This window comes from Argiope bruennichi, chromosome 3 (genome assembly GCF_947563725.1).
Source record: "Argiope bruennichi chromosome 3, qqArgBrue1.1, whole genome shotgun sequence".
Taxonomy (NCBI): domain Eukaryota; kingdom Metazoa; phylum Arthropoda; class Arachnida; order Araneae; family Araneidae; genus Argiope; species Argiope bruennichi.
In genome coordinates this window covers 127286542-127533276 of record NC_079153.1, presented here as the reverse complement: position 1 = coordinate 127533276, position 246735 = coordinate 127286542, and the positions used below count along the sequence as shown (strand labels likewise).

The 246735-nt window shown below is 30.7% G+C and overlaps 2 protein-coding genes across 4 annotated transcripts; one reads left to right on the top strand and one right to left on the bottom strand.

Annotated features, from left to right (window-relative positions):
* Nucleotides 1-10210: 10210 nt before the first annotated feature.
* Nucleotides 10211-157537, top strand: LOC129962716 (rho GTPase-activating protein 32-like). 3 transcript variants are annotated; one of them, XM_056076653.1, is made up of 18 exons: nucleotides 10211-10513; nucleotides 51593-51708; nucleotides 100293-100382; nucleotides 102949-103039; nucleotides 103904-104167; nucleotides 107027-107122; nucleotides 107622-107741; nucleotides 141563-141640; nucleotides 143429-143516; nucleotides 143614-143763; nucleotides 144836-144938; nucleotides 145061-145205; nucleotides 145984-146171; nucleotides 147870-148009; nucleotides 149308-149494; nucleotides 150228-150390; nucleotides 150510-150639; nucleotides 151066-157537. In XM_056076653.1, exons 3-18 carry the CDS (start codon nucleotides 100339-100341, stop codon nucleotides 153855-153857), a joined length of 4779 nt encoding a protein of 1592 aa, XP_055932628.1. In that variant the 5' UTR covers nucleotides 10211-10513; nucleotides 51593-51708; nucleotides 100293-100338; the 3' UTR covers nucleotides 153858-157537. The 3 variants fall into 3 exon arrangements, with proteins under 3 accessions (XP_055932628.1, XP_055932629.1, XP_055932630.1); XM_056076654.1 differs by lacking the exon at nucleotides 10211-10513 and adding an exon at nucleotides 50027-50110; XM_056076655.1 differs by lacking the exons at nucleotides 10211-10513; nucleotides 51593-51708; nucleotides 100293-100382; ... (2 more) ...; nucleotides 107027-107122; nucleotides 107622-107741 and adding an exon at nucleotides 137518-137966.
* Nucleotides 157538-161982: 4445 nt separating this feature from the next.
* On the bottom strand, nucleotides 161983-174051 carry LOC129963950 (uncharacterized). The gene is made up of 7 exons (XM_056078571.1): nucleotides 173839-174051; nucleotides 170663-170821; nucleotides 167310-167368; nucleotides 165321-165428; nucleotides 164221-164271; nucleotides 164098-164121; nucleotides 161983-162173 (listed from the first exon to the last, which is right to left on the bottom strand). The coding sequence occupies exons 2-7, from the start codon at nucleotides 170781-170783 to the stop codon at nucleotides 162093-162095; spliced, it is 444 nt and encodes a 147-aa protein (XP_055934546.1). The 5' UTR covers nucleotides 170784-170821; nucleotides 173839-174051; the 3' UTR covers nucleotides 161983-162092.
* Between the last annotated feature and the right edge of the window lie 72684 nt (nucleotides 174052-246735).

Here is a 246735-nt window from a genome sequence, read left to right as displayed (position 1 = left end):
CAAACAGTCTTGTTATGACTGAAAGGACTTCCCGCTTTGAGTAACTGTTGTTCAAACTCACAGTCACTTCAAACGTGAAAATGTCTGATGTGGGACGCCACTGCATTCCGAGCATTTTAACTGTTAAGTCTGAAAATTCAAAATTTAAGTTTTGATTATTCTCTAATAATCCAGGATGGTTTGAAACCCATTTGTGAAGTAGCATGCCTCCTTTACTTAAAGGTTCTATCAAATGCTGTTGTAAAGCCTTGGTTTCTGGTAAGTTATTTGAACCAGTTAAAATGTCGTCAACATAAACATCAGTAGGAAGTGCTGCAGATGCTTGAGGAAATTCACTTTTGTCTTTCTCAGCTAATGCCTTGAGTGTTCTGGTGGCTAAAAATGGAGCACAATTTGTTCCATATGTCACAGTCCGTAGTCTGTATGTTTCCACAGGAGCAAATTTATTAGGTTTCCACAGAATTTTTTGCAGGTCTCTATCTGCTTCTGCGACCAAAATTTGGCGATATTTTTTCTTTATATCTGCACTAAATGCAAATTGATATGTTCGGAATCTCAAGATGATGCAAAATAGCTCCTGTTGAATTGTTCCGCCGTTCAATAAAATGGAATTAAGTGAAACTCCACTGCTAGAATTTGCAGATGCATCAAAAACGACACGCAGGGGTGTTGATGTGCTTTCTGGGTGAAACACAGAATGATGAGGAATATAATATTCACTATTGGCAATTTCAGGAGAATCTAAAATTCCTTCCATATGATTTAACTGGAAATATTCATCCATGAAAGCCTTGTATTGTATTGCCATTGTTTTATTTTTATCTAATCCTTTCCAAAGTAAATTTAAACGTCTTTCCGCCATTTCTTTTGAATCGCCTAGAGTAGAACGTTTTTCTTCAATTATTGGTAATTTAACATTTCTTCCGGTACTATCTCTCTTATGAGTGGAAAGAAAATGTTCCTCACAGTAAGTTTGTTCATATGTTTTTGATTCGACTGAATCATCTGTATTATCACCAGGAAAAGATTCTAAGTTAAAAAAAATTTTAACAGAATCCTCCAGATTATCATTTTTAAAAATTAATCCAGAAAAGAAATGAGAATTTCTGCCGTTGATTGTTCCAGTTACTAAATATCCGAACACACTGTTTTGTAACAAGAGTGAATTATCATATGATCTAAATTTTTCTGCCTTCAATAAGTCAAAGAACAACTCGCATCCGAGTAATGCATTAATTTTACTAGGAATATGAAAAGTCTCATCCGCAAGTTTTATCTCACTTGGGAAGTTAACTTTTGAGATATCAATTTCTTTAGAAGGAGTTAAATGCGTTATTTTAGGCATAATTAAAAATGATACAGTTCTGGAAAAATCATTGCCTTCATTAAAAATGGTAGTGGTTAATTTATTTTTAACGAAGAATTCTCCTCCGTTAATACCAGAGATGGATGCATTAACCTTTTCCCGCTTCAAATCTAAAGAATTGGCCAAATCTGCAGTTATTATGTTTACCGAACTCCCTGAATCCAACAGGGCTTTTATTTTTATTTTTTGACCAAATGCGTCTTCAATAAATAACTGCGCCGTGCATAGAAGGTTTGAAGATAGTTTCGAGTTACTTGCAAGCGCTGTCTCAGCCTCAGGGGTCAGTTTTTGGGGGAACCTCGACGAGCCAGACGGTTCATTGCTTACATAAAGTTGCTCCCCCGCGTCTGGGGGCGTTACCTCTGCAAGGCGCGTACTTTTAGGATCCAGATGTATCAAAGAATTATGGCCTGATTTTTGACAGCTTCGGCAGCGGAATGTGGATTTGCAGGGTGGCTTATGCAATTTTAAACAGTTCTTACAAATGTTATATTTTTCTAAAAGCTCGATTCTTTTAGTAACACTCAATTTTAAAAATTCAGAGCATCTTTGTAAAGGATGTTCAAATTTACATAAAATACATGGCTTTGCATTACTTAGTTTATTCGCATTAAGAAGAAAGTTGTTTGGCTTATTTATTGCGCCTTGAAATTCCTTGTGGTACTTGCTACTAGTAGGGTATTTCCCTAATTGATCGAGTACCATCGCTCTTGATTCTAAAAATTGCAAGAGCTCCTTCAATGAAGGTATTTGTTTCGATTGTATGGACATTTCATATGCCTTTCTACTCTCTTTGTCAAGTCTTTCTAATATTATATTTACTAATATAGCATTTGTTAAGTCATTACATTCTAAATTCAAACTTTTTAAACCTCTCAGACTTTTATTTATTGTGTCTGTGATATTTCGTAAGCCTTTTGCAGACTCAAAATTTAATTTTTCTAGTTTTAGCATGTTTCGAATGTGAATATCAACAACTGCTCGCTTATTTTCAAAGCGTTCTTCGAGAGCAGCAAACAGTGACTCAAATGTATCGTCACTTGTTTCTATAAATTTAGCTTCACCACGGAGGGCAGCTTTTAAATAAAATAACTTTTGATCATTCGTTAATTCGATATTATCGTTTATTAGACACATAAATTGATTTTTGAAATTACTGAATTCTTCCATTTTTCCGTAAAATAACGGTAAGGGAATTTCCGGAAGTTTCGTTTTTAATTGAATATGATTGATATAAGCGTTCAAATTTGAATTTTGATCATTTATATTATGAATTACATTTTCGTTAACATTATAATTAGAGAGTAAGCATTTCAAACTTACCTCTAATTCGTTTCTTTCTTCTTCGATATCCAATATTTCTTGATCGCACTTCTGGCTTAACGTTTCATCTTCGTCGATTTCTAAATAATTCTTGAATAAAATTTCTAATTCATTTTTTATTTCTTCCACAATTGCCAGCTTTTGTTGACAGCTTAATATGAATTTATTTTCTTCTTCAACCGTTGAACTACTTTCAACAAACTTTTTAACACTTGTTAGTTTCGCCTTTATCCTTCCACGGATTCTATTTAACTCTTTGGCTTTTTGAGTTTTATTTTTCTCCATAGTTTCGCTAATTCGTCTCCGGATCGCTAGGACCAGAATGGAGAGGTTCGATAATGATGACGGACCTTTTTTGTATTTTAAAGAATTTATTGTTTCTCCGCTTTCGGGAGTTGGATTGAGCCTTGCCTTTCGGCGTTGCTGCTTCGTCGATGATGTTACAAGGACTGATCGTTTTTTACATATACCGCTAGAGGGCGTTACAAGTGAGAGGCGGGGCAACATGCTTACGTAACAGTGTTAAAATTTAATAATATGGAATGTATTAAATATAATTACTATTTCGTAGCTTTTTTCATTTTCTGTTAAACTTATCTTTAATTAAGAATATGTTTTATACATTAAAAAACATAATATTTTGAAAAATGATGATATAAATAATTTATATACCTTCTTTCTACATTTATCCTTTAAGCTTTATACATGATTTCAGTCTTAAAATCTTAGAAACCACAAAGACGCCAGAAAAATAGAAATTTATTCTAAGTGAGAGATTAAGAGCTATTGTAGGTGTTTGCGTAGCTGTCGTCAGACTTTGTCACAAGACACAAAATATGAATTAGAGAAATGTTCCAAAATATTTGTAAAGTTTTAAAACACTGATGTAGATGAAAACCTAATCCAAGGAATTTGTTACGGGATTTGATTTTGAATGAAAGAGATGTAAATTACGCACCATACATATTGCAATGCATACTAAATAATAATTATAATGAGTTATTTCTAAATGTATTAACTATGGTGAAACTTTTCTTTACGTTGCCAGTTACTAGAGTAAGTGCTGAGCGCTCTTTCAGCAAATTAAAATTAATAAAGAATTATCTTCGGTCAAGCATGTGTTCAGAACGATTAAATGCCCTTGCTATATTAAGCATCGAAAAAGAAATTGCAAAAAATTGTAATTTTTCTGAAGTAATTAATGATTAGCAAAAAAATAAATAAATAATAATAATCATGCATTAAATAAATATGCATTAATAATATATGTTCATATTTTTTTTTTTTTTTTTACTTTACAAAAAAATAGGGTCCCAAATGTTTTCTTGCATTTAGGCCCCTTTGAAGAGAAGGCTGACTCTACATGGCCCAGTAGCTAATTCCTAAACTGATAGAGATATCCGCTTCGTTTCAATTGCGAAATGTTTTAAATAATGGGAAAAATTATATTTTATAATGTTTTTATTAGCAAACAAATTTCTCAAAAAGTATGAAATCTTACTTTTTATACAGTTTCGTCGCCCTATTTATCATATTAAGTAAAATAATCTTGAAATTGAGACATTTAAACGAAAAAAAAAAAAAAAATCTATTCTTTTGAGGCTAAAATTGAACAACTAAAGAAACGTTAAAAATCACAATTTTAGACAAAATTTGAAAATAAATTTAGGGCTTCGAGAGAGATCTTAAGGGATCGTTTGCAAATTAAAATTACGAATAAATGGGTCATTTTTTTAAAAAATTGTTTCTTAAAATACATTAGTATAGGACCCCTGAGTACCCTATACAGCTTAACTCGGTCAATTTTAGTCATGATGGGATAATTTTTATCGCATGTTTTACAACATCGATAACTTTTTACTAAATATGAATGATAGGGCCAAGAGATCATATAAGAAATTAGAATTCGTAAGTTTTTTTTTTTTTTGTTTTTTTTCGGAAATGCATTTATCGACTGAAACAATATAAAATATAATTTTTTCTGTCATTTAAAGCATTTTTTCAACTGGAATTATCTCCAGTAGTTTAAAAAGTAGCTGTAAGATATTAACTATTAGCCACGTTAAGAGTGTACGCCTGGTATAAAAATAAATTTCAACTGCTTAAATAATTTTTTAAAGAGCCATCTAACCAGAAATCTTGCAAGTGACAGGTACCCTTAAGGTATATCACCCTTGGGTATATTTTTTAATTATTTTTAAATATTGAGTTTTTTCTGCTAAATTTGCCTTTGTGACGATATTTATTTAATTTTTAAATGGTTTAATTCGAAAAAAAATTTTTATTAAAAGATAATTCATTTTCACATAAAGCCAATTGTCATTAAATTCGGATTTTTTAATCTGATCAAACATCAAAGGTGAAATTTTAAATCAATGCCTTCCATATTTATAGTTTAATGCAAAGAAAGCCACTATTCCAAGTTCCAAATGGGTGAAATTAGTGAGTCAGATAAAAGGGGAGGCAGGTAGGTGTATTATTCTTTTTGCCAAACAAATAAATATGTAAAATATGCAAATTCTATGAAATATAAAATATTAGGATTATAATGTGTATTTACATTAAATTATTAAACTCGTTATTAAATAAACTAAAGTGAATTTATTACTTATTTAAATATACTGGAATATTAATAACTTGTTTAACTTATTATATAATTTCTATTGATAAGAAAGTAAACATTTTATATAATAAATTCTTTTAAGTCATCCGACTATGTTAAAAATACAGATTTCCGACCACTTTAAACACCCCCCCCAAAAAAAAGTGACCTTTTTTTTTGTAAACTACAATTTTCTTTTTTTAAAACCACTTACAACCTTTTCCTTGTTAGGAAAAAAGTTACAGCGTTTATGATAAACTTCGCCCAAAGCAAAATCAAACCGACAGTAGCGTCCTCAAACAAAAATTCCTTTTAAAATTGTAATATTTTGCTATTTTTCGGTTTTTTTACATATAATTTCTGTAACGGACATTTCTCGTGTGCATTTTGAAAAAATTAAAAAGAATTGGGCATATATAGTAAAGAGTTGGAGCTCTCATTTAAAAACTTTAAAAAAATGTGCAAAGGAGTTAAGTGGAAAATGAAAACTGACTTTTCGCATCACCGATAAATTGCAAAATCACTACGGAATTACAATTCGTAGCTAGAGAAGCAATTTACCGATATACAAAATTCTACTATTACAGTGTTTCTTCACTGAAAGAAAGGTATTAATGGTTGATGCAAATGTCAACAAGCAAAGACTTTCTAGGATAAAGCAGCAGAACCCTCACAACATATAGTATAAATAATAAGGCCTTCATATTATTCAACATAGAAAAGCGCAAAATACAAATGAATATTCTGATGACATGTTATGGAATTCCAAAACAGCATTTTGCAAAGTCAAAATGAATGTAGCTAGGAGCATCTGCACATGCGATTTAATTTAACTGGAGTTATAAAATCATATTTACGGTTTAAGCAGATTAAAATTAAGAAATGGAAGTTACATGTTAATTAGGTTGGCAGTAATTGAAAATAAGCTGATTAATGATTCCAAATGATCTTCCCAATCAAAATCAAAAACGCAAAGAAAAAGAAAACTTTTTGCACAACAAAATAAGAAACATTTGAAAAGTAAGAAAAGGGAGATCGGATTTATTGTTTTCGGAAATTTTAAACTTCTGTGGCGTAGGCAATTATATTTTTCAATCAAAGGAAATCTTTAATTCAATACTTAAACTTAATAACTCTTTTACAATTCAAATCAATCTCAAACATTTTGTTTTTCATAATAAAAATTTCTCATCATTAACATGATAATTTAAAACTTAGCAAAGATAATTTCCGGAAAATAATTTTCAAATAATACGGGCAATGAAATGAGGCAAAAAGTTTTCCAATAGATGAAATACTTTTCCTTTTTCGATGTTTATAGCCAAATTCAGCTGTAAATTTATGGAAAATACGTATTTACACATTTTCTCCCCTAATTTACGCATTTCAAAATTTTTCTTAAGTTTCGAGTTAATTCTTAGATAACTATTCTTTATAATTTGTGTGTAAATAAAATTATGATTACAGCATTACAATTTGCGATAAAGTTTTAGCCATTTTGGTCAAATTCCATTAAAATTTACAACAAATTCCTCTATTTCTCCAAAAACATTATATTTGTAAAAATAAAAAAAATCGTTTCTTTTATGTTTATAGTTGATAATTCATCTAAAGCTAATAAAAAGTCATTAAAAAATTCAATTGTTCAAAAATTTAGTCCAATACTTTATGCATTATGCTTAACTTATAATCTATATATTCAAAATAGTAAGAAGAAAAACTAAAGGTTCTGTCTCCAGCTCTAACTACTTTTCCGATTTTGCCAATTTGTTATATTTATATGACAGTTCATGATCTCAGTAACAGTCGTTTTTCCTTCTTTACCTTCCATTTTCTACAGAAATTTCAAAAATACCATTTATGTGTATGTTTTTTATAGCGAAGAGCATTGACGGACTCTTCTGGATACAATTACCGAGGACATTTCGTAAATTTTTATTTCATATAAAAATAAAAATCTGTAGAGTCGCCAGCCTTAATAACACGTAATTGTTTCGCCATTTTATTTGCCAATCTATATATTTAAAATAATTCGGAAAGGCAAACAGTTAGTTCCTCTCAGCCTTAAGCATTAGCTCAATTTCATACGTTTTTATTGTAAGTGAAAGATAATGAATCCACCTATCATCTAACCCATCAACCATTTTGAAGAGAAATTTCAAAACCATTATTTCACTGTACATTCTTTATAAAATCTTCAATAGAGCCTCTCAATAACTCAGGACTGACTTCACCAATTTAACTTGCCGATTAAATCCATACATTGAAAGCATAAGAAATCAATTAAAATGCTTTATATTTATTGTACAAATATAATTTAAAATAGCACTTTCTTTTGTTGTTATGTGATATAGTAAAGTTAATTAAGATCATTAAATTGATGTCATTAATATGGTGGGTGAATATTTGGTTGCCGAAAACTACTAGTGTATCGTAATAATTAAATATTTTCATCAATAAGTTAGGAAATTATCTATTGATAATCATTTTTCACGATATATCTATTAAAAAATAAATAGATAAAATATATTTGGAAAAAGTTATTAAAATAAAAAAATTGGCCTAATTAGCTCGTTAAAATATTGATCAAACTAAAAGTATTTTGAAGTGGGAAAATAAATTAGTTTTTCAAAAAAAAAAAAACCCTAATATATTATATATTAATAATTTTTTTGTCATGTGGCTGTTATTTTTGTTCATTCAGAAAAACTTCCAAAAAACAAATGCGACTTTTAAGGAGATGTATCAAAGACTTTCAAGATTTCCGATTTCAAATGAAACTGGAGAAATCTGAACCATAAATCTGAAACCTTATGAAGTTGAATTGATGCTCTACATATGATGAAAATGTCGGTTTTTGAATTTTAAGTTTAAAATTATCTCTTAAACTTTGACTAAATTCTCTAAAAATTTTAATATGATAAATTTTTAGTGAGATATAAAGTCATTTTGACAGACACCTTATAAGGAGCTACAGGTTCTTCAACCATATGCTTCATGTAGACTCAACTCCGCGGAATTTTTTTTTTTTTTTTTTTTTTTTTTTTTTTGTCATGAAGCAAAACACTTTTCTGAACACTTTATTGTTTAGTCATTGTTCATTTGTATAATATTGATTTATTAACTAGTCTTCTTGATTTAATTTTTCTTTAGAAAATATTTTTTTTTCAAGACTAACTCAATATATTGCTTACTTTAATTTTGGTAGTATCACGAATTAACAGAAAGTTAATATATTTTATTATAAATTTTAAAAGCTGTAGGCGTATAATCAGTTGTTCCAAATAAAACAGTTTCAGAAAAATCATTGAGGAAATAAAAATTAATGACATGGTAGAAGTTAATCGGAACATTTTAGTTTAAAAAAATGAAGTTAAAAATTGCTTCTTACAATATAATTTTCTTTTAATATAATTTAAAAATTTTTATTTTTAAAGTTTATACAAATCTTTTTAGCTATTTTTTATTCAGTTAATTTTACAGAACACTTTGCTTGTCTCAATATGATTTCTTGTATTTGTATTTTATTTCATTAGTTTACAATTATTTTATTATATTAATAAGTATTTATTGAATATAATTGAGATCGAGTTCTTTAATGTATTCAATATAAAAATATTAGTAAATAAAAAAATTAAATTTTTCCGAGTGTTTCAATTTTTCTTCGGATTCTTCCTAAATTAAACTAGAACTATTGTTAACTACTGAAATGATAAAATTTTATTTAGTTCCTCATTTATATACTTTTACTTATTGTTGAGAAATATAACTGGTTTTGATATCCTAATATTTCTGTGTTTGAATTCCTTAAACCATATTTTCTCAGTTTATTTTCCCCGAAATCATGTCTGAAGCAAAATATTAAAAGTCAAACACATTTTATTCAAATTACTTAAATTTTTTTTTCTCTAAATTCAGAAATATCAAATTAATAGAATTAAAGATTCAGTTATAAAAATATAGATTATAAAATAGTTTAGAATTAGAAAAGGGGAAAAAACCGCACAATTTTTAAAGATTTTTTTTCAAAACTAATTTAAATATTCAAAAATAGTTCCTTGATTCTACTGAGTAAGTTGAGAGAATTCATCAAGCAAAATTTAATGAACAAATATTGAAAATTGAATGAAAAATATTCTAAAAAAAGAGACTTTTTGAAAATATTTAAAAAAAGAGACTTTTTGAAAATATTTAAAAAAAGAGACTTTTTGAAAATATTTAAATATCCTTAACTTATATTTTAAAGTTTTAAACTTCCGTAGAATCAACATTCAACTACAACAAAACAAAGTACATTTTGTTCAAAGTGGTGAAAAAGAAATTTTAGATACCGACCAAAGCACCAGAAAGACCATACGGATATCTGGTGATTCAGTTGAGAAAAGAATTAAATCTCGAAAATTTGGAAATATGCAGCAGAAAAAAATCGTTTATATGCATTTTGAGAAATCAAAAAAGGATTTTGAAATTCTTCTTTTCTCCTGTCAGTGAAAATATTTTGTTTTACACAAAATGTCTTGGTGTATTTTCTAAGACATAATGTTTAAATTGAATATAATAGGAGATTTTCGGAGATTTTTGAAGTCATTTGGTTAATTTTTGAGTATGAAATACTTATTCTATTCGCATCTGACCTAAGTTACATTCATTGAAAATATCACGTGACGTATAAAATGATAGGGATTTTTTTTTTACAATTTGTATAAAAGTTTAAATAGTACACAAACTATCACAAATATTCATAAATATTCAGAGATGGAAATCAATTATATCTTATATTTATTTTCTAGAAATCTTTTCTTTAATTTGTTTTTGTTTTTTTATCAAACAAATAAACAAGTAAACAAACAAACTCGTTACTCTATCTTCTTATTAATTGTCTTCTGGTCTAAAGATGGCAACCATTCGCGTGTGACTTGTTGCAGGTTGCTGTTGTAGTATGTAAAGAGTGTGATCGTGTTATGAGTTTGTTTTCTGTATGGTTACTTACAGACTGAATTTGATGCAAATGATGCGATTTTCCAACATTAAGAAACATTAAAATGACTGAGATGGTTAAATTTTGAGTACATAGATTGGATTCTATTTAAAATTTTGTGTGAGATCCATGTGGAATACTAGTTTCTTTGCCTTGTTTACTCCAGGAGCTGCTGTCAATTAATGTTAGAACAGGGCGGAAGCCACGATTTATAATAACTGAGGTCTCTTAATAAATGCTTTTGGTGAGTAAAATACTACTGCTTTAGGATATTATTTTGTGCTGGATATGCTTCTATTCTTATATATTTAATATTTTTTTTTTCTAATTTCAATTGTTTCATTTTCTGTCAAATGTAAATTCACATCCGTGATTTAGTGATAACATTTAATGTTTACTAACATTCGTGATTATTAAATGCATTTACTGAGGATTTTATTAAAATATTTTTTATATTTTGTAAATAAAAATTACTCTGCATGAAGATTTTTCGTGATCTTTCCTGTTGAGAATGTATTTTTCAAAAATGTTATTTATATCGTAAATATTATTATTTCTAATGTCATTTCTCATTACTCTTCTTATCATTGCACTTATGAATATTGACTTTCATAAATTCTATATTATGTAGTTTTTTCATTTAAATTGTTAATAAAGGAATCAAATCAAATAGTTTTTTTTAAAAAAACTTTTAATTATTCTTCATGGAATTTTTCAGTAATTTCATTGTGGCTGTGATTTTATATAGAAGGTGTTTTGATTTTATTTAGAAGATAAAAATGAGTCATTGTTTCAGCTAGTATTATTTTGTATAAATATTAGACAATTCTCTAAAGTTACTAAAACAATTTCATACACTTTAAATTATTTATTTCTTACATGCTTGTACTAAAATTTCATACTATTTAAATGCCTTATTTATTAGTAGCTTGTATATTGGGTCTTATAACAGCACTATTGAATATGTTTTTTATTAAAAAAGATATTAAATAGTGCTGTTATAAGACCAATTGAAGACTTATCAACTGAAAACTGTATTAAAGTTTTCAGTTGATTTTTTTGCATTTGTTTTAAGTTATACTGATCATGTAATATTTCTGTCTGAAAGAGAATCGCCACTATTAGAAATACAACTTTTTTATTTTATTAAATTCATTTTTATTAATTTTATTTAAAGTTCCTGTGCATATATATCTTTTTTTTTGAAATTAGAAATTTTTAATAATATTCAGATAATTGTTTCTACTGTTAATGCTAGTTAAAGGCAATAATTGGGATTGTTCTTTTCTGAGCTGTTATATATCTTTTATTGCCGGAGGACTAGTATATTTTAAGAAGTCTTAATTTAGCTGCCCTGAAATAAATATTTCATTTTTTTGTATATATATTTATATAATTGTATATATATGATGTTTTATAACAATCTTAAGTGTATCCCATCACTATTAAGTAATATATTGATACTTTTTTTTCTCAACATAACTGAATGTTATATTGCTGCATGCTTCTTTTAATGTTGCTAATTGCTTATTTCCTCCATTTTTTGTTTCCAAAAAAGAACTAAATTGTTCACATTTAGCTCGAAAATTTAGTATTTATTGTTATTGTAGTTAAATCATTATTGTATTATGAATTTCAGTGTTTTAAACATAAATCCTCATTACTCTGGACATGTAAAAAAAATTTAAAAAATGTGTGAATTCGTTTGAAATTCAATTGAAGAACTAAAATACAAAAATTTAATATCATCTTAATATGTCATTCTAAAAAATGTTTGTGTTTATATTGTAAAATTTTGTTCTCTTAATGGAACAAAATATCAGTGAAAGGTTAAAGTATATGAAATAATGAGTTTTGAAATTCACCAACAATTCATTTAGTAGCATTTTTGTGGATGCTCTCTTTAGAATAAATTTTGTAATTTATATATAAAAAAATATTTTTGCTATATTTAGTTTTAAAATTGCACTTTTATTTATTTAAAATGTAGAAAGATATAAATATTAATTTATGATGTTTTAATGAGAGATTAGTAAATCCATAAAAATTTATGAGAGAAAATGAAGCAATTTTTGTTTTAAATAGAGTTTAATTCCACAGAAATCAATTAATAGTGTTTAAAACTGTATTTAATTTAAATATATAAATTGTTCTGAAATGGATTTGGATAATTTTCAGAATTATTTAATTGAGTATAATGACACCATGTAGATTCCGCATATTGTCACTGACTTTATTACAATTGACTGTACTCGCATCAGCTGAAAATGTAATCTTGTAAAATATTCAAATCACTATAGTCAGTACTTTTTTTAAATTATGAACTGCTGTTCATATAATATGACGATTTAAGAAGTATATCATTTTAAATGGGTAGTCAGAGGAATGCTTTTATTTTGTAATGCAAATAATTTGTCAAATTTTAATTGTGAACTTGTATATAAATAATAATTGATATGCCATTTTTACTTTTTCATTTAAACTATTTATTGGAATTGTCTGAATTTATTTATGTTCGAATTCTTTTATCGAAAGTGCAATTTTTATTTAATATTTTTTGTAAAACTTTTAGTTTTGATTTGCAGTATAAATTAATATCAAATGATATATGCAAGACATGTTTCTAACTACAAGGTATAATTTTTTCACTCTACATTAATGTATTGACTACCATGAAACTTGGAGAGGTGTTCTATGACCATTTTCAATCTATATTGCATGGCTCAGTTTTTTTGGTAGATCCTCGTATGAAATAAATAAATAAAACTTTGTAACAAAATAAAGAAAAGATGTAATTTTTTGTACTATAGTTAACATTAGTAATCAATATGTTGAAGCCACTGTCTATATACTATTAAAATTTTTAGCTATTTTCAGTTAATCAAAAGCGGTGGCAGTGATTTTATTTTATTTATTAAAATTACTATTCAAATATTGGACTAATTGTCTCAATAGGACTCTTTCCTTGAATATAAATTGATCAATTTCAGAAAAATTTTCAATACAAAATCATAATTATTTCATTAAGTTCAAACCTTTCAATTTACTACAAGTTCAGTTTTGTCTATTAAATTATTTCCTCATATAAACTAAGAAATTTACTTCGGAAGTTTTTTTTTCTTCCTTTAATCTTTACTTTCTTTAGATCTTTTTATTTCATAGTTTTAACTGTATGATTTTTAATGTTATATTTTAGTTTTACTCTGAACATTTAAGGTATTTTTGATAAGAAAGCTGCATTGAAATGAAATGAAAATGTACAAAGAAAAAAATTTAATAAGCATTTTATTTTGCATATTTTCTAAATTTTTTTTAAATATATGTAGCTATTAATTTTTTATAAATTAAAAAAATTAAATTCTTATTATGTATATTTAGTGAAAAATATCACAAGTTCTGTAATTTTGCAGTTAAATGATTAAAAGTGTTTAATTCTGTGAAATAAAACATTTTTATTTGCAGCAGATTTTGAAATGTAGGTTATGTACACAGTGTACCATTTTGAAGTATTTATTTTGTGTCCTTGCTCCATTATAATAAGTGAAAAAATTTGATAGTAAAATTATAACACATTAATTGAGAATTTAAAATTTACACTCCTTATGAAAATCACAAATTTGTTATGAAATACATATTTTTGAAATCAAGTTTCAAGCACTATGTGATTTGAAATTTCAACAATCTCTATATAAAAATAATATCATGTCCCCCTTTACATTTGTTTGAAAAGATTTGCAGTACAAAAAAACTTTTCAGAAACAATTTAATTTTAATATTAAATAAGTACTTCAAAATAGAAGTTGACACTATTTCTATAATTAGCCGAAATTTATTTGTGAATGAAACAAGTTTTTTTTCAATGTTTAAGGAATTAATAGCCCCTTTCCAATTAACTGTTAATAATTATTTATTATATCTTTTCCTAAGATAATTTTTCTACTTGAATTCAGTAGGGTGCCTTAACCTGCTGTGTTTGTGAGAGAGCGAGGGTGTTGAATTTTATGTTTTCGAAGAAGTAATTTCTTACTCTATGCATGCTGTGTCTACAAGTAGGGGGTGTATTAAAATGATATTTATCAATAGTGTTAATTCAATGCTGCGCTATAATTGTGTTTATGATTTCCACCAAATCAGAAAAGCATCTCATTTTATCCTAAATTCTTTATATGGGAAATCTCTGTTTGCTGCATCTAAAAAATAAATAAATAAAACCTCTTTATATCAAACGTTCTTTTTATGATTTATTGATGTTCACTTCATAATACAAGATTAATATTTTGGTCTAAATCAATTTTAACTGAAAAATGTTTAGACATTTTCGTGACAAGAAGATTATGAATTTGGTGCCAGCTTGAAAAGTGATTAAATTATAAATCGGAGGTTTTGTTTGTTAAAAAAAGAATATCACGAATTTGTTCCGATTTTGAATAAAATGTTTCTTTTTGCTTTTGTCATTGAAGAAAATAGTTTACATAAATTTTGATAAAAGATTGATGAGTTCTAATTTAAAAAATTTAATGAAAATTGAGAATGGTTCATTAATTTTTAGAATATGATCACTTCTGTACAATAAAAGTGAACGAATAAAAAAAAAAAAAAAAAAAGTAACTGGAAATGGTACTATTAATGCTTCATCTCTTATTTCAATTTTTTAATTGTTTCCTTTTTTCGTAGTTTTAAATTTTTTCTGTATTTTACGTCACTCCGTATCTCTTTCTGGTCTCCATTAGTTTGTTCTGCGGCTCGGATTTCCAGAAGTTCAGAGCAAACGGTTATTAATTTTTTTTAAAAGACCGATAAATTAGCTGTCTGAGAAGTACGAGACATTTAAATCATTATTCCATATTTCTTACAAAATTAAGAATTTGGAATCTTGATATTTCGATTTTTATTCACATTTGGAGATTGGTCTCTTGTAGATCTAACTGTCGCGAGCATCTATAATCTTCAATAAAAAATTGATACTAGTATGGCTGTGCAGACATCGCTCGTGGGACCAAACTTATGCCATTGAATATAGTTACAAATCTTGACTTTATCTGTATAGAAAGGAAGTTTAATTTAAAGAACTGTTTTTAAAAGCATTATGATGTGATTTTAGAGAAGTGAATAGCATATGGATTAAGCAAGTTATAGTGTTATTTATATTATATATATCATTATGAATGTTCAGATGGTTCACCAAAAATATTAGTTGCGTTTAATTCCAGTTAAATTTCTGATGTATTACAAGATGTTTGATTCTCTCTCTATAGAATATTTTGAAGCATCAAATTTTGTCAGTAAATAGAACATTTATTTAATTTGTATATGGTATTCCTTAATGAATTCGAATTTTATGACATCATAATGCTATGGAAATTTAATTGCACGATTAATCTATTTCAGATTTTATTTATTTTTTTAAAAATGGGAATGCAATTGATTTCATTTTTCATTTCCTCATGTAAATTAGTCATAAATAAGCCTTCTTCCTTAGCTTTCAATAATGGAAAAAATAATAAATAAATAACGTGCAAAAACATGTATCGTATCACAGAAAAAAAATGATTGTAATAATGAAATCTATTGTTGAAGATTAAGCAAAAATTTATTTTTGAAAATTACCGGAGCACCAGATAATTTGAATGGTAAATAAATTAATATAATTAAACACTTTTTTTTTTTTTTTCAATTTTGAAGTGATGTAAAAATCAATTTCGTGCAGTAACATTTTCGGAAATTATCAAATGATAAAAAAAAAAAAAAAAAGCGCCGCAATCTTGCTGATTTTTAATTAAAACTTTAAAGAAAGTTGCCTCGAGGGGCACATTTTACACTGGAAATTTGATAGGTTTAGACGAAACAGTCTATCCTGTAGAGTTTCAACACTTACACTTGTATTCATTATTAGTAGAGATATAACACATATTGCTGTGGGAAAAAATGTGATTTTAGAACAAACTTTCAAGGAAATTCTTTAGTTTTTAATTATATTTGTAGAAGTTTGTATAAAAGAATTTAAAAAAAGCATTTAATAATCTTATTTAATATCTCATTCTAGAAGCAGTTCATAATTAGATTACTTTTCGAATGATGTAAAAAGAAATATAGAGAAGGGAGGAAATATTAGAAATAATAATAAAACTCTGGATATATTTCTCAAGATTTTTTGTATTGCATTCATTCTAGCAATTCTGTAGATGAAAATCAATGAAACCATTGGAACATTTTTTGCATGTATTACTAACATGTATCTACAGAACAAATGAATTCTAAAACCTCATTTTGATTGATAATGCTTTCACCCTCTCTCCCAAATTCTTTATTTGAAAATTTATCTCGTGTCTTTTTATTAGTTTGTCTCGCAGATTTCAAAATGCATTTTAAAGTAGTATTAAACTGAATTTTATTTATTATTCTGAATGGGAAACATTTATTAAGGGTAAAGAGGACATGAATATTAAATGAGGTCGAGAAAGGCGAATAGTTGCCAGATGTTTTTGTTAATAAGACAGATATACTAAAAGTAAATTAGCTTTTCAAAAAGGATATCCTTTCATTCTGTATTTCAGTCTGTAAAACAAAATGGTAATTCTGTTCCACTATTATATATTTTAAATTCATTGCTGTAAACGCTACCAAAGTAGCATCGGAACTATTCATTTTTAATCTTCAATTTCGTATGTAACCACATGGGTGTACATATTCAGTTAAATAATTTGGTATAATGAATACATTTTATTATTTATTTAGAATGGCATAGAAAAAGATTCTTACTAATTTTTACTATGATTTTAAATCCAGGAAGTGGTTTTCCTTGATTGGGAAATTGTGAAATAATTTAGTTATTTGAAATGGAAACATTTTTAATTTAGTTTATTGGATATGATAACTTTGTCAGTGTTTTTTCATGTCCAGTTTTTGCATATTTTGATCAATTATATGTCAAAATATTATCTTGGGGAAAAAAATTTTCTTTTTCTTAAAATCTGAATTGTGAAATTTATTGAACCGCGTTGTATGCTTTTGACCTTTTTTTAGATAACTTTTTCAAATAAAAATTAGAATACGGCATCACCTATGAGAAATAATGGAGCCATTTCGTGCGATAATTTAACATCTGATTTCGTCGTTTAACATTATAAGTCATTTAAGTTCGCTATGCTTGACTCATACGTATGTTTTGTACTCATACGTATGTTTTGACTCATACGTAAAACAGCAAATTAAAAAAAATGAGAAAAAAAAAAAAAGAAAATTAAACGGCTTGGTACATTTAATGTTTATATACTTAAAAGATTATTAACTGAATTATGATATTCTTCACATTCAGACTGAATTTCTCACAAATCGGTGTATGGTAGAGTAATTATATGGTGATTTGCAATTAGTTTTGTTGATACTATTTCTACATAAAAGATTCGACTAAATCCCCAAAATGGATGTAAATTGTTAGCCTTTTTTGACATTTTTAAAATTCTTTATTATTCAGAGATATGTTATAAATATTTTCATTTTTGACGTTGCTCATTTGTTAGAGCAATGTATCAATTGATACTGAAGTGAATAATAGACTGTTTCGAGAATTTTCCTTGACGAATCTTAGCGTCACTCTGTTTCATCTTTCCTTCCCTTGCACTCCGATCACTAAACGAGTGTAGGTAAAGGTGAAGGATATAACATATCCGTAACATCTGCAGCACGGGAACGAAACTATAATGCGTTAATACAGTTTTTATAGTAAAATATTGTAAAGAGAAGGAAAAACAAATAAAAAACGCACATTAATAATCATATTAAATTTTGAGTGTCATTTATTTCCTTTTCCAATGCTACTAAAACTTGGACCTTGAATTCATGATGATATATATTTTTCTTAATATCTATATTTTTTATTCGTTTTTTTTTTTTGTAAAGAATTTTAAAAAGTTGAGAACTCTACTCTAAGGACTGTAAAATAAATAAATAAAAAAAATTAAAAAAATAACTTTTTCAGTAACCTGTCTTTTCTAGTAATAAACTGCCATAAGAAATACAAAATCACATCTTGGAAATATTATGTAGTAACATTTTAACTAAGAATCAAAAAAATTCCCTCCAAAAATTAAAATATAGTTCGGATATATCTTCAGCTCTTGTTTAAAATATTGAGAAATTTTCCCGACGAACTGTAAGCATGTGTCGCATTTAAAAACAACCAAAACTGTGGAATTTTTCTCTCATGTTACGAAGTAAACCGGGTTTTTGGCTTTCTTAAAAGAGACATCTGCAACCAAACAAGATGTTGACAAAACGATGCCGGTCTGTAAGTAAAGAAGACGAGAATTCTTGGTCATCCGTAGCATGACATACCATGCTTGCAATTTGAGACTTGCTGTGGCCGTCACTTATCTGGAAAAAAGAGTGACCATTCCTTCTGAGAAAGGGAGTTGAGGGACTGCCCAAGTCCGAAAGAAAGTAAACTCGCACATGGTGGCTATGGACCCCCCTTCGCCTTGGGTGGTCATTTCCAACGGTCAACTGGAGCTTTCCCCTTAATGATGCGTCATCGCCGAGAGATGCTACTGATAAAATTTTTAAGGATTGCGTTTCTTTTTAGTATATTCGCGCACCATTTTTTTCCCCCTTAGTATTCATAGTCATTTTCTCCCATTTCATCTTGCACCTGCTTTTTGTTGCTGTGTAAAGGACTGAAACTTGATCTTCACTTTTTGCAGAGATGTCTTTAAGTTTCTAATTGGGTAACGATGTAGAGGCTCGCAAAAGTTTAGATTCTTAGAATCTTTATTTTTCTTTTCTTCCTCTTCTTTTCGCTCTGTGAGATTGCTTCAGTAGATTTTGTAAAGTTTTTCAATGTAAGTTTGCAGTGAGGCTTGTCGTTACAATATTCATTTGAAAAAATTCGCAAGAAAAGTCTTTCTCTGTTAAAGGTCTATTTGTAGTAAAAGAAAGATATTAAACATGAATTCATAATTGATATTCGTATTTCGAAAGAAATAAAGCAGTTTTTGTAAAATTTTATATTTTTTAAAAAAAGATTTTTAATGTGGAATCGTGTATTTTTGAAACTATCGAAGCTGTAGTAGTTCTGTAGCTATTATATGTAGGAAGATTCTCAATGGTTTTAATAATTATATCGAACTGATGGTACCAGTAAAGTTGCGGAAATTATTATTTGATCCCCAAATTTATTTATTTCAGATATTTTTATAAATATGGTTGTATTTTTAAAAGTATGAATAAGAAAAATATTCAAATGTAGGTCATGAACTAAAATTGAAGTTGGTAAAATTTCATTCTCGGATTCAAGGTCTCATTAATATTGTTAAGGAGGAGGGAAGGGGGGGGGGGGGAGAGAAAGAATTTCTTCGATTTAAACGCAATGACAATCAACTTCGGATACTTATGTACATATATGAGATGAAAAGTTAGAAAATGGTAAAGTTAATTGAATATCGGATCCGCCCCGATTAATTCGAGACGTAGTGTAAATAGTCACAATTAATAATTGCACGAGAATACTCACTGAAATGTTTGATATTTAGAATAATTATGATATGGAATTGCGATTATCCTCTAAAATGCAGTGACAGTATCTTAACAAAATAGCTGTGAATGTTGTAACTAATTTATTATTTTTTTTTATCAATTTATCACTTGAAAAATATTTTTATAATTTATTATTTATATGTAGTACTACAACTCGTAGATTTTTTTAAAAAAAAGAAAATTTGGTTTTTTTTTTTTTTTTAGTCCAAACAAAGTCTAAAACTAAAATTATCTCTGCCGTAATGGGATTGGGATATCTATCTACTCATTGGGACACTATTTAAATCATTCCCTAAAAATTTACTAAATAGCTATTTTGACTTCAATTTCTTTTCTTGCTTATGATGAATTAATAATTTTGTGATTTATGGAATTGCATATAAAAAAAGAATGTTCTGCACTGGGATGGAGTCCTTCCTAAAGAGGAAAGTTTTTGGAATTAAATAATCTAAAAAAAAAAAAAAAAAAAAAAAAAAAAAAAAAAACATTTTTTTTTTCTCTTTTTCCTACTAAACAGATTTTAAATTCCTATACTGTTTCCCCCTGACAACTGTCCTTGAAAATATTGAGCATATGGCCATTTTCAATTGAAATCCATATATCCATTAACTTAAACTTTATGACCTCAGTATCCACTTTACAGTTCTTGCATTTCCTTATTTTTAATGGTGGTTTTATTTCTTTTCACCTTCCTAGAAAACCACCCTCCTATTTACGCCAAATATAAAGTGCGTTCCTCCCAGATATAGTGTCTGCGGTTTAGTAAACCCTACTGCATTCTGTCTGTTGCTGTTTTGTTGCATCCTCCAAGACAGCTGCTTTTCTCAAGGAAAGACGGTCCGATGTCAAGGAAGAGAAGAAACGGTAGAACTGGTTTTCATTTAAAAGGGTTTATGATTCATAACATTTTTTGGGAGAGTTATTATTTCATCCGTCGTGTGTTTGCCAAACTTGATGTGGTTTTTATGGATGCGAACCAGCCAGTTCGTGACACTTGTTTCCTTTGCCTTATTTTAACCTAATTATTTTCTCTGCCTTTGACATTATTTGCTAGTTCAAGAGTTCATTTCTACTGCTGATACCCGTCGCACCGTCCGATGCGTTCAGGACTGGTCAGTCTGTGCAGCAAGGCAGCAAACTCCGTGACCTTCCGTATTGTATGGACTGGCAGATGATATTTTTCTTTTACAATAGTAACATTTTTTTTTTCCCTTCCTCACTTGAATTCGTTGATTGTTGCAAACGTGTTCTATGATCAAGGTCTGTGAAAATATGAACCATATCTTTTGTTCTTCTTTTATGCCCCATTTTAAATCGGTTTTTGTGTATCATATATTCCTTGTTAATAAAACAGCTATTTCTAGATGCCGATAGTATCATTTATGGCCGAATATTTACTTTTAAGTAGAAGAAATAACTCTAAAAAATTAGGCAGCATGAATGCTTGATGGAAAATACAGCTATCTATTTAATGCTTCATTTATTATTATATAAAATTTTCGATTCGTTTGGAAGAAAGTTTGTTGCGAACGAGTTTTCTTGGATCAGCACTCATCTCCATATCCTTGCAGTCCATAAAACGTAGATTGGCCACTTGGCGAACAGCATGAAGAAGTCGTCTGGGAAGTTAATGGTATTTGAAATTAATGTTTGAAAAGAATTTAGTAAAAAACGCAACAAGTTCCGATATTTTCTGTGTTTAAAACCTATTGGATGTTTTTTCTCAAAAAAAAAAAAAAAAAAAAAAAAAAAATTGCATATCCCTTAATTAAAGATGTGATCCTCCTACTTCATACAAATTGTGGACCTTGAGCAAGGTCTTTAACGCTATGGGTGCCCAGATTTTTATTTTCAGATTACTGCGCGCGAGCGTTTTGTGTTCGTAATATAATATAATGAAAAGTGAATACGCATTTTGGACGATTTTTTTAACTAATTAAAATCAAAATTTGACTCCGAGTAACAATTTAAAAATTAAGATTTCTTATCTCAATTAATTTATCTAAATCTTTGCTTTATTTAGAATCGTATTTTCATGCATGCAAATGTACTTTTCAACAGACGTTCAATTCATTGTTCGATTGGGTTCAAAATTTGATACCCATCAACGTTTTAGATGTTGAAAAAACTGTGTACCAAATTTTATCTATCTAGTTCTTTGTTTTGTAATTATCATATCCATTTGCTCTCTGATAGACATATTTCTAGCCATGTATACCATTCAGGCTTTGATAGAAATGAACAAATTCAGTATTAAGACTATATACTAAATTTTACCTGTCTTGCTAAAACCATTTTTAAATTATCTTTTTCGCAGAGCTGCATACAAACATCATCCCAGAACTGTATTTCGAACTCATGGGAGATTCGAAATATTTTGAAGATTGCTATTATACTTCGTAGATGAGAAAGTAAGCAGTAGGATTTATTCTCGTATGTTATTGTCGTACTCGTATATGTCGTACATAATACGACTGGTTTCGTTGTGTAAGTAAAGAGAACGGAGTATCTACTTTGAACTATTTCCTGTTGACCGATTTAATTTAACATATGAATTAGATCCACACAATTTCGACGAGACAAATACCAAATTTTATCTTGTCTTCTTTGTTAGGTTTTTAAGTGATCATGTTACGCGGATGGATGAAATGACAAGTAGTCTGTTTTTTGACGGATTTAATAAATTTATAGATTTTTTGTCAATTAAAAAAATGAAAATTGTCTGAATTTTGGTTTGTGTGCTTTACACTTAAGTTGTGGGTTTCTGCCAAATTTTGAACGAAATCCATCTACTGGAAGTGAGCAGGTGAACATGAAGAGTTTGAAAAATAAAATTTGATATTCAGTTTTAGCATCTGACGTGTAGAATCCGCGTCAAATTATGAACCAAATCCATCAATGTATTGGCCGTCTGTCTGTAGTAACATTTTCTTGCCTGTAATGACTTGCAGGAATATGTAATCTTGCTACCAGAATTGCTATTTTGTGCCAAGGTTTTGTTTCAATCGCTCACTAAAAAATCGTCCATGATTTATGCTCTCTTTTCCTTAATATACTACGAATCACAAAGTGCTCATGTACATGACTAAAAACACAACTTTGAGCACTGGAGGCATTCAGAGCTTTATTTATGGTCCACAATATTTATATTAGAGACAGGGAAATAATATCTTTATTTGGGATTATGCGAGATAATTTCGGAGACACCACTTTCGCAGGTATCACTTATGTTCTATCTGCTTAGATTTAAAAAAAAATGGATGTATGAAGTAAGAGAATGTGACTGAATTCGCGAAAAACTGTCATACATATGCATGAATGATGGTGCGTATGTGGATAAATGCTGCTGTTATGCATGGTCTTTGTTTTTAATATTGTATATGCAATAAACCGAGCCTAAGCACCAAGGGAAATTTTGAATATCGGAGATACGGAGTACTCACTATATGTCTTTGATAATTTGATACATAATTCTAACGTGCCTTATTTGAATTATTTCTCCTGCCGTGCCTAAAACCACGAGGAAAGAAATAATATTTGCAACTTAATATATTTTGTTTCCAGCAATATATGAGTTTTTCGAAAAGCATTGTTCTCTTTTATTTCCCTATAAAGATAACAGGGATACGCGAAACCGTTTTGTTCATACATATCTTATTACGAGTTAGCCTGTCAAAAAGAATGCATTTTTGTGAGAAATTTATAGGAATCCCGCAAAAGGCATGGAAATATATTGGTGCGAATAATCTTTCTGTAACATTATCACTTGCTGCCCATTTCATTATTGCTATTGGAAATGTCGTTTTATTCTATAGTATACCGTTGATTTGCATTTTAACAACAACAATTAAAAATAATAATTTAACCGCAATAATTTAATTAATGCTGTTGTGATGATCTCCTTTTCTGTAGAGTACGAATGGTTAGTATGGCAAGAGCTTTAAATGAATACGCTTGTTTTTTAGGTATTTAAACATTGACCGTGTAATAGTAATATTGGAAAATTTATTTTCGGAAACTGTTAATTATGAAGAAGCCTGCATTTTACAAATTTATAAAAAAAGAGATTATTTTTTTTATTTCAACCATTATAACTTTCATGCAAAAGTTGTATTTCAAATTTTAACTGAGTAAATAGGCAGGCCACATCTATCTAATTTTAGTAACTAATCGATGTTAATGGTATTTTTCTTGAATGTGAGTGGCAACTCCCAACCAAATAAACAACAACAAATAAAAATGTACGCAATAATAGGATTGATTTATCGTATCTGTCGTATTTACGATAATCTTTGTAACTGTGGTCTATTTAGTTTCTTAAATCATATAAATATTTAGAAAATTACCACTTGCATACCTAAAAAAAGTATTTAGCATTTTTACAAATAGAATATAAATATATTTCTTAGTCGAAAATAATAACTCACTATTAAAAAAAAATCTTTAGAAGTATGGCTTAGTTTCTTTAAACGTCTAGCTCTTTTTTCACTTTCTTCTATACGTAGTACAGAGAAAGTAGAGTAATCGTCAAAAACTTCGAACTCGAGATTTTGACGAATCTCCTCGTTTTAGACTTCTCTGAGTTTGAAAAACATTTTTGGAAAATGTCCATCTGTGTGTCTGTGACAAAGTTAACTCAAAAATGCTTTGAGCTAGACATTGGTTACGGTCTTTCTGTTCAAAGGACGTCCGGCTGTTGGAATATAAGTTTACATGATAATTACAAAACGAAGAGAGCTAAGTAGATGAAATTCGATGCACAGATTTAACATCTATAGTGTTGACACCTGTCCATTTTTGAGCCAGATCCAACCACGGGTTGACTGACTGTCTGTCGGTCTGTACTTTCAGAAAATGTAAATGTGATAACTCAAAAAATGCAATGACTTAAATATATCAAATTTGGTATGTAATTTTGTGACTGCAAGTGCAGTTTTGTGTCCTTTTTTTTTTGTTTCAACTGTTGAGAAAAAACGAATCTAAAACACAAACTCAGTATTTGAATATTATTAATACATGCCAGAGATCAGTTGTCTATGAACTCGCCAACGATGACACAATAGTTTCAGTAGAAATGCTAAATTTACGCCAAAAGTTAATATTTCGTAACTATTGTGCGCTAATATCACGTAAAGCGTTTTCTGGCATGACAAGTTTATAAGAGAATAGACGAGAAAGTTTTGGGGAAACCACTCCTAGTTTTCTTTTGGAATTGTTGGAATTCTAAATCGTGGAAATTCATTTAAATTCTCTTGGTCGAATTTTTAGAAAAATCCAGTACTTAGTCTATGTATACTTTGAATATAATGATATTAAAGCAGTTCCGTTTCTTCTGGATGAATTTCCATGTGTAATACAAATACAGATTGAAAAGTATGTAATAGTATCCTGTCTTCCAATCTCGTCTAAAAGTGTTGCGAAGCAAGATTGGGAATCATCAATCTCCCTCCTTTTTTTTTTTTTTTTGACAGTTTGTGTTTCTTCTGTAACATATGGTTTTGATTTTTCTAGAGCAGAAAAAAATGATTGTTCTTTAAGAATTCAGTTTTACATAATTAAAAAGACTAATTAAAAAAATTCGGATGGTGGTTGCTTTTTGTGACATAATTAGTAATAATATGGAAAATTCATTTCTATTAGCAGAATCTTAGTTTCATTTTTAAATCTCGCAATAATTGTAAGCGAAAAAAAAAAAAAAAATGCGGAGGAGGATTTTGTTTCCGGACATGACTAAGCAGACGATCAATTGCATATGATAGCCTTATGCACGTTAAATACGTCATTGAAGTCGAACGTCCTCACGTCGATTTGACGTTAAAGTCTGGAAAAAGTGCTCATTCATTTGTGTCGTTCTCGTCATTTGTTTCAGATTTACGTATAGCTTTAAAATGGGATATCAATTTAATTAAGATGAATTGTTTACAAGTCCATCAATGGTTTAAATAAATGACTTCATGCCTATCAATTGTTTTTAAGTATAGTACACTAATAACTCTGCTCGCATTAGCTGTTTTAGTTGCATCTGACTTTCTGGAATTCGCCCTTCTTGAAATATTTGAAGACAAATGGAGACGTCATCCCTCTGCGTTCTCGCATGCTTCTGTAACACGTGTTAGCTTTAACAATAACTGCGTTTAGTTTTTTAATTTAATAATGAAAATCGATTATTCATTAACCTTTTGAATCTAAAATTTGATATAAGTGTACAGTTTTTGGTGTTAAAACCGTTTACTAAGCCATTCAACTAATTCGTCTCATTTTTAAGTACTCGTTCGCATTGGATTGACGAGTTTTTTTTTCCCGACCATAATGCGATAGGAATCTGTAATTTTAGTTTTAAAACTGCATACCAAATTTCATCCGTTTAGTTGTATTTTGAAGTATTGTGTTCACAAATACTGGAGAACTGTCAGAATTCCAAAACTGATTTTTCCGATTCAGGGAAGTTTGAAACGTGGATATTCGTCAGAATTTCGAGGTAGAATTCTTTGTTTTACCAATAATATTTAACTTAAAAAGATTTTCTCTTAATATAATACCCCATACGAGGCATTAAATAATGGAGGAAGTTATATTGTCCAAAATTCTTATCTGTATTTTAATTTCGAAAAAAAAATCTTTTATATTTTTCTCTGTTAGCGATAAACATTGTGAATATTCAAGTAATCAAGTAACCTCCATATTAGTTTTCTTTTTATCTATCTATAGAATTTAAAAAAATATGGGCACTGTAGGCCTTGGCCCACATGGGCTGTCGTGCCACTGAGTTTAGTTTAGAATTCAAAAATAATTAAATAAATTTAAGATCGTAATAAATAATTCAAACTATTCTTTTTTTTTTTTTTTTTTTTTTGCCAATTGTTGCTTAGCAATTCGCGCAAAAACACGCAAGGGTGGAAAAGAAAAACAAAAACTGCTTTAGGTATTGTTTAAGATTTTATCTTGGATCTTTCGATTGCACAGTTCACTTGCAATATGCATATCATTTCATCTGCATCATTTGAAGACATTTCATTTCAGCATCAATCGATATCTTCCCAAAAGTGCAGGAAATATTTTTCCAGCTTTTTTCCGAATTATCTCTTCCCGTAATCGGAAATTTTCGATTAGGCACATAGTCATCTATCATTTCCCGAATAATAATGATATTTATCAGCGCGCACCAGGCGATATTTCCACTACCTTTCTGCCCAATGTTTACTATCTCTCAGTCATATCCATTATCTTACATCTGTTAAAAGCATCTTCCGTGTTGTTACTCAATATGGTTTCATTATTCGACGCTATCTCACCTTTATGCTTTCTTGCCAGTGCTGATCTGTTTGTTCACCGAAGAGTGATTACTTTTTAGGAAAACAAAGCAAAGCAAACATAAAAATTTAATCTAAGGTGTTTAAATTTTTTTTTTTTTTATCTCAGAATGCTTTTAAATGTTAAAAAGTTTACTAAGCAACATTCAAAAACAAATTTTTATTCGTGTTCTAAATGAAGCATTTTTATTTTATTTATAATCCATCCTTTAGTCTTATTTATAACTCTTTATTATAAATGTAATGGGATCTTATTATAATATTATAGAATTGTAAATGTTATGCAAATCAGTTTTTCTAAAATCCTGGCCTATAGAGTGCCAACATGCGCATAATAATTAAATACAATAATTAATGTTAACTGAATAACTAAACATGAAATGGTAGTTTTTAGCAAAATTTTCTTCTTTTTTTTTGTTTTTCTTTTTCATAATTTTTTCCCCATCTTTGTTTTCCCATTTCTTTCTTTTTTTCGCGACAAGATGTACGGTTTTTAGCACCTCTCTTCTCTTCCCCTCTTTTTTTTTTTTTTTTTTTCCTACAGTCCTCTGAAAATTCACGTTAAGTTTATATCTATCCTTATAGTTATGAGTTTGATTCTGTTGGCAGTACAATAGATAAAAAGTGTTTTTCATGATCATGTGGAATGTTGAAATGTTTCAAGGGTGATTGTTTATTCCTGATCTTTCAGATAGATTGCTGTCGAGTTCACAAATTTTTGCAATTAATTCTAATACGAGTGAGACCAATTAGAATATTATAGACATAGCACACGATGCATTAGGAACTTTGATCGGAAATAAAAAGGACACTTCCATAATTTTAGTTTCTAAGTTAATGGAGTAATTTTTGAATGCGAATCCCAAATATTTACTAATTTATACTGACCAGATCGGTGTTTCGAAATTTTTTTTGCAGTCTTATTTTATACTTTATGAGGGAAATTATAAAAAAATTATTTTAAATTATTTTTTACTTAATATTAATAATTCCTTTTAAATTATTTTTTTCTTAATATTAATAATTCCTTTTAAATTATTTTTTTCTTCATATTTTGGAGCTTAAAATCTTGCTCTCTTTAGTTGTACTCTGTATTTTCTTAAAATTATTTTAGCTTGCTCTATATTTCAACGAAATATTTTACTACCGACCTTACAGATAGTTGCTTATGTTTTTTAAGTATTTTTACATTTTTTATTGGTTTTTTCCTGTTATGTATAATTTTTTTTACATTTGAATTCGAAATTTTATTTAAAAATATTTGGCTAAAGAGGATAGCTTTGATTTCTATATATATTTCTATCGCTCGGTTATTTCTTTCGAAATTTTGGATATACTTTATATTGTTTTCATATTTTTTTGTATCCACATCTAAGCTTTGGTAATTAACGAAAATATATTTTACTTTGTAATGTTTATGTAATATGTGTTTAACATTAGCATTTTATTAGCGAATGAAAAGAAAATTTTTACTTCTATATTGGTAAGATACGTGTTCCAATAATGATTACTATAACAAAAATATTTAGCGGGAAAAATTTTTTGGTACATTGTTATTATTATTATTATTTTGCAGCTATAGTGTATCTGTTACGCTGGATAATTCTGCTTATTAATTCATACCCGTATTTTCGAATTCTTATAAATAAAAAAAGACTGGTTTAATGCTTTTTTTTTTTTTTTTTTTTTACAGTTTTCGATTATTTGAAATTCAAATATTTTTATCTGTTGCTGTTTAAAATTTCCAATTTAAATATGAGGAATTTATCAAAAAGTTGTAAAAAATAGTTACATTTGCATGTTAATAATTATTGTTTCCTTCCCACCCATAAATCTTTTCCTCAATTATTTGCTGATAAGATTACAAATTGGCTGAATAATGCAGAAGAGGCCCAGTTTGGGCGTAAAAAAAGATATCGCGACAATACTTCCAAAAATGGTAAGATGTTTGATGAAAAACTAAACATTTTAAATGATGTCTTAATTAAGCTGAGCTTTCCGGATTCATTTTCAAAAAAAGATTGCGAAAAATCATCAGTGAGATCTTTATGAAGGAAAGTTGGTCATTGAATGAATAATTAGTTACCCTTGGGCAGTGCAGTAAAGGAAATGATTTAATTTCGTCTAGGTTGCTGACACTGTACGCAGTTTTAATTTTATTTGCTCTATAAACTTGACAAAGGTGAACAACTTTTTTTTTCTTCTAAAAATACGACGATTTATGATTAAAATAAACACGATAATTGTGAGAAAAAGTTGTCCATGGAGATTAAGGACAGAATGCATTGATTTCTTCTAATCGCCGCTGTGTAAAAGGAGCGATCAGATAATGGCAGCATTTGAGTATGAATAATATTTATTACTATGTAAAATAAAACTTAATCTGATGTAGTAGTCATCCTGCGTCACGACTAATCAACGTTTCATTCGTTTATCCTATGAGATTAGCAATCAGATAGTAGAGATTCTGTTTTAGACTTTTTACTTTCTGGTACATTAAGCATACAAAAAGACAATATTGTAATCTTCAAAATATCCAACATCGAGATTTCAATGAATAGCCCAGAATCTAAACATGCTATTTTTGAAATAATCTGATGATCTGGATATTATAAATTTGCATGCATTTGGTGGACCTAGTGGTCAAAGGAATGAGATACCATTTCAACATGCATTCTAGATTCTCTTCACAAGACAACTAAGATGAGACCCCTAATCTAAGGCATATTTGGAGCCATAAAGACCGCTTTCTATAATGTTTGCCCCATATATTGCGATGATATCCCGGTAGAATCTTGGTTTGCTCTTTCAGTTAAGCTATTTGAAAGCGTCTTTCTTAATTTTAAACTGTGTCCCGATGACGAGAGCGATCCATTCATGCCCATCCTTTGTACACCGTGTTTAACCCCATTAGTGGTTTCTAGGGATATCTGATCTATCGTTGTTGTGGTTAAAACTTTTTGATCCTGGGATATCTTTTCAAGTATCTTCTTGTCACTGAACCATGGTTCAGAATTATGAGTTGAATATGCTAACTCTGGGGTAGATTTAAGAACTTAAATGTAATAAATTAATTAATATATAGTGCTGAAGACGTAAAAATTCATAGGATGATAAAGAATGAAGATTTTTTTTTATTGCAACTGACGTACAATCTACTCAATTGTAGTTTTTATTTTCCCTTCTGTAATATATCGAAATTAAAATCCAATTTCTCTCAACTTTGATCTCTCAAGTTTTATCACCGTTATTGAGTGAACTCATGCGTTTCTCTGCATTAGTTGTAATCCAATGTCCATTAGGAAATCACATTGGTAGTTACGATCGAATGATTTCCGAAATTGTGAACAAAATTTTTTGTGGTATCGCGTATTTCCGATCGTAATCTTGTGGTTCGTTTTTCAGTAGGGTGAGAACTAAATAAAACGAAAGAAAAAGGACGGATAAAAAAAAGAGTTCTTTGAATCGGTTTTGGGGCTGTCGCTCTGCATATCTGCGCGCAACGTGCAGAATCCGTGTAATGCGATTTTTACGTGGTATTTTATTGCGTCGGGTTAACAACCTCTCTTTCTTGTGAAATAGATGTAATAAAAAACAAAAGCATTTTCATTTTGTGTCAACTGTAGGTGGGCGAAAAAAAGCTATTTCACGAAGGAAACTTATGCGTGTTCCATTTTAAGACTTTAACTGTTTTTAACTTTGTTGTAAGTATTGTTGTTACAAACATTTATTTCCTCACTTATGTCCTAATCTCTGCTACATAATATGCAAAACAATTGTGTTTGTAGTGTGAAAAAAAAAAAAAAAAAGAGCGTAATCATTTTGTTAACATTATTTGTTTTAACAACATTTCGAGTTTATTTCGCTTGAGGACAAATAATAAATCTGCTAGTTTTTTTAATGTTGAAATTATTCTTCTAAAAGTTCTTGTCTATTTGCGCACTCTCCGAGTTATGCATTCAGATCACGAATTCTGAATGTAGAACTCATCCGAATTTTATCAGTCAATGTTACAAAATCCAACTATTATGGATTTGGTACTCAAATTATAACTGATAATATCAATGTTAGAAGCTAAGATATTTTTGGAGTTTTCTAATAAAGATACACAGCTTTTTAGTTGTTCTTTCCAGTATAGCTTCTTCATTGCTGTATTTCGAAAGAAATTGCCAAAATTAATCCTCAGTTGTTAATTGTTGCATATTGCTCGCTAAATTTACAACAATCCTTCACTTTTCATTCAGTGTTGACCGTTATATATATAATAATTGTACAGTAATTTTATTATATTACCATTATCTTACGACACGTAACATTTTACAGTTTTAATAATATTAGAATGTTCGAAATATCATTAAAATAGTGTATGGTGACTTATTCTATTGAGAAGGACAGAGTTTTTTTTTTTTTTGGTCAAAATTTCATTTTTAACCGAAAAAAAAACGAAGCATTTCCGTTTCTTAAAGAAGGAACTGAATGACTTCGGTGGCCTATTTATAAAAATCTTTTATTTCAGAATGAATTATTACAAATGTGAGATCCAATTTAGCTGGATATAATGTGATATATATATGTTTGGTTCATATTAAATCTGAAATCAGATGCCTTCATAGAGTTAGTGTAGTATAAAAGTGGTTTGGAAAATGAAGAATTGTAAATGTCAATCGTTTTACATTGTAATTGTAAACGTCAAAGTTATGTGGTACATTTGAATTAAAGACTTAGTATCGCTCCAAAATTAAAATGCTGATCATGCTAATTCATCAGATGAAGTCGATGTTCAAAATATGAGATTTCATAAGTTGAAAAAAAGTTACTAATAAGCCGACAAATTTGAATGAATGGGATCCAGTTTATTGATTTCACAATCTAATTATATAATATCAAGCGGTTTCATAGAGACGAGAGCTTAAAAATATAGTATTTCAGTGAAAATTCCATTGGAAGATTGTGATATTCTGCTACATAATTTTTTGAATGCTAAAATCTGTAAAGTTTCGTCGCTCATTTTAAATACAGTAGACTCCCGATTATCCGCCGGCGGTTTATCCGCGCCTGCCGCACTAAGTTTTTTTTTTTTTTTTTTGCTTCCAAGCAAAGAGAAAATGCTTCCAAAGCAAGAAGCAAACACAAATGACTGATTTCTTCAAAAAGGTGTCGTTTTACAGTTATGCTTTTGTAATTACATAATACATTATAGTATTAAAACAGTACATATGTATTCATTTTTCTGTGTATCCTTGACGCCTCTCGTAAGTACAAAGCACTTTTCTGTTTTCATTAACAAAATGCATTTTAGGTTAGTTTTGAGTGATATACTAAAATAGTAAGCGTTAGTGAAACATTTCCTGCTGTTTATTTTACGTTTTATTGTACATAAAACGATTTTTCAAAGTTGGAATGACTGTTTTCTCTTTTGTACTGTATATAGATTTTTCAATCCGTCTTTGAATGTTATTTATTTTAAGAACTATTTTATTGCTGATGATGGTTTCTTAAAGATAGTTGAACTGCTTCTTAAATCAAGGGATCAGATATAATTGCGATGTTCTTTTGAGCAGCGTCAATAAAATAATCGGCGGTATTTTTTTATGGCTGACTCAAATGCAAATGCATTATTTTTATGGTCACAAATATCGTTGTTAAATATTTATTATAGTTGCATTACAACTGTAATTATTTGGACAAAAAAAGAGTTATGAAAGAAATTTTAATAGATAGTATTTATTGAGGTAGTAATGATTGCTCATTTTTATGCAGCATTATGGTCTATATCATGACTTAATTTAAGTTACTACTGAATTTAATTGGATTTTGTTAATACTGATAGGATTAGTATAGCTTTTATTTTATAGACGCTAAAAGCAGTCGTTTAATCTAATAAAAAGTATAGGCATAATTCTTAATTTTATTACAAGTTCTTGTGAGTTTAATTTTCGAAATGGAATTGTCTCAATTAATTTGATTAAAATTTTCACGAACAAGTAATATATATAAAAAATTTTTTAAGTCACTTCCAACTTATTTATTTATTTATTTATATATATCTCATATTATTTATGATCGGGTGTCGCGTCAGTAATCGCAGAGCTTGGCGACAAACTTGGCGACCAAATAGAAATTACTGGACAAATTTAATTAATTAATATTTGAAAAAAACTGTATTAACATCAAGTGTCATCCACTACAAGTTTAAAAAATTGTATTTGAAACTGAGTGGATGAATAAAAAGTATTTTATTAACGATTGAAAATTTGAACAAGATATATAAATATATATAGGGAGAGTGTGAACTTATAGTAGGAATTGAAAAAATACAAGCCTTCTTCATTTAAAAATTATTTTTCTTGTAGGGCTTCCAATAGTTACTTTATTTACAAGCTTAGACTCGTGTATGAAGTTATATTTAAGCATGTCCTCAATTGTTTTCTTAGGAACTTGTACCAGGACTGCGCTGAATATCTGTTATGAAGTTGGATTTATCACTCAAACTGAATATGAATCGTTTTTGTTTTTATGGATTAAAAAAATTATGATTACATTAAAAATGTCCCGAGCTTCGACTTCCAATGTCTATTTCATATTGTTGGTAAAGAATACACTGAGAATCTGCCTGATATATTTTATCAAAGGAAAAAAGAAAAACCCCAGTTCATCTTGGTGAATTCCCCTCCTGTTATTGCATTTTATGCCTTGGAACATCCGCTCTGATTGTATAATCATTCAGAAAAGGATTTTAAATTGCTTCAGTGGTGCGATGGTATGCTGGAATTTTAACAGCGCATTCATCGCCGTTCTTATCTGATGATGGAGCTCGGTTTCTGGTTTGTGTTGATACATTTTTTCCCTTCGCTTATTCTTCCCGCCTTCGTCAATATAATGGAATTCTTTTTTGCTGGAAGAAAACACCATTATATTTCAACAGTTGCAGTTGTTACCTCGTGTATTTAGCAGCAGCCATGAGGAACTGGATCAACCCCCTTGTTCTGCTGTCTCGATTTACCGAATCAGCGAGCTTGTATTCATCCCAGAATTATTTATATTGAGTTTAATCTTTTAACCTACTAAACCACATGGTTATCTGCTACTTTGTTCTGAATTTTGTTGCTTTGCCTCTTTGCGTTACATTTACTTGACTTTTTTTCTCACTCTCTTCTCTCCTGGATGATGCTTCCGGCGTCTTCCATTTTATTTTACCTTACTTAGTCAAGGGTTGCTTGCTGCTCTAATTAAACGGTTCGTGCCTTCTTTGAAATGAAATTGCGTGAGATTTCGAGAGATAAAACATAAAATTTCAAGGATTTGGAAGAAAAACAAAGGCGAGAAGGGAAAGATTAGGTTACCTTTTTCATTCCCTGTATTGCCCTTGGAAGATGTTCTTATTACAAAGTCTTGTAGCTAATACATCCGACCTTCATTGGATTCTCTTAAGATCTTGGATTTTTGTTAGTTTCTGCCTGAAAACACTTCAAAAATTTAAAAGTCATTTTAAAGGCAGTGTAGTATTTTTTGTTGTTGTTGTTGTTAACCCGTTGATGTTATTTCTTTTACCTTCTAATAAAACATAGCTATGCAGTCTGGATCTAACTATCATTTTATGGATTTCGAATTTCTTCTTTCAGGCAGGACTTCAGTTTGTGACATTTGGTATGCAAAATTTAATGAATTACTATCAGTTGTACAGTTGAGCCCTCATATTTAATTATTATATTTTAAAGATGTAACGAAGAATTATATTTTTCTAACCCATTGCACAAATCGGCATTTTAGAGTTGCTTTCCTTATTGACATAAGAATGGATAGAGGCAGGGATAGTTATTAGAAGCCTTGTGAAACCCTTATTAAACCAAATAAAATGTAAAAGATTGTTATTATTTTGGATATAGACAGCCATGTAGAAAAGTTGTTCATAATTAATAAATTTTTGGTAGATATTTGATCTTATTTTTATACTTGCGTACTAGTAATCAAGTATTATGCTCTTATTCGGAACAAAATCTTGTTGCATATTGGTCATTTTTAAAGCTGAGGTTAAAAATGTTGCCACTTATGTTGATATGCACAGGAAAACTGCTTATTTCCGTATACATAACTTTATCTAGTTAAATGCATATTTTGTTTCTAGAATTTATTTGGAGAGAAAATTTATGTTTACACTTGAACGTTGCTAAAAATTAAATCTGAGTTCTTGGTACTGATATTTTAATTCATTGTGCTAGATAGGCTCATCATTGCATGTCTGCAATGTGTTTTTTTAAAATTACAACGATCTTTATTTAATATTTTTTGACAAATATAAAAATAGCAATCTAGTAATTTATATTTACCAGCAGCTTTACATTTCGATTCTATTCAAATAATTAAATTTGAACGAAACTTAATTCATTTTATTTGATATTTTGCAGTGTTAACTCTTTAAATACATATAATCTTTCAAACCTTTCATTTGAATTTAATTAGAATCATTGACATTAATTTTTTTAAAGATTTTTCTTTTATATTTAAGAACAGTCTTTATCTTTGACACATTTTGTCGATAGTTAAGATCCGGCTTGAAACTGATTTAAATACATTTTTTATTAGTCCCTCTATATATAATTTCTTTTGTCTTTTTTTCTGTTATCTGGCTTGGTTTGTATAATGTACACAACAAAAGCATTGTTTATTCTTTCATTCGGGAGATGCATTAATTTTCATTTATGATGGTTGGTGAAGCAATGATATGGAAAATGGCGCTAATCTTCAATCACAACAAACCGGTCTCCGTTTCCTGTGTTGACAGACCGAAGTCGAGGCTTATAGAGATGTCGTGTTTTAGCCTCTAGTACGGCCAAGGTAGACTGGGCATCGTTCCGTTTTGCGACATACCCCAAAAAGCTGCTTAGGCGCCGATAGCCTGGCATTAGTCATCATTTCGCACGCGATTTCCTCCCCAAACTAGGCCTCACTTCGTATCTCGGATTCTGGTCGACTTGCCCACACACCAGCGTGTCTGGAAGGCTGTCAACGAATGATTGTCCTCCTGTTTGCGAATTGCCATTATTAGGCTTTCGTCTAATTGTGAATGGGGCTTGTTCATCTGTAATCGACTTTTTCTTTTTTGACACCCCTGCCTTTATCGGAAAGTTTAGAGGTCATGTATGTCGAATAGCTGGGCGTTGCTGGTCAATGTTGAAAGACCATGTATGCCTCATAGACGTTGTTTTGTATGGGAAAAAGGAAGATAAACGTCGTTTCTGTTAAGGTTCGCTGATAAGATTTTTGCTTGCGCTGGTTTACGGTATTGTGTGTGTTAGACATTGTAAATAAGATTCAGTGATCTGACAAATACAACAGAAAGTTGCATTTCTTTTTTGTACATGAATCGAACCAAACCCAGTTATGTGATTTAATATATTAATTTTGTGATAAATGCTCGAGTTTCTTTTTTCTTCTTGCTCCTCTGAATTTTTCTTTTTTATTTGAATAAAACTGTTATTTATCCATTACTGTTAAGAAAATTCATAAATTAGGATTACCAAAGGTCATTGTAATAATGTTCTCTGTTCAAAATGCTTGGTTTTAATGTAAGATGCTTTTTTCAATTGCTTGATTACACTGTTACATGTTATTTGTTTTCTGATGATTATGATTACGTTTAGGAAACATGAATTTATACGTAAGTGAAATGAAACCTGTTCTTAAGTAAAAAGTACTTTTAAATCTTTGCTCCCCTGAAAATAATCATTATACACATGCGGACATAAAGATTTTGGTGATGCTCAAAAAATATAAGTTTGTTGTAATTCTAAAATTTATGCTATTTAACATATTTTATAATAATTATCAAATAAGAATCGGAAAAGGATGCTTTCGTCAGAATGATGAGGTTACTCGACATAGGAGTTCAAAGAATTGATTTGCAGAACCGAAGGGTATTTTTTTATATGATTATTGAAGCGAATAGTGACAGTCTTATGTTTGCTAATTTTAAGACCTCGGGGGGAAAAAAAAAAACAAAAAACATTATAGTATTATACTAACACTATCGAGTGATATTGCCTTTTCCAATAATAATAAATCGCTAATAATTAGTGAATGTAACGAATTTTTACTGATAAAATACGTTTCTAAAAGATCGGATTAAAAATGCCCTTTTTTAATGATATTTATGAACTTCTGATTTTACGAACTTCTATATTGTCAATATTTGATAATTAGAGCTAATCTCTTGAACTGTAAATGGTCATGCCAAACAAGCATTGAGTTTATAAGTATAGAAATCTGTCCTTTTTTAAAGGAAACTGAGTAATCGTTAACAGATAAGGAAAAAGCAATTCATGTATGTCTTTTGTTTCCATTGACTCGATTCGAAAGTGCCAGTAAAAAGGTGAAAAACTTTTTGTTTTTCTCCTCTTCATCTCTCCAAGACTATTTATATTCCTTGGTGTCAAAATGTAAACTACATTTTTCCTTTAAAATAAAAAAAAAAGTGTTTCTTCCTTTCTTTTATTGTTTCCTGATATAGGAAAAGTACTCTTTTCATTGTTAAAATAAAAGCTTTTCGGTCTAATAGGTTTCCCCATCCGAACAGATTATATTGAAGTATTGCCGCTAATGTCCATACTTGACTGGTTAAGAGAAAAGCGTTTGTTTAAAAAAAATACATTGAAACTGCTTGTTCGGATGTTTTTTAATGTATCTTTCGAGAATATGAAGCTTTCCTTGGATGTTGTATATGTATAAAAGCAAGTGATTTTGTTTAGTTTGTGAGTTGTTTTAAAGAAGTACAGCAGACTACACAGAGTTTAAACATTTATCATTGTGAAATACTGAATATCCGGGAGGATATAGTCAAAAGTAATGACTTTTACTTAATGGATAGTACCATGTGTAGTTATTTAATTTATTAATTATTGGCTTGAGTCGCATTAAAATATGTAAATCTTGTTTACCAGGTTGGTGTCATTAGTGGTTCGGTTGTTGTTCAAACCGTAATCAATCCCCGGATATTAATAGCATTTGAGATGTTATTAAATGCGCTGTTTCAAATAATCCAAATTGCAAACTCCTTCCTCATGTACGGCCATGTTAATGAAGCCTCATGAAAAGGAGAGAAGAGGATTCTGCGGCGGTGTGGCCAGAGATCTGAGAGGTTTGATAGTGGTATCCGCTGCTGACTAGCTGACCACAAGTAAAAGTACCTTTCGTTATTATATATGGTGTCCTTGATAAAAAAAAAAAAACTTAGAGTAAAAAGAAAATTTTTGTTACAGTCTTCTATTGGCAATGTAACATTTTCAAAGCTAATCATATTTGGCTCTCTCTGGACCATTATTTTTAATTAGGAGCATCCTAAGCTTGATCATAACCCCAAGGTTGCGCCAACAAAGAACACGGTGATAAAGAATCCTTGGTCATATATATTTTCTGGTTTAAACGAGCTAACACCAACTGTAATGTTTACTTCTCTGATTTGAGAATTTTTTACTTGAATCTCTTGGATGTTAAAATCTGCTATTGCTCAGTTTCATAAGCTGTTATTATTTATTTTAGCAACTAGCTTCATACAGGTTTTAATGGAGTTCTTAAATGATATAATGGCTCTAACCCTCCGCCCCGACAGAAATACGAGTAAATCGAGAAAGAACAAAGTAAGAGTTAAAGGAAACTAAACATAAGTCCATCGTGCTTAGTTAAGAAGAAAAAACAGTATTTAGTTAGTTCCGCTGTTCCGTTCTAAAATGTTCTAGCGTTCCATCTTGCTAAACCACATCCGTCTTCAAGTAGTTGATGGAACATCGGCAATAGTTGAAGCAAAACCTTTTATCGGAAAGTAATGTACTTGTTTCCTGTGTGTGTTGGGGGGGGGGTCTTCTAGACGTTAAATAAATATTGATGTTTTTTTGTTCACAGTGCATGGGGAAATGCTATTTATTGTAATGGTATTGTAATGATACTTAATGGTGTCCTATGGCCTGGTAGTGTACTTGTTATAGAACGATGCGCCTGAACCTAAACTATTCGAATTAGTATTTTTTTACATTACTTTAAAATTTTTTATTCTTTTGTTTGTAATACCCTTCCTATTATATATCTTAAAAAAAAGTACTATGTATTATTTTTCTTGTCACGTCTTTTTTTACCCCAAGAACGTAAAGTCTCCTATTATGAATAAATTATCAGTTAATATAATTTTTTATTGACTTCTGAAAATAAATTCATTTTACTTTAAAGCGCATTTCTTGTAGGGCATTGGGAGTATGGAATACGCGAAAGTTGTAGGATTTACTGGTTCCTGTATTTAATAAACATTCACGAAAAAAACAATGCATTCATTTATTTAAGAGTATGCTGCTTTTAGTATTAGAGAACATAGCTTAAAAGAGAACTATTAATTGAATTCATTATAAATTATATTAATGGTTATTTCGTATGATTTGTCTTCACTTATCCATTTTATTGCCTGATGTCTTTCGTAATTTCATTTAATAATGATTCGCAAAATTGGAAACTACTTTAATAAGTATACTGCTGTCTTAAGAACATGGTAAATATTTGTCAGCAGATGGTCTATGCATGCACGATATTAATTCGTGGGTTTTAACGGTCGGTCGTGTTTATCAAAATAGAAGTATTCAGTCACGATAATGTCAACACGGCCATCATGGTACATTAGACTTGCCGTATGCCTTTATATTTGCTCAGGTGAAACCGCACGAAGTAGATTGTTTGTAAACTGAAATTAATGTTTTGAAGTTCTTCTTCCTTTGACTTTTTCATTTCATTATTTTACAAAGGTTATTGATGCATAATGCTATATATAAGATGAAAGATGTGAAATAAACGTTTTTCAGCGGAGTAAAAAAAATATTTAATATGAAATGGAAATGTGTTATGCATCACATACAAGAAATTAAAATATAGGAATTGGTATTTGGCGAGAAAATGGAATTCTTTCTTTTGTCGTATGCATGTGATGTCACACATGAGGTGCCATTAATCAGATTATACATACTATTTTTTTTCTTAAATTAATGACACTGAGATTGCTTAAAATTTAATTTATAGTTGTATTTACAGTTTGACTTCGAATTAAATTTTGGAAATTACGAATTTGTTATGGGAATTATCAGTATATATACTCGTCCATTGTTGTCTTTTTTGCTGAATTGTAACAAAAGTCAATTAGCTGAGGTCTGCAGTTTTTATTATTTTAAATTTCTACTGATTCATCATATTTTTTTCTCACGGACAAATTGAAGTTATTGCTAACATTTTCTTCCAGTAGTGTGTGTGCGTCTTAAGCTCTGTATTTTGTTTAGTGGATAATTATTTGTTCTGATTTGTTTTTAGTGATTAGTTTTTAATTGAGTGTTCGTGAAGTTTCTTAGCTCATAAAATTCCAGGCCTTTATAGTTTACTTTGGACATAAATACATTAAAACGCGCTTTAAATTATATAAAATAAATTTCTTGAACACTCTTTCTAGTGTGCATGATATATATATATATTCATTTTTTAGTTAATATGTAACAATTAAATCTGAGATAGTGTTAATACAATATTAGTTCGTCTAGACAGACACATCTAGTTTATTAAAGATGGAAAAGAAAAATTGTCTCCAAAGAGAAAACCAACGCAGATGAATGCAGATGCTTACAGCGAAATATCAAACAAATAGGGCATCCATACTGAGCTACGTAATTGTAGTAAATTGCAGCATTTGTATAAGCTGTTAGATTATTAGTCGAGATTATAGGGAAAAACCTCATCCATGCTCTTCATTGTTCTCAGCTCGTTCCATCGTCCATAAAAGTTTAAACGACGCCAAATACCGTTCAAGGTATGTTTTGTTATGCTTATAAACAAAACTCAAGGCCGGTCCTTGGAAGAAGGGTGGTTTGAACTTGAAGGAAGAACCGTTTCTTGACAAGGTGTGCGTTCCAGAGTATTTTTTTTTTTTCCTGATCATTTTGTAACTTGAAGCATTTTCTATAACATTTTACTGAGGATGAGTTTCTTTTATCCCTAATGGAAGATGGAACGACTACAAAAAAAAAAAAAAAAAAGTTTTGTAAAATATTTGTGATGTTTGAGTAATAAAAGTCATAAAGAAAAAAATAAAAGTGAAAGTGGTGGAAATCTTTAAATATGTGTTACTTAAAAAGACAAATATTTATATTTTGAAACGTTGAATGTTTTTTTTTACTAGATTGCTCAATTTGTGTACAATAGCAGAGAAAGAAAGAATGTAGTGTTTTTATTGCTCATTGTGTGAGATTTTGATGAAATTTAGGCTTAGGTTTGTTCTTTCTGCTGTATTTTTATTTTATAAAACTTTTGAAATATTATTTGTTGCTCTTCATTATCAAAATGTTTCTATATTTTGCAACCTGAAGATATATATAATCATACTACAGCAAAGAAAAGATCTGTCACTTTTTATGAATTAAAATATAACAATTTCATTCAAAAAATCGTTACGCATTTGCATTACCAGTTATCTCATATTTTAAATTTTAATGTTGTCAAAGCACACCTTTATGGCCATATTGCATCTGTGCTGATAGTGATGATTAAAGTTAATAAAATTTCTGTAAATGATGCCCGTGCTTTTAATTTCAATATAGATTTGTTATGTTTATCTGTCTTAAGGGAAGACAAATTTACTCATTAATTTTTAATTTGCGATTAAAATGGTGATAAAAAATCTCTTTCGAAATTTATATTACGATATTTACTTTGAATAGATTCATTTTTTGTTCATTATTTCTTGGCAAAACGATGATACACTCTAAAATTTTTTGAATGTATATCATGTGTTCAAGCTCAAATGAAGTTTTTTAACACGCATTATTGACCCAATAAATAAGTTCTAAGCTTATTTGAGACGCGTTGCAGCTTTTATAGAAAAGTGCTTTTATTTTGAAAACAGTGCAAAACCAGAAAGAAAGAAAAAAGTTAAATTAAAAGTTAATTAAAATGAGTGTTTTCCTACTTCGAGGCTATCTTGTATGCTGCGACTACTTTCTAAACTAGATTTGGCAGAAGACTTATTTCCTTTCATAAGTGAAAAGTGCTGATACTGATTGAGAAGTATTTCCGAACTTGGAAATGGTACCATTTGTCACGTTTCGATTATTTCCACATATGGCTACTAAATAAATTTATTGTGAAATTTAGGCATTTTATATTTATTAGGCTATGTCACGAGTTTTGACACCCTTATGTAAATCTTGTCTGGTTTACGATTTTCGAAATATCATTCTTTTGACCCTCTACAGCAATAATTATGTACTACTCGTAGTCGCTCAAATGCAGTAAAAAGGATACTTACTCTCTATATATATCGATTATTTGCTTTTAAAAGTTATATTAGATTTCGTTCTGCCACTGCTTAAAGGGAACATATCTAATCATGATGATTAATAAAATTTACACCGCTAATGAATTCGTCGCGTTATTGAAATTCATCATTGAGATCACAATTGTCAACCAAGTCAATCTTAGTCGGAAGAGTTGACAGTCCTGTGGCACATGCAGTAGTAGTTTCAACGATTGCGTATCGCTTTACATGAGGCTGTTAAAATCATTCATTCGTTTAGCTGGTGACAACTGAGTGACTCAGAACAGATGTATTCTACTATAAGAGGCACATCCGTAGACACTTAAAAATAGATGTAATTCCTCAATCTTTTTTTAAAATTAATAATTCTGCTCCAATAATTTTTTGTGATTACTTTCGTTTAATCCTGGTGAAGGGAAAAAGTAACCAACCCTCAAAGACTAAAGAAATAAGAAATCTTATTCGCCTTGGTGATATTTTTACTTTGCAATGTCTTAGGAAATGAATTTTTGATCGGATATGACTGAACACGTTGAGTATCGTGTTAAGTTATATACAATATACGTGGTTATTATTATATTTAACAAGTTTTATATTCTCGTATGCGTAGTATAGAGAAAGTATAGTAATCGTCAAAAAATTCATAAAATAGTCAAGTTCTGTAAAATAAATATAGAGAAAGTATAGTAATTATCAAAATGTTCGACCTCGAAATTTTTACGAATCTCCTCGTTTTAGATCTTCCTGAGTTCGAAAAGCACATTTTTGAAAAATGTCTGTATGTCTGTGTCAAAAATAACTCAAAAGCGCATTGATCTAGACGGGTGAAATTTGGTATACGGTCTTAATACCAAATTTTTAGATTTCTGTCAAATTTGGGGCATAATCTGTTCTCAGGACGTCTGTCTGTCCGTCTGAATATAATTTAACACGATAACTACAAAACGAAGAGAGCTAGATAGATAAAATTTGATACACAGAATGAATATCTATAGTCTAGCCACCTATCCAATTTTGAGCCAAATCCAACAACGGATTGACCGTCTGTCGGTCTGTACTTATATAAACATGTAAACGCGATACTTCAAAGTGACTTAAATATTGGTATGTGATTTTGTGACAAATTTTTGTTTGTTGGTTGGGGAAAACGTATCTTAAACACAAATTCGATTTTCAAATACTATTAATCGCTTGTCAGGAATTGTCAAATAACTCGACAAGGCTGAGACGATAGTTTCAGAAGAAAAAAAAAGTTACATTCATGTCAAAGGTTAATATATCATAATTATTGTACGCCAATACTATGCAAGGTATTCTCTGGGATAACTCCTTTATTAAAAAAGTATACGAGAAAGTTTTGCGGAGACCACTCCCGCTGGTATATTTTTATTGACATCGGCGTTATAGTTATTACACTTTCTTAATAAACCATCGAACTTTTCTTTTGCCATTCATGACTCTTTTTTATGAGAAATTCGAATGAACATTTAACAACTGTTTTTGGCAGAAATATTTTATCATTTAATCTAAGAATGGTTGATGGGTTTTATAATTTTCCAGTGTTGAATGTAAAGCCTAAACTTTAATCTTTAAGCTTTTTTTGGTTAAAATTTGCACGTGCCTTAATAAATAGGTTTATTTAAAACTCCTACTTTAAGTTCTGTAAAATAAAAGTTTTGGAAGAATATGACAAATTAATAATAGATTATTCTTTAAATTCACGCATATCTGCTTCAGCTTATTTCTTCAAACCTCCTACTGGTTTCAATATAGAGGTTATTTATGTTTATTTTGTTTGACAGACATGCCGGTATAAAAGATGTTTTTTTTTTTTTTTTATAGAAATCTTAACAAAATATAAGTTTTTTCTTACGTTTTACACCGATAATATTTTCGTAACAGTTTATTTTCAGGTACTGGATTTTAAGTTTTGTAATACTTCCAATATAACATTTCAAACTTTAAAACATATATTTTAAATCAGATTGTTTACATTTCTCTTCCTATTGATACATCTGTTTGAAATATTTTAATTTTGGAACTCGCTTTCTGTTTTCAAGTGACATCTGCAATCAATAAAGTTTCTGAGCGTTTGTTCTACATACTTTTTTTCTCTTGATTCTTCAATAAAGTGAAAAGTTTGTTCCGCTTACATGCATCGCACGGATCGAACTATTTGTAAACAGTTTCGCACTGCTGGTTCGCAGGGCGTTTTCCTTGAGTTTTAGTGTTAAAAATAGACGGTGATCAAAAGAAAGAAATCGACTCTTGCTTTCAGATTAAAAATGTCGAAAACATTAGTTTTGATAGTTTAGTTGTTTTGATTTTAATCGGTTCTTTTTTACTATTTCGTATATGTAGTAAACAAGGAGTTTGTAATCGTGAAAAAAAAAAAAAAAAAAAAAAATAAAAAATAAAAAAAAATAAAAATAAAAATCGATCGCGAGGTTTTAACGAATCTCCATTCTTCAGACCACTCTGAAACCGAAATTTGAACCTTTGGATTTATGTCTGTTTGTCTATGGTAATTGAGAAATGTTCAGAGCTAACGGATGAAATTTGATATGCGGTCTTTACATCCATTTTGTAGATTTTTTTATGAAATTTCGAATGAAACCTGTTTACAGAAAGTTTGCCTGTTTGTCTGCTCAGATGTTAGCGAAAAAAGTTTAAATCAGGATGAGCTAGAATGGATGGAATTAAGCATTCCAAGTGTACAATTGTATCAAATTTTGAATCAAATACAGTACACTCTCAAGTATCCGGCTCGTGACTATAAGGCCTTGGTTTCTTGCATCATAAGTAAATAAGGAAGGCATGGTGTCTATTAAGTCATCTATTAAAGACTTTTTCAAAACCTAAAAACTGTCATTTTGACTCTTATCTTAGGGTTACCTTCTCATATCTGTGTAATCATTTATCAATGAAAAATAAAATCAGTTTGAGCCAATTTTCTTAAGAATTAGGCCTACGATTTACGTTAATGTTTAGTTTATGTTTCCTGCATTTAAATTGGGCATTACAGAACTTTTGTCAAAATGTGAACAGTTTATATTCTTAAACTTACTATTTCTCAAAGAAATTCTTGAAACGTGCAGTGCAGTGTATAGACTACCATTACAGAGCCTTCTATTTTAACTCGACATGTTACCGGCAACTGCTTCTAAAATTCACGAGGTCACGGCCGTGTTCACATTCTACGTGGCTTGAGATAAATGAAAGGCTCAGCATTCAGTAAGAAGTAAGTAAATATTTATTATAACGTGAGTTTTGGTATAAAAACTTAGTCTTTTGGTATTGGTGAACAAAGAAATGAAATCACGAAACTCCGGCTTTTTTGTTATCCGGCCAGTCCTTCCGCCATATTAGGCAGAATACTCGAGAGTGTACTGTATGTCGAGTGGTTGCCCGCCTGTTGATAGGTACATTCGCATGCACGTAAACAAGATAATTAAAAACCGTCGCGACTTACATAAATGAAATTTAGAATGTAGTCTTCTTGCTGAAATTGCCGTTCTTGTTAAAATTTGATTTCAGTCGATTTAAAAAAAACGGTATTCAAAATGCATGCTTGCCTACTTCACTATACTACGAAGTACAAATCACTCATGTGCGAGGCTCGGAAAATAAAATAAAAATAAAAATAATTAAAAAAAAAAGCAACTGATTATTCGTGATGCATATGGCCTTATACAAAGTCCACAATTATCATTCGAGAAGGAAGAGGATAGTTGAGAGGGGCGTGCCAGCTCAGGTGTCGTCCTCGTTATCTGACCGCGGTTCTAAATGACGAGGTCTGTCCCAAAATACCCCTAGTGTTGCTTTAAAAAACGGGCAATTAATATAACAAAAACTAAACTTGAGAAGGAAGGAAGATGACATATCAGGGAGACCACAGCCGTTGATTTGTGATGGTATCAGTGCATATTTTTCGTCATTAGCTTGATATTTTTCAAAGTAAAATGAATGCGTGATTTTACTAACTCATAATGATCTTACACACACACGTACAAAACGCGTTGAATATTATTAACATGAATTTTAAAGGAGATCAAACTATGAAAAATATTCTTATTCGGAAATTAGATATTCGTGAAAATGCCATTGTGTTGTATTTTTTTTTTTTATTTATCTTGTTCTTCTGTTTCATTTTGTGACCTTCCAAGCGTTACGCATTCATGAGCTTTGTTAGATATGAAAGAACAAGCACAAGGTGAACTTGGAATCTTTCCTTCAGTCCAGAGGCAATTTTAAAAAAATTGCAAAATGAGATTGTTTGGCCATTTTTCATTCGGAATTGTACGTGTATTTATAAATAAACGTCTAATATGCTAAACTTTCTGAAGCAAGTTTTATCCTTTTGTTTACAAAATGCCAAGCATCATTTGAAAGTTTTAAAAAAACGGTAAAACTCAGTTGTGTTAAGAGAACGGTGGACTTTAATAGGCATTTTTGTGAATTATTTATTTAAAGCTATGACATTTTTTATGCATATGTATTAAAATATAAATACGTCAAGTTTCTTAAAAAAAACTTTTTAAAACGAAATATATTATTTTTTTAAAAGTTAAAAGCTAAATCATTTAAAATTTTTTATAAATAATTATTAAATAATTTTAAATTTTTTTCTATTATACTTTCCTTATTACTTTATTTGAAATTTATTTGGAACAAAACTGTGTATGATTTTGTAATTCCAATTAAATGCTAATGCTTAAATGCTTCCAATTTTTAGAAATATTTTTATGTAGGCATACTGAATTTTCATAAGAATTTTATGTTTTACTGAACTAAAATTGACTTTTAACTACCTAAAAAAAACTTGAAGTATAAAATGCATACTCTGTTTTCTTTTAATGTTTATCCGAAATTTTTATTATCAATTCTACTTAATTTTTTTCAACATTTCAAAGATATTTAAATCTTATTACAATATTATTTTGAGAAAAGTTATTAATATGTACTTTCTTTCCTCTAGATCCTTCAAATATTTATTTTATTGAACAATACAATTTATAACACTATTTTAGTTGAATATAAATAAATGTTTTGGTAATGAAACGATAAAAATAAAATTTCATGTTTCCGTTCATTTTTTTTCTTATTTGCGTAAATGCTCTACCTCATGTACTATTCGCTTATTCATATTGGAAACATATCCTTTTAGTCTTAAATGAAATATTTTAGCAGGATTTAATGGGAAAAAATGCGATAAATATTGACAAAGCTAATGACTTTTAAGAAAAAGTATAAAGGGATTTTTTTTTGTAAATGATTATATTGTTCCCATTCCCCTGCCCCCCCCCCCCAAATAATTGTTTTCCTTGACATTTTTTTTTTACAATAGGATTCGCACCATCTTCCTAAGACTTATTTTTATAGCTTTTTTCGAATAACTTTTTATTTTATTTGTTCCTTTGATATGAGTTTTTATTTCAATGGCTGGATATTTTTTCACTCAGATGTCCCCTCGGGCGAATCGTGACGTACTTTTCACAATTCACATCCTCCTATCAACAATTTTTATAGTTCCTGAGAAACACTATTATAAACTCGCAAATTATCGTCACCTACTTAAATTGACGTTATCATTAAGCCTTTGGGCCAATTTTGTGATTAGATGTAGAAAAAAAGTTGCAATTATAAAGCTATACTTGGTAAAATATGGCTGGATATTTTTTTTATTACCGTTTCGGAAACCGGATATTGCTTTTGGTTATTACTTTGGTAGGCCAAGAGTTTTCTGTTCCTTTTGTTTTGGGTACCTTTATTGCGATGATCGAGCAATAAATGCCAAAGTGATGTTCGAATTCGGACAAATGGAAGAATTTTCGAAGGAACATCAGTTTTTCAAACTTTCGAACTGGGGAAAAAAAAAAAAAAAAAAAAAAAATGCAGTTTTCTATAAAAAGTTATTAAATATATGAATTAAAGTCTTCTAACGTGTTCTTAATGTAAAGTAATGCAATTTGAGAAATATACTAGTAACAACAATGACACATTTTTACACTTGTAACTTGTTTCATATTTGTAAAGATGAAATTTTTTCATTCACTTCCTGACATGCCCGAGTTTTTGCATTTTGTGCAGTTTTGTGTTCCCGATGATAATACACTTTTCTGAACTTAATTATCAATTAATTTAATATTTTCATATTTTCTGAACTTAATTATCAATTAATTTATCTAATTAGATTTTATTTCCCCACAATCGAATACGGAATTAAATTTTCTGCTTTACATCTTTCTCGTAATTGAATGCAGCTTTTGCGATAGACGCCGTCTATCCGAGCATTTCTAAAAATATTTTGCATAGCGAACGTTAATGAAGTGCGATTTTAAAAACATTCAGTGAAACAGTCTGAAACTTTTCTAGAGCGATTTATTTACGTTTGAGTGTTGTCATTCGATAATATATAATAAGAGTGATTTCTGTGCCAAGTACTTTAATGCTATATATATATATAATATATATATTAGAAGCGATTTTGTGGACCAAAGATAAAGATTTTTTAAATTATTTACACTTCGCTTTTATTACATCCCGGGGGGCATAATTTATGTACAAGAAGAAGGACGAAACTGATGTCTGTTCACAAGCGATACAAGAGCAGAAGAGAGCGAAAAGAGACGAAATATTTATCCTCAGTGATTATGTACTATGAGATTCTGATAGGGATTTCTTTACGTGTCGATTTAGGTAAGGGAATTGTAGGTATCTTAAAACAATTTGCTTAGTTTGATAGATTTTTATTCCTTCACTTGGAGCGTGTGGAAGTGCGGACTAAAGCAGCTTTACGTAGCTCGTACACCTTTAATTAAATAAAAAAAAGGTGGAATTGGATCAGGAAATAAGAGAACATTTTAGATTTAAGTTAAATGGGTTAAATTAAGATAAAAATTTAGGAAATCAATTAGGATTTAATTTAGATTCAGAATTATCATTAAATATATGTGCTCTCAGGAACACGTAAACATGAAACAGGAAAATACATCTTCGAGGCTCCATTTTATTATTATTTTTCTATTAAAGATGATTCACTATAAAATCTTAAACGAATTGCACAAGGTCTCGTTGCATAAAGAAGTTTTCTTAATGTCAGAGAAGCGATAATATGCATACAAAATGACTATCAATCATTTCATACTTTTAAGTAAAAACTATCCCTCTTCGAATTCCTGATTGCTTCTTAATATTCCAAAGATGTAAACCGAAATCACCTGACATCCCGATTCATCTTTACTAAGCTGCTGGAGACTTGTTTATCCTTTTTTGTTTCTGTTTGCAATTTTTTTCGTAGCTTAGGAAACAGCAACTATAATTATCATCGCTTGATTTGCAGTCTAATTTAAATAACCAACTGAGGCGGTTGGTTATCTGTATGCGCCCTACGCATTGTGCTTACGAAATGCTATTTATCATAATTGAGCTCGACGATCTACTGTGCGTCGCAGCCTTGACCACTAAGTCCCTGGCATTATTTTTTCCATTTGTTCTTGTTGCATAAATTTATTTCGAACGAATAATAAGAGGTTTTTATCGTTTGGTGTGTGTCTAGTAGTTAATTTAACGTGTGGATACTTTAAGAGCAGATGTTTCTTCTGGTGTCATTAGTTGGTATAGTTTAGGGGAAAAAACTGGGTGCCTGTCACTTGCAGAGTTTGTTTTTAAAGTTCTGCAGATGATTTTGTTCTAATATTTTGTATTTGTAACTCTTTAAAATTCTTTACAATTGTTGTTATTATTATTTACTGTTATTTAATGTTATATAATTTAAATCTATCATATTATTTTAAGATCATTTCTGGTTGAAAAAATTATGTTATCATAAAAGGCTCTAATGTTATATATATGTATATATAAAGGCTGATTTTGGTTTTTATGGCGTGCCGGTTAATGGGTTAAGATTAAAAGTGTAGCTACAGCGGAAACATTTATAGAAAATAACAATTTGATAGCGCGAAGAAAATTAAATGTTACCATGTCCATTTAAAATAGAATGAATATAAACCAGATGCAATCGATACAATTGAACAGAAATTAGATCTAAGTTCCATATATGTTATCAGGCTCTGTATTGAAATTTGCTCACTTCAAATTTTTTAAAATTGTAAACGCCGAAGCATTATTAGGCAACTTGTAGAAAATAGGGTCGCTCATATCTGCTAATGTAGTGTTGTCTTTGGATATAATTAAAATAAATACAGCAATACCATTTTTATCACTTAATCAGTTTGCTCCATGCTGTTGTATTCTTGATATTCCTAATTATTTTCATTAGCTACTGATAATTCCGCTGGGTAAACGTTTCTTCGCGATTTTAAATATACTTGAACATTGATTAGTGAAATATTTAATGATTAAATAATGATGGGCATCTAAGCATTTACTGTCGAGAAATTAAAAGAAATTTCAGTTATGTAAAACTACAATTTTTTTTATTAAGGCGTTTCAAATACAGACGGTTTTCAGAAATTACTTTATCGCAATATTAATGTTGGAAAATCAGGTTGAAATGCATGCTGTCAATATTTTCTTGGTTTCCATGAAGCCAAAACCCCAAAAAAGTTCATGTTGAAAAATTTATAATATTAGATTTCCTTTTATCACGATGATGAGATTTTTCGATAATCCCTGTGGATTTTTTTTCTTCTTTGCTCCTAATATATATAATACTTAAATTGTATTTGTACAATTCATTCACCACATTTATTATTCTAAACCTTTCTTGTGAATATTCATTTTTAAGTATTTTTATCCTTTTATATATTCTTTTTTTTTTCAAAGATGAATTTTCCAAAAGTTGAAATCATTGTGTTTTTATCAGATAAGTGGTATGTCATATTTCAAAATGATAACATTGATACAATATTTGAAAAAGAAAAAATAAGAAATGGCTCATTTTCCCCTTAGGTTAATCACTCCAGAGGTTTTCTTTGATAAGAAAGTAAAATAAGTGCGTGATAGATTAATTTTCATTTGCCTCGATTGTTAACTGCTGAGATATTTTATTTTATTGTTTCTGCAAAGGTATGTCTCGAGAATTGATCAAAAACAAAAGAAAAAAAATGTCTATTTTTATTGCATGTTAATTGTATTACACAAACCTTTTATTTAAAATCATTTTGAAACTATTTACATTTTTTACTTTTAGATCTCAAGGTTCACTGCTGTCTTCAATATCAAATTTGCCTGGAACAGATTGTAACTTTTGGATTACACATTTTACTTTCCGATGAATTTTAATAACCTTTGCTACATTATCTACAAGTAAGCGAATTTTCGTTTTTCTTTAAAATGTGTTTATATGTTCAAATCTGTTATTCAGTCCGCAGTTTAAAGAAGGGAAGAAGAAGCAAAACATTGAAAAAACGTACAAAACATGTATCATAAGAAAACTTTACTGTTTGCTGAAAAATAGAAATAAAAACCACTAAGTAGACCATTGAAAAAAAGAAATTGTTTTTCTGTTCGTTTCCTTTTTTAGATTACCGTTTCAATTATATTTCAACGACAAGAATGTAGAGGTTTCAAATATTTCTATTATATGATTTGGTCATTGTCTTCTTGGGATATAAATTCAATGGAATCTACGATACACCATTGCTGTAAATAAGATCCTGATGTAATTAAAAATGACTGATATGTTTCACGAGAAATTTTACGCAATAATAAAAGGCATTCTTAGTAATAAAGTTCAATATTGAAAACAAGTTGTTTCATTCCACGGAGCATTTTCTTTCATTCCAAATCGGAAGAAACCTTGTATCACTTACGATGTTGTCGGTCGCTTCTGATTTTTTTTTTCATTTAAATTTTCACGGTATCGGATTGGGTAATATTACAAAAGAAATTATGTTTTGACGTTATATATATAACCCAAGAAATATTTTATTGACATTTGTCTGAAATTTTTTAATGTGATATTAAGTAACACTAATTGTTACATTAATAAAAATAACTAACAATCAATTTTTTCAGTGAGTTTCCTGAAAATAATGTACAAACGTTATTTTCTTTTCCATTTCTAACAGTAGTATTATAGTTTTTATAGATTCTACGTATTTCTAGAAAAATTGGAGGACTTTAAGATAAATTTTTCTTTAGATCAGAATCTAATGGAATCATTATATATACACCTGATTGCACATCATTATATATTCTCATTCTAAAATATGGGGGAAAAGTATTATTTCATTTTTTAAAATCATTCTTTGAAGTTAATTATTAAAATTTAATAAATTTGCTCTTAGCTGAAGAATAACTTTGTCTCTGGTATGAAAATTAAATATAAACCTCTATGGTTCTAACATTTTATTCACAGATTTTTAAAGCCTTTTTTTTTATGTTTTCATAAAAAAAAGATAAAATATATGCATAATTATAGTTGACGTAATATTAATGATCAACACGGTAATGCTAGATAATTATAGCGTCGAAGAACTTCTGTGCAAAATAATGGAAAAATGTGTTTGATTTATATATGTATAGGATATTGATGCAAGAGCTCTGGAATGTTGTTTTCAATTGCTTACCTTACCGGCAATCTAATCTAATCTATCGCGATAACTGCTTTGATGACATTTTGAATAATCTGTCATTTCATATTTTTTGTCGATTTTTTTTACGTCTTGATAATTATCTTAATCATCAATTATTGGAGGCGAGATTGATATTAAATTCTTTTTTTTTAAATTGCTGATATGATTTCTTGTAAAATGGATCTTTTGCATTTCTATTTTATCCACGTTTTAAAGAGGCGTAAAGATGACTCGTACGTGGGCCACTTGTTTGAATACCTGAAGGATATTATCTGCAATGAAAGTGAAAGTGTGTAAGATTAAATTACTGTTCAAATTTATCTTATTGTTGACGCATTTTCCCCTATCTTTCATTATGGTTTTCTTTTTAAATCTGTTATTGGCCGGGTGATAGAAACAAGCTGCTACTTAATAATACCTGTTGAATCGAAGTTTTAATTTAGCAGAATAATTTTTAAAAGCTGTTTAAAGTTTTAAAGTGCCAGTTACCTAGTATTTTTTTTAATTTGGAATTAATATTTTAATATAAATTCTGTCATTTTAATTTGCAATTATTTCATATTTATTTTATGATATATAAACTTAAATGATACGCAAGCACATAGATAAATAAATATAAATTATTTATATTTACTATCAAGATCATGAATGTAGAAAAATAAAATAGTTCAGAAAACATAGTTTTAACTATCTCAATATAAGTTTTAATTAAGAATATTAATGAATTATAATTAATTTTTTTCGTGTTATCGTTCATTAAAGATTAAAGACTCTGTTTCGTTTTCCTACTTATATATAACTTCGTGAAAAACTCGATGTATTTAAAATTTGGATAGCAGAATTTTTTTGAATGTGGGATAAAATCGCGAATAAAAAATTTAAGAAGTTCTTGTTTAAACTTTTATTGAGATTTTTTAAGGAGAAGGTCTTTATTTGAATGTATAAAATTTACTTTGGGGTTCGATAATCCAGATGAGTTGCCAAACAGAATAGATATCAGATAAGGCTAGATTTTCAGCAATTTACCATTCGAAAACCAAAAGGAAGTCTACTTAAAAAAAACTATCATTACCATCTAAGTTGACGCCGTTAACGCAGTTCAATTATAATAGCATTGTGACATGACCGAATGAATGTCCCCAACATGGTGTTAACGACTTCAGTGCACGCAACTAACGTAGGCGAAGTCTGATCACTTGCTAACAACCTTAACTATCTAATTGCCAATATTATTACGGTCAGAGACACCACAGCTAGTTTCGTATGCATATTTCAGACGCCCATAGCCTATTTTGTTCATGTGTTTACTTCGTATATGTTTGTGTGATGAGTAATAGGGAGGATACAAACTATGACTTCCTATGGAAAGAATATCAACATGGTATATCTCGGGTAGTCCGATGTCTAAAACAGAATCTTTTGCCTAGTCTGTTTTGAAGCGCTTAGTGTAACCTCAAAGATTTATATCATAGAAGCTTGTTATAAATGTTAAGTAATTAAAGTATGCGTCTCCAGCAAATAAAAGAGTTAGTACCAGAAAAATACAGAATTCATTTTTTCATTGAAAAAAAATTTTTTTTTAATGATTTAAGCAGTTTTGCGTTCGGTTTCTTTTTTCGTCCTAGTCTCATTTTTATAGTATATATGCTATGTGCGAGTGATTCATTTTTATTCCATATTTATCGTTTACATTTATATAAAAATTGACATATTGCCTAAATTAGGCGCAAAAAAAAAAAAAAAAAAAAGCAAATATTTACTTTATTGTTCACAAATCTAGCCTGGTATGTTTATTTAATTTCTAATTTCTTGCTCTTTTCGGAAATATTTCTTAAAGTTTTGTTTGTATTCTATCCATATATTTTTTAATAATGACTTTTCCAGCTTTATCTTGCATTCTTAAATCAAAATTTCTTTAATTGCTAGGTTAGATTATATATTATCATTGTGGCGTCTTTGAGTTGAGATTAGTGACATAACTTGGATGTTATTCTCTTTTAATACTTAGAAAAATCGGACCGGATTAAGCTTAGCATTACTTATAGTGTTGTCTATCTTGTTCATCAGACAAGAATTCAAATGCAAAGGATTTCTCACTTCATTTATCTGTATCCTCATTTAAATCTTTTTCGTGCCATTTCTGCGATTTCGCCATGTCTGTGATCATACGTGAAGAAGTTTAGATTTGTTGGCTGATTGTTGATTTTTTTTTCCTTTTTTTTCCCTTTTTTTTTTTTTGAAAAGCTTGTATGTTTTGCTGTGTTGCACTAACGAGTGTTTTGTTGAATTGACGTGAAAGATAATTTGTAATCGTAAAGCTGGACGTGAATTATTGCTGTTAGAATAGTCTTTTACACAACTTATTAAAATATAATTAAGGTTGCTATAATTGCTAAGTGTTGATTCGTATGGGGCGTTTAAGATCTAATAAATAAACTATGAAAAAACGGATAGGCAATGATTTATATTTCTCTGATTTTTTTTAAAAAAAGGAATGACGTTTGCGCAATTGGAGCATGGTTTACATAACATGGTATATATAACATGGAGTCGTATTTAAAGTTGAATCTACTTTCTTAAAGTCATTTTAAAATTGTAATGACAAATCAAAATCGCTACAATTGTTTCTACTTTTACAACCTATTTCTTTCGTCAAACCATTCAGTTGACATTAAGAAACCTGATTTCCTCAATTTTGTCCAATCATCGAACGAAATTAGAAAAAATATTCTCTCCAATTTCCGTTGCTGAATAGGCCATGCATATTCGCATAAGATGACTTTTGATCAGGTATGCTTTGTATCTGCTAGAACATCAGCCATTTCTCTTCCGTACTCAATATCATAGTTGCTTTGCAGTTTTGGTTCAATTATATTTCTTTCTATAGGCTGGTTGAACACAGTCTCGGTGTCGCTAATATCGATGCTTCGTACATATTTTAAGAAGAAAGAGGAACAAATAGTAATATGAGACTGAATACTGAAATACCATGACAGTATCGTTTATATTTAATATATGGCAAATTGTAATATAAATATTACAAAAAGAATCATTCTTTGAATCAATAAAAATGGTGGTATGACACGTGACGCCATTTATTTCAATTTTCCAAGTTTTGTAAGAGTATTGGGGGGAAGAAATGAGCTTTTTCAAAAACGAGTAGCGATTATTTGATCTATTCTTTTACATCGGGTAAGATTTTGTTTTTTCATCTCCGATATTTATACTGGACGTGAGAAAAAATTAGTTTTTGATTTTAAGAAAAATGCAGTTCTTTCTTGTCTTTATAAAATTGAGATCGGTAGTATCATTTTTTAATGATATTTGTGTTTGATTATCTTGGTGAATATGATTTCCTTTATATTTAAAGAGGGAAGATCCCATATTCCACAAAGAGAGTACTGATTTTAATATTGTTCTGATGTTTATCTGAAGTAAATCTAAATTTTTATAAAAAACATTACATTTGTTTTTGAAGACTATATAAACTTAGACTTCATTTGTTTGGTTTGTTATATCCGTTGAGTGTGACATTCTTGCCTTATCGATCATACCATCCCTAGCCATTTCAGCGCCGTATGATCAGAACGCGCAGGAGTAGATAAAAGGTAGAACATAACCTGTTCGTTGTGTCGACCCCTGGAACACGCTCGGGCAAGTACGTGCCTTCGTAACACCTGCTTGCCCAAGAAGCGTGCAAAGCGGCAAACGCGTGTAGTATCGCCGATTGCATATTCGTTGTTCTGGGTGGGTTGGCATATGACGGCGCATGCAAGGTGCAGCTGGAACTGCGATTTAATACTCTGGAACTTATTACTGTTTTTATTTCTTCGCTTTTCGAAATCGAAGTACGTCGGGAATTGCTGGTCGATTTCATTTTTCCACGTCATCACCGGATGCATTAGAAATGAGCGTGCGTTTCGTTTTCCCATTTTCTAATGCTTTTCGTACGGTATGCTGCAGTGGTTGAAAACGAACGATTCGTGAAAGTTCGGATGTTAATAGTATTTTTTATTTTGTTGTTGACGTTAATGAGTGTGATTTTGTTTTATTGAAGGGGAAGAAAAGTAATAAAGTTAAGAACAGGTTTGTGTTTCTGGAATAAAATGAAAGAACGATCTGTCTTTCCCGGATTATTTAAAAAGTTGTTCGTCTTCTATTATATTGCTTCAGAAACAATCGCAATATACATTTCGAACTAATTGGTTGACATGATTCTACCAGTCCCCTCCCTCCTCTTTATTTAACAGGAACTTTTAAATTTTAATAAGAAATCGTCGATAATTTCAGACGGAAATCAGAATTAATTTCAAGAGTTTTCTTTCTTTCTTTTCTATTAGCGTTTTTGAAGTATCAATAAGTTTTCCAAGTCTTTTTTAATACATTTATTATCTTTTAATTTGCCGCATTTGTTAAATTTAAATTTTTAGAACCATTTATTTTAATCTTTGAAAGCTTAATTTTTGTTTTAAAGCTAAAATTAATTAACAAAAGCTGTTTCTAGATTATGAAACCTGTATGTTTATGAATGATTTTTATATTTTCAGTTTGAAAAATTGACGTGAATTCATTTTTTTTTATATAGTTTGATAACAATGGCTAAGATGAAAATATCTCTTGAAATTAAGTATTAACATTTTATAATTAATTTTACTGTCGTTTTATCAACTGTAATAATAGTAATTCTTAAAAGTAAAGTTTTTTTTTTAACCCGTTACTATTCTACTCCATTTTTGATCAAAGTTATGGCTCGCATAAATATTTTTATTTCGGAAACAAAACTGCTATGCTTATTTTAATTGTGCCTCTTTTATTTGCAGATTTCACTTATGTACTACTAATTCTTCTGAATGCAATTTAAAGTTTTTCCTTATGTTATGTCATTTTGTAACAAAAGCTGAACTTGTAGTAATATTTTGAAATGAACCAGTTGAATTTCTTAACGTACTGCCTTGCTGTTTTATTAAGTTGTAATTCTTTAAAATATGTTGAGTTAATCAGTATTATTCGTCAGAAATATTGCAAAAATGGTGACTAATGCGGTTTTAGAATTGCAATCGATTGATAAATTTAATGTATGCTATTAAAAAAAAAAGGGGGTGGGGGCTCTGGGATAATTTCAAATAACAAAAAGGAACGAAAATTTTCCATTACAAATTGGAAGTTTAATTTATTTGTATTGTGGTCCCCATTCCCAATTTTCTTTCATTTCCTTTCTCCTCCCCCACTTCTTAAAAAAGTTGCTTGATATAAAAGACGAAACAGATCGTACTCATATCAGTACCATCCCTGTTGAGTTTAAAATATGTGAAATTAGGTTAAATTAATAATATAAGTGAATAGTGTATCGAACCTGATTCTTATATTCAACTACATGCCATGAGTCGAGTCCACCATTCTCATATTATGATTTCAAAGTCAGGTTTATTGTATTAATTAACAATCTGTCTCTTGACTAAGGTAATTTTCAGCCTTGAGAACGCTTGAATTGGTATGCCTGACGTGTAAAAGAAGCCAACTGAGAATGGCAGTGAGGCGGTACACAAGAGTCCCGACTGCCTAATTCGAGGGGAAAAGTTTAATCGTGGAAGTGTTGCGGAACGAGGTCAAACATGAAAAAATAATAACGAAAGTAGATAAAATATGGGCCAGTAGTTTTGGTCTCGTCCTGGGCTTCTAGAGACGCACGTGCTGTCCCTTCGTCTTCCTGAAGTATTGATTTTTTTGTGTGTGTTATTTTTAAAGTGAAATCGTTCTATTGTGAACTGAACTCATGGATGCAAGAATTGGAGGGAAAATATTTTCGACTCTTTTCTGATTTTAAATTGACCCTTGCTTCATTGATGGATTTTTTGAACTTCTATCGGGGACGATAGATGGAGAACAGAAATACTGAATCAAATAATGTATAAATAAAAAATAATATTCATTTACATTTATATATTATACAGTTCATTTATATAAAATACAAAGAGCGCATCAGAAAATCAAAAAGTATAAATAATAAATAGTTACATAATTTTTACTATATTTCTTTTTTGCTGATTTGTCCCTTAATACTGTCCATTTACATATATATATATATATATATATATGTGTTAAGTAAAATTTGAGAAGGCGAATTTTCAGAATTTTTTACTTCTGTTTAAAAAAAAAAAAAAAATCCAAGTAATCTTTTTAATGAATTATTTACCGATAAATGAAAAGCAGTACAATCTTAGGCTTCTGATTGAAAATCAGTGCATGCCCGAAATAAATAAGACTTCACGTAATTCGTGACATTAGACCATTTTATTTTATGTTTGTAAAATAAATAAATAAAAGATGTTCCATTTCTCGAAGTATAGGAATATCTGGTAGAAGATTGGGGAAAATGCTACATTTGGAGTCTCCAATTTGTTCAAGTCAAAGAAACTTTTTTTGGAAATGTTCCATAAAAATGTAATTAAAAATATTATATCTAATTTGTTTCAAAATTTTTAAAAATTTATGACCCAGAGGTCGTGGTTATGAAGCCGGATAATGCGTATGATAAATCAAAACAGTTTCATTGTCTGTATTATGATTACTTGGTTATTATGCTTAAGTTTTCTAAAATTATTTGTTACAATTCAATTTTTTTAAGTAGTATTGCACGTATTATTATTATGTTTTAGTAGAGCAGCTTTGTAATTCATTTAATTTGAATATGAGTTTGACAAATCGGATCCTCATTCCATCCATCCTTCCACTTCTTGGAATTTCGCCAGCAATTCATTGTGTCATTAAAGTGCACTGTCAACTGAGATACAGTCTTCCATCCTTCAGATGATGCCATTGTGAATGCAATTTGATTTAATTAGCTCCGAGATAAAAGGCTGTTGTGTCCCAGTAAAGTAGTGCTTGCTGAACGAAGATAGATGATACCCCTAGATCCTAAACTGGGCAGTGGAAAGTTTTTTTTTCTTCTCTCTCCTTGTGTTGGTTTCAATTGATAACTCAAAGTTGACCGAAAATAGCTATCTACTCCGTTTTGCGAATTATATCCTGTGTAATGTATGTGCAGTTATCTGAGAGACTGTTACTGAAATTTTTTTATGCTATGGTATAAATGTGAAAGACAAATTCCAAGAGTAAGAAGTTTACCTTGAATGATTGCTGAGGTGGATATTATCGAGAAAGCTAGCTCCACGATGTATCATGTCATCTTGTTGAATAACTTCAAATATGATATTATTGTATTTTATAGTGATTAATATATTTTTGCAGAATTTAGTTCTAAATTTCAGCAATACATATTCTGTTAAGTGAAAGTCATTGTTTGATATGAAAAATTATTCAAATTTATGACAATGTTTGTATCGCTGTAAAATATGTAGAAACACGTATGGCATCACCATTTTTAAAATTATAGCTTTCTGTCCACTCGCACACAACTCCATACTAATGTTTAAGGCTTCCGTACCTCTTGTATCATTTAAATTTTGAATTCAAAACTCATTTAAACGTTGAATTTTTTTTGCGATTCTAAATGCATTTGTAAATCTAATAAATAAAATATTAATTTATTATAAGTGAAAGAAATTTAGTTGAATATTTTTATTTGAAAAAAAAATGAATAAAATGCTTCAAAGGACAATGTTTTGAATTATTGACTAACCCTTTTCGATGATTAGTGGATAATCGATGGCGCATACCGTTTTAATAGCATTAATATAGTTGTGTTGACCAAATTTAGTAAAAGGCATCTTATCAAAAGTTAATATTATTTTAAATTTGCATAATAATAATAGATTTTTAGTTACGTTATACTTCTAAGTGGCGATATTAATTGGAACGAAAATTGACGAAATCGATTCCGTTGCTAAAGTGGAAGGCTTTGTCAAAGTTTTATTTTGCAATGTTTCTAGAAATGGAAGATGGGAAACACATGGCCATTTATGACGGATATAGGGGTTATAAGCATTGATATGGGGAGAAAAAATCGAAATCGATGCTATGATTTATTAAGGAACTTAACTTAGGAATTCTATTGAAGTCCCACCCCTCCTATAGAAAATGTACAGTAATATAGTTTTTTTTTGAAAATGGAGGCAGAAGCGGGCAGTAGCACAACCCCCGATAAACTCGATGTTTATCGGGGGTTGTGCCAGTAGACTTTGATGGTAGATCTAAAGATCGTAAGCTTTCATATCAAATAAACACTGGCGAAATCAGATCGGTGGTTGAAGTTGGGTGACTGATTTTCTTTATTATTTGAAGTTCATAGATAATACTGAAGAAATGTTCGGAGACCCAAGTTATCGCTTCTTTCACTATCCTGAGGTTCGGTAATTTGTTTTCAGTTTAATCGACTCATGTGGTGTCTCGGTCACAAAACAAACGTAACAGTGCGATTTTTCATTTCTTTCTATTTCCATGCGAATTTAATACCATAATAAAACAGTATGGAATATTTTAAATGCTAAAAAGGGAATATGTTTAAATTATCTTAAAACATTTAAAATAATGTTTTTAAAAAAAGAAAAAACAGTATCTTCAACTTTAAAATCTTTAAATGCAACGTCCTTTATTCTATAAAAAATATTCTTCTCTAAAAAATAATGGCCTTGGACTGAGTTTTAAATAGAACCAACGAGAATGATTTACCCGAAGTTTCCTCGCATACTCTAATAAAGGTGAATTTGTGTTTTAGGCGTATTTTTTCCTAAGCGATTGAAACCAAAATTTGACACAGAACTACTATTGCAGTTGCAAATTCACACACCAAATTTGATATATTTAAGTTTTGAGCTATCTCGTTTACATGCATCTGAAAGTACAGACCGACAGACGTTGAACCCCTTGTTGGATTTGGTCCAAAATATGATAGATGTCAACAATATAGATGTAAATTTCTGTGCCGAATTTTATCCATCGTTCGCTTTTCGCTTCGTGGTTATCGTGTTAACCCTATTCGAAAAGCCGGACAGACAGATTTCCTCTGAATAGATTGTGTGCAAAATTTGTTAGAAACTTGCAAATTTAGTGTAAAGACCGTATACCAAATTTCATTTGTCTAGTTCAAAACGTTTTTGACTTATCTTTGTTGCAGGCAGGCAGACAGACGGACTGATATACTTTTTCCAAGAATGTGTTTTTCGAATTAAAATAAAGATTTAAAATGTGGAGATTCGTCAAAGTTTCGAGTCGAATTTTTTCACTATTTCTTTATTCTTTGTATACGGGGAAGTAAAAAATGGAATAAAAATAAAAAAATTCAATTTAAATAAATTAGTTGCATTTATATCAATCGTGCTCAGACATTCTTGCTTTAAAATATTTTTTTTTTTCTTTTCTGGTAATTAATCAAACTAAGGAGGCATGAAGCTTTTTCCCTGTTATCGCTGGAATTTTTTCTTGCCGAAGGACAACTATTCGAATTCAGAACTTCTTGTTTTGCTTTCGGTATTAGCATAAGGTTAACCTTATACAAACTACTTTTGTGTCGGTTTTATGTGTCGTTATGGATCAAGGTTTGCATAATTCATATAAAAATCCATAATTAAAAGAAAATATTCTCGGGAAAGCTGTTTACCAATCTATCAGACATTTTAGACTACTTAATACTGTGATTCCTTGTGCTTTTTCTCGGAGTTTTATTTCTTTGAGATAGGGTATTTTTTTAGCCAATAAAAAGTTTAGAAGTTATAGAGAATGATTAATAATGTTAATTTTACTTTGTAATATTTGAAGAATTCAACGAATATTCTTAAAAAACCAAATACATTTTATTTCTTAATGATATCTAGTGTGTCAAAAAAGTGTTATTAATTTTGTCGTTAGTGGTTAAGAAAAAGACTTCTTTTATTGAATTTTATTTTTTTGCTGCCTGCGGTTAAGTAATGAAAGTCGCGAAGGAAGCTACTTGTGTTTCAGACTTTTTAACTTCCGGTTTAGTATTTTTCTCTTGATTGCAAAAACTAAAGTGAATTAGAATTCTTAAAAATTTTAATAAGACATCATGGAAATATGAAATGGCAATCTTCATGATAATATTTTATTATCTAGTAGTATATCAAAAGAAATTAATAAGAAATGAAAATTTCCATTTTCGCATTTGAAGTTTTAAAATCAATATATATATATATATATATAATACGTTAACGTATGTTATCCAGAAATCGATCTTATTATTTCCGAATAGCAACAGGCAAATATAAATAAATGATCATACGGCATTCCAGATTCAGTGACTTCTTTGAATACTTCAATAGTGCACTTAATTCGGTGCTTAACGTAGCTAATTAATGAAGTTTCAAAATATTATTAGAAATGTTCAGAAAAGGTCTTGCCGTGTCACCGAACCTTCATTCAGTCGGAGAAAAGCAATGTAAATGTGTTATATGTATTGTATTGTATGAAATATCTAGATATTCTATGAAATGGCTGAATTATTCACTTTAACGATAACATATAAATATTTTAATTAGGCCAAATAGTAATTTGTTGTGGACTGATTCCATTTTATTCATACGTTTCAGTCTCATTAAATAGCATGGGGAAATTTTAATAAATGTATTGTATATTAATAGTTTAACAGTAAGAAAAATCAGATTCTGGACGAACAAAACTGATCGTTAAAGTGGTTAATGTTTTAGTTAGCCATATGTGTCGTTTTAATAATATTCGATTGTAATCTTTATTGCCAAATTTTGCTTTATATTGCATTTTTTTATTTTTGCCTTTTGATGTCATTCATCTTAAATAGACTTCATTCTGATGAGAACATTGATTACTTTATCTCTTCAGATGTTTTCGGAATGTTGTTCTAATTTTGAAAGAGAAAGTGTGAAAAATGACTCAAGGGTTGCATCATTCTTGACAAATGTTGATCGTGGGTTACTTCCAGTGAGACTTATGTCCTCTTTAATAGTTAATTCGCTAACATAGGCATGATGAAGTCAGAATGACATTGCCCTACTGCACCCGCGTTTTTATTGGTCACATAATACAATTCTGCTCTTAAGCTAATAATATATTTCCATCCTCAACTCCTTGTAGGCCTTTCTAAGTCCTTTTTCCAATGGCTTGAAGTTTTCCATGTACCATTGTTCAGATTTTCCTAGAGACAGGATTTCCAAAAGTATCCGATTTTTATCGTGTCGGTAATTACAGCTGAACTCATTGTTTCAACTCCCCGCTTCCTCTGCCGTTCCACATGACTGCTGGATATGATAGCTGCCCTAACAATAATAAAGGGAAGTAGATTCCGTAAGAGCGGATGTATTCAAGAAAACCGTTTAACCTTGTCAAATCCGCTATGAATATGAAATTTCATTAAACTTTTGCCTTTTCTTTGGATTCCTGTATATTTTTTCTTCTTTTTAGAGAATTTTTTTATTTTAAATTTGAATATATATATATATATATATATATATATATATATATTATTTTATAAATTAAGAGGTATTTTAAATTATTGTAATTCGTTTTAGTTAGATTTGAATTTTTAAAGAAAGCAATTTTGAGTGGTAATATAATAATAAGGTAATTTAAAAATTTTGCATTTGTGTTCTTTCTGTATAGCTTACTTAAAATAAAAATTAAAAAAAGGGGGGGATTAAAAAGTATTAAGTAAAAGAAATTAAAGTAAATGTTGTAAGTTTAAAAAAAAATCAACCTTGAGATTTTGACTAATCTCCACATTTTAGGTTACTTCCTGAGCTCTCGAAAATACATTTTTGGAAATAACCTTGTTTGCCTATGAATATGATAACTCAAACTCACCTGTAGCTGGATGGATGAAATTTATGTGATTCCTTGAGCCATATTTGTAGATTTCTTCAAATAGTGATTTAATTTCATTCACAGAAAGCTTGTCTCTGTTATTGCAAGTGAACATGGAATCTACAATGCACAAAGAGTTAGATAAATGAAATTCGGTGCACTGTTTTAACATGTAGATTCCTATTAATTTGAATCTTATCCATGAGTGGGTTTGTAATCTGTCGGTCTGTACATTTGCATGCATTTAAGCACGATTATTCAAAAGAGCAATACTTCTTTATAAAGGAAATGTGGTATCTTGTTACTCAAATTCTATTTTTGTGTCAAAGTTTAATTTCATTCGGTCGAGGGGGGGGATGCGCAAAATGCTTATTGGCTTTACATTTACTGTGCCACGAATCGCAAAACGTTCGATTGCGGGGCTTTGAAAATAAAATTCTGAGTACCTGAGGTGTTCTTGGTTTAGCAACGTGTGCCACTTATTATGTGCAAGTGGATGGGATGGATAACTTCAAAGAGCACGCAATAATAAATTGGAATTTGGGAAAAAAGTAATTTTTGTGCGAATATTTGCGAAAACATTTTATAATTAATGTTTCTCGTTTGCCTTCTTCCTGTATTTTACAATTAGACTAAAATTAAAAAATACCTGTCATCAAATTGCCATTGTAAGGAGAAAGGAAAAAGAGATTAACAGTAATTTAAATAAATAATAATAATTTCTTCTTTTGTCACATTTGGATATTATTTACAGATAATTCACTTCTTATTTTGATAAAATATGAAACAGAATACTTACGAGAAAAGTAAAAAATAGTTCAATTTTGAAACAGCACGACAAAATCATTCTTACAATCCATTGTTTTCATATTATTCGAGGTATAGTAAAACTTTAAACGATCAGACGGCATAACGATTAAATTATTTAAATCCTAAATATCCATCTCGTACGTCCTCTCTCTCTCTTTACATGAAAATGTTTTTTTCTTGTTGCAGCGATGGTCAATTGAACTTTTCGATTAATAAATTACCATCAGATTTGAATCGCTAATACCTACGAGACTAATATTTCGTGAACTGTGGTTGAGCCTATAAGAGATAGATCATGCGTACGTGCTTGCCACGCAGGATGTGATTTTGCCTATGACGTCATGGGTGTAGACGCATATGCGTGATAGTCAGGAATTAGTTTTGTGTAGAATTTTAAGTTAGTATGGCACGGAAATGAGTTCAGATAGGATGTTGATTCTGGTGGTAGTGAAAAGAGCTCGTGGAACGCTACCAGGACTTCAAATGAGACAATAAGTAAAAGTTAATATTAAGCCCAATATTGCATAATAATTAACGATGTCGCATATGACTCGTAAATACGATAAAAATTATAAAAAACGCAAATTAAAAGAAGGATCGCTTCGACGGGAATACAATTATCTTTAAAAGTCTAGCCGAGGGAATGTGAGGGTCGCGTGGCCTGGTATTAAGGTCTGGTCTTCAAAACCGGAGGGTTTCAGGTTCGAGACCCGATTCCACCGAAGATCAGTCGTGTAAGCAGGTCTGGTGCATGTTGAATCCACCGGGCCAAATTTCCTTCAACTGGTATGGTGTGGAAGTTTGGAGAGGGGGTAGGGGTGCCAGCTTAGGTGTCGTCCTCGACATCTGACCGCGGTTCAAAATTACGAGGTCTGTCCCAAAATAGCCCCAGTGTTGCTTTAAAACGGGACGTTAATATAACTAACTAAACATCGTCGAGGGCAGTGTCGAATAGAAAACGATGCAAAATGATTGCATAGCTAGTCCAATAGGCAAACAGCGATTCTTGCCTTTACACACTATTCGATAACTGAATAACTGAATGACTCTCACTAAATACTTGAATTCGGTTGTAAATGATTTTCCATTTCAGCTACTTGTTGCATGCATTATATTTGTTATAAGATGTTAATCTAATCCAGTAATTATTACTCTTCTGTGTAAAAATTGTATGAAAGAGATTGGTAACAAATACATGGTAATATGTAATTTAATTATTATGATTCCATTACCGTGCTTTCACGAATTTATGGTGCGGACCTGAACTGTGCCCACTCCATTTATTATTACGAAAAAGGGTTGAAAAATCTTCCTATCTCTCTCTTTTTAAGTACTATTTTGCGTTTATTGCTGAGGAATTTGAATTTTTCTTTGGGCGAAGTGGTGGAAGGGGAGAGGGACTTCTACTGTCCATCCCATCAGCGTAGATTCTTAATGAAAAGTTTAATTTCAAAGTTCAAACTAGCGGGAATTGTCTCCTCAAAACTTTCGCACATTCTCTCTAATAAAGGTGTTATGCCAGAGAATGTCTCACATTGCGTTGGCGTATAATAAAGGAATATTAATGTTTGGCGTGAATTTAGCAATTCTAGGGTGTCTGTCGTATTATGTTTGTGAATGTTTTTGGCATGCGGTTAAAACCATCCAAAAATCGAATTTGTCTTTTAGATGCGTTTTCCCAACCGATTGGAACAAAATTTTGACATAGAACTACACCCGTAGTCAAAAAATCCAATACTAAATTTGATGTATTTAAGTAATGGTTTAATCTATGTACCATTTTTTTTTTCTATCTAAGTGTCTTGGTTTTGTGTTTATCGCATTAACATATATTCGAACAGCCCAACAGACGGACTTCCTCTGAACAGATTTTACTCAAAATTTGATAGATATTTTCAAATATGGTGTGAATAATGTATACCAAATTTCATCAGTCTAGCTCAAAACATTTTTTAAGTTATCATTGTCACAGTTAGATAGACGTACATTTTCCAAAAATGTTCCCCCCCCCCTCCCCAATTCTTGGAGGTATAAAACATGGAGATTCGTCGAAATCTCAAGTTCGAATTTTTTGACAATTACTATATGTTCTCTGTAACTATGTATACGAGAAAGTACAAACTTGATTTAAATTCTTGTAGCATAATTCCATTCTTAAAGTCTTTGCCATTTTGCAGTAAACCATAAACCCAATGCGATTCATTTTCAAAACCTTTTTATCCGTTCAATGCAATTCAGTGGTAAAAGAAAAGTTGTGTTGAAAGAAAAAAAAAATTGATTATTTATTTTAGATTGAAGTTGAATAGAAACTATTACCTGCCGATTTATTATAAAGCTTCTTCTGGCCTTTAAAAAAATTATCGATTAATTAGAAATGATTTTTAAAAATTAATAAAAAGTGCCATGATTTTCCATTTAAAAAACTAATATGACAGATTTTGTGCAGAAGAGAGCGAAACATTAATGTAGTTGACTGCTATGCGATATTTTTAGTGGCTTCTTAGAACGGGAAGCCATCACATGGTGGTTTTTAGCTAAACATATGGTGACCGGCTGGCCGAACACTGACTTGTGTAGTTGTGCGTGTAAGTTTTTTTATTTCTTCTTTTGAATGGGCCAAGTATGTTAAATACTGTCAACAGAATAATCGAAATGTCTTGAAGAATTTGATTATGATGGAAGGTTTCCGTTCTTACTCTCCTTTTGTTTTCTTTCTTTTGTGTGTGTATCCAATGGGCAGCTAAGTAACAATTTCTATAACACATTTAATCTTTTATTCTTTTTCCTTTGTGAAGTAATGTTTACGCTTAATATGTATTATATTTTTATTGCTTTCTAAATTGGTATTTTTTATGACTTGTTATTTTGGGATATCCACTATTTCATAATAACAATCCACGCTATATCCAGATAAATATTAAATAATAATAATAATAATAATAATAATAATAAAAAGTAAAATGAAACGGTTGGATCACTTAAAGAGTCAGAACTTACAAATATGAATGATTTCTTTATGAATCTGTTGGCTTGTGTGTATCTTATCACTATAGTTAATAAAGATGAGTATATGTTTTTGTGTCTATACATATATGTTGGTATTCGAAACCAGACCATGTGACCTAGAGTATCAAATTTAGCATATATATACTTTGAAGAGTGAAAATATGCAACTAGGACGATATTTCGAAATTTACAATTAATTAAAAATTATGGAAAATTTTTGAGTTTCTTCATGGTAACTTCCGAAAATATTACAGCACAAAAGTAATGTTTATATCATCTTGAAATAAGAAAAAAATCAGTACATTTTTTTGTCGTATATTTTTTTTTCTATTTATTAATTAAAAAAGATATTTTTTCCGTGTTTTAAAACCATATATTTCATTGTTGAAGTGAAACGTGTATGTTGTTATGAGTATTTCATTCTGGTTTTTTCCCCCATCATGTTGCTGATGAGCAAGACTTTTAAATGCGGCATATTTTTCTACGTCGATTAGATTTGAGTACAGGGCAAAGTTTAAAGCCAGAATTTTGTTTAAACTTAGTCTCTTCCTTTTTCTAACGGTAGCCTTCTTCTTCCGTTTTTTTAATGCATTTCCTCCGGATGTAACATATAACAGATTTTGAGTTTTCTGGACTATTTGTTTGGTTGTTAAATCGCTTATTTGAGCTTAAAGGAGCGAGACCCATGCAGAAAAATAAATTCATTATAGCATGCTAAAAACAAACCTTTCCCATTTGTAATCGGGTGATGGATCGCCGGATACTTAATTGGAAAATATGCTACCTATAAAATATGTAATCTTCAATCATTCATTTTAGAAATCAGCGCGAATGGTCTTCTCGAAACTTTCTTGCGTACCTTCTAATAGAGGTGTTTACTCTCTCCTATTCATTCATAAAAGTTAGACCTCAGGAAAGGTTTTGAATTCCACTTTTTCTGTTATTGAATCCGAAATTAATTCGCAGCTACTATTTTTGTAATAAGATCACATAATTTCATTTATCTTAATCGTTGCGCTTTTGAGTTGTCATGTTTGCATGCATGTGAAAGTATAGGCCTACAAACAGTGTTAACCCTTTAATAGTTTTTGTTCAAAATTTGATCAAGATCCATATTTTGAATCCCAAATCTATATGCTATATTTTATCTGTCACCCTTTATATGTTTTGTAATTATGATGGGCCAATCAGACAAATTTCCTGTTAGAAATTTACGTATTTTTGCAAAGACAATTTACTAGATTTCATCTGTGCACCCTAAGCGTTTTTCCTTTATCTTATTAACTGGTAAACATTAAAAAAAATCGCACTTATACAGGAATTCCAAAAATGTATTCTTCGGGAGAAGGTTGGATCGAAAAGATTCGACATATGAAATAGTGCTTTTGAAACTGATTCATAGTGAAAAGCTCTGCATATCAAAATATTATTCAAATTATTTTCTTCTGAAAATCGAAAACTTTTAAAAATACTGTTTTAACGAATTATTAGATTTATGCTTTGAAAATATTTATTTACTCTCATCTTAGAACCGTTTATGTCTTACCAAGTTGTTAAACATTGCAACCCGCAAAAACTAATCTTTTGGGTGTGCTTTTTAAAATCTTGCCCAAATCCATAAATTCTATCATCTACAAGTCAACTTTAACTCAAAATATTTTCTTATTGTGTCCAGTTTTCATTTTGTCCATTCTTCATTATGTAAAAAAAAAAAAAAAAAAAACATTGTATAAAATATAAAAATTCATTTGAATCATTTATGTATTTAGAAATAGCATTTTCTGTGTAATTTTTATTAATTCCCAGTCATGACTGGTAATATCATTTTCACTTGGTCAGATGCAACCTGATTTGTTGTTTGAGTGTTTTGAGAGTTTGGTAAAAAGTTATATTCCTACAATGAAGAGAAATGTTAAATTTCTTGAAAAGTACAGTTTTTTCTTCAAAAGTAATCACTTTCTATTTTATGAACTTTCAATATTATTTTCACATTTTCTTATCAATATTTCAAAGATATTTTTAGCTACTCTTTATTAATGGTATGTGTTGGAACTCTTCTTTTCATTACTCAATAACCCAATGACTCTGACTATCGGTGCACTTTTAAATCCATTCATTCTTTTGAGCGGTTTTATCGAGTGCGTATTCTGTAGCCGGTCAATGTCTTCTGCAAGCCGCATCTCACTTATTACCGGAGGTAATTTTTATGAACTGCTAATCAGATGATAATGATTAAGTGAGAAAAGTAATAAATAAAACCTCTTACAAATCATTCTCTTTCTCTCATTGGCAGAGGAAAGTGAGGAAGATCATTAAAAAGTCACGAACTTTATCTATTTGCCGAGGAAGGATTAAGTGTTTAATATTCAGAACGCTGGACACCATTTATCAATAAATAGAACATTAATCCGTGATATTCTCCGGCGATGCTTCGGCCTTTTTTAGCTACCATACTTTTTCCTACTTAACATCCCTATTTTCTCATGTGCTTTCCTCTTATAATTTAAATCGCATGCCAGTTGGGATTGGGCAAGTATGTATATTAGTTGAGTTTTGACAAGTGAAAATATTAACTGGAACTGTAATTGCTGTCCATGATGTAATTGAGTTACTCGACTTAGAAGAGTAGGTTAAGGTTATCAATTTGAATCTATCTTGTGTTTTAGACAGGGATCAGTGGACTCGATATGATTTATTTCGAGTTTTTTTCTTTCTTTTCTTTTCGATTATTTATGCATCGTAGGCTACCAGGAAAATGGATAAGCGTTCCATTTTATGTTAAAAATAGTTGGGAAAAAAATCTTGCTGTTTTTAAGATCATTTGCATTTATATATATAAAATATTTGTACTTAATTGCTTTGTGTACATTTATTGTATGTATAAAACATTTGACCTAATTTTAATGTAAAAAAATTGAAATATTTATAATTAATATGGTAATGAGAATAATCAATCAGTTTTGCATTAATTATTTCCTTAAATTCAGAGTTAAGATGGGTTTAAATTCAGATTTAAGGAACGGTGGACAACCCCGTTTTGAGCAAAGCACGAGAATTACAATGTGTTTATTAAGTTAAAGTTTTACCCTTTTTTTTTTTAGCCCGATTTTTTCCCGTAATTTTTATCAATGCACTTGAATGTTTTGAATGTAAAAAGAAGATTCCGACCTTATTAATTAGGCGATGAGAAAGCAAAGACCAGAATGAAAATAAGTATCTAAATAAAGTCATTACTGACACAGTCGAGGGAATCAAAAGTAAAATTTCTCGACATGACTTTATGTATATTCGAATATGTAATAGTCAATGTGATTAATCAACTATTATTTATAATAACCCGTAATTATTAATGTTAATCGAACTTTTAAGTAGATACAAGTGCGAGTCGAGTTTTTTTTCCACCTATGCGTAGTATAGAGAAAGTATAGTAACCGTCAAAAAATTTGAACTCGAGATTTTTATGAATACCCACGTTTTAGTTAGAAAAACACATTTTTCAAACTATCCGTCTGTCTGTGACAAAGATAACTCAAAAACGCTTTGATCTAAACGGATGAAATTTGGTCTTTGCACCTAATATGTAGATTTCTATCAAATTTTGAGCAAGATCCGCTCAGAGGAAATCTATCTGTCCTGCGGTTCGAATACAAATCAATACGATAGTAACAAAACGAAGAGAGTTAAATGGATGAAACTGAGCACATAGATTTAAAATCTATAACTTAGATACCACCTTGAATTAAATTCAACTAAGGGGTGACAGGCCATCAGTTTGTACTTGTAGAAACATGTAAGCGGGATATTTAAAAAATACACCTATTTCATTATATCAGATTTGGTATGGAATTTGGGGGCTACAAATATAGTTTTGTGTCAAATTTTAGTTTCAATCGATTTGGAAAATATCCGAATTCGATTTTCAGATACTATTAACCACCTGCCAGGGATTAATTGGCAAATACTTGCCAAGGATGTCTCTATAGATTCAGTAAAAATGCTAAATTCAGGTCACTAGGTAATATCCTAACTATTGCACGCCAATGCCATGCAATGCGTGTTCTGGGATTACACCTTTATTATAGAATAAGCGAGAAAGTTTTGAGAGATCACTACAGCTGGTTCATATTTAAAATTATTATTGTTATTATTATGCTTACTTTCCAACAATAGATTTGATTGCTGTCCCGTGATTCAAATCGTTTTTGTTTCTTCATGTATTTAATCACTTGATTTTCTCCCCAGTGTTGAAAGCTAAAGAAAAATTCTGTTTAATACTGTTCATAAAACGAATACAAAAAATTAGATTTCCACGGAAGTCACAAGATTGATGCACCGGATATTTACGTTTTTAATAGCTCTATGTTATTATCATACTCGCCTCCATAAGACAGTTTTATATACAGAACTTGTATAAGGCAATTAAAACAACGTGCATTTAATGTTTGTCAATTTGACAGAATCATGGTGAATAGTCTAAAATAAATCTAAATAGGGCTATTGCAGTTCTACGATCATACACATTTGTTAATTAGAGTGGAGTTCTATTGATGTTGCATCAAGATGCATTATAACGGGCATTATTATTTTGTAAATGTACAATGTTTTAGATTATGAATTCCCAAAAAAACTTACAAAACTTTGCAACCTATTTTTAAGAAACCGAAACTATAGCGATCCATTTCATTCTCGGTGCATGGAATTTTTTCAGAAACAAGCACTTGTCTATCCGGAAGAAGTTTCATGAGCAAAAAGGCAATTATGTGGAGAAGAAGGGGGGGGGCAATTTATTATTATGTATAATTTTTCAGAGATATTTCTATAATGTGGTTTGATGAAAATTTTAAGCCCACATTTCATTTTTCCAAACTGTGGAAATATAAATATATTTATTCAAGATTTTACTGCGATCCATGCTTTGGGAGATCATGGAGAGTTTTGCAATTTGAAATGTAGATTTAACTATGAAATGTAAAAGTACCGAAGCAAAAATACTGCAAGTAAATGTAAGCATCACTGTTTTCGTACTTGTTCTGCCTTGCACCTACAGTCAACGTATCTGACTTGTCATTTGATGCTGATTCGACATTTTTTTTATTGTATGATTGCGTTTCCACTCCTTCAAAAGTGGTATTATGATGGTTTAAAATGATGCACTTAGTACAGCGCAGCATCTCCTGAGCAAAGTCACGCTCATTACACAACAAAAGGAATCAGAAAGACTTCCTCTACGTTATTATGCAATAACTCCTCTTAAGGTTCACAGCTGTAAAAACACGAAATTGCTGTGTGAACTTCCACTGGAGGCGAATGCGGCTAATTGCGCAATTAAAGGAACGGATTGAAAGCGGAAGCGTCCAGAAAAGCCTTTTGAAGAAAAGAGCAAAATAAATTTACAGCAGGACTAGCCAGAACGAAACCGTATTCTGGTTCAAAAGCATTCTGCGGAAAATAAAAAACGAGGAAATATACGAGATCCAGTTTCAATTCCTCACAAACAAAACGGCGCATTAGACTCAAAAATGGCGTGCACTAAAATAGTTTATCGCCTGCAGTTGACATGTTCATCGAATTCTTCATCCAAGCCATGGTTTATTGAGCCTGGGAGTCGATGACTGCTGGAGCTCGGGACATAAAATATTCTTCAGAATGAAGCCGTGGAGAACTTATTTTAAGATGGAAGGATATTTGCTGCCTTGGAAACAAATGGCATTTAGCTCCAAGTTTTTCTTCGAAAAGCTCAGTTCAAAAGTTTTTCGTCGTTTTACCATGCTTTTTTTATGACTCGCTTGTAAAAAATTTTGAATGAATTATTCTATTAATACTGGTGAGTATCTGAATCGTAGATATAAAATATGTCGTTTTTTTAACTCATCATAAATATCATCAGCCATTATTAATAAATTGGCTAGATTTTTTTTAGTAGTGGCGTCAGTTGATCGAGTGTAAATGCGCCGCTCTGATATAATATAGAATTAACGAACATGTTCAGGTGTATGAAGATTATGGCATCGTAAGTTTACATGCTGTTAAGGTTTAGGTGGCATGCGCAGTGTATGTTTTTCAAGTGATTGTAAGTGCTTTTCATGCAAAACTCAATATTATGTATTCAAGTGGTTGAATTTTTAATGATTGTGTTTTATTGCAAATTTTATGCGATATAATTTGATCACTTTTCTCGAAAACTACAATGGATAAGAGTTGACTTTTGTTGTTAATTTCATTATAATTTATCATTTCAGATTTTTTTATTTTTAATTTGTAATTATGATGAAATTCATTAATTCTGTTATAATCGTCGTTCATGTGACTTCTTTTTTGCTTGCTTAATGTTTGATAATAAAGTATAAGATAAGAACATGACGAAGTATAAATTTAGATCAGATCTGTCAAGCGTGATTTGTGTGTTCTTGGATACATGAGCTGTTACATTTTGTATGCAACGGATCACGCAATTTGCAGAAAATATGCTAGCCTAAAAGCATTATCGTTAAGTATTTATTCTTTAATGCAAATTATGCTGAGATAATTCTTTTTCCCCCTAAATTGAATTCTTTTTCGTTGAGTAATTAGGAATGTTTGTTCTACGTATCTCATTAAAATCATAATTAAAACCGGAAAAAATGTATGAATAAAAGAAAAGGTCCTGTAGCATATGTAAATGGCAAATATTCATTTTTGGTTTCAACTGCCTAGTGATGGATGCTATATATATGACAAGGATGGTACGAATTGTGGTTTCGTTACCACTGAAGCTCCGAATACTGCCTCCAAGTTAGTCTCAAATATCAGTATCTTTGGAAATTTGTGGTCAACATTGAAAGCAGCTGTACAGGATTGTCAAGTAACGGTCGTAGATTCTGTATCTTCTAAGAATGGGGTGGGGGAAGAGAAATCATGTAGCGGAATTAGAATCTTGGGAAAATAGAACGCCCTTTTCCGTGACCGAGAGCAAAAGGTTATTACTGGAGATTCTTTCTTTCTTTTTTTACATTTGAAGCTTCATCGAAGTGTGAACATGAAATATATTTTTGAAATCATTTAAAAACTCTTCTCTTTATTTATCTTTGTTAATCAAGAATTCAAATGATTAACATGCAACTAGCTGACAGGAAAAATCTAAATGGAAAATCCTGCAAATTTATGCTAGTGTTATAATAATTTTTAAGAATAAGGAAACACGTTATTATATTTGTGGGTAAAATATTGAGAAATAAAGGGCATAAGGGGATGAATGAATGCATGAATATCCTGTACTAGAATCCTTGCCAGATTTTTACTAACCAGCTTTGAGACAAAAACGTCAATTTTTTTTCTTCGGATTCCATTCATTTTCCAAAGATTTTCAATTTGTTCCATGAACAAAATTCTCATCCGTATCTCTGCAAGATTTTCTTTCATAAAATTTCTAAAATTATGGAATTAAAATTGCTGCAATCTTCGAATTCCCTTTAGAAAGATTTTTGTTTCCAAGATATTTTCTTTCTGTCAAATAAAAATATTTCTTCAGTTGAATCGATACATACGGGCCAATAATCAGTCAGATCCAAGGCAACCTCATTGGCAGTCGTGGGGGAGAATGGCCGATCTTTAATGATTATTATTTCGATAAATGGCAGTTAAGACTGTTTTGCAGACCTTCATAGTCAACTATAAACGACGTGGTTGTCACTGTACACTGCTAAATCGATCCGAATATTGTCTTGCTTTATATATATATATATTTGAATAAAGTTAATTTTAAATATTTATTTTTGATATTCTCTTAATAAAATTATATATTTAAAACCAAAGCTGTTCTTTTTATCTATAGCCTAAAAATACGTATTGCTTCATTCATGCGATGCTGCTTATTATTGGTATTTGCGTTTTATCAACTTCAGTTGTAGTTGTCTATATTCTATTCGTCAACTAATCATTTTGGCATTGAAGAAATGTTTTTTCATTATATGTTGGAACGATTCCTTACTCATTCTGTAAGAATCTATCGTAAAGAATCATGTATCAGTAGGGAAATCTCTAAAATGTTCTTGGAAACTTAATGAAGCATGCATTTTACTTTAATGATTCTATCATTTTGTCAGAACAGGTTTCTTTTTTTCCTCGAATGAAAAGCAACAGTGCATTTTGAAAGAACAATAAAACAAACTGTTGAAAACTGCTACAAGAACTACCTCGTTTGCGAATGACAAATGATACATTTATACTCATTATGGTCGTAAATATTTTGTTATACAATGACGAATTAGCTGCGATGCAGTATTTTGAAATATATTTGATTTCTCAAAACAGTGCAAAAAGAAATTTAAATGCTGCATTTTCCTAAAATAATTTTTGCATTTTAAATAATTTCTTGTATGACAGATTGCAATTAGTTCCATTGTGGACTGCGTTGTACGCACTTGAATACATATTGCTGTAGTGTATCCACAGTGATTCTCTGGTCTGTAAAGGCACTTATTTTCATTTGACCAATGAAGATACAAAGAGAAAACGATACGTCTTGTACGAAATGGTGAAAGGCTCACATATCATCTTTGACAAATTAGTATTCCTATTTAGAATGCCACAAAATGATACTATTTTTGCTTTAATATTTCTGTAAATCGGAGTGTCTTTAAAAAAAAAAGAAAAGAAGAAGGGTATTAAATTAAAACTACTGTATTCACTGGAACAAGCAAAGCAAATGACTGAAAACTGATACTTGACCTCAAAGAATACCGAATCCTTTTTTGCTTGATGCTTCCGTTTCTGTCTTGTGATCATGAATTCTCAGTTCATCTTTGAAAAATTATTATTCTCTTGCATTCTACTGCTCAGAATGGTTTCGAAGCATTTTTTTGCTTTAATATTCCTGTGAGTAATCGGAGTGGCTTAGAAAAATTTTGAACTACTGAATATATGAAAACAAGCAAGACAGATTACTGAAAACCGATACTTGATCTCAAAAGAATGCCGAATGCTTCTTAAGCCTGATGCTCCGATTTTTCTCTTGTGATTAAAATGTTATTTTTCAGACGATTTTTCATGTGTAAACCTAGAGGAGAGTGAGCGAACCTTTCATTTTGGGAGTGGCGATGAGTTCTCGATGCTTATCTAGATATATGTCATGTCACTGAACTAATCTGAACTGAACGAACTACTTTCGAAGAAACTTGACGTTCGTCAAAATCTTATGAATATCCCTTGCGTGTTGATGCTTCATTATTCATGAAAGAGAACGATTTTTTTGTGTGCCTAATTATAGAGTATTTTGTATAAAATTGAGTTGTAATAGCTATTGAATTCTCTCGGAAACGTTAACAAGTATTAAGAAAATTATTGCTGACTTTTTTTTTTTTTTTTTTGAAATTTGTCGTTTTAGTGGACCCATAATTTTCCTTTTTACGTTATCTTGATGAAGAATCAGTTATAGTATTTTATAAAGATTTAAGAGTGACATTTTTGTGTTTTTAACTTTTTCTGTTTGATGGGCTGTTTATAAAGAATTGTTTCCCTTAAAATAAAAAAAAATAAAAAAAATTGACAATTCAAGAAATAAATTTGATTTCTCCTCCTTCTCTTTCTACAATATTTTCAGATTTAGCAGTACTTTTTAAAGTTTAAAGATCTGTATCACCGAATCAAGAAACCAGGTTTTAATTGATTAGATTAAGTCGATTCTAGTCGTACATTTTGTTAATAGACAAACTAGGTATCATGCATTCCGAATACTCTCATTTAAGCCATCAATCTGTAGTTAGTATTTCATATTGGATTTTGAACTCGGAAACTGAGGATGTCAAAATTATATGAAATGCTTATTATGTACGTATAATATTGAATTCATATAATAACCACTAACCTTTAAACGAATAATTTTTTTAAAAAATAATATTTATAATAAATTGAAATGTTATAGATTATAGAGTAAATAAACAATTTAATTCCATTTTTTTTAGAGGAGGAAGGCGTTTTATAGATTTCTGACAAAAATGTGCATTTAAAGTTTAAACAAACATTGAAATTTGACCGTATTTGTCTTGGTTGCTTCAAATATTTTGAAAGTTTTTCTTGTTAAAATTGTTTGCTTATTTCACTTATAATGCAATCTTTATAAATGAAAAATGAAACAATATTCAAAATGGAATGTAATATAAATAAATAAATGTTCTGACTTCCTTTTTATTTTGTTATAACTAATTTCTGAATTCAAGTCATAACTGAAAGAAATAATAAATAGCTTAAAGAAAGGATTCTGGAAATAAATATCTGTTTATAAGCTTTTTTTTCTTTCTTTTCTTTCCATCTCCCTCCCGTTAAATTGTGAATGCCAAAACAGAAGAGAACATGTTTAATGAATCTGCAAGAGTTACTATAAATAAAATTATGGGTTATATTGTAAAGATTTTCACATTTAAAGTTTTTATTTCTATTTCTTGGATCTTTTTTTCACGCTTTATGTGCCGATTCTATATAAATATTTAACACCACACCATTTTAAAGATTATTAAATGAAAGAAACTTAAAAATAAATTTTGAACATCCATTACATCTGCATTTTATTGCTCATTTTATGTGATTTGTTTATTAAAAATGACATACTTTTTGTAATAAAAACTAATTTTTCGACCCAGTTCCTTAAATATATTAATTATTTTTAAAAAAAATTCAAACCATTTTCATTCCGATGCATATATATTTAATGGGTTAAGAGCTTATCGCAGCATTTTGTCAGCCAAACACACTAAACGTGATTTTAAAAATATTACATTCTTGGCATACTCTAATAAATTTAAAAATCTCATTTAAGAAAATAACATGAGAACTATTGTTCCCTGTCATATTATAAGTAGTCCACAGCCAGAAGAGTTTCCTAAACAGGGTTAAAGAAGCGTTTAGTATGCGTAGCCTCTTGGCCGACAGAATAGCGTCTGGAATTTCAGCTCTGCGTCGTTATTATTCTAGGTGGTGTTTGTTGTCAGGCATGGGTAAGTTGCTACGAAGTGGTGTTTCTGAATGGCCTTGCCCGACTCCGTGGAACTAGTATCTCCCTCCTTTTTAATGCAAGTGTGATTAACTTCAATTAGTAATGCTACATTGAGATCGGAAGTTTTGACATTTGTCTCGCCGTGCCTGCCAATGTATCTTATTTCAAGGTCCGTTGCTTGGTGCATGTTGATTTACTTGCCTTTTTTTCGCTTTCCGTTTGATTACCTGTTTTTATCTTTTCACCGACGATTTTAAGGCATTGACCAATACCAGGTATTTTGGTGTTGACGGAAATTAGGAAATTTCAATTTCGTTGAACAAACGTGATTCACCATTCCTTAGTTGTGTCAAAGGGTATTTATTTATTTTCACCCGCCAAAACGTTACAGTGAACAACACCCTGAGACCTGTTTAGCAAATTTAACTAAACATGCGAATTCTCATCCTATAAAATTTAGTATTCGTAATGTCGTTTGGTGTTTTTGAAATCGTCTATAACTTTTAAATTCCTAATGTGTTTTTAAAAAAATTCTAGGATTGAATGCATATCCAACATTGAAATTTCTTTTTCTTTTAATCATTGATGGTTTTTAGCTTTTGAAGTTTTAATATTTCTTGATCGATCATATTCAAATTTAAATTCCTTATCCGATTTTAAGATTGAACATTGAGGAAGATTAAGATAGAATTTGAGATTAAATATGTATAGATCTCTTATATATTTTTAATGTTTTGGGATCTCAGACTCTATAACTTCCGAATTCTTTATGTATTTATTGTTTCTAAAATCACTGTATATGCATATTAAATACTTAATATGTTTTATAATAGTCTTATAATTCACTTCGTGTGCTTTTATTTTTTTGTAATACACTCTGGAGGGTTTTTTTGTGTGTTATTTTAATGTGCATTATTTTTTTAAAAAATTACAAAGCAGTATTCTAAAATGGCTGAAATCGTCTTGGAGTCGCTGTGTTTACATTACAGATCCAAGCTCTTTTGATATGGGTCACTCTGTTAATCACTGCTCATCTCTAAATTGCTTCACTATTTACTTTTGCTGTCTTCGTTTGCTTTCTCGATTAGTATTGTGCAAATGACCAGAGACCTTGTATGTACGAAGATAGTCGTTTAGAGATCTAGAATGATTCATTATTCGTCAGCTATATTGCATCATGGAGGAATCTGTTGCGATTGTCTTGCAGGTGATGAGTTTGCATTAGAAATCAAGTTTTTCTTGATTCTAATGATTTCTTTCAAGTAGAAATGATTCTGATAGTCATCTTTTCATTACTTTATTCTTTAGCTGTAATATTTGTTTTTTAATTGGCGATTTGTTCATTTGGTTTATAGAAAAGATATATCGAGATTGAAAAATGCAATTCCATCGTTCGAAGTACTTTTTAAGTCTTCTCAGATTATTGTGAATGGGATAATAAATTCATACTTGAAGTATTGTAGTTGTACAATAAACAAACTGAAACAAGAGTTATAATTGAATATATATATATATATAAAAAAAAGATCTTCAGTTTTTATAAGTGAGATGCGATTCTTTTTGTTTTACTTAAAATCAAAATTTTATCACTCAATTTTATTATTATTTATTATAATTATTATTATTATATACTTTTTCGTATGCAAACAGAAAGTATCTTAAAAGTGTTATAAAATCTGATCATGGGATTTAGATGAATCTCTACGTTTCAGATTTCCTTAAATCTAAACAACACTTTTTTAAAAAATTAATTAAGTCTGTATGAATGCGATAACGCAGAAAGTTTTTAAGTAGAATGATAAGATTTGATGTAGCTTAATATTAGTATTTCAAAATTTAGATGAGATCTATCGACAATAAGTTTTTTACTCTTTACGTTTGTTTATCTATTATGACTGTTGTAAAACATAAAAGAACTGGACGGTAAAGATTTGATTCACAGAAACATATATCTATGAAATTCTGAGCAATTCCATTCTGGAGTTGATTGTGAGTTGGTTTGTATAAACGAGTACATGTTTTAATGCAACATCTCAAATAATTGAAATTTGATATAGGATCTTGTTATTAAAATTGAATTTATATATCAAATCTTGTCCTCAATTGTAAAAAAAGAAGTCTTGAAAACAAATATTTAGCTCTCTTCTCTTCAGTACGAAGCATAAAACACACAAGCCTAACTTAGTCACACTACCTAAAAATCGGATGGGGAAAGGAAATAATCCATTTACGTTGTCTTGTCATTCTTCGATCTGATCTCTTCTCCAACTTCGAGGGTAATAAAAAGCAAGAGTATGCACGAGGTTTACGACTTTGTTAAGATTCATAATTTCTTTGTTACAGGAACGGGAAAACACCTACATTAATTGAGGAATATGCGAGAAAACTTTGGGAATCTACTCCCACTAGTTATTGTTTTCCTATCATTTTTCTCTCCTTTAAACTGAATTCTCGTATACCTGCACTGCAAATTTTTAACCATCGGAATGTTTTAGTCATAGAATCACGTCACTCGTCGCTTCTTCGAACAGGATATGTGATCGCGTTCGGATTACCAGCTCTTCCGTCGTTTCCGGTCACACTTTTTTCTGTCAGTGAAATATTACATCATTCTTATATCGAAGAATTTGTGGTAATTTCTTGCAATGAGCATATTTTTAGATGATAGCGGAATGTAAATAGTTTTAAATGAAATAATTGAGATATTCGCAATGAAATACTTGAAAACAATCTAGGGAAGAGGAAAGATCTCGCAGATAAAAGTAGTAATTTTGTTTTTATGGAATTTTAAATGGTACAGTTTATTTCCTTTTTTTATTTTTTGCTGTTTTGCATACGAAGAAGAATTAAAATCATCGGAAAATCCATCCTTGGGATTTTGATTGAATTTTTTAGCTTAACCTCTTCGTCGTCCATAATGCATCTAGCGCGTTCAAGTGAAAATTCTGCAGGGCGGCCATAACGCGCTTCAAGCGTTCTTCATTTTAAAATTTTTAAACGTTTAAAACGCTTTATAAATGTCTACTTGGGTTTTTATTTTTGCTTGTTCTAATGCGTTGAAAAACAGAAATTTTCGCGGACAGGAGAGGACGGCGAAAAAGTTAATATAAGTTGGAATCTGAAAATACCGTTGCTGTTATATCTTAATAACATTCCATCTATGTATGGGATTCCGATAATTCAAAAAATCCTAAATTGATTCAAGTCAGTTTGATACTATTACATTAAAATTCTAGAATTAAGTTTTGAACTAATTCTTTTTCGGGACTATTGTCAATGGTTTATATATTTATGAAAATAGAATACCACGATCTAAACGAATGGAATTTGCCATCAATTTATCTTCAAAATTTTATACCTATATTAAATTTTGGACCACATTAAAAAACAATTTTTTTCTTCTTGTTTGTTTGTTTGTTAGTTTATTTAGTGTTAAGAACTCTCAAGATATCTAAAAACACAACAGTTTTGATGACTGAAATTTAACTCATGGTTTTCATATCATAATTTTAAGTAGGCCTGAAATATTGAACTAAATCTGCCGGTGGGAAGAAAATGCTTTTTGATGTCCTGTTTTCTGTTGTTCTGTTTTTTGATGTTCATACTGTGAAAATTATCTTGAATGTTGCCATCAACGCCTTATTTCATTTATAATTATTTTAATTATTTACCTGAATAATTTAACTTCGCCTAGGAAAATATAAAATACATTTTTTTTTTTTTTTTTTTTTTTTTTTACGTTATCGTGGCTGCAAATGAATTTTAAAAAATATAATGTAGAAATAATAGCTCAGTTATAAAAGTTATCTATTGGAATAAATATTTTTTGCTTTTACATTACTTTTATAATGCATATCCTTTATTATTTTTTAATAACAGTGAAGGAAAAAGTCACCTGAATTTAATATGTCGCATGCCAATAATAATAGTTATTAAATTTTTCTTCTCTTTCCTTATTTATGTTTCAGATTTGGAGCAGTTGATTTTTATTTATTATTCTTTTTGAATTTCTAAAGATATGAGTGAAAAAAAAGGGTTTTGAGAGCCATTGACATTAACACTGAAAAAAAATCTTAGAAGCATCTTTTGTGCTTGATGAAAAACTTGATTTTGACAATCAAATAAAACTATGCAATTCTAAATAGAATTTTTTTATTTATATATTTTAATTATCCTTGAATATAAAAAATAATAGCGACAACGGACTTAAAAATTTAAAAAAAAAAAGAGAGATAAAAATTGAGATGAAAATTTTATAGCAGTGACTTTTAGCTTATTTGGTTGTACGGACTTATCTTGTAAAAAATATGTTTAGACCCACTAATTAAATATACAAGTAAAAAAAAAAAGGAAGAAAAACAAATAAATATACCTAAAAACAAATAATGCATTGATAATTGAACAAGTATAATGCATGCATTCTCATGCGGACACATGTACATACATTATATGCACGTATATATCCATAATTTGTAAAGTTACTATGTTGTAAAAGGATTAAATATGTTATTCATGAAGTGTTAACTCAAAGACATATGATCATATGTTATCTCAAAGACAAATGATCAAAATAAAAAAAAGAAAAGAAAATGATATATGTCTGTATTAAAACTTGATAGATTTGTCTAGAAGTCATTTTCTGCCTTCAGTTTTGTTTTGTATGTATGTTCCAAAAAAAAGTTGAGCATTGACCTTGGCGATTGACGACCACAGATTCCTTTTTTTGACTATAGTCTGTGTATTTCTGTAAGACGGTTCAAGATCACATTTTCTACCGCGTTACTGGTACCAGACAACCAATAACGAGGTAGAAAATGTGACCTTGAACCGCCTACAGAAAATACACAGACTATAGCACTCTCCTTACCATTGATTGGTAAACGCTGCTTTATGCAAAATTCTCATGTTATTTTGATATATGCTCAGTATTAACTCTTAATACAAGTACTAGCTCAAGTATAGCACTCATAAGGTACTACTACATAGCTCAAGTATCGTTTTCATCATTTGATCACGATTCAGAGTTACGAGGTTCACCTCAGTAAGTTTATGTAAAACACAAAATTGGTGCGTAATGTCAATTGCTGGCAGTGTGTTTTTCTGTTACATCTCGGTAATACAATGTTTTTATTCATGAAGCTGTCAGATTCCTATTCTAGAAGCTGTACATAAATGTTTAATAGATCACACTTCTTGTTTCCGATTCCTACTCTCATCTGTTCTCCTAACGAGTTCGCTGCTGTTTGTGGCAACTTTATTCTACCCTATTTTCACCTTTTATTAATTCTGCAACAGAGCCACCGAATAGCAGTAAGTTACGCTTTGGACAAAATTATTCATAGCATCGCCTTTTCTTGTTTACTTTGCGAGGTGTTCCTTATTTAAATTTAAAAGTCATTCGCGAAGTAATTGTGCCTACTGCGCATTACTTTTAAGCTGAAATCCTTATATGAACTATTTGTTATGCCTTGACAACTCTTTCTAGATTCACCTCTGTTCACCTTTATATTAAGGTATTATACACTTAATTTATTTTCCAGCCACTCTTGCAAATAATTTTTGATATTGTGTCCAATTGTGTTGTTTTACCTGGGCGCGTCACGTAATAAGGAAGAGAATACAAGGAATGGGCGGCAATTACAAAAAGATCGTGATTAGTGCGGTGTTTTTCCCAACGAACAAGCAGATAGGGTCAACGAGTGTTGTATTCTTAGCATTTTTATCTTATGGTGGATAAAAAAATTTGCCCAGTGAATAGAAATGTAGGCGGAGGCTAAGTTCGGAAAAATAACTGAAAGAAACTGTGCCAACCCTTGCGAATGGAGGAATTTATGTTGATAAATGAGAATTCTTTGTTAAAAGATTATAATTGAAAAATCTACAGTTTCTACTGTGACTTTTTGTTTGGTTATATGGTTGTTGTTTGTGTAATGTGTCTGTGTTTGCGTTATGCTTTCTTTTGTGGTCATGCTTTGTTTTCTTGAAAAGAAGTTCAACAGCGTTAAATTGTTGTTATGTGAATAAAATAAGTTCTGTTTTAAGTTCTTTCGTGATTTTAATAGAGTGAGCAATTTAGTTGATAAAAATTGTTGCCATTGTTCCATAGAAATTTAAATCTGCACTTTTTAATTTATAGAATCTTACTATTTAAATTTAGTTTTGAAGTGCCGTATTGCATAACAGTTTCCTTATAAAGGACATTTTTAAATATCTGTCATGATTTTTGAATTCTTTTAATTTTTTAATTTAGAAAAGATAAAAGAAATTATGTAACTGTATGCAACAATTATTATTAACAAACACAAAACTTATACACTTCCTATGAGTTATCATTTATACTCTTTTCAAATTAAAAATAATAATAATATTATTTTTTTCTTTTTTTAAGTATTTGTAACTAAAACTATTTAAAAGGTTTGTTATGAATTGGTGACTTTAATTATTGGGTCAAGCTGGTTGAGTTAAAGAAAGATTTGGTTGATTTTCATGATTTCATAACGTGTGTGCATGCATGCGCTTTCGCCAAATATTTCTTATTCAGGAATATATATGTTTATAACACAATGCTGTTATTTAATTACTATTAACTTTATATATTAGAATAGAGGAATGGTCGCCCCGAATTTCTTGCATAAAGGTTTTTTTTTTTTTTTTTTTTTTTTTTAATCTTTTCTCATTATAAAGTTGTGGACCTTAAATAAGTCCATGAAATCCGCAAGTACTCAGACTTTTACTGTCAAATCAATTTCGCACATGAGCGTTTTGTGCTTTATGGTACAGATGGGGGAAAAAATCCAAAGAATGAATTTTGGATGCATTTTTGTATCGACCTATTAAAACCAAAATTCTACTAAGAGCTACAATCTCAGTTATAGGTTTGCTCTCCAAATTTCATTTTTCTGTATTAGTGATTTTGAGTTATCTTCTTTGCATGTATGCGAGAATACTGACAGACGGTCACCTGGATGAATTTGGTTTATATTTTGATACGGATCTGCACTTCAGATGTTAAAACTGTCATCCAAATTTTATCCATCTAGCGCTTCACTTCTTTTAGTTGTGGTGCTCACTTGGTCTTTGACAGACAGACTTCCCATGAATGTATTTCTGTCAGATTTTGATAGAAATTCGCACACTTGGTATAAAGAACTCGTACAAAATTCCATATGTTTAGCTCAAACTGTTTTCGGACTATCCCATTCATAGAGCGATAGGCAAACCATTCCAAAATTGTGTTGGATTAAAGGAGGTTTGAAACGTAGCGATTCGTCAAAATCTCGGTGTTCGAATTTTTTTAAGATTACAATACTTCGTATTCGGAAAAGTAATAATATTGTTAGTGAAATCTTGTTAAACACTAAAGAAAGCTATTAGTGCAATTTTCGCATTTAAAAAAGGACTGAAATAATATTTAAAAAATATTAAATCTAAATTATAAAATATGTTTTGAGCTCAAATGAACGAAATTTCATTCACAAAGGGAAGGCGAATGCCATAAAGACACGTGTTAATTTTATATCGTTATTGAATTTCCTTTGAAATTGTATTAGTTCCATGGATGTTTCCGAGAATGTCACATTTTTCGGATCATCTTTACACGAATTTGCTCGTGTTGACTGAATCATTCCAATAATATTACAGGAAACAAAATCCTGTTGTTTTTCTCTTACTTTTCTTCTTTTATTGAAATGAAATAGGATGACATGGTTTTCTAAGTTCGCTTTTTTTGTGCGAAATAATTTTCATTGTCATCAAAAATAAAGACATCCAGCCTGTGATGACATTTTCTTTTGTAATTTTCTGTTGTTTTGGAGTTTTAGCTCTGTAATCTGCTTTTCATTTTGGCTTTGTCTACAAAAAGCATATGCTGTAAAATAATCGTCCGATCTTGACTTTGACATACATTTTAAAAATTGCTTACAAGCATTCTAGTTTTCTGAGTATGTCAGCTCATTTTATTTTTATCTATCCATCTATCCATATTATTTTCTTTATGTATTTGTGACCGATGTTCGAGATTTTATATATTGTTGCTTTTGTTTTATTTCTTTACATACTCTTCAACGTTTCATATAACGATCGTTCTAACTATGGTTTCAATTTCCAGTATTAGTTTGGTGGATATGTACAAGGGATGTTCAAATGAAAAGGTACAAAACGACGCTTTGGGTATAAATGAAGACTTTCTTCAAAGGCCTGAGCACAACGATCCCATTGATTAACGAGCCGAAGGATTCCTTGTTCCCAGAATTCTTGTGGCCGTGACGAGACCCAGTCCTTCACAGCGTCCTTGAGTTCGCCGTCCGAGTTGAAACACTTCCCTTTCAGATGTTTTTTCAGGAGACCAAACAATGAAAATCGCAGGGGGACATGTCTGGGTTGTAGGGCGGATGGTCGAGTTGCTCCCTCTTGAACTTGGCCAGTTCCGCGTGTGTGACCCTGGAGACGTGTGGACGCGCGTTATCATGGAGCAGAATCACACCCTTCGTGAGTAGCCCCGGTCTTTTGTTCTTGATGGACCTGCTTAGTCTTCGGAGTGTCTCACAGTACACATCGGAGTGAATGGCCCTTCTGTGCTCGAGGAATTCAACATTATTAATCAATTGGATGGCGCTCTTTATAATAGCCTCTGCTTTCTCCTACGCATGCTCTGATCTACGCCGGAGACTCCAATCTCATCCCTAGATAGAAGTATACAAAGATAAAAGTATTGTGATCTTCAAAGATTTCGAATTCGAGATTTTGGCAAATCTCTACGTTTCTGACCTTCCCGAATTCGAGAAACACATTTTTAGTAATAAGCCTCTCTGTGAGTATGATAGCTCTAAAACGCTTTAAGACAGACAGATGAAAATTTGTACAAATGTGTTGATTCCTATTCAATTTTGAGCGATATCATGCATGTAATGCTTGCCTGTTTATTCAGATGCAAGTTAGCACTTTTAACTAAAAATGCAAAGAACTAAATAAGTAAAATTTGCCACACAATTTTATCATCTAAAGTATTGATCCGTTTCAAATTCTCAACGTGTCCAGCGATTCTTTTATATCCATGTGAACTTGATAGTTCAAAAAGATAATGATTTGGTAAAACCGAAGTTTGTAAGTGATCTTGTAATTGTGTAGAACTTCGTTTTCAGTCTATTGATAAAAAGCCATCTAAAATGCATACTCGATTTCCCCCCCCCCCACTGCATTATGAAACGCTAACTCTTGTACGTGCGAGACTCTAAAAATGAAAATCTGAGCACTCTTGGCTTTCATAACCTTCATCACTTCCGCTGGTTTATATTCTTCTTAGCGTCTCTCTCAATCATTGTTTAAACTATCCAGTCAGTTTTGGATAATTTGTAATATTTTTTTCTTTCTTTTGTTTAATAAGTTTTGATCTTGCAGTATGAATTTTATAGTAATTTAGTGTGTCCCTTGATGTCTACTTGTGTAATATTTTAAACAAATAAAAATGATGCGATTTCCGGGAAGCATTTTAAAAATCTTTATAACGATTACGAAATCATTAGACAGTGCGATGAAAGTATTACTATGGAATCAGTATTGCATTTCTCAATGTAATAAGTCTATGAACAACCCTGTAAAATAAATCCATTTAATCGCGAAAAGTTTAGAAGGGACAGTTCTCATTTCTCGTATTTGGATGCGACTTCGCCATCGGAAGACTCGAAACCGAATTCCTCTCAAACCGCGCTTCTATTAATTTTGTTAGTAAAGTTGAGGACCTGTTGAAAAATTCCCCCGCTTTATCTGTTCAAGTTGTTGTGGCCATTTTTAATTTTCTGTTTCTTACTTTTACGTATGTCTTTCATCTTATTTCCGTAACTCGAGATTTTATTTATAATAATTCACTGATGTTATTTTGGCATTCAAATCCAGTTAATCTATTTTACTATTAAATGTTTAGATAATTCTTACTTCAATCATGACTGCTTATTCTCTGGCCTTAGAGGAAATAGCGAAGATTAACTCTTTTTTTAGAGAGTATGCGAGGAAATTTTGGAGTATGGGGACCACCACTGCCACTGATTTTTCTCCTCATGCATAAAACAAAACACTGCGACACAAGAATCGTATAACATTACCTTTGATTCTAGAAATTTAAGATGCTAACATTGACGTTTTTAAATCACCTTGAAATGTCATTCATTTTACCTCGTGTGAAATATGAACATATTATTGATGTGAAATATGAACATATTATTGAACCAACTGATGAAATCCATTTCTAACAGAAAATTTTGGTGGTCGATTCGCCTTAATTGTTGCAACAATTTATAAATGCCGCTCAGAAAACATAAGAACGAAAAGCACTTTACTGAGCGGAAAAAGAAAAGTAATTTGTATCGTCTAGAAAATTTATTTGAGTAAGTAAACATATTAAATGAATTTTGATGTAAAGTAAACACTGAAAGTTAAAAAACCTTTTCAAGTACATATTTGAAAAGTTTTTGTTTCTCCGTTCATTGAGCTCATTTAAGTGCGTGGGTAAAGGACGATAACTTGATGGTAGTTCTTTTTTTTTTTTTTTAATTTATGTATAAATGCACCCACGTCTACTGGAATTAATATCTTATCGTTTTATGTGGGAATTATTTCTGAATTTTCTGGCTAACTTCAAGATTAGAATAAAATTTACAACGTTGTCTTTTAAAGATTTATGACCGTCCCAGTTTATAAGATAATGGTAGGCTATTAATTTAGGATAGTAAGGTGATACATTTTAAAATAAGCAATTAATAACTTATTTTTTTATTTTTAATATTTTCGAATAGTATGTACAGTAGCAAACAAAATCTTTTTGAGCAAAAGACTATAAAGCAGATGATTCTGAGTGATCTGTGCAAGCAGTGATAGTTTAATACAATATGTAAGTATACACGTTTTAAACGATGATATTATTGTTGTCATTAAATGAATACAGTATAGGGAAATTTCGTTTCATTCAAGCGTAAAAAATAGCCATTCCCCCCCCCCCAATTATTCAGATCAGGTCTGGTCCCAAACAATATATTTGCATACATTTTTCCAATATCTGTCCTTACTAACCCTATTTTTGGTGGGTACTTCATCCTCTTTGCAGAGTGGTTGAAACTATGTGCCGATAAAGTTACTGACATCATGATGATTCTTTAAATTTCAGTCATGATTAAAATTCGATTCCATCAAAAATACGCCAGGCATGTTGCACATTAATTCTACTGGAAAAATCGAGCTTTATATTGTTGTAATCGATAATCCTTTATGCCTAATACGTTATAAAATATCGGTGCTTCTAAAATCTGTCTAAAACTACGATTTTATTTATTATGTAACTCTGAAATGGACATTCATTTAAAGAATTAAGTCATGGAAAATCAGTTAAGAGTTTGAGTACAAAATGCTGTAATTTATGAAAGTTTTTAATAATTGACGCCATTGTCCTTTTTACTATTATTATAATTGATCTAATATTTGTCTGTCGTAAAAATTGGAACAATCCGAGGAATTTTCTTTTTAAATATATATTTCTAGGCAATTAATTTTATTTCTATCGATTTTATTACTATTATATCCAAGTTATTTTGTTGCACGCCTGTAATTAAACACCAGTTGTTTGCCTTTCTCATTATATAGTGGATAGTAAGTTTTCTTTTTTCAATCAGTTGCTATCAATTTGTGATATGACATTAACAGAAAAAAATATTTGAATATCCCGTATAATAGTGATATTAGGAAAATTTTATGTCTATGTTTCAATTTTGACAAAACTACTTTTGTGCTTTAATTATTTTTTCTTGTAACGGCAATTACTACTTAAATGCTTGACTATATCTGAAAGATATTTTCATTGACTAAACCCTGTAAACTTTCTTTAAATTACCTTTTATAATATTATGCAATTGCAAATTGCAAATCGTATGCATTGATTCCAGATTGGCAACTTTTAACCCTTCTACCTTGAAAAGGGCACTGTATTTAAGCATTTATTTCAATAAATGTATTGGATTATGATTTTAAATTATATAAAAGTTTTGTATTCTAGGTGAATTATGTTGTTCATATAATTTTATAATTTATTTGTTTTTAGAATTTTTTGTTAAAAAATGTTTTTATATTTATTTTTATTATTTTATATAATTTTAATCACCAAAAAGAAGTGGAAAAAACAGAAAATGGGTTGGATTTAGTAATACATTTTCACCTATTAAATCAGACTACTTGATTTTAAAGAAATTTTCCGAGTAAAAACGAAAGATAAATTTTCAATTCAGAGCCTTATCGTATTTCAAAAATCAGCTCCATGCGAGACTCTAGTATGGTAGCTCTTTCCTGTAAATTTCGAAAACTTTATGGAATCAACTCATCTTTTGAATTGATGAATATTGCCTTTGTCTTATTATTTTTTTTTCTCTCTTTCTGAATCAAAAAATACTTTCGCCAGTTGTAGGCACCAAATAAAGTAATGGCTGGGAAACGAAAAAAAGAATAAAGGAAAACCGAAAACAAGGCGTTTTTAGTTTTATTTGAAAAAGGTGGGTGAGTCTTTAAATGCGGTTCAATGTATTGTCGACTTCTCTTAAATACGTCCTACACTCTTAAGAGGTTCGATATTTTATGATCCAAAAAGAAAAGTGGAAGTCGTCCAAAATTCGGGAAGATAAGAAAAGATGCCAGCGTTTTGTCACAGTCCATTAAGCAGCGGAGGTCTCTCTTCGGTAACACTAACTGTGCATGTCAGCATTCCCCAACTCTTTTATGGAGTTAATGAAAGGCCTAACAAAAACAAGGCATCCAGGACATTTAAAAAGCGTCGTCATGCCGCGTCACTCTGCCTACGGCCCTCGGTGTAAATGACAGCCAGGGAACGCGAGGCTGGAAAGGTGCCTCGACCTTGAAACGATGATTTTGCCTTGGTACCCACGCGAGGACCCTCTTTGATAGTGTTGCGGTGAGCCGCAAGTGCAATGCCTCGGCCATTTGTTTCTTTTGTTTTCTCGGTATCGAAATGGAAGATAGTAGATTAGTAGTACTGAGTCAACACAGATGTGTCAAGAAGTTAAGGACCGACTTGCTTCTCACGCGTCGTCTGTTTTGATCTGGTAAATGACGTGAAATTAAAAAAAAAAAAAAAAAAAAAATGATTTGTTGAGGAGCTTCTCCATTAGTGTCAGTTTGGAACGCTTTTCACTTAAGACCAGCAGTTTAAAAAGGATTCTTAATTAGTTAATGATTTTTATTTTTTTTTATGATATATGAGAATGGAAAAACAGAAAGGGTGGAGAAGGAGTTACCATTGTTCTTCATAAGGCTTTTTAAAATTCGTACTTATAAAATTTAGTACTTATTGAAACGATTGAAATTTTACCAATTTTATTATTTGCCCTGACTTTATCATTTGCCTTCTCATGTCAGAGGACATCTTACATGACATTAGCGCACAATAGTTATGAAATATTAATCTTTAGCGTGAATGTAGCATTTTTACTGAATCTACGTACCCATCCTTGGCGAGTTATTTGGCGATTAATCCCTGGCATGCCTTGAATAGTATCCGAAAATTGAATTTGGATGTTTTTAATAACCGATTGAAACAAAGATTCGGCACAAAACTGCATTTGTAATCACAAAATTCTGACCTAATTTGATGTATTTAAATAATTCCATTTTTGAGCTATCGCGTTTATATATTTCTAAAAAAAAGACCAATAGACAATGAAACCTTTCATTGGATTTGGTTGCAAATTCGACTGATGTCTGCCAGATCTGTGTACCGAATCTTACCTATCTAGTTCTCTTCGTTTTGTAGTTATCGTGCTAATTTATATTCGACCAACCTGATAGACAGACTTCCCTTCGACTGATTTTATGCAAAAATTTGATAAAAATCTGCAAAAGTAGTATTGAAACAGCATAACAAATCTCATCCGTCTAGCTCAAAGTGTTTTTAAGTCATCCTTGTCACAGAGACAATGTCAAGGATGTGTTTGCCGAACTCAGAGAGGTCTAAAACGTGGAGATCCGCCAACATCTCGTATTGGAATGAAGAAAAAATGAATAAGAAATAAATAAATGACGATGTGAATGAAACATAAAAACCTATCACTTAACTACAAAATTTTGATTAAATATTTCCCTGTAAAGATATCAATGAAAGTATTTTTTTTGAATAAATTTCTGTAATTTAGAATATATACTTGTATTCCAGCGAAAATGTGCTATTATAATTTTGGTCGAAAAATCTGTGTTCGCTTCTACGTTTTTAATGCAAATGTATGAGTAATTCTTGTTGTAACGTTAGCATTCTTTGTTAATATTTCGAGGTTTTTGTTTTGTTTTGTTTTCCCATTCCAGATCTTTTTATGCTGATAAAGCATAATTTTTTTCCTCCATCTAAGAAATAATCTTTTCTTCGTCATAAAATATATGCTAATAAATGTGATGCGTGTAGTTTTAATGAACTTAATATTACTAAAATTATCCTGTCGTTGTGTAAATTATCATCAGTGATTTAATTATTCTTGCCGAGAATCTATTCAATTTGTAATTTTATATGTTAAAAAAGCCAAGATGAGAAAATTATCGTCTGCAGGAGTTCGTTAGTTCGCTTGATACTGGGCAAAATAATTACCTGTGGCATGTGTGTCATTAACTGTGTCTTATAATAATTTAACTTTTAAAAAAAAAGTTTTGTTCCTTGCAATAATATAACAAGCAAGATGATTAACATTTTTAAACCTGAATTTCATTTAAAAGATAGTTATTTCGGTTTTAAAACGTGATGTAAAGTAAGAAAACGCAATGTCATTAATCATTCATCGGCATTCTAAACTACCCTTTACCTGATAATTTTTTCTTTGCTTTCATGTTAGTAATTAACTTTGATCATTATAATTTTTATTTTTTGCATATTATTCATTTTTCTTTATCAAATGATGGAGAATTCTGACGTGGCAACAGTGTAAAATCTTTTCGCTTTGTATTGAATCAGATTTTGTGGAGACAAGCATATGATATATCATTATCAGCTGTGTTTGCTTTTCCGATAAAGATGTACCTGAACGACGGACTTAAAAGCATGAAAATCTGTGTCGATAAGCTCTCGCTAAGCTTGAATATCTCCTTGAATAATTTCTCATTCTACATCTTCTGGTTCTGTTTTGGGTTAAAATCGGGGTTAATCTTTCAAAGAAAAGTCACCGAATCGTAGCCTTGCGAACCGCTGCTGGCATTTACAGGTCGTTAAATATTGTTTGCTACTGTTCTTAAGCATTCCTTATTAGTCATAACAACATCGCTTTGACATGGATATCCTTTTAGCTTCACGCATTGCCTCCGTTTTCAGACTTTTGCAGTGCTCAGCTGTCAATGGAGTTAAAAGAATGTTTTAAAAAGTTGCGTTTACATGTTTATGCATGGTTACAGTTATGAAAAAAATATTGTACATTTTTAAAATGAGTGGTGAACATTTCTATATTGCAGTCTTTAATTTGGAATTAATTTTTTTCATTAAGATGCTATTAATGGCTATAATGTCTATTTTATTACAGATTTTTTATATTGATCTATTACACTGTGTCACACATAATAGGGATATGACTGGGTGGTGCATTGATATGAGCATTTGAATGATCAGGATATGCATTTCGGTATTTTGGGTACGGGCCTTGTTGCCTCATGTTTTAGGTCATATGATCATATTTCAGAGATTTAACTTCACCGAAGGTCACCCATCCATATGAAATTTGATATCGTGAATAAGATGTCCTCGAATCAGTGTTGGATTCACTTAAGATACTGACTCACGATCCACCTCATCATCTGATCAGGATTCATAATTATTAGTTTGTCTTTAATAGCCCTTACATACTTTCAGAACAAAGCATTAATTAAGCGAAAGCAATCACTGTATTATAAATTTGATATGATGGTAAAATGCAGTGGATTCGAATCTTATTGATGATGTCAACAGTGCTTTGTTATGCAGACAACAGATCATTTCATTTTGTAGCTGATTTATATATAGCAGTAATTCTTTAATCAACGTAATATTAAAGCAAATATAATGTTCATCAATATCATATAATAAAGTTATTCTCACTTACAAAGATATCGAAAGTAAAAGGCTTGCATTGCTAGAAACTACGTACATCAATTGAATTCGTAAGATTCATAACAATATTCAAAATAAGTAAGCATAAGAATAACTTAATGAGCTGTTTCGAATAAAAATTCGAATTTTTTTTTCTTCTCAACTGCTAATTGAAAGTAAAGAGTGTATGAAACAGCTCAGAGAAAAGAAAGAGACACTGGATGAGACAAGCAATAACAAAGGACGTCTGTTATAAGTGTTTCATTTAGATGAAGGCAATGGTTAATGACATTGAGTATTATAGATAATCCTGACCGTGCGACTGCTGACCGTCACTAGCTCGACTTACGGGATTTAGTGTCTGTAAAACATTTCAGACACTATATCACTTTCACAAAGACTGGATAAATGATGTGACAGTATGATTGGTCTGTGAGAACGAAGGAGAAAGCGAGTGCGTCTTGCTAATTATATTAGAGGAAGATGTTCGCAGTTTGTTGAATTAGTGTTCCCTGTTTTCTATCCAATTTTGTCGCTATCGTTTACTGTTATGATGCATAATGTAACCATGTGCTTAGCTGAATTGTAATTATGAAGTAAAGACTTATTCGAAAGATTGTGCCCTTAAAATCGTCAATCTCGTATTTATCTGTCGTAATAATGGTTTAAGCATTTATTATCTATCTATCCATATATATAAACTTAAATACGTGACACAGAAATCGCTCTTGTTACTTACTGTCGTATGGCAACAGTCAAAGTGTCATACAAATATTTCAAACTGCTTTATTGAACGTATTTACAGCATTACTTGATTTAATTCTTCGTTTAGCTAATTAATGGAAATGCAAAATGTTATTAGAAATTTTCTGGAGAAGTTTGTTGGGGGTTGTATGCCTAAAAGACTAAAAGAGGCCTCAGTCCAGTTCCATTCAGTCAGAGGAAAGGAAATATAAAAGAAATCAAGAAATAGAAAGTTTAATCGAAAATAAAAATAGGCCTGGCCGACGCCAAATAATGAATTGCTGTAACTTTCCTATGGAAATTGATACTCGTAATTTTCAAAACAATTATTTTTTAGGACTCAAAACATTATTTTTTTATGATTTTAATTTGAATTCTGTATAATTTTCCTCCTCACTTTTAATAATAATTTTTCATTTAATTTGACACAACATCTTTTTTGAGATGTTATAAGGGGATTCAATTATAAAATATATATTCAATATAAATTTGCAATAAACTGATTCAATTTAAATTCATGTTTTTCGGTCGCATCAAGTAACAATATCAAATAATATTCCATATTAATCCTTTAATAGCCTAAAAAAATATAAGTTATCTAGACAAAGAAACTGGTAGCCTAAGGCGGCTAGTTTTTATTACTGTTATTTGAATTCATTCAGTTTAGTAAATATATTAACAAGAATTCCAAAAAATTTCTAATATATTACTCTCTGTAGACGTTAGAAATGAGGCCAGAAAATTACCAAATTAAAGTTCTACTAAATGAAATTAATACTGTTCTAGGAAAAATAAATTTCGAAATAGTAAGTTTAACTTATTGTTCTGTAGTTATTAAAGTCTGGACCGTGGATTATCGTCTTAATTAGCGGAATAACTGGGATTTTAGCTAAAATGGATGAATCTCGTTTATATTAATGTTATTGCCGCATCGAAAAATATGGGATTTCGGAAGTTGTCATAGCGACGTTTTATTTAATTTTACAGTATAATTAAATATAAAATATTCTTCTTTTAAGAACTAAATTTCTATGCTCCATTCTTTAGTTTTCGGTTTTAGCTTCGTTAAAAGAATTTTAATTGGAGTTGCTGAATTTTTTCTACCCTTCACGGAGAAAGAATCAAGGAAGACAAATCTGTGATCACAAAATCCATGAGTTCGTAATGTTATAGTAAATGGAAAAGCTTTTGTCAAATTAGGTCAGATGCAATTTAAGGATAGATTGATTATTGATGAACTAGAATTTAGAAGTGCTTTTTTAATAAATTGTATTCGTCTTGATCCGACTCAATCCCATTTTAGTCAGAGGGTTTTTTTTATCTTAAAAATTTCGTCACAATTTCAAAAAGGGGAAAATAATGAGAGGAAATTAAATAAAAATAATAGATAAAAATATTAAATGTGGAATAGTTATTGACTGGTTTTAATTATATTTTTCAACATTTACTTACAAATATTATAATGATACTTTTATATTAAAAACAGATTATGAATATCTATATAACTCGGCATAGAATTACGTCTTTCAGTTGTTTAAAAACCTTATTATAAAATAATTAAATGAATAGAAGTAAAAATAATAGTTATAATACGGCGGATAATATTCCGAATATAGGAATTGACTTTAAGTAAAAAATAGCATCTTTTCGGAGTTAGCAATGTTAGAAAATTATAAGTGTCACTGGGTCATCTTTTTACTAAGTGTAATTTATATTATTAATGAAAATATAATTATGTTAATCGAAGAGACTGTAATTATTTTGATACTCAGTGGTGTTTTTTTTAATAATATTTTTCAAATTATTCTTAACAAATATAAATAATATTTTGTTTTGGTGTCTCGGAGTCATACATACACATTATTCAAAAACTATTATTGAAAAAGAAAAAAAAATCACTTATTTTTCTTTTTCCAAGAGTAACATTTTCACGAAACTAGAGCCCACACTCTCTTGGCCAGCCATCTCGCTTCGGAACAGAAATAAGTCATCACAAGAGGGAGTCTCTTAACTTTAAAGTGGATAATGAGAATGTTTAGCTTTCGCTTAACACATTATTCATATTTACGCACGTTGAAAGGTTTTCTCAATTTTGACAAGGGAAATGGCAGGAATACACGCACACAAAAATTGATTTTTTTTTCTTTCTTTCTTTTCCTTTGCTAAATTTAGTCGAGGTTGTTGAGATATTTAAAGCTGTGTGCAGAAAATCCTCGATGATAATCAATGTTCATTTTGTAAAAAAAATGTCTATTTTTTTGAAATTTTAATAACTGTATATTAAAACTTTAACTGTGAGCCTCTTTTTAAAAAATCTGCTTCATATTGAATTCTATTTTTACATTCGGAATTCTTGCTAAACGTTATGTTATTGTTTTAGTTATTAAATAAATAAATAAATCGGAAAAAGACAAATCATCTGTAAGGGAAAAAAAAAAGTCAAATTATGCTTTATCAAGCGTTTAACCCCCGCCCCTCCCCCAACACCGATTTGTTAAAAATAATACCTTCTTCCAATTTTCTTTAACTTTTTTGTTTTATTCTTCTGGAAGTGTATTTAAATTGACATTTTACTTTCTCGTATGCGGGAAAAAAATAGAAACTTTGTATTTAAAAAACACGATAACACAAAAATGGGTTAAGCTAGAAGGATAAAATTTGGCTTTTGCATCACATTTGCAAAATTTTAAGTGAAATCCCTTAAGTCTGTTAGAAAGTCTGTCTACCTGTCCTAGAAAAGATGAAAACCATACCTACAAAACGAACTAAGTTAAAATGAATAAAATTCTACATATAGATTTAGCGTCTTAAGTTTTGATCCATATAACGTTTTGAACCAAATCTAATTAATGATTGACATTCTATAGATATGTCTTTTCGGACGCATATAGAGAATAATTCAAAACACGCCCACTTAGAGAAATGTACTTTGGTACACAATTTTGGCATCTAAAGCTTACATCGTTATTAAATTTTGAATCGAATCCGTCGAGGGTGACAATTGGTTAATCCTTAGATTTTACATTTTCTTGCATATAAACACAATAACGTAAGAACGTAACAGCTTTAATAAATGAAATTTGGCATCTGATCTTGTTACTAAAATGGTAGTTGCCTGTTACTCTTGATTTCATTCGGCCAGTAAATAAATAATAAAGAATGTTATACTTATTTGGTTTTCTTCACTGTGCTGCGAATCACAAAACGTTTACGTAATTCTCCGTGGGGGACCCTGAAATAAAAATCTCTGACCACTCATGGCATTCACGACTTTGCCAAAGATTCAAAATTTTAAATAAAATTAGGGTAAATTAGCTTTTTATTAAGAAGAATGCTGGAAACTTTCATTGTGACAACTTCCACCCACTACTTTTTTAAAGTGAATTTCCAAGTTAAATCATGGTACATAAGCCCAATACTACTGTTTATTAGCAAAAAAAAAAAAAAAAAAAAAAGTTTAAGGTAGAAGAGATTCTTATTTTTATTCTCGCTTTGGAATTTTTCCACCAAGTTTTTTTTTAAATTATTATTTTACTATAAATTATATTGTGATTGAAAATAAAATGTGAAAACATGACTCAAATTTCAGTTTTGCATGATATAATGCATATCATATTATAGATATCACGATAATCTAGATTTCGTATAGGAGTAGGAATTTTGCATTCTATTAAAAATTCCCTGAGCAGAAAAAGTGTTTTAATATCATCATGTTGTGATTAGTCTTTTTTTCTTGTATTTTAAGGAAATAAAACACTGGGCAAAATAATAAGTAACCATTGTGATTATATAAATAGTGCTAGAGTGGCACTTAATTAATTCACAGATTTATATGAACTTTATAACTCTTTTTTAAAAGTTATTAATTTTTATTAGTGAACAGATGTTTATTAATTTTTAAAAAAACTTATTGGTTCCAAATGTTTAATTTTCTTTTCTCTCTTTGTACTTTCAGGTATGCATTTTGTTGGTGAACTTCATCGTGAAGACTCCCGTAAAGCATGCTGATGGCTCCACCTAATGTTAAAATCAAACATATAACAAGGTAGTTTTTAATGAATAATTGGTTTAATTTGTTTTTAAAATACAACAAAACATGTAATATTTTCTGTTTAATTAAAATAGTGTTTTGAATATTTTTTAAGCATTTGATATTTAAAATCATGGCATATTTGTTTTTAATGTAAACATAAAAGGTGATTATTTATGTTTTGATTTAATTAAAGATATTTAATTCATTACTTTCAATCTGGTATCGACCTACGGTATTGATCTTTGAGTATTTTTATAAATTCACTAGCAGCACCCGCATGACATTGCCTGTGACCAATGTTAGTGAAATCGGAAAGTGGAAATACCCATGACAGAGTTTGTCAGTTCTGACTTTTGGATCTATTTCAAAAATTTTAATTTCGTATAAAACTCTTGATCTGTAGATGCATCACTATAGTGGTCACCTGTCTCTCACCACTTGCCAATGTCCAGAGAAATCAAAAAAGTTCTATTTCACTTTATATTTTGTAGATAAAAAAACATCGACTTAATTCTCACACATCTATTTTATTGATTCAGAAATTCTTTAATCCATATTAATGTTCAGGACTCCCAGATAACTTACTAATGTTCTACTACCTTTCTTATGAGAGATATTCATGATATATTTCGCCATTTGCAGAATGTATTTTGCTCTAATGTTATATTTTTTTTTAAACAATTAAGCGATTTTTTTTGAAAGAGACCTTTTATTGGAGCTAAATTTAGTTATAACATTCTTGTGCATTCTGGCTTTAAATTCAATCTATATTTGAAATTAAATGGAGTATTGTCCCAGACTTTCCCTGATTCAAACTCATCATCAGCCTTCGAATGGCTGTTAAACAGTTAACTAATTTAGCAAGGTTTTTCTGCCACATAAGCAGTTTTTAAAAAAATAAATTTTCATTCACATTTCATATTTTTCATTAAAAAATAAATTTTCATTCACATTTTATATTTTTCATTAAAAAATAAATTTTCATAGTGTCTTGATTTCTGATATAATAATATGCCAAATCATTCTTGTGAGAGAAATTTTCTTTCTTTATTGACTGGATCAGCAGAGAGAAAAAAATTTAATTCATCTCATCCGGAAAATAATTAATTAAAAATCAATCAATGAAGGCATTTTTATTGTTTTAAATTAGATAAATGTTCGATAATCGCTTTAAAAAATTTGAAAGTGATAGTGGAAATAAAAGGCCGAATGTAGAAATTTTAGTTTAAAATTTTTAAGAATTTCATAAGATTTACTTAATTATGTCAGACATTCAAAACAAATTTCTTTTGAAGGCAATCGTTTGTTTTTTTTAATGGTGCAAAGATTTTTTTTTTTTTTTTCTTCTTTTTCTTTCTAAAATGCTAAATTTGTGCTATGGAGAAATACTTGCAAAGCAGCACAAAATATTAGTTAAGAGGCTTTCTGCTCTGAATTTTAAAATATTGTCATTGTAAATATTGGGAGTCACTATTACAACTATATCTGTGCCAAATTTCACATCTCTAAATGTGTTAGATTTTTTTTTTTTTTTTTTTTGGATATCACCAACACACAAACAGACAAATCCGCAAACACTTTTTTTTTATAAGTATAGTAGTAATTATATTTGTATGTTACTTTGACTTATATCTTATATCTATATTCATATATATTTTGAAATTGAATTAACTGTTTACACACACAGACAGTTTGTTTATTTCCTTCAAGATCTCTTTAACTTCTTCATTAACTTCTCTTAGCTTTTTCATTTCATCAACACATTTGTAATTTCTTAAAATATGGTTTTGAATAATAGTTTCTTAATTTATAATATTTATTTAACTGAGAAATTTGTATGAAAGTACTGGGATTGTTCTGTTTTATAAAATAATTAAAAAAAATTTTATTTAATGACTTCAGATTTTTTTTTTTAATGATATCTATTTTTATGCTTTGGATTATGACAGTGGTTCAAATTTTTTAAATTCTCAGTGCCTATACTGAATCCAGATTTTTTTTTTTAAAGATAGCCTATATAAAATTCTAAGTAGCATTATGATGGAGCAATAGTATTAAATGGCTGCTAAAGGCATCCAAATGTATTGATATTATTATCTTATAAGTATTTCTGAAACAAAATGATAAACTTTAATATAAGTTCTTCAGAAATTAATTTCATGCCTGAAGAGAAATAAACTTCAAAAATTGTAGTAAACTAATGTCAATTATTTATCATAATGCCCCTGTAAAGAAATTCAGAATTGATAGGCATTGAGATAGACACTGTGAAAACTAATACATTATGATTTTTAGTCAAAGCTTTGATGTCTGAGATGATATTAAGATACTTTTATATTGTGGTTTTTTTGTTTGTTTGTTTTACAGTAATCTTTTATATGAACTGCCATTAAATTCCTTTGATGAATTTCTGTCATAAATCTGATAAAAACTATTAATAGAGAATTTCAAATGTCGGAATATTTATATTTTGTGTTTTTTATCTGCAAATAAAATTAATGAACATTTAATGGATGTTTTTATTTAGTATTTAGCTGTTTATAAATACTGAGATGCAGTTTCCCCCTTTCTTATGCAGGAGCCCATCAAGCTCGGGAGACACCCGATTTCCAAAGCTAGATGAATGTGCTCATTTCCACTATGAAAATGTTGAACTTGGACCTATTCAAGTGAGATTTTGTTATTAAAATTTTGCTAATATTTCTTACTTTTAATATTTCAGTTTTGGTTCAAATTTTACTTGTATTCAATAATAATAATAATAAATAAATAAATAAAAACCCTTAAGAAACACAAAATGTGTTAATTTTATTTTCATGGGTAGTACAGAATATGTACCAGTAACTCCCCCCCCCCTCCCACTTGTATGTTAGTTCAGTAATTATACCACTAAGACATTAAAATTTCACTTCCTTCTCATAAGTAATATGTGCGAAGTCATTCTGTTGATAGTCTTATTCTCCCATGTCTTGTATTACTGCTGATTAATCAATTAATATGAAAATGTGCATGTGCTGAAAAAACTTCTTTTTGTCTGATTCTTAACAATACATTTATCTTCAGATAATAGATTTAATTTTAATCTTCTGACTATATTGTCTAATATTTTTGCTGCTGTAGGGAAAGCAAATTTTATTGAATAAATACACATAATTTAAAAAAAAAATGAACAAAAAAAAAAAAAAAAAAAAAAAAAAAAAAAGAAAGAAAGAAAGAATGAAAGGAATGAAAAGGAGAACTGGTTGCATCTGGAAAATTATAATTTTTATCTGAAGGTTTTGCAAATTGTTGAACATAAATTGCTAATGCAGATTAGTTTAATGCGATTTCTAATTAGTTCTATTTCGGTGAATCTAAACTGACAGCTTTGCACCCAAATCACTTTCAAATTTTATTGTTATCCGAGCTAAAATAAGAATCCATTATATAGTTACAGCTAAAAAGCTAAAGAAAAAAAAATCCATTCTAAAAAAAGTATTTTAAAATATTATATATATGTTTTTAAAGTTTTAATTAAATTTCTGTTCTTCCAGGTTTTTCTTTGTGACAAGCAGAATGATTCATGTAAATCATCCATGCTCTGCTCATCCTCAGCAAACAAAGAAAATGAAAATGAGCACATGTGTTTTTTGATCACTGTAGTCAGCAACAGTAAAAAATGGGTTGTAAGGAGAAGCTATAGAAACTTCATGTTTCTAGACACACAACTACATCGCTGTGTATACGATAGAAAGTACAGTTTGTTGCAAGAATTGCCGCATCTTCCACAAGATGACCCGAAAGATGAAGATTTGGAAGTAAATATTTAGGTTTTTTATTTATTTATGAAAAGTTTTTTTTATTCATGAAATATTTAGTTTTTAAAAAATTTATTCTTTCAGTCTAAATTTATCAATTTTAGACTGAAAGTATTCAGTATCTAATTAATGAATGTTGGACTAGAGAATAAAATTTTTATATTCTTTATTTATAAAAAAGATCAATATGTATTTGTGTTAGCATGTAGATACTTTACAGGCCAGACAGTTTGACTTAGAGCTACCAAACTTTATTATACATAATTTGAAGGGTAGTAACTCTACTCAAGTTATTTTTTTAGAAAATTTTATTTGAATTTTAATTAAATGTTAAGTGAAATTATGGCATTCTTCCATGTAACTTCCAAAAATATTACAGTACAAAAACAGTTTTTTTCTTATCTTTAAAAAATTGTCTTTTCAATGAAACCTGTTATTTTAACATAATTTTTTTCAATTAAAAATATTTTAAAGCATATTTTTAGATAATATATTTCATACAAAACAAAATAAAATTCATCCTGCATGAGCACATTATGCTTATATGAAAAAAATTCATCTTTTATCAACATATTGCTATTTTACTGATGAAAGCTCAAATTAAAAAAATTAACTCTCACTTCAAGCCAAACCTTGAAAAGTGCAACTTTTAGATGTGTCTGTAAGAAATAAAATTAAACATGAAACATGATATTTTCTATAAAAAAATAAATGCAAGAAAGAGATTTTCGTGACTTTTAAATCATCTTTATTATTAATTTAACCTTTTTGTGCTATCGTAGGTAGGCATGGTTTAATACATATACAAGATGTCACTCAAATCTGAGCCGCTCATTAATGTCATAACAATTAATAATAGTCTTACCATTTTTCCTATTAGATGTACAAGTGATATGAAGAATACTGTTTAATGCAATTTGAGTCAGTAAATGTTCTAATGAATTACAGTTTTTATATTTTCTTGTAAAGTTTCTATCCTATAAATCATATTTAATAAAATACTCTTGAAATAGTAACATTTTAAATAACAAGAGAGGCTAGTTCTATTGCTACTAAACTCGAATTAGTTATAATAATTTAAATATTACTATTTTATAGAAACACACAATTTAAATCAATTCATTCACCATTTCATAGAAGATACACCAATCAGTATCCGTAATTTTCACTAAATTGATTGGCCTAAAGTTATGAAATAGTTGATGACCTTGAAATAGAAGATATTCATCTTAATTATTTGCATGGATTAATTGCTTTTTCAAATCAATCTAAAGCAAAACCTTATTGTATTCATTATTTATACTAATCACTATAATTTACATTTCATTAATGTTTTTTTTTTTCCTATTGGTATTTTCACAAACATGTATCAAAAAGATAGACCGATTTAATTGAAACTTCAACAAACTGAGAAATATAGTCTTGGAACATTGCTTTTTTTTTTCTTTTTTTTCCCCAAATTGAAAAGAAGTAGAAAAAGTATTTTGGAAATCATAATAAATCTGTCTGCAAAAGAGAGCTTGTAAATAATCATATAAAACAACAGTTAAAATGTAGAATATTTCATGAGTTATTGTGTGGTAATTGATTAAACCATTTATCATTTCGTAGCTGTCAAACAAAAAACTATGATTATTTTTGAATTATTAAAAATGATAGTATCTTTGATATTAAATCATTTATCATTTGTTAGCTGTCAAGCAAAACAGTATGGTTGTGTTTGGTTTATTAAAAATATTGTGTTGTCTATGATATTGAATCAGAAATGAATGTAATCTTAAGACAATGCTATCTTTTGAATTCTGTACAATCTTCTGAAAATATTTAACATTAACTACTAAAATTTTACACTTGAATGTATTTTAAAGAAGAATTGTAGACTCTGTAACATAATTTTTTATTCCATTTTTCATTTGCACATCTAATGATTTTTATTCTTTGTTGTAATTTATTTTTTATATCCGAGATTTATCTTTGACACCAAAACTATGAGGCATAATTGAGTTTCTAATATATATATATATATATATATATATATATATATATATATATATATATATATATATATATATATATTACTTTTACTGCTTAAAGAAGTACTTGATATTTAAAAATCTTTCCTTGCTCTCTTGCTGTGCTATGAAATCATTAAATGTTCAGGTTTATAAAGCTGTTTCCAAAGATTCCATTGCAATTAACAGAAAATTATAGAATTATCTTTCTATTAATTAATTGAATCAACTTACTTTGTTTTCAATTTATTGGATTTAATGTAATATTGTCATATGTTTTTCATTAGCATGCCCTTGTTATTTTATGTTATTCTTTGTTATTAGTGTTATTCTTTGATTTGTTAAAATGTATTTCTTTAATTAGTATATTGTTAAAAAAATTTTCTTTTACCTACATTGATACAGATTTCATGAGATTTCTTAATTGATTCATTTTCTGATTTATTTATTGACTACTCAGTAGGATTAAGCTCATTTACTCAGAATTATGCTTGGAAAGAATATTAATGTAAAATATTCATTATAAAGACTGTAATGGAAAAAAAATTTAATATAATTTGGAGCTTTTGATTTTAATCAATTTCGAGTTAAATGGATTTTATGAATTATTTCAATTTTTTCTCTTTTATTAGCTTTAATTTAAAAATATTAATAACTGCATTTAGTATATTTATAAAGAATATATTTGTCTATTTGCATTACATACATTTGATATGATTGTTGAATAATTTCTTGAAACTTTATATTCTCAGTTCTTATGCTTTTGAACTCAAATTAAGTATAAATTTCTATGTTGTTTGGTAATAAATAGCCTACTAACAGATTTTTTTTATATATTTGCCCTTAGGATAAAATAAGAAACCAATTATCAGAATACCTAGAGCGATTTTCTCAATTGGCTGGCAGTTTAATTAATTGTGGACCTGTTTTAAATTGGTTTGAGGTAAATATAACTTTCATAATTACACTATGATTAATGATGTTATTGTGATTTATAAATGTGAATGTAAGCTATTTAATGTGTTAATTTCATTTTGATATCATGTTTTAAATTATTTTAGTCCTTTTTTGTGTGTGTATGTGTGTTTTATATAAGTTGTGAACTTACACATTACAACATTTATTTGTTGAGAGTATAATTATGCTACATACAATTGATACAAAGGGTGAATGATTTTTCATTCTCATATCATATAACGACATGAGAATGAGAAATGTTTTACACAAATTTAAAATAATTTGGTATTTTTTCACAATATTGATCTTGTAATTATAAAAATTCTAATGCAGTTACGTTGTTTCATTTTATTTTTTGTTAAATTTATATTAGTGAATATTTTTAGTTTTTTGCCTGTAATTTTGATTATTGTTTTAAAAAAATAAATGCTTTGCTGAATAGATTTATTAAAGAGTATAATTATTTTCTGCTTCCTTATTTTTAGCTTGATAATCGTGGAAATCGGCTAATTGTGACCGATGAAGCAATCAACACTCCTGCTGTTGCCGCTGCTTATGTTGTTGTGCCTTATACTGCCCAAGCAACAGATGAAATTTCATTTGATGTAAGTTTAGATTTGTTTTGAAAAAATAGGTCTTACCAGGATTTTTTTCTTTAATATTGAAATGAAATGTCTTCAGTAAACATCCTTATTTTGTAGTTGCTGTAAAACTAGTTATAAAACATATACTCTATCATTCTTTCTACTTTTCATTTAAATGCACTAGAATAATTCTTCTGAATCTCATGCAAAAGTGACTGCTAATTACTTCAATTTACTTTAGTTTTATTAATTATATCTTATTGTATTCATTTGTAAACATTTAGGAATAATAGATTTGCTACCTTTTAGAGTAAATTTAGTTTATGTATAGTTGTTAATATATTTTGATGCTATTAGTTCCCACAGTCACTAAATAATTCCAAAAGAATCTTTTTTTATTCTTATGTTAACAGATATTGACAAATTCCTAAGATATGAAAATTCCTTGAATTTTTTCTTGCTGTACTTGGTCCCTAAAAAAAGTACTTTTTTTTAATTGGGTTCTTGAATTGTCTTTGAAAATAAACGAAATGTGCTTCCATTATTTTTTGGAAGAAAAAGGGAGACAGTTTCTGACTTGGTTTTGTCTCGAGAATACCATCAAAAGAAAAAATTTGTTGATGTGATAATACCATCAGTCACCTATCTTTTTTTTCTGTGTATTTGGGCAAAAGATTGAGATGTAGTAAGCAAAATTACCACCACAACTCCTTAGAATTTATTATATCTGTCATTCGTAGAGTTTTAGATTAGTTCGCTCTCAATTATGCACTTGCCCAGAGTATGAAGCCCAGTGAAGAATATCTAAACAAATCCTATTATATCAAGATGAAAGCCATTGATTTTGTTATGATACATACAGTAAAAAGAATGTGATTTTTTAATAGAATTTAACATAATAAATGATAAGATATGCAATTCAATAGAATTTGGAGAATTTGAAATGCCCAAGAATAATAATTGATTAATTTCTATCAAAAAGCCCAAAAATGTCTTATCAGGAAATTTTGTTAAATTGTTAGGATTTTGATGTTCTTATCTCCTGACCAGAGCATAAATAAAAATGGACTTTCCTTAAGTAAAAATATTCTTAAAAGCCTTAAAGCAACATTTACTTTAAAATATGATCTCAAAGTAATGAAAAAGTGAGAAAAGGAAACACACTTCAAATAAATTAAAAGATTTAAAAAGGGGGAAAAAAAAAAAAAGCTTGAAAGTGGTACAGATAGCTTCTATACTGTAGAAATCTATAAACAAACTAATTGAAAATGATGAAAAGAATTTTTCTATGCATATTGTAGATTTGATATGTTTCTGTGGAAGTCAGATTTCAAAGTTTCTTGAATCAAATTTTATCTTTTTTTGAAATCGATTAATTTCCTTCTGTGTAATAATTCTAAAGTATTTTTCCAGTCACCTTTTGTATGAATTTATTAATTTTATTTTATTTCTCTGTGTTTATGTCTAATACTTTGTTCATTATTTTACGAAATTCAGCATTTTTTATCCCAGGTCAGTAGTGTCATGTGTGATATTATCAGAATCAATCGATTTTTGAAATTTAGATTTTAACAGAGCAACTTAAAATGCAAATTTAAAGCATTTTAATGGCATGATGTTTTCATTTCATTGTTCAAATGTAAATAAAGGGGGGTTTTTATATGCATTTTCCAATCATTTTACCGAGCACTCATCAAAGATAAGGTTAGAGATTCTTCTTTTTAAATGAATTTTGTTTGCATTAAATTGTAATGGTTTTACTTGGTACTCACTTAAGATAGTTTATGCGAAATCACTGTCTAATAGTAAACATATATTGATTAAAAGCTAATGTGCTTACATTGTAATCTCAAATTCTATTTTGTACTATAAATTTTGGCTTATTAATTAGGGTATTCATAGTAGATATTTTAGTGATTTTCATTTAGCATCTATAAATAGTATGCATTTTAATGTGATATAGTTAAAATTATTTTTTTATTTAAATTCCATCATTTGAATTTCTTGTCTAAAATATTTAATTTTATTGTCTTTGAATTTTCTAAGAAAGGTCATTAAATGTGCTTGATTTTTTTCTTTCTGTTTTCTGGAATCATTTAAGTTACAATGGATTAAAACAATTGGTCAAATAGATACTGTTTGTATTGGTGATTTATGAATATTCTGATACCAACCCAAACCAGACAGAATTTTTTTAAAACAGTTCATTTCTTTAAAATTATTGTATATGGAAATCTGAGGTATTAGGTTTGTGATTACATGGGTTTAACACAAATTATCTAAATGAAAGATATTAAAGTGAACATAATAATTACAAGATAGTTGAAATGATAAATAATTTAATAGTACATTAAACTGAAAATCATCTTGAATCTAAATGTTTGCTTGTGTTCTAAGAGGGCCATTTAATAATTTTATTTGCTTTATTTCATATGATTATTATAAAAGCAAACATTTGATCTTCAGTAATGTAATAATATACATAAGTTATTTTGTGAACAAAAAGAGGTATCTTGTATTGAAAGAATAGACCAGAATAATTTAAATGAAATCATACTGTTATTTATAATAAATTATTATAACCTCAAACTAGATAACTGTCAAATAAAATTAGGATATTTATAAGAAATTGATTTTTTACTACAATGGATTTTGAATTAAATATGGATTAATTTAATGATTTTTAAATTAAATGTTGATAAATATAGTTTTTTAAAGCATGGGATGACACTTTTTTTCTGAAAATTTGATATAATAAGTTGTTTACAGGGTGCATCAAATATTAATTTTATTTCTGATTGCATATTTTTGATTTTAGCTATGCTTATGTATTATTTTAAAGAAAGCTTGTTAATAATGCTTTAATATTGTCAATAGAAATATTGTTTCCAGTGAGTAGAATTTAGTTAGTGTAATCATCATTTGATTAAGAATTTGGTTTTTGAGAAAAAGCTGTCTTTCGATCTTTTAGCATCTCCAGCTTTTGCAACATGTTAATTTTTTATTTTTTGGTTTCATATCCTGCAAATTTTATAAACTTTCATGTATGTTATTGAAAGTAAAATTTTCTAATTTTCTTATATATAATAAGCATTTCCAGTGAAATTGCAAATTTGTATTTTCATGAAGAATATGAAATCTATTTAGTTGGACTGCTTTTGTTATCAAATTGATTTATTTCTTAAATTATATGTGAATAATTATTAAAGAATTTTTTATTTAGCAAAATGTTAACATTTATTATTTTAGGTTACATCTAAATATTTAGGATTAATTTGTTGTTTTAAGTTATATCTAGGTATTTATTTTGTTCAAAACAAAAAAAGACATTTTTTCCTCAATGGTTATTTGTCGATTTTTTCAAGATTGTGTTAAATAATGTTATTGAAAAGATACATGTGAAATGCGACTGTCACTTAAATGATGAATTGTTAACTGTTATTCAGTCTCTGAAGTAATATGGAAATATTTCCTGAATTCATAATTGTATAGTATGCAATGAAGAAGCTAAGAAAAATTCTTTGCACAATAATTATCTTTGATAATATATGGATAATTTTTATATTTACTTTATTGAAATTGTCAAATTAAAAATGCTTCTTTTTTTTCTCCTGCAATAATTTTCTTCAAAGAGTTTATATCCTTATAAGAGTTATATCATTTCATTAAAAAGAGTTTTATATCCAGAGTCATCTAGTTAATCAATTGCAGATATAATGTTTAAAAATCTATTTTTATGCATAACTATATGTTTACATTTTTGGTGGTATGCAGTGGGGGGGGGGGGATCGTTTGATTTTAGTACTTTGCCATTAAAAAAAATCTCAATAGTTTCTATTTCCAAGATGCATTAAAAAAGTGATTCTTCTGTTTGGGAGAAAATTGTTGACATTTGTTTCCCAGATTTAAATTTCTTATATTCTTACTTAAATAATGCAACTCCTGTGCCATTTAATAAAAAATATTATTTAGTTATTTCATGCCATTATATACACCATATTCATTCCTTTCTTTCATACTTTCATGGAGATGGTTAATTTGATAACAGATTATCCTTTACTCTTTCTGTTTTGAAACTGTATATTTTATTACAGTGAATCATACATAATCTGTGAAATTTCCCTAATTTTAATTTCATTTACATTATTTAATTTGTTCATGATTTATTTTGCTGGAATTGAGGATGTATTTTAAAAACGACATACTAGCTGAATGTTGAAAAAATTTTGCTTTTTCTGCCATTTGCAATTTTCTAGCAGTTAAATCAAATGATGCTCATATTATGAAAAATATCATTTAAGGCTAGTATTATGTAATACATTTTGCTTGGTGTGTGCAAACAAACTTTAAAACTGTTACAGCTTTTCATTTACAGACTGAGCCTTAGGAAATTTAGGAGGGATTTTCATATATAAAGCACATTATATTAGTTTTTTTTTAAATGCCATCTGGAAATTTATTAAATCTGCATAAAACGTTTTAATAGATTTATTAATTATTAGCTGATTTTTTTCACAATATTTCTATACATACACATATATTAAACATTGTGTAATTTTACATACATCTTGAATTGTTTCGTTAATGCATGCAAAAGAATTCCAACTTGATAGAGATGAGAACATAGCATGAAAGCAAAATGATTGCTCTTCATCTACTTTCATTACTACATTTTGTATAACTGCAATGGCACTTCATAGAATATATTATTTGTGTGGGGTGAATATATTTTTTATGTGTTGGTTTTGAACACAAAAAGATACAATTATCTTTCTAGATCAATTTCAGTAAAAAATCATTTGTAATATTCTAGCTTTTAAAAAGCTAAAAATATCCAAACTTTATTTTAACTACATTTATAATATTTTTTCATTAACTTACTGTATAGCATGTAGCATTTTTTAAAAAAGTCAGACATGTTTTCTTTTTTTAAAAATTTAACATGTGTTTTGGAGTCTCTCATTTACTTATTTGAAGATTTCATAAATAGGTTTCACACCAATCTTTCCATTTCAAAAATATTGCGATAAAAAAAATGATTCATTATATTTTTAACAAATTTCAAAGTTACTTGGTTTTAAATTCTTTTATTATGCATTTTGCATATCACCTGAATCGTAATGTAAAGTAAGATTAGATTAATATCTAGTTTTGAAGCTAAATAATATAGATTAAGTTATATTACACCTAATTGATAAGGAATTTTGATAATTAGATCTATGCTTACATGTATGTGCTCATTAAACTAACTAAGCAGGTATTGCACATTTATAGTGGTTTACCCACTTAACCAACTGTGTCATTTATCATCAAATTATTGCTAACTTAAAAAAAAAAGAAAAAAGAAAAACTGTAAAAAGGAAAGGAATTTAAAAGCTACAATTTTAGTGCTATTTATAGATGTTTCTAAATTTAAGTTGGTAAATATGAAAATAAAAAAATATATATATAAAAAAAACATCTCATTTTGGAGTCAAAATGCATTTATAAAACATTTATATAAATTTGTCAGTCAAGTAAAATGAGTCAAAATTAAGCAACATGCTAAGATCGGATTCTATCCGTGGATGAGAAATGCAGAGTTCTGTCATTTATATTTAATTTTAGAATGCGATAAAATTTTGAAGTTCTACACCAAAATTGAATAAACTCTAAAAGGAATGATTTAGTGTGTATATATATAATATAATATAGAATTTAAAGTAATCTAGTTTGACAAACCCCAACACATTTCTTTTATATATTGAAGAATGAATTTATAATCTTAAAAAAATTAATGAAGTTTGTGACTTTGAAATTTGTATTAGTGATAGATATTCTCAAGTAAATGGTTTATACAGAATTCTTTTTTCCCATTAGGATCCTATAATATTGTTCTGTTGTTCCATCTAAATTATTTTTATGTCTATGATCTTGATGCTTGTGATTGATGATGTGGCTTTATATATATATATATATATATATATATATATATATATATATATATATATATATATATATATATATACTATGACTGTCACAAAATTGGGCCTGGTGTATCAAATTTGTCAAATCCTTTAGAATGATTGCTGTTAAAATGTTGATTATTATTTATTTGTTAAATATGCTTCACAGTCGTAATTAGATTTCATCAAGAACAAAAATGAATAAGAAAAAAATATATTTGGGGCTTCTTCAAGTTTGTTTACCTTTTTTCCCCTCTCTTATTATTATTTTTTTCCTATATAAATATTTGTTTAGATTTAATGCTTTTCATTGTCCCAAATGTTTGCTCTTTTTGTCACTATTGGATATTTAATGTTTCGGCTTTGGAACATTACAACCACTGAAGTTCGTTAGGTGCAAATTATTTAGTTTATGCAGCAAATGAAATTAGAACCGCAAAAGTTTAATGCCCTCAGATCAAGCAAATTATTCGAGAACAACAAAGGTTAGAGGCTATTTTCTCCTTTTCTGTGGTCTTGAATGAACCTGCATATTGGATCACTTCTCAGAACTGATAATTTCAATTCAGTTGCCATCTATTTTCAAGTGTGGAATCCTTCCGCATTTTTGCCAATTTTGATTTAGCCAAAATAAGAATAAGATAATAAATGATAAATAAAATATTTAAAAAAAATTAATGAATAATTTTTTTTAAAGTTTAATTTATAGAAACTTACAACTTTTCGATTTAAAATAAGATAGTGCGATTCCAAAAGAAAATGAAAAAATTAACATCGCTCCTTTAAACAGTAAAATTATTGTCCAGAAATGACAGGCACTGGGTTCTAAAATATATAGTATTCGCATTTCATCTGTTTAAAATAATAAATATTATTGGGGAAAAAATAGATGCTGAATATAAATTATTATTATTTTCTTTAGACTAGAGTAAGGATCAGCAATTTTGCTTTTCTCTTTATAATATATCTCAAACACTAGTCATAATTATTATATATAATGTAATGCATATAATAATATAGCAATATTTATACATATTAAATCAGACATTAAATTTAAACAATAATTTGTTTTAATAATCATATCGCTGTTTAATCGGGGATATGCTTTTCAAAAAATTCGCGCGTTTCATAAAGATGTTGAATGAGGTCATCTTAACATATTAAAGTTGCGCAGGGATGTATTTTTTAAAAAAGAAAATCAATTATTTTATTTATTGGATTGCTTTTACTTATGAGGAAGTTAATTTGGCATGAGAAAAAAAAATGATTCATATTTTTTAAATAGCGCTATTGTGTTTGTAATATATTCATTAAAGTTTAATTATATCGATTTATATTTATAAATCAATAATGAAAGTGAAATAATATTTGGAGCAAACAATTTTGAGATTTTGATTTGATTTAATATGGTTCATCTTCTGTGGTCACTCAATTTACTCCCCCCCCCCTCTTTCCCAGGCTTTTATTAAATGTCGTTTATTACTTTTAATATTGTTGTTGTTGTTTTCCGATATGGGGAAAAATATTTCTACTGAGAAAGTGTCATATATTGTCAAAAATCTCGATCTCAAATTTTGATGTAGCTCTGTATTTTTGATAGGAGCGGGGTGGCCTGATGGTAAGATCTCGACCTCGGAACCGAAGGGTTTTCAGGTTCGTGACCCGATTTCACCGAAGAACCGTCATGTAAGCGGGTCTGGTGCATGTTAAATCCGTCCGGGCCAAGCGAACCGCTGGTGTGGTGTGGTGTGGAGAGGGGGGTGGCAGCTCAGGTGTCGTCCTCGTCATCTGACCGTGGTTCAAAAGTACGAAGTCTATCTCAAAATAGCCCGAGTGTTGTTTTAAAACGGGACGTGTTTATATAACTAAACTAAACTAAACTGTATTTTTGATTTCCTTATTTGAAAAATATGTTTTTAGAATTCTTCTCATATATAAATACAAGAATCTAGCAACGGAAATAAGCTAAAGAAATGAAATTTGGAATGTGATTGTGAAATTAGATTTTTTTATGCACTAAATTTACCTCAAATCAAATACATTATCGTTAAGAATATCTGCCCATATGTTAGTCAGCAAGATGATACGAGAGAAGAATGTTTGAATTTATGTCTAATTTTGGACCAAATCGCCCAAGATAAAAAGACACTGTTTTGTTCTCTATTCGAACCGCCTCAGGTGGCATCCCCGAAACTGTATCGCATACTCTTTAATAAAATATTTTATACTCCCCCCGCCCCTTCCGCCCCTCATAAAATTGTAAACCTCGGGCAAGGCCTTGAATACCATGAATGATCAGATTTTTATTTTTAGAGCGAGTTTTGAATTTCTTTGAATAGTAAGGAAAAATCAAATATGGATTTTGGATGATAATTTTTTAATAGAGTGAAACCAAAATTTTGACTAAACTGCAATTTGTAATAACAAGATCACATATCAAATTTATTTCATTTATTTAATTCTGTTTTTGAGTTATCGCTTTTATATGCATGCAAAAATACAGACCGTCAGACAGTCAACATTTTGATTGATTTGGTTGAAAATTTGAAAAACATCTATACTTTAGGTGTTAATTCTGTTTACCAAATTATTGTCATCTTGACGTGTTTTACTACATTTTCACTTGTATTCGAACAGCCTAACTGACAGATTTCATGCGAATGGATTTTGTTCAAAATATGATGGAAATCTACAAATTTAGTGTAGAAACTCCATTCAAAATTTCAGCCCTACAGCTGAAAGTATTTTGGAAATATCGCGTATCAGATAGGCATACATAATTCCAAAAATGGGCTTGGGGAGGTTTGAAATACAAAGATTTAAAAATGAAGAGAGCACTCCCGATTTTTCTTCTTTTTTTTCTTTCTCCCAACAAACAGATTTCGACAACAAGAACATCCTTATCATTTCATTTTGCTCTTTTAGTGCAGAGTTCAGATATCTTTAAATTTGCGCTAACTTAATCATAAGTTCGCAGCAATGGGCATTCTCGCTTTTTACGACTATTTTACAAATATATTTAAATTTTAATGTAAATATAAAAATTTTAAAACGGTGTTAAATTAGATTAACTTAAATGATAAGAATATTCTCGTTGTTCTATTCGTTATTTTTTTAAAAAAATTGTTCATAAGAATCTTGTATTCTTTTTCTTACAAATATTGCACATATTTTTACTCCACTCCAAAATATTGACTCGATTGGCTTAATCGAACAGGTGGGTGTTACAAACCCGCCTTATGCAGGTCCGTGTCTTTCATTCACTTCTTTTGAACTCCGACCTTCAATTTTTCCCATATTATTTTCTTTTGTAAAAAAAAAAAAAATGAGCGGCACGCCTTAGCCGTAGAATTTGTTGGCATCGATAATTTTCTTTTTAACTGGAGGTTTCACTCCGCCGACTTACACAACGGCGTGCAAGTTTAACCTCCTACATACAATCCTACGATTATTCTCGCTTCCCTTTCACTTGGTTCAATACCAAATGTTCTCCGGTTATAAGATTTCGGTTACTTGGACTCGGCTTTTCTTGAAAAAGTTTCCTATGTAGAATAGTTGTCTGAATAATTGAGCAAGCAGTTGCGAGAGTTACAAATTTAGCTTGCGTGTTTCGCCAGTTAGTCAAAACACGTAAATCAAAGATTATTTTTCTGAGCCATTTTTGAAACTAAGTTTATTATATAGCCTGGTTTTAAAGCTTGTTTCGAAGTCCCGTTATCTTTTATGTCTGTCCTGTTTCTTTTCCTGTTGTGGGAGTATACATTTTTAAAACAGCTGACGAATGTTAGATATCTGATCCTCATAAAATGTTTCGTTCCTTTTTTGCCTTTTTAGCATTATGTTAGTTGGTGGCTTATGCTTGGTAACCGCTGTGAGATTGTGAATTCTATGTTAAAAACTTCATTATGTCTTAAAGAATTTGAAATTTTTGGAAGAAAAAAAATATTTAAACTAAGTCATTACTGGGAGGGGGGGGGGGTTATGATGTTAAAATACCGTAGAGTCCCGGATAAGCAAACTAGGGGAGAGGGGGGTTAGTTTTGGATTGCGATTTTTTTCGCTAAGCTATGAACATATATCATTATTTTGTATTTACTAATTAGAGTATGCAATGAAATGTTTTTATGTTAAACGAAATCAGAACTTTGTATATTATCTTTTTGTATATTATACTTATGTTGTTTATTAAACTTACAGTCTTAAGATTGTAGGAGGGGCATAAATGTATACGTAATGATTGTTAATAACATGAATTGTTATAAACTATTCTTAAGCTTATTTAAAAAAAAAAAAAAAATCGCAGATTTTTTTCCCTCTCTTGCGTCTCTTAATATTAGCGAGCAATGTCTTGTCATTTTTTAATTAGAAACTCATTAACGGGTATTGACTTTCTATATAGTTCATCAAATCTTACGATAAACTAAAATAACAATATATGTATTGTATTTTCTATGAAAAAGAAAAAGCGCTAATGCATAATATACAGTAATTTACTATTAAATTTTATTTTCGCGATATAAAAAACAAGGCATATTATTACAGTAGTAGATTAATGAAAGAATCAGCAAACTCTTTCTCAGTTTTAACTCATCTCTAGTGCTCAAAAACCATTGTCAGCTGTGACTTTTATCATCTACATCGGTTTATCCCTCAAATCAGCATTTGATTTCAAATTTGCTATATCGTTTCGTTATTTCTTCCGAATTGGCTACGGCAGTTCATTTATACACCACGCATGACTCCATGTTTTTGCATCAAAAAATTCTTTTTCAAATTTTTGCCAAGTTCATAGAAATTTTGAATACCATGCTTTTCGGTTATCCCTAATCTAGTTAACCGGAGCTTTACTGTAATGATTTTTTGTTGTTGTTATAATTCGATTTTTTTGTAACATTTGCAACTGATAAATTGAAACTTTACCTGTTGACAACCTAAGTTGTCAGTATCTAAAAAGTCGCAAGCGACAGCTTCACTAGTGGATGACCTTGTCTTTGTTTCGAGTGGACCATGGCTATAGAAAGATCGCCTTAAATGTTCGCTTTAAATATAACTTTATTTTATAGAGTATTGGTTTCTGATAAGTTTTCTAAAAAGATATTATATGCTTTTCGGAATCATGTTACGAAATTCTTCTCTTAGTGGTGTCTTAATAGCGGAATAATGTTTAAAGTTATTTGCACTTTTTAATTAAGTTACTAATGTATGTAGTAATATTGTTAAACCTGAGTTGAAAAAAAAATGTTATTGTATTTTGAACAGACAATATTATAAAAGCGTTTAATTTGTTTAAAAACTAAAAAACTAACTTTTAAAATTGCATTTATTTTTAAAGAAAAATTATTACAAAGGAAGAAATTATGATAAAATTTATTACTGATAGAAAAACTAGTAGATTTCTTTCGCTGGAATTCTAAGGGTTTTTGTTATGAATGTGTTTGAGTAAGTTATTTATAAGTGTAAAATTTGATTTCAAAACCTACTAGTGAATCGATGTTTTGTGCTCATATAATTATACCACTCACTCTTGATATTCTGTAATATATTGGACTGATGTGACGTAGTCATAATGTTAAGCGTTATCAGAAGAAATTATTTAATTGACACAGCAACAGCTAGTTATTTTTTTTTTAAAGAATTAAGTATTTCAGTACGATTTGAAACTGCTGAAATAATAAAGGATTGTTACATCAAGTTGTTAAAAAATTACTATTAATAATAATAATTGAAGAACGTGTGAATGTTTTTCTTCGTTTTTCCAAATCCATGCCATTAAATCTTGAATGCGGCAGTGCAGCAACTGTCGTGACACTTGTATTTTCGATATTATTTAATTTAATAAACAATTACCTAATTTTTTGGGGGGGGGGATTGAAAACCAAGTATTTGTAAAATTAAATGTATAGAGATTTTGTGGGATGATTTCCACTCAAATCACTTTAGTTTTGCTATATTATTTTGTGTCTTTGTAAATAGGGACGGATATATCATAAGATAAAAATTATATGCAGTACACTCCCGATTTTCCGCGGAATTGGGTGGCGCGGCCGCCGCGGATAACAAAAATCGCGGATAATCCGAAAAAAGCTAAAAACGGGTATAGCAAAAGAGAAAACAGTCATTCCAACTTTGAAAAATCGTTTTATGTACAATAAAACGTAAAATAAACAGCAGGAAATGTTTAACTAACGCTTAATATTTTAGTATATCACTCAAAACGAACCTAAAATGCATTTTGTTAATGAAAACAGAAAAGTGCTTTGTATTTACGGAGGCGTCAAGGATACACAGAAAAATTAATACATATGTACTGTTTTAATACTGTAATGTATTATGTAATTACAAAAGCATAACTGTAAAACTGCACCTTTTTAAAAAAAACAGTCAAAAAAAAAAAAAAACTGTGCGGTAGGCGCGGATAATCGGGAGTCTACTGTAGTTAAATTTAAACTTTGAATCATGGATTAGCATTGCATGCTTTATATTTGTCTATATATGTGCGAACCTTGGGAAAGGATCAAAGTGTTCAATACACCAGCTGGAGAGGTCGCATTGAGGTCACAAAAATGAACGTTGCGTGCTTCTTTCAAATTCGTGAATATTCAGTCATTTCACCTTGCAGCATTTCTAAAACCTTGCCGTTCACTGTTTTTAATTGTATATGTATAATATTATTTTGCTGCTTCGTTACCTTTTTTAATTTCAGTTTAGGGATTTTAATAGAAAATGATTCAACTAAAAAAGAAAAGTGAAAAAATAATTTTTTTTTAATTTAAAAATTGTATTTTTTTTAAAGTAAATTATATGCATTTATGTATAAAAAAGATTTAACGGATTATCTTTTAAATCCATAAATATTCTTTCTTCAGAATTTAAATTGTGAACTAATCCATATTAATTTCGCACATCCGGTCTAGACCAGCCAACCAAAAGCACTGCCAAAAATTTTACTTGTTATCTCAGGTTGTGAGCCATTGACCTAGAGCGCGAGCTAGTTTTTGTGATAGCTTCATATGATTCGGCCCAATCGAAAGCCCACACACTGCACCGGGTAATTTTTTCCTTCCTTTCCCCTCCCAATCGAAGCTTGACACTATTACGGAACTGCTGTACATTTTGAAATAAAAGAAACTACAGAACAACTGAATAGTGTGAGGGAGACACGTTTTCCTATTGACCTAGAAATACAATAGTAGTTTTTATTTCGAACGGAGTTGCTATGTTCCTGCAGTTTGATTGAACGGACCCCCTTCCTCCGAATGCGAAATTATGAGCGGTTTCTTATAAGAAACTTTACTAGGAACTTTTTTTCTCTTTCGTCTTTTTCCCCGGAAGCTAATTGTTTCAGCGGGCGACGTAAAAAAAAGAGAAAAAAATCTGACGTAACAGTCTAAGAAAAAGAAATAAAAAAACACAAAATAAAAAAATAAGTTAAATTTATGACTCACGACGATAGTCCATCATTTCATCAAAAGAACTGCCCGATCTCTTGTTCCCCCTCCCCCTCCTGTTTCTGGTAAGTTGTTTCTGTATGAGGAAACTGTGCTGCTAGAACACCGCTTCTCTACCCTCCTAGCATCCCTGCTCTCCCCCCTTTGTGCGGAAGTAGGTCTCACCCGGTTGTGAACTGGGCTCTCTGATATAGCCGATTCATGGTTGCCAACAAATGAACTCCTATCGCCCCTTTTGGCTACTTATGCCCTCTCGAACTTCTTTATTTTATTGGATTTGAAGTAGATATAATGTGACCCTCAAAATTATCGAATTATCTATTTTCTTGTCATGATTTAACTTTTTTTTGCCAGTGTTTGCTTATAAATGGAAATGGTTTACTTTGGCAAGTGTAGCGGTGGTACGTTGAGGGAAGAAGTACGAAATAAAGAAATGTTTTTTGTTGAATATCAGTGATATCATTGTTTCACTTTCTGTTTTTGTATTTGAAAGGATGCTTGGAAAATGCGGCGAATGTAAACTTTTATAGAGTGTTAGGATAAACAAACGTGAACAAAATGTGAGTGGATCACATAAAACGACTTGTATTATGTAAGAAAAATATATATTTATCGAGAGTTCGCTGAAAAGCCTTATTTGTACACCATAATCTGGGAGGACTTGCAGAACCAAGTTCGTATTAGTCATCTTTGAATCCAAACTAATTTCAAAGTGCAGTACATTTTTTAAAGAAAAGATTTTGATAAAAATGGTGGTATATCGGATATTTTTTTATGAGAACACTTGCGGGTACAATAAAATGTGAGATTTCAGCCGAAGTGATCTAACATTACTATTGGAATTGCGAAATTTCTGATATAAATCTTAATGCAATATTGTTTATAGATAGGATGCTATAAATTATCTACAGAGGAAGTCATTGTATCTTGAGTTTACAAATTTTATTTAGATTTTTTTCAAATCAAAAATTAATCGAAATATAAATTTTTTCCCACAATGGCTTTAAAGAATAATACTACACAAAATTTACTTTTTTATGCCACTTAAAAATTAAAAGAAAAAAAAATAACTTTTCAGCAATATTGATTTGATTTCCTCGTATTTTTTTCTAATTTAAATAAATTTTCAAAATATTTTTCTTTGTATATAACAGTAATATTTTGCATGCTGCTTATTGCATTTGTGAATGTATCCATGTTTATTGTTGCAAAAATCCAGTAATTTTTTAAATATAAAGTAATTTTTATAATATATAGAAAGGCAAATTAAGCCTAAAATATCACACTTTGATTAGAGGCTTGAATTTTATTATATTGGAATATTTAATATTCCAATATTACTTTAATAAAAATTTATCTTTTTAATAATCAAAATACAAATTTTAATTAGTAAGAATTTTTACGAGTAATTATTGTCATTTAGAATTTTCGATATTGTTTTTATTAATCAATTTTATTGAAATTATTTTATTTTCCAAAACGCGAACGAAAATAGGATCGTGAAAAATTTCATGCGAAAAAAAGGCTACAAGATATACCATTATCCCTCTTAAATTGCCCTGAGAATAATTGCAATGTAGTATTGTTTAATGCTACAAAATCCGTACGGTATTGTTAATAACAAGACAAATGTCAACAAAATCGAAACCAAATAGCATAAAATAAAGCTATAAAAGCGAAGTAAAAATGATTAAATAAATAACATAGCGATTTTACCTGTTTATTTGATAATAGTGTCACTTGGTGAACTGCAGATGATAAAAATCGGAATAAATAACTGAAAATGAAGACATTATAAAAAGAAAAAGAAACAGAGAACAAATGAAACTAGAAAGTTGTTTCAAACAGTGGTGTAAAAAAAATTATTTATATGATTCTGAATTCCCATATTTTTTCTTTTTAAAATAAAGAAATAAAACTTTTGCCACGAATCTGTGTTTCTAGCTCGAATCAGCAAAGAACATCTATGAAATCATCAAGAAAATAATTAATACGTAATGAAAGAGTGCAGTTTAATCATTTTTATTTTGTGTGAGAAAGAAATGCTCGAATAATCGAATCAAAACTGTAAAACGAAAAGCGTTTAAATAAATGAAATTAGATATGTAGTTTGATCATTAGGAATGTAAGTATATATTAATTTTTGAATAAAATCTGTACCTTTAACAGTGGAGTAGTATGTGTATCCACATCAGTACGATCGCAATAGAACACAGTGACCGAAAAATAAAATTTTTATGATCAATCTTATTAAAATTTGGTTCTGTAATAAAATTTGTACTCAGTCGATGGAAAGATATACACTCAAAGTTCATATTCGATTGTTTTCATTATTATGAAACCGAATTCGCTTATACTAAACGTGGACTTTTGTGGACTAAACGTAGACTTCCGGGATAGAGTACTCCCCAACCTCCCACGAAATTTTCATGGGGTGCACATTTTTATAAGTATTGTAGACAAAACACATTTTAGCGGAAACGTGGATTTCATTGTTTTCGGTATCGAATTTTATCATTCTTGAGATACTTTACTTTTACGTACTATTATTCTACAATATTTTTACTATCTCGAGCACTTTTAGTATAAATGTATTCATTTTGTTTTTCACTTAATCTAGTTTATTTTATTTATTACGCCCCCCCCCCCAAAAAAAAAAGAAAAAAAAAAATCGTTTATTTTGAAAAATAATAAATTTATCGTTGTTTATTTTGAAAAATTTATTATTTTATTACACTCAACTGTTTCGTGTCAAGCTTGTGTCATATCTAGGAGAACCAAAAAGAAGGTGTAACGATAGCGAACGGGGGCTAAAGGGTGGGTGGGTTATAGAATACTTGGATACCATGGAGCCGAAATGTTAGTGTGTTAATATTATTATTTTTTTTTTAAATACGTTATAATGACTGGGCAAAATTTTAAAATCATATATTGGGTGCCATTTGCACTTATTAAGACACTGATAGTGACGGTGAGGGAGCGAAGGGATGCTATGCCGTGGGTACTGCTGCCCTCGCAACGTCATTGGTTCTATTGTTCATGCGTAAGAGAAAGTTGATCAGAGAGCACTCCTGCTGATTATCTGATGCATAAAGTAACAATAACAATAAAAATTTGGACGAATGAGTGGGTTGTTTGATTATCTCAAATGCCATGTTCTTACTTTCTCGCATACGAAACGTTCAAAGAGAAGTTATTGTAGTTGTCAAAAAATTCGACAAATCTTTACGCTTTTTCCGAGCTCGAAAAACACATTTTTGGCAACATGTCTCTCTGTGAACATGATAATTCAAAAACTTTTTGATCTGGACAGATGAAATTTGGTATATATACGTCACCAAATCTGTAGGTTTCGATCAAATCTTAAACGAAATCTTTCAAAGGAAGTAGGTCGGAGTACGAGGTAACTAGAAAATGTAAAACGCTAGATAGATAAAATTTAGTTTATAAATTAATCATTTAAAATGCAGATTGGTGTTACGTTTGGAATCACAACCATCGAGAGGACAGACCGTCTATTTTTCTGTACAATCGCATGCATGTAAACGCAATAATTCTAAAACGCGGCGACTTAAATAAATGAAATTTGGTGTATAATGTTGTGATTGTGAATGAATCTGTTTATATACCGTATACATGGCGTTGTGTTGTCGAATATAGCTTTTATGTCAATAAAACTCAATCAACTAAATAGTGATTATGACTTTAGTTCTGCCTCAAATTTTGGTTTCTGTCCGTCAGAAAAAAAGCTTAAAAAGAAAATATATTCAATTTTCAGGTACTTGTGCATTAACCGCACGCCAGGATCGTATCCCATCCCTCAAAAAAAAAAAAATCAATGAAAATGCTGAATTTACGCCACATATCAATATTTCTTTATTATTGTTCGCCAGTGATATGCACCCTTACGTAAAATCCACAATTTTTTGAGGAGAAAGGGGTATAACACTTCATTTCTTTTAGAAAGAGTGGAACTTTTTTTTTTTTGATGCCATTTCCACTGGTTTTTGTTAAGCATCAATTTTCTATAAGAATTCTTAGACCTTCTTTCCAAATATTGGAAATTATTTCCAAAATGTATTATCAAATACGTGTAATCTTAGTTAATTTCTATAAAACATGTCTTTCACTGGGTTCATATGATAACAAATGTTGAATTTTTATTGAATTTATAAAATAAAAGCGATTTAGTATTTCTCTACATCCAGCTGCTTTTCGGAAGTGCGCACATCTTCCTGTCAGTTTGTCGTCAGTGTCAACGCTGATTTTCATCGCTACCGTGTTCTTGATGAGCCCTCACTCCATTAGCCAACTGATAAATATTCCACAGTGTGGCACATGCTCGATTTCGCTTGAAGGTTTCGAGTAAATGAGACGTGATATTTTTATGTCACGGATAATTAAATAGTTATCCATTTTGTGAACGCAAGATTCAGAATGAGTGACCGTGACCTTTTGCCACACTCGTGCTCGTTTTTAAACCTTAATTGTATTTTATCAGCATGCATCTGTATCTTTCTCTTATTCCCTGTCAATTAATTCATCCTTTATTTTTACTATTTCTTGTCGGTTTATTTCTCACTGGGATTTCTATCAACATTTTAAATGTCGTATTAACTAACATATTTAGAATTTTATGTGGTTTCTTAGACAGCTATCCCATGATGGGATCCAATTTCAGTCGGTTCATATTTGAATATTAACCACTGCTTCAATAATAATTGCAAATGAGTTGAAAGTAAAATGAATCCTGTTATTGTTGTTTTGTTTCTTGCTCACCTTTAATGAGTCGTACGTCTCATTGTAACTGCAAAAGAATTCTTCCCGACCTGCCGTAGCATCATGGTAAATCACCATCGTTACGACAGCAATCTGCCGAGACTGTTATCGGAGTGGAGGTAACCAGTCCCACGCCATTATTTTACCCGCCATGGAAGCGAACATCAACTGCCATGTCCAAAGCTCTAATCCTTGGGATGTGCTCAGCTTCGGAATCCCTGATTGTAAATGGATCTCGAAAATTGCATCGCCTTGGTGCCTCTGTATATCTTAATCTATCTGAAGTGAATTTGAAAGCTTGATAAATATCCCAAGATTAGTACTCTGAAGTTAAAACGATACTTAATTTTAATTTCATTAAATTCGAGTATGCGACTCTTATTGAAAAAGAAAAATGGAAGAGCAAAATGAAATTATCATAATAATAATGCTATATATATAATAATAATATGTAACGACACTTTGGAACCCTTAATCAGTTGCTTATTTAATAATCCAGCCATGGGTAATTCTTATCTCTACCTTTTTCACTACCAGAAGCATTTCAGGGAATATATATTAGTACAGTGACTGTTGCGATTAATACTTTTGCGGCCTTTGCTTTTTTTTTATTTTTTTATTTGCGGCCTTACCTAGGATCCATAATTTTATTGATGGAAAGGGAGCATGTGTGTATGTGGGGGGGGGATGTAAGACCTTAATTGGAGATTATACGAGAAAGTTTTGGGGAGACAAGTCCTACTGGTTTATTGATGTTATCATATGAATAAGAAAGTTTTTTTTTATTTGTAGAAATAGTTATAACAATTTGGGAGGAGGGGGAATACCCCTTTTTTGTCCCCCTTTAACAGCTGATGGAATTTTCATAAGTTTCTTCTTAAGGTTTTAGAAGCTTTAAGTCAACCCTGTGATTATAACTGCTTCCCGAACATATTTAAAAATCAAATCAATTTAATAAAAGCAATCGATCATTCGTTAACAAATATTTTTAAATCATCGTTCATTTTCAAAAGAAAGAATTAATTTTACAAAAAAAAAAAAAAAAAAAAAAAAAAAAAAAATGCTTTCCCCCCAATTTAATCAATCTTTGAAGTTTGAAATCCTCTTGTAGAATATGAATAAAATAAAATTCATAATATTTTTTGCCCCTAAGCCATTTGAAGGTGAAGAAAGAAATCCATAGCAATCCGAACAACTGTATTTATGTTTAAAGTGATTAAAGGGTTAAGTCATGTCAATGTTTATATTTCAGTTCATTTTTATTTCTGTGTACAGCAGACTTTTAATATTATAGCTTCACGAGATCGTAAGCCCTTAAGTATTCTTAACTTGGGCGGACGTTTTAAGCTGATTATAAAGGTAACGCCTTGGTGAGGTAAGATATTAACATTATCCTACAGTCATTTCAACCCCATTAGATGATTTTTCACCATGATAGAGAGTTAAAAGCAGACGTCCTCCTCGTAGTGTGAGATTGCGAGTATTTTTCTTTGAATGAAAAGGAAGTTACTACAATATTTTGAATGAATCATGATCAGGGATAGTAACACACACAAGCCAATGACCTTACCTTAGCAACTTGCCTCCTGTACAGGAAGTGTTGTTTAAACATTTGATTTATGAATGGTCGTGTGGTCTTGATATCAGATTTTGGCAGAAAATTTCTCATTGGACTCAACAAAAATAACAGACGAAGGTAGATAAAAAAGGGAAGAAAAACGGTTTCGTGCTCTGTTTTGTCAGTTGGTAGTGATTCTGTTGTAACAGGAAGTCTGCCAACTTCTTTTAATGAACTCCAGAATGGCTGATACTGTTTCGGTGTGTTTTACTGGAGATATCTTTTGTAGCACTCTAATGAAGGAAAATTATTTACTAATTAATGAATATTTTAAAAATGTATATTCAAGAAAACAGCAGGAGGAACATTTGGATTGAAATGGGTTCTTACTATTTTGCAACCAAGAGTTGTCAAATATTCTTTAGATATTATATTTGATTATTAATATTACTAAGATTATTTGTTAATCTATAATATACTTCGCGCTATTAATATTACCAATAATATGGATAGAAATTTTTAAATATATTTTGCCCCCTAAATTGCAAAATATTAAACAAATTAAAATGAATTATATATATGCAATGTCTTTTTCTTTTTTAAGTGTTTCTTAAAAATTCTTTTTTTCATGATACAAAAAGCAAAGGCTAATTATTAAATTTAGTTTTTTTTAAAAACACAATTGCAATTATTCCTGCTTTATTTATTGAATATAATTTTGTATAATTTTTCGCTGTATCATTTAGTATGAAGTTCTTCTTCCAAATTCTGCAAATTTCTCCTGATAAAATTTAATTGCAGCCTTACGTTCTCTCTACCTGAAATTTGATATAAAGGAATTATAAAATTACTAATTTTTTTAATTTGAATACTTTCTTAATTAATTTCGCTTTAGTTATTTTATTATTAACTTACTTTACCTTTTTATAAGTAAGTGGTTATATAAATAAGTAATAGTATTAATTTTTAATTATTTATCTTCTAAAAATAATTTCTTAATTATTCGAACTTCAGCTTCACTGTAATTTTAAGTTCTAAATTGTGTAGGTTTGCCCCCCCTCCCCCACATACACACAGTACCAAAACGCCGTATCGGTAATTTCCATTCTGAAACTATTTAATTTCAAAATATTTGCTCACAAGCTCTTTCCTGCTCTCTGCTTTCGCATTCAATTCTCTTTGCTGCGCTCATCATAGTTTATAACAGAGAAATCTTGATACAAGATAAAATATAGTCCCATTTTTATCCTTAAATCATGAGGAATAAACATTTGTTTTTATTTAAAATCATAAGAAATAAGCATTTGTTAAAGAACTCCATTCCTGATCCTTCAAAGAATATTTTGCATATATGTATGGAAATAAAGTCGACATATTAGGCATATATTTGTATGCTAGATAGGTCCACTAGAAAAAAAAAAATCAACAGGCTGATTAACATTCGTTCACCATTATGAATGAACAGCAGTCTTTTTTTTTTTTCTAGAATAAATACAGTATCTATAAATATATTTATAATTTTATTAGTTTAGTTTCTATTCATTTATTTTCCCTCGTTAAATGTATCTGCATCCAAAAGTAGTTGAAGAATAACTGCTAAGTTTGGAATTAAATTTAAACCGGAACGAATTCCGTGAAGGACATTTCAGAATATTCCTTAAACCTTGGCTGTAATATATCACTCCATTTAGATAGCATCCTTCGAATACCCCTTCACCTCTCTCTCCAATGATCTGTCGAGTTATAATTGCGGTATTCTTTTCTTTCTCTTCTGTGTATTTTTTTAATATCGTTAACGACCATTTGATATGTTTCTATAAAGGATTTTTTATTTTGTGCATTGGGATTTTTTTTCCTCTTCATGTTGACTTAATTACTGTGGAAACTCCGTATATAGTTTGTTTATAATTTGTAGTGTAGAGCTTGTTTCGGATTTCATTTGTCTGAATTTGAGCCTCCAGAACAAACGATATAAATTAACATCGTCAAAATGTCGCCACGATTTTTCAGAAATAAGAGTAATTATCGTTTGCTGCCTGTTGGATAGAAAGTAGCTTATTTTGGATAAATGTACATGAAATTTCACAGATTTGTGCAGATTTAAAAATAATTTATGAATAGTCTCTTTGTAGCAATATTGTTTGTATAGAATACGGATCTTTTTAGAAGCAATTGTTAGTTTTAAAAAAGAAATCATTGAATTCTGTTTGAAAAGTTTTTCAGTTTGTTAACCATTCACTATTTAGTTCTATATTTTTATATTAATCGTTTTCTGGATTCAATTTTTAATTTGCAATTCGTTAAGATTTTGATAAGAATAATAAGAATTTTATAAGATAATAAGAATTTATTTTTAGAGGAGGGGGAGGGTGCAAGACAAGAATGATCAGGTCTTTTGTATATGCGGAAGTTTTTACTTGCAGTATCTTAAAATTTCTACTCTGTCAGTTTGGAATTAAAATTTGTATCCTTTCTTCCATTGAACGTTCTTCTATTTAAATTTAATATATATTCTATCTCGATTTCTTTTCAAATACTATCGCACATGCAAATCATTCGCCATGTCTTCATTTCTTTCTTTTTCCCTTTTAAATTATAGATGAATGGTATTTAAAAAACAATATATAGTACTTGTAAAATAGAACGCACATGAGTAAGAACAATGGAAAATTAACGGAGTGTGGCAGCCTTGGGCTTGGAATTCCCTTTTACTTTAAAAGTGAAATATAAATGTTTAATTCCAAAAACTCTGATAATTAAGACATTTATAGTCGGGTCGTACTGAGGACGTTTTCACTCTCCATTCCCCTTGTCTTTGAAAAAGACTCGAAAACCTACTTTCCTGCTTTATATGTTTTTTCGTTGTTGTTTTTTTATTCGCTTATTCTTTTAGCTGAATGTTTCTGAGAGAATGAATGAGTTGAATAATTACACATGTGGTCGACCTTGCTCTAAGTATTGTGAACATACGTTATCGGGAGAAGTTATAATTTGACCATTTAAAGGAACATATCCTGCGTGCGGTTTCTTTGCTGTTTTCTATTCTGAGCCAAATTATTTGTTTCAAGGTAGTTTAAAATGATTTTTTTTTTCTGTGCGAAACTACTGAAAATCTTTTTAAATAAATTGTAGAGAAAAAGCTATATCAATAATTGTTTATTTTAACCACATCTTATTTCTAGGATGGCAACAAAATCTAGTTAAAAATTCATTTGAATGAAATAATGCCTTTATAAGAAATTGAAGGCAATTAAGAAAACAGACTTTAATTCCTGTCTAATTAAATTGTTCTTTTAGTATTGTCCTAATGTTTCTAAATCTTTTGGCTTCACTTATATTGATCACATTAATTAATCACTTCCTTATATTTTCCATTCCAAATTTTTAAAAGTTATTATGGCAGCGGCAACACCATGCTGTTTCGGAGTTCTGCAGTGTGACAAAGTGGTCGCAAGCACCTCCACAACATAATTTGGAATAGTTACTTTATTAATTTGCAAGTTTAGGGAAAGATTAAAATTAATTGAACTGGTTTAGACGAGCGCATAATGCTCTAACGTCATGAAATTTGATATAATTGTTAGATTACAACTTTTAAAACATAATTATTAATATAAAATAATATTTAGATTATTTATGGGGAAAATAGAACTTTAATGGAATTACATTTTAATTCTTTTGACTGAGCCTTTTACTATGGGGACTAATTTTAACTATTGTAATTAGTTATTTTAGAAATGATTCAGAAATTTCACGCTTGTAGCTCATCGTAGCTATCTAAGGCCGAAACAGAAATTATGGTTTATTCTCAACTATAAACAATTTTTTAAACTCTTAACCATTTTATGCTTTCTTCAGTTTTAACCATTTCTGGTAAGAATATAGAATTGTTTTTTATATTTTTCCTTAAACCTTTTCCGATCTTTTTGGCGGTATTCGTTTATTACTTTATTTATTTGACTATTTTATAAAGTTAATTTAAGTATTATAGAAATAATGACACGTACACTATAAACCTCAATCTCACAAAGATTAAATTAGATTTGTCTGAGCTGTCTTTCAATTTATTGTGCAATTTTCTCAATCAATTTTTGTTTCTTTTAACTGAAATTTTATTCCAAAAATTAACTGAAAGATAAAATTAGTAGAAAATAAATATTGGTTTGTGGATCAAATTTAAAACTTCTTTCTTGGCAAACTGAAAAATTTTCTTGCAAAATGTGCCGCAGTTAGAAATGATTCTAGATATTTATTGCATTGTTTTAATGAATTATTAATATCATTTGATATAAGATGATGTAAAAATTGGTGTCTGTTAGAGATATTTCAATTTTTTAACGAACTAGAAACTGTATAATCATTTAGAATTTCGTAGTATTGATTCCGTTACAATGTATCCTGAGAGACAATTGGTTTTACTCAAATATCGTTAAGATCAATCCAAGGAATTCCATTGATCATTGATGATAGGATTTGTTGGTATAACGATTTTTCTGCTTTGAAAAGTAAAATATGTTTGACATCGAAAAAAGGTATAGGAAGAGGAAAAAATGCAATTCAAAATCGTGTCATCATCTTACCGACTAGTTGTGTCATCGTATTACTTGGGATACTTTCCTTTTTATATTTCTATTAGAATTTTGAAAACAAAGATTTATATAAGTGATCAATCAAGTAAATTATTAATTGGTCAGTGAAAACCAGCTTCTGCAATTCCAGTCGTTCCATCTGATTAAAAAAAAAAAAAAATCCAACTAATTCTTGTTTCGAAATGCATGGGGGATATCTTTTGATACTTGGATTACTAAAATTCACTACTTCGACTTAGATTTTTCTTTTCGATTATTTCCTTTTCCCAATATTAATCCATAATATGTTAGTAAATTTCAGTTTCTGATTGGAGAATTAAAACTTTTCAGAAAATTTGCCACATATATGATCAAACGTATGCAAAAGCCTCTGTTAGGGTCAAATACTTTTATTGATGTGTGATGATTAGGATAAGTGTTAGAACTTTATATTTTGAAAGTTTTTCAAATTCGCGCCGTTGCAAAATCTCTTTAGTATAACTTCGAAACTGGTCTTTAATTTAACGGATCTATAAAATATTTAATAAAAAAATATTCTGCCCATAGCTAACAACCCGGTATCATTCCAAAAATCATTCCGTATATCAGATATTTAAAAATGTGTATATTTTCCATAACATTAAAAAAAAGAAAGCATGATGGCATCGCTTTTATCACTTCTTTATGCTACGTTTAATATAAAATAACCAATTTCGCTAAATTTGCCATTGAGGTTTCTGTCATTGAACCATTTCCTTTTGCGGAACATTAGCAACGCGGCTGGTCTCTAGTAGGATTTTGCCATGAATAAAAGGGATTGTTATTCCGATTCCAAGTGTGTGAGATGTCGGTGATCATGTCATTGAATGAAGTAATTCAGACAATTTTCTTTCTACTTAGCACTGTACATATTTTTTTTCTTCTTTTTTTCCTTTCTTGCCCTGTGTTCTACGAGATTTCGAGGTTTCCCGCGTTTCTGTCGTCAACTTCCGGTGAGCTCGTCCCGTCTTAAGTTTCAGTGTCTGTAATCGGTTAGTGACGACGAACATGCAAAAGATAACTTGACTAAGATGCTTGACCTTGCACGTTTTTCTGCGCCGGTTATGGTTCGCTCTCAGCTGTACGAATTGCCTCTTATTAGCTGGAAAACTTGTTCTGAATGCGTGATTAGAAGATGGAGAATCCATGGTTTCGATATTATTACTACGAGGGGGGAAAATGGGTTATTAATATCCATTTGTTTTAATTTTAGAGACGGGTTTAAAACCTTATCTTCGTTTGTAATACTTCTACTGATGTAGCTTTTGAATGCAGCTAGTGTTTGTAGTGTTTTCTACGGTGTTCTATCATCAGTTGTTCTGCTTATCAATCAATGACCCTTTGGGCTAAGTTTATGATTATTTTTCCTATTTTTTTTTTTTTTTTTATTATTATTGAAGCTTAAACCTGGTTATTATAAAATTCATCTTTATTATTAACTGGCGACCAGCTGGTTCGCCAAGGATATTAATTCCCAGTTAAATTTCTTATACATAACCTGATGTTCAAGATCCCCCACCCCCAGAAAATATACACCAAAGCTGCATTCAATGTGCGCATGAGTGATCCTAATAGAGTAATATCACGTGATATCGTAGTGCTGTTAAAAACGTAACTTTCAAGATACCCTGTCTTCTAACCTTCACGGTTTAGTAACTTCATCTTATTTCTCATGTGAATGACACAGATATTAAATAGAACCCTTTTTCTACCAGCAGTGGAAGAAAATAACGCAGTTGAATATGTGATGAAACAATAAAAACGGTTTGAATATCATTTGAATCAAATTGAAATTATATAAAAATGTTTTTTTTTAAAAGTGCCATAATTCAGAAAAATTTGCACGACTGTTAAATAGGTGTCACTGGAAAGATAAAATGTTTAAATTTTGAAACGGTGCGAAAATTTTCATGCAGTAATATTTTCGGGAGTTATCGCGGGGAAACGCCAAAAATTCGCTTACATGTCACTTGTTTTTCTGAAATATGATTTGCCAATTATGATTTATATTATGGACAAAATAGTAATTTGTTTTATAAAACAAAAATGAACAAACATCTGTAACTTTAATAATGACTTTTATCAATAACTGTGGTGATCTTCCAGAATTCTTATGTTTTTTGTATAATTGTTTGTGATATGTTTAATATTCATTCAAAATTCTTACGATTTTGTTAGAAAAATACTTGAAATATATTTTTTAGGAAATTAATGAAATATAGAAAAAAATGTATGCGGCAAGAAATTATCATTCAGAAGATATATATAATATTAATTTTAATTTCAAGTTGATGCAAGAAATTATTTTTGTACCGTAATATTTTCGGAAGTTTTCGCACAAAAATGCCAAAATTTTGGTAAATTTTTAATTAAAGTTCTAATTAAAATTTCAAAAAAGGCATTCTAAAGTGCACATCCCCACCCTCCAAAGTATACATACATGTGTTAAGTTTGATACCTTTTGCTCAAACAATCTCGCTTTTAGAGCTATTGGAATGATGTCGATAGCTCAAAATTGGGAAGAACTAAATCAAAGAAATTTTGCATTGGAGCTTTGCATCCATTTCTGGGAAATTTTTGTACAAAATCCTTATACGGGAAGTCCGTCATTTGCATATGAACGTAATAATTCAAAAAAGCAATGAGCTAGATAAGTTAAATTTGACACACGTTATTATTACAAAAATTGTAGATATATATAAAACTTTGGTTGGAATTCGCCAGCGTATTGATTGGCGGTCCTTCCGTCTTTTGGATTCATTTGTGAGTGTGATAAATAAATGTAAAGAAAAAAGTTAATACGGTAGATAGAGAAAATTTTGTATGTAATCTTTACTACGACACATCTTTAATTTTGTATTGCAGACATGTATAAATGGACTGTCAGCTGTTTTCTTTGGTGTTATGTGGGCACAATAGATCAAACACCGAGATGAAAATTAAGTTTTGTATTATAATCATCATATCGCTGATTATATAAAATTCAGACACCATCGGTTAGTGGGAAAAGATTCCATATACGTGCAGAATTTTCAGCGCGCCCTTCTTCTTCCTATATCTTTACATCTTGTTAATGTGCTTCATCCTTGACTTGATGCACTGCTGTATGAAAATTCAGAGAAGGGGATATTCGTTAACGTGACGCCCTCATTGTCCGACTGCGGTTTAAGATCGCGAGATCCCCTCTCCTCCTTAATTTATCTACACTGATCCAGTGAAATCGGATCCACAAATGAAATCAGAATTCCTGTGACTTAATGTTTCTGTTTCTACTTCGGAAATGTGTTCTCTTTTTTGTAAAATCTGTGTATTTTAGACTTGGAGTTGTAAGTAGAATATGTTTATATGGTTATTATTATTATTATGTTATCTTGCTGCGTAGTGTAGTAACACGTTAAAGTCGTGTTGCAATATTCTGTAAGACATGTTTTTTCTGAGATTCTTCGTGTTCCATTATTCCGTTATTGTATATAGTGCTTTAGGGTGCACATAAAATTATTATAAGGCTATAAAGATGAAAGCAATGTTTTACTTTCAGAAAGAAAAGGTAGAAGGTTGTATAAAGTTTGTGTTGAATTTTCAGTCAATCTCAATTCTCAGACACGAGTTTTTGCGCATGTGCCAGGATGTATTTATTTCACCAAAAGGTAAAATGAAAAAAAAAAAAAAAAAAAAAGTGCGTCTAATGGAACGGAAGCCAACATCTAGGCCTAACAAAAAAATTCTGAACCGTGTACATCTTAAGTACCCATCACCCCCTATGTGGAGTTAAATCATCCTAAGTTGCCAGTCTCAGGATCTTGAAACGAACAATACCTTAATATAAACAGATTTCAGAAATTAACTATTTTAAAAAAACTACAATTTTTCAGTAATGAAATACTTTTGTTCGTAAAGTGTTCCCTTGATTTTACTCGGAATAATGCCCCCTCCCCCCCCCCCCCCAAAAAAAAAAAATTTGAACGTTTTCTTAGTTTATCTTCGAAATCTTATGGTATACAGAACTTATATTTAAATGTCGCAATAACACTGTTACTTTTCAAAATCTATTTCGATAACACGCGTCTGGAAAGCTTCTGAACGTGCATAATCCAAGAATAGGTTTCTGGTGCGAGAATCGTAAACAAGATAATTAATGTGTAGTTGAATTCTAAATGACTATATTCCATTCACACTCATACACTCACTATAAGGGATAGTGAAGTACGAATTTTCAGAATAGTTCCTATTGTAATGTATTATAGCCATATTTTCCAATATATTTTAAGTAGATTTAATACAACACATTGCTGGGGGAACGGATTAAAAAAAATTTGCAATGAAATACATAATCGAACTTATTCAGAATAGCAGACGAATTATATTTTTGTTTCATATTAAAAACCAGGTTCCAATCTCGATGCTTATGAGCTTCGAGTTCTAGAGTACACAGAATAACAAGAAACGTAGCTTAAAGCAAATAATAATTAATATTTATTATTATTATTATTATTATTTTACTTTTTTTTTCTTTTAATTTTCTAAACATATTGAGGGTGAATTCAGAATCTAATAAAAGTGAAGGAGCGATTTAAACTGATATCGATTGATGGTTCGAGATGCTAAAAGAATAAGAACTATTTTCCCGATTCGATTACTTATTTTGTTTAGAGAATTTATTTCTATCAATTTAATAAATTAAAAAAAAAAACCTTCTAGATGACTCACGTGACTTGTTCATTAGTTAATAATCACTTTTTTTTTTGTTCCATATAAAGATTCTATAATTCAAAAACTTGCGCATCCAATTAGCCATTAACCGGTAGAGATTAAAAAAGATCTTTGTAAAATGAACATGACTACATACTTACAGTTCATTATCTGTTGTAAATTTTTAGTTATATAGGGGGTGGTAACTAAAACTGATATCTTCAGTCTTTTCATGACGTCTAGTTTTCTAAATATACAGTGCTTTTTTTATTCGTTGCGTTTTCATTGCTAATATTCCTCCACTGTTAAAAAAAATTGCGAATACTGTCAGTAGGAACAAAAATAGCTTCATGGAATAATTCACAATGAAATAACGTGAACCTGTTGTTCACGAAAGAATCCTTATTTCCTGTTTTATTTGTTTGAATAATGATGTTTATTTATTCCTTTTAAAATGCTTTTCCGAAGCTGTTACCATTTTTGTATTCCGGTTTATTTATCTCGCAGGATAAGAAACTTATCTAAAATAATGGCAAACGTCTTCTCTGCCCCTTAAAATTCCTGTGGAAGTCGTAAAGCGCTGGCTCCCTCTTCTTCAAGTGAATCATGCCTTAATTCGCCGTGAGGTTTTCCGTAGTTACGCTCCCTGCGCGTAATAAATATTCACTACTACAGAGTAAGTTTTGTTTACCTCTGGTTCCGTCACTCTCTTGGCGAGCTTGGCGGCAGTTCACTATCTGACCATGAAATGAAACCCATCGCCTCTCCATGTAGCAACCTCAGTGTGTGTATTTTTTACGTCCTGTCGCGCGTGTTGATTTGTAGCAGCATCTTGATATTTCGTAGTGTTTTTTGAAAAATAGGAAATCATGTTCGCACATTACGTTCCGATCGAATCTCTTCAGTTTTCGGCTTATCGCATTATTAATCGGTGTTCGATTTATGGAATTTGATGCAAAGATTGTTTCCAAGCATCGACGGCTGGGCTGGGTTTTTTCCACTTCTTTTACATTAGCACCGTGCCACGTTTTGCGGCGTTTTAAATCAGGCCAAGTGGATTTTTAGAGCATTTAACAGACCCCTTATTGTCCGGTGAATGTGCTTCACTAAGTGCTACAATGGCTCGTATGTGATATGGAGCTCGGGAAGTTATTGACCAAAAGCTGCCGCTTTATCGTTCAGCCGGGTTTTGCAATCTCCATGTTATGTCTAAATATTAAGTTAGTATATTTTAAATTTATTTCTAAATACTCACATTTCTTTTTACTTTTAACCATGAAATTATACGCCAAAGTATCCGACATTGTATGTTTTGACTTAGAAGTTGTACGTATATCAATTTTTCTTGTTTTTATATTGTGTGATAGTTCGGATTGCATCTTAAAAATAGCAATCTCTTTTGAATTGAATGTTTTTTTTAAATATAGATTGCACAGTCTTGAATATAAAATTCATTAATTTATTCGTTGTTTTTTAATAAACTAAACATCGAAAACCGAATGATGTCAATGAATTTTTGTTCATTTGACGAATGTGACGTTCCATTCAAAATACTGATAGATACAATTTAACATCGTGTTAAAAAATATGTTGAAACATCATTTAAGCATGAAAATCACTTTGATTTTTAAAAAAATCGTTAGTCATGCTACTGTTTATATTAAACTTAGTAGTTTTTTATAAATTTTTTTGTCTTCGGTATTTTATAATTCTTTATGAAGATTTTTAATTTAATGAATAATTATGATGTTTGTTTTAGCAAATGCACTTAACATAATGTGTGTGTATATTACAATTTCAAAACATACAAAAGGTAAAAAAAAAATGTAGATTTTTATTAGCATTTAAATAATTCTCATAACATTTATTAGTTCATTTATTAATTAGTAGTATTATATGGTTAATTTTTATTATAAATTATGTTGTGCAACTTCCTACATTTTCTTTAAGTTAAATATGTCATTAAAATGTATTCTTGCCTGCTTGAACAAGTTATATTATTCCTAACCTTAGTTGCTAAAAGCAGTTTTTTCAGATATATTAAAAAAGGGTTTCATTTCTTAAGCTTTTTTAGAGATATATTTTAAGTACTTTTTACTCATTGTATCCAATCATTTAATACATATATTATTTAGAATTTAAAGTCTTGATCCATGTACTTTGGACTAAAAATCATGCTTGCAATTGAATACTAAATAAACTCGCATTATCCTGTTAATTAATAATTATTCTTTGGTATTAATTTCTATTTAAAAATAAGTTTAATTTAATAGGAAATATCTTAAGAGAGTAGTGCATGCTTAAAATTCTCATCATTTAGTAGCCAAATTCATTAGGCTTTCTTAATATTTTTATATATGATATCGGATTACTTTAATCTACATACAAGTGTATCACAAATTCAAAATTTTGATACTTCAAAAGTAGTTTCAATAAATTGTTTGCTTTTAGAAACCTTAATGAAGGAATATTCTGTAAATAAAAAAGCAAATTTAAGCATATTATATTCCCACAGTACAATATGTTTAGTTTCTATATTAACATACAAGGAATTACTGATGTTTTCATTAATATAATATTAATAGAAATATTTGTCTGGAGTATAACTTTAGTTTCTTTTTGAATAATTTTTAAACTTCATGATGGAAATTTTAATTTGATTACTATGTAGTTCTAACAGTTTACATTGTATATTGATATAGAAAGGTTTATTTCTTCATTTTATTCTAAATTTTAAATGTAATTCAGTAAGTATTTAAAATTTGAGTTTCATAATATTTTGGAACCGATACTATTTTCAAATATTTTTTTTCTTGTTTTATGATTTTAAATTTAAATCTGGTAAAATAAATCTCCTTGTCTACATGTCCATTTCATAAACACTTAGGTTTAAATTATTTTGTTATTGCTGAAAGCTTTATTACTGTTGAATAGTTTTGAAAAATTTGCGATGAGATAAATTTCCTTGACATCTAAATTTAAGACTATTTTACCTTCACAAGTAACGTTGTTCAGTACAATTGTTTGTTTACTAAAAAATGTTGTTATATTAATCTAGTACATGGTACCAAGGAAGAAAAATATATCCTGGAGGATTACAGATCATTTTCAAGTATATAATATAAAATAAAATATGTTCTAAAACTTTTTCCATATTGAGTTGTGAAGCATTAAAGTTTGCGTTCTCATCACAATGGTCATTGGCAGATTTTGATAAAAATTTTAATGTGAATAATTGATTAAAGAAATTAAAAAATAATGGAATTATGTAATTAAAATTTTTTGACACTTTTCCTTAGTTGTATAATTAAGAAAAATAACCATATTAGAGCAGCTTTTATTACAAATGCGCATTCATGTGTATTGAATAATATCTCTTTGAAAATTGGTACCATTATCTTAGTTTGTTCTGTACTTAAGGAAAGAAAGAAAATATTTTTATTGTTAAAATTTATCTACAAGAGCTTCTAAATTCCATTTTATAATAATTAAATGCTTGTGAAATCCATCCGAAATTTATGTTTATCTCTTTGAGACACAAGATTAGACATGATTGTGGCAGAAAACAAAAACTCTAGGTGTGCAAAATTTTTATTAAAAATAGAAAAAAAGAAAAAAAAACATTTATTTTGATTATTTAATTTAAAGTATTATTCGAAATGAGAAGAAAAATATGACATTTTAGAAAGTCTTTTTACAGATTGGGACATTCATAATTTTGCTGCTTCATAGCTTTAAAATTAATATAAAAATCGAATGACATTTTTTTTTATTAAAAAATAATTTATTTGCACATAATAAAACATCACATAATGTTATGAACTTCAAAAATGCACTGCATTACACATGCATTGTGTCTAATGCAGTGAATACAGTCAATTGTTACATGCTCTTAATCACATCAGCAGATTTGAATAAAGTGTTTTCATTTATTTATGCTTTTACTATTGATGCATAGAATTGCCAATTAAATGAAAATTTTTTAATAAAATATTTAAAATGTATGACTATGAGTAACTTCAACTTTATGTGATAGGTTAAAATATATCCCGCCATGCATAACAGTAGGAAAGTTTTTAACCATCTAACCCCAAAGAGTGATTTTATTTGGCTAAGTCAGTAGTTCTGTATTCCATTTGAAGTAAAATGTTTTTTATATCTTTACTTTCTCCTGTGGTACATCTCTTAAATTTGGCAAGGAATTATTAGAATTATCAAATTGTTTTTGGGATAGAAGTATTTTATTATGCAGGTCTATTTACACCAATTTATCGCAAATATATTCATTTGACTGGTTGAAGAATGTTAATATTTTAATAGTTTTAAAATATACTAGGTAATTATGTCTGTATATAATTAGCAGTATATGAAAAAAACGACACCAAATATCTTGCAAATTCACTTTCTATTTTCTACTAAGATATGCAATAACATGAAAATAATTATTTTTAAGGTTTTGTCTTACTTGTGTATTTCAAACATTTTATAGATTCTGCTGGATATATTTAATGCATTTGTATTGTATACTTTTTAACAATTTAATTTACCTAGAGAATATAAAAAGAATCAAAATTGTTATTAAGATGCCTTTAGTATTTTTATATTTGAAGAACATTCAATGTCTGTCAAAATACATAGTATCGATAGTCAGTAAAGATGACTAACAACTAATGTTTGTAATATTTACAATAATAAATTCTAGACTGTTTCTTAGCAATAACAGGTAATTAATTTACTTCTAGCTTTGGTCTATAAAGTAACTGGATTATTTATAAATTTAATAAATCTAATCCTTTTAAAATTTTGTTTTTTGTAGGTGGGTGACATGATATCTGTGATTGATATGCCTCCTCCTGCGGAGTCTTCTTGGTGGAGAGGGAAGAAAGGATTTGAGGTATGTGGTATTTTATTAATGTTGTTACAAGTTTTACATTTCAAGTAATGAAGAGTTACAATTTAAAACTTGTTATATATGTTCGTTAATTTTAAATTGATTTTTTTTTTAAATTATTGAATCATTTACTCTAGTGAATACAAATTTTAAGTGTGTAGATTGTGTTTAATTTGTATGTGTGTTTAAAAAAGTGAACTGAAGGCTTTTATATTCTTAATATAACTTGAAAAGTGTTTCTGAATAATAAATTTCTTATGTGTGTGTGATATTAATTCAAATCATGATGAACAATATTTTAATTTATGCATTTCTGAATTTTTTTTATTTATACTTTTTTTGTTATTGATATTTCATACTTTTGATATGTTTCATAATCATTATATAAATATATTTGAGTTATAAAGATAATGTTTTATTATTCACTGTTATTCTGAGACAAAAAAAAAATGAATAATTGTAAATGCTTGGTTGTTGAGTTATTATATAAAATATATTAAGTACTCTTAGAATTGTAGCTTTTTCAGCATTTTTTTTTAATGAAATGGCAATATGTACTGTCCATTGAAAATGAATAGATATTTGTAAAATAAAAATGTGAAACTTCAACAGAAATTTTTTCTTATCACGGTTCAATAAAATAATATAAAATACTATTCTTAAAAATGTTCAATCTCTGTTTTATTTTTCTTAAGTATTTTCTCACCTTCTTCAGATTCATGTTAGTGTTTTTATGTTGAAAGAAATGAAATTAACAAATAAAACTTTTATTTTGAAAAGGGAGTATTTTTCTGTTGAAAATTATGTTTAGAAAGATAATATTCTCTTCATTTCTTTGTATTGAGTGGGAATGAAGTCTTGATTTTTATATTCCCATGTGTTTATTTCATAATTTATGCCATATTTTTATTTTAAATTTCATGAGCAGAATCCTGTAGTCCTTTTTTATATTTGCTTTACAGATAAATAACTTTATCTATAAAATATAACTTTTATATGAGCATGAAATTTAGTTCAATTGTTATATTTTAAAAAATGTCTAGATTCTTTGTATAATTGTTTTTTTTTTTTTAATTCTGAGAGTTTAACTATATTAATTTCTGAAAAATAAATGTGAAATTAGAAAGAAATGTGAAAAATCATATATATATATAATATTCAATACAATAAGATATTTAATTAAATCCTTCATAAAGTTAATTAACATGTTATGTTGATACTTTTTAATTGAATGCAGGTAGACAGTTGTAAACTATTATGAACTGTCTTCTGTTACATATTAAAAATGCAAAAAATAATTTTAGAAAAGGAAGGATAGGATTTTTTCCCCTCTATAATGTTTTGTAAAATCATCTGTTTCAAAATGTTTATTATTGAATTTGTACCTGATTAAAGATCTCCATCTAAGTTCTGTACCTGAAATAAATTTATCTTAATTTCTATTAGATTATAAGTTAATTCTTAAATAGATTGCTTTTGGATATATATCACTCTATTTTATATTGTGAATAATGAATTCTATTATTGTCACTTTTACACATTCCCAAAAGTATGAATCTTAAGAAGTGTTAAGTTATTTACTGCTCCCAGAATTCTAATTTGCTTCTTTTTTACATCAATATAGAATGAACCATGAATTTATTTTAGTTTAATATATTTAATTTCTTATTCACATATTTAACATTTAGTTGAGTACGCTTCCTTATTGCATTTTCATATGCAGATAAGTTTTTTCTGTTAATTTTATAAAAATTCTAGATTCAATTTCATTTGCCTAACTTTTTTTTATAGGTTGGATTTTTCCCATCTGAATGTGTTGAAGTTATTGGAGACAAAATACCTCATTCATTTAAATTATCTAATTCATCTACAAAACCTGGTAATTTTTCAATTCGCATGTTTCTGGTTTTATTTTCTTTTAAAAATTGAATTAGTATTTAAAATATTTTCATTCTGTATGTGCTTTTCTCACTTAGTGTTTCGTCGACATGGTAAACTCATTGCATTTTTCCGATCATTTCTCCTGTCTCGACCCTCTAGAAGGAGGTTAAAGCAAAGTGGTATTTTGAAAGAAAGGGTTTTTGGTTGTGATTTAGGTGAACATTTACTGAATACTGGAAGAGATAGTAAGTTGGGTTTTTTTTTTTTTTGTCAAACAAGTAGTTTTATTCTAATACTTTTTATGTAATAATTGATTTTGAAAACTAATCATGATTCCTGTTAAATTATTATTTTATTCAGCTTCATAAGTTGATTGAATAAGTTTTGGGGAATATTTGTTGTTCTTGTTCCTTAAATCCAAAATATTCTTTTAATATAAATTTATATAAGTAAAGTATTAATACTTCAATTTAAAATTGTAAATTGCAGCTGTTGGATATTCTGGGAAGATACCAAATATTTGGTATATTTTTTATTGATAAGCTGATAATAAAGAAAACAAAGAATATGATTTAATGTATAATAGATAATATATAAACAATATTCATAATATATGAAATCTGTTATCTATAACAACACTTGATAGTATTGCATGTACAGTTCTGTCTTAATTCACTATTTTTTACTTATAATCTTAATATATTTTAAAATTTGTATATTTGAACAGAATTTAACTTTACATCAATAATCCTTATTCTGCAAAGTAAATTTGAATTGTTTAGACGGAGTGCTGCTATTTATTGCTATAACTAATAGAAACATTATTAGGTCATTCACTGGCCTTGTGGTGATTCTTGATTTTCTGAGTATGAACTTTTCTGGTTATTTATTCTAAATATAATGATTATTTCATAAACACAAAGAAATTCATAGAAGTCTTTATTGCTAAAATATATATAATTTTATGCTGTATTTTCCCAGACAAGTGTTTTGTATATCCCCCATCAGGTTCAAAGTGGTGCTGTACGCAAGAAGAAGGTTCAAAGTGCATCGGGATCAAAATTATTTTATAAAGATTAAGATTTTTTTTTTAAAAAAAAGTTTCTATGCTGAAAAGTTTATTGTACTATTTTATCATCCTGCTTATACAGCTTCTAAATTCTTATTTATGAAGTGTTCTTATTAATAAAAGTAAACAATCAAATGACATTTTAACTAAATTGTTTTTTAATGTTTTAATAAGGTTTTTTTTTTTTTTTTTGCAATGTACTAAGCTGATATGTGAAGATTTTGATTGATTTGACTCATTTTTCTTAGTTCCTTTGGTTTTAAAATGCTGTGCAGAATTCATTGAAGAATATGGTATAGTAGATGGAATATATAGGCTTTCTGGTGTCAGCTCAAACATACAAAGGTTAAGGTATGTCTCTGAAAATTTTATCTGCTTTTGACAACTTAAATTCATTCATTCAGACATGAATGTTCCAATACAATTTTTTCAAATTATAATTAACAATTTTTGTATAACTTTATTTCTTCCAGGTTAGCATTTGACGAAGATCGACCAATAAATTTAGGCGATCCGGCAACTGTGCATGATATTCACTCTGTTGCTTCTCTTCTGAAAATGTATTTTAGAGAATTGCCCAATCCTCTTTTGACCTATCAATTGTATGATAAATTTGTGGTAAGCCCAATGCTTTTTGTATTTTCTTGATCTCTGATAAGTTTCAAGTTTTAAAGAATTTTTGTAACCTTCTTATGACTTATAAAAATACAAATATTAACATTTACAAAATAAAAAGGGAGTGAAAAAAATAGCATTGTCTTTTGTAAATATTTATTATTACGTGATTGGACTGCTTCATTCACTGGATTGGTGTATGTTAGTTCTGTTCTGTTTTCATTGATTTTGTTATTCTTTAAGTTTACATGATATTGTTATTATTGTTCAACAATAAGTTTTAGAATTGTGATAATTTTTATTGTGCGAGTTATTTTTTATTTTATTCACATAACATTTGTATATATAATTTACTCTGGTTATTTTTTATTTTTATTTATTTATTTTTGCTGTGCTATTAATTGCATTATATATTATAATACAGATAGTGATATATAAATCTGCACAATTTCAAATGGTAAAAGATTAACCTCCCATTTATTTTTTATAATTTTTTCATGGATATATTATCTTAAATCATAAAAATTACTAGTGAAACAATTTCCATGAAATATGATTACTTTTATTGAAATTCTGTTTGATGTTAAATTTAATATTTCAATCTATGATTATAATTAAAAAAATTTTAATCATAGATCATAATGGATCAATGATTATCATTAAAATTTTTTTATCAAATTTTAATTAAAATTAATTATTAATTAAAAAAATTTGCAGTTGATATAATTTGATTTTCTATTTTTACCTGTATATAGTTCTTATTAAAGTTTTTTTAATGTAGAGTGCCATGCAGTGTAATGAAGATGTTAGGTTACTTAAAGTTCGAGATGTAGTTCAGCAACTGCCACCTCCGCATTTTCGAACTTTACAGTATTTACTTAGTCATCTTGCAAGGGTTGCATCGCATGGTGAACAAACTGGCATGACACCAAAAAACATTGCTATTGTGTGGGCCCCAAATCTCTTAAGGTAATGTAGTCTTTTCTCAATTAAATGTAATGAGTCAGATTTTGTGTGCAAATGATGTTACTGTAAAACATTTTCTTTTTAATTATTGTAACAAGGATCTGGATAAAAGCTCCAAATAAACTTATTTATGAATGATATTTCTATGTTTACAGGGGTGTTTGTGCTCCGGGGAAACCCCGGAATTCCGGGGATTTTGAACTTCGATACCCGGAAATTCCGGGGATCGTCGTTCAAAAGGAAGTAGGAATAATAATGAATTATTTATTTTGATCTGAGTAATTTTGTTTGCTTTGAAAGCAGAAAACGCAAGGTCAGTGTGTGTGGTGAAAACTTTTCCTTTCTTTCTCCAAAGGCAGTGATAATGCGTGAAAAGGGGGAAAAAACTTCTTTTTTGTTCTTTCCTTATTGCGAGTTATGACTCATTCCCCCGGTTCTCGGACATTCTCTTCTGGATTCTTTTCGGCAAGTAGGCGCGGCAGAAAAAAAAGGGAGAGACTTCGTTCGACCAGATGTGCGATCACGTGACCTGGGTTCAAAGGTCTTAATTTTGCAAAATTAATGGTTATTAATTTTGCAAAAAAAGTAATTCATTGAACTTTTATAATTAGGTCATTCAATACTTCATAATCGTAATTTTTCATTTCCCCCCCCTTCTCGAAACTCCAAAATGTCGGTAGTAAGTCCGTAAAAGTTTCCGGGGATTTTTTGGGGTCCCACAAACACCCCTGTGTTTAGCTTTGATATTTTAAAAGTTATGATAGATTGTTTTATTAAAAATTTGTCTTTGAAGGACAATTCTGTCTTATTAACTGCCAAAGAGGGAGAAACTTTTATATTGATTGTAGGCTAATTCATATATTATTGTGTTTGTTTGCAATATCGTTATAAATTTTGTATACCAGACTTTTTATTTATTAAATAAAAGCAGCACTAATCAGTTAAGCCCTTGAACTGAAATGGCATGTCTGTCTCAACTTGAGTAATGATTGCCAAAAATGATTGTGAGGTGATGCTTTTTATAAAATTTTATTTTTGAAAAAGTTTTTTAATTAAGAAATTCTTAGTTTAAAATAAAGAAATGATGTAGAAATTTGCAGTTTTTTATGAAATATCATTAAATTATCTGCCTGAGCAGTGTTGACTGAAAGTAAATTACAGTATTCAAGGGAAAATAAAATAATTTTCATTAAAAATACTCAAAAGTAATTGTAGAAGTGCTTATTTTGTTCATCCTTTTTCGTAAAGATTAAATTTGAAAGCATTTTGTATTTCCTGGGATTGTAATGAGATTTACATTTTCATGCATTCTACCAGTGCTAAATTTGAACCATTTCTAGTTTCATATTTGAACTTCTAATAATGTCATATTTGACATTTTATTTTCTACTCATTAATAGTGGTTTGAATTGGCATTTTAATTCTGTATTTAAATGTAATTCTAAATAATAGCTTTTTGTTCTAATAAATTATTTAACCAAACTTGTGTTTATACAAGTTATATTGTACAAATATCACATAACATACCAAGTACAAGTAGTATTTTTAGAAAATTTAATGAAGTTTAGATATTAAAAATATTCTCATTTAATAAATCCTATATATATCCTTTTATTTTGATAATAGTATTTTGTTATTTTCTTTTTTCTGTATATTTTCACTATTTTTCTTGCTGTGCTCATATTTGATTTTTAATTATAGGTCAAGAGATGTTGAAAATGGGGGTGTTGGAGCATTACATGTTGTTGGAATTCAAGCTGTGTTGACAGAATATTTAATTAGGTTTTCTGATTTAATTTTTGATGACAAGGCATCATTCTTATCAAGCTCAGAACAAGAAGGTATATGTTTATTTTTGTCATTTTTCTTAATAAAATTAAAATTACATTTTTGTGAAAATTTTAGAATTACTTTTGGGATGTTTTTATTCTAGTTTATTATATTGCTCTTTATTTTTTTTTCTTTAATATATTTTAGTTTTCTAATGATAATTTTAATGGGTTTTTTTTTTTTAATGTCTTGCCATGTAGAAAACTCTATACTCCATTGCTTGTAACTGTTATGCTACTGAACAATTTAATGGAATGTAAAAACTTCTTCATTAAGGTACACAAACACGCATATGAATTTGCAAGCTATATTGATTAAGAAATACAAATGAAAAGAAAGCATTTGAATAATTGTCAATGCCAGTGGTCATATGGGAATAAAACATAAAACTAAGATTTGAGAAAATAAAGTGAAAATTTTATTCTATGTAACCGGTGCTAGTAACCACATAGAGAACGATTCTCTACAGTATTTGCACTAAAAATAAAGCAATAGAATTTTAAAATACTAAAGGTTTTTTTAGATTAAAAAAAGATACTGATCATAGTAAATATAATTGAACTGTGCCAAAAAAAAAATCCCTTTGATTAAAAGAAAGGGATAATTTAGCTTAAATATATATTTCATATTGGAGCTAAGATTATTCATCAGAGAAGACATACTTCCATTAAAATACAGATTTCAGCATTTTCAGAATCGAATTTTATCAATCTTTTTTTTTAATCTTTATTTTCTTTATTGTAATAACTTTATTCTATAATATTTTTAGTAACTAGCATTTTTATATTAATTTATTCAGTTTATTATTCGGTTTATTATAATAATACTTATTTTATTTCCCTCTGTTTATATATCAATTCATTATTTTATGAAATGTAACTTTTTTTGTGCCAAACCCATGTCATGTCTGATATACACAAAAACAAAATATGTACTTAAAAGCATAATTCGTATGCATGTTTTAAAAATTTTTCTTTTCAGTAATATTCAATTGATAATTTCATTTCTAAAATTAAAGTGGATCTATTGATCTGTTTTGATATATGTAAAAGTATCTTTCTGTTTCATTTAGTATAAATGTAACAAATGTATTTAACAAATAAATTTTAATTCCATATAAAAATTGGCATTTCTATTTCATCTTGTATAATTTTCTATTTACTTATGTATTCTCTTATTATGTAATTGAAAGTCTTTTCTTTCAGCTTAAATTTGTATTTCATATTGGAGCTGTGAAATACTATTAAATACTAATAAAGGATATTACTAGTTGGTTTTAAAATTAAATTTTTGTTTCTTAATCATTTAGGTTTGTTGAGAGCTCGTCCAAAATCCTTAGCAATTTCTACTCCTACAAAGTTATTGTCTTTAGAAGAAGCCAGAGCCAGGGCTCTGTCTACACATTTACCTGCATCACAGCAAAAATACATTGAAGTTGGTGGTGGCCCAGAAAAATTGCCATCTAAATATCACACAGTTATAGAATTACCTTCTGGGTAAATATTTTATTTACTTGAGATGCATGTGTATTTTTAGATAATCAGTTGATAAAGAATGTTTACATGTTGAAAAGTATAACTTATATAAATAAATTTTGCCTTAAAAAACATCTGTGTGTTATTAGCTATTCTACTTTCTTTATGACTGGAACTTGACTTTCTACTTTTAGAATAATTTATTACTTTTGTAAAATATTGAATTTAGAATTTATTAAATATGCTACGGCATATTTTGAAAAGAACCATTTTCATTACCTCCCACTCCCATTTTTATGTATATATTTAGACAGAGAATTAAGATTCAAAAGTGTAATCAAAATGTTTATTACCATTTGAATGTAAATTAAATGTGTGTGTGTGTTTTTACTTCATTTTATACATAGAAGATATAGTGCCTTTGCTTTTGTATAGTTTATATTTTGTATGAAACAAGTTAAAGATATTCATCATTTTTGTTATTATTTTTTTTAGTATATTATATGAAAATAGGAGATTGAGTAATTCAAATGCATTCTTTATTTACTTTTTCATTTCTCACAGATTATTTGAATCAAATGATTGACTTTTTAAAAGTCTGCAATGTGTGATTTATCTATTAGCGCAATTAAATTCAATTTTTGATGTATTTATACATGCAAATTATTAAATATCTGGATAATATATTGCTGTTTTTTTTTTAAACTATCAGTTGTATTTTAATAAGAGTAATTAGTTTATTTACATCTTTTAGCAAACACAGTTTACCGAAGTTGAAGAAGTCTCCTTCTGGCTGGAAATCGTTCTTTTCCAGGGGTTGGTATTCAGGAAGCACAAGAGATAAAAATCGCCCTTCATTCAGATCTGCAAGAAAAGCCAGCACTGGTTCACTTCCACATCATTCTGCATTCATGCAGGTAAGTTATTCTAAATGTTCTTAGCAGATTGTAAATATCTCATTTGTAAGATGGATTTGGAGATTGTGCTTTATTTAATGTTTATATTACATTACAATAATTTCATTTTTCTCTGCTAGGAAAAACCCTCTGCTGACCAGGATGCTTCATTTGGTCAGAGGAAGAAATTAAGAACTGTCAAAAGTGCAGAATCTCTTGCTCATTGTCTGAAAGAATCTCCTCACAGTACAAATAATGATGATTTCTCTGGTATGTTATTTTCTATTTGGTTTATTACTTTATATTGTTATGAAAAAAGAATCACTTTAGATTTTTTAAATATCATTTGACTTAATTATAAAACCTATATTGTATATTTACATATTTCTGTGCAATAATTTCTTTGTAACTCCAAGTTAGATTGAAAGTGAAATATTTTTATGATGCTGTTTTTGCCAAAAAGAGGTTTTTTGAAATGCTTTTAGCATAATACTGAAATGCATGTATAAATTAGCCAGCACCATATACAAATTTATTTTCATGTAATTGAATCATGTGATGAAAATATACATCCTACATGATGACGGTATATCATTATAACTAATTGTTGTTGTTTTTTAATTCTAACTCATTATTTCAATCATTTTTTTTATTTTAAATTTGTCACATTTTAAAATTTATATTAATGCTTTCTAGGTAACACTAGTTGCAAGTCATCACCTCATGTCTCTGTAGAATCTTCCCATTCTTTTGAGATGTCTTCTCCACTATCGAAATCTCCTGGTCTTCAAAAGCACACTCGCTCTAGTTCCCATGAATCCTATTTTGAAAGCAATAGCATGGACATTATTTCTGAACCATCTTTTGAAGAAGATGAACATGGACTGTTCTATTACGTTAGTGAGCAGATGCGAATGCTACAAGATTCTTCTCAGTGGAGTACAGACAAAAGTACATTGAAAGAAGATTCAGTGTCAATGAAAAGTTCAGAATTTCAAGACCTTTTTGATCAGCAGACTTCTGAGCCTGAAGTAGAAAAGAATGTTCGTAAGCAAAAATTGTCAACCTCAGATGAATTTGCGCAAACTAAATATCAAAAATTAAATGAAACTGACCAGGAATTTATTGATCCGAAGAATATTAGTTCTACTGATGCCACTTTTGAATTTGATCACCTTAATTCCGATGATAACATTTGGGAGACTAATGATGAATATAATGATACTTTTTCTCCTGAAACAGAAGATTTGACTCTTGATCCTGTTTTACTGTACGAGGCTGTTATTAATAAAAGAAATTCTGTTGTTTCCTCCTCTGACACTGAAAATGAACCTAATGATAGGACAGTTGTAGAACGATATGGAAATGCTGAGACAGTGCTGGTGGAAGTGCATGCTACTCAAGATAGCTCTTCCGAAGAAGAACATTATTCACCAGTACCAGATGATTCGCCCCAAAATGCTGTAGTACAACCTATAGTTGATGCTACATTTGATTTGGCAAATCTACCATATTCACCTGGAGAAGAAATACAAGATTACAAGTTGAACTTTTCTGATGAGGATGGTTCTATTTCACCTTCTAATATGGAGTCTGATCCAGCTTTAGTTGAAGAAAGGACTTTAGAAGAAGATGAAGTTGCTTTTGAAACTGTAGAGGACAGACATGGTAATGTTATGTCTGAAATTGAAGTTCTTCAGTCAAGTGAGACACACAATGAAGTTTCCACTGAAGAAAGTAATTCTCCACCTGTGGCAGTTACACCAGAACTAGAAATCAAAGCTGTTGAATCTAGTTCCTGTAATTTAGAAAATCTGGAACGTAAAGAGAAATTTGTCGAGTTGAATTTGGAAACTTCCAAAACTGTAGATAGTAGTCTTGATGAATTTGATAATTCTTCTTTCAGTATTATTTCTCCCCCATCTCCAGTTTATCCTCCTAAGAGCTTAAAACTGCATGAATTTCAGTCATTAAAAACTAAGATGGACAAATTGCCTCTACATAAAAAGAAACAAATTCATATTCCTTCCCCTTCCTCTCCTGTTGATGAAGTGCGCAAGAAGTTTGAACTTCGAGCATCCAGTTCCAATAAATCGATTGATTCTCCAACTAACGAAATTAAATTCCGTTCTCAGGTAAGAGATCTGACACCTAAGCTTGTGAAAACTTTTGAAGTCTCCGAGACTGTTGAACTTGCAGGTTCTCAGCAAACCTCAACAAGTGCTTTGAAAACGGAATCCATGATTGCCAAAAGACATTCTGAACCTCCCCCGAAAACAATAGATTCTAATACACCTATGGATATAGTAAAAAGAATGTCCAATAAATATGAAATTGAGAGTACAAAATCCAACAAAGCTAATTCTGAAAAGCAAACAACTAAACCCAGCAAGCCTTTGCAACCAAGCTTGTTCACTCAGCTTAAGATTCGAAAGTTGCAGTCACTGAAAGCTGAACCTGCTCCAGAACCAGTGGATCCATGGTCAGATCCTATATTAGATATGCAGGAAGATTACCATCCTATAGTTACATATTTGCCTTCACCTACTTCTGAACCAGAGCTGTCACTAAAATCTTCAAATGAATATTCTTCTGAAAGTGACTTAAATTTCTCGAAGATTGATAGCATTTCAAAACCAGATGAATCTAAAATTATTTTATCAGAGAAAGAGATTTTGAAGGATGAAGAACAGCCTTCATCGCCAAATTTACGATTGAGCCAAAAGGACCTTGTGACCGAGTCAATAAATCCATCTCAAGCAGAAAAAAGTAGTCTTAATAGTGAAAGTACTCTTAATAGTGAAATTGAAATTCATCAGTCAAATCCTAAGCTGAGTGAAACACCTGAAAGCGAGGCTGTTAAGCGAGAACGCATCAATCGAATCAAAGAAGAAAGAAGGGCCCAACTTCGTGAAAAGCTAAAACAAGAAAGTTTCCGAATGGAAGCCGAAGAAAAGGAAAAAGTTCAAACAAAATTCCGACTGCGGAAAGAAGGTTCAAAGCACCACCTTCTTTCTGATTCTCAAGAAGAACATTGTAAAGATGTAAAAAAAAGTGATAAAGCTGTTGAAACTGACAGTGCTGATATAACAGAAACTGGTACTAATTGTGATTTGAGCTCACCATCTGAGAATCTTTCAAATATGACCACTAAATCTGACAGTAGTAGTAAACCTGATGAAGATGTTATTAGTAGGTGTCGTAAAGATTCAGACTCCACTGTGAGCCGGAATCAGAAATGCAAGTCGCAACAGATTACTTCTGGGGATTATGTACTATTGCAAAATAAATCTAACTCTGGCAAAAAGTCCATGCGTTCATATGAGGATAATCGTAAGTGGCTTTCTATGCCCCCAACTGATATTAGGGACAAAGTTGCAATGTTTGAACGTTCCAAAGATACAAATGAGCTGTGTCGTCTGGGACCAAATGGTAAATTTCCTCAAAAGCAAAGCCCATCAGCTTTAGCATCATCATTTGTAAGATGAAATTAGGACTTTTCTATTTTTTCAAAGTATTTACTTTTTCATTATTTAGTTGTAGCTTGATAGTGATAGTGCATCATGTGCATTGAAATTTCATTGTCAGTTGCTTAGATGATAAGCATCATCTGTAGTATTTTTTTTTAAAAATGATTATGGTTATAGTTATTTCTATTTTCGAAATTTTATTAAATGAAGCAACCAAATTGTGCTTATTTGTTATTGTAGTCAATAACAACCCATAAAAAAAGTTAAATTTCTAAGAAAGCACGGAAGTTGCTGATGAAATTTCTTTGCATTTGATGATGGTTCATTAAATTATCCTGTCTTGGCTACCTCATCATTATCATTTTGATCATGATTTTATTTGTAAATAATTTTTGATACGTTGCAGATATATTTTTATTTCAAAGATATTAACAACCACAGTTTTTTTATGCTTAAGTGTGGAGCAAGCATTTTTTTTTTCCCAGCATGATATGTGGTTATGAATATCACTGTGATAACAATTGGAAATTTCTATTGTGTATGTGTGCCATGTAGTATACTGTATTTTTAATGTTTATTTTTCACCTTTGTGCCTCTCTGTGAACTGTTGCAATTTTTTCAAGTCATTTTTATGAACAAAATTGTACATTTTTATGTTTTCAATGCCTTTTTTATAGCTCAAAATGATGCAATAAAAATTAGCACATGCTGACTTGATAATCTGTGGGAAATGCTTCTTTCTATATTTTATAAGTCTTTTTATTGTTAAAATTTTGAACCTTCTTCCATTTTTGTAGCTAAAATCAAAAGGACTAACATTTTTATTGTTTTTTTATCGACTTTTTTAGAATAAGCAATAATCCTAACATTTTTACTAGTGTTTTTAAAATGTTTTAAAATTTTCTATTGTCTTTTGCTATGTAAGTTTCAATTTGTACCTGAGAAAATGGCATTTCTATGCAGAAGGAGAAAGCTTATTCCTGTTATGTATTGTTGGGAATTTATATGTATTAGTAATTAATATTCTTTCCATCTTAAATGTAAGAATAGCTTGAGGGGGGGGGGAATTGTAGAGTTTTTGAATTTTAAATAATTTGCTATTTTTTGTAAATATTTTTACAAACATTTTTACATAAGTAATTTAAATTATTTTAACTATTGCATATTTGGTACGAGTTTTTGGCTAATTACAGAATGCTTTGCTATCTAATTTATACTTAAACTTTTGTACTGGACTAATTATACAGATTTGGAAGCTTTGATAAAATTAAGAATCATTTTGATAGTAATTTTTCATATTGTACTTTCTATCTCATAACTTAGTCTTTTAATATTCCCAGTATTTTTATATTGTTGCATGTGTTTCATGCTTTTTTAAAAAACTTGATTTCCTAGTATTATTATATTTTTTCTTTTTAGCTATATGTTTATAATACTTCTACTTATAATAGTGTTCTTGAACAGATGCAGGTTAAATATTCTGACTTATAAGTATTTCTTGTCAAAAAATATAATTTTTTTTTTTATAGTTGGCATTCAAATTTTTTTATTGCTTTGAAAATTTAATACTATACATGTATTGAATATCTTATTACAATTTGCAGATTAATAAAACAATATTGTGATGGATCTTTCTCATCTTTTGCTTATAAGATGCAAATCCTACTTGTTAATCATACAGCAAAATAAAAAAAACATATAAAAAATATTTTGACTTATTAATATTTCGGATGTGTTTCCTGTTTAGACTGCAGAAGAAGTTTCATTCTTTAAAATTATCATATGAAGAGTAATATTTGAAACTCATCAAATTCCATCTTTGTATTTTGCAAAATATTGGTATTAATATATTTTCTACCATGATTTTCAGTATCAAGCTGATTTTCAGATTTATATAATAAAATTACCTTTCTTATGTATGTTTTAATTATTTCAGTATTTTATATCAACATAAGCAAATGAAAAAGATTACACAATTATTATTTGGACCAGTTTGTTGATTTAGTGATGTAGAGCAATATTGCATATAGTTCTGTTTTGATATGTTTGTGATTAAATTTTCAAAGTATCGAGTTTATGGCTAGTTTTTTTATATGGCTTTTTGAATATATTGCTGATTTAATGAATGCAGTTGTTATTCATAATGTAAAATTCTGTTTTGGGTTGTTATAAGCATTATTTGTCATTTAAATTTAATAAATATTGTCATTTTTCAATTTATAGGTTCTGTTAAAAATTAAATATTTAATGAATTTAAAAAATGATTTTTATTACAAATGTTTGGAAATAAATTTTATCAATTAATTTAAGATTTATCTTTTGGTGTATAATTAAAAAACTTTCCATTGCTGTGAATATGAAGAATTGTAGTCATGTAGCACAAATACATTTTTTTATAATTAATCTCTGTATGATTAGTTAGTCATATTTTTTCAATTTAATTCAGACTTGTTACTTATTCTGTAGATAACTTTTTAAACTGTTAAATTATATATCATACTAATTGCCATTTTAAAGGTGAGGTTTTGATATATGTATGAAACAGTTCTGTATGAAATTTCGTTTTTGTAAGACAGAAACTTAAACCCAATTGTTATTACTGTTATACTAATTAAATTTAATTATTTTAATTTTTGTTTTATTGTAGAAAGTTATTTTGGATTAAAAATTTCTAGTTTTCTTGTATAAGAAAATGCATAAAATATATAAATTTCATTGGTTTATATCATTAACAATATGTTAAAAAAATATTTTGTTTTTAAGAAAACTAAAAAAATTCGTTAAAAATGCAATGTCTTTCAAAAGAGAATAATGTTTAAAAGGAAATCTATGGTAGAAAAATGTTGTAGTTGCTATTATACACTTTGTAGCATTGTAAATAATGTCTTGTGCATGTGTATAACCCCTGTAAATTTTCTTGCTGCCAGTGCATAAACTGAGCACAATTTTTGCTGTTAACTTTGTTAAATCTGCATCTAATGCCTAAATGAGCACATCAAATAAGTGAGTGATTGGTGGATAACTTACTTGTATAAAATATAGGTCTCAAAAAATAGTTGACAGTTTTTCTACTTTGTATTGTTGAATGAATAACTTAGTCAAGTAATTGTATAAATTTGCATTACAAATTAGGAAATTCAAAGCATTTTTGTATTAATACTATTGAAGAGGGGGAAAAATTAATCCCTTTTTCCTCTTTGAATTATATTTAAATTTTTCTGAAAATTTATGCAGCTTTACACTTGTCATTTCTACATTGCTCAAAAACAGTTTTCTGTGCCTTATTTTTTTTCTTAGTATTATTTAGTGCATTTGGAAAATTAACTTTCTTAACTATATTTTTCAAATTTTTTCTAGAAATTTTATATTCTCTTTATGAAAAAATAAATTATTGCATCTGGCATGTAAAATAATGTACTACCCATATCTGTGAAGCAATATTTGTCTTAAGGGTTTCAGTGCCCCACACTATCACAATAGATGCATGTTACGTATCTGTTTAGCTGTAAATAGTGCATGACATTACTGTGTTAAGTCTTTATTTCACTTGAAGAAAATTTATTATATGGTTTTTGTGTTTATATAATACCTGTTGTGTCTATATTTATGTGAATGCACAGAATGTACAGTTGTATGTTTGTGTAGGTTGCTTGAATGAAAAGTTTTAGTGAAACTTATATAAAGAAAATTTCTGCTTATGACTTGGGTTTTTCTTTTTTGTATATTATCATTCTGAATTTTTTTTATTATTTTTTTAAGCATTGCATTTAAGGGCTTCATTTAAAATTTAAGTTCCAACAGAAATGCGCAGTTTTATTGACAAAAACATGTCCTCAGAAGGAACCGAATAAATTGCTTCTGTGTTGTTCGATTTGAATTTTATCATGATTTAAAATACTTGAAAATACAATGGGTTGCTGTACCTTTCTGAATAGAACATATATAATATAAGCAACATTCAGGATTCTTCATTACTAAAAAAAAAAGCGACCAACGGATTTTATGTTTGTTCAATGATAAAAATTTAGCTTGATGATTATGATGAATTTTTATAATTAATTGATGAATATTCATCCAACGATTTTTTAAAAAAACTTCAATCTATGATGGCGGTTATGTGTTGGGAAGGGTTTTCCACGTAAATAACTGTTCCACTTCATGAATTTTGGTATTGGATCTGTTTCATGCACTGACAATTGCATATGCTGGAAAGTCACCAATGTCCAGTCAGCCATCCAGAACTCATCAGCAAGGGGTGTTGAGAAATAATTATTGGTTCTGTTAAATGTAATAGCTATTGGATCGTTTGAGAAACGGCATTTTTATTTCAAGTAAAAAGTTATAAAAAATATAAAAATTAGTAATAGTTTTGAATTACTGAAAATTTCAATAAATGTTTATCAGAAATTTTCCATTAGTACCACGAAATTTGATTGAGATTCATTATAATGCCCTTCCAATGTTTGTGATTCACAGTTTTCATTCTTAAGACGTAAAGTTGCTTAATCCCTCTCAATAAATATCATGCCTCTTATAGCTTATCATCATCATCTCTGTAATGGTGGATTTCTAAGTTTGAAAAATAGTGTGTTCCAAATTACGCCAAATGTATCAATGCCTGGGATATACGCTAAAAATAAGGGATTTTTTTTATTTTTCCACCCATGTGTAGCATGTTTTTCCATTTATGATCAATCGAGTTACTGATGACACCATTTGAATTTGTTTTTACTAGGGAAAACCTTATGAAATGCATCTAATTGGATTGCAGTCAAACAAACTATCTGGTGTGATACTTAGAAACCTGGAATTATGTGTCATTGAATGACTAAAATTAGACATTCTAGTTATTGTTTGATCTTTATAAAATATTTTCTACAATTGTCCAAGACTGTTTTTGGCTTTACCGAATTCGTTAGCAACATCCTCAATTTGACACTTCCAATTTAACTTAGCCGCATTTCTTCCATGGGTAAAACCGTTTACATATGTTCTTTTATTCATGCTATTTTCTAAATCAATAGAAATGCATACGCATTATCTTTATTTCGTATTGTCATACTTCATCCTTTATCGTCTTGTGATTTACCCTCTTGTCTCTTGGTTAACAGTATCCGCGTTAACTAATCAGTAAACTTTATTTCATATATCTTGCAATTGTGTCTGCTTCTTTTTGATCATTGTAATGCTATTTTTATAGACGAAATGATTTTTCCCCCTTAATTTATTGAACGTCATGATTTTACTGCGTAGAGGATGATTGAGACGGACATTTGCTCGAAATTCTTCCTTTGGCGGGCGGTTTCCAATGTTTTTTTGAATACACGCTTGAAAGCACGGCAGTTTTTCATATTTGTAAATACCTAGCATCTACACTGAAGAGCCAAAACATGACCATATGCACATTTTTCCATGAACTCATCCGGTTGACGGGGAGTGCACGTAATTAAATGGGAATGGTCTTTAACTGCTGCTGTGGAAGATGGGGAATCATTCTTGTTTTTACTTTTGCTACTGATAATAAAGGCTGCTGATTTAAGCGAATTTGATAGAGGACAAAATGTAATGGCCCAAATACTCGGAGCGAGTATCTCCGAAACTGCACGACTGGTAAGTTGTTCACGATCTGCAATTCGTTAGTATTTAGGCAATGTAAATAAATGACTGTGAACTGGCAGTAGACTCTAGATGTTTGACAGAAAGAACGTCGGGACTTCCCGCTTAGTAAAACAAAAGCGGCTCTTTGCAGTGGCTCATCTCGCAGCTTGATACAATTCGGATCCCAGTGCAAATGTTTCAGAAAACAATGCACTGGTTATTGTTGGATATGAGACTGATCAGCAGACGTCCCACTCGTATGCCTCTGTTGACCAAGCAACATTGTCAACTACGCTTATTGTGGGCCCGGAAACATAGGACTGGACCATGGATACGTGGAAGAGAGTTAGTTGCCTGGTCGGATGAATCAAGGTTTCTTATTCATCATGTCAGGGTACACCATCTTCCAAGTGAACAGTTGCTCCCCTCATGCACAGCAGGTCATACACAAGTTAATGGTGGCCGTTTTATTCTTCGGTGGACATTCTCATAGGCGGTTCTGATACTTATGATGATATTATAGTTCAGCTGACTATCCATGTTGACAATAGATCTATCATAGGCGGTTCTGAGACCTGTAGTTATGGTAGAACAGAACATAAAAGCTGCGGACTGTTGGACTCTATATTAGGATGCAACGAATTGCGAATCAGTAGCACCCTAACATGGCTTCTGTCTTTCCAATTGGAAATGCAGTCTTCCAGCAGTACAACGTTCATGTCACAAGACTCAAATTGTGTTGGAGTGGTTCAAAAAACATAATGATGAATTTAAATTAATGTCCTGACTGCCTAACGTGCCGGATCTTAATCCGATAGAGCACATTTGGGATTTCATAGAAATTCACCCATGTTGAAATATCTCGACTTTCTCGTGACCGCTGCTTAGACGTTTGATACAATCTGTCACCAGTCATCTACCAAGGACTTGTAGCATCCTTTGCAAAGCGAATTGCAGCTATTCGCGGGAAGGCCAGAGATGGCGGAATGCATTAATGAATAGGTGTCATAATGTTTTGACTCTTCAGTATATATAAGCCTTGGATTTTAAAAAAATAGACGCTGAATTTTTTTAACGGTTTTTATTTTTTTATTATTTTATATATTGCAGTTTTTAGCTTTCCTTAAGAGTTCTTTATCCAAGTCATGGCAATAACTAAGTAGTTGCACAGAGAGGACGAAAGAACTAGCGCGAGAAAGAATTTCGAGCTTATATAGTTTTAGAAGGAATTTACAAGCATTAGCGTTTTGATTCCATGGGGGAAATTAATAGCTCCCCTCCAAAGTTAAAGTTACAGTAAAATGTAGTTTGAAAGATTAGGAAATTATTACATATATGTATTAAGCAGATTGACAGATGCGAAGTGCTATGTCGTTAAAATCTTTGCAATAAATATTCTTATATGGAATATGCCAAATCAAGATTTTGGAATGATACATTTAAAGAAAATGTCATCCATTGTAATATTGCTATTACTTTCTTCGACCTATACGATGTTTTATTTCCTCGCCTGTCAGTGTCTTGGCCTAGGGTAGGGGTAGCGCGTTTTCCCCGTGTTCTGGGCGTTCCGTGTTCGAGCATGAATGTTCTTCACCCTGTGTTTTATCTGTGAGGCGTGTGAAAGAGCCTCACTGTAAAAAGGTTGTGCAAGCGAATGTGAGAGAGTCATCTTGTGAGCTAGAAGTCAGTCTTCTTCTCTCGGGTGCTCAGAAGTCTTTACCCTCAGAAGCTACTGCACCCCCTTTCCGTTGTAATGCGGACACTACATCATCATCATCATCATTTCCTCGCTTTGCAATTTTGTTCGTGATTGTCCTCAATCATGAATAATTAAAAACTATTAATTTAGCTGATTAATAATTTTTAATTATATATACAAGGAATTTATTTAATAAGTATTTCTGTCGGTCATTGAAATGCATACAAAGGATCAAGATGATTTTCTGTGAAAACTCTAGAATATTTTATTATGTAATGGAAACGTTAGAAAAGTTGGGCGTAATGAAAAGGCATTCCTGTTTAACATAAAATATTCTGATTTCTCTCTGACGAAATATTCCAAAGTTTTTTTTTACGACCTTTAAATTAGCAAATGTAATTCAAAATCTTAATTTAGTAAATTTATTCAAAAGAAGATTTGAAGAAAGAGACAAGACAAGATATTAGAATAAAGGTAATTTTATTTACTATATGCATAGCTAGTTTTTAAATGTAGAGATGATATTTCTTTAAAATTGAAACTATTTTATGTAGTAAAATTATTCTTGTAGCTTTAAGGAAGCTTTTTCTCTCTAAGAAAACGTATGATAGTTCAAGAAAAATGTACCTGATAAAATTTATTACTAAATAATTTGCTCATTTCATAAACTTTTCGTGATGTTTGCAAAATCTTTTTAAAAATTTATGAACATCAATTGAAATGTGCATTCATTTCATTAGTTGCTTTAGGCAGTCTGTGGTGTAGTTTGTCTTGACTACCTTGTGTGACAGTCTAAGATTACCTAAATATTATTAGCTGGTGCATAAACAGTTTTAAAGAATAAGAACAAATAGCAAATAGTTGACATTTTTATTAGAAATTATTTAAAGTTCATAAAATCGTTTCCCTGAAATATGTTCCATCAAGATTGTTGCAAGTTTTTCCGCAATACAGTTCTAAGTAGATTTCGCAGTCCCGTTGAGATAGGGCAACAGTTGCGGTAGATCGAATTTCTTAAGCACATTTGCATAGCAGGCCTATGAAAAAAGATACATTAAAAATATGTTATTTATTTAATAATACATTTAAGATTATGCTGATGAATTTGAAAACCAAGCAGAATATTTTGTTTGAATGAGGTTTTGATTAAATTGTTGTATAAGGTTTAATTTTGAATTTGATCAATTTTAATATTTTTCATTTTTAATATTCAGTTAATAGTAATAAAAAGTGCTGAATTATGTTGTTTCATTAAATTCTCTTAATAATACAGATGAATAAATTTGTTGGCACTCTCCAGGCCAAACTGTTTGACTTACAGCTACAAAATTTTGAGCATATATATTATATACCTTGGTGGGTGGAAATGTGCACCTCATTGCAATTTTTTTGAAAGTTTTAACTAGAATTTTATTTAATTAGAAATTTATAGAAATTTTGGCGTTTTCCCGCGATATACTTCCGAAAATATCACTACACAAAAAAAAAAAAAAAATTTTAAATGAATGCTACATTGTTTTAAAATATAAAATAAAAAAATTCAGTAGTCGTGGGAATTTTTGTTGTATTTTGACAATTTTTAAAAAATATTTTTTTCTTTTATTTCTAACAATAGATTTCAGTAGCTACCCTAAGATTCAAACAGCTTTCATTGTTTCATCAAATATTTAGTCATGTGATTATTTAAAGCGAAGAAAGAAGGATTCTATTTAATATCTGTCGTTTACAAGAACGTGAAGTGAAGTTACAGTACCATGAAATCTACAAGACAGATGAATTGATATTAGCGTTTTTTAATAGCACTGTGATGTTATGGGACTGGTCGCCATTATAAAAGTTCATATTAAAGGGATCTTAAATAAGACAAAATAACACGACTTTCGCCAAATAGCCAGACAATTTGGCGGAATCATGGACCTGATGTTATATCTAAATGATCTATATGAAAACAAATATAAATAATATTCCTGGGGAACCAGCTGATCGTCTGAGGCGACGAGTCTGAAGTAAAATAATGGTTTAAAATTATACTTGTTTTAACAACAGAAATAGGGAAAATCATCAAATTATAGTACAGTTTTTTTAAAGTAAAGTTAAGAGTACAGTTTTTACAGTACAGTTTATTAAATTATAGTACATCAAATTATAGTACAGTTTTTTAAAGTAAAGTACAGTTTTTTTAAAGTAAAGTAAGAGTTAAGTGTGCTATAACGATTGAATGAATAAATAACAATTAATCATAATTATTTCTATTAATAATAATGTATTGCTACTAATAATGAATTTAATTAAAGTATGGAAAGTAATGATTAATAAAGGAGTATAATAATTTAAACAAAAAAACAAAACCAGATTTGATTTTTAAAAGATTTTGATAAATTCTCCTTTCATGCTTTTACGCGGTAAAAAATGCGTTCAACCGAATCATGACTAATATGGATGAAATGTGCTGAAGCAAAAATAGTAAATGCAAAATTAAAATTGAGTTCGTTTCTTTTATCTTCTGATTTTTTTTTCTGAATCCTTTAATTTATACTTTACTGATTTATTTTTGGAAGTAGTTTAATATTTCCTCACCTTGAATCCCGAATTGAGATTCAGAAAATGTGACTACTTTCTAGAAGAATCATTCTTTTTCTAGATTCCGTTTACAGACCATTAAATTTTATAATTCTTGTGTTAAAAGAGAATATAAGGAAAATAAATATATTTCTTTTATCCAAATGCCTTATCACTATTTTAATCCTTTAATTGATTCGAATTGAATGATGAATCAATGATTTTTCGATAATTCAATCACAAATCGCATAAAAATTAGTCGCTAAATAATTTCAAGAATGAGTTTGATTATGGAAATTCCTTAATGATGTTAAATACTTCCGCTGCTTACTTTAAAAATTCAAGCATGTCTTTTAAAAGCATATGTAGAAAATATTTAATTTAATTTTTTTAAAAACTTACTTTTACATCTTCTTTCAATTCCAACTGAAAAAAAGAAGAGGAAAAGCATGAAACACTTCGATTTAGAAAAGTTTTCTTCAAGCAGTGTTAATAAAATCGCTCATTAAGCTATAAATATATTACCTGTTTTTTGAATTCTGCATTGGCTTCATATTCAGCAAAACACTTGTCCAGCTATTTGGAAGAATCGTGCATATTAAAAAAAATTAAAAAGAACTTTAAGTAATCGAATATAAATAATTGCACACAATAAACGCTTATTCTTCAAAAATATGAACTGTTTATCTTTAATTCATTACCAACATTTTTTTTTAAAAAAATAGTTGTACCAGTAATTCATGGAGATTGTATCCAAAAGTTCCTTAATTTTTAATCATTGTGGTCAAAACAAAACTGCTAAACAACATTGTTTAGCAGTTTTCGCAAAAGAGTGTATAAGTATATATCTCAAAAATTTAGAGTATTCCAAATTATTGGAATACTCTAAAGGAGTATTAAGGAGTATTAAGGAGTATTGCATTTTAGATACCATGTTGCACAATGAATAAGAATTAGTTCCTTTTGCGCATTGTAGATTTTGCACAGTTTTCAATTGTTTATAATAGTAAACCTGAAATACAAAGGTTGAAAAAAAAAAGCGATGATTGGTTCCGAATCACATCCTGCATCAATTTATTATTTTTCTTGTTCTTTTTCTTGTTCTCCGATATTAATTTGTTCTTACCATTTTGATGATCATTTATTAACAATTACTGACAAAACATGGCATTTTCAGCGCCAGTGCTATGATCTATCAATATCAGGCTACAGTGTTTAAAAAACATTTTAATGTTCTTAACATCCTTAGTAAGACGCTGAATCTTTGGAGCAAGTGATTTTAAAACGTGAACTGTGACAAAATCAGCAATTAAATGACCAAGTGATTGGTTCAATTAGGAGATTTAAGAACTAATTGGTAGAACATGGTTTCGAACAAATGGTCACGGAATCTTACGCCCTCAAGCAGACTCGTTTATCTGCTTAGATCTGAATGGTAGTAGAGTCATGTGGTGGCTGCGTTTCTTCTGGCCCTCAAATATATGAGTGCATCCAGGGTCTTGAAGTAAAAGTTTCCTGCATTGTAAACAGGTTCTGCTTTTGCTTTTCGAATGCCCATAAACTTTCGGAACCTCACCTTTTATACATAAGGGCGAGGCTAAATTATACTATTCTAAAACACTCACCTTTTTAAAGAGGGATTGATCCTTGCATGCGGAATGCGTGAATTCTATCGAGTCACCTTTGGATGAAGGTAAGACTTCAGTCATGCAGTCGGATATTGCATCTTTGATCTGTAGAATATAACCATTTAAATTCAAATTCGTGATAGAAAAGTATCGCTTTTTTAATCTCATTATCTCAAGTCACAATTTATTTAAAAGATAATAGATATTATTTGCCATGAAGTATTAAATTGCTCCCATTTACTAGTGCTTAGTGTTAGCTAAACTTCATCTATTGCAGTAAAAGTCAGTTAAAACGATTATCTGAAGTGAAAATCATTATCACAAACTTCTCATTACAAGCTAACCATAAAAGGAATAAAAGATCAAATTCTAAAGTTCAATTAATCAATGTTCCTCTTGAGTTTGTCGCCAATATGGTAAATGAAGTAAGCCAACGATATAGTTTTAAAAAAACGTATGACTTGTTTATTTACCAATATTCTGCGGTGCTGAGCTGTACGCCTATGGGTTTGGTGACTCAACGGACATTCTTGGAGATGTGAAAGAGCGCTTTAAAAAGGATTTCAACGGAGTAATAATAACAATAATAATGCTAAAAATTTAATAAGAATATTACTCTCCTGCTTACGAAAGGTAAAACATTATAATAGTGAAAAAAAATCCATATCGAGATTTCGATGAATCTTTACATTCTTGAATTTTCTGAGTCTAAAAAAAAAAAAAAAATTGGACTTAGTTTGGAGCTAATTTAAAATTAAACGAAATGGCATTTTTTCGAAATTTAATTTATAAAAATGTTACGGAAAAAAATATCATTTTTACGGCTCTTCAAAACTAAAAAAAAATATCTTTTCAATGATATAAATTTATTTTTCATGCAATTTTTTAAAAATAATTTTTGAGTAATTTTTTAAAATTTTAAACATTTTTTAAATATATTTTTTGCATACTTTTTTCATACTATACTTCATTGTTGTAGTGAAACCAAACTGTATATATTGTTTGATCAAGTATTTTACAGTATAAGTTCCTTTCATTGTTAAAAGAATGAGAAGATATATTCTTGTTAATATTTGTTTACTTCATGAAAAAAATAAGAAAGTAAAGTTACAATATAGCGGTAGCCCCAGCTGATACCTTTTTAACTAGCACTTAATATCATGGAATTTGATAAGATTAGGAAGTTTTATTTATACAATAAAAATAAGTTAAATATTGTTAAAATAATTAATAATATTTAAATAATTAATAAATATAAGATAACATGCTTTAAAATTATTATTAATAATAATTAAAATAACGTGGCTTAATATCCATCGCCATTTGATATCCAAAAATATTTGATGGAAAAATTAATTCCAGCTGAATTAGAATGAAGAACAATTTTGAATTAAAATTATTGGATTTGTACAAAAAAAGAAACTTTCATGTTATTTGAATCTATATATTACTCTTATTCCAACAAAAAAAAAAAAAAAAAAAAAAAAAAAAAAGAAAGAAAGAAAGAAAAGAAAAAAAAAGTTTTATTTTTTCAGCTGAGGTTGCCATGGAAACCAGCACCTGCGCAGTTTCTTTCCTTAAAACTAAATCGATGTTTATTTTTTATTTTTATTTATTTTACATTTAGTTAGTAATATTTTGTAACATCCAATCAGGATGTAACTGTGAATGTTTTTGTGTTCGCGTTTTTTTATTTTTTTTATTTTTCGAGTGCATGAATAAATACAATTCAGTATTTAATAATAGATTTGATTATTGAAAATTAGAAAATAGTTATTAGATAATTAAAACCACTGAGCCACATAAAAGAATTAGAATAGCACTGTTGTTGAAAGCCTTCGCGCCATAGATACCAATACTATTAATGCATTTTTAAAGAGGGGGGAAATAGAAATCCTATTAACCTAAATTTGACAAGGTATAGATACCAATCAAAAGTTTCAATTCATATTTAGAAAATAATAAATTCCAGGAAAAGTCACTCACTAGTTTCGGCTCCATTTGGAGGCAGTTATCTAATGCTTTGTGTACGTCTTCATCTTTTTCTGAAATGAGTAAAAAGAAGAATGGAATTAATTTAAAGTTTCATAAACGTTCATCCATATATCTGCACACTCATCAGATAAATCAACTGTAATAATCTTGGCAAAATAAAAATAAAAAGTTTTTTTGTTTTTGTTTCATTGAATTTCATTACATTATGGGATGATTAGAAAGAATTACGGCGATATTTCAAATAATTCATGATCAGCTCGGCAAGCATTGATGACTTGTTGCTCAATCCTCTCTGTTCCAACAGATTTCTAAGGTTCGTACTACTCAACTTCACGTGCATCGATTCAAGAATCAATTATCTATACTGGTTGTTGTTATTTTCTATGTTTGATATCCAAACTTTTGTATTTATGAGTAGAACTCAGTAATTTGAAAGTTGATCGTAGAAAGTGTTAAAATTGATTCTTTTTACTTTCTCGTTCACGAAGTGTGCAATGAGACAATACAGTTACAGTCAAAGCATTCATTCGAATTCGAGATTTTGACGATATTACATGTTTTATATATACTTGAGTCCGAAAAACATATTTTTGAAATTAAGTCAGTATGTCTATGAACATAAAAAATCAAAATCGCTTGAAATAGATAAATAAAATTTCGTCTAAATATCAGATTTGATAATTTCTATGAAATTTCAATGAAATCCATTCACAGGAAGTCTGTATGTCCATCTGTGCCAGTAGAGTTGAATATGATAACTGCAAAACGTAAAATGCTGGTTGGGAACAAAAATAATATAAACATTTAGCATCTAAAGTATATATAATCATTAAATTTTGAACGAAATCCTCTAAAGCGTTAACCATCTGTCGGTCTCTACTTTCGCATGCACTGTAAGCTAAATGGATGAATTTTGGTATGTAGTCTTTGCATCGAACTAGTAGATTTCTGTCAAATTTTAAACGTAATTTATTCACAAGAAGTATGTCTGTTTGCCCGAATTCATTCCAATACAGTAAGTACGAAACGTTAAAAACTAGATTAATAAGATTTAGTTCACAAATTTAGCACCTAAAATGTAGATCCATAGAGTGGTACTAGCTTTTAGAGAGGAAGAGGGAAAAAAATGTCATATAAACTCATCCCTATTTTTGATTGTAGTTTTAAAATTTTAAATTTTATAACAATTAAATTCTTTCTCTCCTTCAAACATTTTTTACAGTTGGCACGAATACTGTACCAGAAGATCCCCCCCTTTTTTTTTCTGTATGAGATAATACATATTCAATAATTTCAAAACATTGAAATTTTATTACTCATCGAATGAAATTTCATGAGTAATGAATTGAAATTTCATTACTCATCGAATTTGCCGACTGTATCCTCGAATTTGCCGACTTTATTAACATGAATATTTTTCTTTTTTTACATTAAAAAATGACACTAGTTTGTTATAAAACTTAAAAATATATTTTTCAAAATATTTTTGCTCAGAGACTAACTTATGAGTAGTATCAGTTATCAAAAAGTATAAAATTGCTGACTGATCTAAAATAGTGATATTTGAAACTTTATAACTCGGTCAGATTTGATGTATATTTCACTGAACACTTCTCCTTAGGACCAAAGGACTGTATAAATTCTAAACTTCATATTTTTTTCAAAAGTACTTTTATTGATTGAAACAAAATAAAATATTATTATTTAGGTAGACATAAAATTATAGATATACACATTGCAATGAAAAGAATGGCGTCAGGCTTCTGTAATAATATGAGCTATATGACTATCAGAATTTGAAACTTTGAAAATATTTAGTTGAAGAAACTATCAAGATATCATGTAACATAAAATATTTAATTGAAAATTTTAACAATCATTTAATCTCAGCGAGTCAGCTGGTCGTCAAAGGTGGCTTGTATGAAATAAAACTTAGAAAGCTGGAATTATTTTTACAGTGTATGAGTTCTGACAATTTCAATGGGACAATTTTTATTGAACTTGCATTTTACATTGTTTCTTTTCATTTAAAGGACTGCCCTTTTGTATATGAAGAAGAGTGATCATTAAGTTTTCATTTGGGGTCTTACTACTAAGTGTACAGTACTGGTAGGGGGAGAAAATCAATATACATATACATATATCCAAATTTCACACAGTGGCTCAATATGTTTTCTACAACAACGTGGCATGTAAAATAAAAAAAATTCAAATTTAAAAAAGGTGAAAATACAAGGAAACAAAACACATTTAAATAAAAATAATTGGAAGGGTGAACTGCTTAAACGTACAGCATTTCCACATGCAACCAGCAACATAAGTTCAAAATAACGAAAATATTTTCTTAAAAAAGAGATGGAAAAAAAAAAAAGAAGTAATACGTGAAAATGCATGCATATGTAAAATGTTACGAAGTTCTGTAACAAAAAATAACAGTAGAATAGTTACTCAAACACACACTAGAAATTTTAAGAATAACATAAAATAATAATATAAAAAAAAATCAAACACGGCAATGAAACAAAAAGAAATTGAACAATATTCTGGCAGAATTATTTATAACGAAACAAAATGTAAAAGTGTTTCTTTTATTGAGTTATTATTTTGTCCAAGTTTGTATTTTCGTAATAATGACATATTTAGATTTTAGCATTAAAGCAGCTGCTCATTGCAGTCAGTGTATTGGCATTTTACTGTGACCTTCAGCCACAACATTTGACAATCTATTCATTTGTGATAACTGCAGACAGTTCTGTTCAATAATAATAAAAAATATATCTAATGTGATGAACTCAGAATTTAAAAACAAAATATTCAATAATAAAAATTCCCCCCTCCACCAAAGAGGGAACAGATGAAATAAAAGAGATCGAACAATCCAGAAATTTTTAGTGTGATGGATAGCCTATAGAGGGAGCTGTAGTAGCAAAAGGCAACGGCAAATAAATCCGAGGAACGAATTTCTGGAAAAGAAAGAAAAACACAAGCAGATTGAGCTATCCAGGCTACTGTAAAATGACATTTTAAGTGTGACGGAGTGGATAATAATCAGGACATGTAGGGAAAAAAACAGGAGGATAGAGGTAGATTAATTAGAGTTAGATTAGAATTAAATTTATTTAAATAAAATTCCCTAGTCCTTCAGCATCTATTAAAAATATATGTTTATTGTGAGACTAACTGTAGAGAGAAACAATACAACAACTGCAGAGATTTGTGATATTGTAAATTTTTTGTTGTAATTTTTTTTAATGCGGCACCGCTTTTGTAATGTCAAAGGAACATAGGGTGGATTTCAAACCGGTATAAGCAGTCTAATTGTTATTTCTGAATAATTAACTTACCGCAAATTACTTTTCTCCAATTATTGAACCTTCCGTATTCTCCCTCGTCGCCTTCGAGCTGTCGGCCACCCGCAGCAACTACTGCCACACAAGCAGCGAGAATCAACAAGTAGTTAACCATTGCTTTGAAAGATGGTATTGATTTGTTGTGTAAGATTTCTAGGGAATTTAAATAGAAGAAGAACTTTTAAATAAAGTATAAAACTTTTCAAACAGAAAATGTAAACTTTAAAAATATTAAAATTATTAATTTGAGATTTTAGACCTTTTCCGAGTCATAAAACCATTACAGGTGCATAAGATTGTAGTGATTGGGATTTTGCTCCCCAAATTGTGCAGTTTTGGTGTATTATGGTTTTTTTCTTCTCCTTTTTGCCTATATATATGTAAATAAAAATTTTCCTCTACTGTCCTAAAGTCGTTAAAAATGCCGATTTTTGAATTCTGCATATAAAATTATATCTGAACATGAGCCTGACCTCTCTGAAAATTTCAAAAGTATTGGACAAATATTCTGCGGGATGTTAAGTTGTTTTGACAGGCGCGTTATAAAGGGCTACGCCCTCATGTACACTTCTATGTTTGTATTGGTTAAAAAAACAATTTTTTTTTGCGTTGAAGTAAAGTAAAGTTATTTTTTATAAATGTTATTATTTACACAATTTTTGTTTTTAACTTGGATAATTTCACTAGTCTTTCTGTGCTAATATCTGGTCATCAAATTTGGATCGTTTTAAAAAAAAATCAGCTTTTTTAAAATTGCAACATAATTTCTTGCTTCTTTAATTCTGATAGACTTTTAAATATCATGAGATAACAGAAAGGGACATGATTTTATTATGATTAATAAGAGGCATAGAGCGCGTAAATTAGAGTTCCCAAATAAAACAGTTTAAAAAAACTGTTTTGATATTTCGCTGTCAAATTCTTTAATGAAACCGAAATCAATGACTCTTTACATGTTTACTAAAACATATTAATTTCAACAAGGTAAGACTTATAATTTCTTTTCACAGTATAGTTTTGTTTCATGTAAAAAAAATGTTTAAAACATTTATATAGATGTGTTTGAATCCATTTTTATTCATTTCATTTTCCCAGAAATTTTGCTTGTTTCGAATGGGATTTTTTTTTTGATTTATATTTTATTCAAATGGTGTATAATTATAGATATGGTGGTTGATATTAAATGGTGAATATTAATGATCATAATTCCTTCGGCAAGGTTTTTTAAATTATGTGATTATGACAGACATTATTATTCTTATAGCCTTATACATGCTTTATATATTGCGCATATTAACCTTCCTGATGGTATCAGTTCCCATGATATTATAATATTGTTAAAATGTGTCTGTCAGAATGATCTATTTTTAAATATTCTCTTATTTCTTGATAACATAATTTCACTTTCTGATTCTTCTTGTAAATTGCGGAAATGGTAAGTAGAATTTTTCTTTCTTAGCTTTCAACAATGGAAGAAAAGCATGCGATTAAACATTTAATGAAACAGTGAGCAAAGTTTGAATTCCATTACAAAAATGAAATGTGGTATTAAAAATTATACCCAAAAAAAGTTTTTAAAATGTGTCAAAATTTGGGGACAAAATGACACGACAGTTAAGTTAGTATCATTATTGACATGACTGTCTAAATTTTAAAGAAATGCAAAAATCAATTTTGTAAGTTAATACTTTCGGAAGTTATTATGGAAAAGTGTCAGAATCCCAATTAATTTTTAATTAATTAAAACTCTAAGTAAATTTTTTTTAAATGTTCCGAAGTGTATATTCCCGCTCTCTAATGCATTTCTGACAAAGTTGGTGACTTTAGATCCAGTGATCTGGTTTATGTCGACATCTGCATCGCACCTTCAACCTAGAGTGTAAAATATTCTTTAAATCTTTAAAAAAATTGTGGAAATCAATCTGAAAGATAGCATGATAATCAAATCAACATTATAAATTGATGATTCATGAATTCTCGCATGACAAATAATAAAAATTATAAAAGAGAATAAGTTTTGAAGTTATCGTCGGAAAACAAGAATATGAAATTATAAAAATAATGATAGCAGCATTAGTGGGAAAGCTAATCTTTTGTATTTTTGAAGCATGTTCTTGGATAACAATCAAGAAAGTTTAGTTTCATAATACACAGCCGGTTTGTTTTTCTTTACATTACTTGTTACAAACAGATTTTAACGCCTTCAATATGTTCTTCTTCATTCCGGCTTCATTAATTTTTTAAAAAAATGTCCCTATAGTTCCATGCTTGAAATTCTATTCATCACCCTGAACTACAAATTTCATCTAAAATGAAATTCAATCTTGATTAAATTTCAAGAGTCTATTCTCAAAGACTAAAGAGTCAATGCAGAGATATATTTTTAAACTTTATGATTGTTATATTTTTTCTTATCTAAAAAGAAAATTTTGTATCAATTTTAATTTAATTATTCTAATATTCTGTGACACAAAATATATTGGAACTTTTTTATATTCTATTTTGCAATACTCTTTTATAAAACTGAATGCATTGTGAACAAAATTTTGATGCTAATTTTAAAAATAACATACTACATATTACTTTGTTATCAGCTACAAAAATCATTTAAGATTTCTTCTACAAATGCATTTTTTATTTATAAATACTACAAATGAAATTATAAGCCATTACAAAATAACTATTTTGTTCTTAAATAAAGCATTTGATATACTAATTTAAGTTATTACAAGAATATTTGTAATAACTTAATTTGTTTAAGAATATTACAAGAATATTTTGACAACTATGTGTTCATATAAATGAAAAGTGTGTTTCTCAGAAAATGGGCGTACTCCATTTTGAGCAAATGTGCCCTTTTTTAAATCCAAAAAACGTTTTCTTAGCTTTTAGATTCCATTAAAATATTTCTGTTTCCCGTATTAAAATTTCAATTATTAATTTATCGTGCTGTTCTTTACTTGAGATTATTGTCGTTTGCTTAAATGTTATTAATTTATTGCACACTTAGGAAGATTTTATAAAAGTTAAAGGATGTAATTTTCTAAACTGGTTTCAATAACAATTTTTTATCTCTAATTCTTCAATAGATATTTTTTTAAAAAAATAAAATGTATTCTAAACACACTTTTAATACTAATATTTAAAATGAAAAATAGAAAGACTCTTACCTTTATTATCGTCTGCAAAAATATCGCGTCATTTTCCTGCATCCGTAACCCTATAAATACTGGCTACTGTGAAAGAACAATTTTATTTTTTTAAAAACTAGAATAATTAGACGGCAGGAAGTGACATTTAAAAGCATTATCCCATGACAACATGGGAAATTGACTTGTCACCTAAAATGGAGTGAAAGTTGTTGTGATGTTTGAAACGAATAGAGGCATCTGTAACAATGAATGAGTAAGTGTTCAAAGATTTCAAAGTATTTGAATAGTTAAGGCTTCAGAACAAAGCAAGTTTTTCCTGGATGTGTATTTTTTTTTCTTTTCTTTTTTTTTTTTTTTTTTTTTTCATTATGGTTTTGACCCTGAGTCGGTCACTTTTACACAATAGATTTTATTCAATTACTTGTCTTATAACAATGTATATTTACTCATGTTGGACAAATGAATTGTTCAACTAGGACAATTAGGTACAAAACATTATATATTTCTCACTTTTAACCGTCCAAGTGTTTTCAATAAAGGCTTACGAATAAACTTCTTTTTAAAATAGGAAATGCAGTCCGTGAATTGATCAGCGTAAGGAGCAATAGTGAAAGAATTACACTATGCGACACAATGACAAGGGAAATTGTCATTGTGTCAAAAAAATCGTAAAATTCTTTTCAGAAAATTTAATTTTCTATGTAAAAAAAAAAAAATGAAATAAATTCGACGTTGAAGGTTGTGACATAAATACTAAAAAAGTTTTGAAATGTTTACATTATTAAAAATATGCAAATTTTGAGAATAATTTCTGATAATAAATAAAAAAAATGACGAAGAATTTTTGTTTTAAATAATATAGTTTGTGATTATTTGTAAATATTTTTTCATCATTTCATAATCTTTCTTGATAAAGCTGGTGTTAGTTGCTAGAACTCAAAAATAAATGATAAATAATATAACAGAATATTTCAATCATAAATATGCTTTGCATAGTTGATTCTATAATGTCATGAAATACATTTTCAAAAATGTAATTATTTTTTACTTTTTATACAAATTTATTCAATATAAGTATATGTGATAAATCTTTCTTGTTACTGTACTTATTTTATTGACCACTTTCTTCTAACTGCAATCATAATCAATTGATTCAATCAGCCGATGCAGTCGATTTATATCAATTCACTTACCGCATTTCTTTATAAAAATATTTCAGTTGTAAATCTTTAGTAGAAATTATTTCGAGTGATACAGCCATTCAATAATTTGTTTTGGCAAATTACCAAATGGGTTAGTAACAAATGAGGGTAATAACAAATTACTAAGTCACAAATTAAATTTTTGACAAGTAAAATCTACTTTTCTAGTCTACTATTTTGACTAGAAGAATTCTATTGGATCAGAGTTACTGCAATGTTTCTAAAATTAAAATTTCTGAATTAAAAAACTGCCCTACAACCGGGGGATTTTTCGTCATCACTCTTTATGTGTGTACTTTGATCAAACATCTTTCCTTTTGGATGATTTCTTCTGCAGAAAAGAATTGAGAAAATGAACATTTAATTTATAAACTAACTTTTTCACGATGCTAATTTCTACGGTTTATCTACATATTATTTTAATATTACATATATGCTAGAAATATAATACGGTAGAGAAGCAATTTCGTACATTTTATCTGTAAAAGAAAAAAAAAAAGAAAAAAAAAGAAAGAAACGTTTTTAAAATCGATGTATCACTGTTACTGCATAAAAAATATTTTTATTATATTACATTTATATCTTTATGGTTTATTATTGCTGCTTTGTAGATATATCGTAGTTCATAAAGACCATTGTCAATACTCTTTTTCATTGAAAATTAATAAGCAATTTAAATTCTCTATTTTCAGTTTAGCATTTTACCATTTTGTTCTTCATGATTTTTAAAACTGTTATCATGACAACACGGCGGTTTTTCTATGATATATTCAATTGCCCTGTTTATACATAGCATAACATGGATAAATAACAACCGGGTATAGAATGTTTTTTCGTCCCCCATCGCCGTAAATGCTTTTAAAGACTTTGAATAAACATAATTTAATTTCAAAGTTATTTCCCAAGAATTCTGCCTGAACATACTGATACATTCGCCTTCCCATGTCTACGCATATTTTATATTGAAAATATATAAACATTTTGAATGAATCTCTAATTTAATGTAAGTTAGAAGTGTTAGAAATAAATTTATTTGTCGATTCATGTTTTCTTCATTACAAACTTCAGAAAATAAATAAGAATAAAAACGATTTTGATGAATTTCCATATTTTAGATCTCCATAGATCAGAAAAAAATATTTTTAATATTATATCTATAATTACCTAGATAACTAAAAATTTGGTGTTTACGCGAAAATTTTAGTCCGTGTCATATTTAAAAGTGCAGCAACTAAATGAAAATTTTATTTTTTGCAGATTGTTTTATTAAATTGATTTTGACAAAAGTCGTTTTAGCAAGCACCTTTATTTTAAAATTAAAAAATGAAATTCTTGATGTGTTCTGAATTTTTAGAATAATTTTTGATATATTTCAATTTTTTCATATGATTTTCATTTCGCTGATTATCGACCAAAGTGTTAGAATGAAATTAAAAAATCTGATTATTTTCAAAATTTAACAATTATTTTTCCAGCTAAGCCTGATAAAAAGCTTATAGAAATATCAAATTTGACATATTTCATACTAATTCTCAGAATACATATATATGAAAATATCTACAAAAACATTCAAATTTCTATTTAAAAAACTTAAGGAAGGAAAATAATTACATAAACAAAAAATAAAATCCTGAGAAAATGCAATGACATTGATACAAAAGTGACAATAAAGACATTAAACAAAAAATAATGATGATTGTGAAATTCTAGATTTTGATCATCTTATTTCTTAACTTAATATATGTAAAACATATTTTATGCTAAGTATGATTGGGCATATTTTTTGTTTTATTTAAATTCTTATATTTTTCAGCATTATTAAGAACACCGACTTTGACCAGAACAGTTTATTCTGCTTCATTCAAAAAATTTTGAACACAGTATTTTTTTGTTAAAATATGGATAATGATAAGCAAATTAAAATTAAAAATTATCAACTTTATACATAAAACCACTCATTTCTTCTCAATTTTAAATGGGGCCTCATTTTTATTGATTTTATTTCAATATCTGGAATAGAATAATTTGATATAACTGGGTTATCTATAATTTTATCCGCAACATTTGCATTCAAAACACTTGTATTCTGAAGTCTCACACAAATATCAGCAGAAGCCTTATTTTTGAAATAATTTTTTTTCACTAGTTTGTCATTCCCTTCAAACCATGCACTAGGTGATTCGAGAACGTTTCGGTCGTGGTATTTTCGCAACAGATTATAAAAAGTAAACATTCTTTTGGGTTAAGCAAAGCACCTATGGTACAAAAAAAAATGGTCTGAATTTTATTAGAAAGGTAGAATTTATTGTTACAGGCGTTATTACATTTTTTCATAAATGAAGAAAATTTTTGAGAAGGAAATTGAAACAATCTGATAAGGGGAATGTTTTTGAACTTCGAAGCAACCAAATTTTTGAGTGTTTTCGAAATTACAAAATTAATAAAATTTTATGCGTTTGAATTTAAAATTATATCAGTTCTAATATGAAATTATTAAACAAATTCATATTAAAAGTGCTCTGGGATGCATTTCAACATCTGCTGGAAATTTGTGTGATGTATATAATATTATCTTTTACAATGCAAATATAAACAAAGAGGATTCAACGATTAAATGTTCACTGCTATTTCTGAACAAATTTCACATCCAGTTTTATTTGAGCTCTTTCATGTTGCTTTGGTATGTAAAACTAGAATGTTCCATTCTCTATTTGAAAAATGCTTCATCTATAATGATTGAAAAATATATAATTCTTACCTAAACAGTTTTGGGTATAGGATATAGACAAAAAACATCATTCAGTTAAAATGTAGCACATTTATATATATATATATATATATATATATATATACAGATAGAAGATGAGCTTTATATTCATTTATTCTTACGTATTATGTCCTTTCATGAAAAACCTAGCAGCTGCCTTTCTTTTTGTTGGGTGTTTCTGTTTTTCGCTTTCTATAAATTTACTTTTTCCTTCTGCTGACTTTAACTACTCTCAAAGACCAGCTGTCCAAATAATCTGTAAAAGGCCTTCAGTGTTACATAAAACATTTTATATTATTATTGTATAAAATAATAATCGTAATGTTGAATAAAATCATTTCAGATATTCGAGGATACAGCTTATAAAGAATTCAAAGCACAAAATAATTCCTTCTGAGTATTAAAGGATGTGCAGTATAGTATGTCTGCTTGTGATTTGTTCTCAGTTATGCGGAAAATAACAAGCATTTTTTTCTCACATAATTACTTATATTTATGATGGGTATCCAGATTTTTATTTTATCTCATCAGACGACCAGCTTGTCAGTTTTTGCTTTCAAGGACATAAAGTATTCCTAAACAATATTTGCTTCTAACTCATTTTGAAATTCTTTCTTCTCCTACCCTCTCCGAGAGTGCCTTGATCAATGCGTTTTCTTCTCTTGTCGTGATAGATAATTATTTTAAGGCATTGATTCTAAACGCAGCAAAAACTGTGGTGATATGATATTAATTAAAGTTCCAAACTTAATATAAAAACAGGGTGGGTGGGTGGTGGGAGATTCGGAAGCATTAAGGTGGGTTTACAGTCGGCTGGTAAGAAAACACATGCGCAGAAAAGGAGTGGCTTATGTTTGCCACAATTTCATAAGTTAGATTCAGGCATTGCATGCTTGGTTACAAATCGCCGTTTTCGTGTCCCTTGAATTTTTCTTTTTAACTGCATATCGTATTAAAATGACGGATATTTACACAAAGAAACATGGTAAAAAAAAGGATGAACATACCTAAACTTGGATGAAGCTCAAGTTTCTATTGACTGTCAGGATGCGAAGAAGAGCTGGATTATGATCAGAGCTGGGTTCAGGGATAGATACTATTTCATATGGGAAAAGAAGATATTTAACAATTGCAAGATTTGTACTGGCAGAATAAACACCATATCTAGTGGGGGATCAAGGAGCTAAAATTTCTAAACCTGCATGCAGTACAAAGGAATATAATGAGTTACCACGTGCATTATTATTTTGACAACCCCAACTGATATGATGGGCGTTAAAATCGTCACAAATAACTTGCTTCGAACTGATTTGTAGCAAGTTTTCAATGTCAAAAGTAAACAGAGAATTATCAGAACCAGTGGGGATGTAAATAGAAGTAAAAGTAATTGGATCATTTTTAATGTCCAGGGCAACCACCGTGGCTTCAACATAGTAAAGCGTAGGAGAAATGATCTAATGATGGGGTATACCTTTTTTAATCAGAATTGCAGTACCACCACCAGTATTGCCAATCCTGTAACTATAGTACGAGTGGTAATTAGACAGAAAAATCTTTCTTTGCGGTTGTGCAGGTTGAGATTCGAACTCGCAACGTTAGGGTTCGTAGCCCAGTAACAAAGCTACTAGACAAAAGTGTACACTCTTCTCCGGAAGTTGTTAACTGGCTTATAATGTTACCACCACAATAGTGGTTCACGCACATGCGCAGATATCATTCGTATTCTTAGCATTTGCTTTTAGACGAGATTGACACCGTATTTCAAATTTTACTGGACTGTCGTAATGAGACTCTTAGACCCTTCAGAAGATCACTGGTTACGAGGCTTGGTAGCTGGATCGGTAGAGTGTAGCGCTTAGTATTGAAGGTCTTCAGTTCGAGGCTCGAATCCGAGAAATATTTTTATATATTTTTCTTTTTTTCTTTAATTTATTTTCGCCAGATTTCTCCATAATAAATAGAGATAAATTGAATAATTCCAAATCATATGCGTCAAAAATAGAATTTGATATCAAAATATGTCTATATTTATTCGAAATGTTACGAGTCTAGTTCACGCACATGCGCAGAAATCATTCTTATTCTTAGCATTGTGCTTTTAGACCAGATTGACACCGTATTTAAAATTTTACTGGACAGTCGTATTGAGACTCTTAGAAACTTTAGAAGCTCTCCGGTTACGAGGCGTAGTGGCTGGATCGGCAGAGTGTGGCGCTTAGATTTGCAGTTCTTCAGTTCGGGGCTCGAAGCCGACAAATGTTTTTATATATTTTTCTATTTTTTTAAAATTTATTTTAGCCAGATTTCTCCATTATTCCTAAAGATTAATTCCAAATCATATACGTCAAAAAAAGAATTTAATATCAAAATATTTCTATATTGATTCGAAATTTTAGAAGTCAAGTTCACGCACATGAGCAGAAATCATTCGTATTCTTAGCATTGTGCTTTTAGACCAGATTGACACCGTATTTACAATTTTACTGGACAGTCGTAATGAGACTCTTAGAAACTTTAGAAGCCCTCGGGTTACGAGGCGTAGTGGCTGGATCGGTAGAGTGTGGCGCTTAATTTTGCAGGTCTTCAGTTCGAGACTCGAAGCCGACAAATATTTTTATATATTTTTCTATTTTTTTAAAATTTATTTTAGAAAGATTTCTGCATCATTCCTAGAGATAAATTGAATCATTCAAAATCATATACGTCAAAAAAAGAATTTAATACCAAAATATTTCTATATTTATATGAAATTTTACGAGCCACATTCATGCACATGCGCAGAAATCATTCGTATTCTTAGCGTTGTGCTTTTAGACCAGATTCACACCGTATTTAAAATATTACTGAACAGTCGTAATAAGACTCTTAGACCCTTCAGAAGCTCTCTTGTTACGAGGCTTGGTGGCTGGATCGGCAGAGTGTGGCGCTTAGTTTTGCAGGTCTTCAGTTCGAGGCTCGAAGCCAACAAATATTTTTATATATTTTTCTATTTTTTTTAAATTTATTTTAGACAGATTTCTCCATCATAAATAGAGATAAATAGAATAATTCCAAATCATATACGTCAAAAATAGATTTTAATATCAAAATATTTCTATATTGATTCGAAATTTTAGGAGTCTAGTTCACGCACATGCGCAGAAATCATTCGTATTCTTAGCATTGTGCTTTTAGACCAGATTCACACCGTATTTAAAATTTTACTGGACAGTCGTAATGAGACTCTTAGACCCTTCAGAAGCTGTCGGGTTACGAGGCTTGGTGGCTGGATCGGCAGAGTGTGGCGGTTAGTTTTGCAGGTCTTCAGTTCGAGGCTCGGAGCCAACAAATATTTTTATATATTTTTCTATTTTTTTTTAATCTACTTTAGACAGATTTCTCCATCATAAATAGAGATAAATAGAATAATTCCAAATCATATACGTCAAAAATAGATTTTAATATCAAAATATTTCTATATTGATTCGAAATTTTAGGAGTCTAGTTCACGCACATGCGCAGAAATCATTCGTATTCTTAGAATTGTGCTTTTAGACCAGATTCACACCGTATTTAAAATTTTACTGGACAGTCGTAATGAGACTCTTAGACCCCTCAGAAGCTCTCGGGTTACGAGGCTTGGTGGCTGGATCGGCAGAGTGTGGCGCTTATTTTTGCAGGTCTTCAGTTCGAGGCTCGGAGCCGACAAATATTTTTATATATTTTTCTATTTTTTTTTAATCTACTTTAGACAGATTTCTCCATCATAAATAGAGATAAATAGAATAATTCCAAATCATATACGTCAAAAATAGAATTTAATATCAAAATATTTCTATGTTTATTCGAAATTTTACGAGTCTAGTTCACGCACATGCACAGAAATCATTCGTATTCTTTGGCTTGTGCTTTTAGACCAGATTCACGACGTATTTAAAATATTACTGGACAGTCGTAATGAGACTCTTAGACCCTTTAGAAACTCTCGGGTTACCATGCTTGGTGGCTGGTTCGGCAGAGTGTGGCGCTTAGTTTTGCAGGTCTTCAGTTCGAGGCTCGAATCCGACAAATATTTTTATATGTTTTTCTATTTTTTTTAAAATTTATTTTAGACAGATTTCTCCATCATAAGTAGAGATAAATTGAATAATTCCAAATCATATACGTCAAAAATAGAATTCAATATCAAAATACTTCTATGTTTATTCGAAATTTTACGAGTCTATTTCACTCACATGCGCAGAAATCATTCGTATTCTTAGCATTGTGCTTTTAGATTAGATTGACAACGTATTTAAAATTTTACTGTACTGTGGTAATGAGACTCTTTGACCCTTCAGAAGCTCTCGGGTTACGAGGCTTGGTGGCTGGATCGGCAGAGTGTGGCGCTTAGTTTCGCAGGTCTTCAGTTCGAGGCTCGGAGCCGACAAATATTTTTATATATTTTTCTATTTTTTTTAAAATTTATTTTAGACAGATTTCTCCATCATAAGTAGAGATAAATTGAATAATTCCAAATCATATACGTCAAAAATAGAATTCAATATCAAAATACTTCTATGTTTATTCGAAATTTTACGAGTCTATTTCACTCACATGCGCAGAAATCATTCGTATTCTTAGCATTGTGCTTTTAGATTAGATTGACAACGTATTTAAAATTTTACTGTACTGTGGTAATGAGACTCTTTGACCCTTCAGAAGCTCTCGGGTTACGAGGCTTGGTGGCTGGATCGGCAGAGTGTGGCGCTTAGTTTCGCAGGTCTTCAGTTCGAGGCTCGGAGCCGACAAATATTTTTATATATTTTTCTATTTTTTAAAAAATTTATTTTAGCCTGATTTCTCCATCATAAAGAGAGATAAATTGAATAATTCCAAATCATATACGTCAAAAATAGAATTTAATATCAAAATATTTCTATATTGATTCGAAATTTTAGGAGTCAAGTTCACGCACATGCGCAGAAATCATTCGTATTCTTAGCATTGTGCTTTTAGACCAGAATGACACCGTATTTAAAATTGTACTGGACTGTCGTAATGAGATTCTTTGACCATTCAGAATCTCACGTGTTGTGAGGCTTGGTGGCTGTATCGGCAGAGTGTCGGGCTTAGTTTTGCAGGTCTTCAGTTCGAGGCTCGAAGCCGACAAATATTTTTATATCTTTTTCTATTTTTTTTAATTTATTTTAGCCAGATTTCTCCATCATAAATAGAGATAAATAGAATAATTCAAAATCATATACGTGAAAAATAGAATTTAATATCAAAATATTTCTATGTTTATTCGAAATTTTACGAGTCTAGTTCACGCACATGCGCAGAAATCATTCGTATTCTTAGCATTGTGATTTTAGACCAGATTGACACCGTATTTCAAATTTTACTGTACTGTCGTAATGAGACTCTTAGACCCTTCAGAAGCTCTCTTGTTACGAGGCTTGGTGGCTGGATCGGCAGAGTGTGGCGCTTAGTTTTGCAGGTCTTCAGTTCGAGGCTCGAAGCCGACAAATATTTTTATATATTTTTCTATTTTTTTTAAATTTATTTTAGACAGATTTCTCCATCATAAATAGAGATAAATAGAATAATTCCAAATCATATACGTCAAAAATAGATTTTAATATCAAAATATTTCTATATTGATTCGAAATTTTAGGTTCACGCACATGCGCAGAAATCATTCGTATTCTTAGCATTGTGCTTTTAGACCAGATTCACACCGTATTTAAAATTTTACTGGACAGTCGTAATGAGACTCTTAGACCCTTCAGAAGCTGTCGGGTTACGAGGCTTGGTGGCTGGATCGGCAGAGTGTGGCGGTAAGTTTTGCAGGTCTTCAGTTCGAGGCTCGGAGCCGACAAATATTATTATATATTTTTCTATTTTTTTTTAATCTACTTTAGACAGATTTCTCCATCATAAATAGAGATAAATAGAATAATTCCAAATCATATACGTCAAAAATAGAATTTAATATCAAAATATTTCTATATTGATTCGAAATTTTAGGAGTCTAGTTCACGCACATGCGCAGAAATCATTCGTATTCTTAGCATTTTCTTTTAGACCAGATTCACACCGTATTTAAAATTTTACTGGACTGTCGTAATGAGACTCTTAGACCCTTCAGAAGCTCTCGGGTTACGAGGATTGGTGGCTGGATCGGCAGAGTGTGGCGCTTAATTTTGCAGGTCTACAGTTCGAGGCTCGGAGCCGACAAATATTTTTATATAATTTTCTATTTTTTTTTTAAATTTATTTTAACCAGATTTCTCCATCATTCCTAGAGATAAATTGAATAATTCCAAATCATATACGTCAAAAATAGAATTTAATATAAAAATACTTCTATATTGATTAGAAATTTTACGAGTCTAGTTCCCGCACATGCGCAGAAATCATTCGTATTCTTAGCATTGTGCTTTTAGACCAGAATGACACCGTATTTAAAATTTTACTGGACTGTCGTAATGAGACTCTTTGACCCTTCAGAAGCTCTCGGGTTACGAGGCTTGGTGGCTGGATCGGCAGAGTGTGGGGCTTAGTTTTGCACGTCTTCAGTTCGAGGCTCGAAGCCGACAAATATTTTTATATATTTTTCTATTTTTTTTTAAATTTATTTTAGCCAGATTTCTCCATCATAAATAGAGATAAATAGAATAATTCCAAATCATATGCGTCAAAAATAGAATTTAATTTCAAAATATTTCTATATTGATTCGAAATTTTAGGAGTCTAGTTCACGCACATGCGCAGAAATCATTCGTATTCTTAGCATTGTGCTTTTAGACCAGATTCACACCGTATTTAAAATATTACTGGACAGTCGTAAGGAGACTCTTGGTGGCTGGATCGGCAGAGGGTGGCGCTTAATTTGCAGGTCTTCAGTTCGAGGCTCGAAGCCGACAAATATTTTTATATATTTTTCAATTTTTTTTTTAATTTATTTTAGCCAGATTTCTCCATCATAAGCAGAGATAAATTGAATAATTCCAAATCATATACGTCAAAAATAGAATTTAATATCAAAATATTTCTATATTTATTCTAAATTTTACGAGTCTAGTTCCCGCACATGCGCAGAAATCATTCGTATTCTTTGGCTTGTGCTTTTAGACCAGATTCACGACGTATTTAAAATATTACTGGACAGTCGTAATGAGACTCTTAGACCCTTTAGAAACTCTCGGGTTACCATGCTAGGTGGCTGGTTCGGCAGAGTGTGGCGCTTAGTTTTGCAGGTCTTCAGTTCGAGGCTCGAATCCGACAAATATTTTTATATGTTTTTCTATTTTTTTTAAAATTTATTTTAGACAGATTTCTCCATCATAAGTAGAGATAAATTGAATAATTCCAAATCATATACGTCAAAAATAGAATTCAATATCAAAATACTTCTATGTTTATTCGAAATTTTACGAGTCTATTTCACTCACATGCGCAGAAATCATTCGTATTCTTAGCATTGTGCTTTTAGATTAGATTGACAACGTATTTAAAATTTTACTGGACTGTGGTAATGAGACTCTTTGACCCTTCAGAAGCTCTCGGGTTACGAGGCTTGGTGGCTGGATCGGCAGAGTGTGGCGCTTAGTTTCGCAGGTCTTCAGTTCGAGGCTCGGAGCCGACAAATATTTTTATATATTTTTCTATTTTTTAAAAAATTTATTTTAGCCTGATTTCTCCATCATAAAGAGAGATAAATTGAATAATTCCAAATCATATACGTCAAAAATAGAATTTAATATCAAAATATTTCTATATTGATTCGAAATTTTAGGTTCACGCACATGCGCAGAAATCATTCGTATTCTTAGCATTGTGCTTTTAGACCAGAATGACACCGTATTTAAAATTGTACTGGACTGTCGTAATGAGATTCTTTGACCCTTCAGAATCTCTCGTGTTGTGAGGCTTGGTGGCTGTATCGGCAGAGTGTCGGGCTTAGTTTTGCAGGTCTTCAGTTCGAGGCTCGAAGCCGACAAATATTTTTATATCTTTTTCTATTTTTTTTAATTTATTTTAGCTAGATTTCTCCATCATAAATAGAGATAAATAGAATAATTCAAAATCATATACGTGAAAAATAGATTTTAATATCAAAATATTTCTATGTTTATTCGAAATTTTACGAGTCTAGTTCACGCACATGCGCAGAAATCATTCGTATTCTTAGCATTGTGATTTTAGACCAGATTGACACCGTATTTCAAATTTTACTGTACTGTCGTAATGGGACTCTTAGACCCTTCAGAAGCTTTCGGGTTACGAGGCTTGGTGGCTGGATCGGCAGAGTGTGGCGCTTAGTTTTGCAGGTCTACAGTTCGAGGCTCAGAGCCGAAAAATACTTTTATATATTTTTCTATTTTTTTTAAATTTATTTTAACCAGATTTCTCCATCATTCCTAGAGATAAATAGAATAATTCCAAATCATATACGTCAAAAATAGAATTTAATATCAAAATATTTCTATATTGATTCGAAATTTTACGAGTCTAGTTCCCGCACATGCGCAGAAATCATTCGTATTCTTAGCATTGTGCTTTTAGACCAGAATGACACCGTATTTAAAATTTTACTGGACTGTCGTAATGAGACTCTTTGACCCTTCAGAAGGTCTCGGGTTACGAGGCTTGGTGGCTGGATCGGCAGAGTGTGGGGCTTAGTTTTGCACGTCTTCAGTTCGAGGCTCGAAGCCGACAAATATTTTTATATATTTTTCTATTTTTTTTTAAATTTATTTTAGCCAGATTTCTCCATCATAAATAGAGATAAATAGAATAATTCCAAATCATATGCGTCAAAAATAGAATTTAATTTCAAAATATTTCTATATTGATTCGAAATTTTAGGAGTCTAGTTCACGCACATGCGCAGAAATCATTCGTATTCTTAGCATTGTGCTTTTAGACCAGATTCACACCGTATTTAAAATATTACTGGACAGTCGTAAGGAGACTCTTGGTGGCTGGATCGGCAGAGGGTGGCGCTTAATTTGCAGGTCTTCAGTTCGAGGCTCGAAGCCGACAAATATTTTTATATATTTTTCAATTTTTTTTTTAAATTTATTTTAGCCAGATTTCTCCATCATAAGCAGAGATAAATTGAATAATTCCAAATCATATACGTCAAAAATAGAATTTAATATCAAAATACTTCTATGTTTATTTGAAATTTTACAAGTCTATTTCACTCACATGCGCAGAAATCATTCGTATTTTTAGCATTGTGCTTTTAGATTAGATTGACAACGTATTTAAAATTTTACTGGACTGTGGTAATGAGACTCTTTGACCCTTCAGAAGCTCTCGGGTTACGAGGCTTGGTGGCTGGATCGGCAGAGTGTGGCGCTTAGTTTCGCAGGTCTTCAGTTCGAGGCTCGGAGCCGACAAATATTTTTATATATTTTTCTATTTTTTAAAAAATTTATTTTAGCCTGATATCTCCATCATAAAGAGAGATAAATTGAATAATTCCAAATCATATACGTCAAAAATAGAATTTAATATCAAAATATTTCTATATTTATTCTAAATTTTACGAGTCTAGTTCCCGCACATGCGCAGAAATCATTCGTATTCTTTGGCTTGTGCTTTTAGACCAGATTCACGACGTATTTAAAATATTACTGGACAGTCGTAATGAGACTCTTAGACCCTTTAGAAACTCTCGGGTTACCATGCTAGGTGGCTGGTTCGGCAGAGTGTGGCGCTTAGTTTTGCAGGTCTTCAGTTCGAGGCTCGAATCCGACAAATATTTTTATATGTTTTTCTATTTTTTTTAAAATTTATTTTAGACAGATTTCTCCATCATAAGTAGAGATAAATTGAATAATTCCAAATCATATACGTCAAAAATAGAATTCAATATCAAAATACTTCTATGTTTATTCGAAATTTTACGAGTCTATTTCACTCACATGCGCAGAAATCATTCGTATTCTTAGCATTGTGCTTTTAGATTAGATTGACAACGTATTTAAAATTTTACTGGACTGTGGTAATAAGACTCTTTGACCCTTCAGAAGCTCTCGGGTTACGAGGCTTGGTGGCTGGATCGGCAGAGTGTGGCGCTTAGTTTCGCAGGTCTTCAGTTCGAGGCTCGGAGCCGACAAATATTTTTATATATTTTTCTATTTTTTAAAAAATTTATTTTAGCCTGATTTCTCCATCATAAAGAGAGATAAATTGAATAATTCCAAATCATATACGTCAAAAATAGAATTTAATATCAAAATATTTCTATATTGATTCGAAATTTTAGGAGTCAAGTTCACGCACATGCGCAGAAATCATTCGTATTCTTAGCATTGTGCTTTTAGACAAGAATGACACCGTATTTAAAATTGTACTGGACTGTCGTAATGAGATTCTTTGACCCTTCAGAATCTCTAGTGTTGTGAGGCTTGGTGGCTGTATCGGCAGAGTGTCGGGCTTAGTTTTGCAGGTCTTCAGTTCGAGGCTCGGAGCCGACAAATATTTTTATATATTTTTCTATTTTTTAAAAAATTTATTTTAGCCTGATTTCTCCATCATAAAGAGAGATAAATTGAATAATTCCAAATCATATACGTCAAAAATAGAATTTAATATCAAAATATTTCTATATTGATTCGAAATTTTAGGAGTCAAGTTCACGCACATGCGCAGAAATCATTCGTATTCTTAGCATTGTGCTTTTAGACCAGAATGACACCGTATTTAAAATTGTACTGGACTGTCGTAATGAGATTCTTTGACCATTCAGAATCTCACGTGTTGTGAGGCTTGGTGGCTGTATCGGCAGAGTGTCGGGCTTAGTTTTGCAGGTCTTCAGTTCGAGGCTCGAAGCCGACAAATATTTTTATATCTTTTTCTATTTTTTTTAATTTATTTTAGCCAGATTTCTCCATCATAAATAGAGATAAATAGAATAATTCAAAATCATATACGTGAAAAATAGAATTTAATATCAAAATATTTCTATGTTTATTCGAAATTTTACGAGTCTAGTTCACGCACATGCGCAGAAATCATTCGTATTCTTAGCATTGTGATTTTAGACCAGATTGACACCGTATTTCAAATTTTACTGTACTGTCGTAATGAGACTCTTAGACCCTTCAGAAGCTCTCTTGTTACGAGGCTTGGTGGCTGGATCGGCAGAGTGTGGCGCTTAGTTTTGCAGGTCTTCAGTTCGAGGCTCGAAGCCGACAAATATTTTTATATATTTTTCTATTTTTTTTAAATTTATTTTAGACAGATTTCTCCATCATAAATAGAGATAAATAGAATAATTCCAAATCATATACGTCAAAAATAGATTTTAATATCAAAATATTTCTATATTGATTCGAAATTTTAGGTTCACGCACATGCGCAGAAATCATTCGTATTCTTAGCATTGTGCTTTTAGACCAGATTCACACCGTATTTAAAATTTTACTGGACAGTCGTAATGAGACTCTTAGACCCTTCAGAAGCTGTCGGGTTACGAGGCTTGGTGGCTGGATCGGCAGAGTGTGGCGGTAAGTTTTGCAGGTCTTCAGTTCGAGGCTCGGAGCCGACAAATATTATTTTATATTTTTCTATTTTTTTTTAATCTACTTTAGACAGATTTCTCCATCATAAATAGAGATAAATAGAATAATTCCAAATCATATACGTCAAAAATAGAATTTAATATCAAAATATTTCTATATTGATTCGAAATTTTAGGAGTCTAGTTCACGCACATGCGCAGAAATCATTCGTATTCTTAGCATTTTCTTTTAGACCAGATTCACACCGTATTTAAAATTTTACTGGACTGTCGTAATGAGACTCTTAGACCCTTCAGAAGCTCTCGGGTTACGAGGATTGGTGGCTGGATCGGCAGAGTGTGGCGCTTAATTTTGCAGGTCTACAGTTCGAGGCTCGGAGCCGACAAATATTTTTATATAATTTTCTATTTTTTTTTTTAAATTTATTTTAACCAGATTTCTCCATCATTCCTAGAGATAAATTGAATAATTCCAAATCATATACGTCAAAAATAGAATTTAATATAAAAATACTTCTATATTGATTAGAAATTTTACGAGTCTAGTTCCCGCACATGCGCAGAAATCATTCGTATTCTTAGCATTGTGCTTTTAGACCAGAATGACACCGTATTTAAAATTTTACTGGACTGTCGTAATGAGACTCTTTGACCCTTCAGAAGCTCTCGGGTTACGAAGCTTGGTCGCTGGATCGGCAGAGTGTGGGGCTTAGTTTTGCACGTCTTCAGTTCGAGGCTCGAAGCCGACAAATATTTTTATATATTTTTCTATTTTTTTTTAAATTTATTTTAGCCAGATTTCTCCATCATAAATAGAGATAAATAGAATAATTCCAAATCATATGCGTCAAAAATAGAATTTAATTTCAAAATATTTCTATATTGATTCGAAATTTTAGGAGTCTAGTTCACGCACATGCGCAGAAATCATTCGTATTCTTAGCATTGTGCTTTTAGACCAGATTCACACCGTATTTAAAATATTACTGGACAGTCGTAAGGAGACTCTTGGTGGCTGGATCGGCAGAGGGTGGCGCTTAATTTGCAGGTCTTCAGTTCGAGGCTCGAAGCCGACAAATATTTTTATATATTTTTCAATTTTTTTTTAAATTTATTTTAGCCAGATTTCTCCATCATAAGCAGAGATAAATTGAATAATTCCAAATCATATACGTCAAAAATAGAATTTAATATCAAAATACTTCTATGTTTATTCGAAATTTTACGAGTCTATTTCACTCACATGCGCAGAAATCATTCGTATTTTTAGCATTGTGCTTTTAGATTAGATTGACAACGTATTTAAAATTTTACTGGACTGTGGTAATGAGACTCTTTGACCCTTCAGAAGCTCTCGGGTTACGAGGCTTGGTGGCTGGATCGGCAGAGTGTGGCGCTTAGTTTCGCAGGTCTTCAGTTCGAGGCTCGGAGCCGACAAATATTTTTATATATTTTTCTATTTTTTAAAAAATTTATTTTAGCCTGATATCTCCATCATAAAGAGAGATAAATTGAATAATTCCAAATCATATACGTCAAAAATAGAATTTAATATCAAAATATTTCTATATTTATTCTAAATTTTACGAGTCTAGTTCCCGCACATGCGCAGAAATCATTCGTATTCTTTGGCTTGTGCTTTTAGACCAGATTCACGACGTATTTAAAATATTACTGGACAGTCGTAATGAGACTCTTAGACCCTTTAGAAACTCTCGGGTTACCATGCTAGGTGGCTGGTTCGGCAGAGTGTGGCGCTTAGTTTTGCAGGTCTTCAGTTCGAGGCTCGAATCCGACAAATATTTTTATATGTTTTTCTATTTTTTTTAAAATTTATTTTAGACAGATTTCTCCATCATAAGTAGAGATAAATTGAATAATTCCAAATCATATACGTCAAAAATAGAATTCAATATCAAAATACTTCTATGTTTATTCGAAATTTTACGAGTCTATTTCACTCACATGCGCAGAAATCATTCGTATTCTTAGCATTGTGCTTTTAGATTAGATTGACAACGTATTTAAAATTTTACTGGACTGTGGTAATAAGACTCTTTGACCCTTCAGAAGCTCTCGGGTTACGAGGCTTGGTGGCTGGATCGGCAGAGTGTGGCGCTTAGTTTCGCAGGTCTTCAGTTCGAGGCTCGGAGCCGACAAATATTTTTATATATTTTTCTATTTTTTAAAAAATTTATTTTAGCCTGATTTCTCCATCATAAAGAGAGATAAATTGAATAATTCCAAATCATATACGTCAAAAATAGAATTTAATATCAAAATATTTCTATATTGATTCGAAATTTTAGGAGTCAAGTTCACGCACATGCGCAGAAATCATTCGTATTCTTAGCATTGTGCTTTTAGACAAGAATGACACCGTATTTAAAATTGTACTGGACTGTCGTAATGAGATTCTTTGACCCTTCAGAATCTCTAGTGTTGTGAGGCTTGGTGGCTGTATCGGCAGAGTGTCGGGCTTAGTTTTGCAGGTCTTCAGTTCGAGGCTCGGAGCCGACAAATATTTTTATATATTTTTCTATTTTTTAAAAAATTTATTTTAGCCTGATTTCTCCATCATAAAGAGAGATAAATTGAATAATTCCAAATCATATACGTCAAAAATAGAATTTAATATCAAAATATTTCTATATTGATTCGAAATTTTAGGAGTCAAGTTCACGCACATGCGCAGAAATCATTCGTATTCTTAGCATTGTGCTTTTAGACCAGAATGACACCGTATTTAAAATTGTACTGGACTGTCGTAATGAGATTCTTTGACCATTCAGAATCTCACGTGTTGTGAGGCTTGGTGGCTGTATCGGCAGAGTGTCGGGCTTAGTTTTGCAGGTCTTCAGTTCGAGGCTCGAAGCCGACAAATATTTTTATATCTTTTTCTATTTTTTTTAATTTATTTTAGCCAGATTTCTCCATCATAAATAGAGATAAATAGAATAATTCAAAATCATATACGTGAAAAATAGAATTTAATATCAAAATATTTCTATGTTTATTCGAAATTTTACGAGTCTAGTTCACGCACATGCGCAGAAATCATTCGTATTCTTAGCATTGTGATTTTAGACCAGATTGACACCGTATTTCAAATTTTACTGTACTGTCGTAATGAGACTCTTAGACCCTTCAGAAGCTCTCTTGTTACGAGGCTTGGTGGCTGGATCGGCAGAGTGTGGCGCTTAGTTTTGCAGGTCTTCAGTTCGAGGCTCGAAGCCGACAAATATTTTTATATATTTTTCTATTTTTTTTAAATTTATTTTAGACAGATTTCTCCATCATAAATAGAGATAAATAGAATAATTCCAAATCATATACGTCAAAAATAGATTTTAATATCAAAATATTTCTATATTGATTCGAAATTTTAGGTTCACGCACATGCGCAGAAATCATTCGTATTCTTAGCATTGTGCTTTTAGACCAGATTCACACCGTATTTAAAATTTTACTGGACAGTCGTAATGAGACTCTTAGACCCTTCAGAAGCTGTCGGGTTACGAGGCTTGGTGGCTGGATCGGCAGAGTGTGGCGGTAAGTTTTGCAGGTCTTCAGTTCGAGGCTCGGAGCCGACAAATATTATTTTATATTTTTCTATTTTTTTTTAATCTACTTTAGACAGATTTCTCCATCATAAATAGAGATAAATAGAATAATTCCAAATCATATACGTCAAAAATAGAATTTAATATCAAAATATTTCTATATTGATTCGAAATTTTAGGAGTCTAGTTCACGCACATGCGCAGAAATCATTCGTATTCTTAGCATTTTCTTTTAGACCAGATTCACACCGTATTTAAAATTTTACTGGACTGTCGTAATGAGACTCTTAGACCCTTCAGAAGCTCTCGGGTTACGAGGATTGGTGGCTGGATCGGCAGAGTGTGGCGCTTAATTTTGCAGGTCTACAGTTCGAGGCTCGGAGCCGACAAATATTTTTATATAATTTTCTATTTTTTTTTTTAAATTTATTTTAACCAGATTTCTCCATCATTCCTAGAGATAAATTGAATAATTCCAAATCATATACGTCAAAAATAGAATTTAATATAAAAATACTTCTATATTGATTAGAAATTTTACGAGTCTAGTTCCCGCACATGCGCAGAAATCATTCGTATTCTTAGCATTGTGCTTTTAGACCAGAATGACACCGTATTTAAAATTTTACTGGACTGTCGTAATGAGACTCTTTGACCCTTCAGAAGCTCTCGGGTTACGAAGCTTGGTCGCTGGATCGGCAGAGTGTGGGGCTTAGTTTTGCACGTCTTCAGTTCGAGGCTCGAAGCCGACAAATATTTTTATATATTTTTCTATTTTTTTTTAAATTTATTTTAGCCAGATTTCTCCATCATAAATAGAGATAAATAGAATAATTCCAAATCATATGCGTCAAAAATAGAATTTAATTTCAAAATATTTCTATATTGATTCGAAATTTTAGGAGTCTAGTTCACGCACATGCGCAGAAATCATTCGTATTCTTAGCATTGTGCTTTTAGACCAGATTCACACCGTATTTAAAATATTACTGGACAGTCGTAAGGAGACTCTTGGTGGCTGGATCGGCAGAGGGTGGCGCTTAATTTGCAGGTCTTCAGTTCGAGGCTCGAAGCCGACAAATATTTTTATATATTTTTCAATTTTTTTTTAAATTTATTTTAGCCAGATTTCTCCATCATAAGCAGAGATAAATTGAATAATTCCAAATCATATACGTCAAAAATAGAATTTAATATCAAAATACTTCTATGTTTATTCGAAATTTTACGAGTCTATTTCACTCACATGCGCAGAAATCATTCGTATTTTTAGCATTGTGCTTTTAGATTAGATTGACAACGTATTTAAAATTTTACTGGACTGTGGTAATGAGACTCTTTGACCCTTCAGAAGCTCTCGGGTTACGAGGCTTGGTGGCTGGATCGGCAGAGTGTGGCGCTTAGTTTCGCAGGTCTTCAGTTCGAGGCTCGGAGCCGACAAATATTTTTATATATTTTTCTATTTTTTAAAAAATTTATTTTAGCCTGATATCTCCATCATAAAGAGAGATAAATTGAATAATTCCAAATCATATACGTCAAAAATAGAATTTAATATCAAAATATTTCTATATTTATTCTAAATTTTACGAGTCTAGTTCCCGCACATGCGCAGAAATCATTCGTATTCTTTGGCTTGTGCTTTTAGACCAGATTCACGACGTATTTAAAATATTACTGGACAGTCGTAATGAGACTCTTAGACCCTTTAGAAACTCTCGGGTTACCATGCTAGGTGGCTGGTTCGGCAGAGTGTGGCGCTTAGTTTTGCAGGTCTTCAGTTCGAGGCTCGAATCCGACAAATATTTTTATATGTTTTTCTATTTTTTTTAAAATTTATTTTAGACAGATTTCTCCATCATAAGTAGAGATAAATTGAATAATTCCAAATCATATACGTCAAAAATAGAATTCAATATCAAAATACTTCTATGTTTATTCGAAATTTTACGAGTCTATTTCACTCACATGCGCAGAAATCATTCGTATTCTTAGCATTGTGCTTTTAGATTAGATTGACAACGTATTTAAAATTTTACTGGACTGTGGTAATGAGACTCTTTGACCCTTCAGAAGCTCTCGGGTTACGAGGCTTGGTGGCTGGATCGGCAGAGTGTGGCGCTTAGTTTCGCAGGTCTTCAGTTCGAGGCTCGGAGCCGACAAATATTTTTATATATTTTTCTATTTTTTAAAAAATTTATTTTAGCCTGATTTCTCCATCATAAAGAGAGATAAATTGAATAATTCCAAATCATATACGTCAAAAATAGAATTTAATATCAAAATATTTCTATATTGATTCGAAATTTTAGGAGTCAAGTTCACGCACATGCGCAGAAATCATTCGTATTCTTAGCATTGTGCTTTTAGACCAGAATGACACCGTATTTAAAATTGTACTGGACTGTCGTAATGAGATTCTTTGACCCTTCAGAATCTCTCGTGTTGTGAGGCTTGGTGGCTGTATCGGCAGAGTGTCGGGCTTAGTTTTGCAGGTCTTCAGTTCGAGGCTCGAAGCCGACAAATATTTTTATATCTTTTTCTATTTTTTTTAATTTATTTTAGCCAGATTTCTCCATCATAAATAGAGATAAATAGAATAATTCAAAATCATATACGTGAAAAATAGATTTTAATATCAAAATATTTCTATGTTTTTTCGAAATTTTACGAGTCTAGTTCACGCACATGCGCAGAAATCATTCGTATTCTTAGCATTGTGATTTTAGACCAGATTGACACCGTATTTCAAATTTTACTGTACTGTCGTAATGGGACTCTTAGACCCTTCAGAAGCTTTCGGGTTACGAGGCTTGGTGGCTGGATCGGCAGAGTGTGGCGCTTAGTTTTGCAGGTCTACAGTTCGAGGCTCAGAGCCGAAAAATACTTTTATATATTTTTCTATTTTTTTTAAATTTATTTTAACCAGATTTCTCCATCATTCCTAGAGATAAATAGAATAATTCCAAATCATATACGTCAAAAATAGAATTTAATATCAAAATATTTCTATATTGATTCGAAATTTTACGAGTCTAGTTCCCGCACATGCGCAGAAATCATTCGTATTCTTAGCATTGTGCTTTTAGACCAGAATGACACCGTATTTAAAATTTTACTGGACTGTCGTAATGAGACTCTTAGACCCTTCAGAAGCTGTCGGGTTACGAGGCTTGGTGGCTGGATTGGAAGAGTGTGGCGCTTAGTTTTGCAGGTCTTCAGTTCGAGGCTCGAAGCCGACAAATATTTTTATATATTTTTCTATTTTTTTTAAATTTATTTCAGCCAGATTTCTCCATCATAAGTAGAGATAAATTGAATAATTCCAAATCATATACGTCAAAAATAGAATTTAATATCAAAGTATTTCTATATTGATTCGAAATTTTAGGAGTCTAGTTCACGCACATGCGCAGAAATCATTCGTATTCTTAGCATTGTGCTTTTAGACCAGAATGACACCGTATTTAAAATTTTACTGGACTGTCGTAATAAGACTCTTAGACCCTTCAGAAGCTCTCTTGTTACGAGGCTTGGTGGCTGGATCGGCAGAGTGTGGCGCTTAGTTTTGCAGGTCTTCAGTTCGAGGCTCGAAGCCGACAAATATTTTTATATATTTTTCTATTTTTTTTAAATTTATTTTAGACAGATTTCTCCATCATAAATAGAGATAAATAGAATAATTCCAAATCATATACGTCAAAAATAGATTTTAATATCAAAATATTTCCATATTTATTCGAAATTTTAGGTTCTAGCACATGCGCAGAAATCATTCGTATTCTTAGCATTGTGCTTTTAGACCAGATTCACACCGTATTTAAAATTTTACTGGAGAGTCGTAATGAGACTCTTAGACCCTTCAGAAGCTGTCGGGTTACGATGCTTGGTGGCTGGATCGGCAGAGTGTGGCGGTTAGTTTTGCAGGTCTTCAGTTCGAGGCTCGGAGCCGACAAATATTTTTATATATTTTTCTATTTTTTTTTAAAATTTATTTTAGCCAGATTTCTCCATCATAAATAGAGATAAATAAAATAATTCCAAATCATATGCGTCAAAAATAGAATTTAAAATCAAAATATTTCTATATTTATTCGAAATTTTAGGAGTCAAGTTCACGCACATGCGCAGAAATCATTCGTATTCTTAGCATTGTGCTTTTAGACCAGATTCACACCGTATTTAAAATATTACTGGACAGTCGTAAGGAGACTCTTGGTGGCTGGATCGGCAGAGGGTGGCGCTTAATTTGCAGGTCTTCAGTTCGAGGCTCGAAGCCGACAAATATTTTTATATATTTTTCTATTTTTTTTTTTAAATTTATTTTAGCCAGATTTCTCCATCATAAGCAGAGATAAATTGAATAATTCCAAATCATATACGTCAAAAATAGAATTTAATATCAAAATATTTCTATATTTATTCGAAATTTTAGGAGTCAAGTTCACGCACATGCGCAGAAATCATTCGTATTCTTAGCATTGTGATTTTAGACTTGAATGACACCGTATTTAATATTTTACTGGACTGTCGTAATGAGACTGTTTGAACCTTCAGAAGCTCTCGGGTTATGAGGCTTGGTGGCTGGATCGGCAGAGTGTGGGGCTTAGTTTTGTAGGTCTTCAGTTCGATTCTCGAAGCCGACCAATATTTTTATATATTTTTTTATTTTTTTTAAATTTATTTTAGCCAGATTTCTCCATTATAAAAAGAGATAAATAGAATAATTCCAAATCATATACGTCAAAAAAAGAATTTAATATCAAAATATTTCTATATTGATTCGAAATTTTAGGAGTCTAGTTCACGCACATGCGCAGAAATCATTCATATTCTTAGCATTGTGCTTTTAGACCAGATTCACACCGTATTTAAAATTTTACTGGACAGTCGTAATGAGACTCTTAGACCCTTCAGAAGCTGTCGGGTTACGAGGCTTGGTGGCTGGATCGGCAGAGTGTGGCGGTTAGTTTTGCAGGTCTTCAGTTCGAGGCTCGGAGCCGACAAATATTTTTATATATTTTTCTATTTTTTTTTTAAAATTTACTTTAGACAGATTTCTCCATCATAAATAGAGATAAATAGAATAATTCCAAATCATATACGTCAAAAATAGAATTTAATATCAAAATATTTCTATATTGATTCGAAATTTTAGGAGTCTAGTTCACGCACATGCGCAGAAATCATTCGTATTCTTAGCATTGTGCTTTTAGACCAGAATGACACCGTATTTAAAATTTTACTGGACTGTCGTAATGAGACTCTTTGAACCTTCAGAAGCTCTCGGGTTATGAGGCTTGGTGGCTGGATCGGCAGAGTGTGGGGCTTAGTTTTGCAGGTCTTCAGTTCGATTCTCGAAGCCGACCAATATTTTTATATATTTTTTTATTTTTTTTTTATTTATTTTAGCCAGATTTCTCCATTATAAAAAGAGATAAATAGAATAATTCCAAATCATATACGTCAAAAAAAGAATTTAATATCAAAATATTTCTATATTGATTCGAAATTTTAGGAGTCTAGTTCACGCACATGCGCAGAAATCATTCGTATTCTTAGCATTGTGCTTTTAGACCAGATTCACACCGTATTTAAAATTTTACTGGACAGTCGTAATGAGACTCTTAGACCCTTCAGAAGCTGTCGGGTTACGAGGCTTGGTGGCTGGATCGGCAGAGTGTGGCGGTTAGTTTTGCAGGTCTTCAGTTCGAGGCTCGGAGCCGATAAATATTTTTATATATTTTTCTATTTTTTTTTTAAATCTACTTTAGACAGATTTCTCCATCATAAATAGAGATAAATAGTATAATTCCAAATCATATACGTCAAAAATAGAATTTAATATCAAAATATTTCTATATTGATTCGAAATTTTAGGAGTCTAGTTCTCACACATGCGCAGAAATCATTCGTATTCTTAGCATTGTGCTTTTAGACCAGAATGACACCGTATTTAAAATTTTACTGGACTGTCGTAATGAGACTCTTTGACCCTTCAGAAGCTCTCGGGTTACGAGGCTTGGTGGCTGGATCGGCAAAGTGTGGGGCTTAGTTTTGCACGTCTTCAGTTCGAGGCTCGAAGCCGACAAATATTTTTATATATTTTTCTATTTTTTTTAAAATTTATTTTAGCCAGATTTCTCCATCATAAATAGAGATAAATAGAATAATTCCAAATCATATACGTCAAAAATAGAATTTAATATCAAAATATTTCTATATTGATTCGAAATTTTAGGAGTCTAGTTCACGCACATGCGCAGAAATCATTCGTATTCTTAGCATTGTGCTTTTAGACCAGATTCACACCGTATTTAAAATTTTACTGGACAGTCGTAATGAGACTCTTAGACCCTTCAGAAGCTGTCGGGTTACGAGGCTTGGTGGCTGGATCGGCAGAGTGTGGCGCTTATTTTTGCAGGTCTTCAGTTCGAGGCTCGGAGCCGACAAATATTTTTATATAATTTTCTATTTTTTTTAAATTTATTTTAACCAGATTTCTCCATCATTCCTAGAGATAAATTGAATAATTCCAAATCATATACGTCAAAAATAGAATTTAATATAAAAATACTTCTATATTGATTAGAAATTTTACGAGTCTAGTTCCCGCACATGCGCAGAAATCATTCGTATTCTTAGCATTGTGCTTTTAGACCAGAATGACACCGTATTTAAAATTTTACTGGACTGTCGTAATGAGACTCTTTGACCCTTCAGAAGCTCTCGGGTTACGAGGCTTGGTGGCTGCATCGGCAGAGTGTGGGGCTTAGTTTTGCACGTCTTCAGTTCGAGGCTCGAAGCCGACAAATATTTTTATATATTTTTCTATTTTTTTTTAAATTTATTTTAGCCAGATTTCTCCATCATAAATAGAGATAAATAGAATAATTCCAAATCATATACGTCAAAAATAGAATTTAATATCAAAATATTTCTATATTGATTCGAAATTTTAGGAGTCTAGTTCACGCACATGCGCAGAAATCATTCGTATTCTTAGCATTGTGCTTTTAGACCAGATTCACACCGTATTTAAAATATTACTGGACAATCGTAAGGAGACTCTTGGTGGCTGGATCGGCAGAGGGTGGCGCTTAATTTGCAGGTCTTCAGTTCGAGGCTCGAAGCCGACAAATATTTTTATATATTTTTCTATTTTTTTTTTAAATTTATTTTAGCCAGATTTCTCCATCATAAGCAGAGATAAATTGAATAATTCCAAATCATATACGTCAAAAATAGAATTTAATATCAAAATATTTCTATATTGATTCGAAATTTTAGGAGTCTAGTTCACGCACATGCGCAGAAATCATTCGTATTCTTAGCATTGTGCTTTTAGACCAGATTCACACCGTATTTAAAATTTTACTGGACAGTCGTAATGAGACTCTTAGACCCTTCAGAAGCTGTCGGGTTACGAGGCTTGGTGGCTGGATCGGCAGAGTGTGGCGCTTATTTTTGCAGGTCTTCAGTTCGAGGCTCGGAGCCGACAAATATTTTTATATAATTTTCTATTTTTTTTAAAATTTATTTTAACCAGATTTCTCCATCATTCCTAGAGATAAATTGAATAATTCCAAATCATATACGTCAAAAATAGAATTTAATATAAAAATACTTCTATATTGATTAGAAATTTTACGAGTCTAGTTCCCGCACATGCGCAGAAATCATTCGTATTCTTAGCATTGTGCTTTTAGACCAGAATGACACCGTATTTAAAATTTTACTGGACTGTCGTAATGAGACTCTTTGACCCTTCAGAAGCTCTCGGGTTACGAGGCTTGGTGGCTGCATCGGCAGAGTGTGGGGCTTAGTTTTGCACGTCTTCAGTTCGAGGCTCGAAGCCGACAAATATTTTTATATATTTTTCTATTTTTTTTAAAATTTATTTTAGCCAGATTTCTCCATCATAAATAGAGATAAATAGAATAATTCCAAATCATATACGTCAAAAATAGAATTTAATATCAAAATATTTCTATATTGATTCGAAATTTTAGGAGTCTAGTTCACGCACATGCGCAGAAATCATTCATATTATTAGCATTGTGCTTTTAGACCAGATTCACACCGTATTTAAAATTTTACTGGACAGTCGTAATGAGACTCTTAGACCCTTCAGAAGCTGTCGGGTTACGAGGCTTGGTGGCTGGATCGGCAGAGTGTGGCGGTTAGTTTTGCAGGTCTTCAGTTCGAGGCTCCGAGCCGATAAATATTTTTATATATTTTTCTATTTTTTTTTTAAATCTACTTTAGACAGATTTCTCCATCATAAATAGAGATAAATAGTATAATTCCAAATCATATACGTCAAAAATAGAATTTAATATCAAAATATTTCTATATTGATTCGAAATTTTAGGAGTCTAGTTCTCACACATGCGCAGAAATCATTCGTATTCTTAGCATTGTGCTTTTAGACCAGAATGACACCGTATTTAAAATTTTACTGGACTGTCGTAATGAGACTCTTTGACCCTTCAGAAGCTCTCGGGTTACGAGGCTTGGTGGCTGGATCGGCAAAGTGTGGGGCTTAGTTTTGCACGTCTTCAGTTCGAGGCTCGAAGCCGACAAATATTTTTATATATTTTTCTATTTTTTTAAAAATTTATTTTAGCCAGATTTCTCCATCATAAATAGAGATAAATAGAATAATTCCAAATCATATACGTCAAAAATAGAATTTAATATCAAAATATTTCTATATTGATTCGAAATTTTAGGAGTCTAGTTCACGCACATGCGCAGAAATCATTCGTATTCTTAGCATTGTGCTTTTAGACCAGATTCACACCGTATTTAAAATTTTACTGGACAGTCGTAATGAGACTCTTAGACCCTTCAGAAGCTGTCGGGTTACGAGGCTTGGTGGCTGGATCGGCAGAGTGTGGCGCTTATTTTTGCAGGTCTTCAGTTCGAGGCTCGGAGCCGACAAATATTTTTATATAATTTTCTATTTTTTTTAAATTTATTTTAACCAGATTTCTCCATCATTCCTAGAGATAAATTGAATAATTCCAAATCATATACGTCAAAAATAGAATTTAATATAAAAATACTTCTATATTGATTAGAAATTTTACGAGTCTAGTTCCCGCACATGCGCAGAAATCATTCGTATTCTTAGCATTGTGCTTTTAGACCAGAATGACACCGTATTTAAAATTTTACTGGACTGTCGTAATGAGACTCTTTGACCCTTCAGAAGCTCTCGGGTTACGAGGCTTGGTGGCTGCATCGGCAGAGTGTGGGGCTTAGTTTTGCACGTCTTCAGTTCGAGGCTCGAAGCCGACAAATATTTTTATATATTTTTCTATTTTTTTTTTAAATTTATTTTAGCCAGATTTCTCCATCATAAATAGAGATAAATAGAATAATTCCAAATCATATACGTCAAAAATAGAATTTAATATCAAAATATTTCTATATTGATTCGAAATTTTAGGAGTCTAGTTCACGCACATGCGCAGAAATCATTCGTATTCTTAGCATTGTGCTTTTAGACCAGATTCACACCGTATTTAAAATATTACTGGACAATCGTAAGGAGACTCTTGGTGGCTGGATCGGCAGAGGGTGGCGCTTAATTTGCAGGTCTTCAGTTCGAGGCTCGAAGCCGACAAATATTTTTATATATTTTTCTATTTTTTTTTAAATTTATTTTAGCCAGATTTCTCCATCATAAGCAGAGATAAATTGAATAATTCCAAATCATATACGTCAAAAATAGATTTTAATATCAAAATATTTCTATATTGATTCGAAATTTTAGGAGTCTAGTTCACGCACATGCGCAGAAATCATTCGTATTCTTAGCATTGTGCTTTTAGACCAGATTCACACCGTATTTAAAATTTTACTGGACAGTCGTAATGAGACTCTTAGACCCTTCAGAAGCTGTCGGGTTACGAGGCTTGGTGGCTGGATCGGCAGAGTGTGGCGCTTATTTTTGCAGGTCTTCAGTTCGAGGCTCGGAGCCGACAAATATTTTTATATAATTTTCTATTTTTTTTAAAATTTATTTTAACCAGATTTCTCCATCATTCCTAGAGATAAATTGAATAATTCCAAATCATATACGTCAAAAATAGAATTTAATATAAAAATACTTCTATATTGATTAGAAATTTTACGAGTCTAGTTCCCGCACATGCGCAGAAATCATTCGTATTCTTAGCATTGTGCTATTAGACCAGAATGACACCGTATTTAAAATTTTACTGGACTGTCGTAATGAGACTCTTTGACCCTTCAGAAGCTCTCGGGTTACGAGGCTTGGTGGCTGCATCGGCAGAGTGTGGGGCTTAGTTTTGCACGTCTTCAGTTCGAGGCTCGAAGCCGACAAATATTTTTATATATTTTTCTATTTTTTTTAAAATTTATTTTAGCCAGATTTCTCCATCATAAATAGAGATAAATAGAATAATTCCAAATCATATACGTCAAAAATAGAATTTAATATCAAAATATTTCTATATTGATTCGAAATTTTAGGAGTCTAGTTCACGCACATGCGCAGAAATCATTCGTATTCTTAGCATTGTGCTTTTAGACCAGATTCACACCGTATTTAAAATAATACTGGACAATCGTAAGGAGACTCTTGGTGGCTGGAACGGCAGAGGGTGGCGCTTAATTTGCAGGTCTTCAGTTCGAGGCTCGAAGCCGACAAATATTTTTATATATTTTTCTATTTTTTTTTAAAATTTATTTTAGCCAGATTTCTCCATCATAAGCAGAGATAAATTGAATAATTCCAAATCATATACGTCAAAAATAGAATTTAATATCAAAATATTTCTATATTTATTCGAAATTTTAGGAGTCAAGTTCACGCACATGCGCAGAAATCATTCGTATTCTTAGCATTGTGATTTTAGACTTGAATGACACCGTATTTAATATTTTACTGGACTGTCGTAATGAGACTCTTTGAACCTTCAGAAGCTCTCGGGTTATGAGGCTTGGTGGCTGGATCGGCAGAGTGTGGTGCTTAGTTTTGCAGGTCTTCAGTTCGATTCTCGAAGCCGACCAATATTTTTATATATTTTTTTATTTTTTTTAAATTTATTTTAGCCAGATTTCTCCATTATAAAAAGAGATATATAGAATAATTCCAAATCATATACGTCAAAAATAGAATTTAATATCAAAATATTTCTATATTGATTGGAAATTTTAGGAGTCTAGTTCACGCACATGCGCAGAAATCATTCGTATTCTTAGCATTGTGCTTTTAGACCAGATTCACACCGTATTTAAAATTTTACTGGACAGTCGTAATGAGACTCTTAGACCCTTCAGAAGCTGTCGGGTTACGAGGCTTGGTGGCTGGATCGGCAGAGTGTGGCGGTTAGTTTTGCAGGTCTTCAGTTCGAGGCTCGGAGCCGACAAATATTTTTATATATTTTTCTATTTTTTTTTAATCTACTTTAGAAAGATTTCTCCATCATAAATAGAGATAAATAGAATAATTCCAAATCATATACGTCAAAAATAGAATTTAATATCAAAATATTTCTATATTGATTCGAAATTTTACGAGTCTAGTTCACGCACATGCGCAGAAATCATTCGTATTCTTAGCATTGTGCTTTTAGACTAGATTCACACCGTATTTAATATTTTACTGGACTGTCGTAATGAGACTCTTCGAACCTTCAGAAGCTCTCGGGTTATGAGGCTTGGTGGCTGGATCGGCAGAGTGTGGGGCTTAGTTTTGCAGGTCTTCAGTTCGATTCGCGAAGCCGACCAATATTTTTATATATTTTTTTTATTTTTTTTTAATTTATTTTAGCCAGATTTCTCCATTATAAAAAGAGATAAATAGAATAATTCCAAATCATATACGTCAAAAATAGAATTTAATATCAAAATATTTCTATATTGATTCGAAATTTTAGGAGTCTAGTTCACGCACATGCGCAGAAATCATTCGTATTCTTAGCATTGTGCTTTTAGACCAGATTCACACCGTATTTAAAATTTTACTGGACAGTCGTAATGAGACTCTTAGACCCTTCAGAAGCTGTCGGGTTACGAGGCTTGGTGGCTGGATCGGCAGAGTGTGGCGCTTATTTTTGCAGGTCTTCAGTTCGAGGCTCGGAGCCGACAAATATTTTTATATAATTTTCTATTTTTTTTAAATTTATTTTAACCAGATTTCTCCATCATTCCTAGAGATAAATTGAATAATTCCAAATCATATACGTCAAAAATAGAATTTAATATAAAAATACTTCTATATTGATTAGAAATTTTACGAGTCTAGTTCCCGCACATGCGCAGAAATCATTCGTATTCTTAGCATTGTGCTTTTAGACCAGAATGACACCGTATTTAAAATTTTACTGGACTGTCGTAATGAGACTCTTTGACCCTTCAGAAGCTCTCGGGTTACGAGGCTTGGTGGCTGCATCGGCAGAGTGTGGGGCTTAGTTTTGCACGTCTTCAGTTCGAGGCTCGAAGCCGACAAATATTTTTATATATTTTTCTATTTTTTTTAAAATTTATTTTAGCCAGATTTCTCCATCATAAATAGAGATAAATAGAATAATTCCAAATCATATACGTCAAAAATAGAATTTAATATCAAAATATTTCTATATTGATTCGAAATTTTAGGAGTCTAGTTCACGCACATGCGCAGAAATCATTCGTATCCTTAGCATTGTGCTTTTAGACCAGATTCACACCGTAATTAAAATATTACTGGACAGTCGTAAGGAGACTCTTGGTGGCTGGATCGGCAGAGGGTGGCGCTTAATTTGCAGGTCTTCAGTTCGAGGCTCGAAGCCGACAAATATTTTTATATATTTTTCTATTTTTTTTTTAATTTATTTTAGCCAGATTTCTCCATCATAAGCAGAGATAAATTGAATAATTCCAAATCATATACGTCAAAAATAGAATTTAATATCAAAATATTTCTATATTGATTCGAAATTTTAGGAGTCTAGTTCACGCACATGCGCAGAAATCATTCGTATTCTTAGCATTGTGCTTTTAGACCAGATTCACACCGTATTTAAAATTTTACTGGACAGTCGTAATGAGACTCTTAGACCCTTCAGAAGCTGTCGGGTTACGAGGCTTGGTGGCTGGATCGGCAGAGTGTGGCGGTTAGTTTTGCAGGTCTTCAGTTCGAGGCTCGAAGCTGACAAATATTTTTATATATTTTTCTATTTTTTTAAAATTTATTTTAGCCAGATTTCTTCATCATAAATAGAGATAAATAGAATAATTCCAAATCATATACGTCAAAAATAGAATTTAATATCAAAATACTTCTATATTTATTCTAAATTTTACGAGTCTAGTTCCCGCACATGCGCAGAAATCATTCGTATTCTTTGGCTTGTGCTTTTAGACCAGATTCACGACGTATTTAAAATATTACTGGACAGTCGTGATGAGACTCTTAGACCCTTTAGAAACTCTCGGGTTACCATGCTTGGTGGCTGGTTCGGCAGAGTGTGGCGCTTAGTTTTGCAGGTCTTCAGTTCGAGGCTCGAATCCGACAAATATTTTTATATGTTTTTCTATTTTTTTTAAAATTTATTTTAGACAGATTTCTCCATCATAAGTAGAGATAAATTGAATAATTCCAAATCATATACGTCAAAAATAGAATTCAATATCAAAATACTTCTATGTTTATTCGAAATTTTACGAGTCTAGTTCACGCACATGCGCAGAAATCATTCGTATTCTTAGCATTGTGATTTTAGACCAGATTGACACCGTATTTCAAATTTTACTGTACTGTCGTAATGAGACTCTTAGACCCTTCAGAAGCTTTCTTGTTACGAGGCTTGGTGGCTGGATCGGCAGAGTGTGGCGCTTAGTTTTGCAGGTCTACAGTTCGAGGCTCAGAGCCGAAAAATACTTTTATATATTTTTCTATTTTTTTTAAATTTATTTTAACCAGATTTCTCCATCATTCCTAGAGATAAATAGAATAATTCAAAATCATATACGTCAAAAATAGAATTTAATATCAAAATATTTCTATATTGATTCGAAATTTTACGAGTCTAGTTCCCGCACATGCGCAGAAATCATTCGTATTCTTAGCATTGTGCTTTTAGACCAGATTCACACCGTATTTAAAATTTTACTGGACAGTCGTAATGAGACTCTTAGACCCTTCAGAAGCTGTCGGGTTACGAGGCTTGGTGGCTGGATCGGCAGAGTGTGGCGGTTAGTTTTGCAGGTCTTCAGTTCGAGGCTCGAAGCCGACAAATATTTTTATATATTTTTCTATTTTTTTAAAATTTATTTTAGCCAGATTTCTTCATCATAAATAGAGATAAATAGAATAATTCCAAATCATATACGTCAAAAATAGAATTTAATATCAAAATACTTCTATATTTATGCTAAATTTTACGAGTCTAGTTCCCGCACATGCGCAGAAATCATTCGTATTCTTTGGCTTGTGCTTTTAGACCAGATTCACGACGTATTTAAAATATTACTGGACAGTCGTAATGAGACTCTTAGACCCTTTAGAAACTCTCGGGTTACCATGCTTGGTGGCTGGTTCGGCAGAGTGTGGCGCTTAGTTTTGCAGGTCTTCAGTTCGAGGCTCGAATCCGACAAATATTTTTATATGTTTTTCTATTTTTTTTTTAAATTTATTTTAGACAGATTTCTCCATCATAAGTAGAGATAAATTGAATAATTCCAAATCATATACGTCAAAAATAGAATTCAATATCAAAATACTTCTATGTTTATTCGAAATTTTACGAGTCTAGTTCACGCACATGCGCAGAAATCATTCGTATTCTTAGCATTGTGATTTTAGACCAGATTGACACCGTATTTCAAATTTTACTGTACTGTCGTAATGAGACTCTTAGACCCTTCAGAAGCTTTCGGGTTACGAGGCTTGGTGGCTGGATCGGCAGAGTGTGGCGCTTAGTTTTGCAGGTCTACAGTTCGAGGCTCAGAGCCGAAAAATACTTTTATATATTTTTCTATTTTTTTTAAATTTATTTTAACCAGATTTCTCCATCATTCCTAGAGATAAATAGAATAATTCAAAATCATATACGTCAAAAATAGAATTTAATATCAAAATATTTCTATATTGATTCGAAATTTTACGAGTCTAGTTCCCGCACATGCGCAGAAATCATTCGTATTCTTAGCATTGTGCTTTTAGACCAGATTCACACCGTATTTAAAATTTTTCTGGACAGTCGCAATGAGACTCTTAGACCCTTCAGAAGCTGTCGGGTTACGAGGCTTGGTGGCTGGATCGGCAGAGTGTGGCGGTTAGTTTTGCAGGTCTTCAGTTCGAGGCTCGAAGCCGACAAATATTTTTATATATTTTTCTATTTTTTTAAAATTTATTTTAGCCAGATTTCTTCATCATAAATAGAGATAAATAGAATAATTCCAAATCATATACGTCGAAAATAGAATTCAATATCAAAATACTTCTATGTTTATTCGAAATTTTACGAGTCTATTTCACTCACATGCGCAGAAATCATTCGTATTCTTAGCATTGTGATTTTAGACCAGATTGACACCGTATTTCAAATTTTACTGTACTGTCGTAATGAGACTCTTAGACCCTTCAGAAGCTTTCGGGTTACGAGGCTTGGTGGCTGGATCGGCAGAGTGTGGCGCTTAGTTTTGCAGGTCTACAGTTCGAGGCTCAGAGCCGAAAAATACTTTTACATATTTTTCTATTTTTTTTAAATTTATTTTAACCAGATTTCTCCATCATTCCTAGAGATAAATAGAATAATTCCAAATCATATACGTCAAAAATAGAATTTAATATCAAAATATTTCTATATTGATTCGAAATTTTACGAGTCTAGTTCCCGCACATGCGCAGAAATCATTCGTATTCTTAGCATTGTGCTTTTAGACCAGATTCACACCGTATTTAAAATTTTACTGGACAGTCGTAATGAGACTCTTAGACCCTTCGGAAGCTGTCGGGTTACGAGGCTTGGTGGCTGGATCGGCAGAGTGTGGCGGTTAGTTTTGCAGGTCTTCAGTTCGAGGCTCGGAGCCGACAAATATTTTTATATATTTTTCTATTTTTTTTTTAATCTACTTTAGACAGAATTCTCCATCATAAATAGAGATAAATAAAATAATTCCAAATCATATGCGTCAAAAATAGAATTTAATATCAAAATATTTCTATATTTATTCGAAATTTTAGGAGTCAAGTTCACGCACATGCGCAGAAATCATTCGTATTCTTAGCATTGTGATTTTAGACTTGAATGACACCGTATTTAATATTTTACTGGACTGTCGTAATGAGACTCTTTGAACCTTCAGAAGCTCTCGGGTTATGAGGCTTGGTGGCTGGATCGGCAGAGTGTGGGGCTTAGTTTTGCAGGTCTTCAGTTCGATTCTCGAAGCCGATCAATATTTTTATATATTTTTTTATTTTTTTTTAATTTATTTTAGCCAGATTTCTCCATTATAAAAAGAGATAAATAGAATAATTCCAAATCATATACGTCAAAAAAAGAATTTAATATCAAAATATTTCTATATTGATTCGAAATTTTAGGAGTCTAGTTCACGCACATGCGCAGAAATCATTCGTATTCTTAGCATTGTGCTTTTAGACCAGATTCACACCGTATTTAAAATTTTACTGGACAGTCGTAATGAGACTCTTAGACCCTTCAGAAGCTGTCGGGTTACGAGGCTTGGTGGCTGGATCGGCAGAGTGTGGCGGTTAGTTTTGCAGGTCTTCAGTTCGAGGCTCGAAGAAGACAAATATTTTTATATATTTTTCTATTTTTTTAAAATTTATTTTAGCCAGATTTCTTCATCATAAATAGAGATAAATAGAATAATTCCAAATCATATACGTCAAAAATAGAATTTAATATCAAAATACTTCTATATTTATTCTAAATTTTACGAGTCTAGTTCCCGCACATGCGCAGAAATCATTCGTATTCTTTGGCTTGTGCTTTTAGACCAGATTCACGACGTATTTAAAATATTACTGGACAGTCGTAATGAGACTCTTAGACCCTTTAGAAACTCTCGGGTTACCATGCTTGGTGGCTGGTTCGGCAGAGTGTGGCGCTTAGTTTTGCAGGTCTTCAGTTCGAGGCTCGAATCCGACAAATATTTTTATATGTTTTTCTATTTTTTTTTAAATTTATTTTAGACAGATTTCTCCATCATAAGTAGAGATAAATTGAATAATTCCAAATCATATACGTCAAAAATAGAATTCAATATCAAAATACTTCTATGTTTATTCGAAATTTTACGAGTCTATTTCACTCACATGCGCAGAAATCATTCGTATTCTTAGCATTGTGCTTTTAGATTAGATTGACAACGTATTTAAAATTTTACTGGACTGTGGTAATGAGACTCTTTGACCCTTCAGAAGCTTTCGGGTTACGAGGCTTGGTGGCTGTATCGGCAGAGTGTGGCGCTTAGTTTTGCAGGTCTACAGTTCGAGGCTCAGAGCCGAAAAATACTTTTATATATTTTTCTATTTTTTTTAAATTTATTTTAACCAGATTTCTCCATCATTCCTAGAGATAAATAGAATAATTCAAAATCATATACGTCAAAAATAGAATTTAATATCAAAATATTTCTATATTGATTCGAAATTTTACGAGTCTAGTTCCCGCACATGCGCAGAAATCATTCGTATTCTTAGCATTGTGCTTTTAGACCAGATTCACACCGTATTTAAAATTTTACTGGACAGTCGTAATGAGACTCTTAGACCCTTCAGAAGCTGTCGGGTTACGAGGCTTGGTGGCTGGATCGGCAGAGTGTGGCGGTTAGTTTTGCAGGTCTTCAGTTCGAGGCTCGAAGCCGACAAATATTTTTATATATTTTTCTATTTTTTTAAAATTTATTTTAGCCAGATATCTTCATCATAATTAGAGATAAATAGAATAATTCCAAATCATATATGTCAAAAATAGAATTTAATATCAAAATACTTCTATATTTATTCTAAATTTTACGAGTCTAGTTCCCGCACATGCGCAGAAATCATTTGTGTTCTTTGGCTTGTGCTTTTAGACCAGATTCACGACGTATTTAAAATATTACTGGACAGTCGTAATGAGACTCTTAGACCCTTTAGAAACTCTCGGGTTACCATGCTTGGTGGCTGGTTCGGCAGAGTGTGGCGCTTAGTTTTGCAGGTCTTCAGTTCGAGGCTCGAATCCGACAAATATTTTTATATGTTTTTCTATTTTTTTTTAAATTTTTTTAGACAGATTTCTCCATCATAAATAGAGATAAATTGAATAATTCCAAATCATATACGTCAAAAATAGAATTCAATATCAAAATACTTCTATGTTTATTCGAAATTTTACGAGTCTATTTCACTCACATGCGCAGAAATCATTCGTATTCTTAGCATTGTGCTTTTAGATTAGATTGACAACGTATTTAAAATTTTACTGGACTGTGGTAATGAGACTCTTTGACCCTTCAGAAGCTTTCGGGTTACAAGGCTTGGTGGCTGGATCGGCAGAGTGTGGCGCTTAGTTTTGCAGGTCTACAGTTCGAGGCTCGAAGCCAACAAATATTTTTATATCTTTTTCTATTTTTTTTAATTTATTTTAGCCAGATTTCTCCATCATAAATAGAGATAAATAGAATAATTCAAAATCATATACGTGAAAAATAGAATTTAATATCAAAATATTTCTATGTTTATTCGAAATTTTACGAGTCTAGTTCACGCACATGCGCAGAAATCATTCGTATTCTTAGCATTGTGATTTTAGACCAGATTGACACTGTATTTCAAATTTTACTGTACTGTCGTAATGAGACTCTTAGACCCTTCAGAAGCTTTCGGGTTACGAGGCTTGGTGGCTGGATCGGCAGAGTGTGGCGCTTAGTTTTGCAGGTCTACAGTTCGAGGCTCAGAGCCGAAAAATACTTTTATATATTTTTCTATTTTTTTTAAATTTATTTTAACCAGATTTCTCCATCATTCCTAGAGATAAATAGAATAATTCCAAATCATATACGTCAAAAATAGAATTTAATATCAAAATATTTCTATATTGATTCGAAATTTTACGAGTCTAGTTCCCGCACATGCGCAGAAATCATTCGTATTCTTAGCATTGTGCTTTTAGACCAGAATGACACCGTATTTAAAATTTTACTGGACTGTCGTAATGAGACTCTTAGACCCTTCAGAAGCTGTCGGGTTACGAGGCTTGGTGGCTGGATCGGCAGAGTGTGGGGCTTAGTTTTGCACGTCTTCAGTTCGAGGCTCGAAGCCGACAAATATTTTTATATATTTTTCTATTTTTTTTTAAATTTATTTTAGCCAGATTTCTCCATCATAAATAGAGATAAATAGAATAATTCCAAATCATATGCGTCAAAAATAGAATTTAATTTCAAAATATTTCTATATTGATTCGAAATTTTAGGAGTCTAGTTCACGCACATGCGCAGAAATCATTCGTATTCTTAGCATTGTGCTTTTAGACCAGATTCACACCGTATTTAAAATATTACTGGACAGTCGTAAGGAGACTCTTGGTGGCTGGATCGGCAGAGGGTGGCGCTTAATTTGCAGGTCTTCAGTTCGAGGCTCGAAGCCGACAAATATTTTTATATATTTTTCAATTTTTTTTTAAATTTATTTTAGCCAGATTTCTCCATCATAAGCAGAGATAAATTGAATAATTCCAAATCATATACGTCAAAAATAGAATTTAATATCAAAATACTTCTATGTTTATTCGAAATTTTACGAGTCTATTTCACTCACATGCGCAGAAATCATTCGTATTTTTAGCATTGTGCTTTTAGATTAGATTGACAACGTATTTAAAATTTTACTGGACTGTGGTAATGAGACTCTTTGACCCTTCAGAAGCTCTCGGGTTACGAGGCTTGGTGGCTGGATCGGCAGAGTGTGGCGCTTAGTTTCGCAGGTCTTCAGTTCGAGGCTCGGAGCCGACAAATATTTTTATATATTTTTCTATTTTTTAAAAAATTTATTTTAGCCTGATATCTCCATCATAAAGAGAGATAAATTGAATAATTCCAAATCATATACGTCAAAAATAGAATTTAATATCAAAATATTTCTATATTTATTCTAAATTTTACGAGTCTAGTTCCCGCACATGCGCAGAAATCATTCGTATTCTTTGGCTTGTGCTTTTAGACCAGATTCACGACGTATTTAAAATATTACTGGACAGTCGTAATGAGACTCTTAGACCCTTTAGAAACTCTCGGGTTACCATGCTAGGTGGCTGGTTCGGCAGAGTGTGGCGCTTAGTTTTGCAGGTCTTCAGTTCGAGGCTCGAATCCGACAAATATTTTTATATGTTTTTCTATTTTTTTTAAAATTTATTTTAGACAGATTTCTCCATCATAAGTAGAGATAAATTGAATAATTCCAAATCATATACGTCAAAAATAGAATTCAATATCAAAATACTTCTATGTTTATTCGAAATTTTACGAGTCTATTTCACTCACATGCGCAGAAATCATTCGTATTCTTAGCATTGTGCTTTTAGATTAGATTGACAACGTATTTAAAATTTTACTGGACTGTGGTAATGAGACTCTTTGACCCTTCAGAAGCTCTCGGGTTACGAGGCTTGGTGGCTGGATCGGCAGAGTGTGGCGCTTAGTTTCGCAGGTCTTCAGTTCGAGGCTCGGAGCCGACAAATATTTTTATATATTTTTCTATTTTTTAAAAAATTTATTTTAGCCTGATTTCTCCATCATAAAGAGAGATAAATTGAATAATTCCAAATCATATACGTCAAAAATAGAATTTAATATCAAAATATTTCTATATTGATTCGAAATTTTAGGAGTCAAGTTCACGCACATGCGCAGAAATCATTCGTATTCTTAGCATTGTGCTTTTAGACCAGAATGACACCGTATTTAAAATTGTACTGGACTGTCGTAATGAGATTCTTTGACCCTTCAGAATCTCTCGTGTTGTGAGGCTTGGTGGCTGTATCGGCAGAGTGTCGGGCTTAGTTTTGCAGGTCTTCAGTTCGAGGCTCGAAGCCGACAAATATTTTTATATCTTTTTCTATTTTTTTTAATTTATTTTAGCCAGATTTCTCCATCATAAATAGAGATAAATAGAATAATTCAAAATCATATACGTGAAAAATAGATTTTAATATCAAAATATTTCTATGTTTTTTCGAAATTTTACGAGTCTAGTTCACGCACATGCGCAGAAATCATTCGTATTCTTAGCATTGTGATTTTAGACCAGATTGACACCGTATTTCAAATTTTACTGTACTGTCGTAATGGGACTCTTAGACCCTTCAGAAGCTTTCGGGTTACGAGGCTTGGTGGCTGGATCGGCAGAGTGTGGCGCTTAGTTTTGCAGGTCTACAGTTCGAGGCTCAGAGCCGAAAAATACTTTTATATATTTTTCTATTTTTTTTAAATTTATTTTAACCAGATTTCTCCATCATTCCTAGAGATAAATAGAATAATTCCAAATCATATACGTCAAAAATAGAATTTAATATCAAAATATTTCTATATTGATTCGAAATTTTACGAGTCTAGTTCCCGCACATGCGCAGAAATCATTCGTATTCTTAGCATTGTGCTTTTAGACCAGAATGACACCGTATTTAAAATTTTACTGGACTGTCGTAATGAGACTCTTAGACCCTTCAGAAGCTGTCGGGTTACGAGGCTTGGTGGCTGGATTGGAAGAGTGTGGCGCTTAGTTTTGCAGGTCTTCAGTTCGAGGCTCGAAGCCGACAAATATTTTTATATATTTTTCTATTTTTTTTAAATTTATTTCAGCCAGATTTCTCCATCATAAGTAGAGATAAATTGAATAATTCCAAATCATATACGTCAAAAATAGAATTTAATATCAAAGTATTTCTATATTGATTCGAAATTTTAGGAGTCTAGTTCACGCACATGCGCAGAAATCATTCGTATTCTTAGCATTGTGCTTTTAGACCAGAATGACACCGTATTTAAAATTTTACTGGACTGTCGTAATAAGACTCTTAGACCCTTCAGAAGCTCTCTTGTTACGAGGCTTGGTGGCTGGATCGGCAGAGTGTGGCGCTTAGTTTTGCAGGTCTTCAGTTCGAGGCTCGAAGCCGACAAATATTTTTATATATTTTTCTATTTTTTTTAAATTTATTTTAGACAGATTTCTCCATCATAAATAGAGATAAATAGAATAATTCCAAATCATATACGTCAAAAATAGATTTTAATATCAAAATATTTCCATATTTATTCGAAATTTTAGGTTCTAGCACATGCGCAGAAATCATTCGTATTCTTAGCATTGTGCTTTTAGACCAGATTCACACCGTATTTAAAATTTTACTGGAGAGTCGTAATGAGACTCTTAGACCCTTCAGAAGCTGTCGGGTTACGATGCTTGGTGGCTGGATCGGCAGAGTGTGGCGGTTAGTTTTGCAGGTCTTCAGTTCGAGGCTCGGAGCCGACAAATATTTTTATATATTTTTCTATTTTTTTTTAAATTTATTTTAGCCAGATTTCTCCATCATAAATAGAGATAAATAAAATAATTCCAAATCATATGCGTCAAAAATAGAATTTAAAATCAAAATATTTCTATATTTATTCGAAATTTTAGGAGTCAAGTTCACGCACATGCGCAGAAATCATTCGTATTCTTAGCATTGTGCTTTTAGACCAGATTCACACCGTATTTAAAATATTACTGGACAGTCGTAAGGAGACTCTTGGTGGCTGGATCGGCAGAGGGTGGCGCTTAATTTGCAGGTCTTCAGTTCGAGGCTCGAAGCCGACAAATATTTTTATATATTTTTCTATTTTTTTTTTTAAATTTATTTTAGCCAGATTTCTCCATCATAAGCAGAGATAAATTGAATAATTCCAAATCATATACGTCAAAAATAGAATTTAATATCAAAATATTTCTATATTTATTCGAAATTTTAGGAGTCAAGTTCACGCACATGCGCAGAAATCATTCGTATTCTTAGCATTGTGATTTTAGACTTGAATGACACCGTATTTAATATTTTACTGGACTGTCGTAATGAGACTGTTTGAACCTTCAGAAGCTCTCGGGTTATGAGGCTTGGTGGCTGGATCGGCAGAGTGTGGGGCTTAGTTTTGTAGGTCTTCAGTTCGATTCTCGAAGCCGACCAATATTTTTATATATTTTTTTATTTTTTTTAAATTTATTTTAGCCAGATTTCTCCATTATAAAAAGAGATAAATAGAATAATTCCAAATCATATACGTCAAAAAAAGAATTTAATATCAAAATATTTCTATATTGATTCGAAATTTTAGGAGTCTAGTTCACGCACATGCGCAGAAATCATTCATATTCTTAGCATTGTGCTTTTAGACCAGATTCACACCGTATTTAAAATTTTACTGGACAGTCGTAATGAGACTCTTAGACCCTTCAGAAGCTGTCGGGTTACGAGGCTTGGTGGCTGGATCGGCAGAGTGTGGCGGTTAGTTTTGCAGGTCTTCAGTTCGAGGCTCGGAGCCGACAAATATTTTTATATATTTTTCTATTTTTTTTTTAAAATTTACTTTAGACAGATTTCTCCATCATAAATAGAGATAAATAGAATAATTCCAAATCATATACGTCAAAAATAGAATTTAATATCAAAATATTTCTATATTGATTCGAAATTTTAGGAGTCTAGTTCACGCACATGCGCAGAAATCATTCGTATTCTTAGCATTGTGCTTTTAGACCAGAATGACACCGTATTTAAAATTTTACTGGACTGTCGTAATGAGACTCTTTGAACCTTCAGAAGCTCTCGGGTTATGAGGCTTGGTGGCTGGATCGGCAGAGTGTGGGGCTTAGTTTTGCAGGTCTTCAGTTCGATTCTCGAAGCCGACCAATATTTTTATATATTTTTTTATTTTTTTTTTATTTATTTTAGCCAGATTTCTCCATTATAAAAAGAGATAAATAGAATAATTCCAAATCATATACGTCAAAAAAAGAATTTAATATCAAAATATTTCTATATTGATTCGAAATTTTAGGAGTCTAGTTCACGCACATGCGCAGAAATCATTCGTATTCTTAGCATTGTGCTTTTAGACCAGATTCACACCGTATTTAAAATTTTACTGGACAGTCGTAATGAGACTCTTAGACCCTTCAGAAGCTGTCGGGTTACGAGGCTTGGTGGCTGGATCGGCAGAGTGTGGCGGTTAGTTTTGCAGGTCTTCAGTTCGAGGCTCGGAGCCGATAAATATTTTTATATATTTTTCTATTTTTTTTTTAAATCTACTTTAGACAGATTTCTCCATCATAAATAGAGATAAATAGTATAATTCCAAATCATATACGTCAAAAATAGAATTTAATATCAAAATATTTCTATATTGATTCGAAATTTTAGGAGTCTAGTTCTCACACATGCGCAGAAATCATTCGTATTCTTAGCATTGTGCTTTTAGACCAGAATGACACCGTATTTAAAATTTTACTGGACTGTCGTAATGAGACTCTTTGACCCTTCAGAAGCTCTCGGGTTACGAGGCTTGGTGGCTGGATCGGCAAAGTGTGGGGCTTAGTTTTGCACGTCTTCAGTTCGAGGCTCGAAGCCGACAAATATTTTTATATATTTTTCTATTTTTTTTAAAATTTATTTTAGCCAGATTTCTCCATCATAAATAGAGATAAATAGAATAATTCCAAATCATATACGTCAAAAATAGATTTTAATATCAAAATATTTCCATATTTATTCGAAATTTTAGGTTCTAGCACATGCGCAGAAATCATTCGTATTCTTAGCATTGTGCTTTTAGACCAGATTCACACCGTATTTAAAATTTTACTGGAGAGTCGTAATGAGACTCTTAGACCCTTCAGAAGCTGTCGGGTTACGATGCTTGGTGGCTGGATCGGCAGAGTGTGGCGGTTAGTTTTGCAGGTCTTCAGTTCGAGGCTCGGAGCCGACAAATATTTTTATATATTTTTCTATTTTTTTTAAAATTTATTTTAGCCAGATTTCTCCATCATAAATAGAGATAAATAAAATAATTCCAAATCATATGCGTCAAAAATAGAATTTAAAATCAAAATATTTCTATATTTATTCGAAATTTTAGGAGTCAAGTTCACGCACATGCGCAGAAATCATTCGTATTCTTAGCATTGTGCTTTTAGACCAGATTCACACCGTATTTAAAATATTACTGGACAGTCGTAAGGAGACTCTTGGTGGCTGGATCGGCAGAGGGTGGCGCTTAATTTGCAGGTCTTCAGTTCGAGGCTCGAAGCCGACAAATATTTTTATATATTTTTCTATTTTTTTTTTTAAATTTATTTTAGCCAGATTTCTCCATCATAAGCAGAGATAAATTGAATAATTCCAAATCATATACGTCAAAAATAGAATTTAATATCAAAATATTTCTATATTTATTCGAAATTTTAGGAGTCAAGTTCACGCACATGCGCAGAAATCATTCGTATTCTTAGCATTGTGATTTTAGACTTGAATGACACCGTATTTAATATTTTACTGGACTGTCGTAATGAGACTGTTTGAACCTTCAGAAGCTCTCGGGTTATGAGGCTTGGTGGCTGGATCGGCAGAGTGTGGGGCTTAGTTTTGTAGGTCTTCAGTTCGATTCTCGAAGCCGACCAATATTTTTATATATTTTTTTATTTTTTTTAAATTTATTTTAGCCAGATTTCTCCATTATAAAAAGAGATAAATAGAATAATTCCAAATCATATACGTCAAAAAAAGAATTTAATATCAAAATATTTCTATATTGATTCGAAATTTTAGGAGTCTAGTTCACGCACATGCGCAGAAATCATTCATATTCTTAGCATTGTGCTTTTAGACCAGATTCACACCGTATTTAAAATTTTACTGGACAGTCGTAATGAGACTCTTAGACCCTTCAGAAGCTGTCGGGTTACGAGGCTTGGTGGCTGGATCGGCAGAGTGTGGCGGTTAGTTTTGCAGGTCTTCAGTTCGAGGCTCGGAGCCGACAAATATTTTTATATATTTTTCTATTTTTTTTTTAAAATTTACTTTAGACAGATTTCTCCATCATAAATAGAGATAAATAGAATAATTCCAAATCATATACGTCAAAAATAGAATTTAATATCAAAATATTTCTATATTGATTCGAAATTTTAGGAGTCTAGTTCACGCACATGCGCAGAAATCATTCGTATTCTTAGCATTGTGCTTTTAGACCAGAATGACACCGTATTTAAAATTTTACTGGACTGTCGTAATGAGACTCTTTGAACCTTCAGAAGCTCTCGGGTTATGAGGCTTGGTGGCTGGATCGGCAGAGTGTGGGGCTTAGTTTTGCAGGTCTTCAGTTCGATTCTCGAAGCCGACCAATATTTTTATATATTTTTTTATTTTTTTTTTATTTATTTTAGCCAGATTTCTCCATTATAAAAAGAGATAAATAGAATAATTCCAAATCATATACGTCAAAAAAAGAATTTAATATCAAAATATTTCTATATTGATTCGAAATTTTAGGAGTCTAGTTCACGCACATGCGCAGAAATCATTCGTATTCTTAGCATTGTGCTTTTAGACCAGATTCACACCGTATTTAAAATTTTACTGGACAGTCGTAATGAGACTCTTAGACCCTTCAGAAGCTGTCGGGTTACGAGGCTTGGTGGCTGGATCGGCAGAGTGTGGCGGTTAGTTTTGCAGGTCTTCAGTTCGAGGCTCGGAGCCGATAAATATTTTTATATATTTTTCTATTTTTTTTTTAAATCTACTTTAGACAGATTTCTCCATCATAAATAGAGATAAATAGTATAATTCCAAATCATATACGTCAAAAATAGAATTTAATATCAAAATATTTCTATATTGATTCGAAATTTTAGGAGTCTAGTTCTCACACATGCGCAGAAATCATTCGTATTCTTAGCATTGTGCTTTTAGACCAGAATGACACCGTATTTAAAATTTTACTGGACTGTCGTAATGAGACTCTTTGACCCTTCAGAAGCTCTCGGGTTACGAGGCTTGGTGGCTGGATCGGCAAAGTGTGGGGCTTAGTTTTGCACGTCTTCAGTTCGAGGCTCGAAGCCGACAAATATTTTTATATATTTTTCTATTTTTTTTAAAATTTATTTTAGCCAGATTTCTCCATCATAAATAGAGATAAATAGAATAATTCCAAATCATATACGTCAAAAATAGAATTTAATATCAAAATATTTCTATATTGATTCGAAATTTTAGGAGTCTAGTTCACGCACATGCGCAGAAATCATTCGTATTCTTAGCATTGTGCTTTTAGACCAGAATGACACCGTATTTAAAATTTTACTGGACTGTCGTAATGAGACTCTTTGACCCTTCAGAAGCTCTCGGGTTACGAGGCTTGGTGGCTGCATCGGCAGAGTGTGGGGCTTAGTTTTGCACGTCTTCAGTTCGAGGCTCGAAGCCGACAAATATTTTTATATATTTTTCTATTTTTTTTTAAATTTATTTTAGCCAGATTTCTCCATCATAAATAGAGATAAATAGAATAATTCCAAATCATATACGTCAAAAATAGAATTTGATATCAAAATATTTCTATATTGATTCGAAATTTTAGGAGTCTAGTTCACGCACATGCGCAGAAATCATTCGTATTCTTAGCATTGTGCTTTTAGACCAGATTCACACCGTATTTAAAATATTACTGGACAATCGTAAGGAGACTCTTGGTGGCTGGATCGGCAGAGGGTGGCGCTTAATTTGCAGGTCTTCAGTTCGAGGCTCGAAGCCGACAAATATTTTTATATATTTTTCTATTTTTTTTTTAAATTTATTTTAGCCAGATTTCTCCATCATAAGCAGAGATAAATTGAATAATTCCAAATCATATACGTCAAAAATAGAATTTAATATCAAAATATTTCTATATTGATTCGAAATTTTAGGAGTCTAGTTCACGCACATGCGCAGAAATCATTCGTATTCTTAGCATTGTGCTTTTAGACCAGATTCACACCGTATTTAAAATTTTACTGGACAGTCGTAATGAGACTCTTAGACCCTTCAGAAGCTGTCGGGTTACGAGGCTTGGTGGCTCGATCGGCAGAGTGTGGCGCTTATTTTTGCAGGTCTTCAGTTCGAGGCTCGGAGCCGACAAATATTTTTATATAATTTTCTATTTTTTTTAAAATTTATTTTAACCAGATTTCTCCATCATTCCTAGAGATAAATTGAATAATTCCAAATCATATACGTCAAAAATAGAATTTAATATAAAAATACTTCTATATTGATTAGAAATTTTACGAGTCTAGTTCCCGCACATGCGCAGAAATCATTCGTATTCTTAGCATTGTGCTATTAGACCAGAATGACACCGTATTTAAAATTTTACTGGACTGTCGTAATGAGACTCTTTGACCCTTCAGAAGCTCTCGGGTTACGAGGCTTGGTGGCTGCATCGGCAGAGTGTGGGGCTTAGTTTTGCACGTCTTCAGTTCGAGGCTCGAAGCCGACAAATATTTTTATATATTTTTCTATTTTTTTTAAAATTTATTTTAGCCAGATTTCTCCATCATAAATAGAGATAAATAGAATAATTCCAAATCATATACGTCAAAAATAGAATTTAATATCAAAATATTTCTATATTGATTCGAAATTTTAGGAGTCTAGTTCACGCACATGCGCAGAAATCATTCGTATTCTTAGCATTGTGCTTTTAGACCAGATTCACACCGTATTTAAAATTTTACTGGACAGTCGTAATGAGACTCTTAGACCCTTCAGAAGCTGTCGGGTTACGAGGCTTGGTGGCTGGATCGGCAGAGTGTGGCGGTTAGTTTTGCAGGTCTTCAGTTCGAGGCTCGGAGCCGACAAATATTTTTATATATTTTTCTATTTTTTTTTAATCTACTTTAGAAAGATTTCTCCATCATAAATAGAGATAAATAGAATAATTCCAAATCATATACGTCAAAAATAGAATTTAATATCAAAATATTTCTATATTGATTCGAAATTTTACGAGTCTAGTTCACGCACATGCGCAGAAATCATTCGTATTCTTAGCATTGTGCTTTTAGACTAGATTCACACCGTATTTAATATTTTACTGGACTGTCGTAATGAGACTCTTTGAACCTTCAGAAGCTCTCGGGTTATGAGGCTTGGTGGCTGGATCGGCAGAGTGTGGGGCTTAGTTTTGCAGGTCTTCAGTTCGATTCGCGAAGCCGACCAATATTTTTATATATTTTTTTTATTTTTTTTTAATTTATTTTAGCCAGATTTCTCCATTATAAAAAGAGATAAATAGAATAATTCCAAATCATATACGTCAAAAATAGAATTTAATATCAAAATATTTCTATATTGATTCGAAATTTTAGGAGTCTAGTTCACGCACATGCGCAGAAATCATTCGTATTCTTAGCATTGTGCTTTTAGACCAGATTCACACCGTATTTAAAATTTTACTGGACAGTCGTAATGAGACTCTTAGACCCTTCAGAAGCTGTCGGGTTACGAGGCTTGGTGGCTGGATCGGCAGAGTGTGGCGCTTATTTTTGCAGGTCTTCAGTTCGAGGCTCGGAGCCGACAAATATTTTTATATAATTTTCTATTTTTTTTAAATTTATTTTAACCAGATTTCTCCATCATTCCTAGAGATAAATTGAATAATTCCAAATCATATACGTCAAAAATAGAATTTAATATAAAAATACTTCTATATTGATTAGAAATTTTACGAGTCTAGTTCCCGCACATGCGCAGAAATCATTCGTATTCTTAGCATTGTGCTTTTAGACCAGAATGACACCGTATTTAAAATTTTACTGGACTGTCGTAATGAGACTCTTTGACCCTTCAGAAGCTCTCGGGTTACGAGGCTTGGTGGCTGCATCGGCAGAGTGTGGGGCTTAGTTTTGCACGTCTTCAGTTCGAGGCTCGAAGCCGACAAATATTTTTATATATTTTTCTATTTTTTTTAAAATTTATTTTAGCCAGATTTCTCCATCATAAATAGAGATAAATAGAATAATTCCAAATCATATACGTCAAAAATAGAATTTAATATCAAAATATTTCTATATTGATTCGAAATTTTAGGAGTCTAGTTCACGCACATGCGCAGAAATCATTCGTATCCTTAGCATTGTGCTTTTAGACCAGATTCACACCGTAATTAAAATATTACTGGACAGTCGTAAGGAGACTCTTGGTGGCTGGATCGGCAGAGGGTGGCGCTTAATTTGCAGGTCTTCAGTTCGAGGCTCGAAGCCGACAAATATTTTTATATATTTTTCTATTTTTTTTTAAATTTATTTTAGCCAGATTTCTCCATCATAAGCAGAGATAAATTGAATAATTCCAAATCATATACGTCAAAAATAGAATTTAATATCAAAATATTTCTATATTGATTCGAAATTTTACGAGTCTAGTTCCCGCACATGCGCAGAAATCATTCGTATTCTTAGCATTGTGCTTTTAGACCAGATTCACACCGTATTTAAAATTTTACTGGACAGTCGTAATGAGACTCTTAGACCCTTCAGAAGCTGTCGGGTTACGAGGCTTGGTGGCTGGATCGGCAGAGTGTGGCGGTTAGTTTTGCAGGTCTTCAGTTCGAGGCTCGAAGCCGACAAATATTTTTATATATTTTTCTATTTTTTTAAAATTTATTTTAGCCAGATTTCTTCATCATAAATAGAGATAAATAGAATAATTCCAAATCATATACGTCAAAAATAGAATTTAATATCAAAATACTTCTATATTTATGCTAAATTTTACGAGTCTAGTTCCCGCACATGCGCAGAAATCATTCGTATTCTTTGGCTTGTGCTTTTAGACCAGATTCACGACGTATTTAAAATATTACTGGACAGTCGTAATGAGACTCTTAGACCCTTTAGAAACTCTCGGGTTACCATGCTTGGTGGCTGGTTCGGCAGAGTGTGGCGCTTAGTTTTGCAGGTCTTCAGTTCGAGGCTCGAATCCGACAAATATTTTTATATGTTTTTCTATTTTTTTTTTAAATTTATTTTAGACAGATTTCTCCATCATAAGTAGAGATAAATTGAATAATTCCAAATCATATACGTCAAAAATAGAATTCAATATCAAAATACTTCTATGTTTATTCGAAATTTTACGAGTCTAGTTCACGCACATGCGCAGAAATCATTCGTATTCTTAGCATTGTGATTTTAGACCAGATTGACACCGTATTTCAAATTTTACTGTACTGTCGTAATGAGACTCTTAGACCCTTCAGAAGCTTTCGGGTTACGAGGCTTGGTGGCTGGATCGGCAGAGTGTGGCGCTTAGTTTTGCAGGTCTACAGTTCGAGGCTCAGAGCCGAAAAATACTTTTATATATTTTTCTATTTTTTTTAAATTTATTTTAACCAGATTTCTCCATCATTCCTAGAGATAAATAGAATAATTCAAAATCATATACGTCAAAAATAGAATTTAATATCAAAATATTTCTATATTGATTCGAAATTTTACGAGTCTAGTTCCCGCACATGCGCAGAAATCATTCGTATTCTTAGCATTGTGCTTTTAGACCAGATTCACACCGTATTTAAAATTTTTCTGGACAGTCGCAATGAGACTCTTAGACCCTTCAGAAGCTGTCGGGTTACGAGGCTTGGTGGCTGGATCGGCAGAGTGTGGCGGTTAGTTTTGCAGGTCTTCAGTTCGAGGCTCGAAGCCGACAAATATTTTTATATATTTTTCTATTTTTTTAAAATTTATTTTAGCCAGATTTCTTCATCATAAATAGAGATAAATAGAATAATTCCAAATCATATACGTCGAAAATAGAATTCAATATCAAAATACTTCTATGTTTATTCGAAATTTTACGAGTCTATTTCACTCACATGCGCAGAAATCATTCGTATTCTTAGCATTGTGATTTTAGACCAGATTGACACCGTATTTCAAATTTTACTGTACTGTCGTAATGAGACTCTTAGACCCTTCAGAAGCTTTCGGGTTACGAGGCTTGGTGGCTGGATCGGCAGAGTGTGGCGCTTAGTTTTGCAGGTCTACAGTTCGAGGCTCAGAGCCGAAAAATACTTTTACATATTTTTCTATTTTTTTTAAATTTATTTTAACCAGATTTCTCCATCATTCCTAGAGATAAATAGAATAATTCCAAATCATATACGTCAAAAATAGAATTTAATATCAAAATATTTCTATATTGATTCGAAATTTTACGAGTCTAGTTCCCGCACATGCGCAGAAATCATTCGTATTCTTAGCATTGTGCTTTTAGACCAGATTCACACCGTATTTAAAATTTTACTGGACAGTCGTAATGAGACTCTTAGACCCTTCGGAAGCTGTCGGGTTACGAGGCTTGGTGGCTGGATCGGCAGAGTGTGGCGGTTAGTTTTGCAGGTCTTCAGTTCGAGGCTCGGAGCCGACAAATATTTTTATATATTTTTCTATTTTTTTTTTAATCTACTTTAGACAGAATTCTCCATCATAAATAGAGATAAATAAAATAATTCCAAATCATATGCGTCAAAAATAGAATTTAATATCAAAATATTTCTATATTTATTCGAAATTTTAGGAGTCAAGTTCACGCACATGCGCAGAAATCATTCGTATTCTTAGCATTGTGCTTTTAGACCAGATTCACACCGTATTTAAAATATTACTGGACAGTCGTAAGGAGACTCTTGGTGGCTGGATCGGCAGGGGGTGGCGCTTAATTTGCAGGTCTTCAGTTCGAGGCTCGAAGCCGACAAATATTTTTATATATTTTTCTATTTTTTTTTTAAATTTATTTTAGCCAGATTTCTCCATCATAAGCAGAGATAAATTGAATAATTCCAAATCATATACGTCAAAAATAGAATTTAATATCAAAATATTTCTATATTTATTCGAAATTTTAGGAGTCAAGTTCACGCACATGCGCAGAAATCATTCGTATTCTTAGCATTGTGATTTTAGACTTGAATGACACCGTATTTAATATTTTACTGGACTGTCGTAATGAGACTCTTTGAACCTTCAGAAGCTCTCGGGTTATGAGGCTTGGTGGCTGGATCGGCAGAGTGTGGGGCTTAGTTTTGCAGGTCTTCAGTTCGATTCTCGAAGCCGATCAATATTTTTATATATTTTTTTATTTTTTTTTAATTTATTTTAGCCAGATTTCTCCATTATAAAAAGAGATAAATAGAATAATTCCAAATCATATACGTCAAAAAAAGAATTTAATATCAAAATATTTCTATATTGATTCGAAATTTTAGGAGTCTAGTTCACGCACATGCGCAGAAATCATTCGTATTCTTAGCATTGTGCTTTTAGACCAGATTCACACCGTATTTAAAATTTTACTGGACAGTCGTAATGAGACTCTTAGACCCTTCAGAAGCTGTCGGGTTACGAGGCTTGGTGGCTGGATCGGCAGAGTGTGGCGGTTAGTTTTGCAGGTCTTCAGTTCGAGGCTCGAAGAAGACAAATATTTTTATATATTTTTCTATTTTTTTAAAATTTATTTTAGCCAGATTTCTTCATCATAAATAGAGATAAATAGAATAATTCCAAATCATATACGTAAAAAATAGAATTTAATATCAAAATACTTCTATATTTATTCTAAATTTTACGAGTCTAGTTCCCGCACATGCGCAGAAATCATTCGTATTCTTTGGCTTGTGCTTTTAGACCAGATTCACGACGTATTTAAAATATTACTGGACAGTCGTAATGAGACTTTTAGACCCTTTAGAAACTCTCGGGTTACCATGCTTGGTGGCTGGTTCGGCAGAGTGTGGCGCTTAGTTTTGCAGGTCTTCAGTTCGAGGCTCGAATCCGACAAATATTTTTATATGTTTTTCTATTTTTTTTTAAATTTATTTTAGACAGATTTCTCCATCATAAGTAGAGATAAATTGAATAATTCCAAATCATATACGTCAAAAATAGAATTCAATATCAAAATACTTCTATGTTTATTCGAAATTTTACGAGTCTATTTCACTCACATGCGCAGAAATCATTCGTATTCTTAGCATTGTGCTTTTAGATTAGATTGACAACGTATTTAAAATTTTACTGGACTGTGGTAATGAGACTCTTTGACCCTTCAGAAGCTTTCGGGTTACGAGGCTTGGTGGCTGTATCGGCAGAGTGTGGCGCTTAGTTTTGCAGGTCTACAGTTCGAGGCTCAGAGCCGAAAAATACTTTTATATATTTTTCTATTTTTTTTAAATTTATTTTAACCAGATTTCTCCATCATTCCTAGAGATAAATAGAATAATTCAAAATCATATACGTCAAAAATAGAATTTAATATCAAAATATTTCTATATTGATTCGAAATTTTACGAGTCTAGTTCCCGCACATGCGCAGAAATCATTCGTATTCTTAGCATTGTGCTTTTAGACCAGATTCACACCGTATTTAAAATTTTACTGGACAGTCGTAATGAGACTCTTAGACCCTTCAGAAGCTGTCGGGTTACGAGGCTTGGTGGCTGGATCGGCAGAGTGTGGCGGTTAGTTTTGCAGGTCTTCAGTTCGAGGCTCGAAGCCGACAAATATTTTTATATATTTTTCTATTTTTTTAAAATTTATTTTAGCCAGATATCTTCATCATAATTAGAGATAAATAGAATAATTCCAAATCATATATGTCAAAAATAGAATTTAATATCAAAATACTTCTATATTTATTCTAAATTTTACGAGTCTAGTTCCCGCACATGCGCAGAAATCATTTGTGTTCTTTGGCTTGTGCTTTTAGACCAGATTCACGACGTATTTAAAATATTACTGGACAGTCGTAATGAGACTCTTAGACCCTTTAGAAACTCTCGGGTTACCATGCTTGGTGGCTGGTTCGGCAGAGTGTGGCGCTTAGTTTTGCAGGTCTTCAGTTCGAGGCTCGAATCCGACAAATATTTTTATATGTTTTTCTATTTTTTTTAAAATTTTTTTAGACAGATTTCTCCATCATAAATAGAGATAAATTGAATAATTCCAAATCATATACGTCAAAAATAGAATTCAATATCAAAATACTTCTATGTTTATTCGAAATTTTACGAGTCTATTTCACTCACATGCGCAGAAATCATTCGTATTCTTAGCATTGTGCTTTTAGATTAGATTGACAACGTATTTAAAATTTTACTGGACTGTGGTAATGAGACTCTTTGACCCTTCAGAAGCTTTCGGGTTACAAGGCTTGGTGGCTGGATCGGCAGAGTGTGGCGCTTAGTTTTGCAGGTCTACAGTTCGAGGCTCGAAGCCAACAAATATTTTTATATCTTTTTCTATTTTTTTTAATTTATTTTAGCCAGATTTCTCCATCATAAATAGAGATAAATAGAATAATTCAAAATCATATACGTGAAAAATAGAATTTAATATCAAAATATTTCTATGTTTATTCGAAATTTTACGAGTCTAGTTCACGCACATGCGCAGAAATCATTCGTATTCTTAGCATTGTGATTTTAGACCAGATTGACACTGTATTTCAAATTTTACTGTACTGTCGTAATGAGACTCTTAGACCCTTCAGAAGCTTTCGGGTTACGAGGCTTGGTGGCTGGATCGGCAGAGTGTGGCGCTTAGTTTTGCAGGTCTACAGTTCGAGGCTCAGAGCCGAAAAATACTTTTATATATTTTTCTATTTTTTTTAAATTTATTTTAACCAGATTTCTCCATCATTCCTAGAGATAAATAGAATAATTCCAAATCATATACGTCAAAAATAGAATTTAATATCAAAATATTTCTATATTGATTCGAAATTTTACGAGTCTAGTTCCCGCACATGCGCAGAAATCATTCGTATTCTTAGCATTGTGCTTTTAGACCAGAATGACACCGTATTTAAAATTTTACTGGACTGTCGTAATGAGACTCTTAGACCCTTCAGAAGCTGTCGGGTTACGAGGCTTGGTGGCTGGATTGGAAGAGTGTGGCGCTTAGTTTTGCAGGTCTTCAGTTCGAGGCTCGAAGCCGACAAATATTTTTATATATTTTTCTATTTTTTTAAAATTTATTTCAGCCAGATTTCTCCATCATAAGTAGAGATAAATTGAATAATTCCAAATCATATACGTCAAAAATAGAATTTAATATCAAAGTATTTCTATATTGATTCGAAATTTTAGGAGTCAAGTTCACGCACATGCGCAGAAATCATTCGTATTCTTAGCATTGTGCTTTTAGACCAGAATGACACCGTATTTAAAATTTTACTGGACTGTCGTAATGAGACTCTTAGACCCTTCAGAAGCTCTCTTGTTACGAGGCTTGGTGGCTGGATCGGCAGAGTGTGGCGCTTAGTTCTGCAGGTCTTCAGTTCGAGGCTGGAAGCCGACAAATATTTTTATATATTTTTCTATTTTTTTTAAATTTATTTTAGTCAGATTTCTCCATCATAAATAGAGATAAATAGAATAATTCCAAATCATATACGTCAAAAATAGATTTTAATATCAAAATATTTCTATATTGATTCGAAATTTTAGGTTCACGCACATGCGCAGAAATCATTCGTATTCTTAGCATTGTGCTTTTAGACCAGATTCACACCGTATTTAAAATATTACTGGACAGTCGTAAGGAGACTCTTGGTGGCTGGATCGGCAGAGTGTGGGGCTTAGTTTTGCAGGTCTTCAGTTCGATTCTCGAAGCCGACTAATATTTTTATATATTTTTTTATTTTTTTTTAATTTATTTTAGCCAGATTTCTCCATTATAAAAAGAGATAAATAGAATAATTCCAAATCATATACGTCAAAAAAAGAATTTAATATCAAAATATTTCTATATTGATTCGAAATTTTAGGAGTCTAGTTCACGCACATGCGCAGAAATCATTCGTATTCTTAGCATTGTGCTTTTAGACCAGATTCACACCGTATTTAAAATTTTACTGGACAGTCGTAATGAGACTCTTAGACCCTTCAGAAGCTGTCGGGTTACGAGGCTTGGTGGCTGGATCGGCAGAGTGTGGCGGTTAGTTTTGCAGGTCTTCAGTTCGAGGCTCGAAGCCGACAAATATTTTTATATATTTTTCTATTTTTTTAAAATTTATTTTAGCCAGATTTCTTCATCATAAATAGAGATAAATAGAATAATTCCAAATCATATACGTCAAAAATAGAATTTAATATCAAAATACTTCTATGTTTATTCGAAATTTTACGAGTCTATTTCACTCACATGCGCAGAAATCATTCGTATTCTTAGCATTGTGCTTTTAGATTAGATTGACAACGTATTTAAAATTTTACTGGACTGTCGTAATGAGACTCTTTGACCCTTCAGAAGCTGTCGGGTTACGAGGCTTGGTGGCTGGATTGGAAGAGTGTGGCGCTTAGTTTTGCAGGTCTTCAGTTCGAGGCTCGACGCCGACAAATATTTTTATATATTTTTCTATTTTTTTTTAAATTTATTTCAGCCAGATTTCTCCATCATAAGTAGAGATAAATTGAATAATTCCAAATCATATACGTCAAAAATAGAATTTAATATCAAAGTATTTCTATATTGATTCGAAATTTTAGGAGTCAAGTTCACGCACATGCGCAGAAATCATTCGTATTCTTAGCATTGTGCTTTTAGACCAGAATGACACCGTATTTAAAATTTTACTGGACTGTCGTAATGAGACTCTTAGACCCTTCAGAAGCTCTCTTGTTACGAGGCTTGGTGGCTGGATCGGCAGAGTGTGGCGCTTAGTTTTGCAGGTCTTCAGTTCGAGGCTCGAAGCCGACAAATATTTTTATATATTTTTCTATTTTTTTTAAATTTATTTTAGACAGATTTCTCCATCATAAATAGAGATAAATAGAATAATTCCAAATCATATACGTCAAAAATAGATTTTAATATCAAAATATTTCTATATTGATTCGAAATTTTAGGTTCACGCACATGCGCAGAAATCATTCGTATTCTTAGCATTGTGCTTTTAGACCAGATTCACACCGTATTTAAGATTTTACTGGACAGTCGTAATGAGACTCTTAGACCCTTCAGAAGCTGTCGGGTTACGAGGCTTGGTGGCTGGATCGGCAGAGTGTGGCGGTTAGTTTTGCAGGTCTTCAGTTCGAGGCTCGGAGCCGACAAATATTTTTATATATTTTTCTATTTTTTTTTTAATCTACTTTAGACAGATTTCTCCATCATAAATAGAGATAAATAGTATAATTCCAAATCATATACGTCAAAAATAGAATTTAATATCAAAATATTTCTATATTGATTCGAAATTTTAGGAGTCTAGTTCACGCACATGCGCAGAAATCATTCGTATTCTTAGCATTTTCTTTTAGACCAGATTCACACCGTATTTAAAATTTTACTGGACTGTCGTAATGAGACTCTTAGACCCTTCAGAACCTCTCGGGTTACGAGGCTTGGTGGCTGGATCGGCAGAGTGTGGGGCTTAATTTGCAGGTCTTCAGTTCGAGGCTCGAAGCCGACAAATATTTTTATATATTTTTCTATTTTTTTTTAAATTTATTTTAGCCAGATTTCTCCTTCATAAATAGAGATAAATAGAATAATTCCAAATCATATACGTCAAAAATAGAATTTAATATCAAAATATTTCTATATTGATTCGAAATTTTAGGAGTCTAGTTCACGCACATGCGCAGAAATCATTCGTATTCTTAGCATTGGGATTTTAGACTTGAATGACACCGTATTTAATATTTTACTGGACTGTCGTAATGAGACTCTTTGAACCTTCAGAAGCTCTCGGGTTATGAGGCTTGGTGGCTGGATCGGCAGAGTGTGGGGCTTAGTTTTGCAGGTCTTCAGTTCGATTCTCGAAGCCGACCAATATTTTTATATATTTTTTTATTTTTTTTAAATTTATTTTAGCCAGATTTCTCCATTATAAAAAGAGATAAATAGAATAATTCCAAATCATATATGTCAAAAAAAGAATTTAATATCAAAATATTTCTATATTGATTCGAAATTTTAGGAGTCTAGTTCACGCACATGCGCAGAAATCATTCGTATTCTTAGCATTGTGCTTTTAGACCAGATTCACACCGTATTTAAAATTTTACTGGACAGTCGTAATGAGACTCTTAGACCCTTCAGAAGCTGTCGGGTTACGAGGCTTGGTGGCTGGATCGGCAGAGTGTGGCGGTTAGTTTTGCAGGTCTTCAGTTCGAGGCTCGGAGCCGACAAATATTTTTATATATTTTTCTATTTTTTTTTTTTAAATTTACTTTAGACAGATTTCTCCATCATAAATAGAGATAAATAGAATAATTCCAAATCATATACGTCAAAAATAGAATTTAATATCAAAATATTTCTATATTGATTCGAAATTTTAGGAGTCTAGTTCACGCACATGCGCAGAAATCATTCGTATTCTTAGCATTGTGCTTTTAGACCAGAATGACACCGTATTTAAAATTTTACTGGACTGTCGTAATGAGACTCTTTGAACCTTCAGAAGCTCTCGGGTTATGAGGCTTGGTGGCTGGATCGGCAGAGTGTGGGGCTTAGTTTTGCAGGTCTTCAGTTCGATTCTCGAAGCCGACCAATATTTTTATATATTTTTTTATTTTTTTTAATTTATTTTAGCCAGATTTCTCCATTATAAAAAGAGATAAATAGAATAATTCCAAATCATATACGTCAAAAAAAGAATTTAATATCAAAATATTTCTATATTGATTCGAAATTTTAGGAGTCTAGTTCACGCACATGCGCAGAAATCATTCGTATTCTTAGCATTGTGCTTTTAGACCAGATTCACACCGTATTTAAAATTTTACTGGACAGTCGTAATGAGACTCTTAGACCCTTCAGAAGCTGTCGGGTTACGAGGCTTGGTGGCTGGATCGGCAGAGTGTGGCGGTTAGTTTTGCAGGTCTTCAGTTCGAGGCTCGGAGCCGACAAATATTTTTATATATTTTTCTATTTTTTTTTTAATCTACTTTAGACAGATTTCTCCATCATAAATAGAGATAAATAGAATAATTCCAAATCATATACGTCAAAAATAGAATTTAATATAAAAATACTTCTATATTGATTAGAAATTTTACGAGTCTGGTTCCCGCACATGCGCAGAAATCATTCGTATTCTTAGCATTGTGCTTTTAGACCAGAATGACACCGTATTTAAAATTTTACTGGACTGTCGTAATGAGACTCTTTGACCCTTCAGAAGCTCTCGGGTTACGAGGCTTGGTGGCTGGATCGGCAAAGTGTGGGGCTTAGTTTTGCACGTCTTCAGTTCGAGGCTCGAAGCCGACAAATATTTTTATATATTTTTCTATTTTTTTTAAAATTTATTTTAGCCAGATTTCTCCATCATAAGCAGAGATAAATTGAATAATTCCAAATCATATACGTCAAAAATAGAATTTAATATCAAAATATTTCTATATTTATTCGAAATTTTAGGAGTCAAGTTCACGCACATGCGCAGAAATCATTCGTATTCTTAGCATTGTGATTTTAGACTTGAATGACACCGTATTTAATATTTTACTGGACTGTCGTAATGAGACTCTTTGAACCTTCAGAAGCTCTCGGGTTATGAGGCTTGGTGGCTGGATCGGCAGAGTGTGGGGCTTAGTTTTGCAGGTCTTCAGTTCGATTCTCGAAGCCGACCAATATTTTTATATATTTTTTTATTTTTTTTTTAATTTATTTTAGCCAGATTTCTCCATTATAAAAAGAGATAAATAGAATAATTCCAAATCATATACGTCAAAAATAGAATTTAATATCAAAATATTTCTATATTTATTCGAAATTTTAGGAGTCAAGTTCACGCACATGCGCAGAAATCATTCGTATTCTTAGCATTGTGATTTTAGACTTGAATGACACCGTATTTAATATTTTACTGGACAGTCGTAATGAGACTCTTAGACCCTTCAAAAGCTGTCGGGTTACGAGGCTTGGTGGCTGGATCGGCAGAGTGTGGCGTTTAGTTTTGCAGGTCCTCAGTTCGAGGCTCGGAGCCGACAAATATTTTTATATATTTTTCTATTTTTTTTAATCTACTTTAGACAGATTTCTCCATCATAAATAGAGATAAATAGAATAATTCCAAATCATATACGTCAAAAATAGAATTTAATATCAAAATATTTCTATATTGATTCGAAATTTTAGGAGTCTAGTTCTCACACATGCGCAGAAATCATTCGTATTCTTAGCATTGTGCTTTTAGACTAGATTCACACCGTATTTCATATTTTACTGGACTGTCGTAATGAGACTCTTAGACCCTTCAGAAGCTCTCGGGTTACGAGGATTGGTGGCTGGATCGGCAGAGTGTGGCGCTTAATTTTGCAGGTCTACAGTTCGAGGCTCGGAGCCTACAAATATTTTTATATAATTTTCTATTTTTTTAAAAAATTATTTTAACCAGATTTCTCCATCATTCCTAGAGATAAATTGAATAATTCCAAATCATATACGTCAAAAATAGAATTTAATATAAAAATACTTCTATATTGATTATAAATTTTACGAGTCTAGTTCCCGCACATGCGCAGAAATCATTCGTATTCTTAGCATTGTGCTTTTAGACCAGAATGACACCGTATTTAAAATATTACTGGACAGTCGTAATGAGACTCTTGGTGGCTGGATCGGCAGAGGGTGGCGCTTAATTTGCAGGTCTTCAGTTCGATTCTCGAAGCCGACCAATATTTTTATATATTTTTTTATTTTTTTTTAATTTATTTTAGCCAGATTTCTCCATTATAAAAAGAGATAAATAGAATAATTCCAAATCATATACGTCAAAAATAGAATTTAATATCAAAATATTTCTATATTGATTCGAAATTTTAGGAGTCTAGTTCACGCACATGCGCAGAAATCATTCGTATTCTTAGCATTGTGCTTTTAGACCAGATTCACACCGTATTTAAAATTTTACTGGACAGTCGTAATGAGACTCTTAGACCCTTCAGAAGCTGTCGGGTTACGAGGCTTGGTGGCTGGATCGGCAGAGTGTGGCGCTTATTTTTGCAGGTCTTCAGTTCGAGGCTCGGAGCCGACAAATATTTTTATATAATTTTCTATTTTTTTTAAATTTATTTTAACCAGATTTCTCCATCATTCCTAGAGATAAATTGAATAATTCCAAATCATATACGTCAAAAATAGAATTTAATATAAAAATACTTCTATATTGATTAGAAATTTTACGAGTCTAGTTCCCGCACATGCGCAGAAATCATTCGTATTCTTAGCATTGTGCTTTTAGACCAGAATGACACCGTATTTAAAATTTTACTGGACTGTCGTAATGAGACTCCTTGACCCTTCAGAAGCTCTCGGGTTACGAGGCTTGGTGGCTGCATCGGCAGAGTGTGGGGCTTAGTTTTGCACGTCTTCAGTTCGAGGCTCGAAGCCGACAAATATTTTTATATATTTTTCTATTTTTTTTTAAATTTATTTTAGCCAGATTTCTCCATCATAAATAGAGATAAATAGAATAATTCCAAATCATATACGTCAAAAATAGAATTTAATATCAAAATATTTCTATATTGATTCGAAATTTTAGGAGTCTAGTTCACGCACATGCGCAGAAATCATTCGTATTCTTAGCATTGTGCTTTTAGACCAGATTCACATCGTATTTAAAATATTACTGGACAGTCGTAAGGAGACTCTTGGTGGCTGGATCGGCAGAGGGTGGCGCTTAATTTGCAGGTCTTCAGTTCGAGGCTCGAAGCCGACAAATATTTTTATATATTTTTCTATTTTTTTTTAAATTTATTTTAGCCAGATTTCTCCATCATAAGCAGAGATAAATTGAATAATTCCAAATCATATACGTCAAAAATAGAATTTAATATCAAAATATTTCTATATTTATTCGAAATTTTAGGAGTCAAGTTCACGCACATGCGCAGAAATCATTCGTATTCTTAGCATTGGGATTTTAGACTTGAATGACACCGTATTTAATATTTTACTGGACTGTCGTAATGAGACTCTTTGAACCTTCAGAAGCTCTCGGGTTATGAGGCTTGGTGGCTCGATCGGCAGAGTGTGGGGCTTAGTTTTGCAGGTCTTCAGTTCGAGGCTCGGAGCCGACAAATATTTTTATATATTTTTCTATTTTTTTTTAATCTACTTTAGACAGATTTCTCCATCATAAATAGAGATAAATAGAATAATTCCAAATCATATACGTCAAAAATAGAATTTAATATCAAAATATTTCTATATTGATTCGAAATTTTAGGAGTCTAGTTCTCACACATGCGCAGAAATCATTCGTATTCTTAGCATTGTGCTTTTAGACTAGATTCACACCGTATTTCAAATTTTACTGGACTGTCGTAATGAGGCTCTTAGACCCTTCAGAAGCTCTCGGGTTACGAGGATTGGTGGCTGGATCGGCAGAGTGTGGCGCTTATTTTTGCAGGTCTTCAGTTCGAGGCTCGGAGCCGACAAATATTTTTATATAATTTTCTATTTTTTTTAAATTTATTTTAACCAGATTTCTCCATCATTCCTAGAGATAAATTGAATAATTCCAAATCATATACGTCAAAAATAGAATTTAATATAAAAATACTTCTATATTGATTATAAATTTTACGAGTCTAGTTCCCGCACATGCGCAGAAATCATTCGTATTCTTAGCATTGTGCTTTTAGACCAGAATGACACCGTATTTAAAATTTTACTGGACTGTCGTAATGAGACTCTTTGACCCTTCAGAAGCTGTCGGGTTACGAGGCTTGGTGGCTGGATCGGCAGAGTGTGGGGCTTAGTTTTGCACGTCTTCAGTTCGAGGCTCGAAGCCGACAAATATTTTTATATATTTTTCTATTTTTTTAAAAATTTATTTTAGCCAGATTTCTCCATCATAAATAGAGATAAATAGAATAATTCCAAATCATATACGTCAAAAATAGAATTTAATATCAAAATATTTCTATATTGATTCGAAATTTTAGGAGTCTAGTTCACGCACATGCGCAGAAATCATTCGTATTCTTAGCATTGTGCTTTTAGACCAGATTCACACCGTATTTAAAATATTACTCGACAGTCGTAATGAGACTCTTGGTGGCTGGATCGGCAGAGGGTGGCGCTTAATTTGCAGGTCTTCAGTTCGAGCCTCGAAGCCGACAAATATTTTTATATATTTTTCTATTTTTTTTAAAATTTATTTTAGCCAGATTTCTCCATCATAAGTAGAGATAAATTGAATAATTCTAAATCATATACGTCAAAAATAGAATTTAATATCAAAATATTTCTATATTGATTCGAAATTTTAGGAGTCTAGTTCACGCACATGCGCAGAAATCATTCGTATTCTTAGCATTGTGCTTTTAGACCAGATTCACACCGTATTTAAAATTTTACTGGACAGTCGTAATGAGACTCTTAGACCCTTCAGAAGCTGTCGGGTTACGAGGCTTGGTGGCTGGATCGGCAGAGAGTGGCGGTTAGTTTTGCAGGTCTTCAGTTCGAGGCTCGGAGCCGACAAATATTTTTATATATTTTTCTATTTTTTTTAATCTACTTTAGACAGATTTCTCCATCATAAATAGAGATAAATAGAATAATTCCAAATCATATACGTCAAAAATAGAATTTAATATCAAAATATTTCTATATTGATTCGAAATTTTAGGAGTCTAGTTCACGCACATGCGCAGAAATCATTCGTATTCTTAGCATTGTGCTTTTAGACTAGATTCACACCGTATTTCAAATTTTACTGGACTGTCGTAATGAGACTCTTAGACCCTTCAGAAGCTCTCGGGTTACGAGGATTGGTGGCTGGATCGGCAGAGTGTGGCGCTTATTTTTGTTGGTCTTCATTTCGAGGCTCGGAGCCTACAAATATTTTTATATAATTTTCTATTTTTTTTTAAATTTATTTTAACCAGATTTCTCCATCATTCCTAGAGATAAATTGAATAATTCCAAATCATATACGTCAAAAATAGAATTTAATATAAAAATACTTCTATATTGATTAGAAATTTTACGAGTCTAGTTCCCGCACATGCGCAGAAATCATTCGTATTCTTAGCATTGTGCTTTTAGACCAGAATGACACCGTATTTAAAATTTTACTGGACTGTCGTAATGAGACTCTTTGACCCTTCAGAAGCTCTTGGGTTACGAGGCTCGGTGGCTGGATCGGCAGAGTGTGGGGCTTAGTTTTGCACGTCTTCAGTTCGAGGCTCGAAGCCGACAAATATTTTTATATATTTTTCTATTTTTTTTTAAATTTATTTTAGCCAGATTTCTCCATCATAAGTAGAGATAAATTGAATAATTCTAAATCATATACGTCAAAAATAGAATTTAATATCAAAATATTTTTATATTGATTCGAAATTTTAGGAGTCTAGTTCACGCACATGCGCAGAAATCATTCGTATTCTTAGCATTGTGCTTTTAGACCAGAATGACACCGTATTTAAAATTTTACTGGACTGTCGTAATGAGACTCTTTGAACCTTCAGAAGCTCTCGGGTTATGAGGCTTGGTGGCTGGATCGGCAGAGTGTGGGGCTTAGTTTTGCAGGTCTTCAGTTCGATTCTCGAAGCCGACCAATATTTTTATATATTTTTTTATTTTTTTTAAATTTATTTTAGCCAGATTTCTCCATTATAAAAAGAGATAAATAGAATAATTCCAAATCATATACGTCAAAAATAGAATTTAATATCAAAATATTTCTATATTGATTCGAAATTTTAGGAGTCTAGTTCACGCACATGCGCAGAAATCATTCGTATTCTTAGCATTGTGCTTTTAGACCAGATTCACACCGTATTTAAAATTTTACTGGACAGTCGTAATGAGACTCTTAGACCCTTCAGAAGCTCTCGGGTTACGAGGCTTGGTGGCTGGATCGGAGAAGTGTGGCGCTTATTTTTGCAGGTCTTCAGTTCGAGGCTCGGAGCCGACAAATATTTGTATATATTTTTCTATTTTTTTTTTAAATTTATTTTAGACAGATTTCTCCATCATTCCTAGAGATAAATTGAATAATTCCAAATCATATACGTCAAAAATAGAATTTAATATAAAAATACTTTTATATTGATTAGAAATTTTACGAGTCTAGTTCCCGCACATGCGCAGAAATCATTCGTATTCTTAGCATTGTGCTTTTAGACCAGAATGACACCGTATTTAAAATTTTACTGGACTGTCGTAATGAGACTCTTTGACCCTTCAGAAGCTCTCGGGTTACGAGGCTTGGTGGCTGGATCGGCAGAGTGTGGGGCTTTGTTTTGCACGTCTTCAGTTCGAGGCTCGAAGCCGACAAATATTTTTATATATTTTTCTATTTTTTTTTTAAATTTATTTTAGCCAGATTTCTCCATCATAAATAGAGATAAATAGAATAATTCCAAATCATATACGTCAAAAATAGAATTTAATATCAAAATATTTCTATATTGATTCGAAATTTTAGGAGTCTAGTTCACGCACATGCGCAGAAATCATTCGTATTCTTAGCATTGTGCTTTTAGACCAGATTCACACCGTATTTAAAATTTTACTGGACAGTCGTAATGAGACTCTTAGACCCTTCAGAAGCTGTCGGGTTACGAGGCTTGGTGGCTGGATCGGCAGAGTGTGGCGGTTAGTTTTGCAGGTCTTCAGTTCGAGGCTCGGGGCCGACAAATATTTTTATATATTTTTCTATTTTTTTTTAAATTTACTTTAGACAGATTTCTCCATCATAAATAGAGATAAATAGAATAATTCCAAATCATATATGTCAAAAATAGAATTTAATATCAAAATATTTCTATATTGATTCGAAATTTTAGGAGTCTAGTTCACGCACATGCGCAGAAATCATTCGTATTCTTAGCATTGTGCTTTTAGACCAGATTCACACCGTATTTAAAATTTTACTGGACAGTCGTAATGAGACTCTTAGACCCTTCAGAAGCTCACGGGTTACGAGGCTTGGTGGCTGGATCGGCAGAGTGTGGCGCTTATTTTTGCAGGTCTTCAGTTCGAGGCTCGGAGCCGACAAATATTTTTATATATTTTTCTATTTTTTTTTTAAATTTATTTTAGACAGATTTCTCCATCATAAATAGAGATAAATAGAATAATTCCAAATCATATACGTCAAAAATAGAATTTAATATCAAAATATTTCTATATTGATTCGAAATTTTAGGAGTCTAGTTCTCACACATGCGCAGAAATCATTCGTATTCTTAGCATTGTGCTTTTAGACTAGATTCACAACGTATTTCAAATTTTACTGGACTGTCGTAATGAGACTCTTATACCCTTCAGAAGCTCTCAGGTTACGAGGATTGGTGGCTGGATCGGCAGAGTGTGGCGCTTAATTTTGCAGGTCTACAGTTCGAGGCTCGGAGCCGACAAATATTTTTATATAATTTTCTATTTTTTTTTAAATTTATTTTAACCAGATTTCTCCATCATTCCTAGAGATAAATTGAATAATTCCAAATCATATACGTCAAAAATAGAATTTAATATAAAAATACTTCTATATTGATTAGAAATTTTACGAGTCTAGTTCCCGCACATGCGCAGAAATCATTCGTATTCTTAGCATTGTGCTTTTAGACCAGAATGACACCGTATTTAAAATTTTACTGGACTGTCGTAATGAGACTCTTTGACCCTTCAGAAGCTCTCGGGTTACGAGGCTTGGTGCTGGATCGGCAGAGTGTGGGGCTTAGTTTTGCAGGTCTTCAGTTCGATTCTCGAAGCCGACCAATATTTTTATATATTTTTCTATTTTTTTTTTTTAATTTATTTTAGACAGATTTCTCCATCATAAATAGAGATAAATAGAATAATTCCAAATCATATACGTCAAAAATAGAATTTAATATCAAAATATTTCTATATTGATTCGAAATTTTAGGAGTCTAGTTCTCACACATGCGCAGAAATCATTCGTATTCTTAGCATTGTGCTTTTAGACTAGATTCACAACGTATTTCAAATTTTACTGGACTGTCGTAATGAGACTCTTATACCCTTCAGAAGCTCTCAGGTTACGAGGATTGGTGGCTGGATCGGCAGAGTGTGGCGCTTAATTTTGCAGGTCTACAGTTCGAGGCTCGGAGCCGACAAATATTTTTATATAATTTTCTATTTTTTTTTAAATTTATTTTAACCAGATTTCTCCATCATTCCTAGAGATAAATTGAATAATTCCAAATCATATACGTCAAAAATAGAATTTAATATAAAAATACTTCTATATTGATTAGAAATTTTACGAGTCTAGTTCCCGCACATGCGCAGAAATCATTCGTATTCTTAGCATTGTGCTTTTAGACCAGAATGACACCGTATTTAAAATTTTACTGGACTGTCGTAATGAGACTCTTTGACCCTTCAGAAGCTCTCGGGTTACGAGGCTTGGTGCTGGATCGGCAGAGTGTGGGGCTTAGTTTTGCAGGTCTTCAGTTCGATTCTCGAAGCCGACCAATATTTTTATATATTTTTCTATTTTTTTTTAAATTTATTTTAGCCAGATTTCTCCATCATAAATAGAGATAAATAGAATAATTCCAAATCATATACGTCAAAAATAGAATTTAATATCAAAATATTTCTATATTGATTCGAAATTTTAGGAGTCTAGTTCACGCACATGCGCAGAAATCATTCGTATTCTTAGCATTGTGCTTTTAGACCAGATTCACACCGTATTTAAAATATTACTGGACAGTCGTAATGAGACTCTTGGTGGCTGGATCGGCAGAGGGTGGCGCTTAATTTGCAGGTCTTCAGTTCGAGCCTCGAAGCCGACAAATATTTTTATATATTTTTCTATTTTTTTTTTAAATTTATTTTAGCCAGATTTCTCCATCATAAGTAGAGATAAATTGAATAATTCTAAATCATATACGTCAAAAATAGAATTTAATATCAAAATATTTCTATATTGATTCGAAATTTTAGGAGTCTAGTTCACGCACATGCGCGGACATCATTCGTATTCTTAGCATTGTGCTTTTAGACCAGATTCACACCGTATTTAAAATTTTACTGGACAGTCGTAATGAGACTCTTAGACCCTTCAGAAGCTGTCGGGTTACGAGGCTCGGTGGCTGGATCGGCAGAGTGTGGCGGATAGTTTTGCAGGTCTTCAGTTCGAGGCTCGGAGCCAACAAATATTTTTATATATTTTTCTATTTTTTTTAAAATTTACTTTAGACAGATTTCTCCATCATAAATAGAGATTAATAGAATAATTCCAAATCATATACGTCAAAAATAGAATTTAATATCAAAATATTTCTATATTGATTCGAAATTTTAGGAGTCTAGTTCTCACACATGCGCAGAAATCATTCGTATTCTTAGCATTGTGCTTTTAGACTAGATTCACAACGTATTTCAAATTTTACTGGACTGTCGTAATGAGACTCTTATACCCTTCAGAAGCTCTCGGGTTACGAGGATTGGTGGCTGGATCGGCAGAGTGTGGCGCTTAATTTTGCAGGTCTACAGTTCGAGGCTCGGAGCCGACAAATATTTTTATATAATTTTCTATTTTTTTTTTAATTTATTTTAACCAGATTTCTCCATCATTCCTAGAGATAAATTGAATAATTCCAAATCATATACGTCAAAAATAGAATTTAATATAAAAATATTTCTATATTGATTCGAAATTTTAGGAGTCTAGTTCACGCACATGCGCAGAAATCATTCGTATTCTTAGCATTGTGCTTTTAGACCAGATTCACACCGTATTTAAAATTTTACTGGTCAGTCGTAATGAGACTCTTAGACCCTTCAGAAGCTGTCGGGTTACGAGGCTTGGTGGCTGGATCGGCAGAGTGTGGCGCTTAGTTTTGCAGGTCTTCAGTTCGAGGCTCGGAGCCGACAAATATTTTTATATATTTTTCTATTTTTTTTTTAAATTTATTTCAGCCAGATTTCTAAATCATAAGTAGAGATAAATTGAATAATTCCAAATCATATACGTCAAAAATAGAATTTAATATCAAAATATTTCTACATTGATTCGAAATTTTAGGAGTCAAGTTCACGCACGTGCGCAGAAATAATTCGTATTCTTAGCATTGTGCTTTTAGAATAGATTCACACCGTATTTAAAATTTTACTGGACTGTCGTAATAAGACTCCTTGACCCTTCAGAAGTTCTCGAGTTACGAGGCTTGGTGGCTGGATCGGCAGAGTGTGGGACTTAGTTTTGCAGGTCTTCAGTTCGAGGCTCGAAGCCGACAAATATTTTTATATATTTTTCTATTTTTTTAAAAATTTATTTTAGCCAGATTTCTCCATCATAAGTAGAGCTAAATTGAATAATTCCAAATCATATACGTCAAAAATAGAATTTAATATCAAAATACTTCTATATTTATTCGAAATTTTACGAGTCTAGTTCGCGCACATGCGCAGAAATCATTCGTATTCTTAGCATTGTACTTTTAGACCAGAATGACACCGTATTTAAAATTTTACTGGACTGTCGTAATGAGACTCTTTGAAACTTCAGAAGCTCTCGGGTTACGAGGCTTGATGGCTGGATCGGCAGAGTGTGGGGCTTAGTTTTGCAGGTCTTCAGTTCGAGGCTCGAAGCCGACAAATATTTTTATATATTTTTCTATTTTTTTTAAAATTTATTTTAGCCAGATTTCTCCATCATAAATAGAGATAAATAGAATAATTCCAAATCATATACGTCAAAAATAGAATTTAATATCAAAATATTTCTATATTGATTCGAAATTTTAGGAGTCTAGTTCACGCACATGCGCAGAAATCATTCGTATTCTTAGCATTGTGCTTTTAGACCAGATTCACACCGTATTTAAAATATTACTGGACAGTCGTAATGAGACTCTTGGTGGCTGGATCGGCAGAGGGTGGCGCTTAATTTGCAGGTCTTCAGTTCGAGCCTCGAAGCCGACAAATATTTTTATATATTTTTCTATTTTTTTTTTAAATTTATTTTAGCCAGATTTCTCCATCATAAGTAGAGATAAATTGAATAATTCTAAATCATATACGTCAAAAATAGAATTTAATATCAAAATATTTCTATATTGATTCGAAATTTTAGGAGTCTAGTTCACGCACATGCGCGGACATCATTCGTATTCTTAGCATTGTGCTTTTAGACCAGATTCACACCGTATTTAAAATTTTACTGGACAGTCGTAATGAGACTCTTAGACCCTTCAGAAGCTGTCGGGTTACGAGGCTTGGTGGCTGGATCGGCAGAGTGTGGCGCTTATTTTTGCAGGTCTTCAGTTCGAGGCTCGGAGCCGACAAATATTTTTATATATTTTTCTATTTTTTTTTTAAATTTATTTTAGACAGATTTCTCCATCATAAATAGAGATAAATAGAATAATTCCAAATCATATACGTCAAAAATAGAATTTAATATCAAAATATTTCTATATTGATTCGAAATTTTAGGAGTCTAGTTCTCACACATGCGCAGAAATCATTCGTATTCTTAGCATTGTGCTTTTAGACTAGATTCACAACGTATTTCAAATTTTACTGGACTGTCGTAATGAGACTCTTATACCCTTCAGAAGCTCTCGGGTTACGAGGATTGGTGGCTGGATCGGCAGAGTGTGGCGCTTAATTTTGCAGGTCTACAGTTCGAGGCTCGGAGCCGACAAATATTTTTATATAATTTTCTATTTTTTTTTAAATTTATTTTAACCAGATTTCTCCATCATTCCTAGAGATAAATTGAATAATTCCAAATCATATACGTCAAAAATAGAATTTAATATAAAAATACTTCTATATTGATTAGAAATTTTACGAGTCTAGTTCCCGCACATGCGCAGAAATCATTCGTATTCTTAGCATTGTGCTTTTAGACCAGAATGACACCGTATTTAAAATTTTACTGGACTGTCGTAATGAGACTCTTTGACCCTTCAGAAGCTCTCGGGTTACGAGGCTTGGTGCTGGATCGGCAGAGTGTGGGGCTTAGTTTTGCACGTCTTCAGTTCGAGGCTCGAAGCCGACAAATATTTTTATATATTTTTCTATTTTTTTAAAAATTTATTTTAGCCAGATTTCTCCATCATAAATAGAGATAAATAGAATAATTCCAAATCATATACGTCAAAAATAGAATTTAATATCAAAATATTTCTATATTGATTCGAAATTTTAGGAGTCTAGTTCACGCACATGCGCAGAAAGCATTCGTATTCTTAGCATTGTGCTTTTAGACCAGATTCACACCGTATTTAAAATATTACTGGACAGTCGTAATGAGACTCTTGGTGGCTGGATCGGCAGAGGGTGGCGCTTAATTTGCAGGTCTTCAGTTCGAGCCTCGAAGCCGACAAATATTTTTATATATTTTTCTATTTTTTTTTTTTTTTTTAATTTATTTTAGCCAGATTTCTCCATCATAAGTAGAGATAAATTGAATAATTCTAAATCATATACGTCAAAAATAGAATTTAATATCAAAATATTTCTATATTGATTCGAAATTTTAGGAGTCTATATCACGCACATGCGCAGAAATCATTCGTATTCTTAGCATAGTGCTTTTAGAATAGATTCACACCGTATTTAAAATTTTACTGGACTGTCGTAATGAGACTCCTTGACCCTTCAGAAGCTCTCGAGTTACGAGGCTTGGTGGCTGGTTCGGCAGAGTGTGGGACTTAGTTTTGCAGGTCTTCAGTTCGAGGCTCGGAGCCGAAAAATTATTTTATATATTTTTCTATTTTTTTTTAAATTTATTTTATCCTGATTTCTCCATCATAAAAAGAGATAAATAGAATAATTCCAAATCATATACGTCAAAAATAGAATTTAATATCAAAATATTTCTATATTGATTCGAAATTTTTGGTGTCTAGTTCACGCACATGCGCAGAAATCATTCGTATTCTTAGCATTGTGCTTTTAGACCAGATTCACACCGTATTTAAAATTTTACTGGTCAGTCGTAATGAGACTCTTAGACCCTTCAGAAGCTGTCGGGTTACGAGGCTTGGTGGCTGGATCGGCAGAGTGTGGCGCTTAGTTTTGCAGGTCTTCAGTTCGAGGCTCGGAGCCGACAAATATTTTTATATATTTTTCTATTTTTTTTTTAATTTACTTTAGACAGATTTCTCCATCATAAATAGAGATAAATAGAATAATTCCAAATCATATACGTCAAAAATAGAATTTAATATCAAAATATTTCTACATTGATTCGAAATTTTAGGAGTCAAGTTCACGCACGTGCGCAGAAATAATTCGTATTCTTAGCATTGTGCTTTTAGAATAGATTCACACCGTATTTAAAATATTACTGGACAGTCGTAATGAGACTCTTGGTGGCTGGATCGGCAGAGGGTGGCGCTTAATTTGCAGGTCTTCAGTTCGAGCCTCGAAGCCGACAAATATTTTTATATATTTTTCTATTTTTTTTAAAATTTATTTTAGCCAGATTTCTCCATCATAAGTAGAGATAAATTGAATAATTCTAAATCATATACGTCAAAAATAGAATTTAATATCAAAATATTTCTATATTGATTCGAAATTTTAGGAGTCTAGTTCACGCACATGCGCGGACATCATTCGTATTCTTAGCATTGTGCTTTTAGACCAGATTCACACCGTATTTAAAATTTTACTGGACAGTCGTAATGAGACTCTTAGACCCTTCAGAAGCTGTCGGGTTACGAGGCTCGGTGGCTGGATCGGCAGAGTGTGGCGGATAGTTTTGCAGGTCTTCAGTTCGAGGCTCGGAGCCAACAAATATTTTTATATATTTTTCTATTTTTTTTTAAATTTACTTTAGACAGATTTCTCCATCATAAATAGAGATAAATAGAATA

Bases quoted from the DNA above. Each gene is read 5' to 3' on its own strand.
- LOC129962716 (XM_056076653.1), top strand. From the start codon at position 100,339: ATGCTGATGGCTCCACCTAATGTTAAAATCAAACATATAACAAG. The intron at 141,641-143,428 runs GTATGTGGTATT...TTTTTTTTATAG, and splicing joins GAGGGAAGAAAGGATTTGAG to GTTGGATTTTTCCCATCTGA. The intron at 146,172-147,869 runs GTAATGTAGTCT...TTTTAATTATAG, and splicing joins TGGGCCCCAAATCTCTTAAG to GTCAAGAGATGTTGAAAATG.
- LOC129963950 (XM_056078571.1), bottom strand. From the start codon at position 170,783: ATGGTTAACTACTTGTTGATTCTCGCTGCTTGTGTGGCAGTAGTTGCT. The intron at 164,122-164,220 runs GTAATATATTTA...TCTTTTTTTCAG, and splicing joins ATGCAGAATTCAAAAAACAG to TTGGAATTGAAAGAAGATGT. The intron at 162,174-164,097 runs GTAAGTTTTTAA...CTTTTTTCATAG, and splicing joins AATTGAAAGAAGATGTAAAA to GCCTGCTATGCAAATGTGCT.